The 288358-nt window shown below is 31.2% G+C and overlaps 15 protein-coding genes across 16 annotated transcripts; 8 read left to right on the forward strand and 7 right to left on the reverse strand.

Moving 5' to 3' along the window:
• The first annotated feature begins 3378 nt into the window (after window positions 1-3378).
• Window positions 3379-125906, forward strand: LOC125064235. Its single transcript, XM_047671182.1, has 7 exons — window positions 3379-3568; window positions 80814-81086; window positions 82487-82620; window positions 118239-118317; window positions 118708-118876; window positions 123418-123768; window positions 124035-125906. The coding sequence occupies exons 2-7, from the start codon at window positions 81014-81016 to the stop codon at window positions 124372-124374; spliced, it is 1146 nt and encodes a 381-aa protein (XP_047527138.1). The 5' UTR covers window positions 3379-3568; window positions 80814-81013; the 3' UTR covers window positions 124375-125906.
• Window positions 125907-134934: 9028 nt separating this feature from the next.
• On the forward strand, window positions 134935-142402 carry LOC125064268 (X-linked retinitis pigmentosa GTPase regulator-like). Its single transcript, XM_047671222.1, has 8 exons — window positions 134935-135016; window positions 138676-138801; window positions 139180-139335; window positions 139485-139640; window positions 139862-140014; window positions 140450-140773; window positions 140881-142002; window positions 142290-142402. Exons 1-8 carry the CDS (start codon window positions 134998-135000, stop codon window positions 142400-142402), a joined length of 2169 nt encoding a protein of 722 aa, XP_047527178.1. The 5' UTR covers window positions 134935-134997.
• Window positions 142403-142561: 159 nt separating this feature from the next.
• On the reverse strand, window positions 142562-147411 carry LOC125064413 (eukaryotic translation initiation factor 4E1-like; the record flags this gene model as incomplete). Its single annotated transcript, XM_047671405.1, has 5 exons — window positions 142562-143411; window positions 143865-143949; window positions 144475-144649; window positions 145035-145198; window positions 147391-147411. Coding segments are annotated over 5 exons (579 nt in total), but the record flags the coding sequence as incomplete, so codon positions are not given.
• A 1410-nt stretch (window positions 147412-148821) lies between these two features.
• Window positions 148822-151864, reverse strand: LOC125064288 (eukaryotic translation initiation factor 4E1-like). The gene is made up of 5 exons (XM_047671249.1): window positions 151758-151864; window positions 151289-151467; window positions 150730-150907; window positions 150024-150111; window positions 148822-149495 (listed from the first exon to the last, which is right to left on the reverse strand). Exons 1-5 carry the CDS (start codon window positions 151785-151787, stop codon window positions 149338-149340), a joined length of 633 nt encoding a protein of 210 aa, XP_047527205.1. The 5' UTR covers window positions 151788-151864; the 3' UTR covers window positions 148822-149337.
• Window positions 151865-152127: 263 nt separating this feature from the next.
• Window positions 152128-159410, forward strand: LOC125063939 (spermine synthase). The gene is made up of 7 exons (XM_047670667.1): window positions 152128-152510; window positions 153435-153543; window positions 153774-153896; window positions 155873-155959; window positions 156997-157154; window positions 157313-157504; window positions 157794-159410. Exons 1-7 carry the CDS (start codon window positions 152229-152231, stop codon window positions 157956-157958), a joined length of 1116 nt encoding a protein of 371 aa, XP_047526623.1. The 5' UTR covers window positions 152128-152228; the 3' UTR covers window positions 157959-159410.
• A 656-nt stretch (window positions 159411-160066) lies between these two features.
• Window positions 160067-162214, reverse strand: LOC125063940 (charged multivesicular body protein 1b). Its single transcript, XM_047670668.1, has 4 exons — window positions 162042-162214; window positions 161568-161812; window positions 161201-161421; window positions 160067-160876 (listed from the first exon to the last, which is right to left on the reverse strand). The coding sequence occupies exons 1-4, from the start codon at window positions 162061-162063 to the stop codon at window positions 160756-160758; spliced, it is 609 nt and encodes a 202-aa protein (XP_047526624.1). The 5' UTR covers window positions 162064-162214; the 3' UTR covers window positions 160067-160755.
• Window positions 162215-162492: 278 nt separating this feature from the next.
• Window positions 162493-167694, forward strand: LOC125064348 (akirin-like). Its single transcript, XM_047671338.1, has 5 exons — window positions 162493-162912; window positions 164201-164391; window positions 165601-165726; window positions 166107-166188; window positions 166534-167694. The coding sequence occupies exons 1-5, from the start codon at window positions 162732-162734 to the stop codon at window positions 166542-166544; spliced, it is 591 nt and encodes a 196-aa protein (XP_047527294.1). The 5' UTR covers window positions 162493-162731; the 3' UTR covers window positions 166545-167694.
• An 827-nt stretch (window positions 167695-168521) lies between these two features.
• Window positions 168522-172519, forward strand: LOC125064347 (glucose-induced degradation protein 8 homolog). The gene is made up of 4 exons (XM_047671337.1): window positions 168522-168779; window positions 169007-169203; window positions 169997-170194; window positions 170711-172519. The coding sequence occupies exons 1-4, from the start codon at window positions 168647-168649 to the stop codon at window positions 170885-170887; spliced, it is 705 nt and encodes a 234-aa protein (XP_047527293.1). The 5' UTR covers window positions 168522-168646; the 3' UTR covers window positions 170888-172519.
• Window positions 172520-172728: 209 nt separating this feature from the next.
• LOC125064346 (nucleoporin Nup35) lies at window positions 172729-174400 on the reverse strand. Its single transcript, XM_047671336.1, has 4 exons — window positions 174044-174400; window positions 173539-173973; window positions 173264-173441; window positions 172729-172987 (listed from the first exon to the last, which is right to left on the reverse strand). Exons 1-4 carry the CDS (start codon window positions 174207-174209, stop codon window positions 172879-172881), a joined length of 888 nt encoding a protein of 295 aa, XP_047527292.1. The 5' UTR covers window positions 174210-174400; the 3' UTR covers window positions 172729-172878.
• Window positions 174401-174634: 234 nt separating this feature from the next.
• Window positions 174635-183880, forward strand: LOC125064345. Its single transcript, XM_047671335.1, has 10 exons — window positions 174635-174772; window positions 174984-175198; window positions 176139-176288; window positions 176841-176929; window positions 177499-178599; window positions 178986-179257; window positions 179398-179508; window positions 180011-180098; window positions 180264-180356; window positions 180455-183880. Exons 1-10 carry the CDS (start codon window positions 174635-174637, stop codon window positions 180571-180573), a joined length of 2376 nt encoding a protein of 791 aa, XP_047527291.1. The 3' UTR covers window positions 180574-183880.
• A 285-nt stretch (window positions 183881-184165) lies between these two features.
• Window positions 184166-185348, reverse strand: LOC125064349 (ubiquitin-like protein 4A). Its single transcript, XM_047671339.1, has 2 exons — window positions 185179-185348; window positions 184166-185108 (listed from the first exon to the last, which is right to left on the reverse strand). The coding sequence occupies exons 1-2, from the start codon at window positions 185224-185226 to the stop codon at window positions 184698-184700; spliced, it is 459 nt and encodes a 152-aa protein (XP_047527295.1). The 5' UTR covers window positions 185227-185348; the 3' UTR covers window positions 184166-184697.
• A 1322-nt stretch (window positions 185349-186670) lies between these two features.
• On the forward strand, window positions 186671-203202 carry LOC125064276 (transcription factor RFX3). 2 transcript variants are annotated; one of them, XM_047671233.1, is made up of 15 exons: window positions 186671-186859; window positions 188619-188707; window positions 190134-190232; window positions 190565-190652; window positions 190995-191063; window positions 194388-194472; window positions 194889-195387; window positions 195756-195925; window positions 196753-196978; window positions 197052-197243; window positions 197391-197501; window positions 197577-197749; window positions 198146-198275; window positions 198571-198704; window positions 199060-203202. In XM_047671233.1, the coding sequence occupies exons 2-14, from the start codon at window positions 188678-188680 to the stop codon at window positions 198697-198699; spliced, it is 2001 nt and encodes a 666-aa protein (XP_047527189.1). In that variant the 5' UTR covers window positions 186671-186859; window positions 188619-188677; the 3' UTR covers window positions 198700-198704; window positions 199060-203202. The 2 variants fall into 2 exon arrangements, with proteins under 2 accessions (XP_047527189.1, XP_047527190.1); XM_047671234.1 differs by lacking the exon at window positions 190995-191063.
• Window positions 203203-206903: 3701 nt separating this feature from the next.
• On the reverse strand, window positions 206904-213812 carry LOC125064117 (interferon-related developmental regulator 1). Its single transcript, XM_047670921.1, has 9 exons — window positions 213516-213812; window positions 212707-212826; window positions 211146-211393; window positions 210892-210990; window positions 210672-210779; window positions 209499-209681; window positions 209113-209310; window positions 208663-208881; window positions 206904-208180 (listed from the first exon to the last, which is right to left on the reverse strand). Exons 1-9 carry the CDS (start codon window positions 213544-213546, stop codon window positions 208094-208096), a joined length of 1293 nt encoding a protein of 430 aa, XP_047526877.1. The 5' UTR covers window positions 213547-213812; the 3' UTR covers window positions 206904-208093.
• Window positions 213813-216334: 2522 nt separating this feature from the next.
• LOC125064151 lies at window positions 216335-217253 on the reverse strand. The gene has a single exon (XM_047670985.1). It carries the CDS (start codon window positions 217225-217227, stop codon window positions 216454-216456), a length of 774 nt encoding a protein of 257 aa, XP_047526941.1. The 5' UTR covers window positions 217228-217253; the 3' UTR covers window positions 216335-216453.
• A 55697-nt stretch (window positions 217254-272950) lies between these two features.
• LOC125064312 (protein amnionless) lies at window positions 272951-276163 on the forward strand. The gene has a single exon (XM_047671278.1). The coding sequence runs from the start codon at window positions 273011-273013 to the stop codon at window positions 274286-274288; it is 1278 nt and encodes a 425-aa protein (XP_047527234.1). The 5' UTR covers window positions 272951-273010; the 3' UTR covers window positions 274289-276163.
• Window positions 276164-288358: the final 12195 nt, after the last annotated feature.

The following is a 288358-nucleotide window of genomic DNA, read 5'->3' on the forward strand; positions in this document are numbered from 1 at the left end:
CATATAACACACACCGTCAATATGCTACATACTTTGGGATCGGAGATATTATTGTTCGATGTGCCGTTCGATTTTGACGTAATTGCACTGGTTCACTCACCCTTCAAACTGGAACATAGCAGTACAAGTGTTACTGATTGCTGGTGGAATAATTGGTGAGTAGGTGGTGCCCACACAGACTGTCTGGGTGAGGATGACATGAATAAGCAAAAGAGACACATGCGAAAAAAATAAAAGAGACAAATACATTGTTTAACTTACAAAGGCGTACACGTAGTATTATTTTATCCGACTTATGTCGAATGCATTAAATAATATAACATACACGATAGTTTTCAATTCAATTCATTGTGAAATTTGCGCGCTTTGGGGGTAAGACTGTCTCGTATGCCGTGACCGCAAACGGCATCACCCTCTCATATGCCGTATTTGCCCTCTAACGTCGCTCACTACATCTTTGTATATGCCTGGTGTTTTGTGTATATTATGTGCTTCGCTAGATAGAAGATAATGTTATTTTAACTTATTTTACTCCATATTTATTTTATTAGACTTATTTTATAATAAATTATTGCAAAAACTATCAATTCCGATGTTTTATATCGCTTGCGTCATGAGCAGTGACGCAAAAATATATTCATTTACTTTTAAAATCAAAATACATAACTTTAAGTAATGTTTACACGTCAGCGTTATTTAATACAAAAATACGGAACCCTTTTCATACTTTACAATAGTTTTAATGAGTTTTTAGTTTACGGAACCCTACATCAACGTGTCAAATAGTCGTCACTTTTTTTGATTATCTTATTTATGGAATGTTTCATACCCACATATGAAATTGTCACAACTAACACATTTCAATTCAATTTATTCAGTTATGGTCCATTTAAATTATATAATGGATTTGATCAATTGTTTGTCGGACGGGTTATCCCATTAAATTGGTTAATTTAGAAAATAGTTCCACTCGATTGAGCGTTTTATTACATCTCATGTTACTTGAAGAGCAATGTAATTTATATTTGTGTTCGATATTATAGAGTATTAACAATTTGGAGTTCGAATTGAATGATGTGATATATATTATTTTTGTTCTTTTGTGAAAATTACTTCGTTTAATAGTTTCAAAATATTTATTACAGGAAAATATATAAAGTGCAATGGGCCTCCTGGTTATTCGAAATATTAAATCCTGCTATGTGTTTTACGTTAAGCGTATTTGAAATTGTTTTTTGATTTTTTTTTAATAAAAGGTATTGATCAATACGTAATTATCATTATTTTATTACAGTTCTTTTAAAATATAAATTGATTTTAGCACAAATTTAAAGTGTCTTTTGTTATAATCGCAAACTGTTGTGAGTGTATGAATTGCATGTCAAATTACAATATCTTTTTCTTATTCGATTATTAACAGTATTTTCTGGAACCTGGACTGTTTTCCGCACCTAGCGTTATATATAATTGCGTTATATTTAAAGTCATGTTTAATATTACTCAAGCCGCTCGATTTGTTCAAATAAAATACGCGTGAATATATTCAAGACGTAAATATTTACGAGTTCTATGAAGCACACATGTGTGACTGTGACAAATCTCTAATCGTGATCGTAATGTTTTTAAACGTTATAATCAAAGTAATATTAAATATTTTTCCTTCTTTTTATATTTGTTGACAAAGGCTACCTATATAAACATACTTTAATCTTGCTTATCTTATATCTATGCTGTGCAACATACATACATGATTTATAAAATCAAATTAAATGTAATTTATTCGAGTAAACTTTAAAATAAAACATTTTTGTATCGTCAATATTTCAACTCTACCACCGTTTCGGAATCGCCTCCGGTGGCAAGAAACGGCAAGAATCTTTTAAATTACTAGATATACATTGATTAGTATTTACGATTATTGTTTAGTCAGTCCTATGTTGGAACCCGAGCCTAAATCTAGGCGTCTTTATCTTGCCCAATATCGTTCTCTGTACCGTATGCAAGCGGAAGCAGGGGTTACAAGTTTGTTTTTATTTCTTGTATTAATTAAACTATTATATATATATACATATATACGCATATATAATAACATTTTTGTTACAATTATATTTACTAATATTATTATTTGTATATTCTTTCGTATAAACAAAATATTATCATAAATATATTGTAAAGAAGCTTATGCTGATGTCCTGATTATACTGAGAACTGATATTATAAAAAGTTCGGAGTGCTCTTTTTTACGGGATAAATACAATTTCAATGTCTACGGCATTACGCCATAATAATATTCCATATTATATAAGATTGAGAATTACAAAAATAAACTAGCCTAGCAGTACTTATGTCTGTGAGTTTTCGAAGGGTTTTTATTACATAGTTACGTTTCCCTGCTAGGATATACAAAAAGTGTCCCACTGATGTTATACCGTAGATAACAACTGAAGCCTTTAGATATACCAAAATGTGTCCTTTACTGAACAAGATTTATACATCTATAATAATAACATTTACCATTATATTAATTGAAAGAATATGTTACCGTTTGTACTACTCGTTTTATTTTTTAAAATAAATTAAAAAATACATACTTTTAATTAATAGCCAATATCAAATAGAATTTCTCTTGAGTTTTCCCCTTTTCTCTAGAGTAACATTCCATACTACTAGTTTGTATTTTATGTTTATATAGTAACATCAATATACAATAATGCCAAACTGATGTTTTTTTTTCCTTCTTATTTATATTTAAATAAGTAAGAATGGAAATGAAAATACTAATATGATTCTTATTTAACAAATAATAAACTTGCATGTATTTAAATTTATATAATATATTAAACAATAATATACAGACACGAATTTATTAGTCAATTTCATGTTAGACTAACGCCCATAGAGTTAGGCTTTGTGATGAGATGTATGTATGAACAAATGTTTTGGTTTTTATTGATTTACGTCAAATTCTCTAGCCACTGTTTGTTTTCCAATTAAATAAAACAACGTTATTCGGTAATCCGTATAAGCCGTAATAGATATCGTTTTATTGATAAAAAAATGTTAAGTATGTTATGTTATATAAATGTTAAGTATGTTATGTTATATCAAATTTATTCCAAGACCAGGTGAGAGTTTTAAATTAAATTAACAAAAATGTACGAACGTTTTGATGATTATGATATCTATAGACTATGCCACATAACATTAAAAATGTATGTCCAGTGGCTCTCAAACATTCGGTATATATGCGATTTTGTTGATCTTCGTTGGTTCTGAGGCGCACTGTTAATAAACATTACGTATAGTTGACACATCGCGCAAGTGTGCAAACTGAAGTGAAAAGCGATTATCTTTCACGACTCTTGCACGCATCTCGGTCAGTCGGTGCCTAGCTTTCGTAAGGGATACACGCGCGGCGATCGCGCTCCGTATAATACGATTAAACGATATTCCTGAATTAAAATTGCAAATTCTTGAATAAACATCGAATTATTTATGTGTTAAATATAAATAAGTAAATTGTGGGAAGTGTTTAAAAGAAATTTAGCGGACGCCACGTGATTGCAAGGTAAATACCGGTACGCCGGTAATCTTATCAAACGTTTTCGTATATGCAATGTTTTACATTAAGTATCAACGTTATAAATAAAAAATATATACAGTTTTATTTTTAACGGATTAATAATAATATATTTAATTTTGTTAGTAAGTAATAGTTCTTGGTTTTAACACAAATTGACTATGAAATATGAGGAAAGAATTTTTTTTAAAGGATACATGTTTATAGAAAATAAAAATGTACTCTTTACAACAAACTATATCGATTTCGAATTTATTTAAGCATTTCTCTTATTAATAATCGAATTAAACCTATAATCGATTCGAACAAAAAACACACAGACCTCAGAAGAACTGGCGAAAAAAATTCAGCGGGTGGCTTCTTTCTTTTTTTTTTTTGTCAAATATCATAATTGTTTCGAGATAAGAAAGAAATAGGCATAATTTCTCAGAAAATACTTTATATTTTTCTGAAAGTTCAGTATTCGTAGAAAAAACGTTTTGAGAAGGAACAGACAATAATAGCAATTTCTTAAGGATAAATGAATGTAGATTTTGGTCATTATTGCTAGTTATTTTTATTCTATAGATTACATATAGTATACAATAAGAAACTGAAGCTAATGGAGACCAATAATAATATGATGTTTATTTTAACCAACAAACATTTCAGTTAATTTTAAAAACCTAATCAACATAAATAAGAGTACAAGCATAAGGAACATAGCATCTCTGTTCCCGAGGTTCGTGGCGCATTGGCGATGTAAGGAATGGTTAAAATGTCTTATGGTCTATAAGCAGTGGTCACTTATCATCAGGTGGCCAATTTGCACGTCCACCATACATATGCTATAAAAAAATGTAAACCTACTAATATGCCTAAATATATTCTTAATAAAATTATTTTACCTATATTGTTAAAACTTGCTTTTAAATTATTTTAATTACATTTTAATGTATACAAATAAAATCGAATCTTTAGCATATCTAAAATAAAACTCATTAGAATAAAGTATTTGTATTGCCAAAAACAAGAAAAATTCAAGGAACTAAAAAGCTCATCTATTACTTATAAATTGACAAGACCATAAGATGGCTCAGAATAAAATATTCGTACACAATTTAAAACAATCGTTATATTAAATACAAGGCAAGTTTTTCGTGTATTTTTATGTTTAAAATTCACGTCGTGCTCTGAAGCTTGAAAACCAACAACAAGTATTTAAATAACAAATGGACCTGTAATGGTTATATTGTAAATAACTAATAACCCTTAAACGTCACTATTGAGTCTCTCTCCTTTTTGAGAAGAAGACTCGGAGCTTAATCCTATGAGGAATGATGGATACGCGTGTGGCAGATGTCACATATACGTTTCCCCATGATGTTTTTCTCCAGCGGCGTACACGTGATGATTAACCCGAATCTAGTACAGGAAAACTGATGCTTGAACCTGCAATCCTCGCCTTAGATTTAGGTGTTCCAACAAAAGGGGTCGTCGTCAGGTTCTATTTATAATTATGAATCAATACTCATCAGCATAAATAAATTTAAACTAATATTATAAATACCAAAGTAGAATTAAAGATCGTAATGAAATTTGACATAGATCGTTTTTTTAGTAGCCGAATAATATCACATTTAAATAAATTTAGAGTTTTACGAAACCATAAAATTGAGCTGCTGGAGTTGCGGGAAACAGCTAGTGTAATATAATTGCTTTAGAAACAAAAATATTTTATCAGCATATACGTTTATCGTATATTAATTTTGGCAAGTGACAAAACATAATAAGGAAATTCAAAAAGAGGTTCCAATAATTATAAAAAAAAAAATGTCGAAAGCAAAGGTTGAAAGTATCGCCACTACTTCATAAATTGGTCTCGACATTACTAACTAATTTACATAAATATTTAAATAGGAACTTGAATCATGATGACAATATACATAACTTGTGTACGTGCTCTATATAACGTAAGAAACTTAAGCTAAGGAATTCAGGATATAATATAATTCATAAATACATAAACATACTACTCTATTACTTGGTGGTAGGGCTTTGTGCAAGTCCGTCTGGGAAGGTACCACCCTCTTATAAGATATTCTACCGCCAAATAACAGTACTCTGTATTGTTGTGTTCCGGTTAGAAGTGTGAGTGAGCTAGTGTAATCACAGGCACAACGGACGTAACCTCTTAGTTCCCAAGTTTGGTGGCGTATAGGTGATGTAAGGAATGGTTAATATTTCTTACAGCGCCTTTGTCTATGGGCGGTGGTGACCACTTACCATCAGGTGGCCCATATACTCGTCCGCCAACCAATGCGATAAAAAAATATTGTACCAGCGATGAGAGCAAAATCTCAAGGACGAATTTAAATGTAATGTAAATGAAAGTGATGTAATGATTTCTGATATTATTTTATATATAAAAAAAACATAAACATTTAATAATAATATAATTAAAATACGATACAACTAAATATTTGTAGTTCATAAGAATTCAATTTATTCAAACAGCGCCATACAGTTCTGTGAATCGCGAAATCTTTCAACTATTGTAATGTCTGGATATTTGAGAGCCGCCTCGTAACTTCCAACTTCGGAACCAGTTTTCGTTGATAAATAAAACTTTGTATTGTTTATTTTTAACGATTTATTATCGAAGCGTTTATTTATATTTTTTGCTTTGTTTTATTTTAAATTTAGTTTTTGTTAATTTTAAAATGAGACGGACATTTGTCGCTTAAATAATATACTTAATATTTTTTTATTTCTCAATACCAAATCAATAAAACTGCATTCATGAATTTGAAGAATACATATTTTTCTTTCGTCGCCTAATATAATTCAATTAACAATTTTGTAAAGTTTATGAAGTTCTCTTTAAATATTAACTTTAAATAAGGACTTGTGTAAAGTGAGACTGTCTCTATTTGCAAGAATTTTATTGAAAAACTTTCGTTCGTGGCTTCGCCTGTGTGAGGCGGTTATGGTTTGGTGTTACTCAAACTCAAACTCAAACTCAAATTCCTTTATTCAATATAGAAGTATTACACTTTCTTATTGATTGTCAAGTTAAACACTACCACCGGTTCGGAAAAAGAAAACACCCTGACCTGAGAAGAACCGGCGAAAGAAACTCAGCGGGACTTTTTTTTTTTACGTCAAATTAATTATATACATAATTATATATGAGTAGAAACAGCCAGGAGGCGATCGTTTCATTCCCAAGGTGTGCTATCAAACATAAACTCACTAATTGTATAGTAACCTTTCGCACACAAGCGTTCCTTAACAATTTTTTTAAATTTCGCAACAGAAGCATTTTGAACGCTTTCTGGGATCCCGTTGTAGAAGCTGTGATCCTGTTGTTAGATATCCTATGTCCTTTTCTATGCTCCTATCAACGTGTATTCAAAATTATATCTTTGTTTTCTTATATATATATTTATATTATGTAATCTACATCGCTGCATCGAAGCTGTTATCGCTCGTGAATAAATATAAATAAAAAGTTACTTATATATGAAATTTTTTAAACAACAATTTCCGAGAGTCATTTTATCTTCCGTTTAACAAATCTGTAATTTTTCAACATGTCAGTGTATACACCCACACATTCGCATTTCGTTATCTTTACGACATGTACTTAGTCTACATTTTCAGGAATTCGTCAAGATGGGTGGCTTGGTATGCACTATATCTGTTAATAAAATGTTCATATAAAACATGCAATAAATTTTGATAGTAATATACAATTGCGAAGTAACAGCTAGTAAATCTCCGTTGGTGGGATGCCTCTGCAATATGGCTTGATGGATACCCATGTGCCAGAATTTCATCCGACACACAGGTTTCCTACACTGATCATGACAATAATTCCAAACAAATCTAGCACATGAAATCTCATTGGTGCCCAGTATTTGACTCACAATCTTTGGTTAAGATTCTCGTATTCTAGCTACGGAACCTTTTCAATGATTATGATACATCTGTGACTGCTAAATGGGTACTGATTTCAATGCAATTTGACGACGATATAAAGTTATTTATTTTTCTATTCATATTGTAAGATTTTTGGAAAAAAAAATAGTAACTCACACTAAAAATAGAAAAATTGATTGTCATTGATACGTAAATAGAATAAGTACAAGTGGGTGTTCGTGGTGATAGATTGTCCTTTATTTATAAAAATAAAAAAGGGAACACAAGGAAGATTACTCTTAACGTTATTTAATATTGCAGCAGTAAAGTATTTTGTACCATAATAATAGAAGAGCTTGTGACTCAAGTCCGTACGTAATTATTTTGACTTCCAGCAACAAGCTGTAAAATAATGAACAAGAACTTCTAGCGGTTTTTCAGCGCGACACTTTTGTCTTATCCTAAAAACGTATAAAACCACCTTCATTTATCTTTACGGACTCTTTAAACGATTGATTGAACTTCTTCATGTCGAAGATTGAAGAGATGCAACTCCGCCTTCAAATCGCTATTCGCAGAACATAACCTTCATATATATGATTTATCCGACCAGCCACCACCAGATGGAGTGAGTTCCAAGTATATTAATCGAGAGGAGAGGTTTTACCTAGCAGTAGGGAATTTACAGACAGAATTTAGTTTGATTTGAAATATAATTTAAGAATCATTTTATATTCTTTAATTTAACATTTCCAATTAAATGTTATATTAATTATTATATTGTTATCAAATAAATAAATCAATTGCCATGTTCTTATATAGGAATATTTTTTAAGAAAAATTACAATCGTCGTAACTCTATTTTCAAACCAGATTTTCATAATTGTACACATATATATATGTGTTATAAGTATACCGAGATGAGAAGAGAGCCGAGATGGCCCAGTGGTTAGAACGCGTGCATCTTAACCGATGATTTCGGGTTCAAACCCAGGCAGGCACCACTGAATTTTCATGTGCTTAATTTGTGTTTATAATTCATCTCGTGCTCGGCGGTGAAGGAAAACATCGTGAGGAAACCTGCATGTGTCTAATTTCAACGAAATTTAGCCACATGTGTATTCCGCCAACCCGCATTGGAGCAGCGTGGTGGAATATGCTCCAAACCTTCTCCTCAAAGGAGAGGAGGCGTTTATCCCAGCAGTGGGACATTTACGGGCTGCTAATGTAAAAAAAAAATGTAAAAAATAAGTATACCACATTTTTTCATAAAAAACTTTTATTGATAAAGTATACCAAAGACATTTAAAGGTTTCTTTTTTCAACCAAAAGGCAAATACATTTTGTATGCTGAATTAATTGCATAATACATACCACGCCTGCCGTCAATTGAATCAATTTATCGATGAAATATCAACCCATAAAGATTGTAATCAAATATTGACTCGCCTACCAGTGCCGAAGTTATCGATAAAAATCAAGATTCGACTTGCAGGAGGCGAATAGTGCAGTTTTTATCGATAATAATTATCTTGTCAAAAAGATAAAAAATATGGTTAAGATATTTTAAACATATCTATAATAACTCAAAATTTTGGAATCTTACTTTTAATGCAACTTTTTTTAGGTTATTGAAATAGTGAAATAACCTTTAATAACCTTTTTTACAGGATAATTATTCTGCTTCTTCTAATAGTTCATTCATTAAATTCAAACAAAAACAGAGATCACATGGCAGTTGTTTAAAAATAGCCTCCCAAATCTGCCCAAACTAGAATAGAAAATTAAAGATGAATGTTTGATAAAAGGAGCGCGAGACCTATTGACAAATCACGTTTACTTTTTATTGTACAAATTAAATTCACAATAAAAAAAAAACTTAAGTTTTGAATTTCAATATGGTATTCAATCTAACAAATCATGCAAAATTCTCGATTGTGTTGTCAGAATACAAATAAAGTAATAATAATAAATTGTATTTAACTAAATTAAACATAATTAAACAGAAAATACCGAGATAAAATAATCATTTAAATCAATACGGCTACGGCTAAAAGCAACTTTATTATTTTAAATATCGAAAATTATTTGTAATATCAGATTACAATGAATACAATAATACCGAGCGATAATAAAACAAACATGTAAAAAAAAAAAAATAATTAGCGCAATATTTAACTTCACGCTTTATATAAAGCGCTCCTTTCCTAACGGCTTGTCATTTTATTAAGTATATTTTGATTAATGTATAACGATAAATAATTTTCTACCATTTTAATTACTAAGAAATTAATTTGATTAATAATGGTTACGTTATAAATTACCAGACGTTTTAAATTAATTATACGATTCGTCCGCAACCCGTCATAATTTTGATAAGATGTTATTTTAGTGAGTTTTACTTTAGATATGTTTTGCATTTATGCTCAAGTCAATTATAGTAAGTATTTTTATTATCCTCTGGGATTCTGTTCAGTAGAGGTTATAACCACAAATCTTTATAACAGGCTCAATGTCTCTAAGCCATATACTATTTTTTTATAAAAAATATCCTTTACAGGATTTATTAACTAACATTATTGAATATATATAAATTAATGTATATATATAAGTTTATATATTGTCAGGATATGCAGTCATGTAATTAATTATAATTATATTCAAATATATACTATGGTTTCCAACGTGTTTTTCCTGGATATTAATTGCATTGTTATGTCGTAGTTACAAAAATCGAAGATCATAAACTTAAAGACGCTACAAATAACGTCACTCACTAATTTGTTTTTTCAGGCTGCTCTGTTTATTAATCTATCGGCTACTAAAGGCACGAGGGCGAGTCTAAAATACCCGTAATAAAGTCTTCAGCGCAGCTAATAAGGTTTTTTATGTTTTTTTAAATACTGTTTCTCATTAATTTTACCGCAGCATCTCAATAGTCTAGAAGATTTTGCATTATTTCATATATTTTTTGATCATCGGTTAAATACTTTTTCATTTCAAGCACACAGATGTACTTTCTCTGCTGTCTGACTAAATATTACCTCGTCACATATCTTTTATTGCGAAAACTCAAGAAGATTTGTGTTTCCTCGCTTTTGTTCTTATAATTTATTACTTTTCTTGAGGTATCAAATTATTTGGAACCATATGAATAGAATCGTATTTTATTTTTTAATTAATGAAAGTTTTAATATAATTTTACTTGACCTTGATATTTTTCAATTCATTTAACAATTCAATTTGCTAGGTTAGAAGAGTTTATTTATTGATAAAGTATCGCTATATACCTATAGAACCAAAATTATGTACGAGTGTAATCTTTCAAAGTGTTTCTTACTGTTGCTCGCTGATTTTTGAAACAATATATTCTAAAACGCTTTATTGTAACTAACTTACTTGAATAAAATATATATTTATATTTATAAAGACTAGATTGCCAGATAGTTACATCAATAATAGTATCTGCGAAATGTCATACGTAAAGTTACGTTATTTAAGTAAATGAGTAAATAAATAATGATAATAATGTAAAATACAGACAAATGAAAAAAACCTAGTGATTTAACATCACTAGCCCTCCGATATCCGTCAGTGTGACAAAAAACATATATAAGCTGTATTTAGACGCGTTGAAAGGAAAGCCTTTTATTTTCACTTTCGATGCATTAAAGATGCTTTCAGACTTACAACTGGTCTGACTTCTTAAAGAACCTCTAAATATAAACTTTGAGAGACCAAAAAGTAAGAATTCGTTTTTTATTGAAACCGTTCTCAACAAGAACGCAGCTTTCGTTTTAAAACGGTTTTATTTCAAAGGATTTGTACGCGATATGGGCAGATTGATGGATGTCCTGCAATGTCGAATATTTTCGTTGCACAAATTGAGGATTTTTAATAAAAAAATCCGTAGATATAGAATCACACGAAGCGACGTTGCAAGCGAACGTCAGAATATAATTACGTGAAGCTGAATATATTCAAATGAAAAACCATTCTTAATATAATAAATTTAATTAAATGAATGATTAAATCGTAGATAATTAAATTAAATGTTATATTAATTATTTTCTTTAATTAAAACAGCTTTGAACAGAGTCTGCTTGAAATTATTGCTGAAAACGATACGCCTGCCTTTTCACGCTATTTATTTAATAAAATCTACTTAACCTTACTTTTTATTTTTGTGTCGATGTTTTCCTTTTATGCATGAATCAGATGAAAATCTCGCACTTATGTATCCAACAAACCGCACTGGAGCAGCGTGTCGATTATGCTCGATTTATCGTCGATTATGTTCTAAATCTTGTTCTTAAGCGGCTAGGTTTTTGTCAAGCAGTGGCACATTTACACACTGTTACTTTTTTTCAACATTATATTGGATACAGTATATAGGTCAATCGAGTTTATTTCCATGAAGTCATTGCCAATCAATCCAAGGTTCCTAGTCAAAATATATACTGCTAAGAAAATATATAAAAGGGTCTTTAATTATAACAAACATGTTCCTGAAAACTGTGATCGTAAATCATGATTCTTTGACGCGGGCCCAATCAGAATCGTTTTCAAGCCGTGTCGTAAGCGTGACATTGATTTATATTGGGGAGTCCATCCGTGACATAAATTAGCTACATCATTCAATAAATTCCTATTTACTCTTCTCATGATGTCAGAATTACATATAACCGAATGATCGGTTAGTTTGAAGGAACTAAGATTGTTATTGATGAAACTAATGTCGTTCATCATTGTTTGTTCAAATGATTTCATTTATCTTGAGAATGATCTGCATTTCGTTACTTGTATATATCTATAGTATATATCTATGCGATATAACTATGTAATAGAATAGCTTTATTGCCATAAGTATTATTGTACACTAAAAAGTGACAATACAAGAAAATAGTTATTAGTAAAATATAAAAGTAGCCTTACTGCTGAGAGAGCGATCTATTTCAGACAATATTAGGATAAAGACACAATTATAATCGATAATATGTTTACAGTATACTTTAAAAAAAATATAAAATTTGTAAGCTATGACATAAATACATATTTATGCAATAACTATATGAATTCCATATAAAAAAATGTACGATATATAACAAAAATAGGCGGCAAATATATTTATAACGCAAAATAATGCCTCTTTATTTGAAGTTTGATTTAATATGTATTACGTGTTATTTGGAAATCGATGATAAACCTTTTTTTTTTAATACTATTCTAGTCTATCTATGCCTGAAGCAAATAATGAAGTATGGATTGGGGGGGTCAGCGTGATATTATCATATGTCATATGATAACATATACAGTACATATTATGTTGTATAGTAGTCTGAACAGGTTTATTAAAACTATAAATAAAAACCTAGATCACTTGAAAACTACTTCGAATTTCAATAAAGATTGACAAATTAAAAATATAATTTTTTTTTTTTTTAATTTAATTCAATTCAAATGCTAAATAAAATGTATATTTAAATTGTCACCAATCTTTAGGACGTCACTGGCTACAAAACGTAAAATTGGAATTATGTTACTTGATTTGACCTACATTATACCAACAGGTAAAGTCAAATAAAAGCTAAGTTAAATAAATCACACGTTTTCAATTAAATGGAAATTAATTTCTGTTTCTACAGATAAGTACAAATAAGTCCATTACATACATTACATTAGCAGCCTGTAAATTCTTCAGCTCACTTCTGGGCTAAGGCCTCCTCTCCCTTTGAGGAGAAGGTTTGGAGCATATTCCACCATGCTGCTCCAATGGGGGTTGATGGAATACACATGTGGCAGAATTTCGTTAAAATTAGACGGATGCAGGTTTCCTCACGATGTTTTCCTTTACCGTCAATTATAAACAATTCATCTCGTGCTCGGCTCCAAATTCAGCACTTGAAAATTCAGTGGTGCCTGCCTGGGTTTCAACCCGAAATCATCGGTTAAGATGCACGCGTTCTAATCACTGGGCCATCCCGGCTCACAAATAAGTCCAATACGTGGCCGAAATATGGCCTGAATGCGGACATCGGATGTTTGTATAGAGTGATCGAAATAAAATGTTCAATTGCCTCAATGTCCGTGTCAATGTAATTGATTTACGACATTGATATACTGTATTTCATACATTGAACCGTTTTTTATTTGAACGTTTAAGCGCATTGACCATTAATTGAGATCGAGATGAAACGAATAGGTACACTATGATTAGAGATTCAGATAAAACAGAGGAAAATACGCGTGACACCCATGTAAATAGACTAAGGGCAAGCGCAATCATGTCTTTAAGCCAATTTTGGCGACAGCGGTAATTCTCGGGGGATACTTTGCCATCTGCGCAGGATACATTATAGTTTACAAGTGTCTGCGCAAAAATAAATCCTGTATTTCCTCTTTGTAAGATGGCAAATCTTACACAACCGGATATCGTAAGCACTGTTGCAATTTTTAATTATTGAAATTGAATCACATTTATAGGAGTAGAAATTGACTTTCACTGGAACGGTGAGTCAGGTTAAAGACAATGCAGCTAGTATCTACTTTAGTGCAAGCTTGCCCTCGACGCACAAATCATCGCGAAGCTTATATATTTAGTTTTAAGCGTTTTTCGTTTTTAATGATTGCGATTCAAAACTAAAAATTAATTAATACATAAACTGTGTTCTAAGATATTTGGCATAGCTGGGTATTTTTAGTATTACCGTTTAAAAAAAGTTGGCATAACATGCAAAAGAGATTTATACACACACTTGCTTGCTAGTATTCAATTTAAGAGGCCATTAGTGTATAATGAAGTTTATAAAAATTTAAAAACATTTTACAAAAAACACCAGTATAAGTGCAAATCTATAGTTAATAACTGGTTAAAACGACTTTCTATTTATTTCAAATGATGAAATCAAAGGTTTTCTACAGAATTTGGATTTAGAAAGAAGCGATATAAGCGAGGAAAGTGGGGACAAGGAGGATTCAACATTTAAAATTCTTTCTCTTACACACACACGCACACATACGAATACACATACACTCACACAAATACATACCTGCCCAAGCAAGCATACACAAATCAAACACACACACACACACACACACACACGCACACACACACACACACACACACAAACAAACAATAAGACACCTACCTTCCTTAGTATATTAAAAATCTGTATACTCCAGGTTCATTTATTCATTTAAATAGACAAATATACGTAAAATAATCGTACTTATTTACTCGTACATATTTTTTTATTACGTAATAATATAAGCCTAGCAAATGAAATGTACACTTAGAAGAGTGAAGTCTTTTGGCATTTCATGCTTTAAAGAATGACTCTTATCTACCCTATTTACTATAAACTATAGTGTATGAAATCATTTTATTTATTTATTCATTTATCTATTAACTAAGATTATATCTTTTAATACTCTCAAAAGTTGACAAAACAACTACGCTTTGAACAATTACCGTTAAAAAAACTCACACAAAGAACTACAAAAACCTTAGGCCATTAACACATAAGGTAATTCGAGCTAGTGATTGAACACGTCATATTTCACTGACACAAACGTTAAACTCTGGATCGAATTTCATCACATGTCGTCGTGTCGCCCTCTCCGTTACTGAATTATATAAAAACTATTGTAAACAATTATCACCCTGGATACAGTTAGCCGCATATATAACTTTATTTTTCAAATAAATATATTATAGTTTGTAGAAACACGAAGGCTATACAGACAGCCTCAAGAAATCCCCAACTCTAGGTTTTCACCTGAATAAGCTAATAAGTATTCATAAAAATATCTATAGAAGTATTGGTATATAAGTATTTAACGGAAAAATATATCTTAAATGTTCTTATCAACGGTCGTAATATATAGTTAAGTGTACTTTGGTAGGGTGGACGATACAAAAACTCGCATTAGTCGGAACGTCCCATCAGACAGATGTCTGGTTTTTCTATCGATCGTAAATCCGAAGCGAGTCATTCATCGAACTTATTTGTGAATGGAGTTACGTTCGTACTATGAGCAGATGCAGTTGTATTGTGCTAATGATGTAATTTGTCGACAAATGTTTTTATTGCCAGTTGTAAAAGACAGGAATATTTTGTTTCCACGTGTTTATTAATTTGCCAAATCAACCTTGACATTTGCCAAATTTTATATCGTTATTAAGTCATAAATAATCTTTTAGAAATAAGAACCATTAATTACGAAAATCTCTTTCTAACTCCATGCATAAAATCAACACGTTTTTACCGGTTTTAGTGCCTAAAAGATTATGTATAAAGTTTTGTGTGATTTTCATTTACGATCGTACAAAATTTCTAATATATTTCATTCAAGTAGACTGTTATAAACATCTCGGCAGTTACTTTTGACAAAAAAAAATAATGTTCAGATAAAAAAAAAGCAGAATTTAAATATAAAAAGAAATATATTTTGCCTCAGGGAGGGTTTGCGGAGTCGGAAACTGTTGTTGTAAATATATACAACTGTATATACTATTACTTCACTAAAAACTGCCCGAAGGGACTATCGAGCTTCAAAATTATGAATGTCTTGAGACCTCTTTCTTAGAAAGCGACACAGTTTCAATATTTTTAGTGCAAAATATACTACATACCAAACAACATAATATTATAAAAATAAAATGTTATATATTTTAAACTAAATGAAAATCGATTTTCAATTATACAATATTACATTTTGCTTAAAAAACCTACCCTGACCTCAATTTGTTATTGATTTAAATTAAACGTCAGCTTCACTTCACTTTCACTTTAAAGACGGGTACACATTAATGCAATTGGCATTTCACATCCAATATCGGCCACTCAATTAAACTCCTGCTCGCAACGCATCCTGTAAGCTGTAAATCAATTGCAGGCGTCTGCAAAACAATTCCTTTTTCATAATAAAACGCTAAAGACAATTGATCTTATGTACCCTCACCTTTATTTTAATCGAATTTATACCGTAAGTCTATATAACTAAGGATGATTCTCCTGGCATGTTATTAAAACAAAGTCTATAAAACTCGAGTGGTTAATAAAATTTAAGCACTCTTGATAGTTTAATGTTGTCTTGTCTTAGTTATGGATTTCTGTGTTGCTGTTTGAACTATGCATGATATTTCAAATAACATAAGATGGGACCATCTACAACATTCGAATTAAATCCACCCGCAAAATATAATTCTATAGTAGCTTAGTCATGATGAGGTAACAAATAGACGAACAGAGTTTCTTTTTCATAGATAATATGAGTAAGATTTTAGTTTTACTCACACTATCAATCAAATCTTGAAACAAGTAAGAACAATATAATTTAACGAAATTCTCTCATTCGAAATACTAAGACTTTATAACCCTACCTCCAAAAATATACATGCGATGGGAAACAAACTTTAAGTAATCTTTGATACTATATTAGGTTAACTCCGCAAACAGGATGCTTAGTTAGTGACCGCGTAACACCAAACTCGGCTAGTCTTCCATAAACAGTTATATTAAGTTAAAAGACCGAAGAACAATAGTTAGATGTGTGGTCACGACTTCCACGATTGTGGCAGTTAAACATCAAAGATATGCAGACATGAAGTCGCTAGAGATAGGCATGTGCCATTTACGATTTCTGGAATCCACCCTATGTTATATTTGTGATGAATTTGTTTAATGTATAAACATACTCGATTCCAAGAGAATATTTTATCAAACATTGTAATAATAGTGTTTTATTACAAAACTTAGAACTTTACAATTTACGAGAAGATATGTTAAGATAAAATTATTTTATTACTATTTTTGAAATCGGAACGATGTTAAATTATATTTCTAGATTAAATTTGAGTAAGGTTTTTTCTTTTTCTCGTTCAAATATATATTTCGTTTTGATAAATGTTTGTATCAAAAAAAGGTTTCAGCTGTGCGATATGTGTTGATTTTTTTTAATCGAGTATAGATAAACCGACTAACCATGGGAATAAGACGTTATGTCACTCGCTCTTCAAGAATACATTTAAAATAAAATTTATTTTAAAAATTACGATGCATCACATGCACACTTGCAAACCTTGAATCATGATCAAGGAGCTCTACCTATTAGACGATGCATTCAAGTAACTCGAGCATTAAAATTGATATGTGATATATATATGATGATATATTGATAATGATAGATTGGTATGATGAAGCTATTCGAACTGTCGTTTGATATTTGTCCTCCACAGTTTTATTGTGTTTTCAAAACGCATTTTAATATGCGAATATATTTATACATTTTAATTTTACCGTAAATTAATTTTAAAAGACGCGTGAAATCATTATTTATTTATAATCTTATTCACAGCATAGGTGGTATATCTATGTATCTAAAGGCCAGGGCACGGTACACGGCTCCTTGTTTATCCAAGATAATATTATCTGCCCACGCTTCCGCGAAGGAAACGAGTCCTTTGGTTAAACAAACAAAGATATCGTCATTTGAATTAACAAGCATTCGGGGAAATCGTTTGATGTTTTTCAGAGGTTTTCTTTGAGATGTTTCGTGTGGTTGACATTCAAAAGATATTCTGGGGGCAGTGTAGGATGAAACTTTATTTATTTAAGTAAAAGTAACCAACAATAAAACAAGATAAATTATTGTTTATTATGTTTGGGCTCTTCCAATAATACATGATTATAACATTAATTTTAATTTAATTTGAGCTAATAACTTTTTAATTTTTCTATTAATGCCATAAAGACAAAAATTATTGCACAGATCGTTTATCCTGTACAAATGTTAAAATATCAAAAATAAGCAATCGACCCTGAGGCCGATGTTTATTATGTTCATTTTCATCGTGTGTTTACGCAGACGTGTAACGTCACGAGAAAAACATACCAAAGATTAAGCTACTAATCTTTCTTCTTCAACACAGAACAGACATTAATGTAAGTATATTTTTTTGGCTAATAATTAAGTTCGTCGTTATGTGGCCACTAGATAATGATACAAAAACAAAAACCCAACCTATCGTAGAGTTTACTGACTTTGTTGAGTTACAAACTTGATCGCAATCAAGTATACGAGACTGACACACAATAGCTCCGCCGAGCAAGCACTAGGGAAACAGTTTAGAGATAGCTCTGACGTCTACAATCTTAAACATACTCGTAGATGCAGCAACAGAACAAAAACAGGGTGGGAATTATTCAAAAATAATTTCTGTAAAAGTTTTAGTAAACAAAACATTTGGTCACTGATTTTTATAATGACACAAAATATTTAAAGTTTAAAAGAATGTTTTATAAAATTACATGGAACGCGAATACGTTTAGATTAACGAGATAAATTTTAAATAGATTGTGTGTATTTAATATTTTTGATAAGCTTTTGGTCATCTTTCAAATACCGTTGTTAATTAGTTAAACAATGATCATGCCTATTAAAATATTCGTGACTTATTCATTAAAAAAAAAATGATTGAACCGATAGAGATAATGTCAATTGTATAAAATATTGTTAATCAACAATCATAAATTTTCAATTCACCATATTGTGAATGCGAAAATAAATCATTAATAGATACCAACATCAAACATAAACGAAAATACGATCGGCCTTTAAAAATCTGATATAACTAACAGGAATTTCTCGCTTAAAATATTTTACATATCATTTGTTACCGTCTTTAGTTACAAATTAGGTTATTTCCCACCCAGGTGTCAGCACGATTCCTTCCCTACTATTTTTGTTAACGCGATGTGTGTTAATGGAGCGACTTTCATCTTTACGGCATATTTGATACATTCAACAATCTCGTTAATGAATCATATCAGCTTGAAATAGTTAGCCTAAAACCTAATTTCTTAAAATTTGCCGAATCCGATCGAAAACGATCCTGAGTTTGTAACTTAGTAATAAACAAATGAAACTACTAAACCATTGTACATAAAACTTATACCAAAAGGTGAAGTACGTTTTGGAGGAGGTTTTAGGAATGGCTGCCCATCGCAGTTTTATATTACGACTATTGAAAATTAAGTTTATATTAAGACGCAATGAAAGTGAATTTTATGTTCTTTTAATTAATAAACGGGAGAGGAAAGTCAATGCGATATGAAATGTAATGCTGCAATCAGCATTTATTTTTATTTATTTATTAAAGTATTATGTATTTTGCAAGATTTTTTCATTCTCAATTACGTATTGTCGAAAGTATTATAATATGCTTATATTATATAAAAATTTAAAGTTTAAGGGCAAATAATTGTACCAGATGGTAATTTGTAATTATTAATTCATTACTTTAATATCGTCGAATATTTTTAACGACATGCACTTTATAGATATCGGAGGCAGATAAAAGATGGCATCGATACCACTTCAATAAATGCCAAGTTATCGTGACACTGACCTATACGTAGCTGGTTCACGAATGCACTTTTTAATATTTATGTCACCCTGGTACAAAATATTTTTAATTAAAGAAACATACTTCTCACCATTTATGCAAGATTACGCAATTCCTACCCAATTTTCTACCGTCTGTCATAAATACTTCGAACGAAAGGGAGTGAGTGAGCCAGTGTAAACACAAGGGGCAAAGACGGCTATTATAGAATACTACATACAGTCAAAATACCTTTTTCATAACCTGCCTTTGAACTTACAGTAATAAACAGAAAATGCAAACTATTTTATCGCCAATTGAGAGGCTTAGCGTATTACTTTTATCACAAGTTGACATTTGAGCAGAGAGACTGCAATTCGACCTCTGCAACTGTTTATAAAAGTTTACGATCACTATCGAATGTTTATGATTAGAAGGATTTTGACTTTATAGTTAGAGTCTTATAAGCACTCCTTATTCGTATTGAATTATTTATTTAATTCATCGGACTATGAGAAAAAATGCATCTGCGTCTGATTATAATAAAATGGCATAGAAAAGCAAACAATTGTATCAGATAATATATGACAGCATTATTAATATATTTCACACATTAGAGATTTCAAATAATTATAAACTAAAGTAATTTTATAGCATTAAAAATATATATGAAAAAAGTTTCAACAACATCTTGAATATGAAAGAGTGAATTATGAAAATGTATTATAAGTCTGTGTTTGTTCTTGCCGTATAACCTCAATAAAATTTTATACTCACGCTTCCTTTCCCACTAAAGAGTATTCTAAAATTTCAAAAAAAATTATAAGGGTATCATATCATATATAAAAAGATAAGCCTGCCGAAGCAACGAAGATGTTTTTATAAGTGCTAAGAAAGCAAAAACATCAGTTATGAGAATAATCACATGAATACGTTTTTAGATCAAATCGATAACTTTATTTATTACTTTATAATCGATACATTATTTATATTTTTAATCAAACACAATCGAATCTTAAGAGCTCATAAAATTTATATACGCATTAATATGTAAGTATAGGTACGGATATTTGGTTACATTGTTTAATTCATACTTAAATATTTATAACTTTTAATACAACAATTATGTGCTTAACCAAACTTTTTTGTAAGATATTCATGTAACACAGTAATTTTGTATTCTAGTTCAATGTTTTATCATAGAAATTATCCTAACTTGTGTAAAATGTAATAATCCTCAAATTCCCTTGCTAAGCAATGTCCTCCTTTACTCTCGAGTAGAATTTTCTCGCGCAAATACTACGCTGGGCTGTTTTCTTTTTCAATACAGCTAATTAATTCATTTACATATATATGTACATTAACAAAATTTGCACAGATGATCGTATCTCCATAACAGCTGCACGAAAGCTATTAAACGGACGACAGTATTTGGTAATCGGGTGCAAGTCTCAAGAACAGGTGGTAGGAGGTCACGACGGCATTGTTAACCGAAATGGTGCTAGTTTATTACTCACATTCAATAAAGGATGCATCTTCAAGGCCGGGTGACATCAGTTTGGAATAACGTTTTAAGAAAGCTGATTGGTCTAATGTTTAACAACTTGTACGATTTCTTATCTCATTACAATAGTGGATACTATGATAAATAACAGTACGTATTATGTAAAAATGATACGTAGTTTTTTATTATTATTTTCAAGCTTTGCTTCATTTATATTACTCATAAATTTTTTGAAACAGTTTTTTAATGTATTATACATTAAAATACTGAAAATACTTCTTTACAAATGCTATCAAATTAAAAAATAATAAGATAAACTAATTAAACACTCGTACACGTTACCTATACGCACTGCAGATGCATTAATCTCCATCCTGAGCTTGTAATAATTGATTACGCATTATTAACTCTATATTGTATATCAATGAAACATAAACACAATATATTCTAGTCATATATAAATGATGTGAAAACGGCAGCTTTATCAATAAAACAGCGATCTTTTGGTAGAGGAAAGAAAAACGGGCTGTATTATATATATTTAATATAAATAGCATTACACGCGTAGAGCGTACTCTTTCCTGAAAGGCCGGCAACGCACCCGCAAGCCCCCCGGTGTTGCAGATGTCCATGGGTAGTCACTTTCCATAAGGTGAGACTCCTGCTCGTTTGTCACCTTTGACATAAAAAAAAGTATATTATATAGCAAAAAGTTAAAATACTATATAACGTAATTATAATTATATGGACTTTAGTATTTTAAATTCTCTAGAAACTTATCGCTTGTACCATACAGTAACAGGGGTCGTGCTTTGAATGGTGTCAAACGATTTATGATAGCACACATCACGTAGATAACCACAAGAGGACTTTTATAGCGAAATATCACTTAAATATTTACGACTCTCTTAAAGGCACATATAACTTCTATACACTCGCATCTCGAAATTTTAAAAGTGCATATAAAAACTATTGACATGATAAAGTACTGAAAATTAACTGCTTATTGAACGATTGAGATGGGCCACGAATCTTTTCATTGTTTGTTCCATTAATGTAAAAAAACTACGTATTTCATGCGATTCGCTAATAACTCAGCTATATAGTGCCCTATTAAGAGTTTATGATTAATATATCTTTGTATATAATACAACAATGCAATTAATTAATTAATGAATACAACAATGCACTTAACTACTTATTTCCACTTTAATTTTACTTAAAAAATTTCGATAACAGTTTCGTCGACTTTCAAAACGCTTTCAAAATTTTGTCAAAAATCCATGGTATATTTGCTAGCGATTGTTACATTATGATAAAAAATCCTAATTAAAACTAAACATAACATTAAACACGTTGATGTGATGACGGAATACGGTCACCTCGTCCAATCTCAAGGGAGATCAGCCAACTACTCCAGACATATTGTAGTGCACATGTACGTAAGTGCTCAAATACAGGTACACTCTATATTCCCTCACCCTCATAATTCTATGTGACTTATATCTGGCCACAAGACCAATGAGGCAGTAAATATAATAATAATAACAACGTGTACTGTCATTGATCGCATCCAAATTACAATAAAAAATGCACGTACATTATTGTACTAAGCTGCTGAAGGCGTATGTGCGTGCGTGTGTGCATTAATAATAAAAATTGGCAGAAATTATATTCACCACCACACAATATATATGTTATTTAAATATGAATATTTACATTCCCTGACAATACAGTAACATAATCTTATCAAGTGGATATCGATTTTCAGATATCATAGTTTGTGTTTTGGTACAATATATCTGGAGTGAAATGAAATACAACGTAATATTAATTACGAATATTTTTGGCAACCTTTGCATAAACTAAAATGGGTATTTTTATTGTCAATGCAGTCATATAAAAGAATTAGCGAACAGCGGTGCACGCTATATTGGTTATTGGTTAATGTTCTATTCAATAAATTTGACAAAAAGAGACCCGCTGAGTTTCTTTCGCCGGTTGTTCTCAGGTCAAGGTATTTTCCGAACTGGTGATATTGTATAATTTGACTATCAATGTGTAAACGGAATGCTTTCATATTGAATAAATGAATTTGAGTTTGAGATTGCTCTCTTGGCCCTGTTGAACAGCAATGCGAGTACTGTCTAACAATAATGAATAATAATTCTTTTAGATGTACTAATTAACTTTTAACTCGAAACTGCAGCAGGATAAGCTAGCCACTAATAATATCAAGTTTACGAAGTTAAAATCCAAGTATAAAAATGTGATGTGTGAACACAGTATCATAAAACTGTAGATAATTTAATAATAACAATATACATTGTATAATTTATTAACTATATGGTTTCGTGCATGGTATTCAAATCGTAAAATTTTTCGTCGAATTTTAATCAAACTTAATCCTAAATAAATCCTTATGTACAATATATTTTCCAGTTAGATAATGTAGTATTCAAACTGCCAATAGTTAGTAATAGTTTGTGTGCGTAGATTTTTATTACCCAATCACGCTCGATTGGCTATACGAATTTATTAATAAGTATTATTTAATAACGAAGTCGAACATCGGTATTTTTTAAATGGCAACACCGATGTATGTGCATTAATTAACATAATACAATGTAATGGACAAACACAAGTTTAAATACTAACAGTTCCCAACATAACGACAGCGATTGGATACGAATTCCAAATTCTAAACGCTGACAAGTAAATCGTATTGAACATAGTCACTATTGTATGAGGAACCGTAACATTTTTATTTAACTGATTCTGAATAACAAACGATGCAACTGTGTCAATATATGCTTGCAGGCTTCGTACAGCCAGCTTCGAAGTGACACTTTTATTTTACTATTATACATTATTACACGTTTATTAAATATTCGTGTTTTTCCGCCATCATTATATGATAATTTGATCTTTTGAAATGCTTTTATATTAATATAGCAGTAGGTGAAAATAACAAATTTGCAGTATTTAATATTAAAAACCTAATTTCATATTCGTTCAGATAAACACAAACACACTCAATATCATTGAAACCATCTATTATCTGAACTTTTTTCGTACATTGTACAATCGTTTAAATGCCTTATATATCGAATAAAAGTTATAAGTTATTATGGATTAGTACTGCTGAAAGGTATATTGAATTATTTAAATAATAGTTTAAGTAAAACACTTTATATTTTTTACGCTAACGTAATTGTCACTCAATCAATAACTGTGGAAGTATTAGGAGCTAAAGCCGCAGAATCAAAAGCCTTGATTAAGAAAAAAATGAAAAACAAAAATAACTTTAAACAAAACAATTAACATATAAAACTATTTAATTATCAATTAACATTCGATTGTTCCGAGCTTCAAAGTAATTATGCCTTAGGCTTTAATTGTAAGTAAATAAAACAACTGACGTAAATCCTTGAAATAAAAACAAATATGATAAAGATACGTAATTAAAATAATCTATCAATGTCCTACGCGTCGTCCCACGAACTCTGTCCTTTTAGCAAAGCATGGCTCGACACACCTTTTTAACATCTTTCAAGGATATTAGCTCTGTTGAACTTATGACACAAAGGTTAATATTAGTCAAGCGTGAGATGTTTTGTAAGAAATATTCTTTACTTAAACATGTATGTATTGTCTCATTATACGTATATTTTCAGAAAGACGAATTTGTAGAATTATTTGTTATATATAAATTAAGAATTTAAATCAATTATCATGAAGTAATCCGGTTTCAGTAGTTGGATATTTATAGATTGTTATTTTAGTTAATTCGTTACTATGAAATCAATTATATTTATTTCGTTTTTTAATGTTGAGCTACAGAACCCTAAATAACATAAAACGTGTCAATTAAAATGTGTCATCGACGAAGTTCTGTGTTTCCAAGCCTTAAGGTATTTTATACCAATTATCATCAGTCAAATTACATCAACATGTCAAAAATGATTCAATTGTCAGATTTAGCGCGGTGACACCATGTGACCATCAAAACAGTGATTGCCGTTATAAATTACGACATATCTTTTAGTCTATTATTGCACAATTTACATAATATTTATATATATTACGAATACCTGTCATTTTTAATATTAGATTGAATATTATGTATGCACAAGGCTTATTAACATATGTATAGTTCTATTAGAGACTTCATAAATGATCTTCAAAACTGGAAAGAACGGCCATCTAATCTAAATGGTATTTTTTTTTATTTTAAAATAAAGCGGTCAAATTAATCAAGCTTTAGGTCGGACATGTCAGTATTTTAAATATAAATACATAACATTTATGAAATATAACAATCAAAAGTGTAAACAATTTGCAATACAACAGCTGGTAGGCGGTACGCAGACGGTCTGCTCGGGCCCCTACTGCCATCAACTTTAATTACCCTCCTAATAATACTTTCAATGCTCGCTGCAGTCACGTACCTACTTCGTTTTATAAATGCGCTTATACTTTTTTCATGCAGCCTTGACAGATTTTTAATTGAAATTCGCTCGAGAATTTTACTATTTTAGCGACTAATTGGTCCCTAAGCAACTACAGACGCTGATAAAATACTCATTACCATTTCTCTTGTAATTTATAAAGAACTAGTTTTAGTTCTTTTTCATTTGTTATGTCTGTAGAAAATCATGTTTCCGTATAACATAGCAAAGTATATAATAAATGAGAATATTTTTCATATCTTGAACGTAATCTGAGGAATTAAGTATCTCGTTAGTGTCTATTTTATACAATAAATATCTAATTTATTAAATTCTCAAACACATAATATGTTCTATATTACAAATATCGTTTTAATTCCAACGTTAAGTATGCTTACATAGTTGTAGGTATATTTTAGTTATTCGCTATTTCAATTATAAGGTTGCGTATAGTATCATAATTAAACTTCTGTTAATTACGAATTTAAGTAACGGCTTTATTGTTTTGAGTAATTCGGAGGTCATGATATATTACTTAATCATTTAATTGTCCCTCTAAACCATTACCGTGGAATTTCATCTTATCAACGTGACATCACCACTCGTCCGTCACCTAACGATTTATCAATGCTGTCATCGCTGAGCAAGATCAAACAGTGATATAAGTGACACAATTATTTTACCATAATAGTAAATTATAGCACGTTCTGACATGTCTAGGTAGTCATTCCTATAACTAGGCACATTCGTTACTAAGACTACCGTTATATTATGATAAAAAACTGTTTGGATGAAATGGAATGAGATGACAGTTTTGCTTATAATAGTGTTTATTACAATGCAGATCTTAAATTCATTTACAGTTATATTAAATTTAATTACATTGGTTACTTTGTTCCATAACTAAAAAAATATTTCAGCTAGACTCAGCGTGGGTCACTTGAGATAAAAGGATCGTTTGAAAAATCAATGAACTATGAAATAAAATAATTTATCTGATTTTAAAATTAATGTTTAGGCGCCACTGACGTTTAAATGACTATATTTTGTAATAATTGAGTACACCGTTCGCCAGGCCGGTGTAAACAAAGTCTGTATATAAATAAATAAAGAGGGTACATCACCAAATATCCAGTTACACGTGGATAATGCTAATTCTTAAGGGAATAGACAGGCCATCCTTGGAGTAGCACCAGCAGGTATCTGGACTCAACCAGGAAACTGCAGCCGTAAAAAAACCTCCTGTAATACGAAATATACAGGTTCAACAATTAAGTAAATAACCAAAGATAAATAAATACCTTAAACGAGGGATGTAAGCAATACCTTCTGGAGGTTCAAAGTTCTGTTTACTTTAAATGACGATTTCAACTCCGAAGAAACATTCCAATGGGTCAAAAATCACTGTAAATCACAAATTAAACATGACTACGACTTTCTGAATTGCGAACTAACGCATTTAAGCAATAACAAGAATTATTTTTTTAAGGTCGGTAGAATCAATTTGTAAAAAGTTTTATCAAACTTTAAAACTCAATTATTAATATATTCCGAAAAGATATATGCTATTAAAGCTCTGAAGTAATAAACAATCACTAATTCTACTAAACTATTAAGGTAACTCACCGATATATTCAGTATATCAGTAATTTGAAGTTTGAATTCGGTGTTAAACCGATAATATAAAAATGCAAAAAGAACGAAATCGAAAGTTCTTGAAACTTTGAAAGGTTGCGTGAGTGTGGCCAGTGTGGGAAATATATCCATATTTAAATCAAAGAAATCTGTCATAAAAAAAAACCGACATTTACAAACAAATACTAACCTTTATATTGGATGACAGCTAATAAATTAATCTGAAACGATGCGAAATGACTTCAAAACAAATATAGCAAACGAATTAGATAATAAAATCCAATTGTAATAACTATTTCACTCTACCGATACAATAAATGTAATTCATTTAATTATTGAAATTATAAGAAAATGCCAAAATAAAGTATTTCGCTAGTAACACCAATATGGGAAGTAGTGAATGTGCTAACGGCAAGGATTTTAGCGAATTGACACTTTTGTGATGTTTTTAAAAAAGTTAAAATTATAAAAATAATTTTTAATGTAACACTACCTAAAAAAGTTATAAAGCGAACTGTTTACATTTTACGTACAGTCTTTATAAAAGAATATGAAATTAATAGTAAAAGCAATGCTGTCGCCTATTGAATATTTCCAAGTTCGCAGCTAGTCCTGAAAAAAGTAAAAATATCACTGGACGTTCGCTACTGTGGTCACAGCTTACGAATAATTCTCTATTACTGTAATAGAAATCTATTTAAAAATATTAATAAAATAATACGTTCGGTCCTGTAAGTCTTACTTAGTAAAATCGAATACAGCATAAAATCCAAATTTTTAATGTAAAGACAATTGTTATTAATTTACAAATATAAAATTTTTACAAAATTTTGCATATTATTTCGTATTTTATTTATATATATTTTTTATTATTTGTTTTACTAATAATCGGTAGCCCAATGTGATATAATATTACTACATATATACAAAGAATGGAACGAGTCTGTCTTGACAGATTGATTTTAAATTGATTACCCATCGATTATATTTTATATCGAGTCAAAGAACTGGTTAAACTAGGTTGTGATAAATATTAATAAGCTTCATGTGACACTATCAATGATTGTTAAACAGGTAACGGGCTAAACGGACAGTTTTTTACTTTTCATAATTGACACGCTACTACTGTATCTCATTACATTGGATAAAAAGTTAAAATCTCAATAAAACTGCATTAATAAGATCTCATAATAATTTCAATATCGATAAAAAATCGATTTAAATAATATACGACACCACAAATGATGTACATGTACAATTTGACGCTATAGACATAACAAATACTTAGCAAAATGTCGTCAGACCAGTACTTTATATTGATAAATCTTTGAAACCTTACTGTAATTTTAGTCGACATCTCAGCAGCCTACGTTGGACCCTGACCTAGAAAAGTTACGTCATGCGAGAGTGGACGTTAAGCCTACACACGGCTATCGAATCACAGCCTTTAATTCAGCTACTTCACTTCGTCCAAATACTGCATACACACACAAACGTCGTTACATAGAATACACACACAACGAAGCTTATCTAACTATGATCAGTTGTAAATGAATGAATTACATAATTACGTTTTATATTTAGTTATAAAATTTACAATATTCTATCGGTAGCAACAGATAGTGTGTGCAAAATTTTAATTCAATCAATGGGTTGATATTAAATAATTCAGTTGTCATTAAGTTACCAGATCTACAAGTAAATAAACTTTTTTTTTAATAAAAGCTTGTGAAAGCATGCAATCGAAATTCACGATGTTATATTATAATAGATTTCTCTCGTAATCCAACATATAATAATTGCTAAAAGCAGTTAAGTCATCGATAGCAAGACCCCAATAATGACTAGTTTTGTTAGCATTATCACACTCGCATATGAACTGGCCGACTATAGGCTGTGTCATTAACTGAAGTAAAGTTAAGTTATAGCGATTATACGCCTATTATGAATACGTTAAGACTAATATTTTAATGATACTTCTTCACCTTGAAATTGCAATAGGAAATTATAATTTAAGTAGTGTTTATTATTTTTAAAGTAAGTTCTACACAATTGAATAGCTTGAAATAGTATTTGCGTTATATACTGCAATTGATGCATTTTTACACGTAAAATGCGGTTATGTAGTGTAGAACTGATAATACATGGATCGAACTTTAGTAGATTATCAATTAATTTAAAGTATATAAGATATTTTGTATTAAGCCTGATGGTAAGTGGAAACTACACCCAGACATTGGCAGCGAAGTATATAATAATAATTCCTTGCGCCAATGCGCCACCAACCTTGGGAACTAAGAAATGCTGTCTTTTATTGCTGTAGTGATACTAGCTCACTCATCCTTCAAAACGCATCACAATATAACCCATACTTAAATATTGTAGTTTAACGGTATTGAGGTTTGTAATGAGTGGGTACAAAACCCTACCACAAAGTGGCATAGAATTTCTAAAAAAGGACAGCCAACCCTACTACCTTTCATCCAATGAATGGTTTTGTTATTTTTTTTATATAGATACAGAACCCTAAAAATATCTTAAAGTAACATATGTAAACCAAGTAGGCAAACAAAACTATGCGCCAATAAGTACCTAGTAGTTGGACAAAACGCCAACCTTTACTGACGATTATCATCTAAGGTTCAGCTGTACCGTTTAGTAATCGTATATCACGAATAGAAGCTTAGAGTCGTGTTAAATGAAATAATCGAATACTAAAATCGATGTTAATAACGGTTCTCGAATAATTGTACCCTTTTTTAGTGTATTTTATTTAAACGATATTAGCATATGCAAATAAACGGTCTCATGTAGATTTTAAATATTTGGTTATCAGTACTTACGCATGTTAGAAGCCCTCAAGTTTTAGAAAGCGTACTGTTTGAACTGTAAGTAATATTTATTTTTTACGTATATTATATGGTTGGTTGTTGTGGTACCAGCTCTAATGAAAAAAAAACTAGAAGTACTAAACTAAAGCTACTATTTATAACAAACAATTAAAATCAGTAATTACTCACACTAAAACGACTTAACATATATTTAAAAAAATGCCTATTTTTAAGACTTCTTGTAAATGATTTCTGCCACTCAACGTAAAACGGAAAACAATTTGAACGATACCAATAATTCATTGAGGATCTAACATTATTAATGAATTTAAAGTTTAGAAATATATATCTGTTGCGCAAAAGTGCACACAAACTTGCGCACTATATTGAGCCTGCGCAATTAACAGATCTCCATTGGCAATGGCCGTCGTTACCAAAATCGGTTAAGAGTTCCAAACGTTCATTGAACATATTATTAAATATAGCAAACACCAAATTCTAAAAGATAACGGTAAAAAAACCTTTTTGGATGTCCAAATATCACTGCAAGGATGCCAAACGATTTTCTTCTTTATAATTTGTCCACCTCTATCGGACTAGTAGACTTGAGACTCTGAATCACTCCCCTTGATAACTCATTGTTTATTATTCTTGATAACCTCTACATAACAATAGGATATCGTATATTTTCGAAGATACTCTGTATTCCATTCATAACATATTAAATAATATACATTTACATCAATCTTATTCATCCTTCCAAGTATGACAATTAAAACAATTGAATACATTGAGCAATTGCATTTATTTGTTTAAAATTAATGAATATGAAGGAAGCTCTGACTTAACTCACATGAGTTGTGTGATTGAATCATTTGAATTAATTTTCCTCAATAACGATACAATTGTATCAATATGTACACTAGCTGCTTGTCCTGGCTTTTAAAAATGGCTGGGTAAAATATGCAAAGACCCCTTTTTCAATCAAAATCAAATCAAATCAAAGATATCATGTATGGTAAACATACATCATATCTTTGATCGGTATGGTCGGCGACGCATTGACGGTGCAAAAGATTGCTTACATTTCTTACAGTGTCTATCTGCGAAGGTGATAAGCGATTCAATGTTGTATTTGCTTTTTAGAATTCCTATAACGATTAAAAAAAAAACGAATACATTAAATGCAAGCTAAATTATAATTTTAAATGTACAAATTCTTATTGCATAACATGTAACTAGTAGCCACAACTTCAACACAATCTTAAAATTTTAACTACACTAGAATATTCAATAAGTAATAAAAATCTATTTTTTGTTAAACAAGTTATTTATTATTCGACGTCGGTTTAAATCATTCACAGAAAACGCACGTGCACATGTTACAAACGTTTTTTTTTTAACTTCTAACATAGATCACATTCGCGCCGATTCGCATGAATTCGATATTTAAACGATTTCGTGCGTGTCACTTAATCTACTGCTAGTTGTAAAAAATATTTTCGACAATGTGCCTTGAAATAGCGTAGTTTCGCATTGAATTGAAATTTTCCAATTAGTTATTGTATATTTAGAGAAATCACACAGATTATTTAAAAAAAAGGATAAGTAAGATGCTTACTGTATAGTGAGTACTTATTATATAAAAAGTATCAAAATAAATTTATGACGAAATTCTACAAAATTAACTATTTCACAACTATACGTACAGACACATGAATTTCGTAGAATATACAATTGGTAAAGGACATCATATAACCGTTTTCCTGTTCTCTAGAAGCTAAGATTAATGCATTAATCGTGTCACGTACAGACATTTTTGCAGTCATTTATTTCAATATGCATAGTAAATCCAAGTTGCGGTAACGGGTCTACAACACAGAATGACGTTATTATGCAAATATGCCAAGTAATTTTGTAAATAACCAAACTAGGCTATGTATTGTTTTGCAAGTGTGGTGTCTTCTACGGCGTTGATAAAGTATGTTTCAAAAGATAATTATTCAATAGCCGAGTTAGTAACATTCAAACAATATTATACTTGCATTTTCAATTTTGTTTTTATTAATTATTATTATTATCATAACATATATACACGTTTGATAATAATTATTATGATAACGCTTTAAGATTTTAAGAGCAGTGTAACAAATATGTAATCTACTAAAAGGATATTGGGAAGACTGTTAAGAGCGTGAAAACGTGACAAAAAGTCTGGAATCAAACAATATTGAGATTCCAGACTTTTTGTCATGATATTGACAATCATGCAAATATCAATGTCAAATTAATTTCATAAAATGTCGCATGTATGATGTAACAACTTTGAACTTATACGAATGCATTATTGGAACCGCGTTTGGAGTGACAGAATCCCTTTTTTTAATAAAGGAAGATAAAATTAGTACCTGATCACTTTCAGATTTAACATTCAAATTTAGATTTTATTGTTGAATCAAATATAAGATTAATACAACGCTACATAACGTGGTTATTAGATAACAACGTCGTATTAATTCGTGTTACAATAGTACAACATTTCGTATTATAAGTTCGTGCATCTATATTCAGTGATTTATCATCATTTCATAATCAGGTATAATGCTAAACAGTATGTCTACGTTAATGTTGTCAATTAGGTAGTGTCATCGACGTACCGATGAATATATCTGGAAAAAGGCCAATTCCGTGTAACAGTTAACTGGTTGTTTTCTACGTCTGGCCAGTAATTGATTCACGTATAAAAGAGAACTCGGCACAACGCAGAAGGTACATTCGATTTATGTTTAGATACAAAATTGATATTTCACGTAATGTGAATTTAGCGAATATTGAAATATCACTTAGTATTTTTTATTTGATCGGATGTTTTTATTTATTATTTATTTTTATTGACTTATGTATGTAATCATTTGTATTAGTAGATGATTCAAAATGAAATAATATTTGTACAAAATATTCCGTTATAAAATATTATTTGCTAATCTTGAACCAAATGTTGTCATCGTGTAACCAAGAAGTATGGCTTAAGATACCCTGTAATTTAAAGTGTTTGCTGCAACAACGATTTACCATAAATAGCATACATTATCTCGACGTACAGAAATTATTTATATTTATTAATACTTATAACCACTTATATTATAATTAGCCTAACAGATACAACAACTATTTTTATTAATAATTTGTGTTGATTATTGACTGATTTATATACTTTCAATTTCGATAAACATAATCTATCAGCGATATTTTCATAAGCATGCACAACGAATTCAAATGTGATTCACGGACAGCCTGTTTTGCATACGTTTATGAATCAGAGCGCTCATTTGTATCGCTATATGCGCAAATTTGTCAACTTTAAAATATCAAATTAGAGTCGAGATGGCCCAGTGGTTAGAACGCGTGCATCTTAACCGATGATTTCGGGTTCAAACCCAGGCAGGCACCACTGAAATTTCATGTGCTTAATTTGTGTTTATAAATTCATCTCGTTCTCGGCGGTGAAGGAAAACATCGTGAGGAAACCTGCATGTGTCTAATTTCAACGAAATTCTGCCACATGTGTATTCCACCAACCCGCATTGGAGCAGCGTGGTGGAATATGCTCCAAACCTTCTCCTCAAAGGAGAGGAGGCCTTTATCCCAGCAGTGGGACATTTACTGGCTGCTAAAAAAAAAAAAAAAATCAAAATCATGTGAAATATAAAATCTTTTTTGTTTAAATTTTAGACAAAATGTTTAAGCCTATTATGACATTTCCATAAACAATCTTTGTATCGAGTCTTGACAATTAGCATATCTCTGAGTCAAACTCTAAACTTATCCGTATATGTCTTTGTACACATACAAAATGGCTCATCCTTGAAATTATATTTTATATAGACGGCGTATTTTATCTTACTAGAATTATTTAATTTTAGTTATTACGTTATTAAGTCGAAATGCACATACAATATTCTGCAACAAATTACTGTTAAACTTGCATAAACGTTAATATCATAAGTATACCGTGTTTTAAAGTTCTATGTATATAAGCAGATATCTGACCGATGATTCATATGTTTTTTTATATAAAATATGAAGTAGATAAAGTCATATAAAATATAGCGATCAGTAAAAAAATGCGCGTAAGCGTAACGTTGGCACGAATTTATTTTAAAATCTTCAGATAACTGTTATGTCTTCAGCTTTATCATTATTTAAAGCATTATCCGTGATAATTAAAGACTGTATTCGGAAAATCTGGCCTTGGTTATTTAGAAATGATTATGATTATGACGTAAATCCGAGAACACCAAGAATAGCGATAATTATTTTATCGTATCCTCTCGATATATTTTTACCAATCTAGTCGATAGTCGCTAACAAAGATGAATTTGTGGAAAGAAATTACTTTATAAAAATGAAAATGAAAATTTAAGCGAACGAAGAAAAAAAGCGCACAGAAAAAAGTTATTTTGGCTTCAACGTATACGATGATAATATCTACGATAGTCGATCTACATGATATGTTCCGTACACTGTCGGCCCCGTAACAGTAATAAGTATAGATAAGATTTTTCAATGTAGATAGAGACCTCAAAACTAACCTGATAACAACTAGTATCAATGCCAAGGTTTTCTTCTTGGATCTGCAGCTGGATTTAATCAATATAGTAAAATTGAAGTGTCTGTCTGTGATTTTAAGATAACATTTTAAAAGTTACTATAACTACAATCTTCTTTTGCAAGCTGTCAGTCTGTTTGTCCGGGGTAATCATAACCACGGCTAAAAATTATCAATGACAATAACTGAATTATTATGAGAAATATTCTTAGGTATCATTTATTATTTAATCTATTTATTTCGCTTTTTTGTCGTAGACTAACGCTTCTATAATATAAAATTTAATTATTTTATAATTTCCGTCACTAATGAAACTGCGGGATTTGCTAGACGTAAATCAAAATTGTTTAAGTGTTACATGACTTAAACAGGACGTGTAATTGTTATTTTATTTAAAATGCACATTTACATGATAATTCACTTTCAAAGAATTATGTTACGACATATTGTAAAACTACAAAAAATATTTACTCGATATACATTAAAAACACACAAACGATTCTAGTTTTGAGATAACCCGTTCTTGGAATCAGACAACTATATACAAATCTAAAGGCACATTTATATAATACTAGCAAATTCACGGCTAACATCGCAATGCTTTTGTGTGAAACATTATCTAACACGACTCGCGCGCCAACGCTTCCTTAATGGTGCTACGTTAGACACCTTTACTCTAACGCCAACATAACCTGTACAAAGTTTAATCTTCAGCGGATATATTATATATAAAACTCGTAGGAGACACATTAAGAAAGAATATATACATATATGTGAATATTAATAAAAAGATAAAGAATACGACCACCGAATTGGTCTAGTTGCACTGAAGACTATAAGAGAAAAGGTATAAGCCTACCAAATACATTGTCTTTTCCTTCCACGTTGACATAAATATATATTTTTTTTAAATATTACAATTAAAAACTTCAAACATTAAGGTATCATGATATTGGTTATATTGACCAAAAAAGGGGATTTTGTATGAACTAAAAATCTTTTCAAACATTAAAGTAATTAAGGAAAGTAAATGAGCATGAATTTGAAAGAAAATGCGTTATACTAGACTATGACCCGTCGTATCTACATAGATTCGAGGACTTAGCAGCAGGCTCCTGAACAATATGCCTTCAAACACCTAGCACTTTACTGTAATCACAAGTATTAAACATCGTAGTAATACCCGCTTGAAGTGTTTTATAAATAAATACGACCTACATCGGGATGCATTTCGTAAGGCAATACAAGAAGACTTCCTATACGCTTGAGTAGTAATTTAATTATTATGTATTTAACAGAGCCGTGATTCGAAATTATGTCAAGTATATTCTGCCAAAATCTGCTGCAGGTACTTATAAATAGATCTATAGGCGATGGCCCGTGCCTTTTTAATGATCTGCAAAAAAAAAAGTAGCTCAACGAACTTAAAAATCATGAAATAATTTGGAAATTCTCGTTAAGTATATTCTATATTTCTTCTTATAAAAAAAACATTAGTTTTTATCATAATTTATATCATTTGTAAAAAGTAATAACCATATTTTATTAATATTATAATAACAAAACAATTGTGAAAATGTCACTTCGGGCTATGACATTTAATACATATTACTTTTTCCAGCTCAGTGACTGTTGAATGAGATTTTGTTCATTGGAGTGTAATGAAGGGTTATTCTTATGCCATAGAGGTGTACAGTTATGCTCACATTCGTTAAAATTACCCTATAGAAGTGTACACTCAAGTTCATATACTCTTAGAATACAAAAATATAACCGGTTATAACTTTTAGAGTGCATTATTACTCATTCATGGAATATAATGCATTTAGTAGCATTAAATCCATGATTTTCATCAAAATGTATATTTTTAGTATCCTTGAGTAAGCCTGTTTAAAACATATAAATCGTAATAATCTATTTGTTGATGATTAAATTAAGAATATGATACAACGTTATTACACCAAAAACCCTCTATCTTGATAAAATATTTCAATAATATTATACCAATTGCAAAAACAAAAATACCCATTTTCAACATAGTCGTGAGACAATAATGTAACACAAAAGAAATTAAACCAGATTTTTTTAATTTAAGTTCACATATGGCTGGGTAAACGTGCTTATAAATTTCACGGTCAAAGTGAGCAATAAGCGTACGAGTAACCCAATAGCCGTTAAAATAACCACATCAATGTAATATGCTGTAAAATAATCGTTTACAGAGTAAATTACCCCAGTAAACAATCATATGATCAATCATGGTTATCTCGTCGTTTTGATGACTATGTGCGTGGTTTGAATGGACAATCGTCGCAATCCCCTGGTCGTTATCCAATGATTATTCGACACTCGTACGTGTTTATTCCTTTACATGATCGAGGTGCACAATGATTGGCATTTTGAAGTATTTTTGACGGACAGAGCGAAACGTGTTTGCAAATCGAAGTGCTAGGTTGGCATACCAAGTGATCTTTAGACATAGATGATGAATAGGGTTTTTTGAAGACATATTGTGTCAATCTTCCTTATTTCTGGGTACTAACTATAATTTCTTAAGTATAAACACGACAAGAATTGAAATGTTGTATAATGACATTAAATATTCGAAAGCAACTCTGTCTATTATTCTTTAACGGATAAACTACTAAAATGAACTTGATGAATTTTTGTATGAAGCAAGTTTGAACCACAAGGAAGGATATACTTTTTATACATAAAATCTACGACCACCATAACATACCAATCGCGCGTGACACCACGGGCGAAAACTTGTTTCTTATATGGCAGTATCAAGTACTGCGAAGACCATAACGCATTTATAAATCTTAAAATAAACAATAAGCAAACAGAATAAGCTAAAAGACAAGTCATTGAAGCTAAATTTCCTTACGAGTTGAAATCTCATTCAGATAAGCGTTATACACATTACGTTTCCGTTCCGCGTTTAAAATTAATGATAAGCACTTTAACCCATATACATTTTCTTAGCTCTATTCACGCAATACACCTAACATTTTCGAATATTGAGAGCCAAGATGGCCCAGAGGTTAGAACCGAATAGATGATTGCGGGTTCAAACCAAGGCAACCACTGAATTTTGTGTGCTTAATTTGTTTTTAGACATCGTCTCGTGGTCGGCAGTGAAGGAAAACATTGTGAAGCAACCGGCATATGTCTAATTTCAATAAAATTCTGACACATGTGTATCCACCAACCCGCATTGGAGCAGCGTGGTAGAGTAGCCCCCAACCCTTTCCCTCAAAAGGAAGAGGACTCCTTAGCCCAGCAGTGGAACCTTTATCTGTTACTTAATTTTACTTTACTTTACCATTTCGAATATTTAAAAAAGGAGTTTTAGTAATTCCATAGTAAATTAACAGTCCGTACACCCAGCACTTATATTTTTCTTCACTGTGTTTATTCACCAACGAGCATAAAAATAATTATAAAACACAAATTTATTATATTACTCTCGTTGATTCTTGCTTTAATCTTCAGTGCAGATTAACGTGTAACTACTGAGTCAGTGTGGTCAGTCTTACCTCCTTTAAGGATTGGATTGTATATTTACCTGGAAATTAATCCAAATCCAACTCCGTGAACTATAATAATGATATTTTCTTTTACGAATTCGGCCACGGTAGCAAAGTAGTAGTAGGACAACGGCTTTGTGTATTTTGCGAGGCATTCAATACTCCTGGCTGCTGCTTTCAATTTGAAACCCAATATTTTTTTTATTGGCTCGATCCAGTGCTTAAACCCAACACCTCGAGATATATAGCTGCTTGAACAATGATGCAGTCATATCGAGCTCAGTAAATATTCATTCTTCGACAATAATTTTCACCAGTTTACAAAAGGATATATTACAGAACATATGGATCGTATTTCATCATTAACTCGTAAGCAAATTTTCGAAGTCATATGAGCAAGCAACATTAAAAGCTGTATACTCAAGGATCGCATTACGAAACACGGACGATCTCATGATAGCAGTGTACCGTTACTTTCCTTTAAGGGCACGGCCAGAATGTATATTGTTATTTTGTTGCTATGGCGCCTTGATATATTTCAGTAGAGTCGACCGAGTTTGAGGTTATGCAATATGTATTACATAAGAGCAATTGGAACTATATGCCTCTTTTATTAATGATTTCGACCGAGGATGGAACATTTATATTTTGAACTGTAGTTCAACTACATACGTTCACTAATAAAATATTAACAATATAGAATATCGATTTGAGTTCTCCTTGATTTAAATTATAACATGTGGGGTAAACCTTATAGTAGCAAATGCGAATGTTACACTGGCTCACTCAAAAGTTTATACTTTTTTTTAAAGTTTCGTCTATAAATATATCATTTCAATTCATAACTATTCCTCTCTAAGGTTCCAATTAATGCTGTAAGATCGTAAGAAACCCATTTTTAGGGACCCTATTACAAAAACTCAGTTTTTATCACATGAACTGTAATAGTTAGACAATTAAAATTTTCACGGACGATGTATTTCTATTACCGCTATAGCAACAAATGCTAAAAAAAGAGTACAATAACATTTAAGGGGGCTCCCATATAAAAAACGTGATTTTTGGTCCGTTTTTATAGATAATGCTACGGATCTCTTTGTGGGCAAGTCCGACTCACACTTGACCAAACCGGCCAAGCCTTATCTATCTTTTAAGACTATTATTAGAAACGAATATAAATTAAAAGTTTAGGTATAAATTATTAGCATTAGCATTAGCAGCCCGTAAATGTCCCACTGCTGGGATAAAGGCCTCCTCTCCTTTGAGGAGAAGGTTTGGAGCATATGCCACCACGCTGCTCCAATGCGGGTTGGCGGAATACACATGTGGCAGAATTTCGTTGAAATTAGACACATGCAGGTTTCCTCACGATGTTTTCCTTCACCACCGAGCACGAGATGAATTATAAACACAAATTAAGCACATGAAATTTCAGTGGTGCCTGCCTGGGTTTGAACCCGATTTGTGATTGTGATTTGATTTGAATATAGGTATAAATATTCAAATCAAATCACAAAATATTAAAACAAAGCAATGAGACAAATTACTAGATTATACTACGTACTAGGGTTATCATTCAAGACGTTTATTCGCTTTAAATTGGTTTCCTTTATGATCGAGTGTAATCGCTTAAAAGATCATCTCAAAATGATAACAGATCAAAGACCTCCGTTTTAAGCAATTTAGATACCGTTGCTAGTGATCCTTCGTATAATTAATCTCGAAGTATTATATCTAAGCGTCTTGTAATTCTAGCTCATTCACCATTAATATGTACCGTTGTCAAAAAGTAAAACATACACGAATTTCAACTTTATCATCATTTATTTAAGGTTGTAATTGTATTACGTTTGGAAAACACAATTCGTAGTCCCGCCTCCAGACATAGTAAAATAAATGTTACGAATAATTCTTGCTATGTATAAGACTGCTATTGAACAAGCTAAAGGCTAAAGTCCTGTAATGCGGGGGCGTTATGATTTACTGTATTTGTTAGGCTACTTCGTTTTGTATACTATTAAATTACGAAAGCAGGACGTAACATTGTACGCTAAAATTTATCCATTTATTAAGTAATTAAGCGATTTAATGGCTTTCGATATTTCTGGTTCAAATATTGTTTTTTGTGATAATTTAAGTATATGAAATTGGATTTTATTTCTATTGGGGTTTACCGTGACAACTAGCGCTCTTTGTACCTGGATATCCTAGCACGATATATGAAAAGCTCTATGAAAATAATTAATTAATACATATGTTTACTTGGTGGTAGGGCTTTGTGCAAGCCCGTCTGGGTAGGTACCACCCACTCATCAGATATTCTACCGCCAAATAAAAGTACTCTGTATAGTTGTGTTCCGGTTAGAAGGGTGAGTGAGCCAGTGTAATCACAGGCACAAAAGACGTAACATCTTAGTTCCCAAAGTTGGTGGCGCATAGGTGATGTAAGGAATGGTTAATATTTCTTACAGCGCCTTTGTCTATGGGCGGTGGTGACCACTTACTATCAGGTGGCCCATATGCTCGTCCGCCAATCAATGTATAAAAAATTGTTTTATCTTGTCAAATAGCCTCCTATGAGAATATGAAATATAAATTATTCTCATAGGAGGCTATTTGACAATCGATGGCTTCATCACTGAAATTATCAATATAATTTTCCATAAATTATATCCGCCGAAAATGATTTTACCCCAAGACTTCAGACTTTGCAGCCTTATAGCTATATGCTAGCCACTAGACCAAAGAGGTAATCAGACCATAAATATATTGAAACTAAAACAACTTTATCTTTAATATACAGAGCATAAGTCATGTATCACATAGCTGAAGGTTTACGTGTCAATTATAATTACAAAATACATTCATAGGGGTAATAATTGCCAGTGCTATGTATTAATTATTGTGTTCCTCATACCGCCTGTGATTATCTTATTATGTGAATTAACATTTCTAATTGAGAACAAGTAGTTCGAAATTAGAGCCGAGGTGGCCTAGCCTAGAACACGTGGATCAGAGTCGAATGTTGCATCTACAAATCCGGACAACGCCACACGAGTTTTCATATGCTTCTATGACTGATATAACTTAATAGCAAATAATTTATATCACTATTCGATGGTAAGAAAAACATCTTGAGAAAAGCTACATGTGTTAGATTTAAATCTACCAGATGTATAATTTATATTAACTTAACCAAAGATGAGCGGCGCAGCTTAATTATAATATAATATATAAGCCTTACTATTAGGTTATTTACGACAAGGATTTGCAGCGGAAATTGCCATTTTAAATATTGTTCAAATTTTTTCCGCAACATCAAATCTCATGAATTTCGGTTAAGCTAGATAAAAAAAGTGTTTTATTAATTTCTTTGTCATTATTTTAAAAAGACTAATATTATATGTATAACTGATATAAAATTCTAGCACCAAATGACAAAAATTATTTGAGACAGTACTTGGAAACATTACAAATATGAAAATATTAACAATGAATAAATAATTATAGTCTGATATCATACGTTCAAATATAAACAAAAAAAAAAACATGCTTGGTTGAATTTAAGAGTAAAAAATATTATTCAAATGTAATTTTAGGCATCGCAATAAATCTTTTTTAGTTCATTTAAAATATTATTTTTTGCTTTTATGTTGATTATTATTTTAACCAAGTTTAATTTGATATAGTACTGTTTTCGAATATGGAATGTTAATACATCAAATTTTAACATATTTATTAATACGTATGTATAGGTATACCCTAATATATACGTATAAATACAAATTAATATGTCTCTTACAAGAATGGGGATGACATACACGACACTGTCAAGTTGCAACCCACAACATTGCTAAGTAACCTGCAATGCTATTCTGAACTCACTCGTTATATGTTGTATATCGACTCACGATATGCAATTCCTATACGCGTATCCGCCAAACATTATTGAAGTCAATGCTGCGTATCACTTTCTGACACTTCGCGATCAGATTTTGCGGTGAGTTTCGAGTTTGTTCTTAAAGAACAACACTACTGGATTACATATCAATGACAAATAAAATAATTTTGCTACTTGATCAACTAAAACTGCATTATGACATCAATTTTCGTGCCTGAAATATTAGTGTGCCTAAGATAGCAATGAGGACAAAGGCAACAATCAAACCGGCTTTCACATTTATTATATTAACGGGAATTGAATATTAATCAACATATTATATACAACCAACAATCCGCAATGGATCAACATGGTGGAATAAGCTCTAAAAGAAATGGGACGCTTACAGGCTATTCCTTTACATTACTTTATGTTATACTATTGTATGATTATAAAGTTTCAGTATATCAAGTTCAACGTGAAGTATAAATAATATTTTGTTATATGCTCACTCATTGGCCAAGACCTATTCAAAAACATTTAATTACAAAAGCCGAGGTAGAAGTATTTTATAGATATAAATATTAATATGTTGCTTTATTTTCCACAGGTAATTGAATGGTATTCCTGTTAAATTCAAATCAATTCAAAAGGTAAAGTTTACGTAACACTCAATAGATTGGTTCATATAAATTCTTTACCTGAGAAGCAATCACCATAAAGCGCCAAAAGCGCTTTAATCATAATTGCTTAAACATAAAATAAGCAAATTTTGTTTTGAATAGTCTAGTATTGCAAGTCTATTTTAAAATATAGCTGTTTTATACAAATACAAAACTTCAGCTTGAAATAGTACGGAAAAACTGTTGCTGTTTTTAGTATATTAAAGACTAAAGTCTTTTTGAAAAAAGCCATCCTTTTAATACAATTAACTATCCTTTTAAGGCAAGATTTTAAATAAAAAAGTGTCTGAACGTAATTTAAGAAAATTCCGTAACAAGCTTGCCCGCTCTTACGATATCCTTTGTACAGTCTGTTAATTCCGTGCTCAGAATATAATGCATTTTATCTCGGCAAGTGGGTCACTGGGGCTGCCTTCGTCACGAATTCACACACCTGTACGTGACCGGTTAAGAGCTAAGTGTCTCCTAATTGACAGATTTTAAGTTACAAAAGAATCGGTTAAATTATCGATAAGATAATTTCCTAGTAATTATAAATACATCAATTGACAGTCCGTTTAAGAAAACCTGTTTGGTTGTTGGGGATACAGAGTTAAATTCAACACGAAAAGGAATAATAATCCAACTGTAAACTGTGGTAAGAAGTCTCTTACCGAAGCGATGGGGAAACTGATTATGATTGAACCTACACACGGTGTCAAAAAGAGGCAGCACGGCATATACAATAGAGAGAATAATTATTTTATTACAAAGTAGGCAAATTTCAATATAATAACACGAGAATTGTAACATGTTCTTGAATATTGAAGATGTAATCGGTCGTTGTATTTGCATTTCTTATTTAAATATAATAATAAAAAAAATCCTCATTTCCGTGTTTCAAATTTTGACGACTACCAATTGAAAATTGAGGCGACGTTCGTGACTAATTTACTGTCACGTATATATAGTATTAATGATAATTGAGCTAATTACATAATTAGAAGGGAAAATCCATTACATTACATTACATATTTTTTTACATTAGCAGCCTGTAAATTTCCAACTGCTGGGCTAAGGCCTCCTCTTCCTTTGAGGAGAAGGTTTGGAGCATATTCCAGCACGCTGCTCCGATGCGGGTTGGTGGAATACACATGTGGCAGAATTTCGTTGAAATTAGACACATGCCATCCTTCCTTCCCTCTGTGGCACCACGCTGGAGATACATAGCAAAGTCGCCATACTGGGAATCGACGTTCGGTCCTCAATCCAAAGGATCACATCGAGGCTGTTATAAAAACAGCCTCACGTAAACTCGGAGTCCTGAACAAGGTGCGGCGTTTTTTCACGCCTGCTCAACTGCTCCTGCTGTATAAAACACAGGTACGGTCTTGCGTTGAATATTGCTCGCACCTCTGGGATGGCTCCGTTAAGTACCTACTGGAGGCCTTGGATCGGTTGCAGCGACGTGCGGTTCACATTATTGGCGATGTAAAGGTCACCAACACCCTCGAGCCTTTACAATTGCGTCGAGAGATAGCGGCACTCAGCGCTTTCTATCGAATGTGTCACGGCGAGTGCTCAGAGGAACTATTCTCCCTTATTCCTGCTTCCCCTTTCCTTCACAAGTCCACGCGTGCTGGTTCTCGATGTCACCGCCTAACTGTGACATCAATTCCATCGCGTACAAAGAAATTTGGCAACTCTTTTCTTTGTCGCACTTCCAAAACATGGAATTCTTTACCAGCGCACGTATTCCCCTCCTCTTATGACCTGGGTTCCTTCAAACGAGGCGTGAAGAGGCATCTTGCGGGACGGCAAGGCGGGGGCGGCTAGAGCAGATCACCTTTCCCAACTGCACTAGCCGTCGTCGCGTTTGGAATCTACTACCACTTACCATCAGGTGGAGCAGAGTCATTTGCCCTCCCGGGCTATAAAAAAAAAAATGCAGGTTTCTTCGCGATGTAATCCTTCACCGCCGAGCAAGATATGAATTTTAAACACAAATTAAGCACATGAAAATTCAGTGGTGCCTGCCTGGGTTTGAACCCGAAATCATCGGTTAAGATGCACGCGTTCTAACCACTGGGCCATCTCGGCTCTTATCTTAGGGAAAATCCATTGAGCCGAAATTATAAATTCAATATTTTTATTACATTTGACCTCTGACCAGATAATATCATAACTTTGTTTAAAATCTATTATTGTTTTCAACCAAATATATCAAGTATATCAAGTATTATTGTTTTAATCAGTTTAAGGATAAATTTGATTGGAAATTTATTATAAAAAAACTCGCTTAGATTTTTTTAACTAGTAAGAGACAATGTATCAATACTTCGATCACTTAAGAAATATCCAAAATCGATTTTAATTTTTTTTTTATTCGAGTACAATTTTTCATTAATAATTTGTTTTTTAACTAATACTTACAATTAATTTAAACAAAACAAATATCTCGAAATATAAAAATAATAAATTAAACAATAGTTTAATATTACAGTGTCAATAATCTTAATTGAATCATTTTACCGCAATAAAAAAATGGAAATAAAAATAACGCTCGAAAAATATTACGATCAGTTGGGAAAAAAAACAAAAATTCCAACTGTCATTTGTAATTCATGAGTGATGAAATTAATTTTTACCTGCATGAGCGTTTAATAGACGCCTACTCTTTCGATTTTTTTTTTAAATTTGATTATAAAAACTTAAGAAGAAGAAAATATATTGTAACAAATTAAAGTTTCATAGAAAACTCGATACGTCTAGAAAATCATTAGTTACGTGATTCAATTTCCAACCGTTTATATGACCCAGTATGGGAGATTTATGGTTATCAATATTCATGCGGAGTTTGACAGGTTAATCCCTCAACTCCTTACTAGTCAGATAAATGGTTGTAAACTGAAATTTAATTGTGAATACAAATAATAGGGAAGCGATGTCAGCGGCTAAGTTACGAACCATTTCAAATTTATGTTTTGAAACGATTTAGATTGAAAACGTTAATATTATTAATGGTTAGTAACGTCTTAAAATATAGACAAGATTTTAAAATTAATTACTTAATATCTTATTTTAACATTAATCTACAAGTAATCTTCTAAGAATATTTAACAATAAGAAAAATTGCGTTACTTGTCTCTATAAGAGATTCCTTCCAGTATAAAGTTTGAGTAGTATGTATCAGAATAATAAATTATTATGTATATGCGTATGCGTGTATATTTTTTATACTTGAAAAAGTTACTTGTTAATTTTTTTATCATTTTATTTTTTATGAGATAAGCGTAGCGTTTGTTATTTCGCGCAACACATTAAAATATAGAATATATAAACTAATGAGTCATGACAGGCTGAAATAAAAGTAAAAACAAAAAAAAGGGGTTAAATTCCATTTTCAAACCCGCATTGATTACTTATAATGAGTACATTATTATTCAAAGCACATCTCAACAATTATTCTAACGGTCGCAACTATTATTTAAGCTGTAGCTTGACTCACATGTGACACACGGGCCCATCGAAATTCTTTACGCGTATTTCCACGTCAATCTCGTGATTCCTAACCGAATCCGGGTTCACAATTTCTTTACGATGTTTATTATATCATTGCGTAAGCGCCAATGTACAGCATTGTGTATCGATCCTTTTGTCACGAATATATTTTTCCATACTCCATTTCAAGAAGCCATTCAGAAGTCAAAAAGAGCCTATGTGAAAATATTTTTACCCACGTAAATAAAAGTAAAAAACAATCGAAAAGATCTTCTCCTATTGATATGACTTTAGGTGCAAAAAATGTTTTACTTATGATAACAGATATACGTTTATTTAAGTTTAACAGTTAAGGTATTATGTTAAGTAAAAGTCAACGTACTTTGTACGTAGCAGTCTGAGTCGATCCGGACATAATTATACATATTTATTTTGTATGTTCGTTACCAAACCTCATGGCTTGTGTATGGTTGTGGCAGAGAACGTGATATGTATTTTTTATTTTTTTACATAAACTAGATAAAATGATACCAATCATACACGTGAAAACAATGATTATTTCCGTAATATTAACAAATTTATTATTAGCAGTAACTTACAAAACGAGTATGCTCAAGATTAAAATTATAAATTTAATTAAAAAAAATCTGTAACATTTAAAAGAACTTTAAGTTAATTCGTGTCTTTTTCTGTCATTATCTTCTGTTAACAACTTTTACAAAGTACAATATATTAAGGTCTTCTTTCCCTCTAGATGGGTAAGTGGGCCTCAGATGTCTGATAAGCTATCAGCTATCCTAGATACAACGATAAGCAGATAGCATACGCCTATTACATAAGTAGGTCAGAACTATGACTACCGCGTTTCATTATTTCCCTATTTACTGAAGTTATCTATGATTTTAATGCTATAAAAATTCTTCACAGAATTTTTCAATTGTTTTAAAGTTCTAAAAATATAATATGGTAGCATTATACTTACTTATATGTCTTCTACTTGGCCGCGAAAGAGCAACAGATAGAGTTAATTTTGCATTCATAATATTAGTATAGATAGATTTCAGAAACAAATAATAGAAAAACTTTGATTATTATATGTATGGGCACTCGCTTGCGCTGACTCACAATAGGTGACGGTGACTAAATACAAAATAAAATCTGGACTCATGCACTCTAGAACAAACATAAAAATACCAAATTTATTTATATCAGCTCGACCTTGACTGAAAAACATCCCAGACCAGATGTTGATAGTGAGTATGAAATCAATACTGATGCAAATGTGCAATGTAATGAGTTAATATATCGTTTACACAAGTCTTTTTTTTATTTTATTGAAGCAATTGATATGCACATATGTAACGAATTCTATCAAAGGTTAAAAGGGCACACATTACAATATTAAAAATAATTATTTATGATTTAATTCAGTATATAAATCAAAATTATAATAGTCATTATACAAATAACGTCCGCGAAATGGCTGCAAGCTTGTTAGAAGTATTTTCCCGTTATTTGCAATTCTGATTCTCGGGGCGAAAAATTAATCAGACCCCGTTCTAAGTGGAGGCAATAAGACGGAGTTTTGTCTCAGAAAATTTAAATTTATTAATCACAATATCCGATTTACCAAAAATAATTAAACAAAAAAAAAACAACTAAAATCATTAAATAAAATATATTTTTTTTAAAGACATCATTTATAATATTTTTAGAAATTTACTTATAAACATTATTTGATAGTACTAGAACAGTAGGATATTGTAATAGTATTATAATTCTGCTCCTCTCTTAATTCAAATAAAATCTATTAAACTTTAATGAATCTATATTGTTCAACTTCGATGAACATTATTAATTGAAGCAGAAGTTCTTTATTTAAAGACTCTTTTAAAATATAATTTTAATAAGATTTATATCTGTGCTCGCGAGACCCGAATATAGTAACGACGTTGAAATCAATTGATTTAATGTCTAGTCAAATTAATTAATGTAACCTATGCGAAGTATTTCTTTCGACTTCTCGTTTAAGCTTGATTGAAACATTTATAGAAACTTATTGATTATAACAGACGGATGGTTTAATGTATACCTGTCGTGCCATAGGAGAAAAGGATGTATTAAGGATGATTTAGTTTTAGGATGTATTATCACCTTTTGTAAGCGCTAAATTGCATCAATCTTCAAATACTACATTGTGCTACTGAATTTATCAAATTCTAAGGCATAATTGTAATAAAGTGGCAATCATAATTCGTATGCAAGTGATGTTAAGGACCACACTCAAATTTATATTTATAATTCATAAAGGGTACATCGGTAATACTTTCGGCATTGTCAAAAGAAATTATGATGGAGATGTAGTTTCGTGATAAATCAATCATTTCGGTTGCAATGGTTACTAAAATATGTGTGAACGGTGATATTAAAATATATAAAAATTGAAGCCCGTTCAACCTATTCCACATTGCAGAAATAATGCTCAGAATATTTCTGATAATGTTAAATTCATACATTTAAAGTCCTTCAGTATGTTTTTTTTTTTTTTATAAGTTTATAAAATATCCAGTGCATGGAGCCGAGATGGCCCAGTGGTTAGAACGTGTGCATCTTAACCGATGATTTCAGGTTCAAACCCAGGCAGGCACCACTGAATTTTCATGTGCTTAATTTGAATTTATAAATCATGTCGTGCTTGGCGGTGAAGGAAAACATTTTGAGGAAACCTGCATGTGTCTAATTTCAACGAGATTCTGCCACATGTGTATTCCGCCAAACCGCATTGGAGCAGCGTGGTGGAATATGCTCCAAACGTTCTCCTCAAAGGCCTCCTCGGCCTTTAGCCCAGCAGTGGGAAAATTTACAAGCTGCTAATGCTAATGTAAAATATCCATTATTTACTATAATATATACATTGAAAATTATAAAATAATTTCTTTTGTTATTGAAACTAAGGCTTGCCAACTGCTAGTAAACATGCAATCTAAGGCAGTGAATCTAGATGAAATTAGACGCAGGATTTTTTTAAGTGACGTGTGACGCGAAGTATATTATTTCCGTTTAGGGAGTTAAATATCATGATGGGGATGAAAATTTGGATTAAGGTTTGTTATTTATTTAGGTTTTTGTTTTTTAATGAAAGTACGTTTATAGTTATTGGAAATATACCTTTACGGGTGGAAAATAAAAGATGAGAGTTTAGCCCTCAGTTTGATAATTAGAAACGTTAACGTTACGTGGTCTCTTTAGTAGTTATTTTTTTATGCGTAACAGACGGTTATGAAATAAGTAGACAGAGGAAGTAAACTAAAATCCTAATTCCAACGACAATTCTACTATGTGCAAACAACTTTCGACAATTTTAATATGTGCAAAAGTCGATTTCTGCTATTTTGCCGATGGGAAATCCTATCGGTCATACGGCTAGCAATTATTTACATACGTAATGAAATACATAAATAATGTATGGAAATTCATAATTCGTAAATAGAATGTAAATTACCTTATTAACTAACTTTAGCAAAACCACCAGGTGCGTGGGCGTGAATTAGGCGCCAATGCCATAAAATATTAACAATTTATTCAAATTAAAGGAAATAACAATTCCATGAATTGGATTTAATTCTTAAACTCCATATTACGATTTTAATGCAAACCTTTAATGTGGTCATTTATATATAGAAATTATAACATTATTTTACATTATAATAAAAACACTTTTTGATTGTTCTTTAAAAATCAACGAATCTCTTACTCGTGCAATAATAAGGTCGTTGACACAGAACAAAACAAAAGATTACCATATAATTGTAATTTGATTCTAGTCTTAAGTAATATTAAATAATTTGAATAAAATAATAACGAATTTCTTTGCATAGCCATTCAAGCTAAGAAATAACTAAAATAATATCGTGCTATAAATAGTTGTGCAGTTATCAATATCAAATAACCTGTATAACTCACAGACTAAGAAAATTGTAATCTTCATATAAATTCGATAGAAAAATAACAAATAATGAAATCATAATTGTTATTATTTTCAAAGCGTATCTCATCTTAGTCTTCAAACTATCAATCATTTTTGGAAAAATATATATGTACATTTAATTTTAGGGTATATAAAAATTACGTCTGATGCGTTCATTGTCCGGCACAATCTTGTTTAGTAATCTTTTAAGTAAGTAGAATAATAATTGACCTGAAATTAAATCAAAGTTTGAATATTGACTGGTTAATAAAGCGAAAGAATATCAATTAGTTTAATTTTCTGGGATAAACTAAAACGAAACGAAACATTTGCACCGCTGTTTTTATCAGCGTTTGTTTTGTTCAAATCAAAAGTCTGCAAAAATCGAAACGTGTGAATAGATAATAACATTACATAACACGTTTCAAGCGTATAATTTGTATAATTGTCATAACCAATAATCATTTGATAATAAATTATAATCACAAGGTTTTAATAAAATAGAATATTGCAATGATAGTAAATAGCAATGAATTTGATATAAATATATCCAAATAATGATAATAATAATAAAGTATTTAATTATTTATTTACTATCTTAATTTGATTAACTATTATCAGAGCTTAACGCTAATTGATATTGACTGTTATTTAATATCTGTTTGTAATTGATATATATATTCATAGCATTTGATATGCAATATAAACGCTTCTTTGCGATTTAATTGGGTCAAGTGATATAATATAGAAATTGATATAAATTTAATTGATAAACGAACACAGATTTAGGCTCCTACCTATAGTATGTAATTCAATATCAATACATTGACAGCCTCGTTGGTCTAGTGGCTAGATATACAAGGCCGCTAATCCTGAGGTCCTGGGTTCAAACTCCAGTTCAGAACGACATTAGGTTTTTATATCGAAAAAAATTCATTGAAAGTGTCTGGAAGTTGGAAGTATGTACACTCCCATGCCTCTGAAAGCACGTCAAGCCGTTTCCCCTGCGCCTGAACTCTTTCCGGTATTTGCTGTTCCATCGAATAATAATGTGAGAGAAAAGAAAGTGCATCCATGTTTGTGCACACACTTGTGCACAATAATATGTCCTGCGCAGTTGGCTAAGCCGCCGCGGCCTAAATCGGTTAAGACAACAACACATTGATTGAATATGACAGTAGTTCTTTTTTAAGAACTTTATCTGCTGCTACCAATATTATAAATGTCAAGGTTTGGTTACTTATGTTTGTTTGTACGCTCTTAAGTGTCGAAGTTTTGACAGATTGTGTTTGGTAATCATTTGGGAAATGAATGATCGAACAAATATAAGACTGATCAAATATTTTTCGCCCATTAAAGAAAACGATACTTAGTCAACGAATACTGTACTATAGTATTTCGAAAAGTTAGTTTTTGTAATGATATTGAAGCAATCTTTGCCAGTCAAGGGCACAAAAAAGAACTAGTTAATTCAAGTTTGTCAAAGCGAGTTAGACTTTTATTGAACTGGTCATCATTTTTGTTTGCGCCGTCAAAAATTCAGATTTCATCTAATCGGCTGAGACCTTGATTTGACATTGATTGCAATTTCACAATTACAAAAAAGAAATGAAAACGAATAAAAAAAATATTTTATCAGAATGATAGTGTATCAAACGTTAAACATAAAAAAAAAATTAAAAATCTTACCATTATAATTTAAGTCATATTTCGTAAGAACCTCGTTCATAAGCGCACCGTGATTAATTATAATACTTTAAAAAACAACTAATAAAGATATTAAATGAAACTGCACTTGTTTGAATTAGTCATGCTCAAGATAAGATTTGATGTTTATTTGCAACTAAAAAAATACATGACATAATGTTGAAGTTTTCGTAAACTTCTTTTTTGCAATATATTTTATCTCTATATAGTATAAAAATTCCCAGATGTTGTATTGTTGTATAAATAGCAAATAAATGTATTGATAGTTTGTGTCATTGTCAAAACGAAAACATGAAATTCACGCTTGTCAGATCAATATTCTATATTTAAAATGAAACTGCGAAGCGTAGCGACTTATGTGTTAACATTATACACTAAAACCTTCTCCGAAACGTGTTGCATCTTCTGGGAAAAGTTTTATATATATGCTCTTATTTGAATTTTTTTGCAGTAAGGTATTACAACATACCTTACTGAAAGAACAATTAATATCACTACATGGAAGGACCCAACAGGAATACGAAGAGTGGGAAGACCTTACACGAGATGGGAGGACGACATAAAAAAGATCGCAAGAACAAACTGGCTAATAACAGCAAAGAACAGAGACAAATGGAAAACCTTGGAGGAGGCCTTAAACTTAAAAAGGGTCCATGCAAACACGAAAATTTCCAAGAAGGAACACCTTACCTATGTAATCAAATTATTTTTTTATATATTTAAACAATTTAATTTTTTGTAAAATTTAGTTTTTTACTTACATATTCAAAAAAATATTTTTATATAACTTAAAAAAAAAACTTTATAACTGTATTATGCATGGAATAAAGAGGCTTTTTATTTTATTAATTATTACAAAATAATTGTTTCATTTATTTGTATAGATAAATATATTTTTACTGTTATTTAACCGATAAAAAGTCAATTTAGCTAGTTAGCTGTTTTGCGGCTAACGGGCATTCTCGCACCTCGACAGATGCAAATTAACGTAGGAATTACCCCAGCCATTCCTAGTACCTGATAACATGTCTATGGGAGGGTTGTCATTTTCAAGTTTTAAAAATCTGGGTAACACGTACAAAATCAGGGCATTACGCATTCCGGTCTGGTATTATATTATAACAATATTAATATTATTTTGTTTTAATTTTTTTGTTATCCTTTCGATACCCGCAAAGTTCGCTCAGAAAAATTATATAAACACGAATTACTATACCCAAACTCGCAAACATAACTTAAACCATCAACTTAATTATTCTAGAGACTCTGTGGATCCCGTGTTTTTTATTTCATTATATATTCTGAAAAACATTGCGATCGGCAACCCTATCGCCTACAAGTGACTAAGCAAACACTAAAGCATACACTACTGTTGGTCTTTTTTATATTATATCACCAAAGACTTGTTTTATTATTAATCTACATATGTGAATTTGAACGGATTTTTCAATGTACTTTAATTTATTCATAAAAAAGTAGCCTATCCTTCCTTGAGGTTCAAACTTACGTTGCGTCATACCAAACTTCATCAAATTCAGTTTATTGGTTTAATCATTACAGCGTTACTTTTGTATTTATAATATTGCAATAGATGTCCGAATATAGAATTTTTTAATTTTGAAATGTAACAAACTTGTAATATCACAAGTTATTTAATTAAAAACTTGCTTAAAAAAACGATAACTATTCATTCAACTTATGTTACGATTAACATCACATTTTATAATAAATAACTTCCTAAAGAGAATAACAGCAACTGAATTAACGCTGTGTCGGCGAAACAAAAGACAGTACTGTCATATCAATCTGCAGTGTTTTCACTATAAATTTCCTGAGCTTTCACCATTGTCCTAGTACAGCCACGCATATTCGTTATACATTATACTATAATTGCGTGCAACTAAGGGATAGAACACACTTGCGCGTTTAAAGCGGAAGCGAGATAATTTCGTCGTAGTCCCGCGGCCGCTTCGTTGTGGTCAAACTTTAAGTTCGAAATCGAAGCAAGATACGACGTAGTCAGTTGGTCTCACAGTTGTGGTTCCGAGGATTGAATTCGGAACACACGATTGTGCGATCAAAGCGTAGCGTGGAAGCGAGATAACTAGACCGTCATAGTCACTTCGTTATAAACTCGTGATAGCATTACAGTAAAAGAGCTCACAACAAGATTCTTCTCAGTTGAAATGATCTATAAATTACAAAGAATACTGATAGGAATTTAGTTTTTATTGAATTATATATATAATTGAATTTCGCTTGTGTGACACACATGTCGTGAAAGTATTGAAGAACTTTTTCTTTTTCTTAAAACCAACTCTCAAATATAAATCCATACTGACATGAAATGTGTAACTAATTATCATCTTAATATTTTGTATAAGCCGGTTGGGTCACAAAGACCTTTAAGCGAAACATTCTGACAAGCACTCGCGGGTTATCATTACGATTTTGATTGAAATATCTGGCATTTCATATCGGTCCCGGGTTAAAAGCATAAATTAGCATTTTGTGCTTGACATGATTTATGATTGGATTCTTTGGAATTTTATTGTCTCTTCGAAATTGTTTGCAACCAGGTATTTCATTAAAATAAGTCAAAGAAATCATATTTTCACAACTTATCCCACAAATCTATGAGCATTTGAATATAAATACATTTGAAACTGAAGTGTTCAAAAATATTTATAATATATAAATTAAGCTGACACAGGTACTAATTGGGTAGCTTGACTTGGCTAGCTGACATAACCATTGTTGTTTTGTCAGTCCTCATCTTTCAAATCTCTTTTTTCGATTCCTGTGAGAAATACATTGAATATCAATGAATATTGAATAATCTCAAAGCCATGTAAAGGTAATGATAGTATCATATTTAGTTGAATTGAGTGAAGCTCAATGAAATGAAGGGTAAATAATAATAATTCAACTGCATTTAATATTTAATTTACCATATATGTATTTAACGATAGGGAAAGAGTAAATACTAAAATTCTTGCCCGCTTCTACATGGTAGAATCTGCATTTTGGAACAGTAGAAGCATTCTGTGAGAACAAACTCGAAACTCACCACAGAACACGAGGGTCCTTTCAGTATTTTTATAAGCGACATTAATTATAAAAATTATAGGATACACAATTGTGATACGAATATCTTAAGTAATTTTTTTTTATTTTTTTTAATAGATACTCTTATTCATATACAATATACAAATGTACTAGTCATCATGTATCAACAATACGATATTAACTACATACGCTACAATTTAGAGACGTATCATCAAGTAATGACTTTGGTAATTGAAGTGATTTGTATATTAATATAATTATTCCAAATTTAAATCTAAATATAAGTTCTTAATAAAGACTCTTTATAATTCAGATGTTAACCGAGATCCAAATGACTATCCATACTCATGACTTTAATACTTATCGACCAAGTACTCGAGTATTAAGCCGAAGTAAGAATACGGTTGTGTAAAACAAGTCGCCATTGTGCTATCTGGATCTGAGAACTGGGTATAAATTCAAACCTTTCACTGCAATTGCGCTTTGCCATTCGACTTATGTTCCGTATCGCATTCAACTAATCGATTCCTTGTTATTTATACTCTTCCACTTGTGAAATATCATATGTAGTGTATTGGATTGATAGACATTTTACATATGCACGTATGAGTATTCGAAAAAACAAAATAAAATCAAAGAATATATGTTTTTTTGTTAATATAGGCCGTGACTTGACATTAACGGTCAACGAAAACATTTATAATAAAAGAATATTATAAATTATTATTATTTTTTTACATTAGCAGCCTGTAAATTTCCCACAGATGGGCTAAGGTCTCCTCTCCCTTTGAGGAGAATGTTATATATATAAATTATTACGTAGTTAAAAATATTGGGTTGCGTCGATGAAGTAAATATATTTTTCCCAATGTTATAATAAAGTCTAGGACCTAGAAATATACATGCCACGTTTACACAAGGGAGTACAGGGTGGTGGCTGAGTGCATGACAGCATAAGAGAGCGTCATGCCGTTTGCTTTCAGGAAAACTTCACGAGACTTTGATTAAATAGACTTTACTACTCTACTTTACAAGCATTTTTAAATTCATTGTCATTGTCATTACAAGATTAATTCAATTAAAAGGCTACTGCCAGTTCTAATTATATATTATACCGTAAAGAAACGATAGGAGAGTTACGAATAGATCATCAATAGTGATAATCATCATTGTGTTTTAGTAGATATATAATAAAACAAATTCGTATCCAAAAATTATTGTATCGTCCAACAAAATCATTAAACGTCAATTTTTATAGTAGGTTATTAAATGTGTATCGCAGTTTTGGAATTAATTAGCTGAATTTCAACCAAGACGATCCTGCAAGAAACGCAATATGTATTTACTCTTTTCCACATGTTTTCCACCAATACTACTACTTCCTTGCTTGTTTAATTTGATTATATTTTATTTTTTTATTGAATAATAATCCGTACCATATGGCAAATGTGATAACAATTTTCGGGGACAACCGACTTCAATAATAAATTTAATACTCGTTTTAAGTAAAGAGGAATTTAAATGTGTATAGTACACACATTTGTTTAATCCTTAAAACCGGTCAAGCGTGGTGTTATATTATGTAACGGTGAAAATACAACATAAACATGATCACAGCAATCGCGGGACACTTGCTGTTTGTCATTGAAGAGTTTCGTTATATATCTCCAATGATCTTTATCAGGTCCATATATATAATATACTAAAACCTTCCCTGAAAAAATATGCATTTAATAACAAAAACACCATTGAAATTGGATCAGCAGTTTAGGAGAAAATCGCGGACAAACTTACATACCTTTTTAAAATCGGTTAAAAATTGTTAATTGATTACAAAATCGAATACCTTACCTCAGTAAGGATCCATTGACTTTAGAAATCTTAACCGGAAAATTAAAGTAATGATGTAACAATTTATTTGCATTAATTTAAATTTATTTTTTAATTACATTTATTCGTACAATTAACCATAATGAACTATTACATATCATGTCTTCGCAGATTCTGGTAGAAATTATAAAAAGGAGGTCAATGGTCATTATTTGGTCTTGAATTTAATTTTATTTACAAGTTAAATTGGTAATTAATCTCTTGTGTGCCGACATTTTACGCGGTACATTACTGTTAATGTCACATATTAAGGCCACTTTCAGAAATTAAATTTTACCCCTATTCGAGATACTGGGTGACGTCAATTGTAAATAAATCTGGGTATTTACAAAATAGCTTATATATAATGACTAGCTCTCCGGCCCAAATTTGTACGAGTAAAATTCATGCAAAGTTGCCGTCTCATTACCCCCTCCTTCAATTTTAAATTTCATAATAGTATCTTAGTGAGCGTCTACGTCACGAAAAAAAGTTACTATGCTAAATTTAAAGTTAATCGGATATCGAGTTTTGGTCATTTCGTGATGAGTGGTATATCGGATATATATAATATAAATATCCGTATATAGATTAAGGAAAAATCTAAAAAAATATGAGATTATTTTATACAAGCAAAATAAAAGTTCCCATTATACAATACCTAATTACGTTTTTATACCAAAATCCTTTTTCTAGACTCTTGTCTCAATTTTCCATTACGCTTTTATCCACGACGTAGTTGTATTTTTTACATTTTTCATTTTAGTCTTGCAAACTTTTAAATATTTTCTATTTTAGCACGTAACATAATTGAAACCCTTTTATAAAATTGTGTCCCCCAACACATTTTAATTTTCGGACTACGACGGGTTTTCTTATGGATACTTTATTAATAATCACAAATAAAAATTACATAAAGACCAAAAAACATATTCTAAACTACAGTACAGAGAACCGTAATATACAACTAGCTAATTTAAAGTAAAATAGTTCTGGTGCAGTATAATTATCTCATGGCCTTCTCAGAATATTAAGAAACGTGTTTCACCAAACATTACTTTTATACATTCAATAAATTTTACAATTCTAAAATAAAGAAAATAGCTCCATATCTCTCAATAAAAACTTCCCGGACGTAAGATCGATTCTGGTTAATTTTAATAAAATTCACGGGAAACATACTCGACGGGTTTATTTGATAATACGGACGCTAGAGAAATAAAACGCTTATAGTTTATTGACTAAAAGACTGAACTCATACGCATGTATTTGACTATTTCCTCTTATTTATTTGGATTTTTAAACATTTATTTTTAAATAAAAACGCATGTTATGAGTAGTTAGCAACAGTAAACTGATAAATTATCCCCTTTACCCAAGTAAAATACCTATAAAATAGAATGATGATACGTTTTATACGTATCAACATTCTACTAAAATCGTTGGCCATCTTGACGTCAAAGTCAACATAACACAACTTAAAGGAACTCAAAACAATCATAGTAATAAGAGCCTCCAGTAATTCGGTCCATTTCATCGGAAAGCGACTGTTTGGGTTAATACCAGTGTACTCTCTGTTCCCTAACTCTTGACTGAAAAGAGATCACACCAACTTTCTGACTCTAAACTATTACTGGACATTTTTTGGAACAAATACCCAATTATATGTATTGGCTCGAACGAACGGCAGACGAACTGTTTACTAGACCAATACCTTAGTTGAGGATATAAACTTATTCATGTATGTGTAAATTTAAAGATTGAAATCAATATTGCACAAAATTACAATATAAATAGTTTGTTTATAATTAGTGTTTGAGTTAGATAAATATTGGCACATGCTCGTAAGAGATTCAAATATTGTCATTGAAATGAAGTTGAACGTCTCAAAGCTACTTGTATTAAATTCAAGGCCAATGCTGATAAGAAATTAGAATTGAAAATTACGTATCTCATGTCAACCGGAAAACCCGTGGAATTTATTGAATTATAAAACGCCTTATGGCATCAGTGAAGCGCCACCAACCACACCTTCGTATATTAGTTTTGTTATAATTATGTTGTTTTAAATAGAACATTATTTAATGTTATATTGTTTCTATTTTTTTCTTTAACTGTATTCAAGTGAATGTTTTTTTTTTTGAGTGAACGATGTTAAATAGTAAAATTTCAAGTTCGAGATTGAATGTAAAGTTTTGTCTTCCTAGCACACGTTTTTTTTATATGTTTTCATGCACATGGTTTCGACAGATGTTCATGACGTGTTACACGGGTTATGACATGGAGAAGAATGTTTTACTTTTTATCAAACTAGTAGTATAATAATAGCACTTTTTATTTTGAATGTGATATTTTAACTCTTCTTTTATTAAGATAAATATACGGCCATTTTTAATACAATGTTTTGGAAAATACGAATAAATAAATGGGCACTATCCGTCTTTATAAAATGCAATGATCAGGTCGACCGATGGCCGGTCGTTGCTGTGATAGTTGTAACGGCATAGTGGGTAATCGATATTGGTTTCGATATTTCGTGTCAAATATTGCTGTAGGACTAACAGAACTTTGCTGCAGCTCGATATCCAAACGATATTAGTATTTGTGTTGTGCGCATTTCTGGACCCCCAATACGCATGTTTCTTGATGAGTGTGGTGTAAAACCGATAACAAAAAAAATAAAGTAACATAGAAAAGAAAAAAGTAAAAAAATATTGATAATCGCTGTAATCGTATACCGAATTAAAATTATTTTTTAAACGGTTCTATCCATTATTTACACAAGATATATTGAAGGCGACACCCGCTTTCTCGGAAATCAGGCCGCGGCCAATTTAAATCGGTCAAGAGATAAATACATCAATGAATTAATTTATACTTATTATATTTCGCTACCAGAATAACCATAATTTACAGGTACCGATTTAATCACGGAAAAATAATCTTTATTACCTAAAAATAAGAATGTGAATCGATAAATTGGATCTTGTTTAGATTTTCAGTAGCTTAATAGTTTTATTTTCTCTTGGCAATGAGGAAGTTTTATATTGAATTGTTTAAGTGTAGTAATATTTCACATGTGTAATCACATGTTATGCGTGTAAACTTTACATTGATTTTACTAATATAATAGATATAAAAATCAAAAGGTTCCCAATCTTGTTACGTACGCTTTTCAGCATCTTACATAATATACATACAATAAAATAGTTAAATCAAAATATTTTTAAACGAACCTAATACTTGGTATTGCTATATATCCATAAAATAATATGAAATAGCAAAACTTACAGATAATCGTAAAATATAAATCTTCAATGTGAAGGAAGAAACTGACGATATAGATTATGATATGTAAATTTACCATAAGTGTATTCAAACCTTAACATCATTTTACTAGATATCGATCTTCACATACATTTAGAGTCTCGGAATTCCACCACACACTCTTAAATACAATTTAGTCGATTATTAAATCGAAAACACTAATAAATCAGTTAAATAATTTGCGTGATATATATTTAAGTTAAACGTTATTTTATGACTTAATAATTTAGGATGTCAGTAGATAATTCATTAAAGAAAAATAAAATTCAACCCACCCAGAAAACCTTGGAACAGCAAAATGTTATTAAAAGATTCGTTTACAATTTGCAAACCGAAAATAGTACGGTGCAAAAATATTGCACATACTCAGGTGTTGATGAACACGACTGAAAAATTACTTCGATTCTTTTTTATTTAGATATCTGCTCGGGCTTCGCTCCTGCACTCTCAAATTACTTTACTCTGACTTCATTGCTTTCTATAAAACGTAGAAGATTACATTTATTATTTGCTACGTAAGTGATGTCCATAATATTTATAGATTTATTTTAAACTTAGAATATATTTTAAGCTCAGTTCAATATTACAAAAATCACGAAATTAATTAGTAAAATATAAATATGTCTGACAATTTCACTGACTTTAAACTTTAATTTGCAAAAGTACAAACTATATTCAATCTTTGGACTGTTTTTATATGTCCATTGCCAGACCTTTTTCACGAAAAATCAAATAAATTTATTTTATTTTTAGTGAACAAAAATCGATGCATCTTATTAACATTATTTTTTTATTTTTTTTATGGAATTGGTTGGCGGACGAGCCTATGGACTACCTGATGGTAAGTGGTCACCACCGCCCATAGACAAAGGCGCTGTAAGAAATATTAACCATTCCTTCCATCACCTATGCGCCACCAATAGCTCACTAGCCAGTGTAATCACAGGCACAAGGGACATAACATCTTAGCTCCCAAGGGACCCTTCTAACCGGAACACAACAATACAAACTACAGTGTACTGTTATTTGTCGGTAGAATATCTGATGAGTAGAAGTATCGATATATTTCAATGAATACCAAAAAATCACTTCAACAAGACTATTGTTAATGCTTGACTTATGTATATGAAATACTCCAAGACGATTTAATACCAGAATGAATCTTTACCTAGTGCGCCTATCTTCCAACGTTCTTGATATAAAATCCAATAACGTATTCGACGTCGGTAGCCATATTAGCTCGACCTTTACAGATATTAGCATTAGCAGCCCGTAAATGTCCCACTGCTGGGATAAAGGCCTCCTCTCCCTTTGAGGAGAAGGTTTGGAGCATATTCCACCACGCTGCTCCAATGCGGGTTGGCGGAATACACATGTGGCAGAATTTCGTTGAAATTAGACACATGCAGGTTTCCTTACGATGTTTTCCTTCACCGCCGAGCACGAGATGAATTATAAACACAAATTAAGCACATGAAATTTCAGTGGTGCCTGCCTGGGTTTGAACCCGAAATCATCGGTTAAGATGCACGCGTTCTAGCCACTGGGCCATCTCGGCTCTCGGTTTTACAGATATAAAATATTAAAAAACTATTAGAAATATATAAAACAATCCGACAAGAATGATAGGTAAATAATACTTATATAGGTATGCCTTATTCCCAGTTCTAGGTAAAATGAAGTTCCATTGCAAGAAATGTAAAATGTAAATGATTTGATTTTTATTGCTGCTATAATTAAATTGACACTTACCCTTTACACGTTTTCAATACTACAATGTTTCTACGTCGTGATTAAATATTTGGTGGCTATATCATTGATCCGCGACTGATCGAAATGAATGACATCACACACCATTTAGTGTATTTATGGGTGTGTTATCGAATTCAAATTTTAAATGCATTTATCACATTTGTCTCGGAAAAGATTTAAATGTTCACATATAATAAATTAATCTTGTAAGGTATTTAATTCCACAACATTTTAAAAATTTAAATGCCAAGTTTGCATAACATTTAGGAGCGATGTTGAAGTTGTTTTTTTTTTTTAATTTAGATCATAGCTTCCTAAGCAGTTGATAAATATCAAATTATCGACAAAAGAAAAAAATCAATCGTGCAATCAGTTTTGAAAAAATACGGCTTCATTGATAGCCTATGACGTCACCAGAAATATTATATACAAAGTCATTTTCTTCTCTACTGGTACATGGAATAGCGACACGCCTGAGTTGTACAATGTAAGTCACGTAACCACAAGAGACACATTGTCCGCGCCATAACATTGACTATGTCAGTATATGTCATAAAGAAGTTCTAAACTTCACAAGTGGTATATTCGTTTCGAAATTGCGAAACGTTTTTGCATTCCTCGCTTTGTTTGCCAAGTAGCAAACAAACGCTCTATTTATTTGGTAACTTTTTACGATTTCTTTTAGAGATACATAAATTAGAGTACCTTGAGATTCTTTCATAGGCTTTTAAGCCCGCTAATTAATTTCATTGGCGTCTATTCGCGCGTCGTAAAATTTGCGAGAGAAGGAGATGACGGTCCGGCGGTATTGTTTGATCATTTACGACCACGACGAACAATCAGCGGGACAAGGTTACAATTTTTAAGACTTATTTTAATATATTCAAGGCCGTAAATATGAGAGTAAACACGTAGTAATAAATTCAGTGCTCAAAACAACACTAAAAAATATTGTACGACCAAACATCGATTTTATTTGTATTATGGTGTGAATAGTTTAGGAGCCAGTGTGATTTGTGAAATAGCATAATTACAGGGACAATAGATATAACAATCCTTGATTATATGACTACACTCATGATACCTAGGGCCGGAAGGTCATTTCTGCCATCAGAGTGCTCATGTTCGTTTGCCTTACTTAAGCAAATATTATATTTTATATGACATACTAAAATCATAGTAATCCAATTAAATTTAAAAAAAATTGTTCATATAAAATATACCTATTTTGTTACGGTTAAAGTAATTAATATACAAATATTTAAAGCACTACATAAAAATATCAAGTAATTATATATGTATATATTATAAGAAATTACATAATATTTTAACACTAGTGTTAAATAATATCAAATACCCTCATTGTATACTGATACACAATGAGATTATAATTTTTTTTATATTTATAAAAACTTCAACAATCACTTATCTAAAAAAGTGGAACCATTATATCAATTGTAAACGTATTGATTTCTTTTTTTATATTATCTCAATAAACATAAAAAGAACGACTTGTTATACTCCCGACTTTGCTCGCCGGTTTCGTTGAAGTTAGAAATGGATAACTTTTGATACGTACATACATTTTAAATCTTGAGTAAACATTATAACTTTTAATTAAGATACGATGTACTAACTTTAATTCGTAGTAATTAGTGTAAGAATATATTATATAAAATTATGTATAAACACCGTACACACTTGCCTAAACGTCTTATTTTCTTAATGACAGAATTTTAAATATTCGAAATTACTCGCAATTTATTAAATTGTGATTTCAATTTTTATTGTTTATGCTGAAAGCGAGTGTGGATTACGAAAACTTTAATCGTTATATATTCAAAATACATATTTTTACTATACCAATTCGAATTAGCTATCCAATGTGACTAAAAAAGAAAAGAAACTTAAGATCAATGCTGTTACCTATTGTGTTAATGCTGACCAATTAATAAATTCACATCTCATGTTAAAAAAAAAAACCGAATGTACAGACAATGTTCTGAAACGGTTTTATTATATTAAATATTTAACAAGCAACAAATGACATCTTTTTACGAGTATCGTTTTTCTATAACTTCTATTTTACTTGTTATCGTTTTTTATCGATAGTTAATGTTAAATTATATTATTTTATCTATTTATACATTTCCATTATGAGTGTATGACTTTTTAAATTCACAACACTATATATTGAGAATACAGTATAGTGCTAAAAAAATTCTGAAATTACTTTAAATCGTTCTCATTAAGAATTTAGATCTCTTATTCTCTTTCTATTTTTGGAGTAAGCTTGCCTTTTATAATAAGTTGTCTTTGACATTTTTGTATCTTTTTTTTTTTGTTTTTTATGGCTTTGGTTGGCGGACGAGCATATGGGCCACCTGATGGTAAGTGGTCACCACCGCCCATAGACAAAGGCGCTGTAAGAAATATTAACCATTCCTTACATCACCTATACGCCACCAAACTTGGGAACTAAGATGTTATGTCCCTTGTGCCTGTGATTACACTGGCTCACTCACCCTTCTAACTGGAACACAACAATACAGTGTACTGTTATTTGGCGGTAGAATATCTGATGAGTGGGTGGTACCTACCCAGACGGGCTTGCACAAAGCCCTACCACCAAGTGAAGTGAGGATCTGCTTCATTTGCGAACATATTAATATAAATTAAACTAAACAAAACGTTTTTAGCAGATTGGTCGGTTAAAGCGTACACGTATATATTTAGGCTGTAACCATTTTTTATTTATTAATTATCTCTTTGTGGTGTACAATAAAGTATAAAGTAAAGTAAGTGAAGTATCTTAAAATAGAAACCGAAAATAAAACTTAAAGAATTAAACTGGAATGTTCATAAATATACAGGAAATTTTAAAACAACGGCTCTTATTAAAGTTGCTATTTCAAATACAATTTGCCGATTGTTTTCTATAATTTCAATTATTGCATTAGATATAAGTCTCAATGCATAATTTTCCTTTCCATTAATATTACTTGTAATCCACAATAATTGTCTGGGTTGATGAATGACAAAATTCAACAAGTCGACGTTGATCGTTGTTCACAATTGCTATATTGCGAGCGTTTTATATTTTCGGGACATTACCTCATCCGTCCTAGAAATAATATTTCTGCTTCAATAATATATGGCGACTATAAACTAGAACTATTAATGTTTTAGGTTGCATCAGATAATAGCAATGCGACCTGTACTCTAAAAACAGATAATAAATTTTGACTACTATAATTTTAGGACGCATTATACACTGTTTTATTACAAATCCAATCCAAGACGTTGTCACACATACGACTTAATTAAAAATTGTATTGCATGTTGAAAACGCTCTAGCAAAAACACAATATTACATATGGAATGTATTCTGATAAATAAAATATATGTAATAATAACATATTGTTATCCCTTTCTAAATTGGATATTTTTATTATATTTAAACGTTAGCTAATTTAAATCAATGTTACAACTTCAAGGAAACACGATTTCTGACATTTATATACAAATAATTTGACCTTTACAATTCAACTCCAAGTATTTCATTACAATTGTTCATAGAATGTTCATAATTAACACGTGTGAGAGAAGTTCCTAATTAACCGTATTTTATTCGTAAATCAAATTTACTTCATTTACTTGTATACTATATATATACGAATTAAAAACAGAAAGTCTAGATAGACGACTTAATCGACCACTGGATGATTGATATATGACATGAATCAATTATCATATTATAATCAAATAATATTCATTGATATAAAAAAATATATTTATACGAAAATTTCAATCTTTTGTGTATGATTTTAAGGTATTTATGCGAATAATATAATGTCAGTGTCAGGAATAATATAAAAAAAACACGTAAACAATTAATTCGATTTGAAAATAATATATTACGTAGGTTTAAAAACTAACATAAACATACTATTTGTGTTATAAATTACTCACACAACTCGTGGTGTTGAGGTATTTTGCCTGAAATACACATTTAGTTATGTATAAACGTTTTATAAATTTTATACAAACGTGTCATAATAACTACATTAATCAGAATAATTATGATATATCATTTTTGCAAATTAATTAATCTAACATTGATATGACAAGTACAGGTCCATTACTCGGCTATGGTTTGCAATTTCAATTATTATTTTTGACATATTTTAATTGACTGAGACATAGACAAATATAGACTACAGGTTGAGGTACCTTATGTCTATAATTATACTAGATGACACATTGCTCATTTCTATACTTAGCACTAGAGTTTTGTGTGAAATCATATGTAATTATGCTTCCTTTCGGAGAGACAGTGCCGTACTCAATTGCCTAGCTAGAAGGTCGCATATCCTGGGTCAAACCCTAGATCTGGCCATTAAAAAAGGATTTTCAAGGACCATTTTGACAAACATTTTGGTCGAGTCACATTTGCCATTCAATTGGATTATTGTGTGTGTGTTCGCCCTGACCGCAATCGCTTGGAACTTGGAAGGACACCGTAATCAATAGCCCCAAAAATAATTGCAATTATGTCAACAAGAATCAGAAAATAATGAAAAATAATTGAATAAGATTATATTTTATTGCAATAATATTATCTGATTTATTTTCAAGTACCGCATACTAGCAGTAGATATTAGTAGCCAAAGCCCAGTGATTGTATCTTTAACCTTGTAGGCGTAAATTTATTTTTTATAATTGAATCTATCTACGATACAGTTTATATGCAAGTATTCTGCACATTATCAAAGTGTTTGAAAATCTCACCTGTTTTTTTATATATCGTATCTTATCTGCACGAATTTTCGTATAAAGATGTTTATCGTACGTATGCAAATGTAGGAAGCTACTCAAGGTCGCTTGTCTGCTGTTGTAATTGAAAGAAATGTACAAGTGGATAGTTACTGGTAGTGTGACCCTGCTTTTGATCATTTAAGTACAGTGTTAATCCCAGACTAACGACTGTCAGGTGAAACATTTTTTCAATAATACATGGTGTTTTGAACAATTAGTAATTTTAAATGTCATGTTTGAACTAATGATAAAAAAAGTCGTGGAGTTAGTTATTCGTTGATTTGCAGGATGAATAATATTAAATAACTTAATTGCATTTAATAAGCACACCAACGTTATTTAATTGACTTTAAAATATGGCCACGGAGTTTCTTGTCATTTGATCTCGTATTTGTCTTTTAAACTCAAAAGTTACGACTCAAATATGCTATCAGATCAATATTTTACATACAATTTAAAAAACTAGATTATAAAAAATACATTATTCTGGTAATGATATAAGAAAACGATAAATCCTACTCTTTATAGATAGTACTCAGTTCAATATTTCTTGTGTTTAATTGTTATTTTAATAATGTTCAAATCCGTTAAATACTTTTATCCGCAAATTTATATAAAAATGGCTACAATCCGATTCGATCAATGGCAGTAGCTCTACACATGGCGCCTGTTCGCTATAAATTAATTTGTTTTTATTGTAACGCGACCCATTTGTGAAACATCTCATTGAACGTTATTGATAAATAAATTGTTTGTATTCTGGGAGGTCTTTTAATTTCGTCACCTGTCACTTAACTTGTCATCGTCAATAAAGAACGAACAATTCAATTTCAAATAATACAATTTTAGTTGATCGAATACAAAGTTCTCTTATAGCATTGTAAATTGTCTCTAGGTTTACAAAAATGATATTCTAATATACGATTATATACGTGTAATGCTTAATAGTACCAGTAGCAGTCTTGAAATTATGCATTGACAACAATTACATTTCGATTTTCGCTGACAATATGGCATGTACCTATAATAAATTTTTAGTGTTATTTATAGGAATACTAGCGAACCGCCTCGGCTTCGCACGGGTGCAATGCTGCCAATAAATATACTATAGAATGTAAGACATTCACAGTTTTTCAGTCGTTAGACAATACAAACCGCTATGTCCCTGCGTTTTAAATCTGTAATATCTTCGAAAACATTCATTTAAATTTCATGCTGTAAAAGGCCATATTTGATTTATTATAAATTCACAATGTATTAAGGGACTTAATTGCATAAGGATTAATGCTATTTTGCTTAAAACCGCTTCGAAAATGAGCCATTATTTCTTGTAAAAAGTAAAGGATAAAAAATGGTTTTTGTGGGTTATCCCTAAGAAATAGACATTTACCATAGCTTACTTTTCTGTTGACCTTTATAAGGTGTACAATACTAAACTACATTATTTTGATCTATCTCGTAGTGATCAGCCAGCGTTTGCAATGTAATCGCAAAAAAAGGTTCATTTACGACATCATTTCAGAAACCTCTAAAATTATCACTTGTGTCTTTATTATATTTTGCATGTATTATACAAATAAACCTTCCTGTTGAATCAATATAGCCATTATAAAAAAATCGCATCAAAATCCTGTGTGTAATTTTAAAGATCTAAGCATACATAGGGACTGACAGCTTGTTTTATACTATTTAATAATAATGATGATGATGAAGAGATTCGTTTTTATTTTATTTTAATTCAATAGAGTCTTCTCGTTTTCAATATTCAAATAAATATATTATGCAAAAGTCATAAAGAACCTTCTATTGTTAAATTGGTATCAACCGGTTATTAAGAATATTAAATACGAGAAGTCTCGTCTACTCCTCTATTTTGAGATTTGACCGCGATATAAATCAGTCTTATAAGCATCAGTTTAACGTGCACACATCTACATTGCTAAAATATTCACAAACGAAAATCACCCAAACTACATACAAAATACATTCAATAAAGAGTAATATCGTGTGCCTTATTCCTAGGAATCCGCAAAAAAAAGTTTCGTAGATTAGTACAATGAAAGAATACGCGTAACAGCCTTGAACTGAAAGATACAAGAATAATAGTTTATTTTTAAATCGTCTTATATGTAAACATAAAAATAGATAAATATTATAAAATAAGCTTTAGGCTATCCGAAATAATATTTCTCTCGTGGTAATATTTATATGCGAATCATCATTACATAATTTCTCATGGGATGAGGCGCACATGGTAACATTTGTTTTACAGATAATTGAAAAATGTATACATAAAAATTTTCAATGTGATGTAGTATTTTTTAATATAATTTATTACATAATCTATCAATACAACTATGTATAATATTTGTTTTAAAAAAATATTTCTATTGATTGTCATACTAACAAAGCTGAACACAAAAAAAAATTAAACCTAACCTAACCGGACCTAACCTATTTTAGGGGTTTTGTTCAAATCTTCTTAGATTAAGCGTCCCGATGGGAACACCAAACGACGACGATTGGGAATAACCAAAGCCGTCATAACTAATATAGGCGGCCCTAATACCGTTTAGTAGATTATGATAATATTGCATGCCCTGATCCTTCACGCTTATTTATATTATAACCCGCGAACTGGAATGAATTATGTTACCGCAATAAGTAAAGTTTATCGACCGAATACGAAAATCTTGGACAAAAAATACCTTATCTTGTGCCATTGACCTTGATGCGGTAACCGGGACGAAAGTAGATACTGCATTAATATTAATATTTTATTACGTGAATTTATAATATACGCTCTATAATTAACACGCGACTTCAATTATTTCGAATATCAATATATCTGATTTTAAGGACTATTGACCTTACTCATAAAAGTTTATAAGGCTGTTTAGTCAAACATTGTTTTGTCTCTTTCTTTCAATAATGATTTGACATTCAAAAGAAAAACACAAAACATTGTTTATCTATTAACAAAATTTATAGAAGAATAATTATATTATTATACAGTAGTTTGTTAAAGACTTACGTCATTATAAATTTGAAGTGCGATTACAATAAAAAAAAATATTTAATACACGACGCTTTAAAATAAGAAACTACATGTATAAGGAATGTTTTCTTTTTTGTATTTATTCTTTGATATGTTTTCGTTTTTTTTTTAAACATATTTTAATCCCGTAAAAAAAGATAAATAAATAAATACTTATTAATAGTTCATATCATGCATAACCATTAATCAACAAAAAATGAGATAATTAATATATTTTATCAGACTTATATCATGAATACGAAATTATATGTGTTTCTGTATTCTGGTGCTCATAAAGTGGGACCGTTGCACATAGGCTCTCCAGGAAAAGTAATTCTCGCGTCGCAGATATATACTTGTTAATAAGTACAATTAACATAATATATTCTATTTTATTAATAAAAAAATTTTAAACCATATTGACGTTTTTTTCAAAATCATTTCGTAATTCGTTATCCTTAAACATTAAAAGTAGACGTAAAACGATATTTTTAGCGGTTACTTACCATTGCCTCTATAATTTGGCGTATGAGTAAGATATGATAATCAAATACTAGATTTGTCACCTCGGATGAACGTAATGTAACTATTTAATGTGATATGTTCCATGATTAGAATATTATGCAGATTCTAAATTTGAAATTGAAATTCAATTCCAGTCACAATTATTTTTTTCATTGCCATTTAATTATTAAATTTGGCGGATAACTTTCAGACACAAATACAAATTTATTATCTGTATATAAGAGCTGTTAAGGATATGAGGAGATTTGAATTTATTAAACTTTGTTAAAAAATATTATACTTTCGTACGAAAACATCTTTGTTTTTTTTTTTTTAATATATTGAATAGCTTGCCTGATCTAGAAACAATGATCTCATCAAATCCAGCCATTATTATTACCAATTCTTTCAATATACAAACCAGACAAATCAATTAATTCCCCAGATCATTTCCATCTCTTTGAAGAGCCGCTCGTGCATACGTTAGATACATACGAGTAATTTTAATTCTTACGTACATATAATATAAAAACTATTTTGGGATCAATGCTTGCGTCATATGTGGGCAGTTATAATGGTCGAGTTCCACGGAACTATTTTGTTTTGTTTATTGTTGCTGTTGCTATCAACATCTAAAACTGCTCAACTAACATACTTTAGAATTGAAATTTTAACTTCACGGGTAGTGATTTATATTCCTTCCATTCACGAACTTCTTTTTTATTCTAATAAATTTTGGCAAAGGAGGTACCGGCTTTTATTTAGCAATACTATCAATGCCTTTTTTGAAATAACAACTAATAATCTTATTTTTTTTCCAATTAAGTGTACATATTGTATTTTAATTTGGTAAGAAGGCACAAGTTGTCGTGATCGAACCTGAGACTTCCACATTACGAGGCGCCACGTTATTTATTGAGCTAGTGAAGCTTGAAAACTGATTTATTTTACATATTATTTTATTGAGCATAATTATTTAGAGCGTATTTCATAAGAATATGAAATTGACAAAAGGAAGAAGAGGAAGGTTTTTACTAGACTAAATTATACCTACTTCTACTTAGATTGTTTGAAAGTTTAGGAACTAGTTTATATAAAATTTTTGTTTAGTTTATTTTTTTTTCATAGCCCTAAAAACATCTAGAAGCGCACATTTGAATATGGGATCACACACAGATACTATACGCAATATATACGCAAGGAACATAATTTGTCAAGACGGGTTATTCAAATTTCTTCTTCACCATATAAACTCCTTCGTCGTCGTTTTGTTTATAGTTTTGTTAAAAATTCAACATACCGTATAATGAACTCTACTTTAAGTACACGTTAAGAATGGCAAACAAAAGCAAAATAAATCTACCATACATTTCCTGCGTTTGGTGGTCACGAAGCGAAAAATTTCTCTTCCGTCCTTGTTTCTTTTTAGCTTACAACAATACGGTTACTTGTAAACTTTAATGGGGGTTCGAATGTTGATTGAGTCTTAAATGAAACGGTTGATGGCCTTTTGATGGGGAAGTGAAATATTGATATGTGTTTTATAAATAAACTATTCTTAAAAAAACATAAATACAATGCTTTTTATTTTATCTATGGTATTATATTATTTATGGTAGTATTTTTTAATGAATTCACTAATATGGCAAAATATAATGTACTTACTTACGACAGTGAATTCACAAGAATGTTATGTAGATTATACAAATCACGATATATTATAGAAATCTTTTATTACGAACCTGCACTGTCGAAAAAACGCATAGTATTATTTTCGTAACACTTATAAATCATATACCAGATGCATTTCTTTTCTTGCAATTTAAAATTAATTGATAATTGATTTATGGTTGTTAGAAAAATTGCACTTAGTATTTACACAGTGTGAACATAGTAAGTAATTAGAAAATTATTGATTAATTTTCTAATTACTTACATTTCTAAAACTCACGTAGGTACATTATTATTGAATAGATTTTTAAATATATTAAACGGAATAAAAACACATAAACCCAAAAGTTGGTACTAACGTAAATTAGGTAGGTATATCCACCGGAGAATCAGAGGCATTTTGATCGAAAACAGTAAACTTTATCAAATTTATTTTTGTACGCGCATTTTTATTCCTTATAAATTGAATTTAAATTGTTTTCGACATGTCGCATTTATCTTAACGGGTCCAATTTATCTCGTCCCAGAACTACACTCATTGCATTTTCAAAGAATGCACATCACTTGTTTATTCCAACTGGCCGCCTGAGGTGAAAGCGATATCAATTTATTTCGGATTGTTTCTGTGCGTCTGTCAATTTAGCGGTGACATGATTAATTTTAATCAATTTATTAAGTAGAAATTTAGTTGATAATTATTGTAAATTTTATCTAATTTCACTTTTTTAATTAGACTTTGAATAAATTAGCAGAATTGTTTTTGATTTATTGTGAAGTAAAAGTTGTTATATTTCTAGAGACAGATAATAAGATTATTTTTTATTTAACTACACCGACACCACTTATGTGTGTGTGTCAAATTTTGCATCTGATTTTGAAACCATAGTTACTCTGTATTTTAATTTGCCCAAATTAATCGTCACATAAAACCTTTTCCTGAATACTGAATGTATTAAATAAAATTCTACTACAATTTATTTATGGAATAACCAAAAAATAATCATTATCCTTTATTGCTGTCAAATCTAATATTGAAATTGTAGATAAAATATTTAATATTATATCTAAAAAATATTAAAATAAAAACATGCAACTTAAACGCTATTAAAAGAAGTATTTAATTGAATTAGATAAATAAGTCAGCCTACAATGTTAGAGATAATAAAAGGCAATTGGCGTCATCTAACTGAGCTTGTTTGTAGCAGTCTAACTATTGAATTATGATAAATGTATACGAGATATAATCGCCAATAATGAGCAGTATATAAAAATATCTTATAAATTATACATTAGAGTATCGACTTCAGCTATAAGCTGAACGGTGACGTAATGTATAAACAAACCTTTATTACAAGTACAGAGTATAGAAGGCGCGGCTGTTTTTTTATAGTGAAGACCATTTTTGTAATGGATAACAGACAAAACTACTAAATCAATACACATAATACTTATACCAGAACATGCGTGTATCGGTTTTTTAGTGGGTATTCCGGTGAGTTGGGGCGCACCAGACGTTTTCATCACTGCACCGGCGAGTCTCACATACCGGTAACGCTAAGAGAGATTTTCAAGCAAAAAAAAAAACACGTGTATCGAAGAAGGTTTTATAATATTATATAAATAACTGCGCTCTACTGTTTCACCCGCTTTAAGTCTAGACTTAACAAATGAGATTTTCATGACCTTGCTTTATATAAATCTCTTCTCAGGTATTTTAATTATCTGTTAAACTTATTTAAAAAAGTAACATTTGGCACAGTATTTTAAGGTAAATATTGTTGGATTTAAAAGATGACTTATATTTATACTTATATAAATACATATAAGCAATTTCTGAGAAATCAAATCCTGCTAATATCGTTCTACTCGGATTGTGATTAACGAAAGATGAACGAGATATTAACACCACAAGTCTCTGAATCGAATTTACTCTACACGGGGATGTAACACAATTTATGACACCAACTAAAATTAAACATTACGATAATACGATGAGCCCTTGAATGTCGACAAATATCCGCTTTATATTTAACGACTAGAGACCTGGTCTGGTTGGCACTGGTTAAGAAAATAATATGATGTGTATATAATTTATCTTTATTTACAATTAATTAATTAGTTCCGAAGATTACCTCCTACATAGAAACAAGCAAATTTTACCCCTTTTGAATATTAGTACAGATGCAAATATATAATAAACATCGATCCTAGTAACAAGAACAAACTATTCTTAAATTAAGCTTTAAATTTGGTAGTTACACAAGGGGAGTTGTTATTACTTGCTTATCTTTTGACTATAATACGTGAGCTGACTTGAAGATTTTATAGCAAGAGAGTCGGTTGTCAGTACGGTTACATTATATATTATATATTTTTAAATATAACATCTTATCAATAAATCATGTTTATAAAATTTAATTTGTAATATTTTTATATGAAAATATTATTTGCAAATTCTTGTTTTGTTTGTATAACAAATACCCTTCATTGTAAAATATTAGAGATTTAATTAATATTGAAGATAAATGTTAACATTAAGTAAACATACGATGAAAGTTTACGTTACGTACATGATTAAGTTGATAAACATATTATAAGGCTATATAACTTTCAGATAAAAAAAAGATTGAACATTTATGTAAGTCTTTTGCCGTTGTATACGTAATTAATGTACATATATATATATATATATATATATGAACTTATGAATACTAGATGGCGTTATGTCAAATTGTAGACAATTCTAAATCGCGATGGCAAGATTCGCTAATTGTTTGCATATAACACTTAGGAAATTTTAGAACCCTGATCGCCGAAGGCTCGATCGCTCTGTTGCGTGAACCCTACCCGGTTCAGACATCACGGATAATAATCCACCCAGTGATCAGTCTGTAGTTGCAGACGGCGTTGCCACCACTGTAGGGGGCCATCGCTCCGACCGGTTACCCCGGGGCCCATGCGGGCCTGCGTGGATATCTCATGAATGAATAAATATGGTTACCAGTATCACCTAATAGCTTAATCCATAAATTTAATTAAGAGTATTTATTGTGTAATAAATAAAATAACTTTATATTTTATTTCGAATGAAAAGTTTTTAATCTATATTTACGAGGTTTCCTAAAGGCGCTATTATCTTTTATGGATTATTTTGTTAGAGGACTAATTTTAAGACAGCTTATTTTGGGTTTGTTTACAAATTAATCCGCATCCTAAAACTATATAAGTTCTCGGTCTATAAAACATGCCCATTGCCCACATGCCGAGATCATAACAAGCGCATCTCTTCGTGATCGCTCGAGTGTTCCTAATCTCAAGTGTCTGAACGCGGTGCATTTCAAGTACATCCCTGCACGTAGTTCTATCTTAGCATGGAAATATAAATCTAATAATCATTGTATCAAGTACTCAATTTCTGTAACGAACAAACAGTGCTTTGCAAATTTCTATATACCTCGCAGATGCAGGATATTTTATTCCAACATTATAAGGGAATAAAGCTCATAGTGCTACAACAATTGATGTTGAGGATTAAATGTAGGAACTCAAAATGATTTGGATTTAACTTAGTTGGATGTGTCATGGCAAGCTGAGTAATGAAATTTCACGCTAATAAGCATTTCACGTACACACAATTTTAAACGGATAACAATATTTTCTAGTCATTATTACTAATTTGTTCAATTTTGTACATTTATTCTTAATGACTAATTTCCGTAGCAGATACAAACAGTTCCTTATTGAATTTTAATCCAACATTAACGCTTGTTAGTTACCAGTAGTAACCCAAAATAAGTTACGATTAGAATTACATGACGTCGCGAAATAATCATAGACTAATTATCGATTAAAAAGCAAAGTAACTGCCTTTTATTGTGTCACTGCTGGGCTAATTCTTCTCGCATCTTCAGTAGAAAATTTAAAACTTATTCTACCGTGTTGTTCCAACGTGGGTTGGTGGTCTCACTTGGGAAATATTTTTCATTCAACAAATGCAAATATTCTCACGATGCCTTTATTACCTAGTTAGCACTAAATGAATTATAATTACAAATAAGGTAAACAAAATTTAAGTTTTTTGGTCTGGATTTGAACATGCAATCATCGGTTAACATTAACGAGTTTACACCGCTGAGCCATCTCTTCTCTCGCACTTTCTGTCAGAGCCAATTATTACCCACAGCTTCAATTTTAACTCGAAAAATTAATCATTTTCTCCTTTAATTGTTTAATTATATCTATCTGCTAGAATATAACCAAAAAATTAATTTTGATAAGTGTGTAACAGTCACGCTATAAACACGCTAACATGGAATTTCGACGCGAATCACTTTCACTGTATCTGCAATTAAATTCTCAGTCGTTTATAAGATTTTATGTTCGATGTTTTGTGCAAAAATAATATTCGCGTAAGTATTGATATTCTTTAGAAAATAATTCCATTATACATAAACTATTGACTTTAAAATATTATCTTATTTTGTTTTTTTTTTATTATTATTATTTACGTGATAGAATATAATAGTAATAGTTTATAAATGCAATTCGCAGCCATAAACATTGTCGGTGTTTTGGTTCATAATATAATATACGTATAACTTAGTCAATAAGCATAAATTAAATAATTTAATAAAAAATGTGAGCATTGTGTTAGATCACGGTCTAACATGTCAAAAGAAAGTAAAAAAAAGTCGATGGCTGACCGAACCAGAATTGAACGCGTGACTGACTGCGGTCACTGGATCGCGTTGCAAGCGCATCTAGTCTGGCGCTAAGGGTTGACCGCACCTGATCTATTTATTTACACTACGTTACTTGAACTACAGAGTAGAAATATCATTTTATTAATCTATTGCTGCTGATATTGATAAATCTTCTTCCATCCTATTCTGACCTTGTAATTCTACATTCAACATCTAATTCCATAAATATACTGCTTTTCTAATATCAGCTAATTCCGTAGACAAAGTTACTCCTTACCAAATTCTTCTCAAGTATAAAGAAGGAAGACAAATAGGAGATATCTGTGCAAACACAGAGGCATTCTGTAAAAGAATTGGACATCTATTCGACACGATTCGAAAGAGTTCAGGCGAAGAGCCAATAAGTTTATATGCTTACCTCTGTAAGCATTTAAACTCACTGACTGCGTGGAGTATAAGTATAACGTTGGCAATTACTACTGAGAATTTCTTCGTAGAATAACTAAATATTTTTTACTGGTCTGAGCTGAAATTTTGAAACGGTACCTCTGTATCTGTAGCATAATAAGCCACTAGACCAACGAGGCAGCTAGTACGCAGGTAATCGTATGTAACTAGTGAATGAACAGATAAAATAATTACAATTGTTTGACTTAAGCGTTTAGATAAATCTAATAAACGTTTTCAACAAATTATTAAAATTGTTTAACTAAAAAAACAAGACACATTCTATGTATAAAAATTAAATACTTATATTATAATGAACAATTACCCAATTATTAGTTATTGTGATGACGGATCTACTATGCTGTTTGTATATTATTTAGAAAACAACTGAGCATTTAAAATATTTATCAATGGAATGATTTTATTTTTTTTTTCTTCGTAGAAACATAAACACACGTATAATTAATTGTTTACGACAATAAAGCCTTTTTTTATTTATTGTATTATTGTACTCCAAGTACATTTGAACTAATAATAGTTTGGCTTCATCATCGGATCATAAGTATTCTTAATAAAATTATGAGGTGACGTTTTTTTAGTAATGCTTGACTGTAAAAACTACAAATCCAATATACATAAAACTTATACCAAGAGATGCTGTACGTTTAAGAAGAGGTTTTAGTATACGTTACATGTCAAACAACGTCTGCCAACGATTTTGATTGTTAGATATAAAAAAAATTATTCACTTCCAGACATCATCAGCTTTCAATTACACGCGCATTAAGAATTTCCAAATTGTTCTTAATCAATTTGCTTTAGAAGTCGACACGCGAATATCGTTACTTGTTTAAAAATCTGCGATACATTTAAGATCTAAACTAAGTGTCGAAATTAATGGGTTTTTATTCTGATTTTAAATTTAAACTACGTAATTGATTAGATAATTTGAGAGTCAACTACTCTAATAGAAATGACTAGCTATTTTAAAGCGATACTTCAAGAGTGTCATAATAATATTCATGAAACGTATGCTACGTTTAATAAATTTAATAAATAGCCTTAAGAAACCTTAGTCCAAACTTAAGGAATAGAGCGCGATACGAATATACCATAAAACCATTAGGACCAACAATAATATTAACTTAAACATAAGTTTAACGAGATATAAGTAGCCGAACTATTATGAATGTCTCTATGAATTTTGATGACGCTGTCAACTTCTGTATGATCGAAGATGCACAGACTTACTCTATATTTACTTATGGTATATTGTATTTCTCTTAATAATATTGTCGCAATTAATTAAATTTTGTTTTTGTATTTAAGTATATCGTTAGTGTTTTGTATACTGTTTGTGCCATAAAAAAGCAAAATAAAATAATAATAAAAGTAGATGTAATAAAGCCATATAAATGATTTAACAGGACTAAAAGACATACTTATTAACCAATAGCATAATTATTATAGTTCCAGAAAATAACAGACTCAATGTTTAAAAAAGACTTGAACCCACATAACTTATTTCACAAGGGCCGTGTTTTTGACAATCCTAAACCTAACTTTCGGTGTCACGTCGAGTCTATGTTACCCGTCGGCTTCTAATACCTCTATTTAAAGATTATGTAGTTTGTTTGATCACAAATATTTAACACGTGTATTTATTAATTAATACAATTGTATTAATTAATAAATACACGTGTTAAATATTTTTTTATGAAGTACAATTGTACTTCATAACAAATTGGGTGCAACGTGAAAATAATCACATTTTTTTTTAATATTATGATTTAAAAAAAAATATCCTTTCTTTTGATTTGTGCAAAATAATAAAAATCTTGTTAATGATCATAATTATAAAGTTATAATAAGCTGAATAAAAGGAGGACTTTACAGCACAACTCAGACATTTTCTTAATTAAGTACAAGTACCGTCTGCAAAAAAAATGTATTTTTAAGCTTAATTAGAGAAGTTGATAAAAATATTACAAAATACTTGTATTATATAGTTAAACTTCGATTCTTTCGATCGTATATATTTTTAATGAATACTGATGAACAACAAACACAACAATTGTCATTCTTTACAATGCACGTATGACTGAATCATGAAATTTTACTAAGCTTAAAGATATATAAACATGTATAAAAGCCTTCACTTGAAACTCGAGACAAGTGGGATCGCTGGCAATTGTTAGCTACAGTAATAAATTGGAATCTAGACTATCGAATATCTCGGACGGTAAGCTCAAAGCTTAGAGGAAATTGAAATTTCAAGCACGGCTGCTACTGAGTCAAGCATGAGAAACATACGTAACTGAAAGTGCTATAATGGTCATCGATTCATATGAACTATCGTGTATATCCCTTTCAACGATAAAGAATAATTATTTGTTATATTATTAACGTCCTATAATTAAATTCTACCTCAATATTTTTTATTATTCATGTTCGAAAGTACATCACATATGGTTTTTCAATTATAAGCCTTAAAATTTAATTGTGTTTAAATACATATTTGAATGGTTTATAATATCAGTTTTGTTGTAACTTAAATATCCATACTTTAGATGGTTTCTGCCGTGCTGCTGAGTTTTGAAACACCCGTAAAAATCTGTTTTTTTTTTCACGGAACTGAGGTACACATATGTATACAGAACCATACATAATTCTATTTGCAGAAACAATAAACGTTATAATCTACATACCGAAGCGCAATAATCGTGTTTATGATCGACGTTAAGACACTTTTACGGTCTAAATCTAGATTTCTCTTCATGGCTAGACTTTCTAAGCTAACCTAAATACGCGGACGGAAATTATTGTTTGTAACTGCTTTTAAATTAAAACTTCTTAGAAACTATAACTCATGTAATCACGAGGAGCAGTTGATAGGTGCTAGTTGTAGTAGTAGAGACCTCTTAAAAGGCCCGTAACACGCTGTTTGTATGACACTTTTGACACTGTCGTTTGTTGTTTAATAATGTATAAGACGATTCCTCTTTGTCCGAATATGGGGGAAAGATATTTAAGGATGACAACATTACGCTGATTCATGACCAATTGACATTGAATAGATACTCGTATAAAAAACAAATCTGTGTAAGTATTTCAGGCCTTGTCTTTCAGACGATACGAAAACGATGTCAACAAAAGATTAAATATAATATTAAAAAAATAAAGTCTTACAATAGCGACGCAAAGCTGTAACTTTTCATGAAAGGATTAATTCTTAAACCGCGTCGGCTCACCGGACGCTTACGAAACAATTAAATAATAATAAATGAAACAATGAAATACAAAAATAAATTTAAGATTTCTTCTAAATCGTTCAGTCTTGCCAGAGTGATTATGTATTAGATTCATGCAACGCTTGCCTTAAAATACAATGTAGAATAAAAAAATACAAAGAAAACTGTAAATTATATCTAGTTGTTATGTATATGTATTTTTTATTTGTTTCAGATTATCCTGCACCGATTCAACAATAGTTCATCACTATCCAAATTTTACTTCTCATTTTAATAATCTTTCTATTATTTTGCAACTTTCTTCAGTACAAACAATATGACTTAATAACATCTTAAACTTAGTGTTGCATTTAAGAATAGTGTGAAATTCAGTGTCAGGTCACATTGTTAGTGAAAATTGTGCCAATATTCAAAATGGAAGCATTAGAAAGGAGGGGCAAAATGATCGCCATCGGCGCGATATTATTCATCGTGTTTTGGTCCCAATGTAAGTATTGCATGAAAATCTAATAAATTTAGAATGTATGTCTTACTAGTCGGCGAATTCGCTCGCGTTTTAGAGTCTAACCCTATGATATCCTTAGGGTTTAAGCTTGCTTCATACCAAATTCATCAAACTCGGTTCATTGGTTTGGTAATTTTTAATATTAATATAGATGTATGTGGACGATAATAAATGTATATCTGTTGACTTTGTGTGATTTATAATCATAAGAGTTGACATATATATGAATATGTTGTAATATGTTTTTGTAAAAGGTTCTAATACTACACTTTGGAATGACTCAACACAAGGTGGCACAGCTCATCAATTTATATACCGTTCAACCGATCGTCGTGGCGATTTCTTTATAAACACAGGCAGGACGTCCACTGAGTTTTGCTAGTAATATAAATAATGTTTTAAGGCTCTTTTAAAATCACGTAAAAAGATTTCTATTGTAATAGATAAGTTTGGCACTGTTGAGAATAGTTCACAATAAATATATTTCCTATGGATTACTTCACTGCGAACAATCTTAAAACGAATTAAACATTAATATTGATAAAAAATTAAAACAATTTAACACACTAAATTTACTTTCCTTATGCATAGTTGCATAAGGAAAGAAAGTACCATTATAAGAATTATTTTAAAGAGTTATAAAGAAAGGCTACATTCAAAATGGGCCTTGAAGCTACCCTCATCACATTCTCAAGACTTAGAAAATCCTTCATAATACTAGTTTATTGTTTTGTTTATGACTTAATCTTAGATCACTGAACATGTTGAACGAGTCTAGAACCGTGGAAATAGTTAAATGTCAACTAATATCTCGTGTGTACTACTGTATGGCCTTACTGTTACTTGTTTGAGGAATTCTACTACAGCCTGGCAATTGTTTCTTCGTATAATTATTATTTTAACATAGTATTGTAATATAGAAAAACATATTTTTTCTAAACCATGTGAAGTCAAACGAATACAGAAGCACAAAAACGTTTACTTTTAATATTTCATATAAGTCTATAATGAAATGTAAACAAAATTGGATCAAGGCGGTAAAAACATAGAAACTATAAAGAAAATAGTCTGTATATTTTTAAGAAAACATCGTAATTATAAATCAACACGATTTTTTTTATTATATGTGTCTTACTAATTTCCCTATCAAATGTATTCACATTTTAACAACTTTAGTTTGCTATAAAAAGTGGTAATCTAGAGTCATTAAGGGCACAGGCCTTAAGCCTCTATTTTACAGTTATACAGTTAACTAAATGCTTTTACGATTAAGGTGTGTTCCTAATACTATGTTCACATAAGCTGTTCATGAATTTAATTAAAAAGATGAAAAAATAATTTTAACATAATTTAAATAAATTTATTTTAATCAAATATTATAGGCAAAGGTGTGGAAGGCAAGAACAACACAAAGATGTCGTACGTGTGTCCGCCGCAGTTCATTCGACTTGGACACAGCTGTTACTTCTTCAGTGAGAACAAAGCCACGTGGCAGACTGCACTCTTCTCTTGTAAGGTATGTCAAAAACGTTCTTCAAGTGTAACGAGTACTTAATAATATTAAAAAAAAATACGAGCAAAGATTAAATAAGTGAAGAAATTGTATAATCTGTATCGACAAACTGCGACACACACATATATAATCAACTATATACATATCAAAAACAAAATCGATGAGATCATTTTATTACATCACGTAATAAAAATAATAATTGTGTAAATTAATATTATAACTTGGTGGTAAGGCTTAATGCAAGCCGGTCTGGGTAGCATCCATTCATCAAACCATTTTCCAGTCTGAATAGATATTTTTATATAAAAATATATATTCATATATACAATACAACAGTAAAATAATATAACTATAGTTATTTTATTGAAATAGTAGTTATTTACTTATATAGAGTTGTGCAAACATTTGCACCGTATATGGACTGTATTGGTCATATATAAAAACCTCATTTGCAAAGTTGTTTAATAAAATGTTACCACAATTTGTATTTGAAACAGCATTCCTAAGCCAGTAAGAAATTACAGCAATCGATAAGTTTACGACAAACGAGTAAAAATGCAAATATCAAATAATAATAATAAAATTATTATTGTGTAAAACAAACAAAAAAAAATTTTTTTTTTATATTATGTACTTTACATATTTCTAACATTAATAAACATAAGATAGAAATCAAAATATTTGAAGCATGACTTCAACATGATTCGAGAAAACGGAATGCTATGAATACCACTACAAATTATAAAACAAAGCCCCCTGCCGCTTCTGTCTGTCTAAACGCGATAAACCAAAAAGTACCATATGGCTTTAATTCGGATTTCATGGAAAATTCATAAGGGCAGGTTAAAGTGTATAATTCTTGAGAGTTTACGATGATTTTTGAAGATGCTGGAAAAAATCATGCTGGCTGGGAGCTTTTCTGGCGTGCACCACGTAAGCCGATAGAGCTATATGTATTACGATTTAAATATTTTATGTAAGCCCTTATCAGGTAGCTAGTTTAATAAAATACATTGTCCACATAGTTACAACAAATGCCAATGTATGGCCCTCTGTAGATAACGGCCTCCTCTGTTATTACTATTGAAATTACCTAATTTACATTTACGTGTTATTAAAAATTAATGTAAGATACTTAACACCATTAGTAACATAACAAAATAAATATAATTTGAAATAATTACGTTCAAGGTCTCTTTATTAATTAATTTAGTTTAACTACCAACGCGATTAAAATTTATTGCGAGCACCATCAAATGATTCGTCCTTAACATCTCGGACCCAATAGGCTTATAACAAGATCACTTACTGGTTCAATAAGCCAGCTGTTGAATGAGCCCTATAAGATCTTAAACCCTATAATAATAGGCTCAAAATTAATACAGAGCGATGAAAATAAGTATTTTTAAAAATAATAAATAATTTAAATAAATATATAGTTTCGTAGGTTCGTCGTTGTATTATACTAAACGTTGAAAGTAATAAAAACATTATAAATATAAGCTATTAAATTTAACTGCCTAATGTATTTATTTTACATTTATACTTATGACATTTTGTATAACATTTTATTAACTTCTTACATTGTAACATTATAAATATTAAAATTAGTTGTGTAGTTAAATTTAATTTTTCAGAAAAAAACTACCTAATACGTATAAGACTATTTATATCTGCAAATATATCAAGGTAACAAAATTGAATTATAAAAAGTAAAAGAATAATAAATTTTACGTATTGATTGGTATTATGTCATTTTTATTCTAAAATTTCTAAAAGGCGTGTAAAACATAGAAGCAAATATATCTTTAATAGTAGCTAGTGCCAGCGGAGAAAACCATAATATTTTTGAAAGAGACTTTGTATTGTGTAAAAATGAACGAATGAACAAACAAGCGCTAAGCAATTCGTCCTTTCAGAAGATTGCCTAATAAACAATATTTTCATAAACTATTTGTATAATATTTTAAACATAATTGAATTAGCTCATGCCTTTCGTACCTTTCTTTTAACACGTAGGTACATCATATTTTGATATTTTTTCTAAACTAGCCGTTACCCGCGGCTTTGTTCGCGTAGAATATGAATATATTTACAAATTAACTTAAAATATTACGTTAATGTAAGACCTCTTTGTACCTCTTTCATTGGTGAGTATTTCAGCCCTTAATTCAGGGTAGAATTATCCAGAAACGCTTAAATGCAAATCAACTCATTTTTAATCGGTAGCCCAAAAAATAAATTTCATGCTTCTAACTTCAAAAATGTCGATCTTCCAGACTATCCTATATACGAAATGTCACCCCTATTTCCCACCTTAGGCGTATAATATATCCAGAATCGTTTAAATACGTGTCAACTAATTCTTAATCGGTATCCCAAAAATAAAATTTCATGCTTCTTAATTTAAAAATGACGGACTTCCAAATCTGTATACGAAATGTCAACCCCTATTTCTCCAAGGCGTAAAATATCCAGAAATGCTTAAAGAGGTATCTCATTTTTAATCAATATTCCAAAAAAAAGTTTCATGTTTTTAATTTAAAGTAACGGACTTCCATAAAAAATTTCATCCCTTATTTCACCCCCTCATAGGTAGAATATCAAGAAAGGCTTAAATACGTATACATTTTTAATCAGTATCCCAAAAATAAGGCTACAGGTTATTTTTTAAACATCTCACCTCAATCGATACTTTACAATACAATAAATTAAAAGACATTTTAATTAAGAGCCGTTAGGCTTAGTAAAAGAGCTTACACTAATATACGTCCCGACTAAAACCGAACTCAATTTACTAGACGACTTTACAGCACGAATCCTTTCAATATTTCCGATGAAATCCCCGTATAAATTATATTAAAATCAACCATACTTAAGCCAAGAACATAATGTCCTAAGTCCTTTTGATACGAAGCAGCATATCATCTTATTTTCGGGTACGAGTTTAATCTCGGCAACAGTGTTAACCCGAACATCTTCATCTCTGAAGCTGAGCGCTGATATGTTTATTTAGGACAACATTGCCTTTAAGTTTTCTTAAGTGGGCTCAACTTTAGAGATTGACTAAATATGGAAAATGACTATTAATATTAATACGTCTTATAATTCCGTTCAAAATATATACCTACATAATATGATTACTATAATTTCCTGAATAATCTCTTATGATGAGATAAACTACATATCTCTTATTAATATTCTAAAAACGAAAGTTGAAAAGCTTTAAAAAGATCACAAAGTTGGAATAAATAAAAATATATGTAATAATAACAGTCGATAAAGTTGCCAAATTGTACATTTCTAATAGACAATAAAAACAAACTGTATGTTTTATAAAATACTTTAAAAACGATATAGATATTAATAACAACCGTTCTAGATGAGCCTACTCTTCGAAACAAAATATGAAGGCTTCCCTGTAATGTTTCCTTCACCGCCAAGCAAGTGATGAATTACGAATCTTCGGTAAAAATCCGGTTAAAAATCCACGGGGCCATCTAGTCTATTTCTACCTAATTAACTTTCCGATTTGTGTAGGTTTAATCCGATATTTAAGGAATGTTTTCAATTACAATATATTATAGTTTTTTGAAAATATTATAATTATCTTATATAAAATATTTATAAATATATAGATTATTAATTCAATATCAAATATGAAAATATTTTTATATAGAAATAAAACTATCCTAACTATGCTACACTTGTTTCGTCCAAGGTTCTTTGTATATTTATAATTGTTCCACTGATGACACATCGATAAACGGTCATGTCAAATAGCTCAATCTTTATTATTTAATAACGATACGATGGTTTAAGTGCACTACTTCGAAGTATTTTGTAAAACAACACGTCATATAAGGATTTAATAAAAAACTATCAGTGTTAGGAATGTTCATTTAACCAAATATCACTTATATAAAGATGAATGAACTCTGCAGTTATATCAAAGTGTTCGAATAGTTGAAAATTTAATTATTCGCTTGAAATCGATAATTTGTAGGATATATTATATGATAAATTATATTAGAATTTTAATCGCCGTCTAAAAAAAAGTATAGTCGCGGTAAAAATTGTTGAAGATGGTCGACTATAACAGCGGTAAAATTAAAATAGTTTAAGAATAGCGAATGAGATTTCATAAGAATAAAAAATAATTAATTACCACTGTAAAAATAATCTATTATATAAAATTATATTTTTCTAATTCATATATAATTTTAAATCATATACTACATTTTTTATTTAATGTTATTATAAAGACGTATCCATTACGCTCATTGAAATTATGAGAACCGTTTGTTACAATCGCAATGACGTCATAAAATATCTAAACACTTCTTAAGAAGTCTCCAATTTATACGACCTCGCATCGGTCTATTGAAACATTTTTCAAATAGTTTAAAATAAATAGACCACCATCGTCGTGCGTGGGCTTTTCTACGTGCGATCCGCATTACTAGCTTGTTTATTTGATCTCCCGTAACCGGTTTACACCCTTAAGCCTAAATGTTTCTCATTCAGATTCGATATCATTGTATAATAAGAGATATTCCTATAACTTTCAAAATAGTTTAACTATCAATACCCAAATAATGTTTATCTTACATTCGTTTTTGAATGGTTATTAAAAATAGTTACGATATGATATAAACGGCACCTAAAACTGTTACTATGTTATTCCAAAGACACGATACACGTGTTCTGAAGAATTCATCTCGTGGCATAGATTAAATAATACGATTCTAACCATATGCTATGTTTTGTTATAATGTCGTAAATCAATACTGACCTATAAATACATTAATATTAAGGCGATATAATAGCTACAAGGAATTTTCAACAATATATAATAGACCTTAAAATACTTAATTTATACAAAAAGAAAAACCAGACATACACCAGCTTTTTACGACTTTCAAATAGTGACCTAATGGTTAGTGGTCACCACCGCCCATAGACGAATGTAAGAAATGTAACCTATTCCTTACATCGCCAATTCGCCACCAACCTTGGGAACTGAGATGTTATTTCCCTTGTGCCTGTAGTTACACTGGCTCAATCACCCTTTAAACCGGAACACAACAATAGTGAGTACTGTTGTTTGGTGATAGAATATTTGATGAGTGGGTGGTACCTACCCAGAAAGGCTTGCACAAAGCCTTGTAAAGTTTCGTTTATTTAAATAAAAATGTATTTTTTTTTATTATTTTACTTACTTGATATGCAATAGTCCTCTGTCTATTAGTTTCTTGACAGCAGAGCTAGACGCGACGGATATTTCAACTATAATATGTAAACGAAATCCACAGAATTATTAGATAATAAAACTATAGTCGGATGCAGTTTTATTGAATAACTTGAACTACAATAGTGTTAACAAACGCGACAACACACAACGGACAGACCGACAAGATAATAAATTTACACCTCTGAACTTCTCCATGACATAAACATCATGAAAGTCGAAGCAGATAAATATCTTTGATAGGTGTTTGTTCATTGGAGAATGTATTTATCATGTTATATAAAGCAATCATCATAAAGGATATTCTAAAAAAATATATATATAATGCAAAACATTAGGTTTTTAAACATGCCAAGTCGAAATATCTCGTTTAAGAAATACGGAGGATTTAGTGTTAATGCAAAATAATGAGGTGTATTTAATGTGTACATTTTATTAAAAATAAAATAAAAACATGCTTGAAAAAAGACGAGTAAATAATGAAAACGATCTAACACAAGTAAAACTGGCTGGTAGCGTAGGCGGTGAAATTCGAGCCGTGATGTCAATAGATCCATCGATAAAACTTAATACATAAACTTATTGACTCGTGTGGGCTTGCTATATATAAGATTTATTTTCATAATATTGAGTCCATTATATTTACAAGATAAGACGATTAGCGCGACAATAATCATATTTATTTTTCTTGTCGTTGCGAACTATTTGCACCACATATTGGGTTTGAGTACCAACCAACCAAACCAGTATACGTAACAAGTATACGCCATTTTAAAACTAAATATTATATGATACCTATTTTATCTAAAAAAATAACTATTGTATGGAGATTAAATATATCTTCTTTTCTTCATTATATTTTTTACATAAAACTTATACTAATTTGGACATAGTAAAGAAAAGCCAAATAATACCATAGTATATAAGAAAAACTACTGTTAAAATATTTAAAACTAAATTTTAATAATTACAATTTACAACGCTACATCAACACGTTCTAAAGTTTAATTGAAAGAATTTGATCATAGCCAATTTTAGTAAAGGCTATCATAGATAGCCTATACATAAATACAACATTCAACATTCAATGTTTTAGGGATTACTTTATTGTATTCAAGAAATAAATAATTCAATATATCGTTAGCTACAAAGTATACTCGAAGTGCTGAAATATTAAATGGTTATTTCCTCCATGAACATTATTAATGTGAAAGAAATTTTATGAGTTCAATCTGTATAAATCAATATAGACATAGCTATTATATATATTCGATATATATTCGCGAGTTATAAAACGAGCAAGCTCCTTAGAGTTAAATAAGTTAACGGATCAAATTTTGCTACTTATGTCAAACAGCAGTGAAGGAGCATGCTGGAATAAAATCAAACCTTGTCATTGTCATGACAAATAGGTCACGTAAATACTATAATAAATACTTTTATTTGACTGACTGCAATCCTCAGTCTAATGGCTAGCATATAAGTCTGCCTAATAAAAGCTATTGGATGTCGGTCGAACAATTCTCAGTGTTAGCCCGAAGTCTGGTAGTTGGAAGCGAATTCTGTCCTGTGTCACCTGGAATATAATTTACTCCTGTTTTTGCGCATACTTGTGCAAACACGTGAACTACATATATTATACAATGGTTCCATGCTAAATTCGGTCATAAAGACATCACCTACACATTTAAAGACTAGAGATGTCTATTACCTATTTCAACAATCCTTACTTTAATGTACATAACGTTTTAAATCCTCAGTTCATAGAGGAATCTCATATTTCACACATTATTCGTTGAAAATTGACCCTGAAAAACATGATTCTTAACTATCGTCAATTAACCAAGGGTACATGTTCTAATTACAGTGGTCTTATTACGATAAAAATCTGGTTTACCAACCCACAAACAACAGGAAGCGTCGTAAACTTTTATCGATATCCCAAATTATGCCGCGCCAAATGCCTCGATGATTCCAGGTATGTCGTGTTGGTAAAGTCAGGGTTGGCAATTTAATTTTTGTAATAATATAGAGACACGAGTCAAAATGATGTTTTTACTAAGAAAAATGTACAATAATATCGAGGACGCTACAAGATTAATTTAATGTTGTTCTGCTACAATTATATTAACACGATTCGTAATTTATTTTAACGTTTGACAATCAAATTAATGTTTCTGACGCAATGTTACTACTTCTGAGAATAAAATGGATAAATACCAAGTGTAATATGCTGTTCAGGAATGTTATATTTAAGTCGAAAATAATTTTGTAATCTATAAATCTTCTTTTAATCTATATCCGGTAATTTGGGAACCCTGAACGCAGCTGAATTTGCGTCACATTGCTGGAGGCGATTACGAAAACCGCCGTCACCGATCACACAGATTCGTCACGGTTATTCGAGAATCGTGTGGGCTGGATCACGTGGCAATGAACCTACGATGAATGAAATTTCAAACTCGGAAAACGGTTAAATAAAAATCCTACTTTTTTATTGCTAAAATAATATTGGTATCCTAATGGTAATGATAGTCATTACTATAAAATTGAAAGTAAAATGAAATTATCAATGGCTTGGAATGAAGATTCTACCAATCATTGAAACAACTTATGTACTTAATCATAAAACTATTAAAAGTACGGCATTCCATTATTAGCCAATCGTTCCTGAAACGAACAGCTCATTTTCACTGGTTATTTTTTATGTAAAATATTTAACTTAAGTACGTACTTTTTATTCTTTTTAGAAATCCTATAAAAACCATAGAAATAACTCATCATTTGTTTGTTTTATTTAAACTCTATATATCTAAAAAGAGCAAGATATTAATTAGATAGTTTCGTGAGACGATAGTAATAAAACAACCTTGTAAAGTTCACATAATAAATTTTCATCACACGTCATAAAAATCACACGTCAATTATAAAAACTTTATTCGTTGAACAAATCCGTATATTTTATATAAAACTATGTTTGCAAACGCAATACAATATCTAATAAACAGTAATAGATTAATTATGAAATATATTACACGCAAAACTCATTATAAAGTTGTTACTATATTTTCTCTGCAGAATAATAACTCAATACCGAGAAAAGAGCAAGAAAGAATAGCTCAACCACAAACGAAAATGTTTTCTATAATATTTGCCAACCATCCGTTGGAGTAGTATAGTAGTATTTAACCAACCACCGGAACGCTTCTATTTTTCCTACAAAATGTACTAATGTTCTATCAATAATGACCAAAAACTAAAAACAGCATGTATTTGATGCGTCAAGGAAATATGATATTTATAGTCAATAGGTATATTTAAACGCATGCCTAATTATTATTTGTCCTAAAACAAAAATAGTATAGTAATGCTAATTGTATACTAAAACAATCTTTTGTTTTCTAATGTTTGACAAATGGTCATTTTCGACAAAAACGTTCAAGTCTTAAGTGACAAAAATTTTATTCTGCAAACAATTTGTTTAAACCAGGGTTCTGAGTTAACAAATAATGACTAATTAATTTTTCCATTATTTAATAATTTGTATTCAAAGTCATAGAAGACAATTACTTATTAATAAAATTACAATCGTAATATTTCTTGGTATTCACAAAAACGACAGCGAAGTAAAATTATTAATGCATATTCTATATATATCGAATATTTTAATTATACACAAATACTCAGAAACATATACCGAGTGAAAGTGAACATGACAAGTGATACCTGTCACATCTGCAAAACCATCACGGATGAGATTAAGTATTAAAAACATTTTTAAGTTGACGGGATTAACCTCGTTAACGCAAATCATAATTATTATTACTGGAATAGCATAAAATATTAAAATCTATATAGAATAAATTACCTCGCTTATTGTTTGTTTAGAAACGAATACATTAATCCTGAAAATCTGAAAAAAATCTGCATAATAAAAAACAGCGTATACTTTTTTAGCAAATTTTTTTTACTTACTGTAATCGTTTATTATTTGACAAGGCCTGGTGATCTTTCCGAGGAACAACAATGGACCAACAATATATCCCTAAAGAGATCCACAGGATACGATTAAATCAACCATCTAAATTTATTTGCGAATAATGAAAGCGATCAGACCTGTACCCTAAACTTTCCATATGAATAGTATTAAACAAAATTTATTCTTAATGTAACAAAATCAACACGAACGTAATCCATAACAATGTATGTACAATTATTATATCATTACTGTTACTGTGCAAGTTACTCACGTACGACCTTCAATTGTAATTGCAATATATAGAATTCATAGTATTTTAGAGTACAAGTATCGGTATTAGTAACGGGCATAGATCAATGAACATTAGAAACGGAATAATATGCATATGAAACTCAAAACACATACAAGTACAATACAAAGTACATTAATAAATATAAGAATGGACATTTTTATTAATCATTACAAAATACTAACATGTGTTACTCAATAAAGCTTAGATTGTATGGAAGCTTTATTATATTTATGTCTTAATAGTGATTACATATAACACATACGAAATAAAAAGACGATAATAAACTGATCGTATTAAAACGTTTTTTCAATCCTAACTACATGTTTTAATACTATAATTTGTTATTGACATCTATAACAATATCGCTGTTTTGTTGGACGAAAATCACAAAAAACCGCTGAATATTTTAACATATTTGTGCCATTCAACATATTTCTGAGAAGGTATTTGTCTTAAATCTACATAGTATAAAACAAAGTCGCTTCCCGCCGTCACCAATAAACAGAATGATCAAGAGAAAGATTTATATGTATAATAAATACATGCATTTATAATTGAGATAAGCGATAATATAAGGCGGAAAAAGAAGATTTTTTTTTATGTGGTATATGTACCCTTGTTGTACTCCAGTGCAGCGGCGTTGGGTAGCTAGTATCATTATACAAGATAATTCAGCTTATAACGTTGCCACAGCAATATACTACAGCGAAGCCGCAGGCTAAAACCATTGATTTACAAAATAATCTAAAAACCAAACACGATAAACTTCTGCTTTCCACTTGAATATTCAATAATTGGGCTATTTATGTCATTGCCAAACATCTAGCCCTGTTCTGTGGTGGCAAGTTGTATGTTACCGGGCGATGAACATATTAATAGTTCCACGAAAACCGCTTTTGATACGTGATCGATGCTTTTAAACTAAATGCACTTCCCACACTTGTAAATAAATCGTTTTTAAAACGTTAAAACTCTACAGCTTGGGTTTTTCGTATGCGAAAGTTATGTGTAAATTATTATGAGGTAGTTTTTAATTGTAGCTTCACTCTATATCATTCTATTGGTCTACAACATTCGCTGCTCCGTTCCAATTGATATTCTAATCGCGAAGGACAAACCAAACAAAGATATTTTCGCATTAATAATATTAGTAAAATGATAGATATCACAGATATAATATCGAATAACCGAATATTGTCAGTTAAAACCGACTAACCGAAAAGTGCCAGCCCGTAAATGACCTACTGCTTCCCTAAGACCTTGTACCCTTGTCTTGGAGAAAAGACTTCTTTGCGGGTTAGGTTAGTGCATATCCTGCACGCACGTTGCTAAACTTCACCCGATACACGCAGGTTTCCTTTGAATGTCTTCCTCTACAATCGAACACGAATTTTAATCACGTGGGAAACTCAATGGTGTTTGCCCGGATTTGAATTCACACCCTTCACTTATGATCTACGGGTTCCGCCCATTGCGCCATTTCGGATTTACCAACACAATTATATGTTGTTATTAATTGTTTAGAATAAAAACATAGTAACTGTGTTCATATTACAATTTGCGTCGTTTTAACAAATTATTATCGGTAGATCTCCGTTAATAACTCACAGTAACAATAGTAATTTTGTTTAAAATTACAAAAATGTTAAAATGACCTAAATTTGCATGGGATCATGATAAAAATAGTACAAGGTTAAAAGAAAAACTCATAAAGACCGTCACGTCAAAGCGATTGGAGTCAATTTAAAGTCAACCATGATAATCGAGCCCTAACATCATCATCATTATTTTGATCACCTGATGATGTCATGCGAACAATGGTGTAATAAAATGCACCGATGAACGGAGGAAATTGTTACAAATTGTATATATGTGTGTACATGCCCTGACTCACTCGAAACGTGCGAGAAGACTGCAAATATTACGAGTGAATTTGCTTAATTATTTCGACCATTATTTTATTCATTATATAATCTTGCTCTCTGGCTTTCTGGCAAAGTAATAAAATGTTTTAAAAATAAACTATTTACCTATTGGTTAATCAATTATTTTAGACCGATTATATTTTCGATTTCTTTTTTTATAATCTCTCGGTATATTTCATATTAAATATGATATAGATATATACTCCAGGATTTTTTTATCAACTTTTGTTGTTTTTAATGAACATTATCGTTGTTAAATTATTCTATATATTTATACATATTAATTAATATTATCATAATACATTTGAAACCAAAATTTCAGTATGTTCTTCAAACAAATGAATCTAAAATATCAAAAATTTAACAAGTGATGATTTAACATAAATTATACCATTAAAAGATATTGAAACGTTAAGGTCACAATTGCTTGCACAGATGTAGTACACAAACATAACCTACTTGCATTAATACTGGATATAAACTGTAAATATGACGATAAAACACATCACAACTGTAATTGGATACACGATATATGATCAGTAAAGGAATTAATATTCATAAAATCATATTGTAAAGCCAAGTAATGCTTGTATAACCGGCAGCTTGTAGTTATCATGAGCTAGAGTAACCAGTGTGAAACTTTGAAGACTTACAAGGAAATATAATTAGAAGTTTTTTATTTTATCAGATCATTAAGATAATTCACTCAGATGATTAAAATTACAATTGAATACTGCCAGCCTTTTTACCATAATTCAACGCGAACATGATTTGTTCGTATAAGCAGTCTTATTTAAAGTTGCCCAGATTAAAAATATATTTAATGAGTAATGTTCATCATAGAAAAAGTAAATATTACTAATATTGCTATTTCCCCAACATCGTGTTAGGCTTGTCACCTAATTACGCATATAAAAATTATTACAGCTGTTTTATAACAATTATATAAAGTTTTTATAAATAACTAAATTTTATTATAAAATTTAGTTATTTATAAAAACTTTAAGAAACAGCATTAGCTTATTTTTAAACTGTAGAGATAATAATTATTATTGGTTCAATATTTAATATAAAACACGTCTTGTAAAATCTCATAAATATTGAAATAAAGCTGTAGACATTGCTTTAAGTTTAATTAAAGTTAAAGTTGCTTAAAAGTATGCTTGAGTACGTGCGATTTTTTCATAAAAGTAGTGTTTATCTTTCATGAAAATTATACACACAATTAGTCATATCCTGAGTCGATGTTATACTAAGTTGCGGATACAAATATTTTAGTTTTATTCCGAGATATTTGACTCAGCATTACACGAATACAATTCTTATTACAATTCTGTTAATGAAATTGTATTGCATGCTATGAATACTTGTGTCATCTGAGTGAACGGGTTTTTTTTTCTGGGACAGAGCAGACGCATCCACAATACAAAGCAACTATTTAGTATCAGATAGCAATTACGTGCTTAGTTTTTGATCTTAATGTAACTATCGTATTAAATAATGCATTATGACTGTGTAACACTTTATGAGAAATAAAGCGTCTGATGGGACGTGATTGACATGAGCATAACCAATGACCCTGACATTGCTAATGTTCATGGAAGTATCCACTTACCAACAGGTGGTCCATTTGCTCGCTTGTCCTCCTGTCGTACAACAAAAATTTAATACTGATATCATATTTTAAGTTGAGATAACACTATTGTTGTATTAGTAAACATGCGAATATGCTGGCGCCATCTATTTTCTAATAAAACTTTACAAACTACGACCAAAGAATAATATTGACATAACATCACACGTGAATACACTATCCTTGGGTAATAAAAGAACCTACACAGGCACGATTCGATTTTATTATCCTATAAACGGTACAATCCGTTATCTTAAATACATATAGTTAAAATCTATCGAATGGTATATTATTCTCTCGTTTTAAATCGTTGATGGAGTACGTTTATCTCTTTCTCGCAAAAGAATCCGGCATTTTCAATATTAGCCCAGCAACGTTGGCAAGCCGTACATTGGTCAATAAAATTAATTGGTGATTATTTTCGTATATGAGGTCAAGTGCTTCCAATAATTCTACAACTGTCTCTTGAGATGATTGACTCTTATTAGATCGTCCTTCTCATGTTACGCTATAAATTATATTAGTATAGTATTGTTCCCACACGATAGCTAACTCGCAGTTTTACGTACTATAAGAACTTTATACTGTTTTCAACTAGAATGGAATATTCTTTTACCTTCTGCATATAAATCAATTACAATACTCTGTTACTCACCAGAGGCAGATTTTTAAGCTAGCTGAGTAGGTTTGAGTTAATACCAGTATATTTCAGGGGCAAATTTAAAATGGTCACCATTTTTCTTATTGTTTGTAATAACTCAGTTTGCACGTACATTAAAAATATCTCGGTGCGACGGCTTTCTCGTGTCTTGATGTAAGATTTTATGAAGAATTGAGAAACTGTTTCTAATCAGGTAAACTCATTGTTTTTTATATTTTGAAAATAATTTAATTATATAAATTTGAAATATCAATAATCAATTGTGCTGGAACGTGAATTAAATCAAAAATACTTTTTATTCAATTAGGCATATGCGCCTACTTGAAAGAGCTTTTAAATCGTCATGTCGTCAGTATTGCAATTGATGTAAATATACTATCCATTCGGGATGTAGACGCCAAGATACCCAATAGGTAGAGAACCTTGCAACGATTGACATAGTTCATTTTATTTTGGTCTTCGGCGATTGAAAGTTATTTCCTTGAACAATAAAATTCAAAAAAAAATTAATAACCTGTATTTGGAAAATGCATTACATACCGTGTATTTTCTTCTTAATTTATTTCGTTTAAAAATATTTTGATGTCATTACAAAATTAAAAAACAATTGAATGTAAATTATTCACTAATTATTCAATGTTTTCTAAGCTGTTGTAACGATCTATTATGAATGACATCACTGAATATCATTGTACAATATAGTAGCTTATTTTAAAATAATTTATAATATTTTAAAATGGCTACTAGTTTCCTAGTAGCTAACAAACACACCTTCACATTCAAAATATAAAATAATTACGACAGTAACGATTAATTTGTACTGTAAACACTAGAACGTGTTCATGAAACTTATAATAAGTATTTCTATACATAAGTATAAATTCTAAGTACATAGTATTCCATAGTTTACTGCGTAATGTATATTTAAAGTACAAATGTGTACAACAACCACGTCTAATTTTAAAGAAAACAATACAACTGAAATGCATCGCTGACGCATCTCAGCCCTGCACTGAAATAGTTACGATCTCAGAACTTGTACAAGAATGAACGCGTTTGTAAAATGTCGACATGGTGATTATTTCGTGCGCAGTGGCTTGTCGCTTATTATGTTATATAATAAAACATAGGTATATGAATATCATTATTTAATTGCTTGTAGCGGACATCCGCGCAATTTATAAAATTTTAATACTAACTGAACCAAGTGTAGGAATTTGGGAAGGCAGACCTGGGTGTGTGGGCTTTTGTGAAGGTTTAAAGAATAATTAAACTAGTTTAAATGCAGATTAAAAGAATTTACGGATCCAATGTTACGATGTAAGAAACATTTGCAACAGTTCTTATATGTGTTTGCGAATGTGAATTAAAAAAAAAAAAAATCTATAACGAATCCTAAGATACCAGCATTGTCAAAGTGCATAGCTAATATCCCTGGCGCTACTAATGTTCACGGCCACTTACCGTACGGTGGCCCATTTTCTCGTCTGTCTCCCTTTCCCTTCCATGTAAATATCTCTAGCTGTCAGTAAAATTGTACATATGGTTCACCCACTTTGAATGTTACCGAAAAAAAATCATAATTCCAACATGTAAGAGTATACATATTTCTAAAATAAGTATTTCTAAAGATAATAAACTCCCTGAGTTTTTCGATAAAAAGAAAATATTACATACGTTTATAACATTATTCGGTTCTTTTCACAATTTTTATTAGTTCCGACTGTAACCAGATCATTATAGCCTGTATTGACCCTGACATTATAAAAAACCTATAAAATACAAATACGATACAACATTCATATGACACTATAAATATTTATGAGAATTTAATACAGCGCTATCTAAAACATTTCATTCGTAACCTCTAATAACGCATGAACTTGCGCTAATTATAGACAGTTACAAGAGCTTTATTGGTATTATCTTAACGGTCTGTTTCTACTATTAATAGATCAATAGCTAGGCTAGTAACAGAGCTGTACAGATTCAGCGGTATGCTCCAACTAATAACTGTTCATGATCACGGTCTTTCAATGTTTTAATAATAAATTTCAGCTGATAAATTGCTGCTCTAAGCTTTACATTACTTGTTAATACCTTCTAATTAATATTTACACGTTGGATAATGACACGAGCTATAAGGCACCTAATGATAATGTATTAGCTCTTTTTAATTGTCGTTGACATGTAACATTCAGCCAAGCAGATGCCAACTTGGTATGGTTCGTATTATTTATTTGCGCTGTATGTGCTTAAAAACTACACAATTGTCTTGGTGAACGCTCATATCATTGTATTCATATTAAACATATGAAGACAATGATAAACAAAACTGACAACAAATGTGCTAAAAGATTCCACTCTACAAAAATAATAACACATCAGAGACATAAATACATGCTATTTAGTATATTACAAAAATGGTTTTCTTTTCCCATTTGTTTTGCTGAGTAACAACGTCTCGTATTTCATCCATTGTTTTTGTTTTTCTCGTAAAGTCCTTTGAAGATCAAGGCAAAGAAATGTAAGCTAAATTTAACTCATTCTAATCACACAGTAACTTAAATAAGTAACCGTAAAGTAAAAAGATACACACAAAAGGCAACCACTAACAAAAAGAATTAAAAAGAATGTTCAAAGTTCTTTGTAAACAAAATAACATCAACAACTCTCTTTTGTGAATTAAGTTTAGTTATAGTTATTAGTTAACTATTACCATGTGGTAAGGACATTGTGCAAGCACGATAAGATTCTTTTTCAGTTCTTCTGCGGATAAAAATCGATACTTTGTATTGCTAATATCTAGCCTAAAAGGCGATTGATGTCACTGTAAATATCAATGAATTAAATGATTTTTACTTCCTGCCAAATAGTATGAATATATAATATCGTTTTTGCTATAGAAAGCAGGTAATATTGAACATGTAAAATACATTAAATTTATAATTAGATAAGATCCTATAGAGTGAAAAGTTTATTTTGCATTCAAATTTATTCCTCCGCCTCTTTAACTGCATCACTATTTTGTCTGTCTTGTGTCTTTTTTTTCCAACTGAATTGGTAGATTTTGAGATTAGCGCGTTCAAATAAATAATATATAATATATATATAGATAATACAAAAACTAACGACTGAGAAGATTAGTGAACCCTGATCGTAAGTTGTCACCTCAATCACTAAACATTGCCTTCTTAAGAGGCATAAGCCATTTCGTGCATCGTTAAAGCGAAATGCTGCAATAATACTCATTCATGTTCTATAAGGGTTTATAGTGATTAAAAGAAAAGCATCTTTAGTCTAGGAAAAGAATAAACCACCAATAATAGTTATGGACGCTCTGGAAATATTCCTCTGGGAAATATTTCTCTCGAATTGCATATCTATTATTATTATTCGACCATTACTCAATAGCACGTAACATTGCGGACTGTCTCGGATGTAAATAATCTTCGCACATCGGAAAATATACAAACAAATATGTTTTGTCTAAAACTCAAGCTGAAGCGTTTTTTTTTCTCTCTAATATTTAAATTTGCAATAAAAAGTATTGTCACATCTATATTAATAATAAAAAAAAAAGAAAAAATATACTTTGTCATTAATTGAATTTAAATAAATAAAAAAAGAAAGTAAATAAATAAAACATAGCCAAATAAATAATTATTGCATCTTATTATGTCGTGTTTAAAAACCATTATTAGCTTATTCGCTTAAGACTTGGGGAAGTCTTGTTCCTAGAAAATACACGTGAGATGCCAGCGATCAGGATGAGCGATGATATTGGCACGCCAGTATATAAAGATGAAAACTGACAGTGCATTTGGATATGTAGCTTCAGTAGCAAACATAGTTGTATTTAAATGTCACATTTAAATGTATGATAATTTCGTTGACGTCGTTGAAATTGGACACACTAATTAACTCGTCAATTATCCTCATATTTATTTTTTTACAGTCAAGCATTATATGGTATGTAAAACTACGAAACTTTAGCCACTGACTTATTATAGTCATAGATTGTGTTGTAATACAGCTTGGTAAGTAACGAGAGATATAGCGCGAGATAGTGCAGCATGTTGCTATGTATTAGTAAAGGATTACCTTAATTATAATACGCTTCATATTTGTAGTACGAAATAGTTAACCGGTTTACGACCTATTTGGCACGCTGTAGAAAGTGACGTGGATTAACAGACTACGTATGAGGTCAAGTTTATTTATGAGAAAACTGGTTTCATAATCAATATTTACGACTACCGCATTAGTTAAATCATCTTTGTAATAAATCTGACCTCTGACTAAATATTGTATATTAAAATACTACTACGTAAGCCTACTACGTACACAATGATTCAGTCATATATCGAACTAGCTTTACTTATCAATTTGTTTTGGTACAAAAATATTAAAAACTACTACTAAAAAAATAAACGTATATTTGAAGCTATAAAATTGTTTTATTCTACAAATAGTATGTTCCATTTTCAATGTAAATATTGTCTAAATGAAATTATAAACGATACTAATAAATCCTTCTATTCATTCCCAATACAGAATCCCATTAGTAGAATACTAGTAAAATTAATTGCTCTTGGAATCGGTTCGTTTCATGCGTGTGTTTTATTTAAACCCAATAAACTATTTGTTCTCGTTTATTCGTACTTAAAATACCCTGACTGTATTATTTAATTCTTATTTTTAAAGAATTTATTAAAAAAAATGCTACAATAAATATCAAAATTATACAAAAGTAATTTTGTATTTTATTCTTTAAAAAACTTGCAAAAACAAGATCTGCGATCGATCGAGTTAATCAGTTACACGAAAAACTTATCGTAAAAATTTAATGTTATCAATTTCAATCAAAGTTAAATTCAGTTAATTGCCAATTCAGACATTACGAGAATTAGTCGAGTTCTAAAAAACGATAAATTAATATGTTTTCCATCTGCGAAGGAAGTTATCTGACGGGTAATAAATTAATTTATCAGTAAATTGGGTACGCAACGTTGACGTCTCATAATTGACATGTGATCATAATCTGTGAACTTGTCCGGAGTCTGCGCGTCTCATTACGCTTTCACACTTGATGTGTGAACAAATTACATTTAATTAATGACTATAGTGTATTTAATGCGTCTTATTTTTACCTTCTGTAATTTTTCGTCTCCCTTTTTTGTCACGCGTTTAAAATATTACGCATGATGAATCAACAAATTTGGTAACTGGAGTTATGTCAAAGATATTAAACTTTACATCAGTCTTTGATTTGTCTACCTCGCTGGCAAGATACATTTATATATAGTAAGCCGCATAATCCGAGGTTCGAACGGTAAATCGAACTAATCAAAAGTTATAGGGTTAATGTATCGAAATATTCTCATATTATAAATATTAGCAACCCGGTGACCGGAAGTTGGAAGTGTATACACTACCGTACGGGAGGCGCATAAAGGTGTTGGTACTGCACCTAAACGGAACGGATTAGTAGTGACGAAAGTAGTTGAATAGAGAGTGCATCTGTATTATTGTGCACTATATTATATTCTGCGTAGATGGCTGATCTCCCTTCTTAATCAGTAAGACATGAACATCATCATCATTATATATAAACAGTTGTATAAAATATTGCATGTTTGCACGTATAGCGATAATCTCTAGAAACATTCTTGTAAAATGCATACTGCTACAATGCAATGTACATAGGAACATCTATTTTAATATATAGAGTCGTGTCATCATATTGGCGTGGCGTGGCGTATTGGCGAAGTAAGGGATGGTTAATATTTCTAACAGCGCGTGGTAACCGCTTAACATCAGGTGGCCTATTTGCCGGTCCACCTACCTATTACATAAAATAAAAAAAAATGCAATACTAATTATTATACACCAAATGATACAATACAGACGCATACGACAGGAATTGAAGTTAAGTGTAGCAGTCTAGAGATGTACAAATTTTCATATAAATACAAAAATATTATATTAATCATACGAATACTACTTACCCGTTTAACTGTATATATTATTCAGTCAGTTTATTAATAAAATGTATACATAAACGTATACATAAATTACATAATTAAATAACACCCACAAGAAACGTTACGTAACTCAATACTGACGCATCGTAAATTTCGTTCGTAATGAAACCGTAAATCACTTCTTTCGCTAATGTATTGTTGACTGGATTAGAAAATATGTCACAACATGTCTACCGAAGACATTCCTAAGCTTTTATAATCGCGTATTATAAAATTCTGAAAATTTTTATTGGTATTACATGATTATTTTAACTTACAAGATTAAAAAGGATCATAATAATAAAGTTTGCAGAGCATTCATGATTTGCTTAATTTTTGTCCTTTTTTGTACAATTTAGAGCACGGTAGTAGGGCTCTGTACAAGCCCATCTGAGAAGGTACTACCCACTCATGATATATTTCACCGACAAGTAGAAATACTTAAAATTGATGTATTTCAGTTCGAAGGATAAGTAGGCCAGTGTAACTTCAGGCACAAGGGGCATGACATCTCAGTTTCGGAGGTTGGACAGCCTATCTATGTTATAAAAAAGGAACATTTACAAAATATTCCAAATTAGCGTATAATTAAACATTCAGATGTGAAAGTAAATTTATTCATTTGTTTTGCTTTCATATTAATACTAGAAGCTGTCTCTGGACACTTGTACAGATTTAACCTATCCAGTTTTTTGTCGGAAAAGTACAACTTTTTATACCGTCTATAATAACATATGTATATTAGTGAAACCACGAGCAGCAGCTTATACCACGTCACGTATATTATAATATTTTATAACTAGCTATGGTAGGCATGCGTTGCAATGCCTCCTTAAATTTCATTCTTAAAAACTATAGAATACAAAGACTCACGAAATAGGTAGCAATATGGACAGTCCTGTGTTAGTCTCAAAAACAATATTTCAACTCAGCTCGATGAATGGTTAAGGAAAACAAGCATACGACTCAATGAAAGAAACATTATTTGATAATGTCCTGATCGATATTGGCCACGTCGGTCTTTCTCAAAGGAGACTAGGCAACTGCGCAGTGCATAATTATGTGGTTTCTTACTTCCTTCACCCTCATTATCGGATGCGATAGCAAAACCGACTCGACTGGAAGGACTTCAGGCGCAAGACCAACTATTTTATATGCTTTTCGACTTACGATTTATTTTCGATTAACTTCCTTAATCTAGGCTCTTAATGAGTTCGACAGAAAAACCCAATAACTTGATTAATTGGCTTGACCAAAGATTTGATCCCAGAACTTTGGGATTTGCAGCCTTACTACCCTAAGCTAGTTCCAAACCAATGAAGCATAATATGTAATTGTAACATAATAATTTATAAATGTGACCTATAAGCGAAGAGGAAATTCGAAAAGTGATTAAATATACAAAATAGAGAGATACCAGATTTGATATGAAGCAAGGAAGATACTTTCTATTTACACACATTGCACTGACCCTATAAATAAAATAATAGCAGGCGATGACGATCATGATCACTACATGTAGTGCCGTATCTTAGCTTAGCTTCGTAGCTTCTTAGCTTATATTCGAGACATCGCCACTTCGACAATCAGCTGTAACTTGCACCAAACTGTGTTGGTGTTTTGTTCGACCATGATCTTGATCTCGTTCATCGATTACATTGTCAATGGCACTCATGCGCCGATTGATCGGCGTTTTCGTTTGTATCCTTATCAATTTAGTAACTTAAAAATGTTATAAGATTTCAGCATTATTTTACAATTTTATTAATCAACCATTTAATAGGAGCAGCTCACTTTTTCTCTTTAATTATTTTTGTGTTTTTTTTTCCACTTTATACTTTTGCCGCTGTTATATTATTGACATTTAAAAATCTAGTCATTTGTAATCTAATTAAAACATCTTAGAAAAACTGTAGTGATAGCATTTTTTGTGATATTTTTTAATTTTTGACCATAATTTAAATTAGAAACATTTTTGTAAGAATCTTTTATCGACAACTTAAGATTACAGTTTTTTTCTTTTACCCACTTTGCATAATTGCGAAGTTATATGGAAAAAACTTAAGAGATAGTGATATCGATCACGATATTATCTAACGACCTTTTGGTAAAAGTCAATGCCATTTTCACCCGCCCTGACTCTTTACGGGTTCACTTGAGGATTTATCTCTATATACCTCAAACTTTATACAGTAGGTTTTGAATGCAATCAAACACTTTTTCGCTATTTAGCCCTACGTTTGAACAAGGTTGCAACTGCATCGCGAGGTGGTAAAACTTTGATAAAATTATATAAAAATGACAACCCTTATGTCGAATAAAGTATGTATTACTTTAGACATTTATAAGGCGCTATGAAAAACCAAATTTATAAAATCTATTTCAATTTTGCCTTTGAATTAAACTTTAAAGCATATTCTAGTAGGTATGACAATCGCCCAAGGGGACTTTCGCATTACTGTTGAGCTATTGAGGCTAATATTCAAAATTTAAATTTCGTTGATATGCTATTATGATTCTTGGCCCCTTTAATTATTGTATCCAATTTCGCATGTCAATGGATGTCGTTTTACACATTTCAGTTTCAAATTTGTTCTTACAAAATAACGTTACCGCTTAGAATAACAATTGCGGTTTGATGGACATGTGTCACCCTGAGCATGTCTTTATCATCGTTACAAAAGCGTCTAGCTTTGTAAGCTGAGATTATAATTTCATATTGAATTCTATATTTAAAAATTTGCGCTTTATTTATATCAGAATGTTCTATTTGTCTTTACCGAGTAATTATATTATTATTTACGCAAAAATAATACATTATTGAATACGAGCTCTCTTTAAATAAACATATTGATATTTAGATACGATCAGAAATGATATGGTTTCGTATTATGATTATTTATGAATAAAAAAACACTTGGTACCACTATACACTCAATAATACGTTCCAGGAATCTTTGTGTAATATTAATATCTAATTACACCTATACGGAAAACGCCCTATCAATTTATTTATGTTATAAATAAGTTCGTCTAAGTGGGTTTGCTTAACACACGCCTGCGCCGGTGCTAAGCACCCGCAGAATGATCAATCAACCACTTATCAACACTTCCTCCAGGCAATCTTGAGATGGTTTCGAGTTTTTGTATGCTATATGTGGTCGTTGACTTGCATTTGCAATTTAAAATGTAATTCTAATGATAACATCATAAGAAATTATTAAAGGACAAATATTTTCCCAGTATTAAACTTATCAAACTAATTTACCTTTTTTTTTGCTTGACTGTCCGGAGTTTTTATCAATCAAGTATGTAGTATGTTATGTAAAAAATAAAAAAAACTTATCTGTTGCTAAAAGCTGATAATTTAGTGTAATAAAAGCCATCCACTATAATTTTTTTTAAATATAATGCAATTACCATGAAACAAAAATGTTTACTATAACTTTACAGTTCGCAGATACGGTTGTACGTAGGAAATATAACGAATTGTTAATAGTTCTTATAGCGTCAATGTTTATGGGAGATGTCCTCCTACAATAATTATAATTAAGAAAATAAAAATAAACTCATTCGTCTTTCCATAAGAGCACTTAATTAATCGGAACAGAGTTTTGTATTTTATATTATACCTCGTGATTACTCATAGCTGGAATATGAAGTTATTTGTTTCACAATACGGATCATTCCAATGATGACTGAAGTATGCAATCATGTCGCATGAACAAAGAGTAACTCAATCAGCTCGTGCATGCAGTCTCATTAAACCCTCATCACTCAACCCGACGAAGTAATGACTGGGAACATCGCTAATTGACTGACGTACTTTACTATGTATTCATATCATTGGTTTACTTCGTCATGATTTTTATAATTCAAAATCTCTTGGTGGTATCACTCATCAGATATTCTACCGCCAAACAACAATACTCAGTATTGTTGTTTTCTTGTTTGAAGGGTGAGAGAGTGTAACTACAGGCACACGGGACATAACATCTTAGTTCCCAAGGTTGGTAGCGCATTGGTGATATAAAGAAAGTTTGATACGCATTTCGACCACTTGCCATCGGGTAGCTCATCCGCCAACCTATACCACAAATAAAAAATTAAGAACAGCAGAATTATTCTATAAAAACAAATACGAAACTAACCGCAAAACCCGAACGTGAAAGACACGATATGAGCTCCTAAAGAATAGCTCTTCTGAACCCACCTTTCGAAACGAAGGTTGAGCAATCACAAATAACCTGATGATTTTGTTTTAAAAAATGTTTTATTAAGTCATTATTATTCTTTTAATTTATCTATTATAAGTATAGTATTTATTATATAAGCTACTCGTGACAACCATAGAGAGACACAACACATATAATCGTACATATATTATGATACATTTTATTTTTTAATAAAATTAATCATAATATTAATATACTTATATATTTTTAAAAGTAATAAATATATATTAATGATGCTTAAAACAGATATCTACTTTACTTCATTTCAATATTTGTCTGGCGCCAAAATGTGCAATCATCGTCTAATTTATTATGCCTACTAAATTAACATAATAGCATTTTGTTGATAATAACGATAAATCATATTTAAATATATATTAAAATGTATGATGGTTTTTTAAGTTATTAGGTTCTACAAATTAGTAATAAATTAGACATAACACATGTTTTTACACAAGTTTTTTTAACGTCTCTAAAATTTATAAAGATATATTTGATTAAATTAAAAACGTCAATAATATGTATACTATGTGTTACATTATACAAAAAATTGAGAACAGTTACCAGACGGCAGACACACATAATGGTAACTCAATTGCTACCTCTGTTCATAAAAATATCTTTACTGTAAAACATATTAACTATGCCATAGCTTGCTTGTAAATTATTCTTAAGGCGTCAAACACAAAGCTTCGACTTTTTCGAAATCATTACGCGGATTTTCGTCGAATACGTGCTGTTATCACCTCCAAATCCTCCGTAGACCTGAGATAAATTTCATTGAGATTTGTATTAAGTAAATAAAATAAAGTTGTCAACTTTATTTTTGTTTTTTAGCAAATATTTTTCAATACCATCATATTCATGAAAACAATATACTTTTAATAAAATAAATGACCAGCAATTAGACACGTGTAAAATTGCTTTGTCGCATGTGTTTAAACGTTATTTTTTCATTCATAACTCAATGTAATATGTGTCAAATAAATAAACAGTAATATTGAAGGGCAACACGTTAAGAACGGTGACGTCACGGCTGACATCACAAGCACAACTCACAGCGGTTTGTGTAAGAAATGTTCAATTAATTCTCAACGAACACAATGTCAATATCGTATGGTATAAGTTAAAAAACTCACAAACAATTATTTTACAATTAGTATTATTTATATTAAAACTAAATAGTATATTGATAAACATCCAATGTGTGTTAAATTGTTATAAACAACACTCATAACTCCAGCTTCATGTATTACAATACTCTTGTTCTCGTTTATGTTTAAAAATACATCAACCATATTAAACACAATCTACTGCTGTTGTTATTAAACATAATTGTTAGTTTAAAACAAACATGTTATTTAATTGTTAAAATACAATGTTTATTTATATAGAACTTTATCTAACGATATTGTAAATATAATAGCTTTAGACTTGTACCGAACCTTAACCCACATTTCCATGCGACGAAAAGGCGCCGAGCTTGACGCCATATCTGTTTAAGAAAAATATGTATGACTAGTTTAAATGTTAAATAGCTTGACACTGAGGTGGTAATTAAACGGTGGCAGGCCCTGACTATTAAAATCATACATGGAATTCCGAGTCTATTGCCTTAATTATAGGTTACACTATATTGAATTATTACTCGTTTGATGACGATCTAATGAATGACGACTTTTGTCTTAGTTTCTGCATTTAGTCACCGAATTTGAAATTTAAAAAAAGTCGGATGATTGTTACTATTTACTAAATTACAAAAATTATATTACTGTGTACAGCACAATTCTGTGTTTTGCTTGGATGTTCACTTAGTATAACGTTCGTTCTAAATTATGAATAATTCGAGGTTTTTTACTTTACAAATATAATGATAGTAATAAGCTGCAGGTTATAGATTCGAGAAGGCCTATCGTAATTATATAAGCAAATCTGCCTACAAACGCCACCGCGATACTTACTTATATCTGTTATCAGTATTATAATGTAATTGACAGTGAATAAAACGTCAGTCACCTGGGCGCTATGCAAATTCATTGTCTAACCGGTTCATAGTATTGAGCAACAATTATTTACCCAAAAGGTCGATGAACTGATCTCAAATCACCTTTGTTTAGCTCCGAGAACGTTTTTTTTTTTATAATTAATATAATAGACACGTAGAGGATAACTTCAAACATGGAGCAATTACTAAATTTGCCACAAGAGACTATACTATTTTGTATTTATCGATTCAAAGTTATATATAAAAAATATATTGTTATAATTTAATAAAAATAACTAATTATATTTAATATGGGTCGATAATAGTAATCGCTGAGTTTCTTATCGATTCTTCGGAGAATTTTATTCCAAACTCATTTAACAGGCTTCAAGATTTTAACTTTAAAGTAGATAACTAGATGCTAAACAAAAAAAAAAGATGTACAATAACAATTTGTATGCCACAAAAAATATACAAAACCATTAAAGAAAAAATCTTATAGAACAATATTATACACACAGATTTTCTGATTGAAAAAGTTCTTTAATAAAATTATCAAATATTTATAATATATATTAAGCCATATTTCAATATTACAATTTATTTTAGCTTCCGGATGAATGAGAATTTGACAAACATTTTCATCACTTTATTATTAGTGATGTAAATATAAGGACGACGCCAATTGGCTCGGAAGTACATATATATCTTTTCGAAAAATACATTAATATATTTACTTTTTGCCTCGCTATTTACTTACGATCGACAATAAATATTAAATCAAATAGAAAACAACAAACAAGATATAAGGTTTCCTAAATTAACGAAATTAGTTAAGAAATGTGAAATAAAGTAGTAGTAAAAAATAAATAAAAGACAAGTCATGTATATCACTTTCTTGTCTTTGCTGTTGACCGTTGAGGAGTTATTGCGCCTGCAGAAAATCTTGGGAGTAGAATCAGGCCATTCTTTTCCTAAAAATGCATTGTCATCGGAACTGAACCAACGTTATCAACATTGCTACTTCGTAGGATAAGAATGCTAGTAATTCATTTTGCTTTTATCCTTAACTAACAAATATAAAGTAGAGTAGGAGTTTCTGTGGTAACTTATTAAATATAACTTTCCACCTTTTCTAAGCGAAAATTTTATCTTTTTAATGCTTTTCAAAATAGTCTCTGTTCTTGGACTGCTATGGTTTTTAAAAATATCTTAGAGAAATTACTCTATAGATTATAGTAAATCGCAGCTGATGAATGGTCTCATTTAAGTTTCTATCATTTATTTATCTATTACAGATTAGACTTCTAGTATTGTCCTTCCGTAAAAAATAAAAAACCCGTTTAAAAATATGTAATTCGTGAAAATATTTCCGAGCGCGAAGACCAAAGATTACAAGCCGCGACGATAAAAATTGTGCACATAATAATCGTAAGGAGCGTACATTCGTTGGATGCTCTCCAAGCTCCGTACGAATTGCACTGCAGTTTCAGAATAAGTTTCACCATTAATTCCAATAAGCTTACATTCTGAACAATCCTGTTCCGCACAAGATAGAAAAATCTTCTATACTTTGCTCCGAGCGTATTCTTGGCTGACTGGTAATATGATGTCGGACGAAATCTTGTTAAAAGTGCACAGTTTCAGTTTGAAACAAATTTCATATTATTTGATTCTTCAACTCGTTGGAACATGAAATATAAAACCTGACCTAATTTTTATATGATTGTAAAATGTATTCGATAAAAATAATGTTATTTGTATTTAACAAGGAATTCTCATAAGTATCTGTTCCGTTAAGGACGTATGTAATTTTAAAACTGTCAGTCAAGCTTTCAATCATACAGTTACGCTTTTTGCCAGAAAACGGAGCAGCTAAAGAGATTAATACATTCATATTGTTCGTACTTAACATCTTAATGCCTCGATGGTATTTGCAAATTTATAAAGCTGAAGATTTAAATTCCAGATAGGGCCAATAAAAGGGTATTGTAGTTTTCGGTTCAGAAAATCTCAGTGACAGATGGGAAAATAAAAATTATCAACAAACTGTTTTCAAATTATACAAATAGTTATCTATTAAATATTAACTTTATTCTATAGAAGTCTTCACGGGAATTTTAAAACCGAGAGATTCATCTCTTCTCTCATTAGGAGATACATAATCATTTATCATTGTTCCACATTTACGTGCGTCATAAATTATTTGTTGGACTATTCGTTACCGTCGCCCAAGATCTACTTTCGCTTGAGAAATAATGGAAGTATTTTTTTTTTATATTATGGCTACCAAACTCTATCGAATAAATCTTATGAATTATTTTGGACATTTTAATTTAAAATTAAAAAGTCCAAAATGTTTATCATCAAAATAAATAAATCGTAAACTTTTAATTTGGAGAAAAAACCACTATATAGTATTATGTACATACAATATAATGTAAAAAAAAAGAACGTATTATAAAATATTGGTTTTATACGAGCAGTACTGGAATAAAACAGATCACAATAAACACACACAAATTACAATACGCGCAAGTTTATGTCGGCCTTTTATGTTGGCCGGTCTGAAGTTACACTCTCCAAGATGTACCTGCAATAATAAGACAAACAAGCAAATATTATTAAGGCTTTTTCAAGATTTAAAAATATATTTAGGGCCTTTAAAAATACATTAACTGGGGCCTGGTAACCCTATCTTCTCAACTAAATAGTGATTAATTAATTATCGACCAACTTATATAGCGCCTTCATTCTTGTATATATCACTCACCTTCCTAGCCTAATCATAATTATTTTTAAAAACTAATAGCAAGTTTTAAAGCATTCTTATTTTTCAGACTAATTGATTGTTAAGCTTTTAATAGCTAGTGGATAAGCACAAAAATATACGGACCGTGGGAAATAATCCGTTACCGTCAAAATAATCGTAAAAAATATCTTTTTTTTACGATTTATTTTATTATTATGGAATATAAGTTCGTTTTTAAATTTTATATTCATTAATAAATTTCTTAATTCCTCACATGCCTCGAGGTTCTTCATTTGAATAACCACATATAGTCATTGAAATGGCCGAAATGTCGCTTTCCACTAAAAGAGTTACATCAGTTTTTTTTCAATAAAAACTGATTTATAGCATAACATTATATAAGGCAATTAAAACTGCAATAAACTCTTCGGAAGAGGGCCTCAATACTAAATTACTCAATCATTTTAACTCTCGATTTTATGTTATTTTCCCTTTTTATTTGATTGCATGTGACCTTATAACAGACATTTCATTGAGCGAGTAATTGTCGTTTCAGATATAATGAATGAAATCAACACAAACAAGCCTATATATATATAAAATTTACGAACCATCATACATGTAATATCACAACCGCTATATATTTATGAGGTAAATGCTTCCCCTTCTTGACTGCACCGTTAGCTAAAATTAGATTATAGTTATTTAATGACATGCTACAGATAAGTAACGAATAATCGCCCACACATTTTGTTACTCGCGGTTTATTTTATTTTTAACGTTAGTAGTGATAAAACTTAAGAGAGAATAAATTTATTGGACACATCTAACGATAAAATAGAAATGCTTAGCGTAAAATACAAACTCGTAAACTTAAATTGTGGCTGCAAAATATAACTCATCTAACTGTTAGTAGCCAAGGTCTTCAAACTGAATAAATCATGAACGTATTGAAAACTTTGTGTTATTCTTGGTGGTAGGGCTTTGTGGAAGTCCGTCTATCTGCCACCCCCATGTTCAGGTTCCGGTTTGAAGGATTAGTGAAGCAGTGCAACTACAGGCGTAAGATAGAACAACATAGTTACCAAGCTGGTGGCGCATTGGTGATAAGAGGAATGAAAAATATTTCTGACAAAGCCAATGTATATGGGCAGTGGTTATCAATTACCATCACGGTGCTATCTGATGATGGTCACCGCTGCTAGTTTTGCGTCTGCTCACTTATAACAAAAAAAAAATACAACTTCCATACTGCTATTGCAGTATCGAAGTTATTTATCATCAGAAAATAGCATTATAACTTATTATATAGTTTTAGTTATTTAATTAGCTATATAGACATATTTTTTTAATAATTGTTTTAAACTAATATTTACTTAAATGTTTCAAATATTCTTATCAGAATTTAACTAATTATTCATAGAAAATATATGTATATTTCGTTCTGAACGAAATAAACGATGAAACTGTCCACTCCATGACGTTGACCAAAAAGTATTATTTACTGATATCTTATTGATAATCTTGATATCTTTCTCTAAGTTTCAACAAAATAACAGTGTATGAATAATATACACCTTGAACGTCTTAGGTACAAAATTATATATTTGGTATAGAGTTATAGCCAAAGATATCATTGAACACATATCGAATCGGAATGCTGATGAAAACTCCAGACACTGCAGACGAAATGCTCATAAATTGTAGACGTTAAGACGTCTTCAGTGCACACTGCGTTATACGTGGCGATGAACATATAAATCTAGAGATTGCAATAAGCTGAAAGCGTATTGCATTTTTTCTAAGCTCATAAATAGAAAATGAATCGAGAGAATTATCGACTGTACACTAAAGTGATTCATGATTCATCAGGTCAAGAACGATCCAGGATGCATTTGGATTCCGTTGCTTTCATTTACTATCTAAATATATTGGATTAGAAAAGGAAATCAAGTCTTCTATCTTGTTCAAGATTATAAATAATATGAAATATAAGTTTGAGTTAGCTTAGTGGCCAAGGAGGCAGTTATTTTTTTTCATTTAATAATAGAACTCGAAAAATTATAAACTGTCTGTGCTTATCAATAAGGCATCTTGAAATGATTATGAATTTCATTTTGATTTAGTTCCATTGGCTAAGCCGGAGATGAATGTTTTACAACATAACTAAATCAGTTACAACGCGGCCTTCGTTTGAATTAGCTCGAAATATAACCTTTTAAATTCATAACTGATGTTTTCTTGCACCAGCTGTTACATAGGTTGTTTACGCTACAAGACTGCCAAGTTTCTTCGTGAATTTAAAATAAACGAGTGAACGCAGCAGGTGGTAGCGATCATCGTCAAATCGCGAACAATGAACAATCAGTACACATCAAACTATATTGAACTTAGCGATGGTATTAATCATAATTGGCTACTGCACTTACACTTCTTAAGAAAAACGCTTTTACTTATTAAACTCATTATGATTTTTAAAAGCAAATTAATATACGAAGAGTTCTTATTTTCGATAAGTTGCAAAGTGACTTTTTAATCGTCTTCTTAATTTCACTTTTAGCTTTGGTTTTGGCAAGAAATCGAACTTCGATTGGACACCACCTTTATAGCTTTGAGCGTCGTGCGGCATGGCTTGCGAAAACTTAAAAGAAGAATATTGAATTGTTTCACTGCAAGACGTTTGTCTATTTAAAATAATATATCAGTAATATTATGAATGCGATATTAAGGTTATCTGTTTGTTACCTCATCGCAACTACACAACTGATCCGATCGTTTTCATTAGATGTGAAGGACAGGATATCCTTAACACCGGACATGGATAAATTGCCTTCATAGTTTTCAGGTGTTAATAGAATTTAATACTTAATATGTGCAACAAAGTTAATCCCATAGAATCATTTAAAACTGTTTTTTGCTTTGATAAACATTTATTAAAAAAAACTATTCAAACCTTATTCAAGTCATTAATTATAATTTATTACATAAAAATGTATTTTTTATATACTAACCTACTTTCTTATCTGGAAAGTAAGTCAATAATGACGGCCTTCGTTGATGCATTTCTAAGAAGAGCTTATCAACGCCCATCAAAATAATCAATTGTAAACGATAATGCCGATAATGCCTAGATCTTCTAGAGATTATCCAAATATATAAATTTTAAAACTAATATCTGATTAAAGTCCCAAATTTTACATACTAAATATTTACTAGCTGCTCCAAGCGGTTTCATCTGCGATATACGTTACTGCTTTCTTTTTAAATAAAGTTTTAATATTGCAATAGACGTCGAAATATACGGAACTAAGAATGTCTCATTTATTTAACATAATGCTAGTACACTTATAAACAACTTAAACACATAAAATTATTGTTGAAGAACCCTAGACTCAATAGATAAGCTACGTTACTCCGGTAAAGCAAGCTGTGTTGTCACCAGTCACGGCATCGGCATAACCTTAGAAAATGTTCTGCTTACTATCTAAGTTTAAATTTACACTGACTGAGCCTTCATCAGAATACAGAAATCCAAGCACTTTAGCAACACTAGCTTTAGCCCGTTATTTTCGCCTTTTATAATCCAATTGTAACGGATTATATCATTTATGCACCATAAATATGTATATGCATGTATAATTTTTTTATAAAATATAGTGATGATGTGTTTTTTGTCGAATATCATCTTATCGTTTTAAGTGTATCGTGAATAATGTGTGACACCATTTTTCTTATTTACAGCCCATGGAAATTGTGCCATGATTCATGAACTATGTTCAAAATATGTGTCATCTAAAATTAGGTTAACAACATAAATGTACAGTATACAGTTTATTTAAAAAAAGGTCATATATCAATAGATTACTCATTAATATAAAACCGATTTCATGAAAGTGAAAAACTTGTAACATATCAAATACGCAGCTGTAAATAAAACAGAAAACAAATTTTAAATAAAAGCAAAACATAATATTTTGAACATATTTTCTCAATTTAAAAGAAAGCATTGCCTTTTAAGATGTTTGCCATTGATTGTCACTAGTAAAAAGCCTTGTAAATACTACAACACGCTATATTACCTATAATCTCGTATCTAAACCTAAATCGAAGTTTGTTAGAGTTTAAAATCCAACAAAGATTTTACCAGACTTAGCGACACGATGGTTTTTGTTCCAAGAATACTTGTAATTGAGTTGTCAGCGGCGTATTGAAACAAAGAAGTGCTTCAGAAATGGTCAATATTAACTCCAGTGATGGCGAAGTGGGACAATTGCCAATGACGGGAGGATCTGATGACATCATGATCGGAGCAAGAGGTCGATTTAAATGAGACAAATGCTAATGATATTCAAAACGAACTGATGAGGCCGCACTAATAATGTTTTTGTGTTCGATAAATTCGTCAGATATATCCGGGAAGAATTATTCGATGAAATATATATGTAGATATTCTTATTACAAACAACACACTGAGTTACTGAGCATATGTAACTAAGCTTAAACTATTGTATGAATGAGAACAAAATAGGAATACGTAGATTAATACCACCGAGGCATGAAATTAATGTTCGTCGCTTATGAAGAAGATTCGCAAGATTAATTTGTTAATGACGAGTAGAACATATATGTATATAATCAGTAAATTTCCCATCGATTCCTCTGTATTGAATTTAAATTCTGATAAATAAAATGAACACAAAACAGAATAAAGTTTCATTGTAATAAAACAACTAAGGTTCTATTGCTTAAATCTGCGACCAAGATGTTAGTCGACAATGGTATTTAGAAAATGACATGACAATATGTCATTTGTTCGATAAACATGTAACGGGAAATAGAATCGGTAAAAAATGATGCGAGTCACATACGTGGAGTGACCTCCACTATCTGATCGATTTGTAGGGACTGTTTACAACTACAAATGCAATAAATGATGACAATTAAAATAAATGTCATTGTTATCATACAATGGTGACAATATCTAATTTCTCATTCATAAATTGAAAAATTTAAACGATGGTAAGGCCTTTATATTTCATTTCAACTATCCTAAAAACGGGGAGAGAAATTAAATATTTTTCTAATAATCCTAAATTTCATAGGAATATAACAGATTCCTACCAAAAATATAAAACGAAACATAATTTATTGTAGGATTTCGTGTTGATTGGATTTTAAATTTACCACCAGTTCGAATGTAGAATCTATCGAGAGGCGGAATGAAACAGTAGTTACCTTCCGACTGTAGAAATTCAATTTTAAATCCAATTAAAATCAAGGACTTTTAATAACGAAAAAAATCTGAGAATATAAAATTAGAATAAATTAGATTATTCACGTGAAATGTTCACATAATAATCTTTGAAATATCAGAATATAAATGATAAATAATAATTGTCAAATCCACTACTTCATACATATACATATGTATATACAGAATTATGAATATACCTACAACTAATGTATATTTTATTAATAGTTTTATAGTTTCGTTAAATTGGTACGTTGTCGATGTAAAAGTGGTCATAACATGAAACTGATCTGAGAATACGAAAGTATGCGACATATTCTATTAGCAACAAACTACATTAAGCATTAAAATATACGCCATCAAAAACAAATTTGATGTTACCATAAAAAGACGTATTACAATTTTAAATTATCATAATAGTGTAGGTATATCGTTAAACCGCAGGTGAAAATGAAACAGGAAACACCTAAATAACTTAAACTTTGTAAATTCTCAAAACCGCCATGTTTTGTCTTCAAGCAATATTGTTATTCAATGGCCGTTAAAACATGTTTCGATGTCTGTGTTAGTTTCACTAGTTATTGTTACAAAGTTTCTCTCGCAACGGGAATGACCCGCCCATCGTAAATCAGATAGCACAAATGTTGTTAGTCGAACTATTTGTATGAAGAAAGCTTTATTTATCGTCTATCTATTTATAAATATTCGTCCCGATTCCACTGTCAATCTCGAAATTAAAAGAACCAAAAAATTTGGTTTCTCTTTCTCGTGTGAGTAATCAGAAAGGATAGCAAGCATAATTAATACAATTACTCTTTCATTTAACACTTGATTAACATTAAGTGAACGTTAAGTACAATGGATTTCATTTCTTACTAGATAAACTAACCTGTAAAATCAAACTACACAATACGAGCACGTTCGAAAACCTTTTGTAAATAAATGTTTTTTAAAAGTTTACATGCTCAACATTTAGAGTTAAGTATTGCAGAATAAGTATTGCAAATGTGTGTGTGTGTGTGTGTGTGTGTTTATTCACGAAACAACTCTACAACAAATCGACTTTGATTTTTGCATAAAGATATGTGCTGGATAACTGTTCGGTAGAAAGCTTCGGAGAAAAATCTATTTCAAATTAGTTATATAATAAAAATAAATATAGAATAATCTCTGGGAATCTGTTTTCTTTTTAATTTAAAGCATTTTATGTAGGTCGCCTTGTTCATCATCAGTCACTCTGATCAAACATTTTGACATTTCAAGGTGTAACGACGACGAATAGCAGCGATTAGGATAAAATTAGTAATTAGTACTATTTTTTTTTAATGTTTTTAGGTTTTATTTGAAAGAATTAACTTTTAGAAATAATAGTATAGAGTTCCTAAATTCGTATATTTATTTTCATTCATCATTTATAAAAGCGTATTTACGACAATATAGTTACAAAAATCAAGTAAAGGAGAATTTGAAGTGATGATGAAATATAAGGAAATTTTCAAATAGTATGCTCTTTCTATAAAAAAACTTAAATCGTCACTCCTAACATTATTAGCGCTAGCGCATTGTTAATCTGTATTTCCGATATATATTATAATAAAATTATGATTAAACTTTATTTTTTTTCCGTTTTAGGACCGAGATAGCAGTCTATCCGTACCGGCCAGATGGGAAGACAGAAACTTAAGAAACTACCTCAATAAACCAGATGTTGGTGAGTAATCAGATTTAACTTCGACTTGCTAAATACCTGCAGGGTTACAGACATCTGTCACCTAGCAAATTACTTTTTAATCAACAAATTACTTATATTACATAAGCTTATTTAGTATTAGGTTTCATTCGAAGGGATCCAAAAAATTTAAGCATAAAACGTCTTAATTGTCTCTCTAGTACAAATCACTGGTAAGATCTCTTCTTAAATATTGCTTTTAGAATTCCTAGTATAAAATACACGAAGAAAAAAAAATAGTCCACACATATTTGTAAAAGACATTAAATTATGTACCAAATATCCGACAATGTGAAAATCATGACAATATTTTTCTGCCTAAATATGATTCTACATTAAATATAAATATTATTTATGGTATTTGATTTTCAGAAAAGGCCAGTCGTTGGATCGGCGGTATCTATGACTACGGATCGCGAGCATGGAAGTGGGGTGGCGAGCTTCGACAGATGCACTATCAATCTTTCTCCAAAATGAAGAAATTGTCTCCCGAAGAGCTACAGTGGCACTGTATAGCCATGACTCCTGAGTTGCTGTACAGGTAACGTCTTTAATTGTAAAGTACCATATGAGTTGCTGGTATTTATAACCACAAACTTATAAATAGAACTATCCAAAAGATTCAAATCGTTTTGGTTATGTAACTAAATATGGAGCAATACGTTTATAAAGTTGAATGAAAAACAAAAACACGAGGCAATTAATTCATTGTTATTGCTCATTTAAATCCATAATTATTAAAGTGATGCGAATTACGATTATTGAATTTTATCTAACCATAATGAGTGATTCATTCATATAAACCCCATAAAATATATGGAGCGTATAAATGTTTAAGATGAACGTAAAAATAAATCACCGTGGAATGGAAAATGGCTTACGGTTTTTTAAAGATATGACGTTTAATGTAAAAATAATTCTAAGAAATACTAAAGTTTATGATTTTTAACCTAAAGTTTTAGGACAAATACGTGAATTTCGTATTTATAAAAATATATATAAAAATGACTGCACTTTATTTTAAAATTACATGATGTGTCTTTAGAATCGTAATTCCATACAGGTTTACAACTCACATGATTCATAGCGCATTCTATACTTTTATTTCTGATTCAACCTACTTATAAAATGAACGTAACACTTTATTATAAGTCAACATTTCAAAACTCTATAAAATGAGTATGGTTTTAACGAATAATTTTATTTTTTACATATATAACTTCCACAAAAGTTTGTTACGAAATAAATATAAATGAACATGGTCTATATCAGAAGCATATTTATTCCTTGTTCGCGCGGTAATCTAACTTATTTCCTGACTCAAAACTGAGCACGGGCGACTAAAGTAAACCTTCTTTTTTAACAATCAAATAATACGTTTGATACTAATCTTTGATAACGTTTTAAATATTACAAGCAGTATGGCTTAAAGTCGGTTTGGTATAAATTCATTAATATATAATTGTATACAATAAATACATTCTATTCCTGTATAATAAGCTGAACTGTCCTGTACAATATAAAAAAAACATACCGAATTCCATTGTTTATTTTTACTTTGTCTATACTTTCTAAGCGAACCTGTGTTCGTAACAACATGTAGGAGACATACGTATCTATATAGTACGTATGTATCCTACGTGCTGTTGCCGAAATAATCTTTGCCCCGAGGGACTAGACAAAGTGCATTCGACAATTTATGTTGATGCGATTTCGAACTTCGCTTTCATCCAAATTAATCGTCTGTCAATTGGTCGAAGGACAATGCAATAGAGATTGATCGTTTGACAATTAAGCTATAATATTGCTAACATGATTTTTCAATGATCAAGAATTAGTCATAGATATATTATTTTTTTTATTAGAATAATTTTTATGTTTTCTACAAATGATAAATTGGTCGACCCTTTTAAAGTTTACCCGTTGTTTGAATAACTATTGCTATTTTACAAATAATAAAGTTAGGAGACCCTTTATGAATAGTAAGCACAATATTCCGAGTTTTAATGAAACCACAGACTGCAATAAAATTCTCAAAGTAATTTTACATTGATAAGTCAAAGATGTATTATAAAAAATATTTAAAAAATATTTTAGTTTATTGGATATTAATGTCATGTAATAAACATACGAACTGTACATAATGCACGTATGTCGTCGATAACTTACGTACGAAACTATCTATGATCAAAATAGCATTAACTCTGGACAAATGTCCATTTCGTGACTAAAATAAGCGAGGGGGAATCAAGGTCAGAAGTATAAGTAGATTAAGCACGATGACACATCGTATCCAGCCCTAAACTGAGTACAATCCAATAACAGCAAGACTATGGAATATTACGTATTTTCTATTTATTATTCAGAGTCGTCTCTTATTATTTCGCGTAGGATCGATTATATCGTTCATTTTTAATAATATATACGGATATCAGACGTATGCGAAGTATTTATTAATATATTATTATGTAAAGTAAAAAACGACATAGAAGCAATTCTTTTGAAACTTTACCCTGGTGATAGAATTCAGAAAAAGTTGACCTTCAGGATTCCAAGAACCAGCAAAAGAAACATAGTAGGATATTTTTTTATTTTTATTTAGTATGTGAAAATTTATTTTACGCTGACTCTCTTTAATTGTACCGTTGAAAATATTAAAATAAAACGATCGATTAACATTTATTGTTAAACAAAGAACGTTTATACGAAAACGATATAAAATTTTACGATTCCATCGTGTTGAAACAGCGCAGGGCTATTGTGAGCCCTTAATACCGCAGATGTTATTGTTACACTTATCCAAGGATTGTTTCATTCGAAGCGAATTCAAGGGTCCAAATGAAGTAACGGACGTTAGCGCTTTTTGAATGCGACGTTACTTTGAAAGTATGTATACATGTAAATATAATTCGACTCTCGGCAATACCTCTCGATATAAGTAATATGTTGTATGTTATGTTAAGTCAAGATATATGAAAAAGTCAGTTTTATAGAATGTTTCTTAATGTCTTTGTAATATTATTTATTTATGCAAACCACTGTTACAGATCAATTTCTCGGAACCACACATTCTTTCAAGATAAAATATTAAAATCTGATTAGTGAACGTGAATCCTCTGTCTATTTGTAATAGATATTATTTTTAAAACTGGCCTTGTGTCGGTAGTTATATTAGCTTTTAGAATATTATTAATTTTCAAGTTTAAAATGACAGGACTTCGAATATCTAAAATGAAATACAACAACTATTTATTGTTCTCGGAATTTTTAAAAGTGGTTGTAAATTAAACATGTTATTATCGTTCTAAAGACTCAGATTTCTAATTTAGATCCGAAGCTATAAGGATGTCCGCCCACTGGAGTTAGTCATATCGCGCTGTACTGAGCTATATATCGTTTGATCCATTCTAATTGGATCTGTGGATCATTTATTGAATATTTAGGATGCCATTGTGAAAAAAATGTACTTTGGGTTATTGTTCTATTTATTGTTTGAGAAAGAACAAAATAAACTATTTATTATTGATATTACCTATAAGTTGTAACTAATTAATAATTAAAGTCGATATAAACTTAGATTAGTCCCTGTCTGATATCTAGCCTAGAAATACAGCTTTACATATAAATACGTAAAAACACAAATACAAATAAAGACATAAGTTTAGGGATACATTTACAAATAAGCTACCTGCTATGGCTTTGATCGAATCGCTGCCTATTTTGGTTCATATTACAAAACTATAAATATACAATAATAAAATAGAAATAAATTTACACAAACGTTAATTAGAATCTCATGTAATGTATCAAAAACAATTATAAATTCGTTACAATTGTTTGGACTTGAAAGTGCTACAGATAGACAGAGTTACCTACGCTTTAATTATTTTAGTGTAGATTAAATGAAATAGTAACAAAATCATGGCCGTGGAATTTTCGAAAAATCGCATTTTGTCTATAGTCTAGCTAGCCTTGATTGCGCTATATTAATCAACATATGTTGTGGACAGGTAGCTTAAATGAACAATGAACAATCATATGACGAACATGCTTGATGGATCGTTACTTAGAAGTGTAAATTAAATGTCAAACCATTTGACCTACACTTCAATTCGCATTCATAGCGAACAGATGTGTGTTCACATCACCTTTGTCAATTGACTTGATTATATGTGACGGTGCTCCTAAAACAATCTTACAACTTATGTAGACCCTTACTCTTAATAGTATATCTGAATGTAATTTCAATTACGTTTCATTTGGCTCTGTAGTTACATAAGTTATCGACATTTTTTTCATTTAATATTTATAGCATTTGATAAGAATCTTTGAACATTCTTAACATTACTTCAAAGCCTACCAAGAACTCAAAATGAAAAAGTAAAATTATACAATTACTTGTATTTTTTAATACCGAAAACTTTCATACATGCAAATCGAATTTCACAGAATAAGTACCTTACAAAAGCTAATTATTCATACGTCAAGTTCAATAAATAATGATGAAAAATGCATTACATCGAATTTCGGCTTATGCATTGTCTTCGCTCATTTTTTGCGACATGCATTCATATGCAAGACAGTGCGTGGCATTCAAATCGTCGGCATTTATAAGAAATGCACGGCGCATGCGCCGCCTCAAGCTCGTAATACACGGTTCCTTCTAATTTACTCTAAACATTACGTGACAGTAATAAACTATTCATCTAATGTGTACGAAGTTCTTATAGAACGACATTGAGACGACAATTAAATACCATGTTATGGTGACTTGAATAAACTTGTACTATACTATACTTTATATAATATACGCGAAAGTAACTCGATCTGTCTGCTACGGTTTAAGTAGCTAAACCAGATTTGATTAAATTTTGTACGAAGCAAGCTCGAACTCTAAAGAAGATACCATACCATAGGATCCATAGGCTACTTTTTTTTTAATTCACCCGCAATGGCAATTTATTTTCGTGAAAAGTTAAAGTCGACGCGGGTAAAGCTGCGAATTTGACTAGTTTACAATGGTTATAATAATAATTATAAGACATTTCTGAAGTTATATTTGAACTATAATTTTTTTTTAAGGTGGGCACCACGCAACTGTTTTGAGCCCCGCCAATTCATCTGTCAGACGAAACTGAAGAAAGTCCCTAAATCGAAACTGAAAGAACTCCGAAGACGATACCAGAGGATGGGGAAAATTAACGAGATAACTGCACCGAGCGTGAGCAGGGAAGTCGACGACCCGAGGACCAATGACGTCACCAGTAACCCAGTGCTAAGTCCCAAGTCTTACGATCTCCATCCTAACCCACTTCGACGAGGAACAAAGAACCCGATTCGCAACAATCCGAAAGCTTACGACCTACGACCTAATGAACTGAGGAAGAGATCTAGACCCAACGCGCAGAGACGCCTTACAAGACCATTCCCAGGGTACGCATTCACTAAATATATACTAAATTACTCTAAAGACTCCCACTCACACATTTAACTCTTCACCATTACATAAACAATCGATTTCTTTTTAGAAACTGGTTTGTAAAATTTGCTAACATTGTTTTCTTATTTTTTGTTATTTTTTTAAGTAAAAAATAATATAAAATTTCAGGATGAGTTAATGACGCTAAGAATCATTATCTCCCTTAGCACTAATGAGACTATTACTCTTCGTACTATAATTGCTTTAATTTACATTACAGATACCAATGGAACCGTCACGATCCGGAGGGCTCTTACAAGTACAACGCTGACATCCTGCAATCCGGGCGAACTGGTCTCAGCCCGCAGCAGATCAAAGTGCACCTCTCCCGCCTGCAACACCTGCGCGACAGGCAGGTTTCCCGACGCAGGCGCATGCGCAATAGAGACGACTGGCTCGTCAACGAATCACAACCGGCCATAGTAAGAGCACATGCGAAAACATACACATTAGACAACAACATCAGCGCTTTGCATCCTAAAACAATTGTTGAAGAATTCGACATGATGCCGCCGCCAGCGCCGGTCGTGCTCCCGCGACCGACCCGCGGTATTTGGTAATGGGTGTCCCTCAGATTTGTTTCCGAATGAGATTCAGCAAGTATTCCTTAAGTTCCTCTCACTCCAAACTTTCGCGCTTCGAAAACCTAAATTTCTTTTAGCACTTACGCAAGCTGCTTTTTGGCTTTATTCCGTTGTAAATTTTTATATTATTAAAAAGACTACAACATTTTCTATTAGTTTTAACTCTTCAAATTACTCGCTTACTTACGCATTTTTTCACCTTTCTTGTTATTATTTGTATAAATAGTCTTGTTTTAATCGATAAAGACTACGTGTGTCATTTTTCCACAATACCCACCCGATGCGCAAAGAATCTTCTTTATGACTTATGTTATTTACGCAAGTATTTATTTTTTTATAAAATATTTAATTATAATAAGTACCTACTTCAAAGTGAAGTTTCGAGTGAACATTTTATTTACTATAAATCGTGTGTACTAAGTCTTAGGCTGTCGAAGTATAAGTTAAGATGAATGGCTTTTTAGACTATCTATGAGAATGGATGCAGCTCTATGTTACACTTCTGACGTAACGATAATGTAGCCTAATTGGTGTTTTGCCTTTTTTAAATTTTTTTACTTCTATTTGTTAAAATTATATAACACACTTAACATTATTTTTTCGGAATTGTAATCAAAATGATGTAGAGTAACGACCTAGTCAGTAAGATAATTCAAAAATGTAAGCATTTAAGATAATAACAGCTTTTAACACAAAGTTTAAAAAATATTGGTTCAAATTATTCAAATTAAAATAAATATTTAATATACATGAATAAATAATATTTTAAATTTTATTAAATAATATCGCTAACATTCTCATTGCTTTAAGTGTATTTATATAATGTTATAACAATCATATATGTGTCGTACTTTATATTGGCATTTTACTGTGAAATAATATTAATGAAATAAGTATTAATTTAATTATACGTTCCACTCTGTATATTTTTAAGGTTTATGTAACGAAGGTGTAACTACTTGTAATGCCAATATTTTAGTCCTCGCATTTAAAAAATAATTATTTGACAAGTGTAAATTATAATCCCGAATTTTGTTATGAATACAATTTGTTAAAGTTAGTTCTTAAAAACGACTTCATTCATCTTTTGCTTTAAAAAAGTTACTTCGTTACAAAATAGATTTTCTTTTTAATTTTTGTGAGATTGCAATTATTGTACTGTAAAATCCTAGTGATAATGTTAGTATAGATAATTTATCTAGATTTTCATGAAAAACACAATTTCTTTTTAAATATATCGTCTCTTAATAAATAAATTGAATACGCACTTGTCATTTTAATGTTATATAAAAAATTTAAACTAGTCCATACAAATATATAGATAACATATTTAAAAAAATAGTATTAGTCTTTCTCCACATTTTAAATTATTAGTAATTCTCAGGTTTCAAGTTTAAACATCTTTAGGTAATGAAATTCCAAGAACAAGTGACAAATTCGTATTCATAGGACAACACTGTTTTGGATAAATTTTAAAACTTTCATTATAGTTTTAAGAAAAATAATAAAAATAAAACATCTGAAGCATGCATGTTGTTGGTTTTATTTATATTTAAAAAAATTTAAAGCGCCATCTAGTGGCAAGTAGCTTTACCACGTTATTGATAAGTAAACCACCTAAATAATAAATATAATTTGTTCATATTATAAAACGTAATTATTCCGTTAAAAAACATTAGTAACAGTTATGTTTATGAGGAAAAGATTAAAAAATGGTGTAAGATAAAAATAAAAGTTCACATGTAATAAACTAGATGTCTCTAGTAATATACAATGAAAATCTTACATTCTTCAAATGTACCACTTTTTAAGGTCTAATGAACAACGCCAACATGTGAACACAAAATAGGCACACAGAACTCTGTAATGGCCATTGTCCCCAATTCGACTTTGGCACAGGATTTGAATTGAATTTTATAAATATGCAACCAAATATAATTATTTCAGTTAAGCCAAATATTAATTTGCAATAATGACTAATAAATTTATTCAAAGTCATTTAGTACGTACATGAATGTAGCGATTACACCATCTTTAAAGTATATCTAATCTATTCTAGATTACCTCAGCTCATAATATTATAATCAGATATGGTCTTATAATATTGTGTTGTTTATTTTGTTTTCCATACTTATTACTTCCGGATACAAATATAATTTCAAACAGGTATTTCATTTTTTTTTTGTTTATAGTTTACTGACGGACATAGGTTAATACAATCAACTAATTTAAAAGTCGCTTATTATGGCCACGTAGACTAAGCGAAATTTATTTACTGAAGGCTAGCTCAGCGAACGTTGGAAAAACCATAACAAATACAATAAAATTTGTATGTACCTGTATAATTATCACTATTGAATTCTTAGTCTTCTTTAGTTAGTATTTACACCATATACTGATTATTACTACAGAGTAACCAAGTATATATCTTACTCTAACATAGTCTACTGGCGTACTGTCAACTATTGTATAAACTCATATACCAATATTATATAACAATATATATAATCTATTCAAACTATATTGTTGTATAATATTATTTGATTAGAACTTTGACCATTTTATGATAATAAAAATAGTAGTTTCAGCAAATATGTTATATTCCTAACAGATCCAGTGGCGTAGCTATCGTAGGGCAAAGTGGTGCAGTGCACCAGGGCCCCTGAGCTCTGGGGGCCGTCTAACCTAAGCTATGGAAAGAGTTTTGAATACAGATGAAGTATGGATTTAACTTACTAATGATATGTTCAACTCACTGTATCCTGTATCCCATTCTTATTACTATCTATAATTTTGAATGCCAATATACGTTAAAGAGGGGGCGAGGGCCCGATTCTTTTTCTATGCACCGGGGCCCTTACCTACCTAGCTACGCCACTGAACAGATCATTAAGCTTGAAGAAGTAAAAATTATACACACAACACCCACAAACTTTCAAATCAATAATATTAGTGTATAAATAAAAAATAACTTTATTATAGAAAATTGTAGTTTGTATTATGGACCATATTTAGTGTGGTATTTCCATTTACAAGGACAACTATATTTGCGGCACATGGTACGATACACGTGAATATGCTACATATAGTTATAGCATATTATAGTAAATCAGCCCTTACTCAAATCAATGTCGGCTTTCTTTTGTATTTGACCTTGTGATTTATTAATAGTTACTGTGACACAAACATTTGAACTCGTAATCTTTGAAACTGGAGTCGATGGTTGCATTATGGGTATCCAGATCTAATTATGTCCTTCTGACTACTTTCAGTCACAGCAAATAGTCAAGGATACTAGCCAACTGTAGGGGATACTTTACGGAACACTTGGTATACGCAAACACAGGTGCAATCCGAATTCCCTGTTTCTCATAATCCAATGAAACTGCAAATTTAACACGACTAGAAAGAGTACAAGCCCAGGAACAACAGCTTTACATACTTTTACAGGCTAGGGATTGTACACAGTTTCAACTGCTAGACTGCGGGGGGATGAAGCTACTCGTAATCTAGAGAATTCAAATCACAAAGCAATATAATGAGTATCTTCATAATTTTACATATATTTTATGAATCGAAATGTAAAAATGATGCTATTCATACATATACATGGCACATGTAATTTATGGAAAGGTATCGAATCAACGGGGAACTTTTTTATACGACTATTGAGAGATAATTCTTGATCATTTCTTATCGCCAAAAATACAGATAACCGTTAATGTTATTTTGTGTTGAACAATGGATGTCGTCATGTAAATACCCAACAACAGCCGCCCTGGACCAACATCCTGTACTGATGCCAGTTATACTAGGCCGTACAATAGAATTTCCGCCCCTGTCAGTTCCTCTTTAGTTACTCACAGGACGTATAATGTACATCTACAAAAGCTGCAGTTGCTGCAACACAATATATACCATATACCAAACATATATATACCAAACGAATATATACCAAACCGTCACGACAATAAACCTTCTCGTTACTGTCCAGCTTGTAAAGAAGATCGAGTTGATGATATGCGACAATGTCTTACTTGTGGCGTTTGGTATTACGAGGTGTGTGTTGGACTCACATCCGCTAATAAAATATTTTACTGTTCAGGGGATTGTTTAAAAAAAAAGATGAAAAAGACTGATTAACATTTAGTACTTTTAAATGATGAGAAACTCGTTAAATCTGATCTAAAATTATCAAAAGTGCTTAATTGGATCTCATTAGATTTAATATAAGTATAGAAAACGTTTTGTATTTATTAAAAGTTACTTGTTTTCATTAAGGCTTTATTAAGACACAGGGTTCCCAATAAGGCCAATGTTACATTTTAGTTATTCGTGTTCACAAAACTGTGATTTTTGTTTTCAAAATAATATTGTTACATTTATTATAAAGTTTAATAAATAAATTACCAATGCATTTTTTATTATAAAGCCGCTAGTTATATAATAAAAAAAATAAGGTAGGCCTTATTTGGTTCACCTACATTACAATGTGTATTAATTTAAGGGATTTTAAACAATACCTTAATTATTATTGTAATTATTCTTTGGGAAAAGAAACGTGTATTAGAGTTCACTCGTGTAAAATAAAACATGCAGAAAAATAATGACTTCGTAACATATGTAGGTACTACATAAATATAATACACAAATAAATTTTATATAAGCTGGCTTTTATAAAGAAAAGGTTAATAATTGTGCAAATATATTTGGTTGGTAAGGTTGTTTGCAACCCAGAGATATGGAAATGGTGATTAGAACGCAACTCAAAAATAAAAAGATTTTATATTTTATTAAATCTTTAAATCGAGCTGAAAATATCCATTACAAACAATAAAGTTCGATGACCTTTGTTGAAATCGTTTGACCGCAGTTCCAGATGCCACGATACCGTCACTATGGTAACCGCGTGCAAACAATCAACAATCATTGAAAAAAAAACAATTGTTTAAAGTAAATGAAGCTTTATTTCTACGGTAATACAGATTTCACCAACATTTAGTATGAACGCTACTCAGCATATAAAACTAAAATTTGAATGATATTGTTCGTAGAAAAATAAACTTTATATCGCTGTCGTTAAAACGTAAATCGGGAATAATGTAAATCATGCACATATTCTGGTAATAAAACATTGTAATTGAAATTAAATCTCTATGGGACAGATATAAATATGTGCTGAAATTATCTGTATAATGTAAGCTGAAACTGATACCGCTAACCTTAGCAATAATGACCGTTTCGACACTCAGAAGGATATCTCTTAGATAAAGTATATATATTTCTATTAACATATATCTTAATTATACATAGCCTTCTTGCGTATCAATCAAATCACAGATATTTATATAATACAACAGAAAATTACTTTTTAACTTGTTAGACATATTCTTAACAGTTTTCAGGTCAAAGTACACCAAACTATAATTATTTCAAATATTTTTTTACTACCACCCTATAAATTCAATTTTACTTTTACAACACTAATAAAACTTAAATTATTAAAATAATATAATAATACAAGGCTAGACTAAGCTTAATTAGAAAGCCTTGATGTATGATTAAAAATGTTAAAAGTTAATTAAATAACTACGTAAATTATTCAGAAAATAAATTTAAAGTAAGCTATTAATTTTCACAAAATTCAAAGAACAAGCAAAAGTTACCTTAACAACTAAGGCTAAATAAAGTTACTCCTGAATTATTATAAGAATAGAAAGATGGTACGAATTAATAAATGTATATGGTTTGTTAAAATAAAACCGGTCAAGTGGGATAACAACTCGCGCACGAAGGAACTTCCGGACCATTATCTATAAAAACGGCAAAAAAAACATACCCGTTATATGGGAGCTCCGTTAAATATTTATTTTATTCTGTTTTTTAGGATTTGTTGTTATAGCGGCAATAGAAATAAGTCATCTGTGCTAGTGTCTAACTATCACGGTTCATGAGATACAGCCTCGTTACAGACGGACAGAGGGACGGATGGACGGACAGCGAAGTCATAATATTACTTGCCCTTTGGGTATGGAAACCTAAAAACATTCATTAATCATAAAAACATAAAATATTACTCAACAAAAGATTATATAGAAGATAAAAAAGCGTAGAGTTAGCAATCGTTGACCTTCAGGCAAGATTAGGATTATTATATAAATTTAATGGCATGGGTTGACATAAGTTTTTGTGTTTCAAATTTTTGAAAAGTTTCAGAGAACTCTTGAGTGTCTTGTCGGTTTTCTCAGTAAAATTTACATTCCATACCGGTAATAGACATTACATACAATTCTGTGAAATGACGATTCAAAAGTTACCGTTAAAGCCTCCTTTAATAAAGTATATTTTGATTTCGATTATTTGAGTATACAATAAACAAATTGATATCGAAGTAATGATACCTGAGAATATCCATATAGCTATTCCTGGATGGACACATTTTTTTTTTTTTCTTATGATATAGGTAGGCGGACGAGCAATTGAGCCACCTGATGGTAAGTGGTCACCACTGCCCAAAGACATTGATATTTTAAGAAATATTAAACATTTAAACAGATGTTATGTCCATTGTGTTACACTGGGTCACTCACCCTTCAAGCCTGAACCTGAACACTTTGATATTAACAGTGATGCTATTACAAATGGCCCGAACCGATCTTTTTTGAAGAAAATACATACAATATGTTAAAAGTCATATTATCAAATCAAATCAACAAATCCTAATCTTTTTTAAAAACCCACGTCATATTTTAAGAAATGTCTAAGCAATATACCAAGCTACCGCTCAATGCGAAAAGCGATTACGCGTTTTATAACTAGATTAAAATAATTGAGATTAAAGAATTATACATCGGATGACCTTAAATGTAGGGTAAAGCAATAAATAGGTCATATATACAGAGCAATTACCAGCGATTAGCTTTACCTCTGACAAACTAACGCGTGTAAACTTTCACTAAGACGCGTATACTTGTGTTAGCAAAGATTTTCTACCTAAAGGGAATAATCTAAATAAAATATATTTAAACACCCAATAATTCAGTTATTAATCAAATTTAATAACAGAGCAAAAGTATAATAATATTATATCATAAATGGTTTTCGGTGAGGCGACTATTAATAGATTAGACAGTCCATAAAAAAAAAAAATTTTTGCGCACAAGTGTACTCTCTATTCGCTTACTCGCCATTTTTAGTTGAGTTTACGTCTTCCATTATTAGTTCTAACTACTTAATCTATACTCTAATCGAACCAAAAGAGGACAAAAGCTAAATAAACAACATTTGACATCGAATTGACACAATATCATTAGTCGAGAGCTTGAATAATCGATGATATTCATTAGGGATTTTCGAAAAAATTACTTTGCGAAGGATCAAACTGTTATAAGAAACTTGGAAGTAAAGTTAAAGTGAAATAGTGTTTTATTATAAATAGAGATATATTACTCAACTTTTAGTAGTGCCTGTTCGATTGGTAAAGACTATGCATTTTTAGGAAGACAGAAAAATAATAAGACAATTGTTAGCCTTTCTTGTAAACTGTTGCGTTATATTTATATTTAACTACAAAATTTCCCAAATATTCTTTATTTTTAATAAAATAAGTCTTCAATAACTACATCATATATGCAGTTTTGAATTTCAAACTATGTAAACAAAAATTATAAATAAAAAAACATTTTTACTAAAATATACTATAGTTATATAAAATACTAATGACAATGAATGTTTTTATCATAGAACTAAAAAAAAGCTTTTTTTCGTATAAATAATAATTGAACCTAATCCTTCGTACAACACAAAGGTATCATTTCTGTTTTATGCATATTACAATAATATATCGTAAATACGATAAACATCTCGCGTGACGTTTATGACTACAGGATTACTTCAATTTACTATGTTCTATCAAATGTTTCAGTTTTTGCTAATTCTATGTGAAAATAAAAATGATACTTATTTAAGTAGAAAAACAAGTGAGCTGTAATTTTATTTTATACTTTAATCATAATGTATCTCTAACCCAAGAATACTTCGAACTTCGAACATTACAGGTTTGAGACGGGAAGTGTGAACTGTTTGATACAGTATCAAATTATTTCCCACTGCTTGTCATTGCTAGAATAACTGAACCAATGTGATAGTGATTATTTAAATCTTATGAACTTTCGCCAAATTATCATTATTCTGTAACATTCTAAAAAATCTAAATTACATTATTCAAGGAGGCCTTTTTTACAAGCACTTTTGAATCGTCATTCAAACTTTATTACGTTAAGCTACCACCGTTTCGGAATGGAGATTCTACTAAGAAGTACCTGCAGGAAATGTAAGGCGTATCAACCATAATTAAATAACATACCTATATTCTACCGCACGGCAGCAATACTTAGTAATATTGTGTTCTGGTTTTAAGGATGAGTAAGCCAGTGCAACTACAGACACAAGGGATATGCAACATCTTAGCTCCCAAGGTAGGTAACGCATTGGCAATGTAAGGAATGGTTAATATTTCTTACAGCGCTAATATCTATGTGATACAAAAAAAAGACGCAAATGCTCTTTGATTAGACACTTAAAATGTCATGCTCGACGAATGTTAGCGCTACGCTACGTAGCGCGTAGCAAAGCATCAGACTGCTCGCCGCTCATCAGAATGTTAAACTTGCTCGCGGTCACAACAAACGATAGTGATTTAAAGTTTCTTAATGCTGTGTACACGTGGACGTTCTCAAATAATTTCTATAACATGATCTAGATATACATTTGCGATTTCACGATTGCGATACGATTTTACTTGTTCACAATAAAAAATAATATATATGTAAAATATGCAATTTATTCTATCAAAGCTGCTATGAAATTTTTAGTTCATTGACATTTCATTGATCGTTTGATTTAGCCTATTGAAGCCCTAATTAGGTATTCCTGAGATATTTGATATGACTATAAACAGTTGCATATAAGAAAATCTTGTGCAAATATAATAATACTAAAATAATATTTGCATTAGATTTTCGTAAAATCTTCGTAAATTCAACGAAATATTTTAATTTATAAACAAATTAATAATTACTATTACTATCTATAAAAACATACGTGCCACATATTGTTTAACTAAATAACGAACAATCACAATTAAGCCATTATGTTTTATTGCTAAATATACCTACAGAACCTACAAATTACCTGATTTAAATTATAAATTCTTTTTATACGATACACGATTAAAAAAAAATTGCGGCTTAGGCTATCTAAGAAAATTTAACTCCAATTTGTGTACGGTTGATTTATACATTTTAGTAATCCGTTAATGGTGGCAATGACCTTCAATAATGCCATTTTTTAGAAACTACTGAATTTTGAATCTTTTTTACGTAACTCCAGCCAGATACTTTTATATTATATGTTCGTAGTACTCCATAACATTTTTAAGTTGGATTTAATTCATAATTTTTGATGAGTATATAAATAATACGACGAATGTAAATAACCTACCATTACCTACCTGATCCGAAACTATGACATCAACACAACTAATTAGCTAAGTAAAACTTCGAATTGAACATAAATGCCATATTTCAATCGATATATATTTATTGGTATCATCCCTTACACATCGTGACAGCAATCGCGAACTAATGGTTCGGGTCAAGGCTTATAACGTAATCGAAGTGAATGACTGGAAAATGGTACAGATTTAATGTTATTAAAAATCTTATATTCAATGATTCTTGTAGTCGGGAGATTTATTTTCATTTATAATACGAAGGCGAACTGAAAAACAGGCCAAATTTTTAAACGACCAAATATTAAGCAATACTTACATCGAAAGCACCTCCAAGGGAAGCGGTGAAATTATATCTCATTAGTCAATATTATACTAACTCACCCTTCAAAGTGAAACACGACAATGCTAAGTAGTGTTGTTTATTGCATGAATACATGATTGGAGTGCTGTTACCTACAAAACCATACCGCTAAGTAAAAATGTGCATTCTGTGACAATTAAGTACATCATCGTGGATTTTTAGTGTTAACTATAAATTATAACTTAAGCCATAACATAAAGTCTTTACAGATAGCAGTGACATAATTACTTTTTAAAATACTAAAGCGTAGAAAGCAAATACACAATACGTTGGTAATTAGAGCCATTTATAAAACAGTAGCTGTAGTGTGAGCAAATAGAATTAACGACTTCACGAAGAAAATAACTAATTTCAATGTATGGTTTTTCGCTACATTTGTTTTAGAAATTACAGTATTACTAATAAGAATTCATTTAATTTAAAAATGCTTCAAGCGCTTACTTGTGAATGAATTACACTATATAAGTTTAAAAGTTATTCTAAATTGCGAGTAAATCAGTAAGTATGTACTTATGACGTTGATGACCTGAAACTACTAATGTTGTCCAATTACAAATGAAACTCATAAATAACATTGTAAGCTTTTCTCGCAACCCTATTTCCATATACCACCACTAGTGGTGTGCGGCACGTGGCCAGTGGTCAGTAGTCGCGTCGCGGACCGGTCGATCCGTGGACATGTACACCTAGTGAGCTGCCGACACGGAGTACCTCTTCTGACGCCATGACTGAGGATATTCCAGGTTATTCTTTTTTTTATTAATTGTCACAGATAGAATATTCAGATTTTTTAAAGTTTCATGCTAAAAGTGTTTTGATTGAAATCTAAGTTATAAACCGATTGGATGAATAAGTAACGTCTGTATGAGGAATATATATATATTTTTTTTAAATTATTATTTATGAAACGATTTATTATTTTTCTGGTTTACCTGATATTGGTATAAAGTAAAATGGAAATGTTTTCTAATGATATTTATAGTTTCCTCAACTGGTAATTACTATCGATTTTTTTATAGGAAATAGGGCCGTGTTTTGTAAACAAATTATTTTTAATGCATTTTTTTTGTATTTGAAAATTGCCTATCCGTGTAACGATGTATTTCATAGGCTTATGGCGTTTCATTTTCTGTTTTCTAAATTGTCATTCCATTTAAAAATGATTGAGCCGGTGTCTTCATGTTTTAACAAATTTGTTAATTTAAATTTTAAAATTTTTCATAATAACCTACTGATATAAATGAACTACCAAAAGTTTTTTTTTTATAACAATTTGATTATTAATATTTATACATAGTCAACTATCATCGTCTTAAATAACGTGAATTAAAATAAAGAAATATTTCGTGCCACTACGCTTTTCCTTTAGACGACCTCTTTTAAAAGATATTTCTTGTAATTCCTACATATTAAGTTATTTTTCGCCAGCGTTTTCATATACGGTGATGTTTTCTTTTGGGAAACTTTTATTTTAAAATCTTTAAAAAAATGGAAAATATACTTAACTTTACTCGAGTGAATGTTAGTAGGTACCTACATATTTTATTAGCGGAATCATGTTTTATCCATATAGCATGGAAACATGCAATTTAACATTATAAGCTACAGTATTGTATTTCTAATGACTACATGTATGTATTTCTATTAATTGTGAATGTACAATATTATTTTGCGACCTTATTCTTTCGTGGGTCGTTCATTCATTCATACAAGTCTCAAATAGCGATCAAATATTATTTTATATACTAAAACAAACGCTTTTCTTTGGAAAAAATATACCACTACGATTTATTCTACATACTATTGTATATTAAGTAAGACAAAACATAAATTACACAACTGTCCGGCACGCAAGACATCCGTACCGAGATACATACGCAAATATATTATGTCCAGTATTTACGTACATTATTAAATAGCAAAGGTTAGAAGACATTTACTTTGATCATATGAAATATGAATTAAAGAAACTACAAATAATAAATAACAGCGGAAAAAGGTTCATGAAAAATAACAGTAGATATATAATTACAAAAAATACATTTTAGTATTTCAGATACCAAATAATCTTATTATTACTACTTAAATTACATTCGTTAACCTTGAGAAATTATATGATTATAGATTAATCTAGCTAAACACATCTAGCTACCAACATTTTAAATTAGGTGTCAAGTGTGGTAGTCGCCTAGCACTCAATATATGCAACGGCTACGTCTTACCAGTAGACAATGAATGTACTCTGTTATTTATGGCTTGTGGGTTCGCTGTAATTTATTAACGTTTATCAACTATGTTCACAGGAGTGACTTCGTATAATCTATCCTCTATGATGAATTATAGAGTCGCACTTAGACAGCGTACACTGATTGCAGCCAAATGTAAAAGAAATCTTGAAACAAAAAAAAACCTCTTTATTTATACCTTCCGAACAACATTGTATAGCTACTAACATGCAACTTACGAGTATATGTATGTTTATTATTAAAATAGGTTGCACTTACTTTTTATCGACGTGGAGGTTGGGTTCATGCAAAACCTACATTACTGTGTCAGGGATTTTATTTTTATTTTATGGTAACAATAATGAACTTTAAAAATATACAATTAATAAAATCACATTTTACACATCTTTTATAGCAAAAATATTACATAAAATCCACGTACATATAACATAACCTTTCAATTAATCAAAGTAGATGTAAAGATTAAATACTTTTTGGGTATAGGACGATCCTTTTCTTTAAATATATTATATATGTATAGTTGTATACATACACAGTAGATACATCTAGATTAAAATAAATTATAATAAACCATTTGTTCTTAAACTACTCTTTAATTGAGTCCTAAAATAAATTAAGTACTTTTTTAGTTCAAATAGATGAAGAGTTTTCTTACTTTTTCTGACCAACCTACATATATATGTATCAAACAGAATAAACTATATATGTTTTTTTATGACTAACCTTTTTTTTCAAACGTGCATTAATCAGGTCGAATATCTGGCTATTTGGACTCTCTCTTCTCATAACTAACCGAATATTCCATAATCCGATACCCAAATCCTCACGAATTTACTTATCGAAAGGTATAGGTGTATCGCTTATAGAAAGGTATCATTGTCTCAACGAATTGGTAAGGTTGGCAAAAAGATTTAATCCATACAAAATATTGCAAAGCTTAAATTTATTCCGAATATTTTTTACAAAATATTTTAAATTGTAATAAATAGGTATGTATATTTTTATTAAACGTATATGTTAAACTGCGAGTCATAGTTCATAACTTATAGCTCACGCGAGCATAGGTTTGTTAATTCAGAACAAAAGAAAGCTAAATTTCGGGCTCGATACCGATCTCGGGCTTCAGTATGAGTAGTCAGGCAAGGTCAAGGATAGGAAGTAACGGCCGAGCTAATGGACTTAGGCTTAAGCAGTCCTCTAAGGTTCTAAGTAGAAAATTATTTATTTTACTTAGACACGCTGTATTATTATTAACAACTGTTTTCTTAAAAAAAAATTGGGTTGTATTATTTTAATCGTTCCTAGATGTTGCTCTCTATTTTCTTTTTATCCAACCCAATGTGCTACATTGAATAGTACTTGTAAACCAATATTTTTTTAAATTTCATTTTGTTTGTTTTACTTTTATACTCATATAAGAGTGATTAGACCATTTGCGTAGGTATTTTATCGGAAGGTTTAATTATGGTAATTTCATAAAGAAAAGAGTAAGGACGTCATGCGAAAGGTTAAAAAGTCAATGGCAAAATAAAACTTACTTTCATGGGGCGTTGATTTATGATTCGGCCAAAACTATAATAGAAACGAAACCTTGATGATTATCACGTGAAAATATATTTTAGTTATACTAATTTATTCCTACTTTAGAGAATACATTATGTTATGATAAGATTTAATTATATAAGGATATATATATAATATATAGTTCCGAATATAATGGAGAGTGAGAATGAATTTAGCGACAATTTCTCAGATTTTTTTTGGACTGACCTGGCAACTATTGCTATGGTACTAAATTAATCATGACTATAAATGCTAATAATGAGGCTAAAACATCTTATATGTGATCTTTTTTTAATTGCAATTATCCAAGTCAATTTTTAAATTCAATTTAACTAAGGGAAAGTTTTTTTCATTTTAACAATTTTGTTTTTTTTATTATTCAAAATATTTGTGTATTTTAGCCATGCATCTATTTTTCTTTCGTACTATATGAAACCCAGAATTATAACTTCCGCATACCTTATAATACCAGACTATATAGATGCATTTAATCATCGGCCTATATACTACATAAGCTGACAAAATAGGTTCATTTTTGCGAAGAAGTAGAATTACAGGCGTTACTTTAATATATATATTTACTTGCATTTCAGAAACCGGTGCTGTTTTCACATTCGGCAAATCTCACTTCGCCGACAATGAGCCGAGCCACTTCTTCATTAAGAACGACCCTATAGTTGCCATATCGTGCGGTGACGAGCACAGTGCTGTCATATGTCGTTAGTCTTTTGATACTTAAATTTATAGCCTAATTTTTATAAATTTATTTCTTAAAATATAGCAGCCGGTCGAATTGACCGTGATGATGGTTAGTGGTCATATATGTAAAACGCATTAGTAAATCAAGTTCAAGGATATTTAAGCCCATATCATGCCAGCAATGTAAAACACGTCCTTAAATGCTGCAATAAAACAAATCAAATTAATGATATGGAGATAGTGGTACAGCAGACAAGGCTATGTTATATTAAATTAATGTTATATGAAATCGATATTTTATTGTTTATCTTAGACATATTAAAAGAGCTATTAGGATATTAAAAGAGCTATAAGGCTATTAGGCTATAGGATAAATTAACTACATTTTTATTTTGTAGAAAATGGTCGTGTTTTCGTTTTCGGAGCAAATGCTTGGGGTCAGCTAGGCTTAGGCCACAAAGACGAAGTGACGCGGCCCAGCTGCGTCAAATGGCTTAAACCTCATCGAGCTATATTCGTAGCCTGTGGGAGGGCACATACAATTTTCGTCACAGGTTTGAAGTTAATTCATTATTTTGAGTTGATATTATTGACTTTACCTTTTTCCTAAAATATATCGCGAGAATAATCACAAAACCTGGTGAATTATTACTCAATATAAATAATTTTATTAATCTATAATTTTATTGAAATTTGATTACAGATTCCAACACTATTTACTCCGTTGGTTGCAACGACGAAGGGCAGCTTGGTACAGGAGACATGGAGCACCACAGCGTACCACAGTCTGTGAATTTGGAAATTGATCAACCTATCAAGCAAGTTTCTGCAGGAAGCAATCACACAGCATTACTTACTGGTAACGACCAAACACACGTAATCACTTGAGCCAGAATTTATAATTATAACAAATATACAACTTAAACTTATTTGTTGACCTTAATGTTGTATATTTACATATAGTTTATAGTTTATAAGCCAATCGTGTTATGTTTGTAGGTTTATTTAATATTTTAATACACAGGTATAACATTCAAGTGAACATTTAAACCATAAGTACTATTTTATTTCTAAACCCAGACGACGGTCGCGTTTTCGTCTGCGGTTCGAATTCGGAAGGTCAGCTCGGGCTGGGCGAGGACGCTCGCTCGTGCGTCTCCTTCACCGAGCTTAAATTTATGGAGAAGATCGCATTCGTCGAATGTGGATATTATCACACTGTATTCATTACGGGTGAGTCCTTACATCGTGCAAATATTTAAAAGTGTTATATAAGCAGTATTATATCGTAATTATAAATAACAAGTAAGTAAACTTTGTTACTTCAGTATTCACACTAATGAAGAAAGATATAATAACAGTGACAATTATACTTCAGACAATATAAGATTTAATTGTTAGAAAAACTTTTTGTCGGCAAATTATATGATTACATTTACATTACAGGTTACGCACAGTAATGTTTAGTTTTTTTCTTTTCGCTTGTGTAATGATCAAATCTGGACTGTTATAATACAGACTTATACTCCCTATGAGTACTTAACCACCCTTATGTTTAAGATTGATAATAATCTTTTTTATTCTAAATTAAATTTAGCTGGCAAGATTAGCACAGTAGTAGTTACTGCTTCATTAATACTTCTTTCAATTCTGCTTTGATGTTTTCAGCCAAAGGCGCAGTATTTATTACCGGTGACAATGAAAACCAAAAATTAGGTATTCCTAATATGCCTACAACGGTCTATGTTCCGCAAGTTTTACCATTGGAAACTCAAATAAAAAGTGCATGCTGTGGCGCCAATCATACATTTCTTTTATCCATGGACGAGACAAAAATTCTCGCATTTGGATCCAATGAAAAGGGTCAATTGGGTATGCCCATGAATGTGGAGAACGTAACAGAACCAACTGAAATTAACATGGAACAAATGTTCGATGGGTATCAATTAAAACTTGTGGCTTGCGGCGCTATGCATACCGCTTTTGTTACAGGTAAGAATAAATTTTATACTTACACGGACATTAAAAAGTTACTTATGTTTTGAATAATAAAGTTTTAATTATTGTAAAAAACTCAATATTTTCGAAACACTTTATAGATAATGGTTTACTTTATACTTGCGGAGAGTCACGGCACAATAAATTGTGTTTGGAGGAAGTCGACGACGCAAATAATTCAAACGAAGCACTTCCTAATCAATACGCAGCAAAGCGGGTCACCGCTATGAATGGATTTATAGTAGACAATGTCGCTTGCGGCGGCTGTCACACATTACTTACCGCCGTTAAAGGTTCTAACGCAGACTTCACTAACAACGATTTCAGTATAATCAGTGAGGAAAACAGACATATTTCTTTAACTGAACTACCTCCATTACAAAAAATTCCAACAATGAATAAGACAGATGAAAACACGAAGGAAGATATAACAAATTCAAATATAAAAAGTAGTAAAGAACAAATAAACGGAAACAGTAATGAGGAATCAGGATCAATCAACTCATTAGAAGCAAATGTTAGCGATTCTCATATTGTAAATATAAATGACCTTGAAACGGATAATGGGAGCATTCATGGCATAAAAAATTTAACCAACGATGAAGATGTTTCAAAAATTGAAATAGAAAAAGAAGTTGAGGACGTTTTAGAATCAGTAAACACTGAAATTAAAACAGGAGAGGATAAAATAGATATAATGAAACATGTAGTATCTGAGACAATTCACACAAAGGCAGAAGTAGTTGAGGAAGTGTTAAAGAAAGCCATTGACATAAAATCTCCTGGTTTTCATTGCGACGAGAAAAAGGTTTTAGAGCTCCCCGATAAAATGTCAGAAATCGCTAACTCACCACCACCAAAAACGCCTATAATACAAGATTTGTTAGATATTCCGGATATATCGCAAATGAGTCCAAATTTAAGTAAGCATAGTGACGACGGACAGAAAAGTGAAACGGGACAGTCTGAAAATGAAACTATACCTTGTGGCTCTGATAAATCAAGTCCTCAAATGGGTAAAACTAAAACTCAAGCCGTAATGCCGATAGTAAGAAGTGAAGACTACATTGATTCACACGAAGATCCAATTCATTGCGAGGACTCAGACGTAGTAGTCAATAAAATAGAAGAGAAAGGTCGATTCGCACGCATATTTCAATCGATTAAGGATAAAGAGAATTCCTGCATGGGTAAAGGAAAGGTTATTGAAGAAAAAGTTGTAGGTATTTATCATAGGATATATTCATTTTTCAAAAACACTTTTCCCAGCAGTGGAGCTTTACATAATTTTATTTCTTATTTACTGTGATAAATAATTGAGCTATTCACTTTTATAACAAACATAGACGTACATTACAAATATCACAAAACTTAAAAAAAAATAACATCCAAATCACTTAATATCAGATTTTCTAACTTAGTTGTTTTTTTTTTATTATTTTACATTTGAATACCTTACGCTTAGCCTTACGAATAGCAATATAGTTAACATTTTGATATTTTTTTTTAGAAAATGTCCACAAAGGAATAGATACTGCGGAAGAAACAGTGCACAAGATAGAGGAGAGAGTAGAGACGGAAATTCGAAACCAAACTAATTCACGAACATGCACAATTTTATAAGCACTTTAGTGTAGTCAGTGTTTGTCTTCTTAAATGTTTAACAAAAATAAATTTTTATTCTTACAACTACATATAAAATTTTATTTCAACAATAAAAAAATAGTATCTATTAAAATTAACGTATTTAATTATTAAAATACAATACGATATAATTCGGCACTGCGAATGAATCGGAATTAATGAATAATATTAGTGATAATAGTAATATATAATTTGGGAATATTATTCACTAATTCCGAATAGATAAATAATGTTAGTTTAGTACTCACAGTGCAAGAAACCTTGATTGACCTTTAATAATATTTAATTCGATTCATTATAAATATCTATATATGTCAAATACTGTAATATGTTTTAAAATAGGAATAGATTACAAGACCCCAAAATAGTGAAATGTATTTTTACGTAGGAGAAATCCAAGACATGTCAGGTTACTTGAATTTCAAAGCGTCATAAATTAATTATTACCAACTTGTCGTAAAATTAGAACTATATTGTTTCAATGTTGTGTTATAATTTGGCCACCCCAACTACTTACTCATCTTGTTCATAGCCCAAATGTACCCAGAGAGTTAATATTAATATAATAACTACTGGTGATGATTTCATGTGCTGATTTTGAATTTAAAATTGATTCACATCGGAAAGAAACGAATAAAAACTCTACAAAATTGTATATTACTTTATATGAAACATTAATATTTATTTTTATTTTAATAACAACCGCTTGCCATAAATCAAAATTGAAGTATTTAATTTGTGTGTGTAGACAATCTACAATAATTAACAATTGAATTCTATCACAGACTTAATAAGGGCTTTAATACTTCTTTTTATTTATTATGTGTGAATATTGTCATAAAATTTTACATAGGTTAAAAAGTGAACATGTTTTTATTAGTATTATGTGCGTGAAAGTTAATTTTGCTTTGGATGCCCAAACTAACTTTTAATTTTCTTCCAATTTCCTCAACAGCTTTTTTGTTTTTCGAATCATTTACCCAAATACCTAAAAGTTACGATTATTACTTATTTTATTGAATTAATTTACAACATTCGATGGTTTACTTAATATTCCTATTACTTTCGGAGAGCCATAAAATCAAAAAATCTGATACGTAAAATCAAAAGGGTTAATATATTTTGGAAATTGTAAAAAAAGCCACAAAGAGATTAGGAATACAAAATGTTTTTTTATTTTAAAAATGACCATTCGTCCCTATTGTTCGTAGATATTTAAAAACATACCCTCAGCTTTCTTCATATCAAATTATGTCAAAATCGGTTCACTAGTTTAGATAGTTACTTTCATGTTCAATTATATCAAAGTAATGCATTAAATATTTGTATTAAAAAATACAGTACATATACAATTAAAATATTATAAAACCCAAAAAAAATGTACGATGAAATCTTTAATTGTATAAAAGAAATTATAAAAGTTTGTAAATGGGGATATTACCTATTTTACTCTTTTGACGTATACTCACAACTGTTCCGCAAATAGCGTCGTTATTCTCAAAGTTATTACCAATCAAAAGAAGTACCTAAAACCAATATATATCATAATTTTACCAAGATATTGACGATTTGATAATGAGCCTGTAGGTAGATATAAAAAGAATTAAAAAATGACATTACAAGTGAATCATACGATTTATTTAGTTATAACAATATTAAGTTCAAAATGAAATATAAAATAACCTAAGTGTTATTACATATACTAAAAACGAACATTCTCGAAGCAATAGTTGTCATCGCATTTATAATAAGTAATTTAAAAGTTAGTAAAATTTTTTTCCACGTCAAATATATAAAAAGGGTCATTCTCATTTTCTATAAATTAATTAAAATCAAGTTAATGTTTCACAGCTAGGCAAATGCTGCTAATTAAAAACCCAGTATATCCTTAATTGAAGACGAACCCAGCCTTGTGATATCCCCAAACTTAAATTAAAACAGGACAATAGAAAATTATTTACTAGTTAAATGGTCACCACAAATCACCATCACCACAAAAAAAATGGCTATACATATTAAAAATAAATAAGTAAAATTTAAAACATACTTACCACATACAACCACACGGAGTCAATATCTGAATTTTGTCTTCTTTCAAAATTAATCACCCATCGGCCACCGAATTTGTTGGCCTTGTCTTCCCACATAGGACGAATATCGTTCTTGAATATAGCGTATTCTTGCCCAAGATCGAGTTCAGTAGGACATTTCATATGATGATACAAACTGTTACAAAACACACAAATTTATCAATACGAAAGGGTTTTTATTCCTGATTTATGTTTACTGTGTAGAAAATATTTAGTGATAACTTTAAAAACATCATAATTTTATTAATAATATTATTATTTGCCTATAATCCTAATAACATAAAAAAGTTTAAAAAAATCACGTATATTTTACGAATTCAATAATAATTGTTACCTATACATGTATTTAATAATGAGACTGAAATTAAATTCAATCCTAAATACTAAAGCAAAACCAATCACATCTTCTCTTAAGGTCAAAAAGTGTAGCCTGTAATCATGCAACTCACAACCGATTTAGCTAATTTAACGGACAGTAAATCGTCACATTATATTCTATCAATAAAAGTTTCAAATCTTACCACCAATAATCTTCAACTGTTTCAAACGTAGTCAGTTTTATAAGATTTTGTTCCCAGACAGACTTTTTATTGGTAAACATCCAGAAACTCCAACTATTAATTAAAGGGTGTTTTATTCCTTTTACCACATCGTTATTTTTCTCAGAATCATAATTGACGATGACCTGAAATTATAAATCAAATTATAGTATATATAAATGAAGGTATTATTTAAGGTAATTTTTGAAAGAAAATCTATAGCCAAGGAAAAAAAATGTAGCCAATCGTTTCCTGTCTATCCTTGGTCCTGCCAATTGGTCCTACGGCGCATGAATGCCGAAAACTATATAACTTTTTATATTCCATATAATCAATTATTCTTCAATTTCTATAATCAGGTTATATAGATAGTATGTATATCAATTCTGAATCACGCTAGGCTACTTAAATAGAAAAACATGAATGTGTACAATGTACGTTACGATACCACTTCGACCGAACCGCAACTAGATCGTAGTGTTAGTAGAATATGAAAACGGATAAACCGCAACAATTTCGTTTCGATGATATAGATAAAGTAACAATTTGTTAGCAGAATCGTTGTCCTTGGTATGTTTTCAGTGTTGTGGAAAAATCCCTTTAAGGTCATTTGGTCAAGAAAATGCACTTCTAAATGCATATTATAAATAATTTCAATGATTTTATGACACAGAATTTTGCTAATGCTTTATATAATTATAAGCCTATTTAGGATAATTGAAAATTGATTATGGCTTGTTTATAAGGAAGTACGCCTTAACATTAAGTACAATATTTAAAAAAAAGTGAAATTCATGAAATTTTTAAGAAAGAAACCAAAAAATAAATTATTATAAATTGCGTGACAGAAAATAAAAAAATAAATATAAACAATTTGATAAATAAATTGAAAAAATAAAGCAAAGTTTTTTTAAGTAATTATTATCGTTTACTTAAATTTACGTGCACGAGTGATTATTACAATGATCGACTAAAGATAAATTTCTCAACACAGTTCGAAAATATCGAAATGGCGAACTAAATAAGTATCTTATTATTGTAATAACACCGTAACCAGCATAGATCTACCACACGCTTATGTCTGCGTATAATAGTAGGATCCACGAGGTATGCGATTTCACGATGTCATATATCGTGACACCCGAACACCCACCGTGTGTAGAGTTCATTTCATAGAGTTCATCCGCCATCTCCCACAAACGATGTTCGGTCGAGCGGACAAGCGTATGCCCCCACGGTATAGCACCGCTGCATGCTTGACCAGCAGAAGAGCGTCATCTGCCTCGGGAACTAGGACTATTGCCTGACATATGCTCCGTAGCAAACATCGATGGCAGCTTCGATTGGACAATGACAATCACCGGACTTGACTAACAACCTGGCTAAGACAACCACCCGAATATGACGACCCAAATGGAAAAGAATACCGCTTAGCTATTTAGGCCTTAACTCTAACAGGTCAAATTTAATTAACACAGTAAAGCATCCTCGATGCCTGTACCAACTAGGCATTTAGGAATACTCTGAACTCTTTATTTACAGTATTTATTAACTACTGTTATTCACTGATTTTGATGATTATTGATGATTAACTTTTTTATAATATTTGTAATTATGTAATAATGCTGTAATTGTTAACAAAAAATTATGATATGATTATCAATTTCATTAATTTTAATTACTTTCGTCGGGGGATTTTTTTTTTAATGACAACTCACATTTGAGTCACTAATTGAGTTTAAATATATGACGCCAACGAGTTAAATACCTTTTTTTTATATCGCTGGAAAAACTCATTACGCGTTGTCCCCATGTGAAAGTTTTGGGGTATGTGGGACTCGTCGGTGCCTGGATGCCAGGTGAGCCTCGGTACACCGGAATACCCACTAAAAAACGTGCGGTACTAACTCCTCTTCGGTTGGCGCCACGGGATCGCTTGAATCGCACGCTACCGTGACGCCCCGACAATTAATGAGCTTAATTACCTACGTAACTGCTATACTATGCTTTTAACGAAATCCATCAAAAAATCTTTTATCGCAACAGGCCATATAGTAACATGGGAATAATTATACTGATTAAAATCCGGATGCTATGTTTTAAAAACAATACAGTATGTATAAAAAATTAATAATTCGTTACATCATAAATTCTACGATACTCTTAAATTACAGAGTTAGCAGCACTGGCCATGACGTCTGTCAATTGGTTAAACCTTATAAAATTATAACTATTGACACACTCATAAAACGATATAATATAAACTGTTATAATACTTTGATACACTAGGCTGCCAGATCTTATATTTCGACACTGAAAAAAAAAATATAAAACTTACGAGAACTGAAACCGAAGATTTTCAAACGAAACATAAATAGCGTTCGTGTGCGTACGCGCCTGAAAAGTTATTTTTCGGTGTAATTAAAAAAGTTTTGAATGCATTGCAAACAGTTAATTACCCACACAAATTTAAATATTTATAATTGAAATCTGTAACAAAATAACCATTGTAAAACAAGTTAAGTGTAAATTTCTCTATTTCTTGCAACTTGCCATTTAATTGCGGCACAAAATCCGCGCGCCTCATAAAATTTCACTATCATTATTCTTCCAAAACGCGCTAAATTAAGTAAAACTTCAAAAAATCATCGTATGTTCCTAATTCGTGTCGAACGGCTTTACATTTTATTCCACTGTACTAAACAGTTTTGATAATATGTTAAAATTAATAGGTAAATACAATGATGTTCTAGTAAAATAATCAACAGTTTACGACGGTCAAATATTCGTTACTTTGTGTAATACACTTTGATTTGTTAGAACCAATTTTAATTAAAAAATATATTTATTTAAAATTTTATTTAACGCAACATTGTTACAGGTTATATGTAGATTGTAGTTATAAATACAATTCTTACCTTTTTTTCTCGTTTACTCATATTTGCACCTTTGTACAAGTCGTAGTGATTATATACACTTTGCTTTTGAAAGTAACTACAAATTACTATAATTTAGCTAACCTAATACTTTATACTAACTACTAACTTTGTGATTGACAATTGATACAATAGTAAAGTAGACTAGCGTTTTACTGTATTTAACACCAACATTTAACAATAATGTTTAAAGGGATATCCCATTCATGACATTCAACGTGTGTTGCAATATTAGAAATGTATATCGAGTAATAACATTGAAAGTATAATTTACGTAATTGTTATTAATATTTCATAAAATTAATCAGTATTTTTGAATTTTCTAAAAAAAGCTTTATTTATAATTTTCATCTTTGTTTTGTTTATATTTTTTGTACAATTTATTCGCTATTAAATTTCTCACAGGCGCAAAAATTAGCATTTTATGAGATTAGCATTTTTCATAAAAATCACAATATTTAGTTTTTTTTTTTTCGATTGAATCTTATAGAATTGAGTGAATGAGATTGATCATGTCTCATCTTTTAATATTTTAAATAAGGTCTCATTTAAGTAGATAATATAAATATTTATGTAGGATATACAACTTTGTTTGACTTATAATCCCCTCGAAACAAAATTAGACGGGATGCAAGTTTTTTTTATTTCCACATCCAGCTGCTTAACTTCAATGGAGATTTATTTGCCTTTTTCCAGCGAAAGAGTGATTGGTGGATGAAAAACTTTACTCTAAAAACAATTGCTACGGTTATGCATTAAAAAAATAATACACTTAAATAAAAAAATTGCCAGTTAAAACTAATTGGACAAAATACTTTAAATAAAACTCAAACTTATTTTAGTAATTTTTATATGAAATACCAAAAATATTTCTTCACAGACAGACACAAACAACAATTTTAAAATGATGTATGTTACCATATGTTAGACAGATTATAAAGTGCAACAATTCACTGCCTTGATAACTATAGGTGCTGGTTAAATAAAAAATATGAAGTAAAACTCAGTAGATCTTCGGATACAAATATTGATATTAGTTTTGTATGAATACATACTTACATCTATGTGACCTCAACAAACATACTTAAGCACAGCTTCAGTACAAACTTCAGACTTCCATTTTACTTTAGCATAGAATTCATCACGAGAGTGTAAAAATAAACTCTCTTAAGATAAACATGAAACGTCAACGTAAATACTACTTCTGTTAAATAAAAACTTTTATTCTAATGCAATGACAGAGTGCAGTATGTATTACGACTTTATCACTAGCTACAAAACCAGCCAATAAAATCTGTTTCAGTTATGCTGTCTGCCATTGCATTTTGTATACAAATAATTTATAGTGACTAAACAGTGTAAAGATTCTTGGTAGCGGAACTGTGCTTGACCATGGTGTCTCTATGAAGCTGGAAGCCAATAACTCCGTGAATACCCAGTTGATCTTTTAGTTTTCTTCCAATTTCTAGATTAGCTTGTTGCTTAGAAGTGTCTGCAGTCCAAATAGCTGTTTTTGGATGGAAAAAAAATGTTATACATATAAATTATATACATACTACTCAAAAATTATAGTTGTTTTATGAAGCCTATAATTTTTTTATAATATCAAGATATTTTTGAAATACAGACAAACAAAATTATTTTCTGCACTATTGCTTTATCTTTGTTTACATTTTCTTTAAGTAAGATTTTGTATAAAAACATTGTGAAATATTTTTTTACTCAACAAGTTATATCTGTCTCTCACCACAATCCTGTAATGTAACAAAAACAGATTTAAAGCATTATGCTAAACTGCCTCACTGCCCGACTGGCATTTGCCTATAATTAATAGATCATACAGATTTTGTGCATTTGTCTTACAGTCATACAATTTGAATCATTGGTTGGTTCATTTTTTTCTCACCTGAACTGAACTCTAATTCAATCTGTTACAATATAGGAAAATTCTCCCAGTGAGGATCAATCATCCTAATATAGTCTTTATATAAAAAATATTGGTATTACTAAATTATTTACATTTAATTACTCTTACCTATTTTGTCAAACTTTGGCCTGACATTTACAACTGCTCCACAAATTTCTTCCGCATGCTCAAAATTTTCACCAATTAATAGAAGAACCTGTATTAAACCAAAATTAATATACGATCAATTTGATAAAACAAATGTAACCAAACTAGCCAAGAATAATAAGTAAAATAGTTAAATTATAATACAATAGGTTTATTAATATCCTAAACCAAGTAGGTCAAGGTTCAATTAAGAAAGTAACGACACTTCTCTATGGCAAAATATACACACTCAAAATTTCTTTAAAAAGGAAACCTGTATAATAACATCTTCACATATCTTTCTGATCAACCACACCAAATTGTAAACACAAATAAAATTGCAGTAAAAACAATAAAGATGACTTGCCAAGATTTAATACAGGTAAATTTAGTTTAAGATGTTATTTATTTGTACAAATCCTATAGTAATTTTATTAGAAATGACACACTTATTTTATTTAAGTTGATTATGTTCACAAACGTTAATAACTATTACAACCATCTTTAGGGCTTCACTAGAATACTTTATATGCCGATGCTGTTATGTCACCTAACTTCAATTTGTTTATTTCCTTTTTCCAATACTCTAATTTTTTTTTAGAAATTATAAATTTATATTTGTATGAAAACCTAGAAATAACTACTAAGCTACTAAGCATAATTAGTTAATACTGTATCAAATACTTACAACATCTAACCAAAATCGGTCCAAATCTGAGTTACGTTGTTTCTTCTCCAGGCTTATCAACCATCGGCCACCCATTTTGTTCGCATCATCTTCCCACATAGGACGAATGCCTTGTTTGAATACAGCATAATCATGACCCTGACGGAGTTCTGAGGGTAATTTTATGTGGTGGTACAGTCTATAAAAAGAAAACCAGTAAGAATATACATCAAATTAGAAAAAAAAGTACTTTCAAATTTATGATTCTCTATTCTATGTTATATACAAACTACAGAGAATTATAAGATTATATTATCATTACTATCATTATTTTAAAAATGTTATTTGAGTAGTATCATACTTAAAACTTAAGTAAATTAACATAGATCAATTAATGTAATAATATGAAATAACTATAAATTATTGAGAAATCATTATTACTGTAACTTTCATGTTATACCTATTTGTTATAAAAAAACTTTATCATTTAATATGTTCATAATTTAATTAATAACAAATCTTTATCATTTTATTAACACTAAAGAACACAACACATTTATAATAAGAACAAATTTGTTACCTCCAGAAATCTTCCACTGTATCAAATGTTGTTAACTCAATCTGGTTCTCTTCCCATGATTTCGTTCTGTCATTGTCATAGAACCAAAGACTCCAGGTATTTTGGAGAGGATGTTTAATCAAGAACTCGGGAGGAACCTCTGCAGTACTGTTAGTTTTACAATCAGCGCCTGCTGAACCCTTGAATACACAAGTCATTTTTTTTACAAAACCTAACCTATAACACTATCTTGGACAATAAATTATTTTATGCACTAATTAACTACTGTATATATAACATTGAATTATAACTAAAAACACGGAAACCGATTAATTATTATATGTTCTGCAAACAGGAACTTATGTTATAGTGAAAGTTTAATAAAGCCACATCAGCAAAGTTGGACAAGTTTATTGAGTGTACGCGTAAAGTATAGATGTAAAAGAGGGTATATATTAAAATATATCCTTAAAATATAATTTATATCTACCTCAACGTCTTCAGCATTGTTCCCAGCCATGTCACAAAAATTTTTCCCAGTTCTCAATTTTTTTTAAAAGACAAAATACAGTGTTGCTTGTTACAAGTTTCGTAAACTGTACAGATTAAACATAACAAAAAATATTCATGTACCATAAATAATTATTAATAATACTAAATAATGTTTTCAATGATAGTGGTGATGCGTAATTAAAATAATAAATGAAAAAAGTTTTCGTTTTTATAATATACGAAAATTGTTTAACATGACCGACGAGTAATATATTTTACTACATGAAACACTTTCTTATTTATGTCATTAAATCTTTTGTCTATTATTTTTGAAGTAAGCAAATCAATCAATGAAAAGCGTTGAATAAGTCAACTTGACTTCACTGCAAACTTCTTATCATAGCTTTTTGCCGGTCTCCGTCCAATTTCTAATAAATAACCAAAAGTATAATTCCAAGATAATACAATTATGTCAGTTCAAACTATTTTGTTGGATTTTTCTATGGATCCTGCTCGTTTAGGTGATGAAAGTGGACAAAAAGCTGTATTTAGCCAGTTGGAAACTGTGCTTAAGGATTATGTACCTAATCTGATCTTAGCTGCTGATATTAAAATAGACGGTGGATCATTAAAACTCTTAACAGGAAAGAAGGGTACAACTGTGTCCGTGAGATTGTTTGATCGTGGTCTTGTCACGGTGAATATTGAATATTATAAAGAAGACAACGAGGAACCATTAATCAGTTTCAAGGTTAGCTCAATTCGCTTAAAATAGCATCGTTACACTTGCGCTATGTGATCATTTGATTTATATTAAATTTAGATATCCCCTTTTTAAAGTAATATATGATTGATTTTAAATTAAAATGTCTTAAAATGGCCATTTTTAGATTTATTAAGATTCTTTGATTGAATAAAAATATTGATTTAAATTGTGTCAATTTTATCTATGCCATAATCTTTGTAAATAAAACAGTACAGAATTATTTAAAAAGAATTAAGGTTGAGCGTGTCATCTTGTTTTAGTGTTCAAAGCTAATGGAAAGTTCAGTACGAATTTCTTTGGAGTGTGACAGACTAAAGCTTATGCCAACAATCAAAAGGGGTTATAAATATGATGTTTATTTAACCAGCTCAGGTTGGCATAAATAAAGACTTAAATTTCAAATTGGTTTTAGTCCTAAGCACTTTGACCTACATACTCACTTAAGCTTACATAGTATACAAATGTTACTTATTCAGATGAGACAAATTAGGCATTTAAAGGCACCAACATAGTGTATATATATGTATTATAAAATAATTTTTAATAAGTTTATTTTTAATGATAAAAATTATCATATTTATTTATCATATATTAATTTTGGACACATGCAGAATTAACATTGTTATCAAAACAGCTTTTCAAACAATAAAATGCATTCATATTTAAATTCTTAAATACACATTCACATAGAGTTATATTTTTTCGAATATTACACTAGTAAATACACTTTGTCTCATTATTTTTGCATGAGTGTTCATTTACTAACATTGTAATATTAGTTTTGAATACCTAGGAATCTTCCAGTATTCTGTGAAGACGCTCAACCTTACATTCTCTTAGTTTATACCCATAAATGTATAGTTTATGCATGATACCTTTGTTTTAATTTTTCTTTTTTTATTTTGATAGTCGGCGAAAGTCTTGGAAAGTCAGCTGAAAAAGTACATCACAGTCTTAAAATCTCAAGCATTCCCCACGATAAAACGATGCCTATTCGGCAGATATTACCCTACATCAGGTATGTCAATTTCTTTTTCTATAAATATTAATTAACATTCCTTATAAATAAAATAAAAAATTAACAGACAAAGTAACAAAATTTTAATCATTTATGAATTACTTATATTTTATTAAAATAATTAAATTTTAACATAATTTTATGTAAATATTTGTAGTTTTCCATATTTGTAGTGAGAATGTTCTTAGAGTGTTTCTATTTATTTTATAGTAAAATAAAAATATTTTCAGACGAAAGATTGCTTGAATATGACATTGATGGTGTTGTGTTTGATGAACAATCGTCATTCCAGAAGATCCAAATTGTACACTCCAAGTCTTTTGGTAATATGCTGGTGCTAGATGATTTACAAAGTAAGTAAGATGAATTGACCTAGTTACTTAAAGATGTTTCGAAAGCTTTTAATTTATCGTTGATAGTATTTCTCGGCTAATTGTACATTCTAAACCTCTATTCGTTTTACATTTATCTCGTAAATGACAATATAAAAGTGATTGTATAGTATATATCTGTTCACTCATGAAGCGCGTACCTCCACCTTAACTATCGGCGATCATTAATAAATAAAATCGAATTTGGTGGAACTATGGAGCAGTCCAACATAAATATACTTCAGCTCCAACAGAACAAAATCCTGAGAGCAATTGCAAGGGTAATGTGCATCAGGTGCATCACCACCAATTAAGTTTACGAGCACCTCGAAATGAGAACAATCAAAGAGGAAATAGGGAGGTAGCCAAACTAATTAGAAAGAGTGGTTAATCAGACACCCTAACGAACTCGCCCGCCAACTCACTATGGACCAATATATTAGACGACTAAGGCGTCATCATATCCTAGAGCTAGACCGGCAGTAGATATAAGCAACAGATGAGTGGTGCCTTCAATGGGAAGCCACTTCGCATGACAGCATCACAGAACAGATTTGCTCATAGTGGAAAAAAAGGACACAAAAAATAAATTCGGTGCAATAACATGCAAGCCTGTATTGACTATATTGTGGAGGGGTGGGCCTTCGGAGTGAATAAATCTAAGAAAGACATCATAAGTAAAGTATATTTTGACTTTAAAAATAATAGTTGAAGATGAATAAGGTGGAAAAAATTAGATAATCCTTTGAATTTGAATACCAGATTTAGGATATGATGATAATTCATCGTGTCATGAAAAATATACTAAAACGATGTTCTCAATTAAACTTTGTTTCATCTGTATCATGATCAAACAAACATTAGATAAAGAAATTGCGATTCAGATAATTATATCTGCTCTCATAACTTAAAACATCACAATACATAAAACGATTATTTATCAAACGACTATCTAATAAACTTGTGTTTTCCCTATTATCTGCAAAACTAAACTCTAAACAAATATAAAGAATCAGGCTACAATCCAAGTATTCGTTTAAATCGTTTACATAGATTAGCAAGTCACATCAACATCAAATTAATTTAAAATAGGTAAATTAAGAAAAAAAAGTACGTATAGTATTGTTACGATAAAATTAGTGCCGATATTTCACTATGACGAAGTATAGGTATAGAGTAGCGTCCGTAAATACGAATACTGTGAAAGATTTGTATATATCGAATAGTTTTTAGGAATATTTATATTTTAAAAGAGCTTTAGCTTCAGCATAGTTTAACTTAATTTTATTAATATTGATAAGTATCACAGTGGCGGATTCATGATCGTTGTTTGGGAAGAGTTTGCCCCGTTTAGACAACCTACTTTTTACAAAGTAAACTCTAAAAAAGCACATAACACTTTATTTTCCTTAAGGTAGATTAAAGCTTACTCAATCAAAAACGAATAATATTTATCAAGTTCACTTTAAGATTTGTTAAAGAAGAACAGAAGAACTCTGAGGATTTTAGGAGGAACAAATTTTTAATTCTATGTATGTATAATACAAAATTAAACAGGTGCATAAAAAACAGGCTCAGCTAATTGTAAACATCAAAATAATACTAAAAAATCTCAAATAAATATGCAATGCATGCATGCATTTAGGCTTCATAGACCATAAAATCTAAATGTGTATTGCTTCATATAATAATGCTTAAATTAGCGTTTCAAATATAACAACATAACCTGCAACGAAATAATACGTAAATAATAATAAATATATATTCCTACCTTCTAAGTAAAGATTAATATAAAACATCATTTATAGATTTTCTATTATGGTCGAGTTTCGCGAGCGTTGCGTTTTAAATGAGAGCTTTCGTTTAATTAGCTATTCATTAATTTGCAGCATGAAATTTTGCCACATTTAAATGAACCATGTAACATCGATTATGTTTTTAATGTATTTTTTTTACAGATATTTCAGAGGCTGATCTTATTTATACTGAAACATTGATGCAAAGAGGCAAAGAGAGCTACGAAGGAAAGGAAATCGTAATCTTAGGTAACAATAAGTTTTATAAAAAATCAACGAGTACCAACTCGTTGAAAATCAAACTGTCGGTAGGACTTGCCCAGAGAATATATTTAATGTGTGGATAAATGGTGGTCCCACTCATCACATATTCTAGCACCGAGCATAACATCTTAATTCCCAAGGTTGATGGCATATCAGCAACGTAAGGAATTAATATATCCTACAGTTTGAATTTAAATGGGGCGTGGTTACCACTTACTGTCTATTTTACATACAATAACTTTTTTTTTTATCTGAACTTAGGCGTTTTGTGTGTCATGAAACACTCTCGAATGTTTTTCTAACCCTAAACGTAATGTCTTCCATGTAACGAGGTTTTAAAGCCTACATTTAGTATATAACAGATAACATTTAGTAGCAGATTGTAAATATTACCACAGCTGAGCTTAGGCTTACGCTCATTTTAAGCGAAACACTGAATTTGTTGTACTACTCCAAATGTTGACCAATTCTACATATACTAGTATGACACTCTAATCTGTTTGTAATAATCAATAGTCCCATAATAACCAATAGTAGATGAGGCTAGTTCAGATCTGATACTTTTCCGAGTCAATGAAAATAGTTTAAGTTTTTGGCCTTGGGCCTTGATTTGTATAGTAACGGTCCAATTAATACGTAATGTGTAGCACTTTCTATACGTAATTATCATTATGTATATTTAAGAAGTTTAAAATAAACTGATTAAAATAATCATCATTATACAAATATAGTAACGTAAAAATATAGTCACTTCCCGTTTATTAAAAAAAAAAAATTAAGAATTTTCGATATTAATGTACAGATATATACCGTATTCGGCCAGTATGTTCCGAAATAAAATAATAATCCGAGCTCATTTCACAAATTAATATCCCTTAAGATTTTATAATTTACGCGCACGCGAATATAATGGAATTTTGTACATGCAGAAATATCTCATACAAAAAAACTGAATAAAAACTAAGGTAGGTTCAAGCTAGGTTATTTTACTTCTCTTTATTGTTACTTACATTTTTTGATAGGGGGCGGCGATGGGGCCCTTCTATACGAGCTTTTGAAAGAGAACCCAAAGTATGTTTGGATGTTGGAAATAGACGAGCTTGTTATGAAAGCTTGCAACAAACACCTCAAGTCGATCTGTGGAGATGTGTTGGAGAGAAGAAAGGGATCCAATTTTGAGGTAGACATTTGTATTATGAAATACGTAATCTAATAAGTATCGTAAGCATTACTTATATAACTAATAATGTATAACTAAATTATTTTGAAACGTGCCAAATTATCTATGCAATTGCAGTAGAATTTTACGATTATTTATAATTTTCAATGTTTGTCCAGATAATTGTAGAAGATTGCATGTTGACCGTGAAGAAGTTCACAAGCGAGAATAAAAAGGTGGACTACGTGTTCGGTGACCTCACCGACATACCGATATCAGAGTCCGCGTGCGGAGAGCTGTGGGAGTTCATGATGAACATCCTGCGGGCCTCCTTCGACATACTGAGACCCACTGGCAAGTTTATGACACACGTGAGTGACATGCCATACATACATATGCTACTGTGCCCTGACTCGACGCTCAGAAAACTGTCCAAGCGACCATGTTGTGCAAAAATGAACCGACGCACTGAATTTACCAATTTTCACAGTGAAAAAATCCTGTTACATAATGTTATGCACATTATTTTTAAGACATTTCATAACATTATGTAAACTCGTGTAATGTCACACCTGCGAAACATTCAATTTAAAGCAAATTAATAGTACTCAATATATGTATAAACCTGCCACTGAAATAATGTAATGACTTCGTTTTCAGGGGAATGGAGCGACGTCGCCCGAGTCGCTAAAGCTATACGAACAGGTGTTGGTTAAAATGAAGCCGGCGGTGACGTTTTCGAAATGTAAGGCATTCGTGCCCTCCTTCTTGGAAGACTGGATCTTTTACCAAATAGCTTTTAAAAATCAAAATGGCGACGATTAATGACCAAAGAATTATATTGTTCCTTTAAACTAAGCTACGTCATAAGTTCCAAATGTTAGATCTAGTTGTCCCTTCGTGATAATATAATAGTTAAGCACTTTTATTCTACTAACTAATAATTTCAACCCGTAACACAGTTGAGGGTGTGACTTCTTCAAATATACTAGGAATCGAGGGATTAAATAAATTAAATTAATAAGAATTTTAATCACATAAACGTTAAGAACCCGACTGCGGAATATATGCATGCCCTAAAAATCAATAAAATACTAAACTATTGAGAAATCATTAGTTTGTGTTTCGAATACTTTGAAATTCGAATCTCTTTAAGACTCCTAACCACTCTAATTGAAGTAATATATAACTGTTTTTAGATTGATTTTCGATCAACATTTTTTTTTTGTTTTACAAACAAAAATTATTTAGTTGCAGACCGTACAAAAGAACTATAAATTGTATCTACTTCAAATGTTCCGTAGTCGGGTTAATAAGTAAGGCTAGTGCCTCCCATGTCGATAATAGTTTACATAGTCAAAACTTTATAGGCATTAACTGGCAACACACTGTCAATTTCGAATTTTATATTGATCGAGTTTAGCACTTTCAGTATCGTATGTACAAAATATGATCCGAAACAGTGGTTTCAAATGTAACCCTTACTAAGTTTTAAGTAAAAAGTAAGTTTCGATAAATATTCGAAGTATTTATATTTAGACGGGTATTAGTTTATGATGTAATCAATATTGATTCTACAAAAACAGCAATTGGACAGCCTTATGTCAAAACAATACGATTTCAATTAAATTGAAATCACAAAAAAAACTCGTCGCGATATTATGAATAATTGCTATCGTATTGCCATAAGAAACATTCACAAACTATTCACGAGCAACGACATGAAATTTAAGTTTTATTAAATTTAGCACAATAACAATTAAAATAGTACACAATATACATTTACTTCCGTTGTTTAATTATTTATACTTTTGATCTGTCATTGTACACTAAATTATTTTTGAAATTGTTTTAACTAATTAAATCTGCATACATTTTTCAAAGAAAAAACTTTTTACTCGAGAGGAACTAGTTGAGACAAATATCAGTGTCTAAAAACGACAAAATGAAACCACGTGATTTATGGATGTTCCCTTATAATATAATCCGTGGAAGGCTACTTTTATACGATGCGAATTTTCATGACCCTCGACCGTTCCATTCGGTACGAATTTCCTTAATACCCGGCCACGCGGTTGATTCAGATGAATTAAAACGTGTAGTAAATAGAATTCACATTTCAATATTTTCGTATTTTGTGTTAATTTCGTGTAACCGGAGGTTGCACCTCACCATTTATTATCCATAGTAAGAACATTTGTCGATAGTAATTGTATTCGCTACTAATATTTATCAATTTGTGCTATTAATATAGTGAATATTTAAAGTCGACTGCCGGGAATTTGAAACCAATGTCCTGGAGTATGACTGGATTTATTTTCTAAGTGAAGTTCATAAAAATATTCAAGTCTAGGATTTGGGAATTTATCCAATAAATTAGATGATACCATTCATTTATATCATTCGGTCATTCTTATTCAGAATAATTGTTGGTTATTATTATTGACTATTAACTTTCGTACAACACGCTGTTAATTTAGTGACTAGTTTTGTTTTTGAATTATTTTTAGTGCACCATGCGAGTTACTGTTAGGCCATGTATCTATTGTTTGTGCTTGTTTCTTTGTTTTATGAATAAAGTATTTGAATTAATTTTGCCTTTTCTTTACTATTGTGTGATTCGAAATTACAGCAGTAAATAATATTTTTATTAATTTACAATGAATATTTCATTTGATGATAAATCTATACAGTCAGCAACATAAAACCCTCAATGAAAAATATTAAGTTCTAACGATTATGGCGATTGGTCAAACAGTGCAAGTCTGTTGATTAAATAAACCAACCTCTAATTCAAATTTTATAAAATTGAGTACTTTTTATGTGTATTCTTTGATATCACAATAAATTATCAATAAGTAGCCTAAAAAGAAATGAACATTTTTGCTGTGTAGTTGCTTTGAATGACGAATGGGTAATATATATATAATAACTCCATTGGAAAATAGTTTAATACATAGAAAAGAGCTATAACATATTTAAATATATTTAGTTTACATTATATATACTTAATAAAAATAATGGAACATTACAATTCAACTTATAAAGTTAAGATTTCCATTTTTAAAGCCAAATATAATATTATGTTTCTTCAAAATATAGACTTTCTTAATCTTCGTCGTCTGCTACAAATTTAGTTAAAACAAAATATGTCGAAAAATGTTATATATAATTTTAAAAAAAACGAAACAATTTTGATTGACATTTGGCTTAAAAAAAGGACTGGACTGGTTTAAAAGAAAGATTGTTATAATAATATTTACAATGCAATAATAGAGGCTGTGAATAATTAGCTTATAATATATATTTTATAATGAAATTCATATTTAAATAGTTGGAATTTTAAATTTAATTTTATTTTAGATAAAATAACAAAATAAAAATGTATATGCATGGCAGGGATTCATATCTGCAACCTTATAAACCAACATCTTTGGATTTACAAAACCCTTTTATGGGAGCTATGAGCCCCACATCATTTTTAATGAATACAGTACATTAGAAAATGTTTTAATATAAACAGCCCCTAATAGTATTCGTTTGTATAATATATAATGTTTCTTTTTTTATAAATAGTCTTAACACCAGCAATAAAAACTTAAAAATACTGTACATCACATAGTTATTCAGCTTGTCTCAGTCTTGCAAGTCTTTGGGTGAGTTCATCTTGTTCCTGAGACACTGTTGCAGTACCCACTGAGGCACTTGGCACTCCAGATGGTAGCTCCATGTTTAGTTCCAAACTAGAAACATAATTATTATATTTTTTTCCCTTTAAAATTATTTCAAATAAGTATAAATAATAATTAATCTCTGCATTCAGTGCTTTCAGATGCAAATTATCTTGACCTAATCATTCAAACTCAAAGAGATATTAGGCGTTATCAATATTGCCAGCTGTTGATTATTGGCTTATAAATAATATGACTAATAATACTAACTATTTGTACTAACGTTACTATTCGAGATGATCTCAATCGATCTATTTCTATTCTCATCAACATAAATAGAATATGAATATATGACAAGGAGACTTTAAGGTTAAATGTATAAGGTTTATAACATACCCGGCCTCATCAGCAACCTGTTGTAAAAGGTTATCAACATCACCCTGTGGGACAGTTGTTGTAGTAGTTTGTGACATTGTGTTCTCCATATAAGATGATTGGACATCTAAATCTTCAAATTGACTTTCAAATTTATCCATTAGATTAGATATTTTCTCAAGATTCATTGATTTCATTGCTGCATCCATTGCCTTAACCACACCAGCCATTGAAGTTGTTACCTGGAATTAATAACTGGTTTTTAATTTTATCACACTATTAATGAAACCATTATATAACAATAAGGTAGAAAAGCTATTAAATATTTATTAACAAACTTAAATTATTTTATTCATGAAAGTAAATACAATTTTACTAAAAGTCATACCTTTCTTGTTGTAAGAGCAGTCTGGACTCTACTAGACACAGCATCGACTCTTGCTGACATACGTAAGTAATTAATGGCCTGATTTTTCTGTCGTATTGCATTCTCAGCATGAATACGTGCAACTTCCATGTTCCCTTTCTGAATAGCCTTTTTTGCTTTCTCTTTCTCTAGTTTTTCCTCTTTTTCACATTTTTTGGAATTTCTCTCTAATTCTTTCACAGCAAATTTTAAATTGAACAGATGCTCTGAGAACTTTTGTTAAGGAATATAAGTGTATAAATTAGATCATCATGTACATAAGCTAAAATTAATTACCATAAATACTTGTGGTTACCAACAATCAAAACTTACCCCAGCAGACAAATAATAAAAAGTTGGGAGGTAGATATGTTTATTATTTAGCACCAAATGGTTTATATTAAATATACATATACTGACTTGTTTTTTTTACATATTATAATATAAAAAGGATACTCTCCATCGCAGACGATGACATTTCGTTACCCAGTTTGACGGCTTATTTATAACAATTAACAAAAACACGCAGGCTTAGGCCTTTCTTATTATAAATTATAATGAAATATTAAAAACAAAACGAAATGCAATCAAGATGAGTCACAGTTCGCAATAATCATGCAAGAACAACAATATGATATGAAATCGTAAAATGTCAATGTCATTCATACTTTCAATGTAAAAAAAGCTAAAATTACAATCAATTAATAAAATCGTTAACCATAATATCATCACTTTCAAAATTATCATTTAATTGATTGAATACAAGAAATCATAATATTATTATATTATATAATCAAATATTTATTGAAATTGCTTGTACGAGTATCCGTATAGATAAACATTACCTGGGTTAGCATTGTCAAGTTGGTATAGCTTGAACCAACGATACTGTCAAAATTAACAAACAGCAGAAAAGTCATTCGAGTCTGATTTTGGATTTGGAACGGAGAGATTGGAGTTGTGTCGAATAATCTGAAATTTTTACAGAAATCTTTTTAGTTATTAATTTATTAAAACCCATTTTTAAATTTTAGTGTTATGTTTTGTTAGTCTGTAATATTATTTCTAAATTTTGGTTGGTTTATTATAAGCAAAATATTAGTTATATCGAATCGGTAAAGGACGTTCTTTGGGCGTAAAAAGAAAATGGCGTGTGCTACACTCAAAAGAAATTTGGACTGGGAGTCATCAGCGCAGCTGCCATCAAAGAGACGAAGATGTGCTTTAATTGCTGCAAGCTCGAGTACAAGTCCTGGAATAAAAATGTCGGACACTAAAAGTTCTGTATTTGGAGAGACCGTTAGTGCACCTGTAAAATTGACCCCAGGTTTGTTTATTTTTGTATAACTATGTGGTTCAAAAAAGAAGTTATAAATCAAACCTTGATTACTATAATGCGCTAAGTAATGTTTTGTTCTAAATGTAGTTATTAGTCAGCTGTATGATTTATCGCCATTGTTTTTTTTTGATATCGTGAATATTATTTTTATCATGCGAGAAAGGGACAGGTGATGCGCTATGACCGTTGGGCGTATTGGCTTTGTTGTTTTTTTTTCTATTTTACCACAAAAAAATCAACAAAGACCAAGCAAGTTACATTTTGATTTCTTTATTGCAACTTTAGGACTGCAAGAGACAGTAAAGTTTTTGTATTGCATTTTGTTATAACCGCGTCCACTATGCGTGGAAGATCGCATATTATCGCTGAAATGCAATTAATCTGAGTCTCTATTGTAAGCAATAATTATAATTTCATTATTTTGCATTTATTTTTCGGCCTACGTTTTTGTTTATTACGTGATTGTTCTATTTAGTATAATGAGAAAAGTTTTTAAACGTCTTAACAAATCTTAGGAAATGTCTTTTTTAACAAAAAAATTCTAGAGGGACATATTTAAAAAACGATCTTGTCATCTATTTTATTTATTCATAAACTTATTGTTACTCAATTGTAAACCACAATGTCCAATAGCTAATTCATTTCTTTGTGTGCAAATTTAATTGTAACTTAATTTAAATAATTTACTATTAATTCACTTTTTCAATGAAAAAATTGTGAACATCATCCGTTTTTTCCATGAAAAACAACTATTATTTAAACAGAACAAAAATAAATAAATCACTCATTTAGATGCGTGTTTTAAACCTTTTTGTAATATATTTCATTAGGATATAAAATATTTTATGGCTTTATCAATTAAGATGTTACTCAATTTGGCCTTCTTGTACTTTATTCCTTCTGACATTCTTGCATACTCTGTGACTGAGTATAAATTAAAATTAAACTAGTACCAATTAATCTCCTCATCTCTTGTCCATCTTACATGGCATCATAAAAAAAGTCTACCATTAGCACAACTAAAACCCATGTATTAAGCAATGAGTGGCATTAATGAAATAAAAAAAATTATTAGACCATTTTGTTTGTAACTGAGTGCTTGTAAAATTAACAAAAGAAATGCTAAATTGATAATTATTATTTTATAAAATAACTTTTTTTTTTACTTGAATAAGATATTCAAGTAAACTTTACAAAAGATATATTTTGATGTCAGTCTTCAACTCTAGATAAAAATTATTTTAATTTTATCATTGTAAAAATAATAATCTTCCAGAGCGCATGGCCCAAGAGATCTATGATGAGATCAAACGGCTTCACCGACGCCGGCAGTTGCGGTTCGCGTCAGGCGTTGCTGCGTCGTGCTCGTCGTCCAGTGGTAGCGAGGGCGATGCATCGCCGCCTCATCACTCGCACGCTACTCAAGGACAGAAGATGCATCACAGGGCATTGTTCACTTTCAAACAGGTATCATCCTAGTTACTGAACTCAAAACAGATTTCTGGATGGTTGAGTCCTACAAACCTATCTGAGTAATTACTGTTACTGGGTAACATTTACTTACACCAGGTATTCTACAGGCAAGCACTTATTTTGGGTTGGGTTTAGTAAAAGTCGTCACGATTTTGGGTAAACAAAGTGTTGTATATGTTAGAGGTTTAGTCCCTGATTGCAACAATACCACTCGCGTCGTGCGAAAACTGTACCGTTTTTGAGAAAATTAAGAAAAACTATCATAACTTATATATGTGGAAATATGTCAAATAAATCATAATATCACTATCAGAGCAGGATAAGTAACTATTTTGTTTTAAGTTCGACAAGGATGCAAGATTAAGTTCGATAAGATGCGTGTCGTATGTCAAAACGCTAAATAAATGTATTAAATATCATAAATATGACATTATTCATATTTAAATATGTTGTTCATTGTTTCTTTTTAACTCGCCTAATTCATGAGTGAGTGAATGAGTGCTTATTTTGTTGTTGTGATTTATATTGATGATTTTTTTAGAAAGCTTAAATTTATACATTTAATTGTATAAAATTGATACAAAACCGACTCTGTTAACTCTAGACTCAATATGGTCTTGTCGGTCTTACCCCTAGAGTGTTTTTTAAGAAAGCGAAGGTGCTGCACATCCTTAGTGTCCAAGGCCACTGAATGTCGAAATTGTTGATAAATAGGCCATTTTGAGGTTAGAATTATAAGATTAGTTTTTGCCAATATCTCGTGAATGGAGCAAATTCGCATGATGGGAATGGTACCAGGAGATAGGGAGAATACCCATAGCCCCTCTACCTCCTGCTCCTGCACCCAATTATTAAACCGCAACCCTCTTCTGTAGACAATTCAATAGTCAAAATCTTTATTCAATATAAGTAGATTTTTGACAGTCAATAAGCAAGTTTAAAAGCTTCAAAGAAACTCAGTAGGTTTTTTTTATTAGAAGTAGCTTGGGAATAATTTTGGCATCTCCAGGGTGGGCAATCATCTAAAATCTTTTTATGTTCATTGTTATATGAATATAGAGGTTAATCAAATGAAAATTAAAATATTATGGAACATGACCTACGTTACAGAATACTATTGAATCAATAATTGTTGCAAAAGCTTTCCGTATTTAATTACTATGCCCTTTTCTAATCACATTATTTTGCAAATAATTTGCACAGGTGCGTATCATTTGCGAGCGCATGCTTCGCGAACAGGAGGCTGCCTTGCGTGCAGAATATGATTCTGTTCTAAGCAACAAACTCGCTGAGCAGTATGAGGCTTTTGTGCGTTTCAACATTGATCAGGTAAAATATCAGCATAGGCTAGAGCATATATCCTTAAAAGTTGAAAAACTACACATATTATATAAATCTGAGGATACATTCAATGTGCCATTATAAAAGTTTGAATAACTTCCTAACTAAAATTATTAATGCAAAAGTGCTTTCTAAAATTATTAATTCAAAGTCTTTTCATTTGCATTATGTTTATAACTCATCTCTAATGTAATTCTGTCACATATATCTGAAAACTTATTAAAACAAGGAGGTATAAGATTCTACTAATGAGAGGAGAGTAGGCCTTTCCCCAGCAGAGTGACCTTTATAGGTTTTAAATTTATACCTTATATATTTATAAATTAGTATATACACACACCTTAATAAATATTTTAAATATTTTATAGGTACAGCGTCGACCTCCTCCTAACACATGCATGCCTCTTGGAATGGATGCTGAGCATATGCATCAGGATCTCGTACCCAGCTGTAAGTCTCATTCAATACCTACTATATTTTTGCAGTTAAAAGCATACAAAAACATATTTAAAAATAAGTAAAACAAAAAGGTATGTTTGTTATAATTGTTGAGTTGTTAATTATGATTCACAAATACATAAAGTCTTATTAAAATATTTAAAAAGGATTAGTGATTAAAATTTATACTAAATCAAAGCTAGGCAAGTTCCACTGACCCCTAGATAGCCCCAGGCTAAAAATTTGAATTTGGTGGACAAAGCTCCAAAACCACTTCACTGTCACATTACCTTAGATGACAAATGTTCTCAAATTGTTTACAATGTAGTATGATAGTTAACAATCATTTTGTTCCAGATCTGTCCTAATAACAAAAGAAGGTGGCTTGCAGCATTACACTGCAAAATATCAAGACAAACATATTTTGGTATATGTGAATATTATATGCGGGAAAAATATAGAGTATCCTAATGATGGATATGTACATTGTGAGTGGAATTTAACTGTGACCAATATTGGGAAACATTGCTTGTTACATGTCCATACAGTATTAAATATTCCTTACAGTTGTTATATAAAGGTTAGCCAATATATTCATGGTTTTCTACAATACCTATTTTCCCAAAATATCCACAATATTGACACAGATAAGTTCCATGGAATGGTCATGCCACATAAACATAAATTAGCTTATAATGCTTAGTTAAGATTTGCTGCATAATTGTGTTCATAGACTGAGAGGATTCACGGGGTTTGTATGAGGTGACATGGCTGTAATTATGAGGATTTGTTTGACCATACTAATAACTGGTTCGTTTGGTATGCAGCCACGATGGAACCAAATATAAACTGATTATGTTTTCTAATATGACAGATACTATAGATAGACTAGTATATCTAATAACACAAATAAATTCACACAGAGTGCCTGTTAAGAATCATTCTCATGTGTTGATTGCGAATTAGTTAGCCATAATTTTGATTTGTTTAATTATTTTTACTTTACTTTTAGCGTTGTCGAAATATAGTTGTAGTATATAAATTATAATTTTTATTTCTTTTGTCAAATCCTGCTGTGTTTAGGTAACACAGGATGTATTTTGACAAAATGTCCTTGTATCAGACTATTTGATAATAATCTTTCCTTTACTCTTACAATAGTGTATCTAAATATATGAAATTAGTTCTCATATAGAAATTTTTCGAAAAATAATCTTATTACTGATACAAAAGGGCTAATTAGATAGTTAGTTTTATTTAATTTTTTAAGTTATTTTTTTCTCACTTATGTATTGTGATTTCACAATTACTTATTGAGTTCTCTTTTTGAGCACCATTGGGCTTTCATTTAATAAATTGAGTTAATATTTTTTATTGAATATGAACAGGATATAATTTGTTACCATGCATTTTTCAATAAAAAAATTAGGATAGGTCTTTTTTAAATTGTATTATCAGCTCATTATTAGTAGGTTATTGGCGTTTAAGAACTGAAAATAAATTAGCTAAACACCACTACAATTGATTTTTAATTAAACCTATGCTTTAATTTTCTGATACTGGGATTGTAACTGTATTACTTAAAAAAAACATAAATCTTTAACAGTTATTTCTATAAACGCTATTTATGTATGATATATTTATAATATGCTTTCTTGGTTTTGATTTCAAAAATAAATCATTAATAAAAGTATGTTGTTTGTGTAACTCAACATACTATACATAGTCTAAGAAACGTAAAAAATATAATGCCAACAATTTTCATTATAATGTAATTAAAACAAAACTGATATCTAAGGCTTTTATTTCCATATAATATCTGACTTGATTTTTTTTCACTGACTATAAAAGGAAAATGGTACGAAGTGAAAATTTATAAGGAACAAGAGGCTACAAAAAATACAACTTTCTAATTATTTGGTTGATATTTCAGGGGCTTACTCCTTGTTTTAATGATAAAAAAATAATACCTCTAAAAAATTCAAAAGTATCTTTTTTCCTCGTTCGTCATTTACGTAAAAACAACGTATCGATAATATTAGACTAGGTATACCGTTTAACTTCAGGGGGGAAATAATATGAGTAACAACAAAAAAAAACGGTTAATAATGCTTTTTATTCCCCTCAAGCGTAATAAAACTATTTGAAATTGGTGCAACAAATCGTCTCTGCGACCTTTGAGCAGTTGAGGTTTTTATGTATACTTTTAAACTTTATGTTTTAAATTCTTTTTATATAAAGAAAATATGAATTAAAAACAACTTTTTTTTCGTAGAAAATACTTGTAGCTAAGGCAATGATATTCCTTTTTTAGTTGGCAATGTTTAAATTTTGACAAGTTTGACATTGACACATACATTGTCATCTTCTGAGTCGATTTCTAAATTGTGTCTTTTTGTGTATTCATAATTTCATACGAACTACTTTAAGATATTCCCAGTTTTCCAACATTCGCTTATAAAACCTAAAAATGAGCTTTGAAACATCAACGAACAACGGTAATAATAGACCCGAACGGAGATACTATGATCGTTCTAAATGTGATGATCTTCATATATCGAGAACGGATATGAATATGTTGATAATGAATTATTTAGTTACAGGTACATTCTATTGTTTTAATGTTTATAATAAATCAAAAAAATCTGAATGCTTTTGACCCGAAAAATAATATTTACCTATATAATTATGTTGTCTAACAAAGAGATCTTTTCAGTAAAGAAGGCAGTGTACTTTTGATATATATATTTAGTTTTGTCCGTATTATTAAATGTAATTTATTATCCAAGTTAAAAAAATAAATAAAACAAAAATGTTCTTTAACCTACAGAAGGTTTCAAGGAGGCAGCTTTGAAATTTCAACAAGAGGCAGGCCTACAAGAACCAGCATTGTGTAGCTCACTAGATGAACGTATCATGATCAGAGAGGCAGTCCAAAATGGACGTATCCCTGAAGCCATTTCAATGGTTAATGCCCTACATCCAGAATTGTTGGACAATGACAGATACTTGTACTTTCATTTACAGGTAAGATTTATTGCTAAGGAACAGGAATATTACTGAGCTGCACAAATTTTATTTTTAACCCTTAGCCACTCCCAAGTTAAATACTTCTAATTCAAGTGCGATAGTATAAACTATATATTAAAATATATAAGATATGTCTTGTTTATATTTCATTTATAGCCTCTTATAATATAAATTACAATATCATCTCATGATATTCTTATAAAATATAAATGTTGCATAAGAAGCACAAAATTTCAACTTATTTGTATCCATTCTACTAAATTGAAAACAATAACTACACAATGAAAGAATAACATTATAATCAACCTTTAACCAAATTGCAAATGGAATTTGCTGTATGAAATTGTGCTACGTTGTATACAGACAAAGGATTAACAATTGTCAGTTTGCACTACATCTGCAGTCAAATTAAGTTTCTCACCACTACAATCCCAGTATCTTCAATATCCAATATATTTGGCTGATTTTTTTTTGTTTTAATACTTTATAGAAAAATAAATACAAAATTAAATGAGAACGAAAAAAATCACACAACCACTTAGATGCTATCACAGAGCCTTCTAGCCGAATATTTTTTCTTATCCAGGCCAGATGCGCGAATAAGCGCAAACAAGATTTTGTTTATATGTTTAGAAAAGTTATCTAGACACAATATCTCGCGACACGCACATAACTCGAAAATATACACTCAGATACTGATGGTGGTTGGTTTAACCCTTTAGGGCTAACACACAATTTTTTTAATTATATATAACACATTGATAAAAAATAATACATTGCATTTTTGTAGCAATTGCAATTGCTGGAATTAATTCGAGGCGGACGGGCAGAGGAAGCCCTTGCCTTCGCAAGTGCCACATTAGCAGAAGCTGGAGCAAATGACCGTAATGCTCTCACTGAGCTAGAGAGATCTCTTGCTTTGTTAGCTTTCCCAGACCCTCACACTTCACCATTTGCTGACCTGTTGCTACCCTCTCATAGTCAAAAGGTTTGTGAACAGTTAAAAATTTTTTTTTAGCATTAGCAGCCTGTAAATGTCCCACTGCTGGGATAAAGGCCTCCTCTCCCTTTGAGGAGAAGGTTTGGAGCATATTCCACCACGCTGCTCCAATGCGGGTTGGCGGAATACACATGTGGCAGAATTTCGTTGTAATTAGACACATGCAGGTTTCCTCACGATGTTTTCCTTCACCGCCGAGCACGAGATGAATTATAAACACAAATTAAGCACATGAAAATTCAGTGGTGCCTGCCTGGGTTTGAACCCGAAATCATCGGTTCGCCATCTCGGCTTAATTAAAAATTTTATTGATCATTAATAATTAAGTCATCAGATATATCTATTTAGGAAGAAAAGGGATTTGTTTTTTTATGAATAACCTAATAATACTTTCAGCATCAGTTTTATTTTTGAAATTAAATAAGAAATAACTAAAATTGAAAACATTATGTGAACTAATTAATGCCAAGTTATATATAAGTTTATAATATTTCTTTTGCACAGATTGCAAGTGAACTTAATGCAGCAATACTTAAGATGGAGAACCAAGAATACACCAACCCAAAGTTGTGCAGTCTTTTACGGATGATACTCTGGTCCCAGAGTGAACTTGACAAACATGGTGTCAAGTACCCAAAAATGACAGACCTTGCGAATGCTACTATAGAACAGCCAAAATGAAATAAGTTTCGAAAGAAGAGTAATATGTTTAGGTGTGATTGAAAAACTCTTTCAGATTCAAATGTATGACAAATAAATCTATATCTTTTTTAGAATATAAATCTTTCTGTCTTCTGCACTAGATCATTGAGAAAGAGTATTCAACATGAAGAAAGTTTATCTTGTTTGCAAAGATTAAATTAACTAAATGTGATTGTACATTGTAAATAATTAACATTTCACAAGCAACCTTAAAAATAATTAGCTATGACATCTATTTCAAATTTTATTTGTCTTGTTAATTATTTTAAAAGACAAGTAATAGGTACATATATTTTTTTTTGTTATTTCAATGTTTGACAATTTTTTCTCCACATATCGCTTCATGTGACATTCTATGTTTTTCAACTTAAAATCATCTAAATTTATAATTCTAAATAAAACATGTAAAATAATAAGGATAGCTAGATTTAAAAAGTCATTTATTAATCTCTCAGGTGTAAGAAATTTTAATAGTTAGTGTTTTCGTGAATGTTGAAAGATATTTTAAAAGCAGTCTTAAATATTACAAATTAAACTAAAAAAACGATTATTGATTAATTTACCAGGAGTAAGTAAATAATCTAGAAAAAAATAACCTGTCACATGGTTAAAGGTATATTAGCTTTGATTATTTTTTTTATCTAGAGAGAGCAATAAGTTTCGATAGCAATAATCAAAACAATTCATATATATTTAGTTAAAACGAATATAATTAAATAACTTTTAACCAATTTAGTTACATTTTTTATCCAATATGATCTATAGGCTCAATGGATAACTAGATTCAATCATTTTGTGATAATAATAAAAATATTGTTCAATAAAGTAATCTATTATCAATCTCGGCTCGGAAATATAAAGCTAATATCTGCAGTGTTTGCTGTTTTGCAATTATAATTAAGTAATCTAGATTAAATTAGGCATGGCCTAAATTACTAAAGTGTCAAATTGATGACAACAAAATATTTTAAAATGACTTAAATTAACAGTCACTTGGAAATTTAATAGTACAAAAACTACCTTTGAGTTAAATTTACAAATTATTTAATGCATTTTTCCGTTTTGGAAAAAATAATTTATAATTTAATTACTGATGATAAATATTACTCAAAATATTTTTAATCATCCTCCAAAATCTTTACCAATAGTATATTTGCAGGACCGAGTCAGAGTTCTGAAACTAATTATTGCCTGATATTCGTTTGACATGTACGAATACGGAAGCTCTATCTAGATAAATAAATTAATGAAGCTTTTAATATTCAATAATATATCTTACAATCGTAGACAAAATCATTTTTTGAACTTTGATAAATTTATAAGTATGTAATATGTTTACTAATATTTAATTCCAAATATCACTGTTTTCTCACAGTCAATAGGTATGGTAGTCAACAATTCAATATGTTTATATATAGTACCTATGTGAAGGATGAATGAGCCAGTTTTGTGTGAATTTTTAATATTTCGTACAATGCCAATAATTCTCTGAACATAGTTGATTGTGAATTAAGATTGCTTGTGTACTACATACAAACTTAATTATACAGTTTTATTAAATTTATGATTAGACCTCATAAGAAGAAAGTTTCAAAACCTCTAGAATTTAATTAATTTCACAATAGAAATGTGTATTTTAGACTTTGACTTTTCAATAGTACACATATTAACTCAAGATTGTTGTACTGTCTTTATTCAAACCATAGGTTTTTTATAAAATATTTTTTATTACCAAATACATTAAATAAATCGGACAGGTAAAATTTATATTTAAGGATTTTATATTTAAAGTATAGAATTAAACATAACTTATGAAGTAATTACATGATATTTTATTTGTCTTCAATTGCCCTAATAAAACATAGTAATTGTTTATATACATTTAGATTCAGTCATTTGTACATCAATTACATTTCATTCCATTTCCAGGTATAAAACAAATTATTCAAAGGTCTGTAGTATAGTGTTTGTCACCAGCCAAGTACATAATCTAATGCTTTTGATATGAGACCAGTGGACCTCTGAGGTACTGGAGCTGATGGAATTGGTGTAGGACAAAGTGATCTTGCTGTAGTTTGCCTGAAACAAAATTTTAATTGTAGAGATATAACAAGTTACCTAGAAATACCTGTATTATTAGGTACAAAATGAATTAACCATTATAATATCAGTTTTGTAATAATATCATCACCATCATCAGCTCATGTTAGTCAACAGCTGGATATAGGTTTGGCAAACAGTACCATATATCTAGGCAAAATGACAATCATAAGACAGCAAGAAGAGTATAGAAGAGAAGAGCTGAGGTTTGAGCTCAGTGGTGATTAATATGATTTCTATAGAATCACAAAATACCTTTCTGTAAAAGTCCCTGGGCTAGCAACATTTATGCGAGGAGGTTCTCTACACTCCACTACGCCAACCATGACACCAGGTAGCACTTGTCTTCCATTGAGGGCCATGGCCCTCTCCTTTTCAGCTCTAGTAGCATATCGAACATGAGCCCAATTACCTTGTGTGGGATATTGTTTATCTAAAATGTAAAAACATTTAAAAATTATAATTACATAAGCACTAAAAAGACAACATATTAAAAAGTATTAAGATTAACATAGTAAAATGTATGTTACCCAGTATGGCACCACAATTACTGAATCTTGCTAAAACTGTGTTTGCAGCATTAGGAGGAAAACCAAACACAGTTATCCAGTACTCATCCTGCTCCTGGCAGCCGTCTTGCCACTGGTTTGTCAAAGACTGGTTATTCACAGATATATTATTAACATAAGAATTCTGCATCATTGAGTTATTATTCCCATACCCTATGAAACTATTTTCTTGAAAAAGTGATTTGTTAGCCGAAGGCTCATTGCTCTTAATTGTATCAAATAAGTCTTCTATTGGTGGTCCATTTGCTTTGTTAGAATATGAAATATTAGGTGATGTTGGTATATTAGCAAATAAATTTTGTTGCTGGTTATAAAGAGCCTGTTGATGAATTGACATATTCTGCCTGTACATTTTCTGATCTGGTGTTGAAGTTTGTGTCGGGCTTGTAGGTGAACCTGTGAATAAGCTCCTTATTATAACGGAAAATAATTAGTTATTTTTTATTTCTATAATTGTAATACTCACCGAAAGCTAGACTACGACCTTTTGTAGGGGATAAGCTATTTGGTCGAGGTGATAAGCTTGACAAAGGTGGAGGGTTTATTTCTCCTAATAAAAACGGCGGTAAATAACCCACGTTTGGACTTCCAGAAGGAGAATGAGTAGGACTCCCTAAAGTCATTGGTTCCATTTTTAAGTAATTATAAGTATCCACTCAACAAAAATACGAAATTAAATTGTAAACTGTTAAAACATAAATATTTGTAATTATAACCAAAATACGAGCAGGCCTTGTTTAAGCCAAATTCATCTATCTAGGTATAATGAATATATTATCAATACCAAACCATCATGAGACAAAATTTGACAAGATCCGTTACGACTTACGATATACTGTCAAAATTAAACTTAATTCCAAAATAAAACTCGGATACGCAAAACGCAATTGACTCTACGGATATTGTTATCCTTTGATTGTAAAATAATATCGTAAAGTACTGATTTCATTATCTGTGATCATAAAAAAATATTAGTTAGGCCATAGCTAGGCATCATACTTTTGTAAATATTGGTAACATTGATTAAATTGTCAAAACAGCAGTCAAACAAACGAATATGGATTCTTCTGTGGCTGAAGAATCTGAAAATTTTGTAGCTTTTAGTAAAAATGAATACAGCAAAACAAACTGTAATACTCCAACGAATATCTCACCTAGTGATAATAATATAGTGCATAAGTTATTTAATAGAGAGGTAAGTTTGAAATAACTTCCAAATCTACTATCTTTCTATTTTTGTTTTTACACGATAATAAATAAAATAAAACCACTGTTATATTCAAATATTTTACAATACAGAAATGTTTTCTTTCTTATTAACAATATATTCACTTCGCCTTTAGTTATGTTATTCATTATTATTAACAATTTTATTTAGTCACCTTAAAGAAAACTATTTTTTACAGATATTTGGTAGCACCTCAAAAAAACCAAATGAAAAGTCAAAAAGAGTATTTGACAAAATTCCTCCCCGGTTACGGTTTTGTCTCATGGACATAGTGCCCATCCAGTACTTAAGAGAACATGTATTTATGGGCTTCTCACAGTGTGGGCAGTTCCTGCTTAGTTTTACTTATAGTTGTAACACCCAAGTATATTTTCGGGAAAGCTCAAAGTTTACGTAAGTATTCAGTAGACTGGCTAATATATTGTCAAACCAAAATCAATGATAGAAGTATAAATTAACATTATAGCATACTTTCTTGAGTCTTTAATTTTACTTTAAAAAACATTATATTAAAAAGTACATAGCAATAGTTACTTTATTATTGGTTTATTTTGTCATTGTTAAATTTAAATAGGGAGTAAAACAGGTTTATTATATAAAATGCTGTTTGTTTTATTAATTAACTCATTAACCATACTTGCATTGAAAAATTAATTATTTATACCTAAAACAGATTAATTTACTATATTACCTACATTAAAAAAATATAAATATATGGATTAATATTATAATTGTTGAATAAAACTTAGAGATACTTGATTAATTTTGTCTTTAAAAATCACAAGAAATTATTATTATCACTAAATGATATCTCTAGTAATTTCAGATAAACATGTATTTTTCTACTTTAATCATAGAAAAAAAAAAAAATTTAATGAGGCTATACAAAATTTTCTCATAAGTTTTTATTAGTAAAATAAATTGTTGTTTAATAATAATTTTCATAGATGTTTAAAATACTCAAATATATTTAATTTCTGATAACTAAAATTTACAACTCAAGTTTATATGTGAATGTTTTCAAATATTTAAATATTGCAAATGATGAATAGATAGCTTTTAAAGTTGTGAGATCTTATTAATAATAATTATACATAATTTTGTGAATTAAATTATAAAGGATACAAGATAATAAACTAACTGTATTTTTATATAATATAGACAAGAATACAATTCTTAAGAAAATTTATTTAAATTATCTTAAGAATTGAATGTATATAATTAGATACATAAATTATGTAATTAGTTTTAGTATAAAAGGCAATGCGAAAGAGAGCAGTGCGAAAATAATTGTACTAGTCTATTTGACTAAAAATATTTTGATTTGATATAGGCTGCATTTCCTATCATGGGTGCCGGGGCGCATCGTTCGTCCAGTGCACAGTATTCCTCTTTTCGGCGATGACTGTGTCGACAGTAAAGTGACGATATCAATGGCACAATGGAAACACAATCCGGGAGTCCTTGTGGTGTATGGTATCGCGTAAGTATATAACAGTAATTGTCTTATTTCAAGTAATAGTACTTTTAGATTTATAATTAATTAGTGTTCCATGCATTGCTTACATGCGAAATTTATAATAAGAGAGGAAGAAAATAAATTGAGAATGCTATTAAGTACAAACTTAGTAGCAAATGTATTAATAGGAAAATTTTGTCTACCACAATGACTATGAAATACAAACTACTTCTAGAACTAATCGTTGCCCGCGATATAGAGGTTGACTTCAGGTGTTAGGTATAATAAAAGGTAGCCTATGTTCCTTGAGATTTAAGCTTGCTTCATACGAAATTTCATCAAATTTGGTTCAGTGTAACATACAGGCAAACAGAATTAATTCCGAATTTATAATATTAATTTAGATTAGTTTGAGCAGCTTGGTACCCGAGTGTAGATGAAGAACTATTGTGGTTTTTTTTTTATTGCTAAACATGCTACTTATGTGAACATTGTATCAGGTATTTGTTTCCATTAAAGAATTTTTGTAACTTATAAAAATTGCTTAAGCAAATTGTGTTTGTAATATCTTTGTAGAGATTCCTGCTCTGAACGATCCTACCTCAGTGTTGTTGGAGTACCTCGATTAGGATGTAGACAGTGTTCAGCTATTTCGAGAGATGAAGGTAGGTAAAGTTTTAGTTACTGAGATCCTCCAACTTTGTACCATATTCCAATGGAAAAAAGAGAAGATAAACAGATAGATTTACAACTTCCAAGCAATAAGCTAAAAGGCCCTACTAATATAGTATGCCCTGAAAACTGTTTTTGACTTTAACCTTTATTTATTTCCTCTGAACTACTTATGTTCACTTTAATTTTTCTTCCAAAGATCTGATACAAACTTCGTTAACATTCAATACGCCATCTTTTTAGAATCCAGATCGAATATCATTGATTATTTGAGATAGCTACCAATAAATTCATGTCAATTCTATTGCAAAGTTGTTTGTTTATCTTTACTCCTGTCATTGGAAACGACTATAGACATAGCATTAATATTTTATTAAAGATTTAAACACAAAGGCACGGCCTATACTTTAAAACGATTCTTTTTTATTGAAATAAATATATTCTAATTTGTAATTTTTTGCCGTCTTTACTCTTAATCGCGTATTAATTACACGCCTTTAATAATTAAACGTGTAAAGGCTTGCCTGTGAGTAAATACGTCTATATAAGATTATTTTTTCAGATGATCTAAATTGGAGTAAACGCTGTTTGGAACATAGCTTCGCGATACACACGAGATTCTTTTGTACGTCCGATTCCAGTATGTACGAACCAGTCGTCCAGCTAGCTTACTCGAACCAAATTATAATTTATACAGATTTCATCCACATATTAGAAATAGATTTCGTTAAACCAGATCAAGATAGAATTGAAGTGCCAGAGGAAAACAAATTCTCATTAGATAGGGATGAATTAAATTCAATATACACTAATCCAAGTACACCAGCGTCGGACGTATCCGCCGCCTTCCAGTCGCCTAAATATCAGAACAATGTTGTCCAAAACATTTTAGCTGACTTTTCAGATTTTGAAGTCGAACCTTATCAAATGTCCAGACCTGTTCAACTGCCAGATGTTATGGGACAGGAGTTGTGTATTCAAGCATCGTCCATATCTCACAACTTAATGGAAGAGTGGGAAGGGCCTTCCCCATCTATTAGAACATTAATCAGTCCACCGCTAAGATCGCCGAGGCGCAGGCCAGCGGAAAGTATGTCTAGGTTTAACGAAACGCATAGGATAATAGCTGAAAAAACTTACGAATTTGTAGAAGAAGCGGAAACCAAATGTGAGAAGCTGAGTATGTTTAGGAAGCGACGCTTAGCCGATAAGAAGTATGAATTTTCTGAAGATAATAATGAAAACATCGTTCCTTTTAGAGTGTTAAGGAGTAATAGGAAATATTACACAGGGTCCACCAGTAAAAGTCAATCGAAGCGGGCGAAATCTCCGCCCGTGGAGAGCGTAGTTCTTAGAGCTCATAATCAGATCAGTAGACCTCCCTCGCCGACATCTAGTTTAGATCTAAAAAATCCAGGACTAACATCACTCGAATCAGATAGAAATAGTGAGTCCGAGTACAGAGTCATGGAGATGTTGGACGACGGCTCCCTTAAAACTGTATCGGTGCACGACAACACTTCAAAAACCTTATCAGACTGTCCGGTTAGCCCTCAAGACCCATATTTAGTGCATTCGGGAAACTCCAAATGTAGTAAATTCTTCACACGGTATTTTCTAGAAAGTGACGATGAGATAACATCTGTCATCACTGATTCTGAAGGTACGTTCACATTTTTTTTATTTTCGTATATATATTTTTTTATTGTAAGGGATATATTATTTAATTATTGAATTTTTGTTATTATTTATTGTTTGGAATGCCTGTCGTGTTTTCCGAAAGAAAAATAAGTACTCAATTAAAAACTGATTAAAAAGCAAATACATGAAAAACATTCCAAAATTATTTTACTTTATAAAACGAAAATGTTACAAAAATGAAGCAACTCATTTTATAAAAGTAACCAAATTCACCACAGAGTCACATTTTCCCATTGCATTTTGCCCTTGCATTTATTAAGATCGGCGACCATCGTCGATCTAGAGCTCACGACATCAAAGCTCAGTAAATACCAAAGTTCAGCTCTCAGTAACGCGCACGGCTCGCAGACGACTGCATGTCGGGCTACCACGTGGCGCTGCCGCTGAGCGGCGAGGGCGCGGGGCAGGCGCTGCAGGGGCTGTGCGCGGGCGCGTGGGAGCGCGTGCGCGGCGCGCCCGGCCGCGCGCTGCGCGCCACGCAGCGCTCGCTCGACACCGAGCTGCTGTGCAACGAGGTCTGCGGCCGCCTCTGCCGCCTCGGCGGGAAGCACTTCATCTACTGCTTCGACTGGGGCTGCCACGTCATCGACGTGTGCCAGTCGAGCGGCTGTCTGTCCGGGGTGAGTCGCAAGTGACACTAATCAGCGAGGACTCTGAGGGAATCGACTGACAGTTTGAGTTGAGGCGACAGTGAACATTCGTATGGCTATTAAAGACTGAATGGAACGGTACCGCTAAGTAACCCCGATCGTGTCGGCAGCTGTGCGCGATGTGGCTGTGGGCGAGCGAGGACACGGCGCAGCTGCAGTGCGACGCCTGCAAGGACGCGTCGGCCGGCTGCCTGCAGCACCGCCAGCAGTACGCGGCGCAGGTCCGTACTTTATCCTACATACGGTTTGTGAAACTATCTGTTACAATAACATTTAGACACTGATCGAGGCGAAATCATCCAATAAGAAGATATTTCGAACACCGAATAAATTACGAATTGTGTTTAGACGATAAACGATTGCAAAAAGATTCATTGATTTTTCTGGTCCCAATTATGTGAACTTATATCACTTCCTACATAGGATACTGAATGTATACTACGAATCTACGTTTTCTATTTTCTAATTGATTACTATAAATCCTTATTTCAATAGAAGTGTATCAAGTATCACTACAAAAAGCACTGATTAAGTAATATAATTCCTGAAGTACAAGCGAAAATCATAATCTCTAAATTCTGATAAATAGTTAGATTATTTTTGTAAGTTCAAGATTTTCATTAGATTAAAAATAACGAATATACATTTAAGTTTTCGCTAACATTTTATTATTATTTAAATTTTAAATTAATAAAATTAAAAAAAAAATGACGATTGTTTCAGTGTCTTTTTGTGTGGGACCTCGTAACCGGAGTTTACAGGACCGAAAGGGTGGCCATGACGGAGGATTCCAGCCAAGAAGGCACTAGAGGTAACGAGCGCAATTAATATAATAATAATGTCCTGCGGACATTGTAAAGCATATGTATCAATAATTTTAAAATGGTTATTAGTAATAATATCATAAGATGACTATAAATCTAAAAATATAATATACATTTTACATGTCCACCTATGTAAATACATACCCCCCCAGTGTCGGGCGCCGAGCGCGCGCGCGAGCTGGCGCGCCGCCTGGGCGCCGAGAGCGCGCCGGCCGCCGACAACCGCCTGCTCACCACGCTCACCGGTACGTGCGCTTGTGGCCTCGCTTGTAGAGGGGTTGCTGATTGATTCGTTTCAAACATTTTGTCCCGCGGAGTGTGACCGAATCGTTCGTAATTTCAGGTAAATCGTTAAAAAGACTGACGGATGTCGATAACTGCGTAGAGATCACGAAGAACCATCCCGACAGTTCCGAATCGGAGTCGGAGTCGTCGGAGGAGGAGGACAGCGATTATGACTGATTTTGTACCACCTCATGAACTATTTTATTAATTAAATCCGTGTACATACCTAGTAGTCGTCTTTATCGTTCGAGCCGATCGTGGCTACTTCTTGAGATTTAAAACTTATGAAGACAAATTAACGATGTTAAATAAAAAAAAATCACAACTTAAATATATTTGGTAATCTGAAATGTTACTGTTTTTGTGTACGGAACCACTCGATATTATAATGTAAAGTTCGCCCGCTGAAAGAATGCGTGCCTGGTCATTGGGCACATTGTTTTTTTGTCTCAAAAATAAATTACGACATATATTATATTGTAAGTGTATATAATGACATAGTGTTTTATGATATTATTCGTTAGTAAGACAAATAAATAAAAACAAATAAATTTCATCAATTACTCACCGCATTCTCTCAACGGCCGGACCAGAGCTACGGTGAACGCACATATTATTTTCATTAACATGGCACTTAAAGTTAACTGATTAAAAATGTATGTTCCATTTAAAATGAAGTATTAATAAATTTAATAACTTGTAAAAATGTTACCATTCATACTGAGACAAAATACATTTTAATTGTATCTGTATTACTAGGAGCTGGTTTACATCAGGTCGGACTGACTGATATTTACCGTCCGGAAAAATATGTGAGATGGTTAGTGGTAGAGATGTATTGGCACCATTCGAATTATCGTATTTGGTAAAACTATCGGCCACGACTAGCGTTCACTAATTAACTATCGAATCCGATATTATTAGTCCATATTTTTGTATATTGCCACCGATAAAATGTAGAGACGACACGTCACGAGCCGACGTCAAAACTGTCGGTCCGACGTAATGTGAGCCAACTCCATTGTTTCTAGTCTACTGCTTTCTATTTTATTATATATATTTAGTAATGAAGAATTTTAACAGTTTTATGTAAATGAAAAAGTAATTCACGTGTCATTGATATTAAAATGTATTTACTTTAAACTAAACTATTATATGTCGAATGTTTAAAACATATTTTATAAATATTAATAAAAACTATATATGTATCCTCAAGTAAAATTATAATGACAATTAAGTACATATTACTCACATAGTTGTCATAAGTGTAATAAGGTGAGTACATTTCAAAAGAATTGGACAAATTAACGCCCCATTTATATGTTTTCAATGTTTATTTTTATAATTTGCAACAGCGAATAGATGTACTCGTGGATATTAGGACGAATTATTATTATTGAACAAAACTAATATTAGACTTGTTAAATAAACTTGTTTGATATGTGATATAAATCTCATAATGGAAGGGAATGAAATCTAGTAAGGGAAATTATCACTGTTTTCGTTTTATTGGGACGAAATAAAAAAGCAAGAGTGAAATTTCAGAAGCCTCATTCCGTATTTAAAGTTATCTCTTACCGATTTATTTGCATCCTTCAAACATTCGGAGCATACTTTATTGAGTTTATTTCCTCAACCGTACCAATCAATCTCTTTCATGTCTTCTCCATCCTACGTGACATTGGCGAAATAATCTGTGCCCTGTCGGCACAACTAAAAGCCATTAAACTAAGAATTGAATTAAGTCATCAATCATATATTCAGACCTATTTGACGCATACCCTGTTTTCCGACCTTTTTCCAAACATGTATCTATATGGTTAAGCTCTGACGAGCGTGTTACTTAATTCAAGTTTACGTTTTAACAATTTAAGGTGACGCAACCCATAAATGTGAAGTAGCTGGTCCCTAAAGAGTATTCTTCTTCACACATTGTCGTCCCAGTATCGAAGTGAGTGAACAATATTGGATCGAGCTATTCAAACCATACCATTACGCAGTAATAGTCTTCTGGATGGCAGGTATATTCTTATTCTTGACGTATTCTTCTAACAGATTTGGTGGTGACTGTTATTTGTGGAACTTTCTATAGGTGTTTATATTATTACGTCAGGTGACTTCGTCTACGCAGTACCGCTTCTCTGAACAAATCTCAGAATAAGTCTATCATCCTTCCTCGTTGTTTGTCATTTTGGCTTTTAAATCTCGAACAGTATGTTGATATAGATTTCCAATGTGAATAATTGCATCCTTGAAAACTCACAAGATCCATTACCATTTTCATATAGTTACATTTTGCGAGCGTTATTAAGATCCGGCATTATCGCTTCTTATCAATTTGACTTGAACAACAACGATAATATAATGACAAAAAAAATAATATGCGAATGTACAAATATTATTAAGGTTTATTTTATGTTATTAAAGTAGATTTGGAAATTATATTTTACTCATTTTAATTTGTATTGATCTTTTGAAATGGACTCGGTTAAAATACATTCTTTTGTTGTTCTGTAAACACAAATTCAATGAATAGCTTTGATTGTTTGTGTGTTTAAAATGTATAAGTTGTAAAGGTAGTTTGTGAATAATGATAGTGATCCATAGTTACTAAATTCTTGCTGCCGTTTTTAAGCTCTGCACATATTTTCATGTGTGAGGTATAAAAACGGAAGCAAAATTGTGTATAATCGAACAGCACTATTATAGATTTTACAAAGGACGATTTCTACGGTAACCGTATATATATGAACATGAATAAGCTTAAAAAAAATTGTAAATCATATATAGGTTCTTATTCCGATGATAGCTCATTGTAATGGTTGTGATAGAGTGGAAGTTAGGATTCGTTTTAAGGAAAGTGCCTATTTTTTTTATTTCTCTCTACGCAGACGACAACCACCACAGCGAATCTGGTATCCGGTATTAATATTTATATTAATTATAATTACGTATATTTTATAGTCTGTACATTCTTCCACTGTATGAATACGTAACTTAGATAGAAATCTAAAATTAAATTGTATATATATTTTTTAGATGGTTAATTTGAATAAACAATTTTTATATTCGAAATAAATTGTCAATGTCTAGTTTTATTAAAAAGTGAATTCGAGTTATACGAATTTTTGTCTAAATATAAGTATACTACTTCACTTTAATCACAAGGACTATGCTAGAGTATCACAAAGGTATGTTGCATTTAATTCAGTAGTACTCTTGTGTGAGACTACATCGAACTTGCCATCAAAATGTACTTTAGCTAGATATGAAAAGCATGTAATTAATAAACAAGGAAAAGTATAAAACTCTATTATTTATTCACACCAAAATCCAAGTATTCACAACCAAAATTTTAATCTATTATAACCAAACGCTTATGTTCTTCAATAGAACTTACAACACAAGATGTATTTAAAACCTAAATAACATTCTTACTTATCTTAAACATTTAAATGTAAATCTGTCATTTAAATATACACAAAGTACACAAAACCAAAGTTTGTTTTGTGTTGAAATTTTGTAATCCAATTTTAGTGGAGTTGCTTTACAAAGCAGAAAAATATTTGTCCTTTTTTTGCTATTGAAATTTCTGTATTAAGCCTTCATTATAATGCCTAGTTTGTAATTTTGAGGTAATCTAAATACAATTCCCTTGGGAGAATAAAAATCATAGATAATTATCAATATTTAGATTAAAAAACAATTCATACAGAATTTTTCTACTTTGCATTTTTTTTAATAATTCAAATATACAATACAATAAAAATGTTTTTTAATATTTATTTTCCATTGCACACAAAATATTTCACTGTTGTTCCATTACCATGGCTTCAGCATTTCTTAAAATAAGCTTAAATATTTAATCATACTTAAGATACTATCTTGTATTCCATGAATATCTTATAAACATTACTAACTTTTGCTATATTTTTATAAATACACTATATACTTAATGAATCTTTTAATAAGAATTTGAATTTGTCAGACAAATGCTAGAGTGGTAAATAAGATTAACGGTTTTTTTAAATAAAGAATTCATTTATTAATTAATAAGTTTAAATTATTTCAACTATTATCTGAAAAGCCAAAAATATTTTCCTTTGGTTGAATGAATTATATATGTAATGCAATTATAAAAACTTCCTATCCAGCAAATCATTTAAATACAAATTTAAACATTTTGTGCTAGATATTAAAAACAAATGAACAACACAAAATATTGTACAGTTATTGGATCACTATATTCTGTAGTTATATAGTAGCCGATTAAGCAATTCCAACAATTGATTAGTGTTTGGTCACAATCCAAATGCATCTTCACATTCAGTATCTTGATCCTGTTCAATGGCAGGGCGAGGATGTCCACATTCTTCTAGCATACAATCAAGACTTAACCTCTCAATATCATCCCAAGATAATTTATTGAATTTTTCCTCAACAACTTTTAACAAACGATTTGCTGCATTTCTGGCTTCTGTTTCCGTCATGCCATGTTTTTTAAAATATTTTGTAGATACTTCTAGAAGTCCTTGAGTCTTCTTTACGATTAGATTTAATTTAGTGCCATTTTTGATTGATGGATATGATTCAATGATTTGATCATCTGCAAGAGTTCGACCTAAAAGTAGAAGTTTCTGTTCTGCTATAGGTATTTTCAGCTTCATAGCAATGTGGTGTTTAATGTCTAATATCTTTGTTGTTGGCTTCACCTAAAATAAATACGTTTAATTTAATATTTAGCTACAGATATGACAGTAAGTTTGTAAATAGTTAACAAACCTGTAAATTACATTCCCCTCCTTGTAACTGCTTTATAATAATATTCATGATTATTGAATCCTTAATGATTTCTTTATACTTTAATTAAATAATAGAACATGGGTTATTATCAAATTTTACGTAGTTTAAATATAATTATTATAGTTTATAACACATGACATTATTTTGACACTTCGTCATTTTTTTTCTGAAATTACAGATAAAATAAAATCAATGTTACTTATCTATGTAAGAACCGTAACCATTATAACTATATAACTTTATACTAAAATATGTATATTTTTTAAATAAGAATCAAACAGTTATTTTATCAAATTATTTTATTTTTAAAAGCTTATTTATGCTCTAAAATACAGTTCACATAAACACAAGGAAATACATAATAATATAATCAGTTGTTAGAATAACATCATAACAATAAATGTAATAACAATCCCTTGTTGATTTTAGAAAATATTTTTAATATAATGTTCAATTATTGTATTTGATAATGTATATAGCTGATTGTCGGAAAAGAGTAGAATCTACATTCTACAGTGCAAGCCGGTGGTGGCTTTGAATTTAATTGAATAAAGATTCAAAAGTGTCTACTTGTAAACTTTTAATGAAGACAAATAAAGTATATCTTTATTTGTTCTTAATTTATTTTTGACTTTATGATAAATTTTACGATTATGAATGTTATTTAGTTTCTACTTTAAAATATGTCGTATATATTTTAAAACAAATCTCAATTTGACAATTATTTTCTGTCTTTTATATGCGCCCTGCACAGAAATAAAAGGTTTGGAACTTTCTTCTATTTAATTTCTTTCGATTATTTACTTAATTTATCGGAACGGTGTACAAAGTATTTCCAACATTATATAACCTTTAATTTCTAATTTGTTCTAAAAAGAATGGCCATTGGCCATCGAGATTCATAAGCCATATTATTTATGAAATAAAAAAGTACTATTACAGATAATGACGTTTTTTGCTTGTCGCTATTATTTATAAATAAATAAAATTAATTACCAAGGTGATAGTTAAATACTTGCTACTCAAATAAAGTTTGCTTAGTAATAATTAACCAGTAATCAAAATTAATTTTATGAGCATGAGCGAACAAGATAAAAACACTAAAGAAGAGTTTAATTTATATGGCAGTGCAAAAGTCTTATCTGTCTATGTATGCGAAATTCAAGGTATTTAAATTATATTTTTATGCAAAATATAATTCTACGAAATATTTGTCCATAAATATAATATTCAAAGTATGTGATTTAAGAACATTGGTAGAAGAATTTACTTCTAAAAAATGTACTTATGAGATTAACTTTTCAATATTTTAATGCTTAAATTAGATATGATTTATGATTTCTATTATTTAATTTAAAAATGTATTCATGTTACAAAAGGCTTTCAAAGACAGTTTTAGTTTAAAAAAAAGCGCCCTCTATTACTTAATAAGAAATATTGTCATTGACTTTTGGATAGGTTTTGCCCGGACGGATCCGTAGCCAAGGAAACGGGTGTAGCTACAACAACACTGTGCGAGTTACATAAAATTTTGTCGAAACCTAAGAAACTATTAATTTACCTTAACTTATAAATAGGGTTTTCACAAATATTTTAATAAAGGTGATTACAGCAAATGCTGCGAGTGATGAGTTTTTTGACAGATTAGAATGGCTGGCAGGTGGGTTTCATATTATTAATATTATTTTAATTATAATAGGAATTGAATTTATTTAAAGTTACTATCGGATTTGCCGCGCTGAAGAGACTTACTGTTGGCGCTTACAAAGTCGGAACTGGCTTAAAACGTTCCCCTTATTCCTGTACCTTATCACGTCGAAAAACCAATCGCCTATCAATTTTATCACAGTGGTCGGAATAGGAGGGTGACCGGTGCCTGGTACGACCACCCACTCATTTACCTCCCAAAACTCGAATGACATTGTCTCCCTAGTCCCTAATGTTATTGAAGTCTAGTAGCTTCTAACAAGAATAAATATATCTACTATATATGGTCAGCTGATAATAGCTATTACAAACACTTTCAATTTAGCAGGCTGTAGGCATATCAGTAATTATATTCTGCTCATTAAATAATGACATAAAATATATATATTCATATACATATTAAAAAATTAAACCAATGTTACTGTAAAACTTTTTCAAATACTTCACATAAATTGAAATAGATACTTTATATAGTTGCTAAATACAATAGAATAACAAAAACTTTTCTATTACAAACAATAAAATAATACTCATAACATACAATAATAATCTAGTTAGAGCACAACACATAACTAATATAACTGCCAATTTATCTATAAATGGGGTAATATTGTGCAGCCATGCATATCACACAAAAGGCAGGTGATGTCAACCATGCATGACACACCTGCACACCCCCACTGCCTGTATCACAAAGCTAACACATCAACTAGCTCAAGCCAAACAAAAAGACAAAACTGTGCTATCTGTACCTTAGAAACGGTTGTTTGATCAATATGAAACACTGAATGTCAGTGGATAGTTGTTATAATGTGCTACTCGGGTGCAAGTGTGCTTCGGTTTCATGTTGTTTAATTTAATTTGTGTAAAATGTCCGAGATGGGATTTGAGAACGTGTTTTACCTGGAGAGTGAGTATAGACTAGTGGGACGAGTGAAGGTGCGGAGGGATGGTGTTGCCAGGTTACACCCCAGATACTCCGCACCGGAGCTTGAAACAGATCAATAACATCTCTATCACCTTGGAGAGTATTATGCAAGAATTTGCAAATACATATATTTTATAAAATGACTTAATAATTTACTTGTCACGGAAGCATTTAACATTAATATTCAATGAAATTATTTTATGTATGATTGCATGAAAACATTTATATGGATTTTAGTTTTTAAGATTGTTCATTTTTAATTTATATTGTAGATGTTTTTTCTTCTTCAATTAATTAGACAAATGATTGAAGGGGGAGCTTAAATATAATGAATGCATTTTAATACAGGTATCAGTAGAGGGTCTTATAATTTCAATGATGCAATTAGTGAAGATTAGGGAGAATGCACGGATTGAATTTCTGACTTAATGATGTTTTTTTTTTAAATTGAGATTGTTTGTATGTTGTTTGCTTAATATTTCCAATTTTATAATATAATATATTTTTAATTAAAAAAAAAAGATAAAGCATTGTAATGATCATTCATGTTTTCAAAAGAATTATAGTGTATTGTTAAAAATCAATAATAATTCAAAAATAGAGAATCAAATAAAACTGTTACTACATTAAAAAAAAAAAAATTAAGCCCTATAAATAAAACAATATTCGAACATGGATTTTTCATCACAGTATAATTTAGTTTTTTCTCTTTGTCTCTCTTTATTTCGAATACAATCTCCTATCTTTGTCTCTTAAAATATATCGCATGTGTATAATTTTACAGACTTTGAGTGCGCGGGCGACGAGGTGCTGGTGGAGTCGTCTCCGCCCGCCTCGCCCGACATGGCGGCGAGACTAGCGGCACCCTCACAGGTGCATACTTTATTTGGTTACGGTTTTCTTAAAAATATTTTTCGAATTGTTATACATTTTGGAATTTCAACAATGTTATTTTAGTGACTTTGAGATTTTAGTTTTAGTATTATTAATATTGCTAGGAGAATCAAGATGTTAAAACAAAGTATTTATTTCGCGTAGAAAGGACAACATCATATGAATGCGTTCAATGGAAGATATATAATAGCATTTTAATACTTATTAAGTCAGACCAATACTATCTGTTATCACGATCGAACGACTGCAAGGATCGTGACTACGTCCTGGTTAAAATATATAAATTACAGGAAAGATAAACGGGAATTATTCTTGCATTTAACATTTCAGATTATTCTTGATTTAACTACGAATATACCGTAAATGACAATTTTATTCTAATGATGTTTTTGGGACACTAGAAAATTTTCCTATCAACAGGAAGTGTCAAGAAGCTATTTAGTGTTAAAATAAACGATAACAAATCAAAACGACCATTGAAATCCATGTATATATCTTTGTTACTTGATTTAATCGTATCATTTGTAAGTAATGAATTGTTTTGTGCAAAGAGAAGTTACGCACAATATTAGGCAGAAAATTAAAAGAGTTACTCGATAAAGTATCTCCCTGAAATAAGAACAGACTATACTGGTAATGCTGTAGTCTATTCTTTGGTTGCTAACAAGGCTGCTAAATAGGTAGATAGAGTTAAAAAGAAGATCTGACAGGCCTTACAACATCCATTCCGGTAGCAAATGACGATGAAATGTCAGAAGAATAACCATAAATAGTTTCTTCAATCGTGGCCTTCATTCAATTAACTTGTCGATAAAATGATTACTATGAATGTTAATCGACAGAAACAAAAAGAACTTTTAGCAACGTGAACTCCGCTTTTTAACAGCGAGTTTCTGAAACATTTTGCCGTCGTTTCACCATGTTAGAGACCATCCCGAAATAAAGAGACAAAGAATATCTTTGGAAGCGACCATCCACTCTGCCTATAGAAGATTTTTGGGTCGCTCTTAATACTGACAAAGTTTTAATCCAAAGCCAAAGAGAAATCATATAACAGCCGTTGACGTTTTGCAGAATGGATATCAAAAAAACTTTTTATACTTACAACTTACTTTTTAAACTTAAGATAAAAAAGTTATACAAGATATCTTTGACAATTTTCACAAGAAACGCTCCATATTTCACATATGCGGCTTCAAATAGTTTTGATTGACACCATGTTTTCTATTTTTACTTCTTGAATTTTTAATAAAAATATGCCATACCAAGTTATCATATAGTTTTCATCCTCTTTCATCCATAACGTGATACAAATCACTATGTGAAGTAAAGTTTATATCAACACCAAGTCCCGTGACACGTGAAGATACATTTTAATATAAGATTGATTCATGATTGCATCCAGGGTGCCGGTGCGGGCGGTACTTCTCCCAGCGACGTGCGTGAGCTAATCGTCATACCGGAGCTGCCCAATGCCATACACTTACAGCATGCTATTCAACAAGTGAGTTTTGTCGTATTCGTACAATCTTAGACCGTATATAGAAAAAGGCTCATCATGGGTATATTTACTGCCTATTTGGTCTAGTGGCAGCTTAAGCTGCAAATTGCGATTGCTGCGATTTCCTGTGTTGCAACCCCGGGTCCGACTAGAAAAATGATATTTCTATCAACAAATTCATGATAAGAGAATTATGATATGAGATTTATACTAATGTGTCAGACTTTAAGAGTGATGTATTACGGCTGCACTATAATATCCCCTGCGTTAAGACATATGGTCAGGAGAACATTGCTATTACTGGCTTAGTAACTTTTCTAAATTGTGGTTCCCAGGTATCGAGCACTGTGGTGGATGTGAACGGCGACAGTTCCGGCCACTCTAGTCCCACCACGGAGGCTCAGCACACCTACATCGTCACTAGTACGTACTCAATTAGTTAGGCATGATGTTTTTTTATGTTGATTAAGCACTTAGAATGGTAGTTATTTTTTTACTGTAGTTTCTAAAGATTTTAATAGTAATATGTAATGTTACGTGAAACCCCACTGTGTTTTAACCAAAAGTATCGTTTTTTTTTTTATATAATTTGTCTTTAGTAGGAAGAAGGTTGAGACGATCCAACCCCTGACGACTTCTCATGAACGTGACTCATCGATTTATATATGTAGTCTCTTAATAATTATTATACAGCATGTTATTTGTAGCTTTAGTGTTGTTTTATTTGCACATTATTATTTTTTTATTTCCGTATCGTACGCACAGTCGAGAACGCATGGGACCAAGACTCGCTGCACATCAAGTCTGAGACGCAGAGTGATGAGGAAGTGATGAGCAAGTGTTTTTTTTATTTTATTTTTTTCATGCTTTTTGCTTTATATTATTGCACGCAATTTTATTTTGTATAATATTTATAATAAAGTATAGTTTGGTAACAATGAAAAGACTAAACAATTGCTGAAGTATATTTTGTATTTTCAATTTTGTTGGTACTTACTTTGGTTTTTAACGTTATTGCTTAATTTTATAGCAAAACATCTAATAAAAATTTACTTACCATAACATCGAAGCCCACATTCGAAGTCAATACTACGATACTGCTCCGAATATTAAATATATTAAATAAAACAATATTAATAAATAAGTAAAAATACACGTTAAATATGCTTTATATCTATACTAATACTCGAACACCAAACGCACTTGTATCTCGAGAAACCTTTGATGGACTGTCAAAACAAACCGGACTACCCTCTGACATTCAATATCACAATCTGATGATCACCCACCTGTCAAACTGATACCGTATTAAATACACTATTACACTTGCAAATTAAAAATGCCCTTATTATTACGGCGATAGATTTCAAAATCAATTAAATGTCATAAGAGATGAAAAAATATATCTTAATAATAGATAATTGTGAGTGCCCCTCTGGATTATCTACCTGAGCGGTCACCGTAAATGCAGTGATAGGGTGATTTGGATTTATATTCATTGTTAATACTTGCTTGGTTACCTTTGATGTGACGCCTTTCATTATGTGTCTCCGTCTCGCGCGAGCTCTTTTGTACGTGTCTATGTATTTGCGTTGGATTTATTATGTTATGTACATATTTTTATGTACTTGGAGTTACGTTTTATGAATTTTCATCTTGTTTGAATTTTTTGTTCTCTCTTTTGTAGGTTTCAGTAATTCTTAAATAGCTTATTAAATAAATTACCTTTAGGTGACAGTTGTACATCGAAAAATGTATATTATATTTACGTTAGGAGGAAAAAAAAAACTATTGATTTTCCAAGATATCGTTCATTAAAATATAATATTTTATCTTTTTAACCGAATTCGATATAAAATAATTTTATTTTATAATCATCTATGACATGAAAATGAGATTTTTTTTATATACATAAATATATAATGACAATAATTAAATACTAAATAAATGAGTTCTAATAAAAATATTGGTCAAATCAAGTTCATCATTTAAGTTATTAATTTAATTGAAAGTGTTTTAATGTTCTGTTATATAATATGAGTCATACAAGAAGTTGAAGGGCTTCTGAAAATATTACTGGGTATTTTAATATACTATGGATTAATAAAACTGATTTAATTTAAAATCTAACCTTGTAATCATATTTAATTGTTTGAGTAATTAGTCGGTGCCTGTTTGATAGATTGTCATATTGGTTGATAAGCCATAAAATAGTACCAATAAAAAGGTTTTCATTAAAAAAGACTTCGCTCTGGTACAATAAGTGTATATATGCAACTTTAAGCTCATAAATAAAAATCATTTTTTCTTCCTACTATAATATGAATGTATTGTGCATCTAAACCTTCATCTTGAAAGACTCTTTATTGATGAAAATTTCATTAAAATCCGTTGCGTAGTTTAAAAGATCTAAGCGCACAGACGGCGGCAACGACTTCGTTTAATAGTATGTAAAGATTACTTAGTATTATATGTTCGTGATTATTTATTGTCACCGACACCAATAGTGCAAAGTCTTCATTATAAAAATTAAAGTTTCGTGTGTGTATGTAGACACATAGTTAACTTTAGATATAAACATGCGATCGAAGTTACGGTCGAAGGACTGTATGTCAAAATGTAAAACGTGTTCATTAGAAGGCATCAACGTCGGCTTAACAAATCAATTAGTGAAACATCGCCGGTGCTCAGCCAATAAAAGCGTATTAAGGGGAAAGTTTGCAATTATATCGCTAACATATTCTACAATGGGCGTGTACAGGTGGGGTGGTGTTTGATTTGATGCGACGAAAAACGAGATGGAAGATGAATTACAGACGTGTTGCACAGCGATAGCAGAACTATAAATTTATGTTTTTTATTTTGTATATATTTCTCTTTAACGCGAGTGTTAATTTATATTATGATGTAATTTCAACTATAATCGAGGATACCATATTTAAAAAGCGATGAATTTATTTTACGAAAGAGCGTGATTTAGAGAGAAAGTAAGTTTTAAATAAATCTAAGAAATCTTAGAAAATAATCTAATCTAATCTTTAAATTAATGTAATGAAAACGCTTGCCGTATCTGTTTTATTTTTATCTTAATGACAGTTTCTTGCATTGCAATCTGTAACATTCAAAAATTTTGTTGTTATATGTGTGTATAATATGTTACTGGGAATTTTGCATAGTATTACTACCATTACTAATTGTAAATAAGTTGCCGTCAAAATAAGAAACTTATGTCGCAATACTCATTATTCCACGTGGTATATTGCTTAGCTTCACTTTCAAAGACAACAAGTGTTCGTGCTGTTTGGTGTGCGTTTTTAAACACGCTATAGGACGCTATATACCGAAGACCGCATATACATCATTCTACAAATTTACGATTTTCTTGCAGATACTATTCATTAAAAGGTAATGGATATATGTTTAATTTAAAAAAAAACGAAGTCGTAAAAAACAAGTCGAACGAAGAAGTAAAAAACAAGTCCTTCCAAGTTTACACCGAGACGAATCTGTTTATTTAACGATCATCCCTATAAAACAACAAGTTTTAAAATTTGCAATCTAAAAATAGCAATAAATGAATATTTGGTCGATAAAAAGCCAATCATCCGTCGTGTGCCGCGTACTTTATCCGTCTACGAACACGTCCCTCTCGCTCGGCCGGGACGCGGCGCTCCGCGGAGTTGCCCGGGAGACGTCCAGCGGCATGGAGGTGCCTCGTTACCGCGCGTACTACCCGTGTGAGTTCCAAGCTATGCTGCAGCCGCTTCAGTTCAGCATCGAACGTGAGACGCGTTTGTTTTCATGTTTTGCGCTTATCATTGTCTTAAGGATCGATTCGAGGACGCTGGAAGACGTTTGCGTCACGGGGCGCCTTGGAAAATTACCGTCGGTTTAATTTAGGGTTTACTTACTTTGACAATTCCCTTTTAATTATATTAAATATTGAGCGACTACAGTTTATTTACGTTAAAGTACCAAATGGTTATTTTGCTTTTTAACTCATCTGCGCTCTAGCTCTTAGACATCTTCGTTGTCTAACATTTAATTCGTTTGTTTACAACGAATCGTAAAACTGTCTTCGTACTAACAAAGCAAAGGTGAAAACAAAATTAAAGGCACTGTGAAAAATTACTAATATGATTTACCCTTGATTCTCAGGTGAGGGCAGTAACGGAGTCAACTATCATGTGCAATATGTGGAGCCGCAAGAAATATACACCCAGACAGGCCATCAGACACATATGTAAGTTTTTTTTGGATGTAGATTATTTTTTATGCTCAGTTACACCTTATTGAGAGGCGAATTCTGTGCTAGATTTGCTAAGTCAGTAGGACATTCATAGTGTAACAATAAAAATCAATTTACAAAGTTTTATATACAAAATTTCATGCTGAGTTCCTTCGTCTGGAACCAATCCTAGGAATCCTAATAGTGGAATCCTAATAATTAGATTGTGCTTATTATAAAAAATATATTATCATTCGAATTGAACCTACATTTACAGTTTCAACTCCGTAGGATTGGGGGAAATGCTTGTAACTCAGCCTACAAAGACAAACTATCAAACATTGCAAGTGTAAAAAAAGCTCGTTAAAAGAGCAGTCTGTCACAGGTTTTTGACAATGACTTCCTTTTGACGGTAACATCTTCGGTCGCAGGGAAACCCTCCGCACGTACCCGGTGTACAACGTGACCAGCGTGGGAGGCGTGGGCGGCGTGGGCGGCGTGGGCGGCGTGGGCGGCGTGGGCGAGGCGGGCGCCGTGACCGCCGTGACGGCCGTGACGGCGCCGCCCGACGACTGGAGCGCGGAGTTCACGTTCGCGGCCGAGCAGCCCGCGTCGCCCGCGCCGCCCGCGCGCATGCCGCCCGCCACGGTGCAGTGGCTGCTGGAGCACTACGAGACGGCCGAGGGCGTGTCGCTGCCGCGCTCCACGCTGTACGCGCACTACCTGCGCCACTGCTCCGCGCACCGCCTGGAGCCCGTCAACGCCGCCTCCTTCGGCAAGCTCATCCGCTCCGTGTTCGTGGGCCTGCGCACGCGCCGCCTGGGCACGCGCGGGAACTCCAAGTACCACTACTACGGCATCCGCGCCAAGCCCTCCGCGCAGCGGGACCTGCCCGCCGCGCTGCCCAAGCCCGACCTGGAGGAGGACCAGGTGACGGCAGCACACATAGCATCGCGTGTTCTTACGATTAATCCGATTTCATCTCAGATCACTCTCATTCTGTGTTACAAAAGATTTTTTTATAGCATTGGTTGGTGGATGAGCTAGTGACCACCTGTTGGTCATTTGCTCCAATGCCAATAGACATAAACACTCTGAGAAATTTTAGCCATTCCTTACGTTGTACTGGTTCACTCATCCTTCAAACCTTAACATAACATAAGAGGGACCTACCCAGACGGGTCTAGATTTTGGATCACCAAAATCAAGACTGACTAATATAGGTCTGTATATCTGTAGTCACAAAGAAATCGTAATAATATATTATAATAATCTAAAATAAAATATTTGTTCATCAGCCCGAGCCGAGGGAACGCGATATCGACCAAAACCCAGTAGGCCTGGGTGGGATAGCTCATCGTCAGTACCTGGGATCTGTCAGCGCTCCCGAGCCTCCGGAGCTCACTATTGAGGATTTGCCAGAAGATATAACACAGGAGGCGTTGCAGCAGCTGAGGGAACAACATAGGTAATATCAGACACTGTCGGTTAATCGCAGAAACATTTCAGTTATTGTCGAAGGCGCCTAAAAAATTTGTTAACAAATAGTATGTCTCGTTCAGTTTTTGCAGATTGATTTCAAAGTAAATAATAATATAGGAGCCAAGGAATCTTTGAGGTATAAATTTAAAGAAATTAAGATATTGACTGTTGCTTCTCAATATATATTCTGTAATGTTTTGTATGTACGGAAAAATATTCATGTTTTAATGAGAAAATGTGATTCTCATAATGTTGGTACAAGGAACAAACACAATCTTTTTACTCCTGTTACTCGACTGCATAGAGTCAGTAACTCTTTTGTGGGGCAATGTATACGCTTCTACAACAGGATCCCAGAAAGCGTTCAAAATGCTTCTGTTGCGAAATTTAAAAAAAATGTTAAGGAACGCTTGTGTGCGAAAGGTTACTATACAATTAGTGAGTTTATGTTTGATAGCACACCTTGGGAATGAAACGATCGCCTCCTGGCTGTTTCTACTCATATACAATTATGTATATAATTAATCTGACGTAAAAAAAAAGTCCCGCTGAGTTTCATTCGCCGGTTCTTCTCAGGTCAGGGTGTTTTCTTTTTCCGAACCGGTGGTAGTGTTTAACTTGACAATCAATAAGAAAGTGTAATACTTCTATATTGAATAAAGGCATTTGAGTTTGAGTTTGAGTTTGAATAATAAATACTTAGCATGAAACTTTTGATGAAATCTTCATTGGTCTTAGTTTTCGAGATGTTGTAAGGGGCTATATTGAATGTAGAAATGCAATGAAACTTGACCAATATACCAAACCTCGCAGACAGCACGGCGTCGAGTTCCTGGAGGCGGTGGCGGCGCTGGACACGGGCGCCGTGGAGCGCTGCCGGCGCGCCTTCTGGCGGCGGGCCGGGCGCGCGGGGCTGCGGCTCACGGCGCGCCGCGACGTGTGCGGCTGGCTGCGGCGGGCCGAGCTGCGCCTGCACCAGCGCGCCGTCGACCTGCTGCTGCCCGACGTGCTGCGGCCCATCCCCTCGCAGCTCACGCAGGTACGCACTTTCCTCCGTCGCACCGGGCCGCCCCACGGCCTATCTTAAACTGACAGCAGTGTCGATTCCGCAGGCTATCCGCAACTTCGCCAAGAGCCTGGAGAGCGCGCTGGCGGCGGGCTCGAGCGGCGCCCCCGCGCTGGCCGCGCGCGCACAGAGCTCGGCCGCGGCGGCGCTGGCGGCCGCCCTGCGTCGGTACACGTCGCTCAACCATTTGGCGCAGGCCGCACGCGCCGTGCTCAACAACCAGCATCAGATACAGCAGGTACCGTGTTCGAGCACCTGAGCAATTTCATGTCACCTTAAACTATCTATATCGTGTGTAACTCTCTCCGGTTGGGTACGATCAACTCCAGAAATACTTTGCGCTAATGTAGATGAAACGATATATAATTTGATTATGCACATGTAGATGCTGTCGGATTTGAACCGTGTAGACTTCCGTGTGGTCCGCGAGCAAGCCGCCTGGGCCTGCGCCTGCGGCAGCGCGTCCACCGCGCACCGCCTCGAAGCCGACTTCAAGGTGCGGTAGTGTCTCGTCCCCGCGTCCCATACTCGCCGTCGTGACGCTGCTAACACTAACCCGTGCTGCGTGCAGGCGCGGCTGGGCCGGGGCGCGCCGCTGGAGGCGTGGGCGTCGTGGCTGGACGGCTGCGTGCGCGCCGCGCTGGCGCCGCACGAGCGCCGCGCCGACTACACGCCGCGCGCGCGTCGCCTGCTGCTCGACTGGTCCTTCTACTCCTCGCTCGTGATACGCGAGCTCACGCTCCGGTGCGCGCCGCCACTCACTCACACGCTCACGTATGCGCACCATTCGCACACGCACGCGCACACGCACATACACGCACGCGTCGTTGCACGTGAAGCTAGCGCACAGAGACATGCATCGATCGGGCACTTTATCATTATGATATTATTTTTGCGAATTGACGTATGCTTTTACCCATTTGACGCAGTGGGACAATCTAAATACTCACGACATCCACGTTCACTCATACTCACGTGCTAGCAACTCGTGCCTGATCATTATACATGGAAAACTTAGTTTGAATATAGCTCGCGACTCACTAGTATCTAACTATCTAATTTCTGATGGGGCTACAATTGTTTCATTCGAAATTATAAAATCTACATGAGTGTAATAGAACGCGCGTGTGGTGTCCGCAGGTCGGCGGCCTCGTTCGGCTCGTTCCACCTGATCCGACTTCTGTACGACGAGTACGTGAGCTTCCTCATCGAGCGGCGCGTGGCCGAGCACCGCCGCGAGCCGCCCATCGCCGTCATGCAGCGCGCCATGGTACCGTCCCCACGCCGCACCCACACCGTCCCCGCACCGCACCCACACCGTCCCAACACCGTCCCCACACCGCACCCACATCGCCCCCACACCGCACCAACACCCTCTCCACACTGAGACTACACTCGTGCTGCACTCTAAGATTTCTAACGTGCAATTGACAAGTAATATTCATTATTGAAAATATCACTTGTGTATGTTATGTATACGATATGTGTAGGCCGTTAGGAATACGAGAAACTGGAACAAAATGTAACGCGATGTGAAAATATAATTAATATTTTTCATGTATCAGGATGATGACGAGGAACTTCCCGAGGAACCAGAGCGCCCTGCGGAGGAGGAGGACGGAGAGCCGGAGTGGGAGTGGGAGGACGAGGATGATGAGCCGCCTGACGCCAAACGACCGAAGATTGACGAGTAGCGTTGGTATGTATTTATGTTACACGTGCATTTATATGCAGATTTGGAAATTTAGAGTTAAATAAATATAAACGTACAGTTTATTTAGTAAATATACAAGAGAGTAGAGACAGGCGTCGGAGAGAAGGCATAACATAAGGGTATAACTCATATATCTATATATCTCATATATCTATATATATCGTGTATATCTAATTCTAAAATGCGTCGCGATAATAGATATTTCACTTTAAAAATAAAATAACATAGTAATTTATATTGTAAATAAATAATGCAATCAAGACTATAACTCTGCCGCCTCGCCAACCGCCAACAGCGAGGCTCTACCTCTACTTAAATTTATGCTGTTTTCATTTTTCAGGTTGTCTGAGTGTAATTTGCTCATTCAGGAATTGGAACTTAAGTGAAGTGATTTACTCGTGGAATGTATATGCTAACAATTTATTCAGAAGTAATCGACTAAACAGACACTCAACTCAGTTATATCTGATTTTGTGTGATTGAAATTGTTTTACAATACAATTATCAGATATAATATAATTAACCGTAATTGTTATAAAGAACTGAAAGTATTTTTGCATTTAAAACAACAAAGAATACCCTAACGTCTAGTCATATTTTCGTTATATGTACATGTACATTAAAAAGCTCAATTCACTTGTAAATATGATGTGTTTAGATCACTATATATGCATGCTTGTTTAGAAGTCTTGTAACTTCATTATAAGTGATTCAACTTGGCTCGATGGTCCTGTAGCTAACTTAGAACGCTGCATATCCAGGGCTCACGGCTTGATCCTTGGGTCACTAAGTGATATCGGGTTTTTCTGTCAATAAAGTTGGTTGTGATACATATACGTGTCCCGGTAAACTTGTAAAGTCGTTGGTGATACACAGTTCCATTGGACTTAGGCAGTGAGACAGAGAGTACTTGATTTTGTGGCAAACACTTGTGTTATTATTATAATATCTCTCGCTCGAATGGCTCTTATAGTCTCTGAGTCTTTCTCTGTGTCTCTAAGTTATTCCTTTTATTCTTATCATAAGGAATAAAAATAAATAATGACAACAGTATGGTTTATATTATGAAGTTACAAGATTAAAAATTAAGGTTGATGTTTTATGTATTAATTGTATTTACATAAATGTGTTTGGAATATTAGGAACTAACTGTCTATAGGCCATTGAAGCGTAATGTGCGCGAACTTCGGGAGTCATTATTTAAGCAAAAGTAATTAAATAATAAAATCAGAAGATGTCCATGTAAATACACGTAGCTTATTAATGTTTCATATTAGATTATGTAAATGGTTTGGAACTTAAAGAATTATAAATGTCTATATAAAAAAAAAAGTTTTATTAAGTATACGCTATAGTCATCTATATATAATGATTGTAATTATTAAGTAACATTGTCATTAAATAAGTTCCGAATGCATGTAGCTTTTTACCAAAGATAATGATGATTTATAAATCACTCATATATAATCTGTTTCGAATAAGTTCGAAATTTAAATTTAAGCGTATAAGATGTTTCGAATAAGATATTAAAATTATCTCTTAAATTTACATTGATAATTAATTTTAGATTATTGCTGAAAAATTCGTGGAGCTTAATTTTTGTATGCGTTTTTAATTTACTATAGATATCGTCTCGGTGTTGCAAGATTATCAGGGTAAATAAAATATTTTTTTACGAACATATCGCTTTGATAGTTTTTCGGTGATTGGAAGCTATAAAAATTGTAGCTTTATTTATTATTTACAACAAAATCCTAATATTAAAGACAGCAGCTTTGAATAAGTCTGCATTCTATCTAAAATGATAAGTAAAATAATTTAAGATTCAGGAGTGTGTACAAGTGTATTTGAAAATATTTTTAATTGATTATTTAATTTAAAACGGATTATAACATAAATAGTACTATAAATAGTAGTTGATTTCCAATCACGCTTATATTATTTAAAGAGTTTTAGTTGCACACTAGTGTTTAAAATTTTAAGAAACATAATATATATTGAAATCTGTACGTAATACGATTATAATTGTAGCAGTATATTCTTTGTATATAATAATATCAATATATTTTCTGAGAATTGTCTCAAAATAAGTATAAAAACACGTTTGAATGGAAAATATCTTATATTTGTGTAAGACTTACATTAAAATGTTACCTTCAGTACTAAGTCATTTATATTCTGTAATGTACAACAACTTTGTATATAATGAATGTCTTAATCGATTGACGTGGTAATTATACAAAAAAAGGGAATATTGTCTATGGTACCATCAATAAAATCGCACTGTATACGTAGCTGTCTATGGTAAGTGTCAATCACTTTTATATCATGTAGAGGTTAAAATATGGACCCTTTAACATATCACAATAAATCTGTCATTTTTCCGTAGTTGTCAATCAAATGCCAAAACGGTGTAATAAATAATGATATAAATATTGATGTTTGCTGTAAACGATATGTATGTAATTATATAATAAAGTGTTATACGTAATTAGTGTCAAAGTATGTATATTGTATACATACTTAAACATTTATACCTGCGGAGGAGGCTATGTATCATTAAGAGAAAAAAACCTTTTTTTAAATATCTTGTTTGTTACAGCATGCCTACTGGAACTTTTTTGTGCAAGATTTTTAATTGTAGTCAATAAATTTTAATTGAATATCTACCAAGCTTAAAGAGTTTGAATGAATACAATCACAAGTGTTGTATTTTTTGTAAAAATGATATCGAAGAAGGTATTTTCTTGTCATACTATATTTATACGCAGCCTCCTTTTATCTCATGCACATTCCTTCTATATAAAACATGTACAATTACACGTCAATAATATATCCGTGTATATTTTTATATTCGACTGCCTTTGTTGTTGCCTTATCTTTATATCCGGTCGCCGGCAGACGGCGGATTCTTACGGTTGTGTTTCAGGGCAAATAATTGTTACTGACGTTGTGAGTATTAATGTTACCGCGAATCTAAACATTCAGTAAATATTAATTAATTTTTTAAACTGAATTTCGATTTTCTGCAACAGTATAATCATGTAAGGTAATTAAAAATAAAAAACTACGTTTGTGTACCGTGTTGTTGCCTGTTCTATAAAGGCGGCTACTATGTGTGTAAATATCATTATAATTGTTCCAAAATTGATTTCCATCAAAGTTACAGATGAAAAAAAAACAGTATTTATTTTTGTAAATAAAGCTTTATAAGCTCCAGTACCTATTATTCGCACTTATAGATCAAGTAGCATTTTTTTAAAGCGATAGTGCAAAGAACAGATCTAGTAAACAAAAGTAGACGACACACGAAGATTCGCAGGTTTCATATTTTGTCATACCATTGTTAAATAAGATAAATGTCATAACTTTGATATATAAATAATGTAAATATTATCTATCATCTGCTATTGATATGTGTCTAAATTTAAATGATTTTACTGTTGCAGTAAAGTATTTTAACTATAAAATGTAGTACTTCAATGTAAATATTTAAGTCTAATAATTTAAAGCTTCGAAAAAAAAAACTATATATATGTTTGCCTTATTACTAGTGCATTTAGTCCTTCTTTACGATGACAATATGTGACGGTTCAGTGAAATGAAAATACGAAATCAGGATCACCTGTGCCTACAAAATTAGAAAAAAAATAGCTCTATGGGTAATAATGCCTTAATTACAGTTATTTTTGGCCGTTAATCATCGAGAACGTTTATTTATTTCAGAATCGCACTAGATTTAGATGTATGTTTACTGCGTATAAGTTACTACACGTATTCTCTGCGCGTATGAAGTTCGCAAATTAAATGTTACTATATCAATATTACATATTAATAGTATAGATGTAACCATTATGTGTCATGTCTAAGGTAAATGTAATGAGTGTCTTGATATTTGAAGACGAACTGTAGCTAATACTCTCTTTATCTTATTACGGACAATAGAAACGTTGTGTACAAAATGGCCGCTTGTGATTATCTGCCACATATTTGATTTAGAAATTAGAATTATGCTGAATTAATATTTTAATTGTTTGGTTAATTTTAAATTTAATAATAAATCATTTTGTCAGGTTGTGATCGAAATGATTTATTAGCTACAGTTGGTCGTCTGAAATGAGCTTAACTTTTTTACAAAGCTAGGTAAGGTCTATTGATTTGTTTCAAGATCAGATGTTTAATTTGTGCAACGAATGAGGTGGACCACGCTCACTGTGCTTACAATTTTTTAAATTAGCTAAAAGCTAAATTTATACATGATCCATTTCACTGTGGTACTAGATATTATTATTCATTTTCAAATGTAGTTTTTGTTTAAATGTTACGTTCGAAAATATGATTGCGTTAAGAGCGTGGATCCGAGGCATGTGACTGTTAGTCTGTAAGCATCTTCTTGTATTTTATTGTTGTATATCATTCAAGCGCTGAGATGTAAGCGGAAGACGGTATCATGTATTGTCTGAAAATAAAGCTAGTCATGTGTTTAAAATTATTTAGTTTCTTACCCAGCTACTTCATCCTTTAATAGAACTTCATTATGTTTTACTATTTAGGTAGTACGTAATCCAGAAACCAGATATAGCCTACGAGAAGACGCATGTCGGAAAAAAACTTTGACATTAAATTGGTCGAGAATCGAGATCCTGAATAATTAATGGTATTTATTAAAGATTCGTGAAAAATAGTGTTATGAATGTCGATGAAGTTACAATCGGAGGCAAAATTTAAATGGAGTTCTTAAGGGGACTACATGAGCTAAATGCAAGTTTTATAATGCAAAAAAGTATATGATCCAATGCAGTAAACCAAATGAAAAAAATATATGATAATCTTCAGGATACATGCTAAGGATTTGTTATTTTGAAAACATGATGTAATTAATTTGGTACGATAGAAAAAAATCACAAAGTTACCTCTAAAAAGATCTTTTAATCAATAATAACTATACTTATATACGTTCCATAATTCTGGTTTTTTGTCAGATTATTCTACAAGCAATATACTATTTAACCTGGGTGTCACTTTTTTAGTAAAATCAATAGATTTTTTTTAAATCCGATATTCTTATTTTCCAACAAAATGCGTAAGCATGTGTGCGTAAACGCCGTGTACAGACAATGCCGGCCGAGGCCTGATGCTATATAGACGTGTCGATCTTTTCGCCGCATCATTCATTACGTTACGAGATATTTTTTTGTAATTTTAATTGTAAATTCATTGTTTCATGTTTTCTTATAATAAATTTTATTCTTTCTTGTAAATAAATATATTAAGTTAAAATAGTGTAGTAGTAATTAGGCATTTGTTTTTTTATTATATTATTTGTTATAAATTTTAATTGTGTAAATATGGGAAATAAAGTGAAACGCGTGAGGAAAACTAAAAAACGTTTATATAAATCAAGCGCCGAACATACATATGAACGATATTAAAAGGTAAGAGTATTTAATTAGTAAACATATTTTTTTTTATAAATTATGAATATTGAAAACATCTATTAGAAAAATGTGCAATCAGTTCGTATATAATCAGATTTTTCGAACCATTCTTAATTATTACGATAGAGTATTTGGTCAAAGGAAGGAAAACATCAATTGACTTTCATGGGGATCAAGTGACTACATTCGATCCCCATGAACTCGAAGCATTTTTTTTTCATTATAACTACTATGACATATTAAGATACATATTTTTTAAATGCATAATTTTATAATTAATAAAAATGTAATTACTAACATATATTTATTTTTTACAGAATAAATAAAGTCGAAAACAATAACACGGAAGCTATTTATATTGCGTAAGAGTTTAATTTTATCGATTGTTTATAATAAGAATTAAAGTTATGTATGAACTAATTTTAATAATAATAAAAAAAAGTAAAGTCGTAACAAAAAAAATGTAATTGTTGTGAACCAGGGAACTAGAATATTTAGAAGTGTCAGTTGTACGTAATTCATAAATTTAAAATTTTTTGTAACGTCCGCCATATTGGATTGAATATAGCAGCAATTCATGAATCGTGCATTGTCATCGAGATTAAATATGTGTGCCAACTTTCAGCTGAAAGCGGGTGTAATATTTATTCCAAGATTCCAGGACATATGTAATAACATTAATATATACAAGTGAAATTAAATAAAAAAATTAAAAAAAAAATTAACACAATGTTTTTTTTTTGTAGTACTAAATATAAATAAAAATATTTTAAGTTTGATTAAATCAGTTTTATTTTTTAACCATTTTCGAATAACAGTCAAAAGCAATACAAATAATTCTAATATCCTATCTATTTTTATGAGATTTATGATTAAACCTATTATGATTAACCTTTCATTCATCAATGATTCAACCAAATCGAATTGACAACATTTTTTTCTAGTAAATATTTAGATTATTTTTTTTTTTAAATTGAATATATATTTTTTCTTTATGAACCAATATTAATCAAACGAACAAATACTACGCTATATGTTACCCCACGGTCACTACACTATAGATTTCGAACACTTACGATTTTATTATATAAATAGATCATTAAACTTTTATAAAATGTTAAAAATTGGTATGTTTCAATATTTAGTATAAGAACTAATTGTGGTATAATAATATAAATAATAGAAAAAAAAGGTTAAAACTAACTGTCTATTTTATTGTATACAAAATATAAACAAAAATATTGTAAGTTTAATTGAATCAGTTTTATTTTATAATCATTTGTTAACTAACATCGAAAGAAATAAAAATAATTCTGTTGTCCTATCTATTTTTTATGAGATTTATGATTGATCTTACGTCGCTCGGTTTGGCGCCATCTATTAGAATATTTGGGCGTAATCTAGTTACCTCGCTTAACCCTTAGTACACGGGCTTGCCGTTTTTGTCGATTTTGTAAGTGTGTGCGTGCGATTCTCAAGGGCACTTAGCTCTTGTAGTCCTCTTAAGCATTGACTTATATATGTATGTGTACTACTAGACGCGTCGTCCGGTACGGAGATTTTGCGCACTAAGTTACGGTCAATCATTCAAAACTCATTTAGTTGAATACGGGCAAGCAAGAGGAGCCGACAGTTGTTAAAAATAGAAATTAATTTGTATTCTCAATAAATTTGGACATTTTTTGTTTAGTAGGTCTAAAACGATATTATTATTATTCACATACACGCTTTCTTTCCATGATATCATAATTATTTATATTAATAACTAACTTATTACGTATTTTCTTGTAATCAAATTATTTTTCGTAAATTACATGCATGACAGACATCTTGATATGCCACTTCGTTTACTCTTTACTAGATTTATTTAATAGAGAGCAGTGATGCTGATATGCTCACATAGATTAAAGAATATACTATAATCAGGTATGCGAGAACGGAAAAAATAAATTTATTTCAACAAATACTGTTAAAAATTACGATTTTTACAAAAATGCCCAATTGAATTATTAAAAAAATATTCTCAGAGGACCATAAAGTTTTTTGAAGGTAGTTTTCAAGTAATTATTAGATTGATTTCTGTTTTCTTCTAGGTTCTAACCTTAATCTTTTTTTAATTAAATGTTGTTATAATTATTGTCTAATCTACTTAATACAATTACAACTATTATGGAATCAAATAAGTTCACTATTACTTTTATCACTCTTAAAGGCATACAAAAAAGATAAAACCTATTGACACATCTAAATGATCCTCTCGGCTAATTAACTTCCCGCTTACTTTCCCTTTTCCGTCACTGAGACATAATTTAAATTTTGCAACAGCTTTTTTATATTTATACCCTGTTCAAGTTAGCTTGATCTTTTAGACAGATGGGCTAGTGATGGAAAACAGAAAATATAACAGTCGATGGAGCGATGGAATGCGTAATTTAACCCAAGACCCCAAATCAAAAGGAACCCCGTTCGTAACAATAATAATAATGATTTTTTGTTATCGATATTTGTAGGTCAATGGTGTTAAGTGGAATTGTTATTAGTATGGAATATGCATATCCTTTATTCTTTGTTCGTTTGTAATAAGTTTTATTTATTGGGATTCATGGTATTTTGGACCTTATGCTATTTTGTAGTTAAAAAGTCTGTATTTAATAATTTGGTTCTGGTTTAATAACTTTTAAACATGTTTGTGAAGTGAAACATTATGTCAAACAAGTCAAAAGGATTGTTAAATAAAACAAATTGGTATTCTCATTATAAATATTATTTCAACATTCCGTGTACTAATTAGCCTAGTTAGTGTACATATTCGGCCGCAGGTAACAAAATACAAAATAATATTTACAGTGAAATTTCGTAAAAGTATATGAACTGTACTGTTAACCGTAACTCATAAAAATATACAAATACAGTACAAATCATATTAGAAATATCAATTATATCAACCAAAATAAAACATACTCCCTTACTCCAAACTTGATTAAGATTTAAGAAATTATGAATACAACCACGAATACTAGCAATTTGACTAATCAATAACATCTGTCACTATAATATTAATAAATATAACAGTTAAAAATAAAGATGAATTCAATATAATTCAAATATCTAATGGCAGCTTGCGGAGTTAGTTCGGAATGCCGACCGATTTACCAAGTTCAGGAGTAAGTTATCAAGTTTTTATACAAACTAGTTTAACCAAAAATCACATAAATAAAATATATGACGATACATGTCATTAAGTATACAATTTATTTATTAAAACTGTAGTCTTTAAGAACACCGAGCAAATTCGGTAAGAAACAGTTTCGACACATGATAGTTTTTTTGTTATGCGATACTAAAATACAATAACTCTGGGTATTAGAAAGGAGTCATAAACATCAACAAAATCCGGTTCAATATTTCCATATTGATTTCGTCGTTGTGTATCGTTTTTGTTTCCTACAGAATTGCCGTTTTGGGAGTATAGTAGAAGTGGCACAGGTTTTGTTTTAAGTAAAATAAGATATTGAAATAATATAATAAAACTCTTCATCATAATATGTTGACATTTATATTTTACACTATTTACAATAATCTGGGTTTTATTGGTGTATGCATGTTTAATGCCACTTCTAGTGTACTCTGTGTTCTGTGTTAATCCTAATGATCATTCTATTCCATTACCATAAAATAAGACAAATTGTAAATAATTAGAGCAATGGGATATGTTCAGTGTGCACAATTTAAAGGTGAAACGAATTGCAGGCCTCAAACTCGGTTCCGACATTGTTTACAAAAAATACCAACGGGAATTTTCTTTGGTACTTTATTTTAAGCTAACAATCTAATGCTAGCGTAAAACTAAGCTCGAATCTAATGCTGAGTTTGTGAGCGTCGGAACCGGCCATATTGTTTTTCTAGAGATTCCGTGGCTAAAATATTTTATTACTCTCAAAGGGCGAGTGCGGCCGAGCGCTTGTCTCTGCTCTTGTTCCTCGCCACGGTGCGCGCTTTACACGCCGCAGTATTTTGAAGATGCTGAAAAAACAATTAAAGTAATTATGGTTACGATTATAACTACTAATGGAGGATTATTAATCCTAATACTCATGGAGTAAATGTTAGATATATTCATTAACAAAGATTCAGAACAGTTAAACGTTTCTTCTGCCTTTGACACATCGCCAAAGTCGCCAAACATTGTCTATCATGCAAGAGCATTTTTAATTAAACAGATGTTTTTTATATAATAAAGGTGCCAAAGTATAAGTTTATGAAAATAATTCGTCTGAGGGTTCAATAAGGGTTAAACAATGAAAATTTGCATAGAAGTCATTTTCGTAATTTTTAGTTAGGTACGGAAGTTAGTTCGTAGCCTTGACTCGTTTACCCAAAACTATGTCCTCGTCGCGATCAAAGAGCATAAACCACATACAGACATATGCGTGTAAGTGAGATAGTTGAGAAAAGTCGGATAGTTCGTAAGCGGTCTAGCATATAATATGCGTGTGGTCAGTCACCCGCTGCAGCTTGTTGAGCTTGCGCAGCGCGACGGGCGGCGCGTCGTGCGGCGGCTCGAGGTCGAGCGCGCTGCGCAGCGCGGCGCAGTGCGGCGTGAGCGCCACGAGCCCGGCGCCCAGCGCGCCCGCCAGCGCGCCGTACGCCACGCGCGCGCCCCACGTGTTCAGCGCCAGCGCCTCGCCGCCCACGCGCACGCGCTCGCTGCCCACGCTGCCGTCCTGCGAGCGATGGAGATTGCGAATTACAGATCACTATAGATGTAACTTAGACTCGCGCCGGTTTTCAACGTCGTTACTACCGACAGTAACTAGCAAGGAACTCGAAACTGTTCTATTCATATTTTTCTAAATATATATACAAATTCATAATCTCAAAATTATAATATATCATAGTCTCGCTACATTCGATCAATCGCTCGAATCGTTGAACGTGATGTGTGGTGTCCTCACCTCGAAGTACTTGAGGATGTCCCTGAAGGTGGCGCGCTGCAGCTTGCGGTCTCGCTTGGCGCGGTACTTGTGCGAGTCCCGCGCGAGTTGCTCGAGGCGCGGTAGCACGTCCTGCTCCTCGGGCCAGTCGTACTCGTCGTCGTCCCCGCTCACGCGCTCGTGCGCGATGGCCAGGGCGCCGCCCGCCGCCAAACGCACCTGAGAATTAACAGACGCGTTTAGTGACTGATGCCAATAGATCTTATAATTATAGGTCGTCGTTCGGGAGGAAATTGCTTCAGTAAATGATAGCTGCAGTCTCTGCCCGTTTGTTTTTAAACACCTCGTCGCGTAAGGGTAAACCATTTAGACCACGAGGTACATTACGATTGCTAATAAAGGCATACCTCGAGGCTGCAAGCGTCGAGCAGCTCAGCGAGTCGCTGGAAGGAGGGCTGTCGGTCGGCGAGCAGTGCTCTGGCGTGCGCGGGCTCGGCGAGCAGCAAGAGCAGCGCCCAGCCGTCCAGCGCCGCGGCGTGCCACGCGCCCTCCTCCACGGCCGCGCCCGACACCTTCACGCTGCCGTCTCCCTGGAAGGACCCGCTACGTTACTTCCTCTCGCTCACTTTATTTCAATGATATACACCGATTTTATAATATACTTACGAAAAATAAATGACATTGATTCATAATAACTTGTTTAGCAATAGGAGAAAATTAGATGGATGACGGCTAAAGGTACAAAATAATATATATTATAATTGAAATTAAAAGTATTAATGTCGCAAGAAATGTTACACAATATTTTATTTTGTAATAAATTTAAAATGCCGATTACTTTTCGTTGTATGATAAATAATAAGGTATAAACAATAACATAAAATAGATAAATACATAAATCAGGTACTATTAAACTTCGACGTTGACATTGAAAATATATATCAGCGACGGGTCGATGCCTTTTGATATTATTGGCTGAGACGATGACCTTGACTCTTGATTTTAAAGAGATATGTGTTCCGTATTGTTTAACATAATTAGTATCTACTGACCGCGCTCCGTTTTTATAACTAGTTGTGTTTTATTTCCTTGTTTGTGTTATTATTTTTCAAAAAGTTTATAGTTTTATGAATAATATTAGCTAATTATTGTAGGAACGTTTGATGACGCAGTCTTAAATAAGATTTAATCTTCTATTGTATAGAATAAGGTCAGTTATTAGTTTTCATTTTCTCATATTTTTTACCTTTGTAAAGTTATTTTATACTTAATATTATAAGAGAACAAACCAAAAAACTATATTTTTGTTAATAATTTTTCATTGTTTACACATAAAAGTGAATTTTTATAAGGTTGTTTAGGCTCAATCAACAGCCCCAGGTTTCATGGCTTGAAATTTTGCTATTAAGTTGAGAGGCTATAAAATCAGTGTTTAGTGAAGTAACATATAAACAAACAAATTTATTACCACAATTATAATGTTAGTCGCCACCTCTGATGTAAATAAAATCATTACTTCATATAAGCATTTTAAAAATAAATTAGTTTCTGTTTCAAAATTAAATGGTAGATATATATACCTTAAGGTAACTGCCGCTGAAGATAGTTTCATACATGCGCATGATCTCAAGCACCTCTGTAAGATCGTCCTCTAACAGATAGCACAGCACCGCTAATGATGAGCAGCACTGCAGAAAAAGCAAAAGTGACATTGACATTCAAATATTGTTCTTAGGAAATTTGTGCTAACTTTAAAATTATACATTATCTTGGTAAATAACTGTATGAGAATGTTCTTACCTCAGTGCGTGTGTCAAGTGAAGCCGATTTGTCGATAGCTGCAGCCGCAAGAGCCGGACGTACTTCTGATAGGAATTCTTCAGTACCCTCTTCACCAATCTAAAAATAAGTACATTGACTGGATGCATTTTTACCAACTATATTTATAAAAATTTGATTCTTACTTACTAAGAACAAGTAAGGATCTTATGAACATTGTAAAGCTGTTATAACTATGTCATTACTAGAATTTGTTTATGTCGCATGTTACACACCTGCAGGGCCAGTATGGGCACGACGGCCGCCGCCGCCCGGCGCTCGCCGTCGCGGCCCCGGCGCAGCGCCTTGGTGACGTGCTCGGCCAGGGTGACGCGCTGGCCGCTGAGCAGGTGCGCGAGGTGGCGGCGCTGCAGCGCGTTGCGCAGCGCGACGAGGGCCGCGGCGCGCGCTGCGTTGGCTCTCGCGCTCAACGCATCGATAATCTCTAGAACCTTTTCTTCCAACTTCTCTTGGATTTCGTTTTCTAAAGGACATTATGATATTCAAAATTGAAAAAAAATTCCTGTCGATTTGCATAGTAACGATTTGATGAAGTTGCAAATGTATACAAAATGCATTTGTATACATTCGATTTTTTAATCAGTTCGGATATAAAATGTATCCATAAAACTGATAAGCTTGATTCAAAATGAAGTTGCATGGCTAGTTAAATTTTATTACTTTGTTTAAAAAAATATATTACATAAATCATCTCTATGTTGCAATTAGGTAATATATGGTATGATATTTTACGAACAATGCTTTATCTTATCAAAGTTAATATTATTTAAGTTTTTTTTTACTATTTTTGTAATTGCACACAACTAGCCTGAATGCTCCTGGGTAATTTAATATGATTCCTTACATGACGAGACAATTATTTTAAGCTTGTGGCCAATCTTAGGCACTATGTAAAATATTCAATCTACAATGTTTAATGAGGAACAGTTTCTATGTAAGAAATTAGGCATGTTGAATATTCAGATAAATATGAAATATTTGTGTATATGGTACAATTACCATACCATAATTACCTAGGGTTAGCCACAGCAGAGTATTTATACTTATTAGTATATTTTTAGCTTTTAGGTTTGAGGTTGATAATTTAACAGATCTTGGCAACCTTCATACCGATTCATTTAAGCATTTGCATAAACATGTATTTAAGACTTAATGTAAGATATATACTAGCACTTTATGGAATAATGTTGTCAAAGTTGAATTGTTTCATTGAATTTTATCATAACAATATATAAACACTAATTGAAACTTTATTAATTTTTAATGCAAGAAACTACTAGCTGAAGCTGTAAAGCCATAAACTAAATATGTGTCATTATTTTATAAGTACAAGAGGTAAAGAATCAGAAACAAGTCAATCATTCTAAGCTGTTTTCTATGTGTATGACTAATCAAACACAAAGAAAATTAATTATTATTGTTGCTAAACTCTATATTATATAGATTATAATGATTCACCTTATATTCACAAAAACATTGCAATAGCAAAATTATATAAGTACAGATTGCATATATAATTGTGTGTGAAACTGATAATAATTCTTAAAATTCTCAATTTTTAACAATTTAAAGTAATTGGACATTATCTATGTATTATTTTTATGAATAGCTTGTTAAATATTGTAAAAGGTAACTTTATTCTTATATATTTAAGAATATTGTGTATGTGTATGTATTGTGTTGTGTGTGTATTGTGTATTACATGTGATTAATTATTATCTTTAACTATTGTCTGGTGTTTGGATGGTTAACCCTTATAGTAGTAAACATACATACCAGCATCATCATGATTGCTTCTGAGGTCCGATGCACCGGAGGTCTCCGAATAGTTGTCATTGGTCATATCTATACCAGCATCTTCATCTGACGAGTAAGGGAGTTCTGTTCTCCTGTGTTCTGAAAGAGTATTACCAGTTTATGAAAAGATTTAAAGTATATTTTCGCACTAAATTATTTTGAACTTGTTCAGTATTAATTGAACTTTCGTCAATAAAATTGTAATACCAACAATAACAATATTGAAATCGAAAAGTCAATATTTATTTGTTTTATATTGTTGTATAAATATATTTATAAATTAATTATGATAGAATTTTGAATTTTGCAAATTATTATGAAAATTTTGCTTGAACAATAAATCATAAGGAATTAATCATATAGTACTTGTTTAGTAAATAAAAATAATTACCTAACACGTATTAACAATATTTTGTTATATAATTTTAAGATAATTAGCTTCAAGGTCAAACAATTTAAGTATCTGATAAAAAAATTAATCGACTGTGCACGTTAAAAGGTTACTTGCATGTGGGGCATTTGTTATGAAATCGTGAAAGTTTATTACATTCTAACGCTTGTGAAATAGGGAAGTTATTAGGGTCTATTTCGAAATTATTGCAAGCATATGGTCTAAAAGAGATTTATCGCTAATCTGAGCGGGCTAATGTACGTGGACTTGTCATGAATGTAAACGGAGACTGTGAACACAAGGTCGCCGCGTGATATCATTCTTGGCAAATTCCAAACCCAGCATTGATTTACCGTATTATACCAATCCTCATTGTAGAAACCATATAAAAACATACCGTATTTTCCTTTTTTCTTTCCTTTAGGCATGGTGATAGTGATTTCTGACGAACTGCTTATGGAAAAATTAAATATATTCACTAGTTAATTAACTACGTTTCACACTTGATCAAGACGGAGAAAAGTATAATATATCAGTTCTTATAGAACAATTTGGGCACCAAATATAAAATAAAACTAAAATTTCAGAAAAACTTTTTAACATGTTTAACCGTGTATCATGCACACACGACTCCGCTTATTTGCGCAATGGCGTCTGACAGCTTGTCATATAAAGGGGCGCATTAGCAAGGGTTTTTCCACCATTTTGTCCGCCATCTTGAATGGTGTTAACATATAAGAATTGTAAAACAACCTAAATATTTTTTTAATGATTATAATTACTTGTATAATTTAATTACTTATTGACAGTTTTCCACTATGTTCCACTGTTATTCATAAAAGAATATTAGCATGCAATGAAAGGACCATACAAGTGAGGCGAGGAATATACGTCGTGGGAAAATGTATATAATTATTAATATTTTTTTTTGTAACTGGCAACATTACATTACTATTTATGAACGTGGTGCAATATTTCGTAAAATCTATTCAAAGGAAGGTGATTGTGTATTTTTGCATATTTACACAATGTTTTTAAACAAGAATACTTTTGTTTATATGTGATTAAGAATAATATTATGCAACTTTTCTAAATTTCATTGATTAAAAGTTACTTAATAATGAATGGAACTTTGCTATATAAATTATGTTATAATTTTTAATAATAGGTACAACTACTTTATTGTTATATTTAATATTATTACATTCACATAGTCTCCGGTTTTACTATAGTCAAATGTCCTTATTGGGATCACCTCGTATGGCGGACCATAAGTATGTAGATGTAAAGTGTTAAAGATTCAGGCTCAGTAAGGCTTCTCGCCACGACCGGCAAGCTATTTAGATACCTTTTTAGGTACTTAATAAACACAACTATATAGCCGCATCAATGTAGCATATAGTGCAATACTGCAACCAAAGATTGGTAAACTGGTAACCTAATTAAAGTTGGGTTAAGATATCGCGTCAATAGTATTACTTTATTATATTCATTAGAAGCCCTTCACTCTCCATACAAAGTATTATTGTGCCCTTCATATAAAAAAATATAGTGTGTATTAATAAGGTGAAATATTAAGTCACTAATATTAACAAAATTTTCAGGAACTGAACGCGTATTAAATTCAAAGTTGCAAATCCATGTTATGAATTTCATGAATTTATAAAAAACTTAGTAACTTCTATTGTTCTGTGGGGCTATTACGGTTAGAGCATAGCACCTGTAGCTATCAAATATTTATTGCGGATTGATGAATGTTGCAGTCGATAAGTTAATACTAACGAGTATTATGCTACTACATAGGTCCATTGTACTGATTTATATTTTTTTAATTGTTTTGATTTGATATCCATCCGCGACAAATATTCGATAATAACAGTTGCTATGCTTTAACCGTAATAGCCCCACTGAGCGATACGAACCCATGATCTACAGCTACGCTAACCGCGAAAAAGAAAAAAAGGATTTGTCAATAAAAATAACTAAATAATAAATATAATACGAATATTATGGAAGTAATATTCTGATAAAAAAATCTTTTTTTTAGAGGAGATCAAGTCATGTGATATTAATTATTTTGTTATGATAAATTTAATCATTTAATTTTAATTCAATTGTTATGATAAAATTAATAATTTAAAGTCATTGATAATTTTTCGTCAATGATCAGTTATATGATATATATATATTATGCCGCCATTTTTAATTATATTATTTAAGTATTTAAAAGAACTTAAAATTCACATTTAACACGTCAATAGTCAAATTTTAACGCAGATGAAATTGCGGAGTACAGCTACTTTTGTGATAATATTATACTTATAGTAAAACCTTTATCGAAACGAGCTGCATCTTCTGACATAACTCTTATGTATAACTAACTGTAAAAAATACTATTTTTCATTTTGGAATAATAAAATATTTTTTAAATAATAATATAAGTAATAAAACACACAATTTTTTCAATAAAATGTAATTACAAAAATGGAATGTGAAATACATAAGTTCACCTCACAACCTACATTTTTCCCACAATTTTATGATTGTATTTCTTTTATTGTATATTTTATAGCCTTTTTATTGACAAATGACACTAATGACAATTTAATTTGAATTCAAGAATAATGTTTTGTGGTTCAATTTGTCTCTTGGTCAAATTATAGAGGCAGACAGAAATAAATTCGGAAAATTAAATCTTTACATAATAATATCTAAACATAAAAAGCTTATAGGTCGGATTACAGCTTTTTGTCAAGCTTTTTTAGAGAAATAACTTGTGACATAATTATGTTTAATATAATATTAGTATAATAACTTGTGTAGACTACACAAATTATTCCCAAAAAAAACGAACCAACATATAAAAATAATATAAGAATTCTGGTATAAAATGACAGTTAACCTTTGTCTCTTGAAAGAAAACAATAATCACTAAAAATATTAAAATCGGTGATAAAATATCACAGCTTTTACAAAATTAACAACGGTGTGAAGAGATACTTAGATATACTTTGAACATATATAAAATTGTTTGTAAAGTATAATAGCGTACTATAATAAATATATACCAAATTATTTTTGAATATGGATATACATAAATGTAATCAAATTCCAAAATTAAGCATGATTTGATTTGATTTGAAGTCATGAGGACTAAGGTTTGTCCAATTAATAAACTCATAAATACATGTATAGATTTTTTTATTTTATTAATTTGAATACGCACGTCTCATAATATTTACATATATATCTAAAATGAAAAATATTTTACAACTGTAATATATTTAAGGAACGATTTATCTTTGGACATCAAATCTCATAGGTAACTAGGTATTTCACAACTTGAACAAATAATATATATAAACTACACATACAAACAAATTTGAATATACTTTCAAAGTGTTGGCCTCATTCCTCTGCTCTTGTGGCCTTTCGTCATTTCCAATACTATTCTTCCAGCGAGCTTTTTCGTGATTAGAGCCATATAGTTTACCAAATTTGAACTCAGCACACTGAACTGTCACCATTGGCGGAATACCGAGGAAAATTAAACGAGAACTTTTCCTCTTTAATGTCGTGGAACCTCTCATTTCTTCTAGCTCGCGTCCGTTGAGGTACCAACGGAGTTCTGTGTCGGGATCACCTCGGCAGTAGGCACGCATTTCATCGCCTTCTCCGAATTCTTCACCCAAGCCTTCCAGCAAAGGTTTTCTATGTTCATGTCCGTGAACTTCCATGTATGCTTTACGCGTTGCAAACTTGTACGGCGTTACATCTCGCTCAATGTCGCATCTGTATAACCCAGTGGCTTCTTCTGTAAGGGCTCCGAGTTTGAGACGACAAGCCGTCGGTCCGCAGGCTATAAGTTCGACCCTCCCGATACCGAGGACAGGGAAAGACCTGGTGCTTGGTGCGCGACCAGGTTTGTAGCGGAAAAATTCGTTTGGCTCCTTAAACCAGTTTAGTAGAGTGAAGTTGGCGTCGTATCGACACTCTATTTCGACTTCTTCTTGTCCAGGAGGTACAACTTCGGGTACTATAAGGTGGGTTATGTTAAATGTTCGCGCTTCGATAGAGCTCGTAAGAAGAAAGAGCGTCAACACCAGCATGGTGTCGGGACGCGCGCGCGCACCAAACTGTTCCCTCCCGATCTGACGCGTCCTTAATTAAACAGTTTATTAAACTCCAACACTTAACCGTTCAACGGATCCCTTTGGATTAAAGGGAATTTTTTTCATCATTTGTAATTGATAGACAAACGTATAATTGGGTTTTTGCTAGGGGTGGTATTAAATTTGGGCGGATATCTAATAAGCAATTAGTAATGGAATTACTACAGCTGTCATAAATAAAAAGATAAATATTTAATTAGCTTTTATTGCGTTTTTCTATTAAGCGTAATAATATAAAAGAATATATACACACTTTATATCAATATTATGCAAGTAAGTAGATAAATATAATATAATGTAGTAAATAAGTATATTTGAAAAAGTATATTTGAAAAAATGGTATCGCATAAAAGAAAAATAAATTGTGAGATTTTTTTTTAATGATAATAATACTCAATAATACAGTGTACTAAGTCATCAGCAGTTGTGGGTTTAAGGTGCCGGCTCCTTGTGAAAATTACTCACGAAATGTGTCATCAATTTCGCGAGCTAGATTGATCTAATCTGCTCTTAAGCGCCTGCTTTGTTGTTACGACTGATATAGTACTTCCTCTCACTGATTTTTATCAAACAACCTTCAGAATATTTGTTTGCTATTATTAAAGAATGTCATAATAATTTGCTGATTAGAAGTTAGATCATAGATCTATCTAGCAGAAAATATACACAAGGTCTTTTTTATTAGATTAGTGGCAAATGAGCAGGAGGCTCACCTGATGGAAAGTGACTACCGACGCCCATGGACATCTGCAACACCGGACTGTTTTACCAAAATGGAACGTTATGTTTTCAGGGTTCATGTATGTGTGTTTATTTACTTTAAAATACTTTACTTTAAACCTTTAAACGTTATACCTGATATCGTTACAAATCCTTACATTATCCTGAGGCTAAACATAAATTAATTAATTAATTTAGGGCATTCGTGGTTTTTCATAGGAGAAATTTGTCAGAGTACCTAGTAAACATATAACTCTTTTCAAAATATTATATAATATATTCCCAGGTATAAAGGTATATTTGTTTTTTATAAACAATAAACAAACGGTTTGTATTCTATGATAGTGGTATAATTACATTAGGTATTAGCATGAGATGAGTAGCATGATTCAACGTTACTACAAAATAGTATGACTAAGATAATCAAAGCTATTATGTACTATCAATAGAGTTAACTTGCCGTTTTGTCGAGTAATTGCAGCACTCATACAAACGCAATAAAATCATAAGGTATTTTTTTAGCTAAGCTAAGTTCAATACACTTCAATAGTTTTTAAATATAGGTTGACAGTTTAAAAAATGTTACATTGGGGTAAATTTTCTCTAATAAACTCGTAAAACATCAGTTCAAATAGGCAAAGACTTATAAATTATTTGAATCTGATTACTTAATTATTAAAAATAGAACATTTATTTAATTACAAATAGTGAATAGATTAATGTATTCATTAGTTGTAGTTAGATATCATTGGTTGGTACTTCCTAAATGTTGTTTTCTTCAAAGTTCGCTGTATCTTGGTTGTCGTGGTTAGGTTGGGGTCACACTAGCCGTTTCTCGAGTGGCCCACGCGTCTCGGAAACAAGGCATTACAATTTTATTAGCAGTAATCTTCTTAAGTGTTATCAGTCTAATTGAATAATGCATCGCTATAGTGACTGTTGCTTTATTATAATAAAACAAGTATCTAGCGCGCGGTTTTGCATCTGATTAATATAAGCAGTTTGACTAATAAGCAATTTTAATTTATAATATTTTCTTTAATTTATATGTTTAAGCGAATTAAGTTGAGTTGATTACCCAAGAAAGCAAAATAAATATAAATGTTAAATTTATATAATTAATTTATTTGCAATGGTAAACATAGTCGTTGAGTTAAAATAAGTGTTGCTATAGGTTGCGTTTAATTGCACCATGACAAATGAAAAAAAAAAACAATGCGTCCACTCCACTAAGCACTAACCGCTCAATTTGCAACACAGTAGGTACATGCCACAGACGTTAGAACTTTATGCGTCGAAAGCATTTCACTCATATTTGACCTTGAAAGTTTTTTCCCATTGTAGCCAACGAAATTTCACTTTAAGAATATACCTTTAAAATATTCTATAAATTACAAACATACATCCCTACGCTACTGTTAATGTATAAGTCTATAAGATACAGTGGCTTTAGACGTTATTACAGGATATACTAATTCGAGTATCTAGATTCAAGTGACCCTTGAATTAATTTTAATGATACTTTTTGATGTAATACAATACGTATACACTTATTATGATTAATTTATTATGCAATGTATCGTTTACAAAATGCAGCCGCAACATTTTTCGTGATCATCAGAGTCGTGATTCATTATGAATTTATGATTCAGCGAGTTGTTAATGTACCCAATAAAATCTTATACGTCCATATTGGTAATAGCATCAAATTAAGGCAGTTTTTTTTTTTATTTTATTTTAATTATTACTGAAATTGTAATAAATATACAATTGTAGTCTTTGATAATAATTAACAAATTATACCTTCGCAGCGGTAACAAAATGGTAGTAAATTATCTAGCTTTTAATTAACAAATTGACGCTTATATGCGGGAACTATAATTATTTCCTATGGTCTTGTAATTTAATTAATAGGTGTGATTTGTCATGGACAAAAATGATATAATTTATGTATAACAAACATTTTGTGAAGACTGCCATCTACCGTCTAATATTAGCAGTAAGAGTACCAATTTAATTCAAGAACAATTAATACCAGATGACATGTAAAGATGGCGCTGTTTTATAAATGTGCTTTATATTAAATTTAATTATATGTGATAATAATTTTATTCTATAGTTGTTGTTGTTGTTTAAACGAAGTTCCCCTGGAAAGAACGTCTGAATTTTCATGTACTTCATTTTTTTAATTTATTTCAATATCAATTCGTATCACTTAGTAAGTGCCCATTATTTTTTAAATGATAAGGTTCCATCACGCTCCTCCAATGCTCGTTGTTAGATATATGTATATGACTTTGCAAAATGTTATCCGACACATGAACCGGATTCCGCACGAATTATGTACTATAACTACGAATAAGGCACATAAAAAAGTCAAGTGTCAGAAATTGAACCTGCGAACTTCCGTTGATTAACACGTTCTATTCACTAGACTGTCTCGACTCAAATGTGATTTCCATTAAAACATATTGCCTTCTACGTGTGTATGGAACACCACTCATTTCAGCCATGTTTATCTTCATTGTTCAGACAACTCAATACAATTATATAAAATAAAAATATTTTCGCTGCTTAGCTATGCACATCAAGCGAATACATTTACAGACAGACAAAAGCAAATTCACTATAATATTAATACAAGTCGAATTATTGAACAGACAGTAATATATATATGAACTTGCATGGTTCGAAAAAAAATTCTACCCTTTTTTACCCTTTTTTACCAGGGGTAACGCCACTACATTAAAGCTGTCCAATCACTAGCTACTATACAAAGAAATTAATCTTTAAAAAAAAAGCAGAAGAAAAATTAAAATTTCTTCGGTTTCGTAAAATTACAATTTATTTATATTTCATATTACGATATTACCATATGAATGTGTTTATTAAATAACGTATTTATAATTAAAATAATAAGAAACGGTAAAAATACCTAACAATATATAAACAAAAAAAATCATATATGGTTGACGTTGGTGACAGTTTTATTGTATTTTCTGTGTAAATAATTGCGAGGCAACGGCACAATAAATGTAAGATAATTCAATTTCAAGTTGGTAGTCGCATTACATTCTCGTTAGTCAGTTGTGTTGTCAATTTGTGCGATTTATACGGTACACTACGCCCCCACACGCGACTCCGCTCAACATCTTCTAACTCATACGAGTGAATCAATATGAAACGCTTTTTTATCTGTCTTGATTCACATATATTATTGTTATAATATAATTTATACATATTTTTATTTATTAAATGTTACTTGTCAGTCTGTACAGAGTAGTAAATTTTTATTGGTTGACTGTAATTGTCACAGTTTTGTTGAGAGTATTTATTTGTTAATCTTAAATACTCGCGTTTTGGAATTGGTCGTTAATTTTGCCTAACGTTATAAAAAAGCCTATGTTTTTCCTTGGAGTTCGAGTTTGCATCATACGAAATTTAATCAAATTCGGTTCAATCGTTTGGCTGTGAAGGAACAACAAACAGTCAGAGTAATTTCACATTTTCAATATTAGTATACATTATGTTATAAGTATTGTAATACGTGTTTTTTTTATAAAACTACAGATACTAATTGTAGGCAATCATTGTTTCTCTTTAAAAATATAATTTGTTAAAAATGAATCTAGAGAGAATTGTTCATATTATTGTAGAATTTAATTACAAAATGATTAACACGTAATTCTATTCACGACAGCTTGATGGTCTGACTATAAGTATTTTTTAATTAAGCAAATCCACTTATCGCCCTCCACATTTTGATTTCATCTCTCGTCTCTCGCATACGAGCTCCAAATAAAGTAAAAACCGATACTGGACTACCCACCATTGCTAAATATATTAAATAACAGAAATACGAAATAATCTTATAGATTGTTTCCGGCATCGAACATTTTAATCTGACTATTCGAGACTATTCTAAATATTCAAATATTCCGAAATTCGCTCGGATTACGAGCAACTCAGTGAACTATTTAACAGATCGTTCTCTTCAGTAAAGCTACACGAAGGCACGGCATCTGCAATCAGACAGGTATCTCATGGTAACATTCCGTTTCTTGGTAGAATTTATATAAATACTTAATGAATTGGGATTCTGTATAGCCGTTAAAACGAAGAGTTATCGCTGCAAAGTATGAATTTTGTAATTACTTTATTTATTCGGAACAAAACCTTATGTACGACTATCCCAGTATTCTCATTTTATTTCTCTTTATGCTTTATCTGCATAATTTTTGTTCATTTATAACAATACAGTCATAACTACGTCTTTTCTATAAAATATAGACTTTCACTCTAGTGAGTCCATCGATAGGCATTTTCCTTGATGATAGGGTTTTGTGCAGTCCAGTCTGGGCCTACAATTCAAATCCGCTTAACGGCAACACTTTATATATTTTATTGCGGTTTGACACAGCCAATTTAAATACAGTCTTATAGGAGATAACATCTCTGTTCCCAAGGTCGGAGGCGCGTTGACGATGTATTAAAGTACTGTTGTCTTAATGGGGTGGTAACTTCTGAGCCTTAGGTAGTTCATTTGCCTGTCTGTCTACATATTTCAAATAATAAATTAAACATTTTTGATGACTTTGATGAATGTATTATTGGTATTGATGTTATAGCATCATCATAATCTATTACAGTTTAACCAGTTTTTGCCATTATAATACATTCGAATCACCAAATTTCTTTTAAATCATATACATACATATACAGTGTCATATCAGTCATATCTTATAAAATACACAACGCATACGTAAAATTATCTAATATAACAAATAAAGATTATATCAAAGAATATGAAAATAGTAAATAAATCAAGTATATTTTTTAATTATTTATTTGGTTCATAACTTGGTGTATAAGTATAGGTACATATCTGTCTATGTACCATTTATACACATTTATATGTATATTATACCTTTGTAACCTGAGCTTTCTGAAAGCGAAGCAGTCATAAATCAGCGGGATTATCCATGTGTCTCGCGATCGCTTTATTAAAACCGCCGCCTCAAAACCCGTAATATTGAATTCTCGTAGACAATTGCTTAAACCACATACCACTGATATTTCAGCTTAGCTTATTAAATCTATGATTAAATAAGAGAGCTTATAATTATACGTACCTACTTATAGTGTTGCAGTAATAATGTTCATATGAACGTACACCTTTTTTTCTATTGGTCTCCAGGGACGTTCTGTTTTCCGGTATTAATTCAAGACAAAAGGTTCCGTTATGCGGTTTTTCATTAAAAACCATGCAGAGGGTCCGCCTGCCAACTTTCATATTTTATATTGAAGGTAATGTCCACGGCCATTAATTTTTTCTTTAAATACTTCAATGTAGCTGTGCCTCGTGGTTTAATGTTAATTTATAAAAAATAAACAAGTGGTGAAGGTTTTCGTATATAAGCAGCTGCGCTTTGTTGTTTCACGCAATCTAAATTCATGCTATTGACGACACAAGCATAAATTTCATGTTCATATAAAATACTGTTTCATAACACAACACATGTTTAATATTTCTCATTAAAATTTTACATATTTATATCAACTATATTTAGTTTTTAAACTTTTATCGTCAATTTATCCTCTCTATGAATTTTCAATACGATAAAATAACTAGTTTTTACTTATAAACAGATGTTTAAACTACGAACCAAGAGTGTAAAATCGGGGACGGGTTACACAGATAGTGTGCCGTAACCGAGTCAAATGAGGATGTATGGAAAATGCAGGTCAGCAAAAACTATAATATTTAAAAAAATCAATGCTTGCTTGCTTAACGCGCAAAATATACAGATATAACGTAAAAATAACGCCCAGCGGATGTAAATCATCGAAACAGATAGTTATTGAAATAATTTATAAATAAAGAAAACCAATAAATAAATATGGAGTAAAATAAATTAAAAAAGAGACTTTTAGAAGACAGTTACTAGTTATAACGAAAATTTTCTGCAATAACCAAAACACCGTGCTATGGAACATTTTGCACCGTAACATAAAATATCGCATACCGGACCAAAAAAAAAAAATTGTCACGTTTGATTTTAGTGTCTTACGAATTTACATGTATTAGATATTCGTACACGATCCAGAGACACGGTGACGTCTGTGTCGTTAGTTGGAAAGGACCACCAAGGCTGACACGCGATGTGTCGTGACGCACGCGAAGTGTGGAATAGAGACGCATTTCCATTGAGAAGTGATAATAGAACTTGGTCGCTATTTCGCGAGTTTCAATAAGATATAATGTGGTTATTAATGATTTGGCTGTCTCTGATAGGTCCTTGATCTTTGTAGTACACGAGACTTAACAAAATTGTAAGTCTTTAATAACAATAATTTTATAATATAATACAAGCAGTCTTCTTCCCACAGTCTTTTTTACGTTTACCGAGTCCATAAAATATATATGCTATATACTATATATGTAACTTCAACGTTACATATGTAGTATTTAGCATAAATGTAATTTACTCTAGAAAAAGAGTTCGTTAAAGTAATATTTGTTATTTAAAATCATTGAATATAAAAAATATATGTAGCAAAGTTATTGCAACATAGAGCTTCATATTTTACATTTCTAGTTTATTAATATCATCGAAAAGTTTTACTATAAAAATTCGAACAACTACATCATTGCTTACAATCAAAATCGAAATTAAAAAAGCATTTTTGCAATTGTTCATCTTTTAAATATTCACTGTCAAGTCAAACGACATTAGGATGTGTACAGATAAGAGTAAAATCTATAGCTGTATGTCGTCGTTTAATTTTTGTAAATTAAGATTTATTAGAGATAATTTTATAATTATTATAAATTTTTATTAAACCAAACGACTCCATGTGATATAAATAATTTTCGCTAGCTCGTATGACAGTCAAAATTTTGCTGGAATTTTGTCAAAATGTTGTTTGGAATTGACAAGGAATCCGATTGTGGCTCTAATTACGTTAAAAATTGTATCTCTTTTTAACTGATCATCACATTCCACTATTTCAATATCGATAATTTGGCTATTGCTTTTGCTTCGTCCGATTATGTTGCCATACGCATTTTTTACCCATATACATATATATTTTTTGCTTTCTTAGTATTGAATTAATTTGCTTTGTTTAATGTTGTCAATTATCATAAGTTATTGTATAAAAAAACTGGAATTTTTGAGTGGTTTTAAAGATTGCATAAAATTTTGCAGAATTTCTAAGCTTGCCTTTATTTTGTTGGATACCAAGTTAGCCCATATAAATGGAAATGACGAGGGCTACGAAGAATCTCGTTTTTATAATGTTTTTCAATTTACCTCGCTATGGCGGTAGTTGCGAACTTGCCCGTTTCGAACTAACTGCACTCATGTTTATTGCAACATTAGAGAAAAAATTGAAAATTTTGTTTGTAAACTTACAAAAGATCGAACTAATAGAACAGCTTGCAAAAAAAATCAAGCATACATTTAATATTTTTGTTAATAAGTTGTGTGTTATTGTGTTGTTTTAATTGCAGAGCTTTTATTTAAATCACATTGGCACTTCTGCGAATTGTAAAGAAATAAATTACGTATCTCAGAACTTTACTTTTACATTTAATTTGAATAATAATTTACTTTTATTTAAATATTTATAATTCATCAATAAAACACATTGTATTATATTATTACAAGAAAATAAATACTAGATAAATAATAATAATAATATAACACATTTTAACGGTTAACTTTTAACCTACATAGGTAACTTACAAACTACAAGACACTAGACATTTTTCCATACAAGTATTTTTAGTGTAGCGAAAAGGTAAAGTTTTTCTACGTCGAGTATGACAGCGAGCCCCGTGTTCATACAAGCTCATCTGGGATGAGTTTGTTGGACTTCCCTATATGTGTGAAGTGCTACGAAATAACTCAATGAACAGAATTGCTCTGGATGTGACTTCACATGCAGATTGAAGCGTTTCAAAGAAGTAAGTTTGTTTTATGTATTTTTTGTTTATTTCAGGATAATATTTAAAAGCAAATATTTAGGGTTTATTCTTATATGAATTATATTGTCAAGTGTAATATAATTGACGGCCCCTAGACCAGTTTCTAAGTTCGCAGATCCCGCCGTGCATTAAAACTTCGGCTCAGTCAATTTTCAATGACAGTTCGGAGTCTGGCAGTTGGAAGTGTGTCCACTCCCGTGCCTCGGAGAGCACGCACAGCCGTCTCTTGACCTCTATTCGGTTTTGTCAGAATTTCCGTCCAATCGTATTAAGAAACTCAGTGAACTACACATGTTTTGCGCATACAGTAGTGCACAATAATATGTCCTGCGTACTCGACTAGTTTCTCTAGTGAGAAAAAGAGGACACCAGCATCAACATATCATCATATACATCTATTTATCCTTTTTAATTGGATATTTTATTGTAAACATTAGAATGACTTATGATTATTTTATTTCATAGGCATATCCAGTGAAACTAACTAATTCCCTGCGGTCCCGCACGGGATGAGTTCAGTGAAACTTGGCCGACTGTTTGTAATTTTAAAGTAGAGAGTTACACACAGCTTTTATGAGTTTTGTTGCCGACTCCTAACAGTGCGGTCTGAATAGCGATTATGCGTTAGGAGCCCATCAGTCAAAACTTTGTTGTACGTACTTTAATGATTGTGGAATTTTAGTCAATGTTCCAGCGTACTCGCGGTGTATAAACCTATTAGTATAAGGCATGATTCCATCAAGGTAAAACAGACGATAAAAGTGTAGATTTCGTATTTGGCGATGTGCGTGCAAGGTATCTTTTTGAATCTTAATTCCAAACCAGTGGTAGTTTTATTTATTGGCTTTATAGTAATAAACCGATTTCTATAAATGTACATAATGATAAAAATGGCGCTATCAAATTTAATTTCAAGTCTCACAACGCAAATAAGAGCTAAAGATCGTATCCAGTAAACTGTAAACATCTCGTGGAGCGGATATCCGGTCTGCCTTTCCCTGCTACAATTAATCTTTCAGCTTTCTTCCGGTGCGAAATTGTTTGCCAGGGTATAGTTGCGGTTTACACTAAATGTTGAAATTATTATCTTTTCGTCTCCTGGCTTATACCTATTATTGATAAATATAATGGAAATAATGTTAACAGTGTGAATCTTTTTTAAAATACAAATAATCATCATGAGAAAATGGTTTTATATTTTTGTCACGTTCTACAAAAAAGTTACCCCTAACTTTTTTCCGAACTGATATATTTTAATAATATATATATGGTCACTCTACTTACTTTATTTTACTTACTTACTTAAAAAACAACGCACCAATATTTATTCTGTGAATATATTTAATGAATAAAAATGATAATAACTTTTTTTCGGTATGTATCCTTTTTATTTTGAATTATTTACTGAAATGAAATATTTTCTTGACATAGTTCATATGGATTTGATACTTTTACTTTTTTGTTTCTTAATGCATGTTAGTTAATTAAAAATAGACAACTAATTACTTACCGCAATTACTTATATATATTTCGGTTTTATTTTCTCTAATAATTTTATTATATGACTTATTATTTGTTAAGCAAAGATTTTTAAATGAAGTCTTTTAAGTATTTATCAGCTCAAATAATTTGAAAATACATTTTTGTTTATTATTTGAAATTAAATATACTTATTTGTTTGGTAAGTTATATAATGGTATAGAATGTAATCTGTAATTACATAAGCGTTTACTTATACTAAGGTACAACATTTGAGAACGATATATTTTGTTTTAAATTTCGCTCTCCGAAGATAAGCATACTCACGAATGACAAGTCCACTTATTCAAGCAAATAAATTCGTACATTCGTCCTTATTAATTCAAAGCATTTATAATCCTCATTCAGTATCAATAATAATACCCTTGTCTCCCTAGCGACAGTGGACTGATCACTTTTCCCTATCCTCCCCCAATTTCCCATCATTAATTTTTTGCCTCCCTTGCAAACATTTCCGTTTGAGAATCGATTGTTCAATCAAAGTAGATGACGGTCATTCATTCAACCTTGAGAAATATTATAAAGGACAATACACGCGCTTCGTCTCTTTAATCGCTTTAGGATTTTTACATGATTTGTAATACTTTTCAATAGTACAGAAACCAATAGGTCCAGGGGGTTGAACGAAATAAGTTTTAGAGTTATTTTATTTATTAGATTATTTTAAATAAAGTACGACAAGGAAGCGCATGCGCCAAAGGTTCCCTTAAGAACAAATTACGTAAAAGCCGCCATCTCTTAAATACTATTAGGAAATGTTTGTATGTGCTCCTGCAACTATTATCTACATTATTAAATAATTTTAGTCAAGTTTATTAATCGAATTGCATGCAAAATTCCTAATAGAACGTAATATATAATAACGCATGATGTATTTTCACATAAGTAATAATCGTTTTGTATCAGATAAAATTATCAATTAGATAAGTAAGCGGCTTTCTAAGGCGGTATAGCAATTTATTAAATAAACGACATATTTATTTTCTATTTCAAAATGGTGTATAGCATAGCTATGTCGCGTCAGTTTGGCAGCGCCGGCGGCGTCAGAGACGGGCTTTTGGAAAAATATCGGCTGTAACGTCAGGCAGCCGTCGCGCGCAAACTACGTGCTTCAGATGTGGCGACACACGGACAAAAACTTTCAATAACTACGAATATAATATAACTGAAATATTTATTTTGAAAAGATTTATGATGACATGTTTTAAGAGCATGTTTCAATTTAACTAAAATAATGTGGCCGTCACGGGACGCTTCATATATGTGAAACTGCGAGATAGTTATTTTTTTTTATAAAATTTTAATCAAAAGTATCCAATAAATGAATATAATAAAATTAATTAAAAACATAGAGTTTCGTATGTAAAAGAAGAAATATATTTTTGCTTCGAGTGCAGTACCCACTCATTCGGAGGAGCGACGATGTCAATAGTATACGCACCATACTATATATACATACATACATACTATAGGAGTAGAGAGCGGCGGCGGAATGACGGAATTGACGACATACGATAGCGTCATGCAGTTTGCCTTCATGGCAAATATACATACTTACATATATATTCATGTATACATACTTATATTATACTGGTATATTTTGTTTTACATCAAAATATACAGGTAGCTTCGTAATTTTTCTCACCGTACAAAAATATATTACTTATGACTAAATATTAAATAACAAGATTAAAAAGATCTATTTAAGAAACTCTTCCATCTTCTGGTTAGCCAAGAGCTGGCGCTTAAATAGCTCAAAAACTAAGCTTTGTAATTCAAAGATAATGCCAGTGTCCAATGCCACACAAACATTTGGACGGCGTGTTATTTTCAACGGTTTGTGAGATGCTGTTAAGTTAAAAGAATAATATTAAATATTGAATTACAAACCACTTTACAAAATATGCTTTTCCTAATATATAGTCTAATCTCTGATCTTTAAAGGCACATCAAATGCACCCAGAGCGATCTTTATCCGTAAAGTCAATTTCAGATAACCGTGTGTATAGCTCTTCCAGCGCAGCGTAGCAAGCATCGGTCCGGCGGACGTTTTGACAAGCGCGTTTTTCACTCCTTCTAGTAGGTGAACTTTCATAAATACATATTTAGCCCACCTGCTGCTTGGTGTTATGGGTAATGTCGACACGCTTAAGGAAAATTAACTACGACTTTCGAGATAAAATACGGATATGGTAAGAGGGCTATTTATAAGAAATTGCTACTAAGCGAATTGAAGCTACCACGATATTATACCACTCAAGCTTCTATAATATTAGAAGCTATCTATTGATGAGTCAGTCACAAGTTCGATTCCTTGGGCTATTTTTGATATTTCTATGTTATGTCTTGAAAATAAGCTTGTTTTTTATAACGGATGAATTATGCGGAAATGAAATAAAACAAACGGATTAATTTTGCTACTAATATAAGAGTTTGCTTAAATTTATTATTGAAAGATATGTTGTGAGATCATAACTGCCTCTGTAAGGAATTATATCAGAACATGTTCATACTAATATATAGAAAAATACATAATATAAAACCGACAATACAAAAATAACCGTTGGTTGCAAGTGCTTATACAATAACTTGACAGGCGTGTTTTATATGTTTTTTAAATTATAACATGAAGGTAGACGCACTTTCTGACGAACTAACATTGGGTCTTAATTAATCCGCCGCGCCATTTGCCGGCGGCGGTGCCGTACCGTTGCACGGCAAACGGCGCCGCACCGTAGACATGGGTCCACGGCCTAACTCAGAGTGATCAAGTCGGAATACAACGATACAAAAGCACTAACGTTTACCAGTAGAATATCAGAAACCAGGCAGTTTTTCAACAGTCCAATATAAATAAATAATTACACTATTAGTACAAAGATATCGATAGAAATTTTAAAAAGTAAAACATATGTTACCATGTGATGAAAATGTACACATAAGGGAGATCAAGCGACTAGTGATGTACGACAGTGAACGACAATTCTAACAGATAGTAGGTACGTTGGTACTATCCGATAGTTAACGGGTAGCGTCGTCTGCGTCCAGCTTAACGCCCTTGCGCTGAATTTACGACACTGCATGGCTTTTAAACGTTTTGTACGGATTGCGGAGGTTTTATTCTTGTCCAAACAGTGTTTGATACGAGCAGAAAATGCCAAACTTTCAATTGGTCTTTATAAAGATTAAGCTCTATCGAAACACTGTATACACAATATTTATTTTGCAAAATAAGTAAAAATATTATGTGGTTTTCGTGGTTTCTTTATGTCACCGACTTCTTTATGTCACCGTGAGAGATTTGCGTCACCATACACATATTAATTAAGTAATTGTAAAGATTGAGTTTGAACTTTGTGTGAAATCAAGTTTTATGGCTTAGTGATTTACATATCATAATTATTATTATCAATATATATATTGTATCTGTACGCGTTAGTCAATGAAGTCCAAACGGAAGTCTTTCTATAATTTCTGATATAGTTACTTATTAAAAGATTTTTGTATGTAAATTATTGAGATTTAATCTATATGCAAGAATCATATGAAATTAATTAATCTTTCTAGTACTTCTTTAATCACATAATGCCCCTTTTAGCGGCTCTCCGTTTGTGAGCAACCTAAATATAAACAATAACGTAATATTTAATGAGTGAAACCGCACGGAACAGCTAGTAAAGTATAATTGATTAAATTGTCATTTTGGGGTCCTTTTTAATAATAAAAATATGTGGCCTAAAAGGCATTTAGTACATTTTTAAAAATATGTAAACTACAATTTAGAACTTGCCTAATAAATTAATAAATAAATTTGTTCGTGTTAAAACGGCGTAACTAATAATACCAAACATATTACACAAAAAGGTTCATGTTATATAAAACAATCAACACTTCTTTGTTTAAATTCTGATTACCAAAAGTAATAATCGATATTGGGCCCTTTTAGCACTAGGCCACATAAATAAATAAATATATAAATAAATAAATATTTAAATATTGGACAACATCACATACATTACTCTGATCCCAATGTAAGTAGCTAAAGCACTTGTGTTATGGAAATCAGAAGTAACGACGGTACCACAAACACCCAGACCCAAGACAACATAGAAACTAATGAACTTTTTCTACATCGACTCGGCCGGGAATCGAACCCGGGACCTCGGAGTGGCGTACGCATGAAAACCGGTGTACACACTACTCGACTGCGAAGGTCGTCGAATAAATATAATTTATATTGTTATTATAAGTTCATACAATCTTCAGACAGCTCGGTATCAACTCCTGTTTCTCATTAGCGTACAACTCGCTCGAGTAACTCGCTGGGCGAGTTTTAACTTCAGTATTTACACTTAATAACAGCTAAAGTGTCTCCAGGCGGCTCTTTATCGTACGGTTGAAATGCATTCAAGAAGTTTGTAACTTGCATTTACTCTATGTTAAGTTGTTATTGAGTCTCTTAACGAGCTGAAAACGTCAGCTTTTACGTTAAATGTAAAGTAATATTGATGTGAGAAATGTCCATTCTTTAATATTCGTTCTCGTTTGCGACTTTGTTTGAAAATAGGGTTGATTTGACTGTAACATAATTCTCATAAATAAATACGATTATATCGAATATAAATTTTGAACGGACAGGTGTTTTTATTCTTATGAGGAATGCATGTATTTATCAAGTGTGAAAATTAAATTGTCATGAAAATTATTTAAATTGAGTACCTACTTAAATGATTACATACCTAAAGTTGGGCTATTCATAAATCATTAAGAAATACATGATTCCGAAGTGGTATGTAATATTGACTATAATTAATAATATAATAATTCGTACATATATAATGTACGAATGAGTCGAGATGGCCCAGTGGTTGAACGCGTACATGTGTATTCCACCAACCCGCATTGGAGCAGCGTGGTGGAATATGCTCCAAACCTTCTCCTCAGAGGGAGGGGAGGCCTTAGCCCAGCAGTGGGAAATTTACAGACTCCTAATGTAATGATGATGATGATGTACTAATACTATAAATGCGAAAGTAACTCACTCTGTCTGTCTGTCTGTATGTGTCTTACTCTTTCACGGACAAACCACTGAACCGAACTTGATGTAATTTAAATTTATAAGGCAAGCTAGATCGCCAAGGAAAGACATAGGATACTTTTACCTCAAACCTACGATCCCCTTTAACCTACATTTCAAATTACGTATCCTAAAAACTCCTGTCAAGCCCAGTATTGAATAATTGTAAGATGCAAGAACAATGCTTAGAGACAACCCTACCTGTAACACAATTTCCTAGCTCTGGGTTTTATCCTGGCTGTCAAATCATGATAAGGTATATCTTTTGGACGTTAATCTAATTTTATAGTCTGTAAACTAGCTTAAGTAACATGGATTTTAGTTACATTATGTTCGTAAATATAATGACATTCTGAAAGTTTGCTAAGTAGTTAGCGGTCCGGCCTCTAAGACTGTTTATTCTAGCATATACTCTCATTTTATTTTTTATAAAAACATATTATTTAAAATAAGCCTCCACGATAGGAAGGTTACCGATATTTTGGATATTTAATGTCATATCGTTTATACTAAAGTGTATAGTTGAGATGCACGCGTCTATTTATAAATAGGTTAGCTGGTATCTCGCTGGTATGGCTCGCTCGATCTGGCAAAAAAGGCAAGGGTAAAAAAAAGGAAAATGTTCAGCGGAATTCCATAAATTAATTATTATAGCCTATAACCATCTACGGACGATTGGTCATAGTCTGATACTGTTCAGCACTTTTAACGTTATTGTCGTTTTCATGTGCGTTTTTGATGTTGGTCTTTGTTGTGGCTGTTTGGTATAAAATATAAGCCTATCTTTCTTTGGAATTCACACATGCTTACCACTAAATTTCATCAAATTCAGTTGAGTGGTTCGACCGTGAAAAAGAGAGAGACAAAGTTACTTTCGCCTCTATAATATTAGTATAGATTTGTAATTATATTTATAGCTTGAACGGGAAACGCGGGAAACAAGAGAATAATTATAAAAAAGAAAAAAATATTGAAGCAAAAACGATGATTCCGTGTGAACAATTTGCGGCGATTAAATACAAAATAATTCAATAAATCAAACCGTGGTATGGTGTGCGGAAATCAGTTTAGATCAATTATTAGTACATTATGTATTAAATTTTAAACAAGGAACAACTCTTACAACTTATACCTGGCAACACCACATTTTAACACAGTCCCCTTTTTTATTTGTAATATTCATTTTCTATTGTAATCATTTCAATGTGAAACAAATTATAAGTTTTACAAGTTATTCAATAAACATAATATTTCATTTGTTTTATCATACAAATAATTAAAGATTTTATAATTTGGTATAAATCACGTGTTATGCTTCTCAAAATCTTCATTTGGAAATGTGCATTGGAATTTGCAGGCTAACATTTAAAAGAAAAAAATAAATTTTCTCAGCAATAAAAGCTACGTTTAGTGCCAAACACGTACAGGAGTTACAGAGTCATGCGGTCACGTTCCTTTGTATCAGAAGTAATTTATTTCTGTACGGTGGCCAGAGTGGACAACATTCAATAAAGTATGACCATTGTACACTAAACTGTAAGATTTATTTTATACAATTCGTTTATGAAAACTTATCTTGTTGATTTGAGAGTCATTCGGTTGTGAGTTATGTTGGATAAGTAACTTTATTCGTCTGGAAATAAATAATATGTTGAATCAAATAAATTGAACCTATTTAAGCTAATATTTAGTATGTGTAGATTCCGAGGTAGTAGTACTAAATAGTTAAATATATGCATAGTATCATATAAATTGATTACAATTAATTTCGTATATTTTTTTTTTTTTTATTATAGAGCTTAGTCATCAATTTGACTATATCGCTCCGTACTGTAAGCAGTTTACATTAATTTATTTTCTTAATTTTAGAATATTAATAACTAATTTATACAATTTTTTTGCTTCATATGATGTAGGAAATGCTAAAAAGCTTATACAGAGCGCAATAGTCAAAGTAATGCCCAAATCAACATTAATATCCTGTCTTAGGGACTCGCTCCGGCCGCATTCCAATAGAATATGGTAAATAACTTCGATTACACCGCATTCGGTGCAATTTGGGGAATTCACTTTCTTTATTAAGAAAGCAAAACAGTTTATTGGAAGGTGGCCGGAACGGAGTCTTAAAGCAACAATAAGATCACGGCGACTCAAATCACAATTATCAATCCACGGTACATTTAAGGGCTGAGGTTGCATCGTTCTGTACCATATACCTTTTTCTTTTGAACGTTCATCAAAGTACTCTTTCCACAAAAATGAACATTTTTCTTTTACTTTCCAAATTACATCAGAGAAATATGAGTCCAACGAAATCTTAACACCCTCCATACAAGCTTGCTTCGCAAAATTATCTACCATCTCATTGCCAGTTATTCCAACATGAGATGGTATCCATTGAATACAAACAGATTTAGATGCCTTGTTAAATTTATTCAATTGATCTAAAATTGTGTATGCTATCGATATACCTCTATAAGCTGAGGTACATTTTATTAGGTGCTGAGTTTTTATTAGGACCACTTTTAGAATCTGTAAATATTACAAAATTTTGGAAATCAATGGAATCAATATATGCCAATGCCTCAGAAATTGCTAACAGTTCTACAAACATAATACAGTGATTATTACTTAACTGAAATTTCATAGAATTATCTGTTTGTACATCATAAAAAGCCGCTCCAGAATTAATTAATTCTTTTGAGCCATCTGTAAATATTTGGTAATGGTTAATATAAACATTATTAATAAAGTGATAAACTAATTCTCTAATTTCGGTTAGGTCGTATTTATTTTTTGATTTTTTTAATGTAGGAATATTACATTTGATAAATTTCTTCACATCTATGTTACTAACCCACGTTTCTAAAGAAAACATTTCTAATTGATAAGTATATTGAATGGAAATGGACTGTAATTCTGTATGGGTGACAATTAGTGCAGGTTTTCGTTTATTAGACCAATAACTTTGATTTGAATTCGAATTAACAATTTTATCAAGTAAATCAATAACTTTATTATTTTTGATAGATTTAGATTTAAGCCAAAACTTCCCAGCCAAAAAACGTCTACGAACAAATAAGGGTTGTAAACAGAGTTCACTCTCCATGACGTGCACAGGAGTCGACTTTATAAACCCACCTAATATTCGCATAGCTTGATTTTGCACTACATCTAGTTTTTTTAGTTTATTCTGGGCTGCATTGGCATATAGAAAGCTGGCATAATCAATTCTACTACGAATTAACGAAGTATACACGCGTCTTAAGTGTTTTGGGTGCACACCCCAATCTGGTCCAGCCAAAACTTTAAAAGCATTCAGAATTTTTAAAACTTTATTGACAATCTCATGTATATGCTTGCTCCAACGTAATGACCGATCCAACCACAGCCCTAAATATTTCACATTTTCAACACATTCTAAAATGTAATTATATACTTTTAAACTTATTTCATTTGCTCTTCTTCCTTTAGAGAACAAACATATTTTACTTTTGTTAGGGGAAACATCAAGCCCTATCATATTAATTTGTACAATAAATTTATCTATCGCTACTTGTAGGTCTATTTGAGCCTTACGAATATTTTTATTTGACGTATAAATGACAAAATCGTCTGCAAATTGAGAAATTAAAATAGAATCACTATAAATTGGACGACAAACATGGATAGTTACTATATTAAACAATAAGGGCGACAAAGGATCGCCTTGAGCTAATCCTAAAGAGGTATATCTACAATATTCAGAATTATAGATATAAACTTTAAGCCGACGTTCACTGAGAAAATTCCAAAGATAATTACATATTTTTAAGCCAACTCCAAATTCATGCAGTACGTTTAAGAGAATCGTTATGTTTACATTATTGTATGCATTGTTTATATCCATAAAACCAGCAAGAGTGGATTCATTTTTTGAGAAACCCGACTGTATAAAAGAAACTAAGCTGCTTAAATTATCGTAACAGGATTTTGCTTTACGAAATCCTACTGTATTGTCGGAAAAAAGATTGTTCCTTTCAAAATACCATTCCAGACGCTTATTTAAGACAGAATGAAATATTTTGCAAATACAGGACATCAACGAAATAGGTCGAATAGATGAAGCAAACCTCACATCTCGTCCTGGTTTTTGAATAGGTATTATTAATATGTTTCGCCATTCATGGGGAACAATATTCGACGAAAAAAATATATTGTATAATTGGATTAAAACTAATATACCCTTAGCCGGCAAATTCTTTAACATAGAGTACGATATACCATCATGACCAGGAGCAGTGTCCGCCGATTTTATTGCCATTAAAATCTCTTGACTTGAAAAGGGTACTTCTAAATCAAAATTGCTAATGCTAAAAACTGGTTTTGGTGGTAAAACGTAGTCTGGAGTCAAAGATAATAGAACGCTTTTCACATTATTATCGTCGATATGTGTTCTTGGGCCTCTATAACCCTTAATCCATCGCATACGATACCATAATTCTGCAGAAGAAGTAGCTTGATCCAAAGATGAACAATTATTTCTCCAAGAAGCGGAATCAGCCTTTCGCATAAGTCGTTGCAACTCAGATATCTTATCTTGTAATAAACTAAGATTTCGCGGTATAGGATTCTTTCTAAAGTTAGTAAGAGCTAACCGACGTTCTGCAACAAGTTTCGATAGCTTACTATTCCAGTACGATTTTGGCGTAAAGGTTGATGTAGGGTTTTGATTAATTATGATAGTAGGAATATGCTCATCTGCTGCTTCATTCAAAATAGATATAAATAAATCATATGCTTTTTGTGGATCTTCTGGTAGACTGAAATTAGTAAATTTATCGTCAAGATGTTTGGTGTAATTCGGCCAATTAGCTTTCTTAAAATTTCTTTTTCTAATAGGTTTTAATGAGGCCTCATGCAACGTTGACATTTTAATTATGAGATGGTCACTACCTAGTGTCTCTTTAGTAACAGTCTATGTAAACTTAACAGATATATTTGTAGAAACTATTGAAATATCTGGAGAAGATTCCTGTAGGGTGCCATTAACGAGCTTAATTCTTGTCGGTGACGAATCATTCAATGTCACGAAGTTGCTTTCTAAAATGGCATCACAAATTTGTGTACCTCTTTGATCAATTTTGTTGGACCAATTGGTATGGTGACCATTAAAATCACCTAAAATTATAGTATTTTTATCGACTATAGAAAATAAATGTTCCCAGTCACTTTGTCTTGTTCTTATGGAGGGGGGGGGGGCAATATACTGCAATTATATTATTAATATGCGAACAATTCAAAATTCTCACATGAATTATTTCTATACCTGTGTTGGGTTGATTATCTAAATTTATTATTTGAGCTTTTACCGAATGATGAGCCAAAACCGCGACACCTCCATAACCATCTTCCCTGTCTTTTCTATAGATATTATATCCACTAATTCTCAGATTTGTTTCTGGCTCTAACCACGTTTCGCATATAGCCGCAATATGAATTTTTTCTTGCACTAATAGTTGTTGGACTAAAAGTAATTTTCTTTTAATACTTTGTGCATTCCATTGCATAATGTTAATCTTGTTCAATAAATTTATATTAGCCATTGTTAAATAATTGTTTTAAAATCGAAAAATTCTCAAGTTTAGCTTTCATAATATTCACGAACCATTCTATTATACTTACTAGAATTTTTTCAATTTTTTGTTTAGCTGTAAGTTTTTTCATGAAAAAAATATTAGTTAATTTTTCAAGTAAATCACCAAATACACCTTTTCTTGTTATTTCTTCTTCTTCATTATCTACTCTCATGTCTTCTTTATTAGAATCAGTTTCAGAAACATTATCCCAATCAACATTTTCATTTCTTATTTCTTTTTTCTTACTTTTATTGCTTTTATTTTTTGTCAGCTTCTGTTTCCTTGACCCTTCATCTGATGACTGCTTCGACGTTTTAACAACACCTGCATATGTTTTTTGAGAAGATGAGATAGGTATTTCATTTACGTGTATATCTTCAGATTTGTATATGTCATCATTGGGAGGCAATGAGGGTGGAACATATAGGGTTAGGGCCTTTTTATAAGTACAATTAAAATCAGACATAATTTCCCTTATTTTCTTTTCCTTTTTAAAGACTGGACATTCCCTGTTTAAAGACAAATGTGGCCCTGAGCAGTTCACACATTTTAGTTCCGTTGATTCGCAGTTAGGGTGATTAGATCCACATTTGGGACAAATAACTTTTGTACTAGGGCATATTTTTCTACTGTGCCCATACCGCCAACATTTCGAACACTGGGTAACGGGAAAAATATATGGTTCAATCTTAACTTTCACTTCATATACATAAATATATGGGGGTAAAGAAGAACCTTTAAATGCTAAGCGAACAGTTTCGCTCGTTGACCAGCCCGCTTCATCATTTCTTCGCATTAAACGTTTCACAAATAATACTTCTCTGTCAGAATTAATACTTTCCTTTATTTCGTCTTCAGTTAATTCTACTTCTACGTTTTTAATGATACCATACGATATTCCTACTTCATATCTATTTTGCATTTTCCAGCCTTTTTCAATGAAAGTATTACAAGATATTAATTTTTTTGCGCTGTCTTCTTCTTCAAACTGGATTAAAACTTTATATGGATTTATGTATTTAATTCGAGAAATATTTAATATATTTTCTTTCTTAAGCAATTTGGCCAATTGAAACTGTTTGGGCATCATTTCTTTTGAATATATACAAATTTCTATAAAATCCTCTTCAATATTTTCTATGCTACTCCATGTATTTCTTCTCATTATTTTTTTTCTTTTTTGGTTAACTGTTGTCCAATTATTAGTAGAATTAGACTCTCTGGGACGTTTGGTCGGACGGTTCATATTTTCTAAGTAATATTCATTTTGTTCCTCCTCAATATACATATCATTTCTCTGTAATTCCATTTGTTCAACGGTGTTCAAGATATTACATTCATCTGGAATGCAGTTATCGCCTTCCATTATACCAATTTCGTATATTTGTTGTATTGAAAAATTTTATCTTCGATGCAGTAATATTTTTTTTTTTATCTATAATATCTTCAATAATTTTTATCTTGTAAAACAAATTTCAAATGAAAATGAAATTAAATTTGAAGTACATATGTCTATATATCGGTTTATAGATAAAGGATATTGATGAAGAAAATTGTGAGAACTTTTTGTTGCAGAGAGATGGATGTTTTGATGAATTATTTCCTTAATGATTTAATAAGTAAGTATATTCAATGTTTTATGCTTTGTATCATCTGTAAATAGAAAAAAAGCTGTTTTAATTGTCAGTCTTTATACAAAGTGTCAACAGTTTTAAGTTTTAACTGTCAGATTTATCAATATCAGGTTGCCCGTATATATTATTTTTTGACATACTTCAGTCAGTACAGTCCTTTGTATTAAATTAATTATTAACAGTGAGTGAGAGATACTATATATTTTAGATTAAACTTTTACAAAATGGTTCCTTCAAAAATAAAGACCGCTGTTACATCAACGCCCTTAACGCTGTTGTTCATCAAGTTCCTGTGTTGTAAATATCAATTTGTAAGTCATATCTCGTGCTGTACATCGCGTGTTTGGTTTAAGTTATTGTTAGAAAGCCTTCCTGTAATATCTAGGTGTTGTATAATAGATCATTCGCTCGGTAGGCGTGAGTTATGGAGCGCCGAAGGCTCGCATGTGCTTCTGTGCTAGAAGGCAGTCAGGTCACTTCATTATATTTGTTCGTAGGATAATATGCTCGCGGCGAAGTTTTACACAGTTGTTGTCGTTTATAGAAATCGCATTTTGGATTAACAATATTTGAAGACCTAGATTTTCGCGATTATTACACATTGAAATAAAACTAGTTTTTAACGGATTTAATCGCGTATATTAATTATTTTAACATCCCGACGTTTCGAGCACTTTGCAGTGTTCGTGGTCACGGGCAGTCTTTTTTTTTACGAATCGGGCATGTTTGACTTTTAGGTACTCCAACCGGCGAATTTTATTTGATGTTTCCAGTCCGTACTGGTGGTACGTCGGGATGTTAAAATAATTAATATACGCGATTAAATCCGTTAAAAACTAGTTTTATTTCAATATTTGAAGACTCGAGAGAGTTGTTAAAATAAAGGAATTTGAAAGTTACTAAAATACAAATAAATAATTATTTTACAAGGTACTACAAATATTTTCAATAGATTAAACCTATTATTATTATAAGCATTTGTTTTTTAAGAAAAAAAATAATTGAGATTTAACATCGAATAATTCGACTTGCAATTTATCGGATTAAGTATTAATGCGTAAGATTGATTATTTCATTTACGATAAATAAATTTAAAAAAAAAAACTTTCTGGATTCTATTATCGTGATTGAAAATTAGTTTGTAATATTTGCGATATCAGACTGAACTAGTTTATAGTATAGTTTGCATGTGCAGTTCTACTAAAAGTACTTATTGCGAGGACACAATGTATGAGGCGAGAAAACGGCGGAACATCGCGTGCCCGCTATGAAATATTATGAACAGATAGACAGTTTATTCCTTCCAAAAAACCTCAGAAAAGGAAACGAGAATTCCTTAGATAAGAACAAAATATGGAGCAGTGAAGCGTAGAGCTCGTGTTATTGTTTCGTACACGTCTATTCAAGTTGAAAGGACGGAATCAGTTTTGCTAAATTGTTTGAAAATATCCTTTGATTCTAATATTTTCCTTGCGTGGTAAGAAAAATATATTTTTGGTTTTACTTGTGAGAATTAAGAGGATACATTGTGGTCGAACATATTTTTCAGTTGCAGTTTCAGTAGTTATGTAACCGTTTCGTTATTTCAAAACTAGAAATAAAATGTCTAAAGCATGAAATCGTCTTAAATAAATGTAAAATCTAAAAATAAATGGCCTAATATCAGCTTACCACGGTTTGGAACTTAGTCCACGCTGCTCCAATGGCTTGTGGACAAAAATGTCTAAGTGCTATTAATTTTAAAAATAGTATTTGCCAGAGCCATGAAATGAGTCGGCAAAGGCAAATTATTTGCTTCAATGGCACTGCAAGAACCTACAGCTATACAAAGAACAAATGTTGTGCAGTTGAATATTTGACGTGTAGTAAAATATTATTACGATATCGGTATATTAAGTCTATATTAGGGTGACAGCTGTGAATAAATAAAGCGAGTTTCATTCGCACAATGTCATCATGAACTCTGAGAAGTTAGAGTCTGTTGCAGATCTTAAAGTTGTTAAGATATCATCTCCGCAAATATTTGAATGTTTTAATTTATTCGTGTCATGTTTGAGTTCGTGAAACACATATTTGAGTTTCGTTTATTTATTTCCTTTAACATTCCATTAATCTTAGACAAATAAATCAAATGAAGTGTTATCCGTTATTCATTTGAGTTTTGTCGTATTTAATTTTTGAGTGATTTATCATGAAGAAGTTATTTTTTTAAATATTGATTGCAATGTAATTATTGTTTAACGAGATATTTTACTAATAACTTAACGTAATTGTTCATGGAGGTAACAGTTATGGTACCATTAAAATGTTTTCATAATCATATCAGATAAATATAACTATTGTTGTTTTTTCTGATTTATGTTTTATACACATTTTCAAATATCGAACTCCTCATCTGAAGTGGAACGAATTCCAATAATTCCCGATCCGTAATATTTCTTAACATACGCAAGCTTTGCGTAAAGTTTCCGTACATGGAAGTTGGAAACAAACACGGGAATACTTCGGAATTTTCCAACTCTCGAGATTTATTACCGGCTCCACTCCGTAACGTAATTTATGAGAATTTCGTGTCATCGTATATTTTAAAATCCATTGCGATTTATTTAAATTTTTCGCTCAAAGTTTAATTACTTTGTTTTATGTATTTATCATATTGATGACAGATTTCAATTATATTTATTAATTATAATGATTATATATTAGGTTGTATTTTTTATCAAAGAATTTGAACTACGAGTATGTTCTATCTGCGATCGTAGTGTCAACTAGCAAATATATTTTTATAAATTTAAAATGTAATTAAAAAGTTAAAGAATAGTTTAGTCTGTGTAAAAAGAATAAAAGGATATTTCTAGTCTGTGTAGGATAAGATAGGATAGGAAAGTGTATGCAACGTGCGGGAAATTCTGAGCCGTTTGTAAATAAATTTTAAACGAACATGAGGGCACAAAAAGACCCTTGTTTGCTTTGCTAATTGAATTCATTGTAGCTGCTTAAACGATATTTAAGCTGACTATCCACGTGGTAAATAGTACTATAACAAATAATAGTAAGTTTGTAAAAACTTATGAGATACGATTATGAAAAAAAAAATATAAAATTCTCATCAAAATGATTTGAATGATTAAAATGAAAACTATGACATTAAACAATTAAATAGCTTTAATTATTATCTCTATCTAGCCCTTCCGTAACCAGTTAATTCAAGGTCAATCTCTTAGATCATATAATAACAATTTTAACCAATCATGTTTTAGGTGTCCGTATAATATGTATAGATTGTATGTCAAACCTAATCTAGCATACGACAAAGTTGTAAAAAATTACAAGTAAGTAATACAAGAAAAAAATATATTTCCATATGGCCAATTACAAGATAGTATTGATTTTCGTGCCAAATATTATTAGGAGCCATCTATTTAAGAATTTAAACTTAAATGTTTATTTATTAGTTAGTTTGTCCTAGCAGTGGTTAGCAAGGTTAAGCGATGTTTAAAGTGGTCCGCACGCGTGCATATATTACGTCGAAATTAAATCGTTTTTTGGACAAATCTCGAATGGATAATGGATTGCCGGGGATATGTTACAATTGCAAGCCACCCTGTATTATCATAATAAATCTCATTAATGTAATATTGACACTGAACGACGAGCTTAAATTATTTTATTATAGTTTATTTTCACTTTACTACAATATTTTAACCAAATTTGAATCTACGAATATAAAGTCATGGACAAATTTTGATCAAAGTTACTTAAATGAATTTATTTGTTTCTCATTTATTCCATACTTAAATGTAAACTAATATTAAATTAAATAAAGTTATGAAATGAATATAACTATTAATAATATAATCATATTCTTGCTAAGCCTACTTCTAATTATCTTTAATAATAAATTGCACCTAGGAAAAGCTGAGTGGTTCGCTAGAATATCTTCGTTCTATCTATTCGTAATATAAATATTAACCTTAAATCTAAATCCTTAACTTTCAGATAATCATTTAATAATATAATCAGATAATCAAATAATAAAAATAATGTAATAAATACGTTTGGAAGCTGTAGTGGAATATAGCTTACATTTCAATACAGTTACAAAATATCCATCTCGAATTTTAATTATTTATGGACATCAAATGTCTCATAAAACGTCGTTGTTTCCGCTCTAAGCATTGAAATCCCTTCCGCAAACTTGTAACATAAAGTAAACAAGTACAATTCTCTTCAAAAATGCTCTGCTTTTATTTTTTATGTGTCTTTTCTTACAGTTTCGTAAAAGTTTAAATGAAAAAGGTCCACCCGCATATTGACCCAGTTATATTTGACTTGCGATTTCTTATGGAGTTTTGTTTATCTGTCACGGAGTTTTATATTGCAAAGTTGTTTGGAGTTATTAATGTTTGTTTCGTCTTCACAAAACTTTTTTTTTAGCAATTAAACTTATAAACACATTAATCGTTTAAGCGATCTCTTTCAGTCTACAGAAGTTCAGCTGACCACATTTCGGAAAATCTATGGGACTAGCTAGATAAATGTGCACACATGAATACAGTGTTATGCCTTCTTTCTCATAATTTGATCAAACAACAAAACAGATACCATTGGAATGAGCTAAGATGCAGGACTAACGGTTTTATGTGGATTATAGGCTATTGTTAGTTCTCAAGTCCACTAAATTTCAATTGGTGCAACTCGAGGATTGAACTCTATGAGGCTTGATCTCATAAAATGGCCACTAGACCAACGAAATAGTTACTCTAATACAAACTATAGAACAGAAGTTAGTAGGGGTTTATATTGAATTGCATTTTACCATTCACATTTTTAGTAGGTAGGATTTTCATTTCCATTTTGTCCATATCAAATTAAATTAAATTTACACAAGCAACGCACGAGTATATCAACATATTCCTGTGCTGTTTGACGTCTAAGCCGTCTAAAACAAATTTGCTTACCATCTTTGTTGACGGATTAGGTATTTCCGGAAACTTTCGTCACCAAAATGTATTGACAAAGTAAAAGTTGCCTTTTCCTTTTATGGAGACATAGTTTTTATACTTTTTATTTATTGTCATCACCTATGAATCATAAGGCAAGTCATTCGATAATCGTCATAGTAATAGATGTACGAGAATAAGAACATTTTATAATCTATTGATAAAAGATAAGTCGAAAGGTTTATTTTACGAGAAACGAATTTTATTTTACCAATGTCTATTATAAAACGTCTCAAATCTTTTCATCTTCCTAAAGATGAACTACGGCCGCATTGCAGAACGCGTTAAACGATGGAATGTAAATTAATTTCTTTCAATGTTATTAAAGGTTAACATAATAATATTAAATATTACTTAATATTATATTACATGTGTCATGTTTTAAGATCCCATCGAGTTATAATTCCAGGTCAGGACAGTTAAAAGTAATTGGGTTCTTCAAGAAATTTTCAGTAGCAGCCCGGAGTTTGTTTATACCCGTGTTCAATCGGCACGTTAAGCCATAATCAAGCAAAAGAACTGTGTTTGGCGGTGTAGGATTGGCGTTTCATTGGATTATGAGAGTCAGGGAATAATCGGTGCGTTTGCACATGTTCTGGAGTTTTCTTTACTTAAAATACTAAATTAAGACATATAATTTAAATTTCACAAGTACAGCAGATTGTTATTGGTAATAGAGTAAATTGAAATGGAAAAATGTGTTTCGTGATGGCGTCACAGGATGGAGTCAGATTCGATTACCGGTTGTGAAGACTTTCCGCTCGTTTGCATCATTAATGCGTCCCACATTATTAGGAATAAACTCGTATTTTTGAAGATATAGAAATATTTATTGAAGATAGGATTAACAAGGAGTATTGTATATTGAAATTATAATATGGTTTAATCTTGTTCAACATTTGAAATAAAGAAAAAATATTAAGGTTTAAAGTAATAATTATGTCGTCCTGACAGATTTTAGCCTTGGCCAATCTGAAGATAGACCTTCCTACGCAGAACATACTCTTATAATCTGATGGGACGGCAAATCTAACAAGATCGGAGAGAATTGAGGCGCAGGACCACGTGCTTTCTGAGGAACGGGAGTTTAAACACTTTCAGCTTTTAGACTTCGGGCTTAGACTGAGAAGATTTCGATAGAAAAAACCAATAACTTTTTATCAGCCCAATTTGAGGCTTGAATCCAGGACCTCGGTTTCTGCTGTATGGTGCTTTAAAGTAGAGGACTTTTATATAGGATAGCTATTTCGTACGAAATTAATTTAACTATTCATAATACGATTCATAAAAATATATTTTTGCCATGAAGCCAAGACGAAATGAAGACGACGAACAACAAGATAATCAACTCATAAACGTATCATTTCGAAAAATATGTGAGCAATAAAAGCTATTGGTACTGCGCATGTGAGGGGGGGGGGGGCAGGTGTCAGGTGATACGACCCTACGTCCTTTACTGAACTTCTGACAATTTGTATGCAAATATTAATGATGATCGGATGAATAGTTGAGATCTGAAAACTTGATCTTGAATCTGTTCTTGCTTGATACGCAACTAAATAAACAAACTCACTCACACGCTTAAAATATTAGTAAGTATATATAAAACGCTCTTAAATTCCATGTAGAACCAGTGTTGATATTTTGAAATGTGTTAAAAATTATTCTGAAACAGAGAGAGACGCACATACAGTAATTTATGAGCTTAATGTATGCGTGGGTCAAATCTAGCAACTGAATTTAATCTGAATTTAATTTTTCACCCAATTATAGGAGCTGAAATTTTTAAAACACTTTTAGTTATAGTGACAATAGGTGTTACCTAAGGTGTTTTTTAAATCTCTTATTGTTAGTTTGATATTTAAATAGGTAAATCATTGTGAAATATTATTTTTATCTAATATAGTTTTTATCGTGAAAGAAATATATAAAACAAAAGTGGGTCACGGGAGAAATATCGCCGTGTAATGTATAAAGGGAAAATATATATTTCTCGTCAGCCCTCTTGTGTTATACATATATACCATTTTTTCAAGTAATATCTTAACAAGTATAACATAATAGCATTAGTAAACTCTTGACATAACTAAGTCTTTGTATATTGAATGGGTAATAAGTTGTGTAATAATAAAAAAGTGTCTGGTTGTGAGTTGCCTTTTCCACACTATCAACTCCTTAGACGTCCTTAGACAATAGAGTTTTTATGATACTAAATTGAACTAAAATGTATAAGAAATCACGTGAAACTATCCATTCTATTTTTGTTAAAGCGGTTTTAACACATACATAGGTACCTACAGATTAATAAGATTTTTTTGAAGTGAGATGACCCAATGTATAAATCACTTGGACTAAACGTCGCGAGTATATACTTATTGTACAGAATGAACACACTGATTTTTTATGAGTTCAATTTGTAGCTCATTTCGTGTTGATCAATTCAATTAAGAATCACAGTCAAAGTCAAAAATCTTTATTCAATTTAGAGGTGTTTACACTTGCTTATTGATTGTCAAAAACCTACCACCGGTTCGGAATTTAACACCTAGGACCTGAGAAAAACCGGCGAATGAAACTCAGCGGGATATATTTTTTTCCCTTTTGCATGTACAATAATAATTATATTTTAGTTATTTGAAACAAAAAATATAAATTTGAAACAAATGAGCCGAGATGGCCCAGTGGTTAGAACGCGTGCATCTTAACCGATGATTTCGGGTTCAAACCCAGGCAGGCACCACTGAAATTTCAAGTGCTTAATTTGTGTTTATAATTCATCTCGTGCTCGGCGGTGAAGGAAAACATCGTGAGGAAACCTGCATGTGTCTAATTTCAACGAAATTCAGCCACATGTGTATTCCGCCAACCCGCATTGGAGCAGCGTGGTGGAATATGCTCCAAACCTTCTCCTCAAAGGGAGAGGAGGCCTTTATCCCAGCAGTGGGACATTTACGGGCTGCTTATATTTGAAACAGCCTGGAGGCGATCATTTCATTCCCAAGGTGTGCAGTCAACTAAAATGTCATTAGTGTTATAATATCCTTTAGAACATAAACGCTCTTTAACGATTCTAATCATGTCATAAAGATATTTACAAATCATGAAGATATTTACAAATTTTGTATGAAATTCTGACATTTCATGTGCTGGTGTAACATTTTCCCTAACCTTTTCTGGGAATATACGGACTGTTACTATTACACTTTTATATTTGATATTATTTTATTATATTTTATTAAATATATATATTTCATTAGTTTTATTTGTTTTTATTCGTATATTACCATAATTTATTTGAAAGACATTTAATACTCAGTAAATCGGATTTATGTCGTTGGAGAAAGCGTTGGTCGAGAAAGTTCTAATCGTATAGATGTCCCGAGGGAGCTGAATTGATCGAATTTCAGCGCTTTTCCGATTATTGTAAGTCGATTCGAAAAAGTTTTTAATTGAATACTTTATCTCAGGACGAGATAGAAATGAAAATATATTGTTTTTTAAAAGGAATTGTTAGCACGAATTTTATTTTGGTGATAATAAGTAGTAGTAGTCATGATAATATATAGATATCTGCATTTAAAATGAAAAATATTTTGTTAAACTAAATGAATATATGTATACTCATTATTAAGAATTTAATACTTCAAATATTGAAATAATAGAAAATCCTATCACAAATAATATAAATATTTCATCTACACATCAAGTATGAAAATACAAAGAAAGACAAAGCGACCCGACGAATTACTCCTTCTATATCCAACCGGTCGCATATAAACTGCCTTAAACAGCTCCTTAGAAACCTTTTACACTGTGTACAACGTATCACACAACTTCCTACTTAATCGACGATTCTGAAAAATCAACTCTAACACATTATAATAAGGCAGATTATTCTAAAACATGTAAGAGCCTGGCGCCTAGCGTACATTCTACATCATAAAATATACATTTCGGGTTAAGTCAGAAGGGACAGCGGCATGAAAACAGGGCCTTTGAATATGTATGGGGAGTCTACGGATAGAACAAGATGTCTTGGTGGCAGCCATAAATGAAACTTGACGAAGATAGCCAAAATAGTTCTGAGTATTTATATTGTTGAATAAATTTTGTTTTCTTGTTAAAATTAACCAATTATTTTTCAATTATAATTGATCTTTTGTTGCATACATGTATATGGTATAGTATATTATAAATGAGGTCACGAGAACCATGGGAATATAATTTTAAAATGTCTTTTATGATATAATTAATCGAACCTCAGTAGTTTAGAAGTGTTTAAATAATTTCAAAGCAGTTGGCAGTATTTTATATTTGTTTTATTTTTGAACAACATATAAACATATAAAGCGCCAACGCAGCGTTTCAGCATTCAGGAAAGTAGTTCGTTTAAAAAGACTAATACATTTTTTTTAATTTATTTATATGCTATGCCTATGTGTCCGGCGATCAAAGAAGCTTAGTAGTACAAGTTTCTGCGTAGTAGAGAACACAAAGTTTTATAAATGATTTTAATAAAATTGAATAAAAAAATATGGTAGCATTCTATAGGGAATTAATAGGTTATTTAAAATTAGATATTACCCCATTTTTGTAAAGAATACATTGCATAACTTATTTAATTATTTTCGAAATTAATTATTAATATTAATTAGAATAACATATGATTTAGTTACATTGGTAAAAACGGAATAAGCTTTTTAAAATAAGAAAAAAATGAACATAAAAAAATCCTCTAAGCACAACAAAAGATAAAATCTTTTCCAAGAAATCCGTGATATCCGTGTCATTTTTCCAGCACGGTGACTTTTAAATGAATTAGATTTGCAGCAAATCAAATAAAGCATCGTCCAATGGACTCATTAAGGGAATTAACCGACCTAATTATTCTTTTTGAACGAAACAAGGGTCTCTACTTGAAATGGGTACGAAATTTTCATTGTTACCAAAATATAGACAGAAAATAAAAATTCTATAACTTTTACGCTTTGTGTTTTACGAAACCGTGCCGAGCAAAAGAGATATTTAGACATCTGTGACGTACAACTCTTAGTATTTGGACAGGGTTTTGGTTAATTGGTTTCCTCTTGTTTATTTATTATAATGACTTTTCATTACAAGATAAAAAGACCAAGATGATTTTTAATATGTAAATAAAATTTAAATATCGAGTTCTGTAGTATTTTCGTGATATAAATACAAGACACAAATAAAAAAATACAAAATAAATAATACCTTTGCAAAATTATAAATTTAGTGTTTTGCCAGAATATTAATTTATTTGTCTAGATAGAGCTTTCGAGGACTCAATCGAATATGTCGAACTTGTAAATGGCAATTTGCATTATAAAAATGTACAGGAATAACAATGGCCGAATGAAAACGAAAATAATATAGGTCCGTGTATGATTTCTTCCGTTATAAGTTTGTAAAGTACTACAACATTCAGTCTCCATATTTTATTGCCTAATTTTATGAAAACGGCAATAACATAATTTAATAAATTAAAGAACATTCATTATTTTGAATTATCTTGCCCTACTTATGTATTAGACTGTATTGACTAATTAATACATGTAACATTTTTTTTTAATAAACTATTTTGAAGTAAATTTGATACCATAATGAATAAACTATAAAACTTTGCAAAACAATGAAAATATGTAACGAAAATAATTAATTAGCACGCCCGGCGCCAATCAATTTTTTTAACAACAGATAATAAATCGTAAAAATTAAACGTCCGACACACGCACGAGCCGGAACGTCACCCTTGACAATACAGTGAAGCCATAACGCATTTTATTATTTTTATCCTGGACATTTTATATTCGTAAATGATTGTTTTAGGCCCATTATGCACTGACAAAAATATTGATTATAATCGATTAAGTTTTGGTATTTGAAAGTTCATTAATTATAAATGTTATGAAGATTAAAAAAAATTTAAATATCATTAATAATACTATTTTTTTTTGATAAGTGATATTTATTGATAAGTGTAAACTAATGACTAGACAAAAGATCTAATTTTTATAAATTATTTATTAGTCATTTTTTTAATATAATAACACTAGTGATTAAATAGTTATTTTTTTTAAAATATATATAAAATAATTTTTCCATACAAACCTACTATGTATGTTTGATATTGTGTGTTCAGAGCCTAATCGAATCGTTCCCGACGGGATACAGGATAAATACAGATAAAATACAATAGTGACATTTGTAATTGGAATAATAATGTCCTCTAACAAACAAACTGAGTGATTTAAACTTATTTTTGTCTGTTTAAAATTTAAATAGTTTATTTTAATCTTACGATAATATTGAAATATATTTCATCTCTATTGTTACTTATAACAGCCAAAAGGCGTAGTCAAAAGTTTTGGATACTTCTTACATCTGTATGTTTGCGTTAGTCCACTTACAAATTATTAAGACCTTTCTTCAAATTAATAAAAAAAAGGAATACTACGACATCCTTCTAGTGATCTTTCATCAAAAGTTGGAATTTTGCAATTTTATTTTTTTTTCTCTATAAATGTTATCAGTTATTAACAAATAATAATGGGAATTACTTCTGAAACATGAGCCATTTACGTGTTTTATTACAGCAATAGGTATTGGATAGCGTTTGCTGGACAAACTTTTGCTATCAAATCACCCTAGAACCGTTAGTTCACAAGAATCACTATGAGCAATGGTCGCTTCGTTATTCGGATGAAGTTTTGATTAGATTGCCGTAATTTGCGGACAACGGGAGTAAATATAAGGTAAATAATGAGAAATGTTGTGAAACCTTTTAACTATTTTATAAAAATAATGTGCAGTTAATGATGATGAAGATGAGTAAGGACAACTTAAAAATTCAACAAGTAAAAAAGTATATCGGTAACCCCATGTTAATAAATAAATTATATCAAATTTAGAATTTAACATTGACAGTAAGCCGTCTTTTTTCACACAAAGAGGTTTTATGGAATTTATTAATAAATGTATATGGAGAGTTATCATTTATTCTAAGTGTTGTTCTAAACTTTATTATACGTTTCAAACATTCCATCCCAAAGAAATACCCACAACTTTATTGAATAACTATGACTCCATAATATTTGTATACGGAACACCATTTACAAAGTGCTGCTTATACAGATAATAAAACATTTCAGTTACCAAATACCTCGCTTACAATTTCTGTTCACAATTTCGTAACGACTAGGAGTACGAGAAAAGCAATTTATCCGACAATAGTAGGATAACTCATTCCACACCCGCAGGCAATTGTACGAGGTTGAACATTTGTTACGGCTTTTTACTTCGGAAATTAGGCAACTTTTGTAAAACGTCTATCTTACATCTGTATAAGTTGATTTGTTTTTGATTGCAAATTATACAATGCGAAATTAGACGTCGTATAAATTAATTATTCGATCTCTAATGCCACGGCCGCGGGCGATTACGACGTAACTGGAATACCAAATTTGTTAATTAAATTACATCTTCGCTGGCGAGTTTGTGATCAAGATAAAAATTGTATTGGATTTATTTTTATGAATCCAGTCGTTATTCTAATATTTATTATGTAAATTGATTTATGACTTATTTCTTAACTATAATAATTGCTTGTTGTAATTGACACAGATTTGTCAAGTACAACCCACTTACATGATTGATATTAATAATTCCGTTATTAATTTATTAATAAAATTAATAATTCCGCTGTATAAGTCAAAAAAATAAATGTCAAAATGGTCAAAACTAAATTTGACAGGAAATACAGTCAAAAGTACTCTTTAGTCTTTGTTTTTTATGTAGTCTGTGGGTGGCAATTGGGCCTCCTGATGATAAGTGGGCGCCACCATTGATATTGTAAGAAATATTAACCAACCCCATTATATCGCCAATGAATCACAGAACTTGGGAACTAAGATGTTCTGTCTATTGTACCTGTAATTACACTGGCTCGTTCACCCACCAAACCGGAACACAACAATTGCGATTAATGATTTAATTACTGATTAGGTTAGGTTGCTGGTTAGGTAATAGGATTGGATACCAACCTACCGAGACAGGCCACCATGCATAGGATAGATTAGTTTTATTTTTGAAACCATTTGGAGAGGAGCACAGGATCCCGAGGTCCGTACATTATAAGCATTAAGGTGGCAAACTCACAGAAATATGTCTAACATTTCAACGTCTATTCTGTGCTTAAGTTTCAACAAATACACATTACTCAAAATCTCATGATATACTAAACTGAAAAAAATATTTTCATTCAGTACGTTGCTCGTCTATATAAACAAAAACCACTCTTGATAACACCATACAGGCATAATGGTAGATATCTTAAATTCCAAGGCTATAAACGTTAAGACAATGATCCAGTGCGCTGAGTAAGTTGGTATAATTGGATGAATGAGGTTTTCCTGACTAAATGTCGGTTACTGCGGTAAAATTTGTTTCAAAGATTAACCAGCAGAAGATATTGTAATACATATTTTCTGAAGGACAAGGTTATAAAGAACATCGTACCTTTTATTAGCTCTACCAAGGCTTTAAACGTTATAAATCAGCCATAGACCTAAAAAGATAGACTTTACAACAAAAAGTAAAGTATCAAATAAATGAATTAATAAAAAGGTCGTTCGGTGTACGATGCTTTAAAACTATTTGCTTTATTTAAGACTACATTACATATTTGTTCAGCTTTCCCTATTAGGATGAAAGTCCAAAAAGTTAATCCTCAGTACAGCACATAAATACGTTTCTGTCCACTGAACCTCATGTCACGTCACTCCGTATTACGTCACACCATGACGTCATTAGTCACCGCCGCCCCATCACTTACGGGCAATATTTTATAGCAAAAAGTACGGACTTTTATAAGACGCTTTTTCCTCTCCGGAGCGCGATATCTTTCAATTTTTAGGTTAAAATGTTAAATGGTCGCTATAAATCTTGAGAATTTATTCCATATTTATATTAGAGATGGAAGATTCTATTATATATAAATATAATATCTTAACTTTGTGATTATTTTATACTTGAATAAGGATAAAACAAGAAAGTTTTAAATTTAATTATAATACTGCGCCTAACAGGTTAATTTATTAAAGATTTTAGGGTGTCTATTACTTAGACACTGGAGTCCGATACCGAACTCAATAAAAACAAAATTTGCTTCAAAAAATAGTATAACATATTCTTGTAATCTAGTACAACTTGTATCTTTTTCTAATAAGATGGCTTATAAGTAAGTGAAAAAAAAAACAAAAGAAAGAAAACAACACACTCGCTTTGACACATTCTTTTTTTATAAAAATGTTGTAAAAAAAGGTTGATTATATAGAAACTAAAGCTATTTAAAATTAAATCAATGATCTGTATTATATATACATCTAAATTAGTAGTCGTAGGCGCGAACACAGGGATTTATTATTAAGCGTACTAATCAATTAACTACCCACTTTTTTATTGTTGTTCTATATTTGTATTTTTGTAAGAATAACAATTTGAAACCATTTATTTATAATCTATATCAATTCTGATTGGAGCGCTTCACTCTGAACATGGGAGGTTCTAGTTGTACCGAATCCTCTTGTGTTCAAACGAATAAATGAAATAAAGACAATTGTACTGACGCGAGACAATGCCATAAATCCTTAATATGACATATCGTTCTTTAAAATTATATTTACATAATAATCCTTATACAATGGCTTTAAATATTGTAACAGTCATTCTTACTTTCAAAATACATTACAAATTAAAACACACCCTATATCAACGATATAGGGATTATAATTCAAATTTTATATTCTTATGATCGGAATGTCCAATTAAAAGTAAAGGTTCATATCTCTGAAACATCTCTCGTCACCACACTAAGGGTGGTCGAAATAAATAGATAGATATATTTTAAGACCAAACAGGTACAGACAAAGTTATACATAGCAATTGGGGATTCGTTTATAGACTGACTGCTAATCAAAACACAAGTATTCGTTCATTTGATTGAGAGTTGTTTATTTAAATACAAAATAATTCCATAAACGCCATCGACAATGAAACATCTTTATTTTCATACCTTTAAAAGTTTTAAATACAATGTTATCGAATACATTTTATTTAAGGTCTCATACCTCACCAAACCGATAAAGGATGTTTAAAGCGATGCTTAAAGTTGTCATTGCACTGTCGCTTGTCTTTTCTTTCGCCTGATTTGGTTCCGAGGTGTTTGTTTCCGAACCGGTGGAAGATTTTCGACAACTAATAAACAAGTGTAAAATTTCTATAATTAAAATTAAATAAAGATTTTTGATTATTGATCGAGCCAAATTAGGACTTCTAATATTAAATAGTCTTTTTCACTTTACTTAGAAAACGAACTGTAGATGTCTCAACCCCTCTCAACTCTGTCAATGCGCTGCTCCAGTGAATGAGAAATATTGTGCTCGTAATTACATTGACTTACTAACACTTCAAACTGGAATACTGTTGTATACAGAATATTGATGTTTAGTGGTAGAATAATTGATGAGTTTACCCAAACGGGTCAGCGTAATGCCTATCTACCCTCAATATTTTGTCTAACTAAACTTTAAAACTGGGCTTTTAAGAAAAAAGCCCTGCTTAAGTACGTCAAGCAGATATGAAACATCGAAATTGGCGTTTATTGAAATAATTTATGATAAAAGAAAAGCAATAAATAATATGGCCTAAAATAAATAATAACATTAAATTTCATGAGTTCCCGTAAATAATTTTTGAGTGAGTCTTAATTTTTCAATAGACTTTTCACATAAAAAAATCGTTTAGCGATTATTTTCATAGACTCCTCTGCCAATATTATAGTTTAGCTCAACTTTTAACAGACAATAAATTGTCAAAACAAACAGCATTTACCGTCGAAATCAATCAAAATGTTATGAATTTTTAGTATTTATTATAAAAGTTTGGTTTTCATCACGAAATAGAGCCCCAAGCAATAATAAACCTTTAAGACTTCATTAACTGATGTTTAATGATGTTCCTCACAATACCAGAGCTTTGAAACTTAATAAATTTAAGAAATTGCGACATTATTAAGCAATTTAGTTTGCTTCGTGCGCTGTCCTTCCTCGATGGCGGGAATTACAGCTATGCATACATAACTAGACAAATTCAGGGGTTCCAAACTGTTGTGGTTTTGAAAATTTTTAAGGATTGTTTTCGGATACATATATTACAATAAATAATAGATTATAATAAAAAAAAAACATTTATAGTAAAAACATTTAGGATAATAATTTAAAAAAAAAGTCCAAAATGTTTCGTTGAAATATTTGGTTTTCGTCGGTCGCCTGGTTATAAGTTTTTATCATCTGCGTCGTCTGAGTCTCATCTCATTACCTCGCACCTTTCTTTATATTCACTACATTACATGTATTACGTAAGAAAGTATTAAACTGCTGTTTTTTCGCAAATTTTATTTCGAAATTTATATTATTATTAACACTTGGACAGATTAGACAAGACGACTAAGGCGATCATAACCGTTCTATACTGTATATACATATTCATCGATATAGTATATTGCAAGCTATTACGACTGTATTAAAAAGTAAAATTGAAATATACTGTGTGGTGTTGCTTTACGTTATAGGCGGAGGATGAGCTGATGAACTCATCATGGTTATCGTACGTATGTGTGGCCAATTAATAAACCTATTACACTAATGTCTAAACCTTTTTCATAATAAATTAAATACGTGATAGCGAATTGCCGCTGACATAGCACGCTGGTGACATTCCGATTATTTCTTAGTCAAAATATCTGCCTCGCTACCATAGACGCAATGCTACGCTAGAGTGCCAGAAAAATACACTTTTTTCACAGACACGCCATCAATTTTTAAAGTTAACTATAGACAACAATCAAGCAAATAAACTAACTAATTAATGCAGGAGTTTGTATTATATTCATATAAAGTCTACTAACGTATCTTTTGTTATATTTTGACTACTAACTGTAGTCAAAATATGACAAAAGATACGTTTCATACACATTAAATAAGGATTGTTATATTTTAAGCGGTCAACATATATTTTTACGGCAATAGCGCAAGCACGTCCGTTGTTAAAAAAGGGCACATTATATGAATATGGCTATGCAACAGGAATCATTGCCCGTACTGACATTGCTGTTAAAATAATTAATCGATAGTGCATCTTTAGTGAATCCCACTGTGGAAGACCACAATTGTGTTCAATTACGACGATAGATGACGTACAAACAAGGCTTAAGGGGAAAACTAATAAAATAATATGAATTCTCTAAGAATGAATTATTACGATAATTACTGTAACAGAATCCATAACAACAATGTTTTTTCGCTCCTTTATTACTGATAACAATATCTACTTCAAAGAGATATATATAATTATATTATATTTGTACAATTGTATTATATTTGTTGACAAACTATTAAAAGGTTCACCAACCCTGTCTTAGTTAGTGCAGCTAGCCAGAGAATTCGCAGTGGACGTGGATGGAGCGCAAGCATTAGTCTAATGTTCAGCACTTTAGGTCGAAAATGGCGTGACACAGAGCTATGTTAACGCGTTCACTTTGTACAGTGGCCTGTGACACATTGACAGGTGATTATGACCGTTATAGACTTGTTAGAGAATACACTGTTGAGAGCGTTGCAAATTTATTAAATCTGTTGGACCTATTTACAATTGTTGATTACTAATCAAATCGTTTTAAGTTCGTTTATATATACAAACACTAAATCAAGTATTAGTTAACGATATTTTTGGTCTTATTCTTATTTGTTATTTATATAAGAAGTATTGTTATTGGTAGTAATTTTTCTATCTTCCTCCATTGACAATCATTCACGAAACCCAATCCAATATATCAGATTCATGTAATAAATGATAAGTAATAAATGATGCCAAGTTTAATATACGATAAATTATATAAATCATTAATATTCCTTTAATTAAGAATACTTTTTATTTTTATCATAAACTAAATAATGTATTCAATAATATCCATCCTCAATCACTATATATAATAACAATTGTTTTAAAATAAACGCATTATAATTTTATGTTCGCTAGTATTTTCCGAGGAAGTTGTTTTGAAATAAAAAATAGTAACATTACTTTGTAATTAGACATGAAATTATAGATATGTTTAATGAAATATAAAAATCAGATATATCAGGTTTGAGATAGAATTCAGACACGTATTATATTTCGTCTTAAATGTAATTACAATTTTGTACACGCATATATATAATAATACAATTTATAGTAAAGTATTATAAATTAAAGAAAAAAGTTTCTTTTAATACTAGTATATCTTATTCTACAAAGAACTTGGCAACGCACTACCGTGCAGTCAAGGGATCTTTGATTGATTAAGCCCGAACACAACAATGGGGATCTATCCTTAATTGTGTGAGGATTCTCTTTGTTTTTCGGCTAATAAGATATCTCATTTCATTGAGCGAATACAATATAAATACGAAGAAAATATCCCCTACCTACTACCCTAGAGAATGTAGTAAAGTAAAAGTAGTTTACAGATAGGTTTCATTATAATAAATGGATCATATATTATATCGTTTATTTTTTATTTTTTTTTAAATGCTAATATTAATAATTTAAAACATTTACACAAATTACTTCTTTATATAAGTCAGGTAAAATAATAATGAAATTAAAATTAATTTGAGTAGGTCAATTAATTCGGGCTGGCAAGAATTTTATAATATTTTAAGTTGCCTGGTTGGGTTTGCTAATTTTCTTGATTGGTGTTTGACTAACATTTAGACTGACAGATCCCATTTCAAACCAATAAAAAATAATAAGTTTGTCCATCGAGAAATTGTCGCTAACAGGCTGGCGCTAGGTTTTTGGCGATGATACAATCCAGTGTCTCGAAAAACACATAAAGCCGTGGGCCTTGCAACTGAAGTGCTATTATAAAAGTTTAATTGCAATCAGTTTCGATCGCTGTTTCAGTTTGTTGCTATTGGAAGCTGTTAAGGTGTCAGTTTTGCGATGTTATATTGTTATATTTTGTGGCAATCATAACTTGGTAACAGCATGATTCTATCGATACAATAGGTGTGTTTGAAAAAAAAGCGATAACGTTTAGTTTATTGGTTTTAATCAGTTTCAAACAAAAATAATGTGAAAAAAATATTTTTAGCTATTACATATTCTGATGTTTTATGCAATAAGACAACTTTTTAAAATAGTCGGGTAACCCTTAGTTCAAATTTAGTTCACATAGCGTCTTATTGATAGAATTCAGAAAGCAAATAGTAACATACTACCTATTTATCGATTGCAACCAGTTTCTAGCAGCAAATATTTGATAGTTACAGTTGTATTGGAGGTTCCGTAATCGTTCGATAACAGCACGATCGAATGAGAGAGATAAGAGAGAGTGCTACTCTATTTGACACATTTGTATAATGTAAATCTTCTACGCAATCGGTTGTTTCTTGGGGTAAGCAGCCGTGGTGAACTTAAGTCATTATTTAATATTAAGATCAACACTTTTGGACAGTGAGTAGTATTCTTCCTTTTTGATTTATTATTATATGCACGTATGTAGGTTAGAATACTTTCAAACTCAAGCAAGCACCACAGTATTTTCATGTTCTTTAGTGAAGGAAAATATGGAGAGGAAGCCTGCATGAACTAGCGGAAAACACTGCCACATGTATAACCACCAACCAGCATTGGAGCAGCTACCTGGAACAAGTCACACACCTTCTCAAAAGTAGTGCAGACATTAGCCCAGAAGTGGGACATTTGAAAGGCTGTTACTCTTTTTAATCATACCGTATTACAAATATTCAATTTCATGCTTCAAATGTATGCCAAATTGTTGTTTTATGTAGGGGAAATAAAACGTATTCCTTTACAAATTGTTCGGGGCTTATGTTGTTTATGAGTACTGAACACTCGTGAAAAACTACACATCGTATGTAAAGGGTTATTTTTCCAAGTGATACTTACAGTACCTTTTTGTACCGTACGCGTTCAATTTCCACGCACGTATTGCTGATAAGGTAAAATGGACTTTAACAAATTCCTGTATGATTCTAATTTGAGTGTAAACTTTTCTTTTGTGAAAATGAAAATATTAAAGTTTCGTGTGTGAAAAGATGATAGCTGCGGAAATGAGGCGAGTGTGATGAAGTAGGCGTCTTGAACTACGCAGGTTCTTTGGTATGGTATGATAGTTTGTGTTATTTTTATTTGGTAACATATTTTTATGTATTATATATATGAATATTTGTTCAACAAAACAATAAATAATCTAAATTATAGAAGATGTGTGTAATTTCTTTACTTTACAAAAACGTACGCAGTATTCTTAAGGCTTTTCATATTTTTTTATTCTTATTTAATGTATAGGAAGTAAATGTAATTTAGATCAGTACTATTGCTATGAAAATACTTTTACTAATGAAAAAATTTCGATATATATAAATAAGTATTCGATATTTTTGAATATAATTATTATTAACTATAATAACTAGCTACTCATTCAACTTCGTGTGGCTAAAAAAAGGTTTTTTATCTCGTGGGATTTTTTAATCATTGAGGTATAAATATTTAATAAAATATACAACATATTAAGCTACTTCACGTCTCTAATACTTTCGTATAATTAATAGACTACAAAATATAATATTCAAATTAATTCTGAAACCTAAATAAAACTGATGTCAAAATTATTCAAGACTTTCAAATATTATATTTTTCAGAGCTGACTCTAAAAACAAAATCATCTTCACAATCATCTCATTCATATCTAAATAGGTTTACCATACTTTGATTAATTAGTTGTATATTAATGAACTTATATGATCGACATACCCATAATAACTCCAATACTGTGTGTTTTTAAGGAGTTCTATTATTTACCTTTGTAGTCCATGGCATTTTATTCTAACATGTGCTTAACCATAGTTAGACATATACTTTGTTTTGGAAATGGCCATAAACCTGATAATACCCTAATCACTGCACTGAAATCAAAAAATACTAAGTCTGGACTAAAAGACTAAAATTGGAGTGTCTGTTTGTGAGATTAAAATAACCGCTTTTTACTAACTGCATATGTACTATATACATGGTCAATTACCAAAACAATTTTTTTTTTAATTTTTGTTCCGGCTAAACTCTGGAACGGCTCCACCGATTTTGACGAGACTTTCACTAACAACTTGACAAGGAATAACTGAGGCTAAAACAATAACTTTTTTGTTAAATACAAACGCGCACGATGTCGAAGGCACAGCTATTCTTTAATATAATCTTGTATTTGTTTAAAATAACTGAATAATAAATAACATATTATATTTCCTACATGAGCCGAGATGGCCCAGTGGTTAGAACGCGTGCATCTTAACCGATGATTTCGGGTTCAAACCCAGGCAGGCACCACTGAATTTTCATGTGTTTAATTTGTGTTTATAATTCATCTCGTGCTCGGCGGTGAAGGAAAACATCGTGAGGAAACCTGCATGTGTCTAATTTCAACGAAATTCTGCCACATGTGTATTCCGCCAACCTGTATTGGAGCAGCGTGGTGGAATATGCTCCAAGCCTTCTCCTCAAAAGGAGAGGAGGCCTTTAGCCTAGCAGTGGGAAAATTTACAGGCTGCTAATGCTAAAAAAAAAAAGAAATTCCTACATGATATCGAGGCGTTCCCAGGAGTGTCTTTGAATTACAAAGTTCAATACGAACGAAATTAGACATGGATCATCATGGATGTGACTTAACAAAACCTAATGCAAAATAATATTTACAATTTTAATTACTAATAAAAAAAAAGGTTATGCGTTTAAAATGAGTCCGTTAAAAATAATACATAACCTTAATTAAACTACCAGTTGATTAGTAAGTTAAATAAAGTCATGTTTTTTATGACGAGTAAATTAAACTAAGGCATGACTTGAGCCTACTGGAAATATTCAAACAATGTAGCCGTTGTCTTTCATTGTGATTCAAAAATCAGCCTCAGGAAATTGGCTCCCAGTTTTTGCTCCACTCGCTCTAATTCACCGTCGATTCTTTTACTAATTGGTTCGTGTGAAAAGTTAGTGTTTCGTGATATTAAGGATTACTGGAAGTGTCCTGACCGATAAATTAATTGTTTTAATAGTTCTTTTTTAGCATAAAATGGGCTCATAGTTGGACCCGGACGGCCGGATGGACGGATTACTGTCAAATTTTCAATTCCTGTCTGAAACATAATTTATATAAGCAATATATGTATGCAGAATTAACAATGTGACAGCAAATTTTCGATGTAGGCTATGCTTTACTTAGCCTTTTATATATTAAAATTTCTCAATAGTTATATATGATAATAATAAAGTAATTACAAATAATTTCATTGAATTTTCAGTGTCTATCTAACCTGGTATGATAATGTACAAAAAACATCCATTTTTATATTAGCTGACTAATACAGAAATTTTCAAAATTCATTTCCCAAGAGGGAAAAGAGTGATGAAAGTTTGTTCAAAAATTGTTTTTTATGTAATGTTACATATATAGAAATAATAATATACAATATACAGGCTTACGCTGAAGAATTAACGCCAGTTGTTAAAGCTTTATTGAAAATTCAGTTCATGCTCGGGTAAAATAAGGGGTTAGTTGAAGTTGTTTTAAGCACAAATTAGACATTTATGTAAGTATATCAAACGTCATGTTATAAATCGATATTAATTCATTTGAAAAGAAAAATATATTAATGCAGCGTTTAAAAATCATAGCCTAAGAGGGTTTACATTTTGAGTTTGAGTTTGAGTGGGTATTCGTCATTTATTTATGAAATGTGAAATATTAAGGCATCTGAAATATTATATAAATATATTGATATTTCAAAAATTATGAGACACATTTTTTAAATCACTTTTCTAATATTTAATTATTTTTTATGTCAGTTTTACACATATATCACGGGTTATCTCATTGGTTGTGGCTTTTATCATTATACAAATGCTACATTTCTAATAATTGACTACTTTTTTAGGAATATGTCACTCCATTAAACTTGGAACCCCAGTAAAGTATTCTTTACTATAATTATACTAACGTCTCTTCTAGTCATTCTATTACAACCTGAACGAAAAGAATAAACGCAAATAACCAAAGTGACACTTGTGCCACTAGAATTAAGAATTCTTTCACTTTGCAAGTATAATTTATTGGCTGAGGGTTAATTGGAAAATCGACGTGACACGACGTCTAATTCGAGAGGCGACGTACCCTCAGTTAAAAACTCGTTGGGAAATGACTTCATTGATTACTTAGGACTCAAGAGTATCAATAGTTTGTTATGTAAACTACTTAGCTTAAATAAAATTAACATTGCAAAAACTGCGACTTTCGAACGTTGAAAGCCACACGGAATATCAGTCAAAGAAAGTAATGTAAAAAATTCCTTCCTGGCCCATCGGTTATCCCGATGTGCCAATTAAAATAAGTACGTGATTAAATTTTACTTGGGGGACGTGATTTGTGCAAGGATGTGTACCAATCAAGCAGCAATGCTTAGTGTGCTGTGTTTCAGTTAGAAGGGTGAGGAAGTCATTGTAATTACAGGCATAAGAGACTTAACAACATAGATTCAAATGTTGGTGGCGCATAGGCTATAATCTTACCACGCCAATGTATGGGAAGTGGTGACCCTTTACCACCAGGTGGCCCATTTGCAAGTGTGCCTACCAATTTTATAAAAAAAAAAACAGGACCAATCGAGTTTCTTGTCGGTTCTTCTCGGTTGAACCTAAATTCCAAAATTGTTACATTTAAATATATTGTATAATTATGTTTAAAAGTCTGCTTGAATAAAGTATATTTTGATTTAATATTAGCGCTTAAACTAGGTATAACAGTACAAGTACATTTTATACACATGACGAGAGCCTATGGTTTGGAAAGCTGGTTGATGTTTATAGTTACTGCTCGTTTCCTTAGGGTATCATGAATTGATATAGCCTTCCTCTATAAATAGGCTATCAAAAGCAAAATTTACAATTGGGACTGTTAGCTTCTGATATTAGCGCGTTTTGCGCTATAAATTCTCCCACAATATAATACAAAGTATTGACTTAGATACCTTTATACGTATAATTTTATGAGAAACCATATACATACAAAATGTGCGTTCTACCTATTGATTGTGCTTTTATTGAGATGTGTCGTTTAATCTAATGTTATAAGTTATTAATGACAGTGCGACTAGATGATGTATGATACAGTTAATTCATATGTCAAAAATTTTAGCGATCGAATCGATTGCAATTATTGATTTAATAACAAAATAACTTCAATTACAGAGTGAATAAAATAAATTCCCATTGCAAATAAGTTTTCTATTCAATTCACTGAATACATGGACTTGATTTTTTAAGGATAACAGCACCTGTCGAAAAAACGTAGCCTAAAATCCCTCGATAAAGGCATCGAAGGCACTTCAACGTATTAAAAGATTGTGGACGAAATCTTAGCGCCCTGAGTGTGAGCGAACAATGAAATAGGTAGGCCATTCTTTATCCAAGACCAATATAAATAAGGCTACCTACACCTAACTTTTCCTTTGTAAATCAAGTCAATCTAAATTGGTCTCTCCTCCCCAGGAGTTAAAGACCCTTCAAAATCATTATTCTAATTGCTTTTTCATACAAGACTCAAACGGTTTACTCTTTCGAGTGTCATCCACTTTTTCGAGTGAAAACGTGGAAATTAAATTATTTTCCCTCATCGTGGATGGTTTTGACGAGATTAATTTGAGATAATGGTCCCTTTTCGAGTTTCTTCTTTGAGATTTAATTTTTTTTCTAGCTTTTATTTTCAAAAGAAATCTGTTGGGATTTTTTACAAAGAGCTCGTAAATTGGTTAATTTGTTACTATTATTTTGACTTCTTAAAATTAATCTAAACATAATTTAAGAATATTGATGTCTTATTATTAGAACCGAACTATATATGTGCAACATCTTGCTAATGCCGATCCCAGTGCTTGTAATATACATATGCGTTCATTTTTGAAAAATATCTCCTTTCAAAACCTTACGAAGACAATATAATAAAATTGCATTAAATACGGTCCTCGATAGTATTCATAATGTTATTGATATTTTTTCGTGAATTAATCACAATTTACTGTCAATTATTTTTTCAGTAGCTACTCGGGGTGTCAGAATTGGCAGTACTTAAATAGTGTTAGGTCGGTGTCCTTCGTCTGAACACTTGCGTTGAATAACGAAAAAGAGACAGAGTTGTGAGGGCTAGAATAAAAAGTGCACCTGGGGTGTGTATGATGTATGATTGTATATGTATTGGATTTACTAATTCTATATACCTGTGTGAACTCCAATCGTAAATCGTAATAATTACAGTCACTCGCTGACTTAATTCTTAAGCTTGACCTTCACGCCTGAAGTAGAAGTTACGACGTACTTTAAAGTATAATGTTTTTTTTTTTATGGCATTGGTTGGCGGACGAGCATATGGGCCACCAAATGGTAAGTGGTCACCACCGCCCATAGACAAAGGCGCTGTAAGAAATATTAATCATTCCTTACATCACCTATGCGCCACCAACCTTGGGAACTAAGATGTTATGTCCCTTGTGCCTGTGATTACACTGTCTCACTCACCCTTCTAACCGGAACACAACAATGTTATTTGGCGGTAGAATATCTGATGAGTGAGTGGTACCTACCCAGACAAGCTTGCACAAAACCCTACCACCAAGTGCAATAAAACTTACAGAAACATTTTTTCCCTTTATTTATTAGCACATTTTATAAATCTACAACGTTTGAACGTGAGTTTGAGTTCACTTAAGTTAAGAATACTTGTAACTGACCCAGAGAATCGTCTAATTAATAGATGATCTTTAATCTTTTGCTTTTGGTAAGAGCATGTGACAATTATAATAAATGTTACAGTAATTACGTATCTTTAATGTAAATCTGTTTAAGTTCTTAGGAGCCTCTAAAAGCTCTATTTGTCATTAATATTCTTATTGTTTCGTTTGTTATTTTTTGTTTTGTTACACTTTTAATCAATTAAAAAAAAAAACAAACGTAATTTTATATTTATTTATTATCTGCTAATTAGTTGTTCTTATTGGATTCACTTCATGTTGTAATGTAACGGTGAAAACTTCGTTGTCTTATGTGAGACTTATTTTAAAATCAAATGTTGGTGTATTATACTAAGCTGTTTGTTTCTCGAATATAAATAAATATTATAGTTATCCTCTAAGTAGGAAGCGTTGTGTAGATGTTTTGTAATTAAACGTAAGAATACTCTTAGAACTGCAGTCAGGTAAGGTTATATAAGTATACCGAATCAACGAGGTTGGCTATATAGTAGTCTAATATATAGGAATAAACAACCATTCCATTTGGACAATATTTGCCCAAGTTAATGAGATATTATTATGATTTATTATAGGAACGCAATCAAGTAAGTAGGTCACCTGATCGTAAGCTAAAATAAGTAATATTAGTCGAGTAAGATATATTATTATCTATTTCTGATACCGTCATTTCGAATGAGCCACCGTTGTTGAATGTTATGCCGGAATATAAATAAATACTCTAACTAAAACATACTTCGTCACACAGTGATACAAATGTATAATACGTTTGCCAGTATGACCATATTATATTAACTGATGAGAGCGTAATCCCACCACCATATGGCAGCGGTTCCATTTGACCAAAGATATGGCGAAGAGTTAGTATAAAATATGATTTCAATTTTCATACTCCACGGTCTGCGGGCGGTCCCTATTTATACATAACCGGACGCGTTAACAAGTAACTAGTGACAAGAAAACTATAAATTAACTTACATATAAACACGTTGTATAGCGACCCGCTAATAGTGGACATGAGTATTAAATTATTTCGCCCCACGCCGCGCGCGATTTTATAATGAGACTTTAGTGATGTTCCTGTCATATTTTTTATAATTTCTATTTTATTAATATTATTAAAATAATGTTTTTGTTTTTCTTTCCTCAATTATTTGGTAGATTTATTTTTATTTTTTTAAGATATAATAATAGGTTGTATTATTTTCAGTGAATTGTGAATAAGCATATCTTATTCATTAAAATAAATCATGTGTCAATGAAAATAATAAAGGCAGTGCTTTATTGATTTGCTGACTGACTGATTCAATTATTAATAATATAATTGTAAACTTAAATAAGCGAATCTAATTTATTTATTTAGTTTAGCCAAAAAGGTCAAGAGATCATTTTTATGTATTATTACAGTATGTAATGCACTTATCTATATCTATATTTATATGTAATATAAAATTAGAATTCCATTATTAAGCATTATTTTGTCGATATAAAATAACAGGCAATACGCTTATAATACGCTTTGACATAATTTAAACTACATTACAATATTAATTTTGTCTAATTTTAGAATCAGCGTTAAAGTGAATCTAACCGTAACCTTTAGCGTAAACATTATGACCTAAAAGGTTGTCTAACCTTAAGCGCAGCAGCTTATTTTATTGATACAGCGCTATCTAGTTGTCTATAGATTCTTATTATGCATTTATTAAAACCCTATTAACAAAACGTAATATCGATACATTACGTCTCGTCACTAGCGCGGTCTGAGTCAATACAAAGAGTGCTATTAAATTATACCATCCCCATGTGGTACGCAGTTGAATCAAATGCAGCGCAATACATCAAAATTCTTGCTTTAAACTGATGGGTTACTATATATTTGTATAAGGCTTTGAATACAAAGATTGAGAAACTTCCCATGAAGGTTTATGACGTATACAGGCGGTTAATATTTTCAACCTAACCCTACTCAATATTTACCCAAGTCATGTTTTTGCTTATAACTAAGACCTCTATGTAGGAAGTGCATGTAAGTTACAGTTCTTACATTTCTTTGCTTCGTTTGACGATAACCTCCTGACCGATTTGATCGGCCCCATTCTCAAGCGACACTGGTTAGCGATTAAAACAATCGGTATAACATATACATATATAACAATTGCTATTACGAGTATAGTGCGTAATAAAGCGTTAATTACGATTTTCATTATTGTAAAATATTACAGTTCACTATTTTAATAAAAAAATATATCTTATGAAAATGGATTTAAAAATTAAAAGGTTTTTCAAATTATGATACAAGAGGTTAATCAATTAAAATTATAAATGAATTACGTAAGTGTGTACTCAGTACGAGTAACGACTGGATGATTTGTTATGATCACCTCGACTGTGCTCAGCGGGCGGTCGAAACTGCATCAACTTTGATCTGAACTCAAAGAATATTAAACTTTAATTACTTTTAAACAAAGTGTAATTTAGTGTAACATTAAAATTGCCAAATTTGCAAAACAAACAAAGCTAAACATTATTGCTGTAACAATTAAGGAAGAGATAATGAAATTGTATTAATCCTACGACTTTAAGCCTTATAGTGTAACTTTTATAGTTGGTTTTTTATTGATGGGTTTAATGCAAAATTAAATGCTAGACAGTAACATCTTCGTAATATTTTCCATGTTACGACAAGTGATAATAATTTATTTTGCTCGTGGCACAAATCCTTTTCTTTTTCCGTTGTTCCTGTAACACTTTGTGTGGCATTTCGTATTAAATATGCTAATGTTGTATTTTCTATTTAAATATGGAATAGTATTTCTTTGTGTGTTCATTAATTGTAACGTCTTACAGCAAGTATATTATCTATATTATTTTTTATAAAATAAAAATAAAAGCCAGAAAGTGTGATCTCGGTGGGAGAGGGCACGGGTATGGCTCCATGACAGATGTAGATTTCGTCACGACAATTTCATTCAACGTCGCCGCTGAGTACGGAAAATTCGAAATTAAAATTAGTATTTATATATTTTTATAATATACTATAGTGCATTAACTTTAATGCATTGAAGAGTTAATTATTTCGACAATAATGATTATATATAGGTATGATTTTGACGTACAGCGTACTTTCCTTCTCGTGTGGTCTGTTTGCAACTCTGCCCTTTTCCTGTGTTATTTATAGTTGATTTAAATTGTAATTTCATAAGCCGTGTAATGATTTTCATTTATCTAACAAAATTTTTGTGTATATATTGTTTAATTTATAACAATATTCTAATGCTACTAAATGAATATATCTTTACGTGGAAGTGACGTCAAATAATATAAACCTACTGGTTTATATAAGGAAAAAGCCATCAAATCAATACCTTAACGGCGTGCTGTCCGTCTGCGCCTTCTAATAAATTATTTCTTTGTCGGCCGCTTCATTATACTGTACAATCTGTACATTATACAATGTGTTCGATTTTAACCTCTTGAATATTCTAGTTGTATTGTATTAAATTTTTGAATTGTCTCTTTTTCATTTTCGTATAATATAAATTTAAATGTGATCGTAGTTGGTCAACACGTTTTTTATAATTTTACGCTAAATTGGAAGGGAAAATTGTAATGTATTAGTAATTCCAGGAACTTTTTTCCTGGGGGTAGTTATTTAAAAAAATACAAATTGATTCAATGAACAAGCATTTATATTTTGTACCTAGTTCTGTGATTTTTTTTCACATCATTGTAAGTGTGTAGAACGCGCTTATAATATTTTATACATAGATATCTACAGTATAAGTTATGACTTATAAGTGTGATATGTCACACAGTCTTTATATTGTCAGATAAAATTATATTCATAAATAATGAAGTAGTAATAAAGCTATTCTTTAGAAAATATTACCATTGAAACGAATTCATTGGAACACCAATTAAACATATGATTTGTATGAGATGAAAGAAAACGTTATAAATTAATTCCCATGTAATAGCCAATTAGGATGTTAACGATTCAGATTAGGTGTTTTATTGGTAGTCACAAATATTTTGCACTTTGCCCAGGTGAGGTATAGAAACAGCTCCATCACTTTTTATTTTCGTTTCATTAGAGATAGTGCCGTCATGAGACTATTTACTTTTGTTATTTCGTCATTTTTTTATGATATAGCTTGGTGGACGGGCTAACCGATAGTGGTCACTACTGCATATAGACATGCCGTTGTAGGAAATATTGAATATTCCTTAATTCACGATTGCGCCACCAACGATGGGCACTAAGATATTATGTCACTTATGCCTTCTAAGTAACACTAGTTGACTCACCCTTCAAGCCGGAACACAATAACAATGGAAATTAAGATATTATATATGTTATGCTTGTAGTTACACTGGCTCACTCACCCATTAAGCTGTACTACTAGCTGTGTTTGGCGGAAGAATATCTGACGTGGAAGTGAAATTATAAATAATTCAATAATTTGATAATTATTGTTGAATTTAACTTTCCATTAATAAGAAATAAATATTTGGGCAAAAAATTTACCTATTGCGAGAGCGAATAAATACATGAGGCATAGGCATATTTCATCATAATTCAATGTTAATAAAAACTTGAGATTTATTGGTTCGAAAGAGACGAAAAATGAGACGCAGCTGGATGAGGCCTTGTTATTATTATTAATGTTGCGAGGAATTATTTAGATTAATCCCGGCCGTTGTCTTACACCTCCGGACATCGAAACATACTTCTAAGTTTTATCCGCACCACCTAGATGCCCGAAAATTCATAATTTCTGCATCACACAACTACTCTGTCGCTGGCGGTCTTTTCGAATCGATATGATTTGGAAAAGAAAAGAAGGCTCTTTTCTTATATCTTACATATTTCTTAAAGGCCGGCAAACCACGTGCAAGCCTCCCGATGTTGCAGATGTTCATGAGCAAATGACAAATCCCAAAATACACGAAATTGATTTTTAAGTTTGTGTTGTGATTATATACGCATAATATGAATGTATTATTCAATTTAATATGTAAAACATATTATGTATTCTCTAACCAAAACTCATACTCATGTGCGTTAGGCATAAAAAGGGTACAGAGTTTTGTCATTAAGTGTTAACACATGTTTAGATATCTTTGAGTTCTTTAGAAATCTATAATAATTTAAAAGTTATTGTTGTTTATTTGTACCGAGTACTATGTTCTTATATATAATATGTAATCAGCTATTTTATTGGTATTATATTGATAGTTGAGATAACTAAAATAAAATTTAACTTATCGTATGAGAAACTTTCTTCTTTAAGAAGAAGATTCTCTGCCCCAACTCACTTTTGGTCGGGTCTCCTCGTAACTCTGCGCCAGATTCCTGTTCTGGTTTGTCTGTTTACTTAGATTCTCTTTCTGGGCCTCTGTTTTGCATGTTTGTTGCAATTTGAAAAAATACTGGGATCATGTGTATAATATAGCAGAAATGTGTGCGTTTATATCAATTTGTATATTTGATAGGGCTGTTCGATTTATATAAGTTGTACTAATGTTGGCTTTTAGCGTGAACATAAAATTTATAACGTACATTTTCATTAAGCCTCGGCTGATAAAAGCTTATTGTTAAAATGCTCGTAAAATTTAAATCCCTCGAGGTAGGATTTGTCGGAATGTGAATATCAGTTTTCCATAGTTGTTTTTTTAACTCTGCTCATTGCTCTGACGGTTCGATGAATGTATTTATATATAAAATTTAATCCAGTATGGGTTTTCTGTTATTCCAATTTTAAGAGTGTATTGTCCGTAACAAACCTAGATTTTTAAAAATAAAAACGATATTTTTTAACTTATTTTCAGATAATTTTGTACCAAACGCATTTATTGATTGAATATATAATATTATATATAAAAATATTAACAATAACACAAAAATGTGAAGCTTCATCGTAAGAATGTAACCATTAGTATATCGCTATGTTTAAAGACTATTAAATCTGATGATGACAGCCCAAACAACTTTACCAAGCTTAACCAAACATTTAACCGCATGCGGTAAACCAGCGTAACAATTCCAATAAGGCTTCTTGGCACCCCACTCGCAATACCCAAATTGTCCCCCAAAATATCCCCATGGCAATTTTATGTCACCGTAAAAGCTGTACGCTCACGTTATCTACCCATCTACCATACTGTACGTTTCAGCGAGCTTGTTACGATTACTAAAGTATAGTAAGTTGTGTACATACGGAGTGCTATACGTTTAATTAAAAGGGCGATTTTATTATATAAAGCCGATAGGTTTTTTTAAATTGATCTTTTCTCTTATATTGGAATAGTTTTGAGGAAACTAACCAAACTTCTCGAAAACGAAATCTCATGTTTCCAAAAATTTCATACAGGCATACAAAAAATGTAAACAGTATAATGCCAGTATATAGAATTATTTTAATTTAAAATTGCAAAGTAAATACTGACGTTGGATGATACGTTCCGTTCCGAAAGAGAATTTGACCCGTATATTTCATTTTGAGGCTTTTCCAGCAATAAAATTTGCATAACTACGCTCCTTGGCACGGCTGCAGTCTCTTATTAAATTTCAGCCCCTCCGAAAGTCATTAATGGTTTGTACTTAACCACCTAGCGCTGCTATGATAAATCATAAGGCATCAAGCGATCGCGCTTGAAAGGTCCCGCTGACTTTTATTACGCACTCAAGATCGAGGTAAGCTAGGGATCGAGCAAGCAACGTAGTTCGGATTATGGATAATCTTTTGTTTATTTTCATTTTTCAGATACTATGTGTGTAAATATCGAGGAGAATTAATGACACATTTAGAACGAAGCGTGAGTTATTAGCACGGTCTCACATCGTTTATAGTTTTTAGAATTTATTGATTTTATTCTTTTTTATTGTTTCTTACAACGAAGTGTAATGAAATACATTATTACAATACGTGTACCGTAACACGATTAAAACTTATATTTTGTTTATTCACGATCGCTATGACTAAGATTCTCTTGGTTTAGAATAACACAAATCGATGTTTAGATCGATGCATGTAATTAAGGTTCCACCCACCGCGTGCGTTTAAAATTGATAGTCCGTGTCAATGTGAAATGGAACGCAGATAACAAACGGGCAGACATCATTTCATATCCAATTACAATCGGCTCACGAATTAACTATTCATTAACCAACCATTCGATCATTGCGCATATTCAAGTATGTATTCGACTACGTTTTTTATTATTTTAAATTGTATTTCAATTTCTCTTAGTGCGAAAGTGACATGGTTACCTAATACGAGCTTCAATTTGCCGAATAATTTTAAGGATGGCAAACTACCTTGTTCAAAACAAACAGTAATATTCCCAGAAAGTCTTGCTAACGCGATTCAAATAGAGTCTGGTACATCAGTGGGCGGATTTGTATTACCACTGGAAGGAGAACTGATTTTAGCTGAAGGCGTAATTGAACTTGGACCTTTTGCAGATGTAAATTGTACGAGTGAAAGCAACTCGTATTATACGGAGAAGTCTATCTCACTTTGGGCTCAACCAGATGTGTGGACCTCGACTAAATTTAATAAGGCGACTCCAGATGCTGAAAGGGTTCCTTGTTTTGATGATGTCGCTGAATTTCCAAGCAATACTGATTTTACAGTTATTTTACCAGATGAGACTCAGAGAATTCAAGGAATCAAAATAAATGGTGAAAATTTGGATACAGTGCAATTTAAAGATTACGTCACAAAACAGTCAGATCAAACTCAGCAGTTTGTTCTGAATAAAAACGAAGACACTGGAATTGTTATAGCACGAGGTCATTGCACGTCACTGGCAGGATGTCCATGTCAAAATAACATTTTGTCAATTGATTGCTCAGCTAAATTTTGCCCTATACCTTCCTGTATTAATCCAGTTCAACCTATTGGACATTGTTGTAAGATATGCGGAGGCACTATAGCTCTTGATATCGATCGAAGTTTTGATATAACAACATTTAAAGAGCAAGTGGGAAGAACGATCGATAGTTTTGGAGAAAATAGTCTGATTTATCACGTTGGAAGACTTCCACCAAATAAAGTGCAGCTCGTTGTCGTCGAGAAGAACGAATATAGTGGAACTAGTGCTGAAGTCGTTAATGCTATTGCTTATAACATGGAGAAACACATAGTTCATCAGATGCAGATTAGTGGGAGCCCTCTTTACAGATCAGGTCTGGGAGGAAAGATATTTGTGTCAATGTTTTTCACAGTAATTTTAGCAATGGTCGGTATATACATTTACTATTATAGATTACCAGAAATTAGATTCCCAATTATAGGGCGAAGCCACCCCAGCTTTTTTTCAAGGTTCGATCGTAGAACTGAGAGTGTGGTTTCTTTGACTAGAAGAGATTCAGTAGCACCAATAGGATCTAGCATAGGTACTGCCTTTAGGAATCCGTTATATGACTCAAAAAGGAAGAATTTAATTGAAGAGTCAGTTATGGAGGATTAGGAATGGTATTAAACTTTTAATCATATATTTATATTTTGTGTCGAATTCTAAAATGTATTTTTATTGTATGGAATCATTGTTTGAAAGCTAAACTTAATAAGGCTAAAGTTTAAGCAACGTAATACAGAAAAGTCATCATGGAAATGGATCCGACTGATAAAAGTTTTAAGTAAACATTTTAAACAAACCGAGAGCAAAGTTTGGACAAACAGCACAGAAGTTGGAAACTCAACAATATCTATGGAATATCAATAAAGCCGAGGAGAAATTTGATCCTGCTTAGTCCAATATTGAGGCACTGCCCTTTGTGTCTTTGCCTTTTCTCTGCTAAATGTGAACTCAATCAATAGTATTGGGTTTCTTCAAAACAGCTCAAAAGACGGGACTGTCATGAGAGTCGTTAATCATTTCTCTTTAATGCTAGTACGACGAAAGAGAGTGCAAAAGAATTTCTTACGTTTATACATGCGTTTATTGTTTATCTCTATCAACCGACAATCTCGTCATTAATCAAACATTTAGTTCATGTGGCGATCTAATTATTGCATGATACATTAATTAATCGTGTAACTGTCAAAAAATATATGTTTCGTAGAAAACAGTTGTTATAAAAAATAAAAAAGTTTTTATTTATCATAGTATGCATAGCACATTTCTAAGGTTGGGACTCTCTAGTGAGTATAATACTAGTGTCAGAAGGGTGTTGCTTAATGTGTGTAAATCTCAAATATATGCTATATTATGTAATATTATTTTAATAAAGCAAGACTATTTTTTTATGTTGAATGGTTAGTATAATGGTTAGTAATGCATAGTATTTTATCAGCGCACTCTAAACATATGAACGTTCAATCCATTTCAACATGGAACAAAACGCGTACTCACGATCAGGCATTGTCGCTTGCCCATTGTTTTTGTGAAGACTGATTTATGTCTCTTCCCGCGTTACGCGAAACGTCAACGACACCTACGATGACGTTCAGACGTTCAGTAATGACGCCAGACAGCTGTATCTGGTGACGCGTATTTTTAGCTCAATCCCTATGTGAGGTTTTGGTTTATCTTTATTTATCACTTATCATTGGTTTGCTGATTTTTTAAATATATTTAAAGAGATTTTACATTTGTGTCACACTGATATTAAAGGTTACATCAAAGAAATTTTAAAACACTTCGTAAAATATTGTAAGTATTAACGTACTAACATTAATTCTAAATAAAACCTTAATATACTAATGGTACTTGTTTGTTGTAAACAACGATCTTCTTTAGATCTTCTTAAATAAAATATTTATGAGTGTTAAATGAGCTTAATTTTATTTGAATTCATCTTATTCCTATAAAACTATTATAACTATTTCTGTGCGTATATTTTATATATAGAGCAGATACACTTTAGAATTTATTAATGAATTTATCATTAATATAACTTTCTGTTAGTCGCATAAGCCACTAAATGTTAGTAGCTATAAAATATTAGCCATAAAACTATTTCAAGTATCGAGCCCTTGGGCGTTTATCATAGCCGGCTAAGTCAGGCGCAACGATGCCTGCACTCGAGTATTATAAATTTAAATGTAGGTTGTAATTGCTAGCGACGATTTATTAAATATGTGTTTGTTACACGTAGTATTATACTATTCTTATACTTATGCTTCATGTTATATTTATGGTTGGCCTGTTTTTCGTAGACTTTTACCGATAACAGCGGTCACTTAACTTCTTTTTCGTGAAACTACATCGCTGTGCAGATATTGTATTATGTAAGATATTGACTATTATGTTATATTTATCTTTATATTATTATTTGTTTATTTATATAAGCACGTTGCAGGTGCTATCAGTGTGTGTCATAAATAAAGTTATATTTTACTATAGTCTAGTTTTTATACAACCTATTGATCATAGTACAATAAGTGGACTCACATTCACATACGATGAATACTTCGTACTTTCGTTTATTTTTAAACGGAATTCATCTACCTTTCCTAATATCTAATCACCAAAAACTTCAAATATATAAAAAAAAAAATATTATTTTAAATAACATATATAGTGTTGATTATAATTATTTTTTTGGAGGCAAAGAGCCATAGTTACGTTGTATTTTATTGTATTTTGGTCAGTATTGCTTATACAGTTTTATAAAAATAAATAGTCATTGGAAAAATATAGTAAGAATTAATGCAGGCTAATAAAAATATTTTTTAATTGCATGCGAATAATTAATTACAATAATCATAATTATTATTATGATAAATGTAATTTTTTTTATTTTTTTTCCACTACTGTAAGATTCAACCAAAAATTTAAATATTCAAAATTTAAAGTCGTAATAAAAAAAACAATGTAAATTCAAAATTGGAACTTGAAACTTAATTGATGGTTTAGTTAACAGAATTATCATGTATCTTACATGTCAACTTCTGCGCCCACATAATAAAAAATGCTATTATCATTTTTCATATGGCTCCAAAAGAAGTATAACTTCAATAAGTAATTGATTAACTTGTAATCCGTTATGAATACGATGATTCATTCATAAGATATTTGTCATTAAATTTATTCCTCGCTCACTAGCACCACGCCCGAATTTAGACATTTGTCACGGCGGGCGCGTGTACGTCTCGAGCGCGTCGACTTGCACTTTACGACGCCATAAACCGATGGAGCTCCTATGACATTTTCTATGTTTTTGCACGTTTTTCATATTAACTCATAACTTTTAAAACACAAATGATTTATACCTATGCTAAAAAAAATTATCGGCGAAATTATGTAACGACTAATTTCTACCTACGGTTTTGCTCCAGTTTTTAAAACTCACAAAATGCAATCACGTCGAAGAGTGTATTATTATGATTAAAAGAAAACACGATGTAGTTTTACACTTCTTCACTATTACTTACAGAACTGTAGAATAGTCTCGTTATGGTATCTAAGAAGAACAATACAACACACAAACTTTTGTATATAAAATTAATAGCAATATCTCAAGGTTAACTTGTATTATTACAGTTGTTAACAAATTGTTATCTACTAGACATTCTCAAAGCGTTCAAGAATCGATAAATCGGCTAAGATTTGATACAAATCTTTTCTGACGTTCGTATTACCAGCAACATTTCGGTTACAATGTTAGTATTATTGAATCCCCAACAAAAGTCGACTGAGCAAATCAAATCAGTGCTCTGACACCAATCTATTTAGCGTTCCGCCGTCCCGTATTTCAAAACTATTTACCAGAGGGCCGTAATTCGATTACGAAGATCTTATTTCGTGATTCGAGAATAATTCTAAAACGTATTCGGGTTTTGAGAATAGGGAACATGAATGCTGAGAGAATGCTGGGGTGATTTTTCTTGAATTGAAGTGCCCGGATTGAAGCATTGTGCGAGCTCTGTGGAAGATAAATTATTCGGTTAGAGCCATTAGCAGTTAAGAAGGCTTTGTTAGTTCCTCTATGGATTCTTGATTTCTTAATCTTTTGAAGCGTTTTTAGTTTTAATTTATTTTTCAAGAAATTAATATCGGGTATTATCAAATGATTTTTATAAATGATATCGAAGCGTGTTGGTTGTTGTGAAATTTATATAATATAGATCGCAATTTTAGTAAAGTGTTCAAACAAGGCCTTTAATATAATGTATTTTAAACGATCCGTCTCGTAACATAATTCGTGCATTAGATCAACAGTTTCCTTACAATGTAGCTATGTAGAACAACTCCTGTGGCTAATCAAGCGCCGGCCGTCGACAGTGTAAGCGCTAAGCATGCCTTTTTCGGGTACTAAACGTACATTAGGCGTCTATTGTGCTCCGTTTAATAAGGCTAGTGCGCTTTCCACTAGCCTTATATGGAGCCGTCGCACAAACGAGGTTAATTCACACGATCTATCCCGGCACAGATGATCTTTTGTTTCGAAAGTAGCGACTTATGTTTGCTGTAGCTTCATTTGGAATGTTTTTATGTACACAATTATATAATTCGAAATTAAGGCTCGTTTAGTAACATAAAATCATGTTTTATGTTGTCACAAGCTAAACCTGTGGCTTTTCACGCGCATAATTTATAAAACTTTACCGATACATACAAACTGTCACCCCCACATATTACCCCCTCGATGGGTTAATTAATAAAAGTAGCCTATGCCTTTCCCCGGAACTCAAACCATCTTCATACTGAAGTTCATCTGAATCGGTTTAGCGGAATAAGCGTGTAGAGGAGTTACTTTCGCATTTATAATATTAGTATAGATATATTATTAAAATGACACAGATAATTTAGACCTAATATGAAAGTACATATTTTATCGAGTTTAATAAAATCACAATCAGATACGAGAAAAATAAAATTAAGAATGATTAAGTCACAACGGCCGAGAGTTCTGGAAAAAAATAAATTGTTTTAAATTAAAACTGCTATTGACATTAGCACCTCGACTCTAATTTGTAGTACTATCTCTTTATAAGGATATCGCTTTGATATACAATATTTTTATTTGTTGTAATAACACTCCATTTTCTTACTTCCGCTTGCTTACAGCTTAAGTGTTTAGTAGTGTTAGAACTCGCGCGAGGAAATTGATTGGTTGTAAACACGCGACATCGACGCCTTAAAACTGTAACAATGTTGAGATTGTAACGTTTCTCTGGTCTTACTATGTTGCTAGTAAAAGTAACAGCTTCGCGAGTTGATCATATAACATGATTTAACTGCTTGATTACTTCCTTAACCGTAGATTGGCAGCGATAAATGGTAAGAGAACTAAATCGTTATACTTCAAGACAAACTATTTAAACAATGGCTGGCTCTATGTTGATGGAAATGAATAAAACAGTTGAAGCTTCTTTATGTTTCTGTAAACACGATTTCAAGGAACATTGAAATAGTTTCTTTATTTAACTTTAAATAATATATTTAGTATAAGTCATACAGAAAAACGAAAAGTGTACAATATTTGTTTAAGTATCACTCGAACGTCCATCAGACCGTTAAAACGCTCGATACTTTAGTTTCCTACAATGGAAAACATCCCTCGTTTTTCACGGCGCCGCTTAAACTTAAGCCTCGACAGATGTTCGAGTGTGCTCGCGTTGAGGGCCCTCTGCGGTCGCTCGACGCGTTCGACACTCCCTGATTATATATTGTGCGACTGTGGCGCGATTTGGAATAAGTTGCGCGTCAATAAGGTACCACGTACGTCGCCTTACAGAGACGGCAATTAAATATAAAATCTATGTTAGTATATGCTAGTCTAATTTCACTTAAGGTACCACTAATGTCGGTGATTTATCGAGAAACTGTAAACATGTAGCGGATTGTTAGATAAATGACGTAGTTGGATATTGTAGTTGATTCATTTGTTTATAAATACCGAATATCTTCTCTTCTAAAACCATAATTGATACTTATAAAGCGTAAATAATGTAAAGTATAACGTATAAAATATTCAATGCAATTGAAAATGGGTCTAGCGATTAGTTATAAATATTAAATGCCTTAATATTTAGATTATGGCGCCATACGGTGACGCCTCTGGGCTTACCAGATATTATAGTGTTTAGAAATTCATAAACGGTCCTTATACGACCAGCACATACTTAGTTTTTCATGGTTACTTAGAGTCATAAAATATTGAATGGTTATCATAATATTGTAGATTATTTAAGAGCTCTTTTGATACAAGCTTTGAACACGAATGTAATACTTTAGGTTATTATTAACCTCGTTGGTGTAGTGGTTCACTTATAACACGGTAAGTTTCGAGGTCCTGGTTCATACCCTGGATCAAGCATATAAAAAAGTTATGAGAGTTTTTATCAATAAACTCTCAGTATCCTGGTATTTGGCATTTTTAGGCCGATGGTCCTCACCTTTTCACGTAGATTGTATAAATTCCATTCAAAATATATACATTATATTTTAATTAATTAAAATTACATTCCTAAAGTTTTTGTTGGTTGATAAAATAGTATTGAAACTAACATAAACCATATCTGATAATTCGGATACCGACCCGATATGTATAGGTGTACGTAATCTGTACGAACATTAGACGAAATTGTAAATAACCGCATTAACACGATACAGGCTGTTAGCACTAAAAGCATTTTATTTATAGACGAAGTTCCAAAGGTTGCAGCTGCCCAAATAAATCTGGAGGAAGGTCCGCAGTCATAGAGGTAGGTAATAAACGTGAGCTCTTTGGTTAGCAATAAAAATAAATTAGCCGGGGTTCAGTATCATTGGCTGTAAATAAGAAACATTGTTTACCTGTAACTAGGGGTCCATAATGATAGAACTTTGTTTTCGTATAATTATACGTATTAGCGTGATGTAAAGTTCATAAATAAGTATGTTTTGATGTAGGAGTAACTACTCAGTTTCTTGCGGTTTTTGTTTTGGTTCTTATCGGTAATTCATAACAGTAAGCATAAATATATAAATAAATTAAAAAGAAATAATATTCGCATTAATTCGTTAATTCTGCAGAACGAAAGAGCGAAACAAGACACTGATTGATTGATTGATAAAACTTAGGTTATCTACGACTATATTGTTCCAACTTACAAGTGATTTCCTTTTGTAAGAAGAAACTCGAAACTCACCGCCGAACACGAGCGTGAAATATGCGAAACAAGTCGTTGATTGATTGATAAAACTATAATAATATGATTGTAGGTTATCTACGACTATACTGTTCCAACTTACAAGTAATCAAGTACAAAAGGATCTTTAAGAAGAAACTCGAAAATCACCGCAGAACACGAGCGTTAAATAAGGACATACACTATAATCTTATATATATTAATAGCGTAAGCCGATATTTGTTCCAGTGATTATGGGACGAAAGCTGCACATAAAATATCGGTTATGATCTCATTTTCAAAGAGCTCCAGTCAGAAAAATAAATATAATTCTTGATTACGATTTAACAAAGAATTAATTTTAGAGAGTGGAAAAAAGTTACTGGCCGTTTAGCGAGCGGATACGGCTGTATAAGAAAAAAAAATGAAAAACGTAAACAAAATTAAGGTAAATCGTTATCGAACAACTCCAATTCTAACTGAACTTATAAATTCTATTTGACATTAAAAAAAGGTTTAACCATTTTGGCGCCAAATGTGGACGAGTGACTTGCAGTTTACAATAAAATGAAATCAAAGCAAAATTTGTCATAGGTTTTGAAATTTATAACAATCTTTTGAATAAACGCGAAATTTCGAGGGAGACTCGCTAGTAATTAAAAAGATTGAAGGTTACACGTATCAATATGGTGTATCTGTGTATGGCGGTTGTAAACATTCCACGAGTGAAATACGAAGTGAATTCTTACAGAATCGTTTTGATTTAATAATAATTAATAATGCACGTTAAAATACAATTTACTTGTGTATCGATCACATATAGATTATATGTTAAATAATAATAATTATTTTAAAATTATAAAATTAAACGCCACAACTATTGGAGATATAATGGTTTCTGTAACTTATTTGCAAAAGATATATATCCTTGCACCTAATTTTACACACATTTTATTGCACCTGTGCGTTCGAGAATTTGCTATCCGACTACATTGACATAGTATACTATGTTATTATCATGTATATTTATTTTTATTTTGGCTTTATGTTGATGCGCAGTAATTTAATTTCCAAGTACAAGAAAAATAACAGAGTTGGAAAAAAAGATATGAATATCATATTATAATATAACTTACGACTTGTTATTGTCTTCTGTTTCAAAACTTAGTGTGATAAAGTACCAAAATTTTAAAAATAATGTGTTAAATAAATAATTAGGGCGTAATAAATAGGATGAAATATTCCTGTGAGTTCTATTATAATTTTATAACAAGCACAAGCGGTGTTTATTAAATAAAATGGCGTCAGAAGTAATTAAATCTTCATTAGAACATTCAATTAAAATTAATGCAGGAAAATAGAACAGTGAGCGACCGCAAATAGCCTAATGCCGACGTAGAAGAGAGAATACAACAAAAATGTCATGAATGTTTACTACGTACGTCTTTCTATTCACTAAAACATTAAAAAAAATGTATCCTTTATTTTGCAAACAACTACCAACAAGAGCGTTGATGAGATTTTGGTAATCAATGGATGACCTTGAAATTAATGTTAACCTTAAAAAAAATACAAGATATATTTTCCTACTACTTTTAAATATGATTTCTTTGAATTTTTTTTTATTCAAATATTTTTATAAATAATGAGTACTTCAAAAAGTTTGTATTACGATTCATTCATAATCAAATGTAGTATTGAATTTCACAAATACATTTTAATAACGATTTCTTACATTCAAATGTAATTATCTGTTTTATTTACTAGCATGATTAAGTATTTTCCTTTCCGCAAGAAAATGCTGATTTATCATTTAAAATGAAAAAAGAAGTTAAAGTAGTTTATTGTAACTTTTACGTTACCTTTTGATTGTTTTTATGACATTTCTGATTTGATGTTCTTTGGATTTTTAAGGGTGTAATGTGACCAGAGTGAATACGGTTGTTAAGCAACCAAGGGAGCCGGAGTCGTTAAATAAATTAGGTATCATTATAACGAAACGCATGCGGTTTGTCTAATAAATAAGAAGGGTTCGTGTAAACATAATGTGTTATAATTATGTACAAAAATTTTACAAAATGCGAGAAAATGATTTAATTGATATACATGTCGTGTATTTGTGTTGTGAAATTATTTTCATATGTACAAAGGGCGCTTTCTATTCTGTATACGTGACAGACTTGATAGATTGCAAAAGAAACGTTTCTTTTCTGACATAAAGTACGACCTTGAAATTTGAACTTTGTTGTTTCTTTGAAAACGAAACATAACAACGTTGGACTATGAGAATTTTAAAGAAGAAAGGTCACAAGTGTGTACTATATCCATATCACTCGGTCCAGTGCAGTGCTCTACATACTAACGATGCAAACCTGGCGTCGGGGCTAATTACAGATGGTATGAACGTATGTTACGACGTCCTGAAGTTAATTTTTACAATGTGCAACGTTGATAAAGTAAACGGTGTTGCAAAGTTACACTACGTTACAAGGTGCTACGTCACGACGTCGGATCGCACATATATTTGATAGAATTGAAACTTTAGGATGCAAATTTATATTTAGGGGTAAAAACCGTAATAATATGACAGTTTATAAAATACTTTATCAATAAATCAAACACTATAGGTTATTGCTATGTCCACTCCGGTTACAAGTTTACATTTTTAAGTTTAACTACTTCGTTGATCTCCGCCGAGGACTAGTAAAAGTTAGTAGCTTTTCCCTTCAAGAAATTCTTAATGGCAAACTGAACTTATCAAGCTACCAACGGACTGTAATCCTACCTCGGAAAGCATGAAGCCTTTGGTCCTGTATCTGATCTCTTTCCGAAAGATACGGATTGCTGTTAAACTTTAATATTATCTGTGACAGTTTGGTAATGAGTACACTTTTATTACCTAGGGAGAAAAACTGGAATAATAACTAAAAATAGTTTATCTATACTTTAATAAAATTGTCTGTTTGTAATATTAAAATAACCGCTTGTATGTATACACGGTACATATACCAAAATAAATTTTTTTACAGATTTTCTGTCTATTTGTTCTGGCTAATCTCTGGAACGGCTGGACTGATTTTGACGGGACTTTCACTGGCAGATAGCTGATGTAATTGGGATTAATTTAGGCTTTTATTTTAGAATTATATATAAAATAATGATAAAGTCACGCTGCAATGTTCAGTACCGCGCGCAGCCAATAAAGTTTTTGTTAAATTCAAACTCGCACGAAGTCGCGGGCACAGCTAGTGATAAAATAAGTATGGTTATACCTTTAAATACAATGACTGTACAGTTTTATTTCCTGCTTCTAATATAATATTTTGGAGAACGTTATAAAAGGCTATGTCTAAATTGGGTAACAGGTTTGATACGCTGCCACAATCATTATGTTAAGATTCAGTGTGAATCAATTACTAGTTGACCGGATTTGGATTTGGATAAGAGATTGTCTGTTGTAGTTTATAATACATATTAGACTTTTTACATACTATTCTCTTTGTGTAACATCATTTATTATGGTCACTTATGAAATGATTTTTTTTTAATATGTAAAATAAACAAGAGCAAAGTATACATGCTACTTTTCACACGTTAAAGAAAAAGCAATTCAGAATAATTTAATAATTAGTAATGCAGATTAATAAAAAAAAGTAACGATGTTCGAAGGTATAAACATTTGCTACGAGTAAGTTAACATGTATTTTAACTTAAAAAAAATGTTAAAATTGTAACATTATTTTATATAATTCAAATTGTATAATCAACATTATGCTACATTCCGGGTTGGCGGTAATGTTTTGTCTCAACGTGTGACAAAATATGCAGGTTTCCTCGCGATATTTTCATCCACCGCAGCGAACGAGACAAAGTGTAAACACAAATATGTGACACAAATGCAAATTATTCTGTCTGCATAATTAATCAGGCTGAGGATATGAGAGAAACATTTTATAAAAGAGACAAATCTAGCCATCGATACAGATGCTAAAAACAATGAAAAATCTCAATTTTCAAAGTGTGTATAATAGTTTTATTTGGGCATAACCATGTCTATGTGAATTTTTGTCTTAATAAATAATATTGTATAGGTATCAGGTCTTCTTGGTAAATAAAATGATTTTCGAAAATTAAACGTAACTTGGCGGAATAACGTTGAAAACGGACGTTGGGTTTCTAGAAAATGGGCATATTTATGTTAGTGGCGATAAGGTGTTCAGAATAGTTTTGTGGCTAGTTATTAATTTTAACTATTAATAACTTTAGCGGTAACATGGAATAGAATGAGAAATAATCGTAATACCATACTGGGAATCTTCTCATTTTGGTGCGTACTTTTACTCGTAATTTTCAATAATAGATCCGGTCAGAGGACCAAATTATCAATAACGTTTTGATTGGTATGACGATCGTAATTCCTATGTGGAACATAACTAGCATTCGCTCGGGACTATGTCGGATACATTATATTCACAATCATAGGAGGAGATTATATTATATATGAGTTTGAATTATTAGGAAGAAAAAAAGGCAAACAATAAAGTGATTTGCATTTTTTTCTGGACGTAATTTTGGCCTTTGATATATTTAAAAAAAAAATATAGGAGCTTTGTATGTTTCGCTTACATACATTGACAACGTATGTTTTATGTGTATCTCATTTCTACGAATGTTTTGTAATAATACTTTTTAATCTACAGAATGCTGGATTTAGTTAGTGCTGATTTAATACTGATTTTAAGTTAGTTATTTGATTAATTTTATTTCATGATTTGTTAATTATTAGTTTTAATCGAAATAAATTTTATAAAGTTGAACATTTCATTCAAAAGCGAAGGAAGCTGAGCGCTGTTGCAATGATCGAAGAGTAACCGATACTGTGATTATACTAAACTTTAATAGCGAGTTTCGCGACCGCTCGAGCTGGGAAGGAATCCAAAATTTAACAAATGCCTAAAGGAGGCCAGGGTTCGCGTTTTATTATTATTATTTATTATATTTAATATGCATCATAAATAATTAAATATGTTTTGAGCAAAATATTTTAATTTAATTCTTTTGTGGATTCGACGTTCGGAAAAGTATGAATCTCAAAATTTGTAGATAGTTCGGTTGTCTGTTTTAGAAGTATTTAAATATGTACGCTTATGTGTTTACGTAAATATTTCTATAACTTATCTTATGTTGAGATCAAATAATGAGAATAGCTTCAAAATACTTATAATTCTATTTAACATCTAATTATGTTCATTGTTTTTCTTGAGAGATTAAACGATGAAATAAAAAGGTTTTCTAATAATATAATTTTGAGATAAGATCCGCGCGTGTTTACATGTAGTTCAGAATATAAGTAAAGATGCTTTAGAATAATATGTTCTAAGTCGGCAACCCTATCAAAGTTGGCTTATTACATCGGAAGAATTTTAACGAGACGCTAACTTGTTTATAAATTGAATTTCTGAACGGCAACAGCCGGGTGCCGGCATAGATTAACTTTAAAAGTTCGATCAATTCTTCAGGAAATTGTTGTTGTAATTTTTTTAGGGTACCGTAATTGGCTCGTGCGAGATTATTTGTATTATTTTTTACAACAATGCGGGCGGGATTGGAAAATTCAGAACTCAATTTAAGAAATTAAACTCATGAAATTTGACTAAATTCCAATTGTTCAAATCGACTTAAAAAAATTGAATAAAATAACTTTGGAATTGTTTGTAATCTTGTTATGTTTATTTTTTGTTGGTATTGTAAGAAATATTAATTTTGAGGTCTTTGTTTGTCCACAAACTGTATTGAAGCATATTATTATCAAATGTTCGGAAATATTTCTGGAAAAAGTATGATTTTATATGATGGTGTAATTTTATCTATTTTATTTCACTACTTATCTTTTTTCCAAAGCTGCAAAAACGATATGTGTGTACTATAAGTGCTACTGATCTTGCAACTGAATTTAAAACTAGTTCCATCCAACTTCTACCCATTTTAGCACATGGTTTAAATAAAACTTTTTTTATGTATCTTCATAATAATAAGATAGATAATGTAATACTTTATAATTTCATTTGTTTTTTTAATGATTTCATATAGTTTCGTTAGTTAGTAAATGACGTTTAATGTATTTAAAGTATATTTCCCTAAACAACAATCAATCATACTATCATGATCAATCATTATAGTATGATTAAATACACATGTATACTATATACTATATATATGGACCGCATAAACTGAACATACATTTTAATAAATTTTCTGCATTCTACATAAAATCACTTTCATAAATCGATGACCTCCTTCATGTAAGCGCATCAAAAATTATGTTATGACACATATATGACAAGAATGACAAATGGGTCACACGATGGTAGGTAGTCACCACTGTCCATAGGCATTTGCGCATAAGTATTTTTAACAGATCCTTATATCGCCAATGCGTTACCAACCTTGGGAACTAAGATGTCCCTTGCTCTTGTAGTTCACACTAGATCATCCTTAATACCAGAACACTATAATACTAAGTAATAACTACCGAGACTTTCTAGGCCTACCACCAAGTAAAAGGTGTTAGGTAAATACTTACGGTACGGATTTAACGGTAACATTATGACTGCGTATTAAAATTATTGTCGTAAAACATAGTACAAACGATAAACTATCTATCGCTTATGAATAAATCTTAAGTGAATCTGATCAACTTAAGGTCCTTATTGACGCCACTGTGACTCGTAAAGTAATATTTTATTGCGCGTAAACAGTAAAAGAGGAACATTCAAGTTATTCTCCAATTGTAACGAACAGTATCAGTAGGGTGACCAGCTTTTAGCTTTATGTTTTATTTTTAAATGTTAGTAGGTATAGTTAATGGTATGTATAATTTTATAAGTATAAATCCTTTTTTCAATATGTTCTTAGATAGCCTTGCATTTTAAAATTATTTCATAGCGTTTACTCATTAAAATTACGATAAAAATATTGGAAATGAAATTCACGAATTCTATGAGGTAAATTTGTTTTTTTTTTTTATCTGTATTGGTAAAATATACGAAATGATTAGTTTAATATTATTTTTATATGTTAGATAACCCTATCTCAGAATAAATACGGATTCGTAAATAAAAGAAAAGTATTGACCAGAAACTCTCTCTGTTGAGTTAAAACCTTCTGTCTTTTTGAAGAGATAATTTGGAGATTACTACGTTTACGATTACGTTGTTCCAATGCGGATTGGTGTGTCAAATTTTCATTCGCAAATAAAGGTTTTCTTACGACGGTTACCTTCACCGTCGAGCACGAGATACATTATAATATAAATTATGAATATTAAAAATTATTAGGTACGGCTCTTCTGGCATCGACTCTCAAATATGGATGATCAAATCATTTTTATTTTCTTAAAATTTAATTTAAACGACTTATAAATCATTATTTTGGTGGAGAAACACTTGAGTTATTTTTTGTACATCCTGACATCATAGCT

Source organism: Vanessa atalanta, chromosome 5, assembly GCF_905147765.1.
Source record: "Vanessa atalanta chromosome 5, ilVanAtal1.2, whole genome shotgun sequence".
Classification (NCBI taxonomy): domain Eukaryota; kingdom Metazoa; phylum Arthropoda; class Insecta; order Lepidoptera; family Nymphalidae; genus Vanessa; species Vanessa atalanta.

Bases quoted from the DNA above. Each gene is read 5' to 3' on its own strand.
- LOC125064346 (XM_047671336.1), bottom strand. From the start codon at position 174,209: ATGGAACCAATGACTTTAGGGAGTCCTACTCATTCTCCTTCTGGAAGT. The intron at 173,974-174,043 runs GTGAGTATTACA...GCTTATTCACAG, and splicing joins AGGTCGTAGTCTAGCTTTCG to GTTCACCTACAAGCCCGACA. The intron at 173,442-173,538 runs GTAACATACATT...TTTACATTTTAG, and splicing joins TAATTGTGGTGCCATACTGG to ATAAACAATATCCCACACAA.
- LOC125064117 (XM_047670921.1), bottom strand. From the start codon at position 213,546: ATGCCTAAAGGAAAGAAAAAAGGAAAATACG. The intron at 210,780-210,891 runs GTAAGAACATTC...CTTTTTCTGCAG, and splicing joins CACTTGACACACGCACTGAG to TGCTGCTCATCATTAGCGGT. The intron at 209,311-209,498 runs GTATGCCTTTAT...GTTAATTCTCAG, and splicing joins TCGACGCTTGCAGCCTCGAG to GTGCGTTTGGCGGCGGGCGG.
- LOC125064268 (XM_047671222.1), top strand. The intron at 140,015-140,449 runs GTGAGTCCTTAC...TGATGTTTTCAG, and splicing joins TCACACTGTATTCATTACGG to CCAAAGGCGCAGTATTTATT. The intron at 140,774-140,880 runs GTAAGAATAAAT...AACACTTTATAG, and splicing joins GCATACCGCTTTTGTTACAG to ATAATGGTTTACTTTATACT.
- LOC125064348 (XM_047671338.1), top strand. From the start codon at position 162,732: ATGGCGTGTGCTACACTCAAAAGAAATTTGGACTGGGAGTCATCAGCG. The intron at 164,392-165,600 runs GTATCATCCTAG...TAATTTGCACAG, and splicing joins CATTGTTCACTTTCAAACAG to GTGCGTATCATTTGCGAGCG. The intron at 165,727-166,106 runs GTAAAATATCAG...AATATTTTATAG, and splicing joins TGCGTTTCAACATTGATCAG to GTACAGCGTCGACCTCCTCC.
- LOC125064345 (XM_047671335.1), top strand. From the start codon at position 174,635: ATGGATTCTTCTGTGGCTGAAGAATCTGAAAATTTTGTAGCTTTTAGT. The intron at 175,199-176,138 runs GTAAGTATTCAG...GATTTGATATAG, and splicing joins CGGGAAAGCTCAAAGTTTAC to GCTGCATTTCCTATCATGGG. The intron at 180,099-180,263 runs GTAACGAGCGCA...ATACCCCCCCAG, and splicing joins CAGCCAAGAAGGCACTAGAG to TGTCGGGCGCCGAGCGCGCG.
- LOC125064235 (XM_047671182.1), top strand. From the start codon at position 81,014: ATGGAAGCATTAGAAAGGAGGGGCAAAATGATCGCCATCGGCGCGATA. The intron at 82,621-118,238 runs GTATGTCAAAAA...TTTCCGTTTTAG, and splicing joins CTGCACTCTTCTCTTGTAAG to GACCGAGATAGCAGTCTATC. The intron at 123,769-124,034 runs GTACGCATTCAC...TTTACATTACAG, and splicing joins CTTACAAGACCATTCCCAGG to ATACCAATGGAACCGTCACG.
- LOC125064349 (XM_047671339.1), bottom strand. From the start codon at position 185,226: ATGAATATTATTATAAAGCAGTTACAAGGAGGGGAATGTAATTTACAG. The intron at 185,109-185,178 runs GTTTGTTAACTA...TATTTATTTTAG, and splicing joins GAGGGGAATGTAATTTACAG to GTGAAGCCAACAACAAAGAT.
- LOC125064151 (XM_047670985.1), bottom strand. From the start codon at position 217,227: ATGCTGGTGTTGACGCTCTTTCTTCTTACGAGCTCTATCGAAGCGCGA.
- LOC125064288 (XM_047671249.1), bottom strand. From the start codon at position 151,787: ATGGCTGGGAACAATGCTGAAGACGTTGAG. The intron at 150,112-150,729 runs GTAAGTATTTGA...GGTTTAATACAG, and splicing joins ACCGATTTTGGTTAGATGTT to GTTCTTCTATTAATTGGTGA. The intron at 149,496-150,023 runs GTAAGAGTAATT...ATCCAAAAACAG, and splicing joins GCCAAAGTTTGACAAAATAG to CTATTTGGACTGCAGACACT.
- LOC125064276 (XM_047671233.1), top strand. From the start codon at position 188,678: ATGGCGGCGAGACTAGCGGCACCCTCACAG. The intron at 197,244-197,390 runs GTACCGTGTTCG...ATGCACATGTAG, and splicing joins ACCAGCATCAGATACAGCAG to ATGCTGTCGGATTTGAACCG. The intron at 198,276-198,570 runs GTACCGTCCCCA...TTCATGTATCAG, and splicing joins CCGTCATGCAGCGCGCCATG to GATGATGACGAGGAACTTCC.
- LOC125064312 (XM_047671278.1), top strand. From the start codon at position 273,011: ATGTATTCGACTACGTTTTTTATTATTTTAAATTGTATTTCAATTTCT.
- LOC125063940 (XM_047670668.1), bottom strand. From the start codon at position 162,063: ATGTCATCGTCTGCGATGGAGA. The intron at 161,813-162,041 runs GTATCCTTTTTA...AAAAGTTCTCAG, and splicing joins GTCATCGTCTGCGATGGAGA to AGCATCTGTTCAATTTAAAA. The intron at 161,422-161,567 runs GTATGACTTTTA...TATTAATTCCAG, and splicing joins CTGCTCTTACAACAAGAAAG to GTAACAACTTCAATGGCTGG.
- LOC125064347 (XM_047671337.1), top strand. From the start codon at position 168,647: ATGAGCTTTGAAACATCAACGAACAACGGTAATAATAGACCCGAACGG. The intron at 169,204-169,996 runs GTAAGATTTATT...GCATTTTTGTAG, and splicing joins ACTTGTACTTTCATTTACAG to CAATTGCAATTGCTGGAATT. The intron at 170,195-170,710 runs GTTTGTGAACAG...TCTTTTGCACAG, and splicing joins TACCCTCTCATAGTCAAAAG to ATTGCAAGTGAACTTAATGC.
- LOC125063939 (XM_047670667.1), top strand. From the start codon at position 152,229: ATGTCAGTTCAAACTATTTTGTTGGATTTTTCTATGGATCCTGCTCGT. The intron at 153,897-155,872 runs GTAAGTAAGATG...TTTTTTTTACAG, and splicing joins GGTGCTAGATGATTTACAAA to ATATTTCAGAGGCTGATCTT. The intron at 157,505-157,793 runs GTGAGTGACATG...CTTCGTTTTCAG, and splicing joins CTGGCAAGTTTATGACACAC to GGGAATGGAGCGACGTCGCC.